General features: G+C 38.1%; 1 protein-coding gene across 1 annotated transcript; it reads left to right on the top strand.

Annotated features, from left to right (window-relative positions):
* The first annotated feature begins 145,088 nt into the window (after positions 1-145,088).
* On the top strand, positions 145,089-279,700 carry LOC114655151 (scavenger receptor cysteine-rich type 1 protein M130-like). The gene is made up of 8 exons (XM_028806015.2): positions 145,089-145,272; positions 159,106-159,218; positions 216,500-216,644; positions 236,615-236,725; positions 261,200-261,342; positions 265,115-265,305; positions 266,355-266,641; positions 274,613-279,700. Exons 1-8 carry the CDS (start codon positions 145,224-145,226, stop codon positions 274,858-274,860), a joined length of 1,287 nt encoding a protein of 428 aa, XP_028661848.1. The 5' UTR covers positions 145,089-145,223; the 3' UTR covers positions 274,861-279,700.
* The last annotated feature ends 8,658 nt before the right edge of the window (positions 279,701-288,358 follow it).

The following is a 288,358-nucleotide window of genomic DNA, read 5'->3' as shown; positions in this document are numbered from 1 at the left end:
CATGGATTCAACCCTTGCTCTCTAACTGTATTGTTTCCCTAGATAATTCAATTACTGCATCTGCAGTCTTCTAAAATAAAGGATGTTTTAAATTAATCACCATTAAGCATGTCTACATGTTTGACTATCCATAATAATCTTAAGTGTGCCTTACTACTACCTAGCACTGTTACTATGGTTCACGGTACCATTTAAAATCACATTTTCCTGTTTTTTTTTAGTTTACTTTTGCCTTCCATATTTTATTTTTTCAACCATTCAGCCTTACAGCCTCCTGACATCTGTGACCACATTGTCTCCAGCAGCAACAGGTTGATAGTTCAATTTTTCAAGAGGAATGCTTATACGTGTTTGTTATCATTCCTTATAATCTGCCAAAATGGCATAGTGCTCAGCAAGGTTTATATTTATTTATCAATCAATACAGCTTTATTACCCCCTAAGGAAAACTTCTTCGGCCTTTGTGGCCATTAAATTAAAGCACAGATAATATTTACAAAACATAAAACATTAGTGCCAAATAAAAGTGTAAAAAAAAAATTGAAAATCCTACATATTAGAAATCTGCCCGCAAAGTTATAATAATTTTGTTAAAAGTTCATCATTTATATTGGAGTTCTTTTTATGTTTGTCATTAATAAGTTCATGGATTGCTTAGCCAGCTGCAAATAATGTGTGACAGAGTTTTCTCGAAACTCCACAGCCCTGGGTTCAAATACTGGACTGGACACAGTATGGAATTTGAATGTTTCACTTTTGTCCATATGAGTTTTGCTATGGGTATACTGGTTTATCTCCCATATCTGAAAAGCAAGAATTATTGTTTAATTGGAAACTCTATATTGACTCAGTAGCAGTAAGTGTGTTTGTGAATAAGAATGAAATACAATGGACCATTCAGGCTTGGTTCCTGCTTTGTAGAATTAAAGGAATAGTCACCTAGAAATTATATTTTAATTCATATGGTACTTACCCGGTGGCACAGTGCCACAGTGGTAGAGCTGCTGCCTCTAAGTAAGGAGACCTAGGTTCAGGTCCTGTGTCCTCCCTGCATGTAGTCTGCATGTTCTCCCCATGTCTGTCTGAGTTTCCTCCGGGTGCTCCTGTTTCCTCCCACAGTCCAAAGACAAACAGGTTAGGTGGATTGGTGATGCTAATGTGTGGTTGGTATGTGTGTGTGTGTGTTTGCCCTGCAATTGGCTGGCACCCTGTCCAGGGTTTGCTCCTGCCTTGCCCCCTATGCCATCTAGAAAATGAAAATGATACCTCATGTACTTTGTAGTAGTAACCAGAAAAATTGTTCCTACTTGCATGCAGAAAGAAGAGAAAGAAGCTTGTGATACAATAGATGCCAACCCTAACAAGTACTGTACAATGGCAAACAATGTAAAAAATATCCTGGGGAAACAAAAGAAAAAAAATCTCATGTCATTTGTGTCTCACAATCCACATGTCAGTTGGACTAAAAATTATCACACGCACATATTTTACCATCAAAAGTTTTAGATCACCTCAGTTTTTCCAATTGTTCTTAAAATTGAATCAGTCGAAATCCAATGAATGACCTAAAATGGTCAAAAGGTAAGAAGTAAACTGCCAGAAGTTTAAATTTAAATTTAAGTTTAAAGTGTAAACCTGAAAAAAAAGGAAATATCAGAATATTATGAATGGGCCTTCTTCAGGGAACAACTAATAGATTACAACCTACAGATGTCCTGCAGCAATTAAAGTAAATTGAGCCTTGAAAGTTGAAGCAAACAATTTGCACAGGTGTCCCAAATTCTGTTGATTACTTAAAACCCCTCTTAGAAAGTTGTAAATTCCAGTGATAATGGCAAGAAAATAACAAATTAAATGAGACGGAGCATTATTATCCTTAGAAGTATAGGCTATCATTTAGAGAAATTGCAAAAACAAATCAAACTGTCAGTGAGTACTGTGGTGTTCTACACAATCCAAAAGCAATTGGAAACTGGAAGAGATCTGGCAGACCCAAAGTCACAACTCAATCAGAAGACAAGTTTCTGAGGGTCACCAGCCTGATATGCGCCTCACAGAATAACAGCTTTAAGCACAGCGTAACAGTGGTCGAAAAAAGCACATCTCAGTTTCTACGGTGAAGAGGAGACTTTGTGCTGCAGGTTTGACAGGACGAGTGGCAATAAGAAAGACATTCCTTAAAGGACAAAATAGGACCTGGAAATACCAGCTCTGTACTACTGCAGCCTGGAAGAAAGTCTTATGGACCGATAAACCAAATTTGAAGTCTTCGGATCATCATGCAGGGTGTTGAGTTGGTGAAAGGATGGTTTCTAAGTGTGTGACACCAACTGCCAACCATGGAGGAGAAAGTGTGATAGTCAGGGGTGCTTTGGCTGGAGTCAGAGCTGTTGACCTGCACAGAGTGACTGGCATTCTGAATCAAAAGGTTGTGACCACACAGAAGTGCCACTAAACCTCAAATCCAAGACACAGTAATAAACCATACATTATTGAAATAAAATTAAAGGTATTTATTCACACAATACACCAAAATCACCCCTTCAAAGACCAGTTACACAAGCACAATGAATTCACACAATTCTACAAAAAAAACAAACAATTCTTCCAGCTTTCTACCTCTGCTGAGTGTTGCCCAATGCCACCTAATTCTGACTCATTAATGTGAACAGCAGGTTTCCTTTTACACTGGGACAGGGAATGCTTCTGGTGGGATGCCATGTCTTCAAGGAAGCACTTCCAGGCCATAAAGAAAGTAAGGAGGTCTTCCCCGACAGCATCTTCTATCAGTACCCAGGGACCCCGATGGGGCTGCACTTCCGGACTCCAACTCCCTAGCACGCCAGCAGGTATCCCGACTGGGTTGCCATAATAGGACCACTGCTACTTGGCATATGGTGGATGGAACAAAAATGTTGAACTTTTTCTTTGAATGCACAGCACATTGAACCTTGAAGCAGATAAGCTACAACAGCAGGAGACCACACTGGGTGTCACTTCTGTCAGGTAAAAACAGGCAACTGAGGCTACAATTGGCATAAGCTTGCCAAAATTGGACAACAGAAGATTGGAAAAATATTGCATGGTCTGGTGAGTCTCAATTTCTGCTGCAACATTTGGATGGAAGGGTCAGAATTTGGCATCAACAACATGAAAGCATAGATCCATCCTGCCTTGTATCAACAGATCAGATTAGTGGTGGTGGTGTGATGGTGTGGGAGATATTTTCTTGGCACATTTTGGGCCTCTTAGTACTAGTTGGGCATCATTTAATTGCCACAGCCTACCTGAGTATTGCTGCTGATCAAGTCCATCCCTTTATGACCGCAGTGTACCCTTCTTCTGATGGCTACTTCCAGCAGGATAAAGTGTTATGTCACAAAACTCAGATCATCACAAACTGGTTTCTTGAACATGACAATGAGTTCACTGTACTCAAAAGCATCCACAGTCACCAGATCTAAATCCAGTAGAACACCTCTGGGATGTGGTGAAATGGGGGGTTCACATCATGGATGTGCAACCAACAAACCTGCAGCAACTGCGGGATGCTATCATGTTAATATGGACCAAAATCCCTGAGAAATGTTTTCAGCTCCTTTTTGAATTTGTGCCATGATTGCAAATATTTATATACCATTTGGCAGAAGGGAATAATGAGAAAATTTCACAGGAGAATAACATTTTTTTCTACAGCACATCTTGACACAAGGCATAGTGCTTTACAAGAAGTTAAAGAAAATATTGCAAGACCATCTAAACAAGAACATGAATGACAAAATGAACTACTCAAAATAGTAAATAAGAAAACATCAATACACACTTAAATAATACATAAGAATGATGTAGGTCTTTAAAAAAACTGTTTTCCTTTCTAATGAACCGAGTGATATATGTCATGAACAGAAAGCTGCTGAGGACTGTTAATATTCTGTGATACATCTACCACCCTTTGTGCTGCTTTATGATATTTGACCAAGCCAATTCCATACCAGAATGTTAGGTACTACTGTGCATGTATAGAAGTTTGTGAGTACAGATTGCAAAATCCAAGCTTACTTCAGATATCTGCAAAATCAAATTTCTCCTGAAGCCCTTTTATTTATGTATTGCTCCAATGACTGAGTGAAATCAGCTAGAGAGACAAGACCACACTTGAACTAGTAGTTTATCCATTCCTGGCCTAGGGAATGGTTAGTTCTATTGCTAACTGGCTGTGCAACCTGTGTAAAACAGGTTGAAATCTAAATAATAAACGTGTTACTATTTGTGGTACACCATCTATTGGAATGAATTTTGTAACACATGTAATGATAAAATGCATTACTACAAATATTTGTGATGCACCACCTAATGGAATGACAAATTCAATGCATTTAATTAGTAAAAATGTTTGTGATGCGCCATCTTTTGAAATGACAGAGACAAAGCAACCAGATGGCACACAGACAGATACACTAACACGTTTCCTTTTATCAAAGTGGATTAATAATAAGCATTACAGTTCAGCAGCAGGGTCTCAGGCCACCTTTTAATAGGTTCTGTAGGTTCTCTCCTGGTAGTCTTACCTAGTTTGGCTCACTTTTCTTTCAATGTCACCTGACTTAGCTAAAGTGGAGTTTCTCTCCAGATCCCCAAGAGGTGAACTGATGATTTATACAACTGGCCTCAATTTTTATATTTCTCTCAGATCACCTATTGGAGCAAAGCTTTGCATCGTTTAGTTCCAGTGACCTTACTGAGCATGACCTCTTTCCTCAGGTTTCCCATCCTATCCTGCCGGAAAGAAGAACACATTTTGAGTCCTTCTCTGTTCCTTCATAGGCTCTTTCTATGCAGCTAGTTGCAGTCTTTAGAGTTGATGAAACTATGTAAATGTGACACTCCTATACTAGTACCCTATCTATCTATCTATCTATCTATCTATCTATCTATCTATCTATCTATCTATCTATCTATCTATCTATCTATCTATCTATCTATCTATCTATCTATCTATCTATCTATCTATCTATCTATCTATCTATCTATCTATCTATCTATCTATCTATCTATCTATCTATCTAAAATGAAAGGTTTAGTAACTGTAGAATAACTTCAGCAACACACAGTACTCTCAGTCACCCCAAATGTCATAATGCATCAACATTCTTTACAAAACAATAATTTAATTCAAAGCATTAAGGTGACAATGTGTAACACATCCATCCATTCTGTCAAGCAGGAGCGGTACTGTCACTGAACACACTGTCTTATATTCATATTTGGGTCGATTTAATGATGCTAATTGACCTTCAAGAGTTGCATTTGACAGTAAACTACAATCCCTGGAAACAAAATCACAAGAACATTGGAAAGATGATCAAACTCCAAAAAGACTGTGTTACAGCAGTGCTAAGTAACATACCACAATGACACTGTAAAACAAAGCAAATCTATGATAAAATACAAGGGACGCCTTTTTTTCTGCCAATATATGTCAGACAAGCCCACAAAGTATGGCATAAAGGATTTTGTACTGGCAGAAGCAAACACTGGTTTCTGCCTGAAAGTAATTACATATACAGGAAAGTATTTCTTTCAAAGAGAGAACTGTCCCTTGACAAGTCAGGTTGTGCTGGAGCTGCTTCAGGGCTATGAACATTTGGGTCATGTTGTGTACGTGGACAATTTTTATACATCACCAGAATTGTTCATGGAGCTACAGAGCAGAGGAATTGGAGCTTATGGCACAGTGAGGGTGAACAGGAGACACAAGCCTTCACAGCTGAAGCCAGACAGGCTGAAGATGAAAAGAGGTGACAATCTGGTTTTCAGGCGGGCGGAAAACTTGGTGGCAGTGGCATGGCACGATGTGAAACGGGTGACTTGTCTCTCTACAGTACACACCAACAATATGTGAGAGAAAGTGCAGCAACAGACAATTGAAATGGAAGCACCAGTGCAACAAATATTGTAAGCAGTGCTGCTTTGAGCGATATCATACTTTGCAGGTCTTTGCTCTGTATCATGTATGTGACATGTATGTGAAATCATATAGTATGCAGGCTCATGCAAGACAGTAACATTTGTCAAAAGTAAATATTTTTGCTGATTTAATATGTTAAACAATTCCTTTCTGTTCTTTTTTAAAAAAAGTTAGTTTTTGGAAAAATATTCAGCCCTGGGAGAAAAGAAACAAAAAATAAAATTAGCCCTAAAAGAGTTAAATGCGAAAGCAATCACTCAACACTAACCCTTTATGATGAAGCAGCCTGTTGGCTGGCACACGCATTATTTATTTGAGATGAACCTTTTGATGTAGCTCTTTTTATTAATATAAAGATAATATCAACAATATAAACCATGGCGAGTTTTGCTTAGTCAGTGGCACCGCTATAGAACACTAAACTTTACAGATAATTGATCAGTTGAATGTTGTTTACGGCTACAAAATTGATTTTTTTCTGTGTTACAGTGAGCAGGTGCTTAATTGTCAATCCAAGAGGCAAATCTGTTTCGATTTTTCTAAGACGTGCTTTGATGTTGCCGACATTACAATGTCTAGTGCTCCACTCTAATTGACACAAGATTTTTGTTTTCTCTTTTTGCTGACAATCATAGATCCTGTCCATTCAGATTCAAAATAAAGCAGAAGTTTGAAGTCACGCATTTTGTGGATCACTGGATACAATCCAGGATGGCCATTGCATGAGAGGTCATCTTTTTCCTAGAGCACAATGCAAAGAATCTTTCTTTGTTAATTGGGGAGTTGATAAGACACGCAAAGTCCTACAAAACAATCTGTAGAATTTTATTTTCTTTGACATTATAGAATTTTTTTGTGTGTGTTGAATGGTGCCAAAGACTCCACATTGTTAATATAACAAAATATGAAAAGTTCATGGCTTTAAATACTTTTTATACCAATTTCCAGAATAGTCTTTGGTGCCTCATTGGTGTTTTCTGCTATTACTGACCTTACAGCATACTAGTGGGGCTGCACAGGTGCCGCTGTCAAGCACTCTCTATTATTTTATGTGCAGATGAACAAGCCAAATGTGATATTTTAGTACATGTTTCTTCAATAAAAAAATACAAGCCATGTGCACAGACCAAATTGTTCTGATCTCCCCTGACAACTTTCCGCATTTGTAAGTTGTATTGTAAACAAAAGCATGCATTGGCACCAGGCACTGTGCAGGACTGCAAATTTACATTCCATAGCAAACATGTGCGTTCCAGCACTGTGCTTGTTAAAAAATGTTTTCATGTCTTCTCAGTGGTCACTATCAGATAAAAATGCTAAACTTAAGCCTCTCGTGTTCATCAACACTGTTAATAAAATCATTTTTTTCTTTCTTTTTATCAGAAATTTTTCTAATACTTACCTAAAAAATAATATAATATAACATTCTCTAACCTGTTTGATCCAATTTGGGATCATTGGTACTGCAGCTTTTTCCAGTCGTACAGATCACAAACAACTCACATGTACTGTATACACCCACACTTGACCAGTTAAGAAACAACAGTAAACGTAATTTGCTCATTGTGATATGGACAAAGAAAGCCAGAATACCTGGAGGAGAAGCCTACACATACATGGAGAGAACAACAATGACTACACACATAAAACAATCCATGAAGCAGCAAGTTAACTTTGTCTCAACTTCTCTACCTGGCCACCCTTGTGAATGATAATTATCCTAAGATGCAGTTTTATGGATTATATTATACATGTCGTGAGTTTATAGTTTATGACCCTTCATTACCATTTTTATTATATAAAGATATGTGCAGCATATCTAATCCATCATAACAGTAACACGATATTGTCTTTTAAAGTAAAATACCAAGGTTTTTCATAAGACATACATTATGGAATTTTGGTTAATATACAATAATCTTTTACAGTCTACTACAAGTATATATATATACTAGGGGGCTTCGCTCGCCAACCACCCCACCTGTGCTACGTGCCAGCAACTTCGCTTCTCTGCCGCACCCGTATGTGGATTTTACTTTCACCAAACAACAAAACTTTTAATTCTCGTGGATAGGCCTCTTCACTGGGATGAACACTACTTTTCCCTGATGGCAACACGAATTAGACGATCTGCAAGTGTCCGACTTAAAGTTTAAAGCCAAACCATATCTACATACTTCTGTCATGTCACCTATGTCCATATATTCGATCTCTTTTCAGTTTTACTTCTTCGTCAATATCGCATTGAACTTTGATTCCGTGTTTGGAATTACATCGTGACAACGCAACGTATAACTGCCCGTGAGTTAATATCGTTTCTTTCACTCTACAAGAAATGTTTCTGACAGTAGCATTCACACAAATGAGAAATGATTGAACCGTGTGCGTGGTTTTCCAAATCTATTTGCATAAGCATGTCTTGCGGGGCTTGAAATTTTCTCTAACGGGATTTCACTTTCACCAAACAACAAATCTTTTAATTCTCGCGGATACGCCTCTTCATTGGGAAGAAACACTACTTTTCCGTGATGGCAACACAGATTAGACAAGCTACAAATGTCCAACTTAAAGTTTATATAGAATATATTCAATCTCTTTTTGCTGTTCCATTATTTGCAATCTTTAGTCTCATTTTTTTGAGACTTTTGAATTTTCGTACTTCCATTATCTCTGACCTGCTCTGCATGTGTACTACACCAATGTTTTTAAATTCTTTACAACACTCTACTTTGTCATATACACTTTTATTTCTAGCCCCAGGCATGGTTAAATCTCTTGGCTCAATGTCTCGTCTCATGGGACGTGAAAGTGTCTCTCTGAGAAAATAATGCTTCGTCTCCTTCCAAGATTTTTTTTTATAATAGAGAAATATATTGTGAAGCCCAGGGCATATACAGGCACCCTAACCCGACACAGACAGGCGCAGAGACGAGTTTAGTGCACATAGCACATGATTTATTAACAGTTCAGCACACAATGCTCACAGTACAGAAGGCATAGAGCCATCCTTTCTTTGCCGCCGGTCCTTCCACCTCCATTCCTCATCAGGCTTTGTCCTCTTCCTCCCGACTCTGGCCATTGAGTGGTGGTGACTGGCTCCATTTATAGGAACGGAGGGGGCTACCCTCTGTCTGTCCGTGGGAGAAACTGTCTTGGAAATACTCTCTCCCCAGGACCTTCCATGCTCAGGGCTATAACAGAATGAATTATTAAACATAAGGAAAATGATTGAATGTAACTCAAGAACTAACTAATTGTAATTTAAGCGCAAGATGTCTCTGCCTTGTCTTAGAGAAGCCACCAACATAATTTTCCAAGGTTAGAATGAGGTAAGAGAATAACAAACACCCCTCCAGAGAGCGGGGATAAACTGATGGGAAAGCCCATACACCCTTCCTACTGTGTAAAGCAGTGCTATGATCAATAGGACAATCTACAAAACACCTCTCTTAACAAAGTGGTGTTCAGAATAATGGGAGGATCAATAGGAGTCAGAAATAACTGGCGGCTTTAGCTGATTGGAGGAGGTGATAAAGTCCTACATATTAGGTGTTGGATGACATGATATATTAGATAAGGTGATAGTAATTACAAAAAAAGTATCAAAGAAGATGAATTGTTTAACTCTGGACTCACTTCATGGACTGAGACATTTGTGCCAAAAAAGAACTGCTCTGCATTTTCATTTGGACCTTTTGTGAGGCATCTGAACTCTTTAAGACCCTCCCCAACAGGAGGACATGCAGAAACGCAACTGCCACGTCTGTTGAAGGTTGCTTGTCTGTCACCGAGGAAATCACAGATTTGCAGCACCAGAGAAATAACTACAAGTTGACTGCTGCCACACACAAAGTGCCAGTCGCCCAATGGGTGATGCAGGGAACATTATAACTTTGCCAAAGACCTGGCCCCCACCCTGTCTGTTTGCTGTGTCTCTTGTGGCACCCGGCTGGGGTTCATGCCCGGCCGGGATGCCCAGGAGGACCGGAGGAGGGCTTGTGCCTCCTCCAGAACACGAGGGGGCGACCGCCCTGGTTGCTTTGGGGGCCACGGGTACAGAGCTTGGAAGCTCAACCCTGTAGGGGCTCGTGATCACCGCCAGGGGGTGCCCCGATGCCTTGGGAGCCCTGGACCTCAGCACTTCCGCCACACCCGGAAGTGCTGGGGGGAAGAGGAGCAGAGACACCCAGACTCCTTCCGGTTGCACAGTCGGCACTTCCGCCACACAGGGGAGTGTCGACGGAAGAGTGTCGGGAAGCACCTGGAGTCCATCCGGGGTGTATAAAAGGGGCCGCCTCCCTCCAGTCAATGGCAAGAGTCGGGTGGAAGAGGACGAAGCTCGGTGAAGAGGAGTGGAGGCGGACCAGAGACTGTGAAGGCATTGTGTTGTGTAGCCAGGACTTAAGGGGTGATTGGTGCTGCGGCACTGGGTTTGTGCACTTGAACCTTGTACATAATGTATAATAAACATGTGTGTGGTAAAACCATCTTGTCTACCTGTCTGTGTCCAGGCTATTCCCCACACTCTGTATGGTAAAATGGTAGATCCCACCACAAAAAACAGCAGAGGCCGTTCCTGTTTCAAGTGGAAAAAAACTGTTTTTGCTAAAATAGTGAGACTCAGCCTCGTCTTTGGGGAGCAAGACACCGACAAACACGTCACACCTGTAGCTGCCTTCTTTGAAGATAAAGTTTTTTTACCCTGACTACATTTTTCCCCTGGTAAAAAAATGTATGGAACAATCATATTCCCTGTGAGGAAGGAATTCTAGCAATCTTTGTTTACTAAACACCACCCAGAAGAGCATAAAAAATCAACTGAACCACATGAAACAATGAATGATGTTAACCTTTAAAGAGAATGAGAATAGTGAAATGAACCCTAAGACTCTAATTCTTGTGCAGACCAGTTAATTTATGTACTATACTCCTGCAGCCAAGGAAGTCCAAGTATTAAATGTGATGTGGATTTTGGAATGAGGAAGAGTGTTGCTTAAGAGTTGATCTGCAGTCTTTATGTTGTACTTTCTTGGTTACATTAAAGAACTCCTCAGGAGTACTGCCAATAGAATGACTAGCAAACTCATCCTTAAATTCAGCAGGCAGTTTTTTTTGAAGAGTTAATCTACAATGGAGTCCTCCCACCACACATCTGTGGCTAAGGTTATATTCCCTAGTACGCTTATTCATTTGCTTAATAATATAACATCCTATTTAGTGTCACATACTTTTAGGCTCATCAATAATACCTCTGAATTTTGTTTAGAAAGTTCAGTCCAAGAGCATTGCTGTGATTTCACATTTTCATTCCATCCATTTTCACAAATGATTGGGTCAGTCTTACATCTAATTGTTTAAGTACTTGACAATTTTTCTTCTTTTTTTAAACAGTGCAAGAAAACACAGCATTACTTAAAGATTTGCAGAGGAAAAGCAACTGAGTGTATCCCAGGACTTAAGGATATGTCCTACTCTGACAGATTCTAACTAACTAACTCTAACTAACCTGTTTAGTCTCAAACAGAGGGGACTTAGTCAGGATTTAATTCAGGTATTTAAAATCATCAAAGGCAATGATAAAGTAGATCCAGCAACACTCTTTCAGTTTAAGGGTGAATCACATACTTGAGGACGTCAATCGAAATTAAAGAGAAGTGTGTTTAAAACCGAAGCCAGGAAGTACTTCTTTGTGCAAAGAGTTGTAGGACTCTTCTGAACTACCGAGATATGTAGTTGAAGCAGAAAACTTGACAACCTTTAAAAACAATCTGGATGAGATATTAGAACAGCTTAGCTATTAACTAAACAGACAGGCTTCATGGATTGAATGGCCCGCTTATCATTTGTCAAATTTCTTGTTTCTTGATTCAGAAAAATGTGTTAGTATTATATTTACATGTAAAAAAATTACACACTATTATTTTAGCCATAGCTTTAAGTGCTTAACCTAAATTCTTTAATTCTCTGACAAAAAGTACATTCAACCACAAATAAATAATCCATCCATCCATTATCCAACCCGCTATATCCTAACTACAGGGTCACGGGGGTCTGCTGGAGCTAATCCCAGCCAACACAGGTCATATGACATCACTTCCGGTTCATGGCTTATACAACCACCATCTTTCAAAATCTCATCAGTTCAGTCCTGGAACTCAATCTAAACACAGCAACTTTGTTTTCTTTACCCTCTTGCAGCCAGGGACAATATACAGGTGGCTGTTCCAGACCTCTGTCGTGTGTTGAGACTATTTATTTTACAATGGTCTTAGCCTGGCAAATCTTTATTTATAAAATATTCCAGATTTGTGGTGCATAACAGCAAAAGGGAACCTCAACACTTTTTTATGCTTAGTTCTTGGAATAATAAGCAGACAATTTTTAGAAGGTTATTACTTGGAATGTAAGGTTCCAATCATTCCAAAATAAAAGAAGGAGTAAGATTTTTTAAAGCTTTATATATCATTAGTAGTATTTTAAAATCAGTTCTAAAGGGTCAGATATAGCACTTAGAGTTCTACCCAGAGAGTTCAACGTTTGTCTCATCAGACCTGAGAATCTTTTCCCTCCTGTTGTCAGAATCCTCTGAATGGTGTTTGTCAAGAGTAGTTTCCAGCTAACCACTCTACCCTAAACATCTGATTAATGGAAAGCTGCTTTGATGGTCCTTCCAAGCAGTTGTCCCATCTTACCAGAGGACATCTGAAGCTCTGTTAGAGTGACCATTAAATTCTTGGTCACCTCCCAGACCAAGACACTTTTTACCCAAATCTGTGAAGAGTCCTGGGGTCTCATGTATAACGACGCACGTAGAACTCACACTATAACATGAAGTAAGCACAAAAGCGGAAATGTTCATACGCAAAAAAAAATCCAGATGCATAAATCTGTGCGAACGCCAACTTCCACATTCTTCCACTACATAAATCCCGGACAGCGTGAAAAGTAATGCATGTGCACGTGCCTGCTGTCCCGCCCCAACTCCTCCCAGAATTACGCTTCTTTGAATATGCAAATCAATATAAATAGCCCTTAAGCTCAGCCTTCTGTGAGAAGACAATGGCAAAAGCACGAGGGAAAATAGAAGAATTTCAGCAAATACCAAGTGGAGGCAAGAAAAAACGTACTATTTGTTAGTTTAAACAGTGGTATAAACAACAAAAGGAAGTTGATGAAGTGACATAGTGTGTCGGAGAAACTTGAATGCTCAAGTTCACAAAGTCACACAGTGCCCAAAATAAAAAAGAAGTTGTCACATATCAAAGTCGTCATGAAAAGGTGAGTCGTAGCCCACCGTCTGAGTGTCATATGAAAGTTTATTAGGGTACAGAGAAAAAAAAAAGGCACACAGTGGGAAAAAAGCATGAAATGTCAACTTTAATCTCGAAATTTCCACTTTAAAAAAAACAAATGAAATGGTGCAGCAGTAACATCAAAATGTAATGATAGGATGGAATTTGTTTAGAATCAGACCATAAGCTGACAAAACTGGAACCATTACAACAGATTAATCAGTAGCTTGCATTGTATCTTACTGATAAGAAAGATATTGAAAAGAGACAAATAATTAAAGGCGAACATGAATATTTCTACATACACCTTTTCTATATTCACCTACAGAATGAATTGTGTAGGCATATCTAGAAAGGTCTTATTGTTTCCAATTAGAACTTGATTAGGCCTGTTGCTCTACTGTTCTACAGCATCTTCTTTGGAGTGTGATTGGGTGGAAAAGCAGAAGGAAGAGAGCAGAAGGACAGGATATTAATGTAAGTTTCATTTTCTTAAGGGGAAAATATGAATAAATATCCAGTGGAGAAGCAAGGGGGTCAGTAGCCTTTAGAACAAATAAAGCATGGGGGTCAAAAGATGTGAAGTAAGAGACTGCCATGCGTTTCCAGTATTTGTTTGGCGTGTCTTCTGAACACGTCCTCAGAAATTAACGTAATGCATGTGCAAGTTGCAGTACCAGCAAAAAGCCAAGGGGCACAGTGTGATAAAACTCAGAATGTGACATCAGAATCTCTGTTTACTATCTAACTGTGACAGAAAGCCGCTTTGAGGATCCTCCAGGATCGATGTGCCTGCTTCAATGTTTGATGAATGGTTCGATGTGGCGAAGTAAAATGCCGACATACAAATGCATTCGTGGTGCTTTTATATTTAAGTGTTGCATATTCCCTATTGTAATGACATGATACATTTTAAAGGTCTCACATGCCATCTTCTGTGTGACTTTTTTTTTGCACCTTCACAACAGCAGAATGTACGGCAGCGTATCTGAGCCACAAAGAAAAAAATTAAAAGTGCATTTTGTGATTAAAGTGGATATTTCGGCTTTAATCTTTAAATGTCCACTTTAACTTCCTAGTTTACTTTATCATTAAAGTAGACTGTCGTAAACATCATCTTAAAATCAAACAAGTTGTTAATCGCTACATGCTTCTGAGGCTTCCTTCTGACCTGACAGCAGCAGCAGGCAGCAGTAGATCACCACACAGAACACATTTCATTTATGATATTCCAACTCTCTGCACATTTAGAATCATTAGATTTATACTTTATATCACTTTCATGATGAAATGCATTAAAGTATGTATGTTACATTTTACAGATAAGCGATAACTTCATTTAAATAATAAATACTGAGGTAGCGCTGCTGCCTCGCAGTAAGGAGAGGTTCGCTTTCCTGGTCCGCCCTGTGTGGAGTTGTCCCCATGTCTTGTCTGCGTGGGTTTCCTCCGTGTGCTCCGGTTTCCTCCACAGTCCAAAGACATGCAGGTTAGGTGCATTGGCGATCCTTAATTGTCCCTAGTGTGTGCTTGGTGTGTGTGTGTGTGTGTGCCCTGCAGTGGGCTGGCACCTGCCCGGGATTTGTTCCTGCCTTGCACCCTGTGTTGGCTAGGATTGGCTCCAGCAGACCACTATGACCCTGTGTTATGATATAGCGGGTTGGATACTGAATGACTGACTGACTGATAATAATTACACGTATTGTGTAATATTGAGTTGCATCCCTTGTGTTCCTTGCCTGGAGTTTGCATGTTTTACTGATGGGTTTCCACAATGTGTCCCGGTTTCCTTCCAAAGACTTGAAGGTTTGGGGATTTGGTGATGCTAAAATGATGCTAGTGTATGTGTGTGCTAGTGTTCACCTTGCGATGAGCTGATGCACTGCCTGTCCAGGGATTTAGTTTCTATCTCGCACCCGATGCTTGCTGGAATGGGTGCAACACTGGATTGATGAATGTAATCATTAAATATTCATCCTTTTCAGAGATATTGTAGCAAGGTGTCCTCAGAATTTAATGGATGTTTCATGCAATTCACAACACAGCAAAGCCAAACGATTTCTCACCATAATGATATCTCGCACTGCCACCTGGTGGAATCTTCAAGATTTAAGTAAAGTACGCGTGTAAGTATAAACAGTATAACGCATGCGTAGCAGTAGCGTCGCGTCACATGAAATATAAACCTGGCCTAACAATCACTAAAGATCATCTACTCTACTGAAAGTTCATTTCTAATCCACAAACTTGTGTATTGAATGTTGTGTTCCACCATCTTATATAGCCTTACACAATAATGGGTCAACAGGGGTCATTGCCAACAACAACAACATATGGCTGAGATCAGGAGTAAATAGCAAGAAAATGGTCATGTCAACATGTAAGCAGCAAACAATATGGCAATGTTACGGCAAAAATAACGTTTAAAATGAATGACTGTGGGCGGCGCGGTGACGCAGTGGTAGCACTGCTGCCTCGCAGTTAGGAGACCTGGGTCCTCCCTGTGTGGAGTTTGCATATTTTTCCCATGTCTGTGTGGGTTTCCTCCCACAGTCCAAAGACATGCAGGTTAGGTGGATTGGCGATTCTACATTGGCCCTAGTGTGTGCTTGGTGTGTGGGTGTGTTTGTGTGTGTCCTGCGGTGGGTTGGCACCCTTCCCAGGATTGGTTCCTGCCTTGTGCCCTGTGCTGGCTGAGATTGGCTCCAGCAGACCCCCATGACCCTGTGTTCGGATTCAGCGGGTTGGAAAATGGATGGATGGATGAATGACTGTACTAGTCATTCTAAGAATCCCAGAACACCTCAGGTGTTTTTGCCTTACCCATGCTTTATGTTTTCCATACTAATCATTATTCTCAACAAAGAACTTCATTCTGCACACTTAGTGAAACCTCACACCTCTACCTGATCATTTTTGTTGATTGCTTACATCTCATTCCATACTGTACATTACTGTATAAATCCCTTCATACAACTTGCCTTAATGTTTGTTTTCTATGACAGAAAAGCTCCTTTAGAAGGCAGAATTTGGTCACAGTCATTTTATTATGCTATCCACATCCTCTCCACAAGCACACTTACCACATTGTTGTGGCTCCAACATTAGTAATTTCCATGTAGGATGTTGACCACAACATAAAGCAGTCTAATTTCACTTTGGTTTACTGAAATTGCTTTAAGAGCAGGGCTGGATTTACCTCATTTTGAGACATATGCAAGATGGATTTATGGGCCTCTCCACCCCACCTCCTTACAGCTCGCCAACAAGTCATATCACATTAAAAGATTTAATAATAGCTTGTTTTTTAATATGTTATTATTTTTTGACATTCCATATCCAACTGTTTACAAACAGAACCACAGTAGCTACCATATATCCTATTGCAAACAACGATTGATCAGGGCAAGCTGGTCATTGTGAGTGATATCTGGTGTTTAATCTAAAATTACAGAAAAACACTTCACACTTTTAATTTCTATGAAAATAAAAATCAAAACTTTTCTATACATGTTATGAAAAAAGGTAATTTGTCCATCCTAAAGCTTTGCATCTTTACTTAGCAATATGCTCAGTCAAGAGGGAATCAAATTCACTGATCAGCTCTACGCACGGCAAGAAGGTGCCATTGTTTGGAGAAGAAAGTTGAAGTCATGTAAGTCCAGATCAGAGTACATTAAAAGTTGGCATCAAGAGAATAAAATTCTAAAACAAATAGGGATTCAAGCTGGATTTCATCTTACATTACTCACTTTTTCATCAAAGGTTTAAGCTTAGGTGAAACATTAGCATTATTTAGTGTGAACTTCCTTTTGATATTCTGTGCATTTTTGGTTCCTGCCAGGTAACTGGGGAGGGCAGGCTGATGCACTTTAAAAAATTTCAGGCAGAAGTTGTAATGGTGAGCCACACACCATAAGACAGTCTTTAAAATTAGTGTAAATCTGAGCTAGAGCGATCGCTGCTGAGAAAGCTGTATGATTTATGTAGGATCCCAAATTAAAACTTTTATCATGGATGATCAGAGGACAAGTCGAAATAAGCAGGTTATTTATAACATTAAAGTGTTACAAAGTGTCATAAAACATTAACTATTAAACAAAAGAGCAACTCCTTTCAATAATCTTTCAGTGAATAATGTATTGCTTACCTTTACAATAACTGATCAGGATTAAATCAAGTATATACTCTATCAATCATGACTGTGACTTATTGTAAAGAGGACAGTTCTTTCTACTTACTTTTTACTTTTTCTTTAAATTGTTCAATTTAGGTTAAGTTTTGCTCTTGAGAACTTCAGAATGAGCAAAGGCCATCAAGCCCAACAAATCTTGCCAATCCCATCCACCTAACTCTTCCAAAATAACATCAAACTGAGATCTGGAGGTCCCTAAAGTCTCACTCTCTACAGAAAATACTTGGTAATTTATTCCATCTGTCTATGGTTCCCTGTGTGAAGAAAAGCCTTCAAATGTTTGTGCAAAATATAGCCTTAGCAAGTGTCCATGTTTTAGTAGAACTCGTTTTAAAAGTAAATGGATCTACTCTACTAATTCTTTTCACAATTTTAAAAACTTAAGTCATGCCACCTCTTAATCTCCATTTGTTTAATTGATAAGCTCTGTACCTGTCAGTTTCTCTAGCTATACTTTGGGGCAGAGGCACACTGAAAAACACATCTATATGTGAAATACTATTCAAACATTGCAAGTGCAAAATCAACAGTAATATAAATGTATTTTGGTTCACTGCACAAAGTTTACCTTGCCATTGGGAATGCAACCCAGAAAAATATGAAAATTGTTACCGCAGTATAAAGTGAATGAAAAATAGGTCTGTGGTTTTCATGCAGTATAAGGCAGGGTTAGTTTTGTATTTATTTAACCTGATGAGCTTTTTAGTATTATTGGTTTAACTTGAAAGGTGAATTATGTATAAGTTCTTTCTCTATTTTGACCAAAGTACTATGCTATGGAGGGAGGAGGGAACAAAACTCTGAAGCAATGCAGCATCAAATATTTAAAGGTTTCACAAACTGATAAGTGCAGATATCAAGCCTAGAAAAGTCAGTCTATACAGATATGCTACTTCTTGGTCCCAAAAATGCTTTTTTAAAATCTTGCACACCACCTTCTCTGGGTGTCCAAATCTATTGGCATCTTTCTTTTCCAGGGACATCAGTGGTCGTATATCAGAATGGACTAGGGCAAGTGAGGACATAACAACAGTTATTGGTGCAAAACAATGCATAGTGCTTTTATTCAAACATTAAAACAGTGTTGAAAAAATACACTACAGGCAAATATCTTCTTTAATTTATTATCCATAGCAACAGTACAAAGTGGAAGTTAAAAACCCAATAAGTAAATTGAACTAAATATGTTAAAACCAAGAATACAAGTCAGAATGGGCTTTCTTTCATCCTGAGTGCATCTCTATCTCTCTCTCTCTCCCATCTCACCCTCAGGGCCTCGAAGTAGGGCTGAGACACCCAGAAATGTGACAAACCCACTGGCTCTCATTCAACCACCTACCCTTGGTATTTAGGGCCCACTGAGCCCAGCTCCCTCATACTGCCACCTCAATCAAGACACTCAGAATAGTAAACCAAAATGCAATTATACAATGCTCAAAAAAATTAAGGGAATACTTAAATCTAAACACATCAGATCTCAATGAATGAAATATTCAAATGGAAAAATCTAATGCTGTATAATTCATTGAGAATAAACTGATGTCACAATGGTCAATGGAAAACAAAATCACCAACCCATCGAGGACTGGATTCAAAATCATAATGAAAATCAAAGTCAGAAATTGAAATCATAGGCTGATCCAACTTCCATCACGGCAACTCTTAATGTGATTCAGTAGAATGTATGGCCCCCACATGCCTGTGTGCACTCCTGACAATGTCTAGGCATGCTCCTGATGAGACGGCAGACGGTGTTCTGGGGAATCTCCTCCAAGTCCTGGATCAGGGTATCAGTGAGCTCCTGGACAGTTTGTGGCCCTATTTGGCTGCGCCAGATGCACCAATACTCTTTGAGTCTGTTTCTGACAGTTCTGGGAAACTTCCAGAGGGACAACGACCACTGTGACACTCCACCAATCTGAGCTTTATGACAGAGTGGCTAGACCGAAGCCACTCCTCAATAAAAGGCACGGGAAAGCTCACTTGGAGTTTGCAAAAAAGTACTTAAAGGACTCTCAGACTGTGGGAAACAAGATTTTCTGGTCTGATGAAACTATGAGCAGCGACATTTATGGAGGAAACTAGGCCCCACTCGTCACATGTGCAATGTTATTCCAACATAAAGCATGGTGGTGGCAATATCATGCTATGGAATTATTTTTCAGTGACGGGGACTAGAACAATAGACATGGTTAAGGGAAAGCTGAATGGAGCAAAGTATAGAGATATCCTTAATGAAAACCTGCTTAGAAGTGTGACAGATTGCATCACAAGATTTGTTTGGAGAGTAGTTCTAACTATTTATAGCTTCACCAAACCATTTTAAATTTCTAGACCAGAGGCACTTACCTTGGTAGAGGAGAGAGTGTGAGTGTTCTGGTAAGCCTATGGCAAGTGAAGACGGCCACCTGTGCTTCACTTTATTATCATGTCAGCACATAAAGATGCCAAGTGTTTGAGAGGTCTCAGGTTAGAAAGGTTTACCTGATTGCTTACTAGATGGAAGAAAAGAGTGTGAGAGACCTACGAGCAGATGTGCTTGCAAGGTTAGAGGCATTTAAATGCAGGCAGATTCCGAGTTCTGGCCAGGGAGAAGCAAGCGTTGCTGCATTCTGGAGAAGTAGATGGGCATTGCTGGGGGACTGGTTGCACTAATCCTGCAACATTTTAAAAATACAGCAATTACATTTGGAGCGGTCTTTTGCCAACCTGCTGAGAAAAAGAGTGTGAGGACCTCTGGAGCAAAGAAGACAACAGGGAAGAGAGCTATGTCAGAGCGAAAGACCTAGAACCATACAGCATGTTGTGAGTAGATCACTTGTGGCTTCTTGTAAACAGAGTGAATAAGCCTTTACTTTTTCTCTCAATTATGTTCTTAAAAGGAGGAAGAAAGAAAGAAGGATTTATTTTTGAGCACTGTAAATAAAGACCCATGTTTTTCACTTTTCATATTTTGTCTGTGTCATATTCTCTCTACCATCACAGTCATGAACTTCAAGATGCCCAGAGTTCATGGTCATGCCATAGTTTAAAAAGCATTGGACATCACACAGAGTGTTCTGGACCTCAGAAAGGGCCGAAGATTCAACTTCCAACAGGACAATGACCCTAAGCACAAAGCAAAAACAATTCCAGGCTGCATCGCTACTAAAGGTACTTTAACTAAGTACTGAGGAAAGGGTTTGAATACTTGTTTCAATAAGATATTTCAGCTTTTTAAATTTTTAATAAATTTGCAGAAATTTCTAAAATCCTGTTTTTGCTTTGTTATTCCGGGGTATTGAGTCTTATGAAAGTGGTGAAAATGTATTTAAATGATTTAAATGATGGGGTCTGAATACTTTCTGAACCCACTGTATTTATAAATCTAGCTTAGTACTGAACAGGTGAAGCAGTGGGGCAGTGGTTTGCATGGCTGCCTCGTAGCTCAGAAAAGCACACTATGTGTGAGTTTTTCTATGTATCCGCAGCTTTCCTTTTGGTAGTCAATATTTTCATCAAACACATGTTAAATGAACTGACACCTCCCAAATGACTCTGGTCTAGGTGTGCAGTTGATTGGCACCCTATCCAAGGTTAGTCCCAGCCATTTGCCGCATGTTGCTGTAATGGTCTCTGGCACCTCGTTATCTTCAATTGTGTTAAAAAGGTTAGATGATCACTCCATCCATCCTTCCATCCATCCATCCATCCAATCCACCAATTTTTAACTATCTAAGCCAATGTATGAAATATGGGCAGCCCTGGTAGATCTGGTATTCGCTAATTAAACCTTTAAACACCCACCTCCCCCAAAAACTCAAGAGTTACTCAAGAGTTGATTATTTCTTTATAGATAACAATTTCTTGCCCAGGATCAAATCTTGCAAAAACAACGCTATTGTTATCTCCGACCATGCCCCTCTGATCATGGAGCTCACATCACTATGCCCCACATACTCATCTCACAGCTGGCATCTTAACACCCTGTCATTAGCTGACGAGAACAGTACAGAATTTATATCCTAGCAAATTGATTTTTTTTTTTTTAGAGACAAATGCATCCTCCGGGGTTTCTGCAGAAATACTCTGGGAAACTCTGAAGGCTTTCTTAAGAAGACAGATTATTTCATGTCTTTCCCACAAAAATAAATTGGAAACCAAGAAGGCATCAGAGTTAATCAGTTAAATTACCAGAATAGATCAAGAACATGACAGGTCTCTAAATGTGGCACTTTTTAGTAAAAGACTGGCTTTGCAATCAAAACTCAACCTCTTGACTACAAAAGAAACAGAACAACTCATTATTAAATTGCGCCATCATTACTACGAACGCGGAGAGAAAGCTAACAAGATCTTAGTGCAACAAATCCATAAGCAGGAAGTTAGCAATGCAATATCAGTAATCACCAACACAGATGGAGATAGAATAATTGGCCATGAAAACATAATGCACACATTTAGAGAGTACTATAAGTTCTTATATTCTACTCAGTTTAAAGAACACAAGACACAATCTAATGCACTTTTTTGATACATAATGGATACCATAGCTAGATACTCTAAGTGCAGAGGAATTGGATAAACCTCTGACATTATCAGAATTACTAGGCACTGCAAACTCACTGTGGGATAGCAGCAGGTCCTGATGGCTACCCTGCTGAAATTTATAAAATATTTTCAGTTAAGTTAGCTCCCATCTTATTAGCAACATTTATAGAAGACATAGACAAATTAATTCTACCTCAAACTTTTCACCGTTTTTTCTAAGAAAAATAAGGACTTATTACAATGTGCATCATATAGACCAATGTCACTTCTGAATAATGATGTTAAGATACTCTACAAAGCAAGACCCAACCTGCAAATGTTGCAATTGAGCTCCAGCTTCACTGGGAAACATGTTTTGGGCGTGTGCTAAATTAACATAATTTTGGATGAAACATTTTGAATTCCTATCAGACAGCCTTGGTGTCACAATCATTCCTACTTTACTAACAGCTGTGTTTGGTGTACTCTCAGATGGCTTAAAGTGGAGAAGGACAGACAAACTATAATTGCCTTCACTTCATTATTGGCACGTAGACTTATCTTGCTCAACTGGAAGAATCCTAAACCACCTCTTTTAAGTCAGTGGGTAACTGATGTTATATACTATTTGAAATGGAAAAAAATCAAATTCTCACTTAGAGGATCTGTTCAAAACTTTTTTAAAAGCTGACATGACTTAATCAATAACATTTTAGAATAAGAATTTATACTGAGGGAAAAGACTCTCATGGGTGTGGGTTGATTTGATTTTAGTTTTGTTAAGCTTGACTTGATTGTTTGGAATGCTTTTAATAAATTCAATAAAAATAAAAAAGAAGACGTGGGGGGTACCTGAAAATACATTTTACTGGATTTGGCAGGAAGTATTACAGCATCTGGTAGACAGCTCTTGACAGGTTGGGTAAGGGGTCAGAAGTCAGTACAAACACTTCTGCCGAGTTTGTGCAGGTCTAAATGCATTTGTGATAGTTAGGAAGGCCTGTCCTTGGATAAGTCTTGAGAGGATTCAAGAAAAAAGCTGGAGACTTTCAGAGAAGACATATTAATAGTTTATCCACTCAGTGATTAGTGCTTAAATTGGTCTGAGTGATACTGAAAAGTATGACAATGGTTAGGAGAAAAGTAATAGAGATCGTTGATACCAAGGAACAGTGCTTTTCCTTTGAAATGACATAGTCCTGCTGTAAGAAATCACACAACAAATCAAAAAGATTTGGGGATTCACCCCATATATTGTGAGAAATGTGAGTAGTCTCAAAAGACTGATCTTTTTGAGTTCCAAAACTAGAACTGAGGGGATGAGAAGACAGCAGGCTTTTATAGTAGAGGAAGAAGAAGGGTTTGTTGGTAGGAAGGAAATGGTGTGAGGTCGTCTGAGGATGCTGGTAATGATGTCATCAGCAGGGTCAGAAATTAGGTCTGGGTCAGGCGGAAGAGGAGAAAAGGCATTAATACTCAACACCAACCACTTGTCTTGAGTCTCAGTGCCTCGATTTGAGCCCTTTGACTGCCTCCCAAGCACAAGTATGTGACATGGCTTTCTATGTTCATAAAGAACTGCACCTCTGGTAGGTGGCGGGGTGGCAAATTGTTTCACTGTGCACATTTATCTTAATCTGAATGATGAAATAGTGATTTTAGTGCTGTAAACACAGTGTCTAAATTCATATGTTTCATGAAAATTTGGTGTTATGCTGGGCAGTAGTAAGAAGTGTGAGGTTGCCTGGCTTTTGTTTGCAAATTGTCCTTTTATTAATGATATGTGTAGTAAGATATTCATATGTTAAATAAAAACATCCTATAATTCATTTTGTATATCCCATAGTACCAGAGTAAAATTTTAGTGTCCAGCCAACACTGCAGCACTAACAGGGGTATTTCTCACATAGATCGTTGGAGACCACTGTTGTAAAATGTGAAGTTATATTTAATGAAAAAAAATCTTGATTATTGTTGAGTCATTATTACATTACTCATGAGAAGTGGTTTATAGTCTCTGAAGGTTGACTCATAAAAGGGAATGTTCACAGTGATATTAAAGATTTAGCAGATTGTTCACTGTGGGGAGTGAGTCATGATATGCTCAAGAGGATAGGAAATTGTGCTGCTTGATATTATGCTGGAAGTTCTCAAAGGCTGATAGTTAATGTCTACCTGCTACATGTGAGTTTCTTCAACTTTTTTGGTTTCTCACTAATTAAACAATGAAGTATTCCTAAAAATTTGGTTGCTGGAGCTCATTTCCTTTTCAAGCTACTGTATGTTGTGTATTTCCTAGTAGTTTGTGCCTCATAGCTCCAAGAAACTGTGTTTTAATCTTAACATGCTTGTTTTCTGTATGAACTTCACACAATTCTTTTGAGTTTATGTTGGTTTTCCCTTGATACCCATGTTTTCTCCTACATGCACAAAATGTACACATTAGATTAATTTATTATTCAATAATGCCTCTTTCTTGTTGTTGTTGCTGTTCTTATTCTTCTTCCTCCTCCTCATCTTAACCCATTTATATGTGGGGTTTATATGTGTTAGAAATGTGGCGTGTGATGGACTGGCAGCTTGTCCAGTGTTGATTCCTGATTTGTTCTTAATAATGTCAAGATAGGATCTGCTCCAGCTCTCGCGAGTCTGACTAAGGACTTAGAAGGTCTGAAAATGTGTGGATGGAGAGCTTTGTAACATAAAGGCCTGTAAAAAGTTTTCAGATTTTTTTGTTATACAACATGGAATAACAATGGGTTTAATAAGGCTTTTTTGACTTTCATCAACAGAAAAGGACTGTTTTATTTCAATGTGAAAATGGATCTCTGCATAGTAATCTAAATTTATTAGAAATATAAAAGAAAAAATAATTGTTTGCATAAGTATTCATAAGTATTGTTTAATGTCAGTATTAAGCACAGTAAGATGCACCTTTGGCAGCCATGACAGCCTTTAAACTGTGTGGACAGGTCTCTTTCAGCTTTGCACATCTGGACACTACCAATTCTTCCCATTCTTTCTTCCAAAACCGCACAAGCTTTGACAGTTTGCCTGAGGATCGTGAGTGAACAGAATTTTGTATAAGTCCAGCCATAAATTCTCATAGGGATTGAAATCTGGATTCTTGTTTGTTTATGACATTCCTATGTAGCTTCGGCTTTCTGGCCTCCATCACTAGTATTCTTCTTGCCCAGTTACTCCATTTTTGTGTATTGTGTAGGCATATTTACAGCTGTACCATGCTCTTGGTATTTTTAATGACTGATTCAACTGGACTCCAAAGGATATTCAGTGACTTGGATATTTGCTTGTCTCTGTCGCCTGACTTGTTGTTTTGTCTTGGTTGAGTAATATACTGTATTATTCCAGTTTCCCCTTTTGTATTATTAATATGTAGCCTTTGTCAAAATGCCTAAAATCTCACAGACTTATCACTGTTTATAAGGTATTGTACTATATAACTTTTCCCCACCTTCCCTTCTACATTTATAACCTCGGGCAAGTAGATGTCATAAAAGACAAAGAGGAGTTAAGTTACAATTTAAAGTACAAGAGAACACTGGCAACCATGCAACCTGATAAATGGTGATATGCAGTTTCAGGCGGCACACAGACTTGTTTGTTAGTTAAAATGTCTCTAGTTAACGCATCATTTGTGGTCAGCTTTCTTCAGAACAGGCTGCATGCCTGTCTCAATATGGCTGCTGAGCTGTGCTCTTCATTGTGTTGTCATTTTCAGTTCATGGTGTGAGATGCTCCTTCATCATTTAGTAAGAGAAAGAGAGGGGTAAAGCAAGCAGATTTACAGATTTTCTGTCCAACCCCTACAGCCAATAGGTCGTCATGGCACTTAAAGGCTTCTTATACAAGCCAGTTCCAAACAGCCATACATCAGATCAATGGGGCAGAGAATACCTTCACACCTGCCCCCAAAACCATGTGTGAAGGTGAAGCTTGCCAGATAGGCAGTATGGCTTTCCTGTGGGGGTTGACTGAGAGAGCCCTACAGAGAAACATTTGCCAAACTTGTTTGAGGCACTTCCCCCAACCCTGTTGTAAAATTCAGTCACTAATGAAATACTAATATTATATTGCTTTGCCTAAGTTACAAATAAAGACATACAAAATATTTATCAATTTGTATGCAAAATTTCAATCCCCTTTTCAGGGAGTAGCTCGGATTGTTCTTTTGACTTCATTATTTAGGTTAGACCACGATGCTGATTCACCACAAGTTGGGCCTTCCAGATTCAGGTGCATTTATACTATAATTAATTGAATCCCCAGACAGATGATGTCCATTGAACTAGTTATATTTCATATTAAAGGGGTTGAATACTTGCATGATCAATTATTTTGTGTTCTATATTAATAATTGACATCACTTTGCAGATATCTCTTTTCACTTTGTCATTAAATAATCTTTTTTGGTTCATCAGTGTCAAAAAATTCAAATTAGAATAGTCTTAGTTCTTATCTTATATATAAACGTCTACGCGTGGAAGTGTGTGTGTCTGTCTGTCTGGCCCAGAAGTGTGAGGCGGCTCAGAAGTGTGAGGGTACAGCATGAAGCTTAAAGAAAGCGACTCTGTCACCAAAGTGAAACTGCCAACAAAAGAGAAACTTGCTTAGCTGCTAATACACAAATGAGGCGAGCATGTCGGCAAAATGAAACCGCCGAGGAAAGAGAACCTCGCTAAGCCGCTAATGCACAACCAATGCAATTGATTGATTGAAGTGCCAGAATCCATGGTTTCTAGGAGCCTGGGCTTTTTACAGCACGAGCTTACATAGCTAGTTAAGTATAACAATAAAATGTAAAGAAAACTTCCGAGGGGTGAATTCTTTTAATAGGCACTATAAAAACAACTGCAGAAAGTAAAAATATATTTCTAAAAGGGCAAAAAATCAGACTGTTTCTTAACGTTTTCAGCAAACACATTTCGAGCAACTAATGACCAGACTCGATAGTATAGCCACCAAATGTGTTGTCTTATGGTGTTATTCAGTAAAGGACATGAAAGTTACTATAAAATAAAAATGTATGGGCCCAATACATGGGGGGAGTGTGCAGGTGAGAATAAGAAGTCATTAAAGATATTTTTTGTTGAAATAGTTTGGGCAAAGTTGATCTGGCAGAGATGACTGACCACTTTAGATATGTGTCTTTTTATTTAATGTGTTTGGGTGAGCTTTTCAACATTTAAAACATTTTTTTGGGAATAGAAACACTATTTTTGTTTTTTTTTTTTTGTTAGTAGAAATTTAATCCTTGTTCATGATTCAAAAAAGAAGAAGCAAACACTGGAACATACATGTTTACTAAAGAATTTTAATTGCAATGGATTTCCTTTATTTTGTATGCTCTGTATTTTTCTAATTACTAACACTTTCTGTTCTGTGCCAGTGGTTACAAAAATTATCAGTGGTTTCACTGTTGCAAAAAAGACAATAAATACAATGACTTGAACATCTGTTCCACCATTTGACTAAGTGACAGAAAAGAATTCCTTGTTATTGCCAAATGTTTGTGGACAGGGATAGTAATAAACTACATGAAGACTAATTTTATTTCTTCATAGAATTTCTTGATGCATTGACTTGTAAAGGATTATGTATTTATTAAAAATGGTTGCTGTTGAGGTTAGAATATGGTGTAAGTATTCGAGAGCCATGGCAACCTCATGGGGGTACTGGAGGATTCCTTACCCAGCTGGGTTGAAGTAATGGAAGGACCACTGGAGTGAAGATGCAACCCTGCCAAGCGAAGCCCAAACTGGATTCAGGGATGAGTAATGGAAACACCTGAAAAATGGCCTTTTATGGACAATTCTAATATAAACGGCAAAACTATCCATAGGTTTTGTTCTGTTTAATAGGGATTTAAAAAAATATTCATATGTTTTAAACAATTTACCAATCTTAAATTTTGAGATTTTACTCCATCTTTTGCAATTGTTATATTCTGGATCCAGCCACTGACTTTGTGCAGTTTACATATTCTATTAATGTTCACATATATTTTCTGTAGGTACTACGGTTTCTTCCCACTTCCCAGCAATATGCAAATAAGGTGGGTTAGAAACCTTCAATGAGAATGAGTGTAGGAATTTGCCCTATGATGAACTGGTGTCCCTTGTACATTTGGTGCTTGCCTTTGCATTCATTGTTGCTACAGCTCCCTATGTTCCTGTGATATAAAATTGCATAAAATTCTCAGTCAGGCCCAAAACCCTTCACGGTAGAACTGGACACAAGACAGGAAGCAGCCCTGACCTGTGCACCAGTCCCTCACTAGGCCTATTCATGCACACAACCATATGGGGCAATGTGGAATCACCAGTTAACTTACCCTGCCAGTCTTTAGGAATGCGGGGGAAAGTAAAAGTACTTGGACGAAAACCTACACTGACCTATAGTACTGAGAATGTTTAACTTCCACGTGGGCAATGATTAGAAATGGGACTCAAACACAAGAGTCTGGATCCATGAACTGGCAGTGCCCCCAACTTGCCAAACATGAAAAAAATAAGTGGTATATGAAATATTTTCATGATCAGTTTGGTGGTATATTTGGCAGTGTCATACCATACCATTATATCAAGAATATACACTAGTTTTCCAGTGCCTCTTATCTTATCAGAATATTCCTTGACTCCTAATAATTCTAAAAACAAAACAGTTTTTAAAAAAGACTCATGGACATTTTCTATGCATTTGCATTAACACAAAATTGCCGTATTAACCTACTAGACTGCATACTGGCTCAGTAATAAGGACTACTGTCTCACATCTCTAGTGATCTTCAGTCTAGTCGTTGTCTGTGTAGAGGTTGGACACTTTCCCTCTGTCCATACTGAGTTTCTTTGGGTTCTCCATTTTTCTCCTAAAACCCAAACATGTGCCATGAAAGTTGGCAGGTGGGTATAAATTATCCCTGAATAAGTAACTTGTTGTGTATGTCTGACAGTGCAATGACACCATGTCCAGGGCTGCTTCATGCCATGTGCCCAATGAATTAATTAATTTTATCAATTTGAGTAAACACGAGTGTCTGTATGAATTGGCATCCTCTCTGGTGTTGGTTCTTTCTTTGCAACTGAAGATACAGGCTATATTTCAGGTCCTGATTACTCTGAAATGTATTAAATGTGTTCAGGAAATCGGTAGAAGGATAAATATTCATCTACTGTAAGCACTTGTCAACAGAGAACTAGCAATACATATAAAAATATACGCAACTAGCCAACCCGTGCCGTAGCATACGCCGCATAATTATGTATTGATGGGTGAACATTTCCTGAACGACACAGTTGTCCAAATGGCGTGGGTTTGAGGATACGACTGTGAGTGAATGAAAAGATAGACCTCTGGAGAGAGCAACATATAATTGTCAGTGACTGAAAGCGGGATCGTCTGTGACGAAGAAGGCCACGCTGGTGAAAGTTACTTCGTCGGTAGGGATAAGTGTCAGTACTTAATATTAAGGTGTAGTGAGTGTTCGTCGTTGACGCTTAATATAGCTTGCGTACTGAGATGTTCCAGAGTCACAGTTGAGAAACACTTTTTTAATATCTTTTAAGCACAGGGGAAAAAATGAACATGTGAAACATCCGTAATGTAATAAGCCACCAAGAAACGTAACATTGCAACAATGCTATCTATGACCCGATCGCTGTAAACAGAAGTGAAAACAAAATCGAGCCCGGTGCATTCTTTAACTGCCTTGTGGCACTGTAGTAGTGCTGCTGCTTTGCAGTAAGGAGACTGTGGAAGATTGTGGGTTCGCTTCCTGGTTCCTCCCTGTGTGGATATCGCTTTGAATACTGAGAATACCGCTATATCAATGTAACGAAGTATTAACAGGAAATTGTCTTCGTGTAATAGTAAAAGGCAAATTATCCGCGACAAACAAACTGTTTTACACGCTGCATACCAACCCGCGGCATAGTATACACTGCATAATCATGCCGCTTTTTAAATGTTTTTTAAGCAGAGGGAAAAAAATGAACATTTGCAAAATCCATAACGCTGCTTTCAGTAAGTACAATGCACACGCGTTTAATTTGTCGGCCACTTTTTGCCAGCCGTCTTTTCTGGTTTGGGCTGCTTTTGCAGTGTTACCGCTTGTGCATATTAAATCTTGAAATCCTTCGAGTAACTAATTAACTAACTAACATCCACCCACCCACACACACAGCTTGTGTGAAAAAAATGCGCCCATTCTTTTATCATTTTGTTGCAGCCTATCAAAGACTTGCTGATCATGTTTTCTAGACTCAATATACATTGGCTTTTCGCTCAGCGTGGTGGCGCGCATTCATCTCAGATTATTACATCCAAGTAGACTAATCTGCTACACGGCTGCGTTTGAAAAACTGACTTATCCCGGATGAGTTTCACTGGCAGTAATGATTAGGAATCCGGTTGGAACAAAACCCTGCATCCACAGGGGTTCACCAGGACCGAGTTTGGGAAACACTGCTGAACACAGATGAAACCGACTCAGGTGAGGAGTTGGGGCAGGCAAAGTGGTTGCAGCTATTGATTATTAAGTGTTGTTTGCCTGGGTGTCTGATCTGCTCAATGGGAACAGAAATAAAAGGAAAACAATGTGAAGGCAATGTCATAGGTGTTCCTGTGGTATAGCGGGTCCACAGCTCCCCTTCAAAAGGCCATTTTTAAATAAATAATCATCGCGCTCACAGCGTAGCGAGGGGCGTGGAAGTTTGGCTGAAACGGTTTCTGGGTGGAGTCGTGCTGCGGGTATTTCTCCCCTGTGCAGTGTGCGAGCGAGTGAGGAGAGAGAGAAAGCCGGTACGTTAGAGTGAGCGAGAGCAGGCTCGAAGGCAATGTGTTCCTGTGGTATAGCGGGTCCATAGCTCCCCTTGAAAAGGCCATTTTTAATCAGGCGACTGACAGTAGTGGAGTCAGGCACAGAGAAGGTCAGCTGCTGAGAGAGCGCCTCGACTGTTGCAGGGCCTGCATCAGTGAAGCAGGTGAGACGCTAATGAAACAGAGGCACAGGGCTTACTGGTTTTTAAGGACTGCTTCCTTCATTGTGTTTTAACCTCAGTTTTAAAGGATTGTTTTAAGGATCTCATGGGATACCCCTTGCAAACTGTTTTACACGCTGCATATGGCGATTCACATCCACGAAAAACATGCCTCTATGAACAGTCAACGTGGCTCAGAGGTGCATGTGGACTCTAGCACAGACGAACATAAATGACGCCGTTTTTTCTGTGTCGTCGCGTCCGAGTTGGTGGGCGTGGCTCTGCGAGTTGTCGTCGTATCCAATGGTCTTAGAGTTGGTGGGCGTGGCTCCGTCCTGCGTGCTTCCATGGGTGTCTTGCTTGCTCTGGCGGCGGCTTAGTGAATTATATATATAGATTATTGACATCTTAAACTTCTTCTTCTTCTTTTGGCTGCTCCTGTTAGAGGTCACCTCAGTGGATCATCTTCTTCCATATCTTTCTGTCCTCTGTATCTTGTTCTGTTACGCCTATCACCTGCATGTCCTCTCTCACCACATCCATAAACCTTCTCTTAGGCCTTCCTCTTTTTCTCTTGCCTGTCAGCTCTATCCTTAGCATCCTTCTCCCAATATACCCAGCATCTCTCCTCTGCACGTATCCAAACCAGCGCAATCTCAACTCTCTGACTTTGTCTCCCAACCGTCCAACTTGAGCTGACCTTCCAATGTACTCATTTCTAATCCTGTCCATCCTCGTCACACCCAATGCAAATCTTAGCATCTTTAACTCTGTCACCTCCAGTTCTGTCTCCTGCTTTCTGGTCAGTGCCACCATCTCCAACTCATATATCATAGCTGGTCTCACTACCGTCCTGTAGACCTTCCCTTTCACTCTTGCTGATATCTGTCTGTCACAAATCACTCCTGACACTCTTCTCCACCCATTCCACCACGTTAGCACTAAGTTATTTTATCAGTTTTCCTTAATGCCTGTACTTTATCACATAAGCTTTCCTTAGTTGCCTAATGAAAAATTGGACAATGCTGGTTTCTTCGTATTGCACAGGTTAAAAAAGTGAAGAACTCCAAAAAAAGTTTTCAATTTTACACATCAGCACCGCCAAATGTAAAAAAGAAATACCAGTATATATGTGTAATTACAGTAGAAGCAGAGTTCTACTGTGTATGTTTTATTGCAATCAAATACACAGAGCACTTGCTCCAGGCTTAATGCTGCCAGGAAAGGCTCTGGCCCCACACAATCCTATACTGCATTAAGCAGGTCTGAGAAAGTAATAGTGTGTATATTCATTTAAATCTTTCCAGGGATAAATGCTCATATGTTGGAACCTAAGATTTTTTTATTCTTTCTTATGATTTTTATGGTTTGAAATTAAGTTTAAATATGTGTAAATTGTTGGCACCCTGCCCGGGATTGGTTCCTGCCTTGTGCCCTGTGTTGGCTGGGATTGGCTCCAGCAGACCCCCGTGACCCTGTGTTTGGATTCAGCGGGTTGGAAAATGGATGGGTGGATATGTGTAAATTCATTTTTGTGATCACTTTGTAAGTTTACTGCAGGTCTGCCAAGCTGAAGCTCATCCAACCCGGGACAGTCTGGCATTTCCCAATTGCTGCCCTCCCTTGTGGCGTCAGTAATTGCTTGGAGTACACACACAGTCCAATCAACTTTCTGTGCCTTTGTGTGAGTATTTGAGCCAGTAAGTATCAGCTTGGTGTTTATACCAGAAACTTGATCCCAAATTTGATAGAAGTCATTTTCTTCTAATCTCCAGATGAAGCATGTTTTATTACAGTAAAAAACAAAAACACACACATAAAAAAGCCAGTTATTCATACCAGTGTAAACTGGGAATGTGCCATGTTCCTGGCTCAGTATTTTCTCTTCTCAGAATCTTGAAGACACATTTTGAATTTCCTGAAATTCTAAAAATAAACTCTCCAGCTACCTCTCCCTCCTTCTCTGTGTTTAGTTAGCAGAAGTGTACTTAGACTGTAGCTAAGGATTTGAATTAAACAGCTCCTAATGAGGTTATTTTACGCTGACATCTTTCGGACTTCATAAATGGAAACTAACAAGTTTCCTGGCTTTTAATGTTTCAGCTCCTACAAAAGCAGTCACAGGAAATGAAGTGACTTTTATAATGAAATATAAAGATTCCTAGTGATTAATTATTAGGTACATGAGAAGTAATGCTATAGTATGGTAAGTAAAAGAAAGTAAGTATAAGAATTTACTGTAGTAATGCCTTATGGAAAGTTTCAGTGTAGCAACAGCCAATACAAGCAACACAACATAGCATTATATAATAATCAATCAAGTTACACACAGTACATACTGTACTATACAAAAGTACTACATAATATAGATATGTTGAATAGACAACATATTATACAGTGTTACACCATTGTATTTTAAATTAATAATTAATTTAATTAACTTAATTACCATATATACTCGCAGATAAGTTCTCCCACGGATAAGTCTGGGCTTGATTTTACTGTATAATTTCTGGTATTTTATAATGTCAGTCGTATCAGTCGAATGTGGAAAACTCACGCTATTGGTCCAAGAGATTATGATATGCTAACGCCTACCTGAGAGAGTAACCACCGAATACACTGCCTTTTTTTTTCTATGTATTGTGACTATGTAACCACACAGTAATGCCCAAACTATTCTGAAACAACGTTTGCACTGTTTTGTGTTTTTTGTATCTCACACCCTCATACACCTTTATTATAAGAGCATTCCCTTATCTATGATGGAGCGTTCGATCAGAAGATAATATGAAGTTGGTTTCAAATTAAAAGTTGTTGAAGTGGCAAAAGAAATTGGTAACTGTGCTGCTGCAACAAAATTCGATGTGTCTGAGAAACTGGTCTGCGGTGGGTTGGCACCCTGCCCGGGATTGGTTCCTGCCTTGTGCCCTGTGTTGGCTGGCTGAGGAACTGGTGTGAGACTGGAGGAGGCAAGAAGATGTAAAAAAAAAATTAAGTGTTGCATTTTTGAACGGGCATATATAGTATAAGTATATACGATAACTTTAACTAACATAGCCATGAGAACAACAACAATATTTATTTATATAGCACATTTTCATACAAAAAGTAGCTCAAAGTGCTTTACATAGTGAAGAAAAGAAAAATAAAAGACAAAATATGAAATTAAAATAAGACAACATTAGTTAACATAGAAAAAGAGTAAGGTCCGATGGCCAGGGGGGACAGAAAAAACAAAAAAAAAACTCCAGATGGCTGGAGAAAAAAATAAAATCTGCAGGGGTTCCAGGCCACGAGACCACCCAGTCCCCTCTGGGCATTCTACCTAACATAAATGAAATAGTCCTCTTTGTAGTTAGGGTTCTCATGGAACCCTTGATGATGATGGTCATGCAGACTTCTGGCTTTTAATCCATCACTGTTGGAACATCACGGTGCTTTGAGTAGATGGTGGTGGTGCAAGCATACTTATCCTGACATGTGAAGACATGTAAAATAAATAAAACAATTCATCGGACTATAATGTAGCCACTTCCATATATCAAACTTCTGTGGTTGAAAATAATGGAAAAAGTTTTATCTCCAAAACTTAGGAAGACAAGTTAATGTTCCTCCTGCTGTTGGTTCTAACTACTACAACTAACAAAGGATCCAGGCATAGACTCTGCTAGTGCTCTTTAATGGGTCTGTCACATTACATGATTTTTCCAGCGATTTTTAGTCACAAACTTCATTTATATAAACATTGCAAGTTGGGAGCAGTCACAGCACACGCCACTTACTTTGTTTACCATCCCCTTAGATAACATAGATATATTATTAAGAGAAACAGAGTCCTTAAATATAGAATGACCTCCACTACAGGGCGGAGTGGTGCCTCTAAGTCTAGAGATTTGCACTGGTAATTGGAAGGTTGCCGGTTCAAATCCCGTAAATGCCAAAAGTGACTCTACTTCGTTGGGCCTCTTGAGCAAGGCCCTTAACCTGTAATTGCTTCATCCTGGGTATGACGTTAATCTGCATCCAGCCCTGCATGTAGGCCCTCCAACCTGCAGGGAAAAACCTGGGGGTTGGTGGCAGAATTGGCACTCCGGCCACCTCACACTGGTTCCGTTCCATCTGAGGTGTCACCCGTTGCATGGCTACACTTGGGTCCCAATCTGGTTCATTATGTGGTTGGCGCAGCAATGCGCTGTATCAGCACGTGCTCCTAACCTTTCTCCACTACCCTTCACTTGTTCTTCCCTTGCTTGACAAAATGAGATCAAAGCTGAGGTAGCAGTGCTGAGTGGCGATGTCAGATACAAAGTCAGCTGTCAATTAGTTTTAAGACCTGCTATGTTTTTTAGCAGTTGATGGATTTGTAAAGAAACGTATAGTGTGTTTTTTGTGCCATTATAATGAGGGTTAATTGGTCATTACATGAATTGAATATGGCAAACTTACAAGTAGGTTGCATTGCTGTTTATTTTACCTTGCACTAAAAAGTTCTACAGCACGCCCAGCACCTATAGTTCCCAAAACTTTGAGTATAAGCTGAACACCAGGGGCCTCATGTATAAACGGTGCGTACGCACAGAAATGTTGCGCACGAACCTTTCCACGCTCAAATCGCGATGTATAAAACCTAAACTTGGCGTAAAGCCACGCACATTTCCACGGTAACTCATACCTTGGTGTACGCAATTTCTCCGCTCGGTTTTGCAGACTGGCGGCACCCAGCGACAAAGCAGTGCTACTGCTCCTGTGTGGTTACTCTTTCTTAGATCCACATCCACGGCGGCGGCTTTATCAAATACACTGAAATTAACCGCATATCGTTCATAAATTTAATGCATCTGATTGTAATTAACCTGTAACAATATAATGGTCCACAGAATGGTCAAACTACTGTTCCTGTGTGCTCATCCTTTCTTTCTTAGCTCCACATTCCTGACGCGGCTTTACAAATACACTGAAATTAACTGCATATTGTTTATTAGTGTAATGCATCTGATTGTAATTAACCTGTAGCAATATAATGGGCCAGGGAATAGCCATAGTATTCCAAATACCATAACTGCTTTAGCGTTGTTACGCTCACTGCATCTTGTTCTTCTTTCAGCTGCTTCCGTTAAGGGTTGCCACTGCGGATCATCTTTTTCCATATTACTCTCACTGCACCACTCGGAGTATTTATATCACTGTATCTGAGTGTGAATCACAGCAGCAGATGATCGGAAAGAGAATTATCGGTATATAGTTTCAAGTACACACTACCTCAACCACGGCAAAAAGCGTCAAAGCCTTTCCTGTACGGACCTCGCGTTTCAGAAACAGTTTCATCCCAAGAACTATAAACGCACTCAATCACCTCACTGTAAACTTGCACTACAGTTATAATATTGCACAACCTGCGCTACTTTATAAAGCGCGTATGATGACAATATCATTTTTAAGATGAAATGCAGCAAAATATGTTACTTATAGTATACAGATAAAACTTTAACTTCATTTAAATAATCTGTATTGTTAATAATTAAACATGTGAGGACACGGTGCCGCAGCGTATAGCTGGTTCAAGGATAGCTCCTGCCTTGCGCTGTATTCTTGCTGGTGCTGACGCGACACTGGAAGGATAGACGAATACTGTAGAATAATTAAACATGTACTACGAAAATATTTCAATGTTCCTTAAAAGTTTTGAAGAATCAGCGTTCTAAGCTTACAAATGGCTTAATGTCTATTACAGAGCTGATTGTGTGGCGATTGGAGAAAGAAAAGTATGGACAGGAATTGGAGGTTAGTACGTTTGAAAGAGACAGTACTTCTGTAATAAACTATTTCATCGAAGGTCGCACATGGTGCAGAAAGCCTCTTGTGTGAGATATGAACAATCACTGCGCCACCGTGTTCCCATGTTTAATAACATGCTTTCATTCCTATCATCATGAAAATGATATCACGTATACATCTCAGTATTTTAATTTTTCAGAGAGCTGTAATATCTCGAATGTAATGCATTCTGTGTCCTGTCGGAGAAAGAGAAAGAACGGAAGCACGTAGTGATTCACACACATAGAGCACATAGAAGATCAAACACAGAAAAAAGCATTTAACGTGTGTGGACACTTTTTGTGACTGAAGACAGAGAAGAAAATTAAAATTAATAAAAACCTTTTATTGATACATACCAGACAAGGGTAAAATGACAGAGAAACACAGTCCTAGGACACCGCACTTCATCTGCCTCGAGCGCAGATATCCTTGCTCTTTTATACCTTTCTAGTCTCCTGATCGTTGACCACGTAAGCAATAAAAATAGCGTCCTGACTCATTTTGTATTATTCCAATTTGTAAAGTCCTTACCCTAAAGGTATATTTTCTTGTCACACACATCATTGAAAGAAAACTTCCAGAAAGTATACATGCTTTTTGTCACATACGCAAAACACAAACAAGTTTGATCATTCTGTTCTATTTTCTGTACTTACACACATACATTTTGTTTAATTACATCATTTTATGTTTTTACACTCCTCCCTTTTTGAACAAAATGATGTGGGCAATATATAATTAAATTGAAATGGTTGATGAAGGGGAAGGGGGGGGAAAAGGGGATGGGGAGGAGAAAATGGAAAAAGCTATACGAGACATGTGCTCCTCATGTAGCATATATGCCCTTTCCATAGAGGCGGCAAAGTACTTAGATAGAGATCACCACCCATCCTTGGGTAGCCTGAGAGGGTGCGGGTAACAGTCAACAGAAAAAGTATTTTTAAGATAGCCATTTCTTGCAATGTGATGCGTGGATCCAGGCAGGCAGTCCTTCAACTTTCACGGCATGTGGTGTGGATAGAAGAATTTGGAATGGTCCTCTCCACCTAGGCTGATGCCAGTGTTTCCTCCGAGTATCTCGAACCAGGATCCAGGTGCCCAAGGGAATTGGTAAATCCTTGGAAAGGGGGCTGGTCCTCCAGGCTTGATTAACCTGCTGGTGGATTTCCTTCAACGAGGTTCGCAAACCTGCAAGACTAGAGAGAAGATCATTGTCCACAGTATGCAAATTCACATTTCCTACAACCATGCCAATGGGCATGGGACGTCCGGTCAGAATCTCAAACGGCGATAGTCCCAGTTGTCGGTGTGTCCGACCCCTTAGTCCCATTAAAGCTAAGGGTAGTGCATCCGGCCATGATAAATTAGTTTGTTCACAAATTTTGCGAGTTTAGCTTTTAAAGTGCCATTGCATCGTTCTACGATGCCTCCGCTTTGGGGATGGTATTTACAATAATGGTGCACATTAATTTGGAGCCAGGTGGTTAATTCATTTATAACGGAGTTCACAAAATGAGTGCCATTATCTGTTTGTAACTTTTTGAGGGATACCCCATCTTGGAATAATCTCTTTAATTAGTGCTTTAGCTACTGTTTTGGCATCGTTGTGTTTTGAAGGGAAAGCCTCTACCCATCGGGAGAACACATCGACAATCACAAGACAATATCGGTACCCTTTAGACGGGGTTAGTTCAATGAAATCCATTTGGAGGTGTTCAAACGGACCCATTGGATTAGGGGTAACGGCGGGACTTACCTGGGTACCTTTTCCCACATTAAACTTTTGACATATTGCACAGCGTCTGCAAAATTGCTCTGCATATGTAGAGAAACCTACAGCTTCCCAATGTTTTTCAACATCTCGAACCATGGCATCTCTACCTGCGTGATCGAGGCCATGGGCGATTTTTGCCATTCCTGGGAAAGAGGCTTTTGGGAGAAAAGGTTTGTTAGTGTGTTTATGAGTCCAGACTCCATCAGAGAGGGACCCTTCTTTGGACCATTTTCTCCTTTCGATATCCGTGGCTGCACTCTGTAAAGAAATAATTTGATTATCAGGGTCCTGGTCATTTCTCTGTTGGAATAAAGAAATTGGTGTGTTATTATATGCAGCCTCTTTAGCAAAGTGGTCAGCTAATTCATTTCCTTTGCTAACAGGATCCTGTTTTCCTGTGTGAGCTTGACATTTAACAATCGCTAGCTTTGATGGTTTGGTTATAGCTTCTAAAAGGGATTCGATCAATTTCTGATGTTGGATGGGTTTGCCAGTACTGGTCTTAAATCCCCTTAGTTTCCATAGTGCTCCATGATCATGGCAGACTCCAAAAGCATACCTGGAATCCGTATAAATTGTTACGATCTTCCCTTCGGACAGCTGACATGCTCGAGTGAGTGCTACGAGTTCAGCTGCTTGTGCACTCAAGCTTGATGAAATTCCATTTGCTTCCAGCAGGCGGTCCCCTTGGACCACTGCGTAACTGGTTGAGGGTGCTCCATTTTTCAATCGCAAGGAACATCCATCCACAAAAATCATTTCTCCAGTTTCTAAAGGTGTTTCCTGTAGATCTACTCTAGGTTTTACAACCTTTGCTATTTCATCATGGCAATTATGTGGTTCTCCTTCATTGTTAACTGGGAGAAGAGTGGCTGGATTTAAAGTGGAGCATCTTTCAATTGTAACATTTGACAAAGTACAGAGTACATTCTGATAGTGTATTGCCCTAGCAGTAGTGAGATGTGAAGTTTTGGCTTGTACTAGGATAGAATGTACAGCGTGAGGCACTTTAACTGTTAGGGGGCTCATGAGAACTACATCCGTGCTTGCTAATACAGCTTCTGTTGTTGCAGCCACAGCACGAAGACACGGAGGAAGTGCTGCGGCCACTGGATCCAGTTTTTTAGAAAAATAAGCCACCGGTCTTTGTTTATCTCCATGTTGTTGCGTCAGTACTGCATTCATAAATCCCTGCTTTTCGTCCACGAACAAAGTGAATGGACGAGAATGATCAGGCAAACCAAGCGCGGGCGCAGATAGAAGAGCAGTTTTGAGGTCACAGAGAGCCTTCTCAGCCTGTTCATTCCATTGGACCTGGCCAGAAAGGGGGATGCCAGGAGTATTAGCCAATTGTTGCAACGGCTGTGCTCTTTCAGTAAAATTTAGAACCCACTGTCTGCAGTAGCCCAGAATACCTAAAACAGACATAACCTGTTGTTTTGTGACCGGTCTAGGAAGATTTTGGATGGCTGTAATGCGATCGCTAGAGAGAGCTCTTGTTCCATACGTAATGTCATGACCTAGATATTTTACAGTTGTTTTGATTAGCTGCAGCTTAACTTTAGAAACTTTATGGCCATTGTCCCCCAAAAACAGCAACAATTTCTGGGTATCTTTTGTACAATCTTCTTCCGTAGCGCTACATATCATTATGTCATCTACATACTGTATCAATGTACTACCTCTTTCCGGCCAAAAGCCTTCTAAATTTTGGGCAAGAGCTTGTCCATAAACACAAGGGGCTTCAGTGTATCCCTGAGGCATGACGGTCCATGTCCAACGGCGGTTTTGGAATGTAAAAGCAAACCAAAATTGAGAATCAGGGTGTACAGGGATAGAAAAGAAAGCATTAGCTAGGTCAATAACGGAGAAGTACCGAGCGGAAGGAGGGATAGTAGAGAGGATAGTGGAAGGATTAGGGACGATAGGGGCCCTAGGGAAGATGGCAGAATTTACTTGTCGCAAGTCTTGTACGAAACGCCATGAACCGTCAGCCTTTTTTACAGGTAGAATGGGGGAATTGACTGGAGAGTATTCAATTGGAATAATGGCACCGCGTTTGACGAGATCGGAATGTACGGCGGAGATGCCAGCCTCTGCTTCGGGAGACAGAGGATATTGGGCACGGTGCGGGCGGAAGGAGGATTTCGGGTGGATCACCAGAGGCTCACAATGGGCTATCCTTCCATAATCATTCTTTCCCTGGGACCATAGTGAATCAGGGAGCATAGAGAGCCAAGAAGGGAAAGTGGTTTGCAATGAACAAGCAAAAGAGGAAGGACGGCACAAAGCGCGATGTACTAAAAAATCAGTTTGAAACACCACTTTAGTTATTAAATGGTCAGGAGTATCAAAAATACCTGGAGTAACTTGTAACCAGTCTGTTCTTTCAAGGCATTTTTCTACCCATGGTCCTATTTCCCCCCATTTAACAGTGCGTGATTTAGCTAAGGAAATATGAGGCACTGAGCCGCCAAGATAATATATATGCTGTGAGCATGTAAGATGAACAGAAGCAGCTGCCTTTGTGGATGAAATAAAAACACAGGAGATGTGAAAGGTTTCGGGGCAAGTACCAGAAGTAAGGAAAGATTCTAGCCAGGGGGTGTCTACTTCTATAGGGAAGTATTGGGCAGTACAGTGTAAAATGTCAGGGGCCTGTAAATTGGGAAAGAGACAAGGGGAAAAAGAGTGTAGGGCTTTGAGGAGAATGGTGTGTGGGGAAATATCTAAAGTCCATGCTGCAAAAGAGGGTTTGGGGTAAGGGGCAATTTGACACAACAACTTGGGGGTTGAACAGAAAAAACCTTTGTCAGTCATAGAAATAGAAAGAGAAAGTTTTGTCATGAGATCTCTTCCTAAAAGGTTAACTGGACAGAACTGATTCAAAAGAAAACGATGCAGTAAGGTATGTCCGCCAGGACGTGACTGGACTTGAAGAGGTTTTGATACTTGAAGAAGGTGAGGTTGTCCAGAAGCAGTAAGCACAGTAACAGTCTCGTTCGAGGCAGGGACCTTTGCCAGCGAGAGGGTAGATCGAGTGGCACCAGTATCGATTAAGAAAATAGTCTCAGTGCCATCAACGAACAATGTCAGTAAAGGATCAGTCTCTGAATTATGGGTGAGCAAAGGTAGTTGAAAAGAGTGGCTGGAGGTCCCTGCGTTTTCCTATGGCCAGTATTGTTGGTCAGGGGTGTCAGAAAAAACAGGTGGAATAAGGGGAGGTGGGGGCTGTTGCTGTCTGTGAGGGCACTCCCGACGAAAATGTCCAGTTTCACCACAGGCGTAGCAAGAGTAGGAATTAGCATTGGAATTTAAGGGAGAGGGAATAAAAGGATTCTTATTGTGGTCAACAGGAGGAGCTCTAAAACCACCTCGTCCTCTTCCTCGTCCTCGTCCCCTTCCTCTAAGGCCATATCCTCGGCCTCGGTCAGGAGTATTCCTGGTATAATAGTTCATCTGTGCTGCCAATAATTTGGCATGAGAGTCCGATTCCTTCTGCTTAGTTTGTTTTTCGGCATGTTCAGCATGTCGTTTGACTTCATCAAACGTGGCACTTTCCCACTCAATACAGGAAGTGTGGACCTTGTTTTGTATATCAAGGCGCAAACCGGAAACAAAAGGTGGAACTGCAGCTCGGGTGCGGTCATCAACATTTTCCAAGCCCGAGTGATTAGCCATAAGGTCTTGAATCCTATGTGCCCATTCATCAACCGTCTCGTCTCTCTTTTGTTTTGCAGCAGAAATAAGGGACCAGTCCGTTCCTTTTTCTATTTTTCTGCAATATTTTGTCTCAACGCCTCCCATTGTGGGTTAAATTCGCCTTCTCCACCTATCCCCTGTCCTCGAGTTAAAGCTGGGTTCCATACCCATGGAACATCATTGCGGACACCCCTGCTAACAGTGGCCCATGTGGTCCCAAGCTTTCGACGAAGTACCTGGGTCCATTCAGCAGCGTTAGGCTTATACATGCTATCTAACTGATCAAGTTGTTCAACAAATTTTAGTCCTCCTACTTTCTTTGGATCTGGAAATGCATTCACGACATCTTTTAGTTCTTGGATGTCCCAGTTCCAATTTATCATAACTGTTGTGGGATTTTGGGGTCCGGCTGGATGGGCAGGGTTATAATGAGGATTGGGAACTTCTATTAAAGGGCAAGTAAGTAAAGGTGAAGGATCAGAAGAGAAAAAAGTTGGAGCTGGTTTGTGAGTGGAGGTTTGACTTCGAGTGCATTTGGAGACGGGGGTTTGTCTAGTACAGGGTGGGTCATCACGATGGGTAGAGGGGTCATAGTGATCTGTGCCTGGGGGATCATCAGGGGAAACTTCTGCTAGTTGTAGTGCAGGGGGGGCAGTCGGAATGGGGGATAGAGGAGGGGATAATGGAGGTGCCTGAGGTTGGTACTGAGGAGGGGAAAAAATAATAGGATAAAGGGGGTCTTTATTTGGATTATTCTTCCTTTTCCTCCCATCTGCCTGTGGTTCAGTGCCTGTCTGAACTTTCTGTAATGTAATTAGTAATTCCTCTTTCTCCTTTTTAGCCTTTCCCTCATTTGCCCGCAACAATTCATTCTGTTTCTGTACTGCTTCTAAATTTCTGTCTTTTATTACTAATTCCCATCTATCGAACATATCCATTCGATACGGTCCACTATTATAACAACCCTGCTTATTCCTACACAGGATCTTCCTTGTTTCCTGTATTTCACTTACATCTCCTGTCCCCTCTATCGGCCAACGCCCACCACTCTGTCTATTCCATTTCCTACATGCCTTCTTGAAATCTAAACCTGTCTTCTTTTCTATAAATTTCCTAGGAGACCCATTTTTACGGGGCGTCTGTTGATCCTCCGAAAATAATTCTTCCAGCATTAATGATTTTGATCCCCCTGTGTGGCGATTAACAGGCTTACTGTTATAAGTTCCCATTATGTCCCCTTGCCCTCCCGGGTCCTGTATTTAATTTTCCAACTATATACTGATTCGCCTAATCCCTTGTACGTATGAATCAGCGAGGTATTAAGTGTGCCACTCACTGTTCCCTTACTGTTCCCTTCTTTTTTCCCAAGGGGAGACACCTAACTATCGGTCCTGTCCCAGTTCCCAGGAGAACACGGTATTGTTGCTATTAGTATGTAGATTTATTTATTCCGTCCTAACAGCAATCCTGCAATCTGTGCTCTTTTTCTGTTTATGTTTCCATACATATATATACCACCCCGTTACTCGTCCCGTTAGCCTGTCCGCTCACATCCCCGGATTCCAGCTCAGGTGACTTCGTGTCCGATTCGGTTCAGCAGAATACTACATCAATACGTCCAGCCGAGTCTAGGATATGGGTGAGGCCAGTATCCTTTCGTCAGACCTTTCGTATGCGTCAAACTGCTTGGGTCAAGTCTCCATCACCTTAAGCAACCCGTTGAGATATGAGTATGACTAGACGGTCAACAGGAAACTCGCCCTCCCGTAATTTAGAAAATAAAAAATGTTCGGAAATTCCCCGGTGCTTACCCAAGCCTGGAAGTGTGCAAGCTCTGTCTGGAAATCCGTTCAGTCACCGTGGATGTAGCAAAGAGGAGACCAGGGGCTCCTCACGCAAGAACTGTTTCAGGACAGGGCAGTCCTAACTTTTGCCGGAGCTGCATGCTCTGCTGCCGGAGCGCTCAAGTTGACGGCAGTCCGCTGGTAAGACGGATCACTGAAATGGTCTCGCTGGAGGAGTCGACCGGCCGTCTCTTGCCCCACGTCCGGGCGCCAAAAACTGTGGACACTTTTTGTGACTGAAGACAGAGAAGAAAATTAAAATTAGTAAAAACCTTTTATTGATACATACCAGACAAGGGTAAAATGACAGAGAAACACAGTCCTAGGACACCGCACTTCATCTGCCTCGAGCGCAGATATCCTTGCTCTTTTATACCTTTCTAGTCTCCTGATCGTTGACCACGTAAGCAATAAAAATAGCGTCCTGACTCATTTTGTATTATTCCAATTTGTAAAGTCCTTACCCTAAAGGTATATTTTCTTGTCACACACATCATTGAAAGAAAACTTCCAGAAAGTATACATGCTTTTTGTCACGTACGCAAAACACAAACAAGTTTGATCATTCTGTTCTATTTTCTGTACTTACACACATACATTTTGTTTAATTACATCATTTTATGTTTTTACACGTGCTACTTGAGAAACTAGTAAAATAAACGATTTTAAGATGAAGTTTATGATGTTCTACTTTAATGGCAAAATAAACTACATGATTAAAGTGGAAATTTCGAGATTAAAGTTGACATTTCGTGCTTTTTTCCCCACTGTGTGCCTATGTTTTTTGTTTGTACCCTAATAAGCTTTCATATGCCACTCAGATGGTGGGCTACGACTCACCTTTTCACGGCGACTTTGATATGTGATTTCTTTTTTATTTCAGGCACTGTGCGACTTTGTGAATTTGATCTTTTGAGTTTTTCCGACACTCTGTCACTCGATCAACTTTCTTTTGTTGATTATACCACTGTTTAAACCAACAAATAGTACATTTTTCCTTTGCCTCCACTTGGTATTCGCTGAAATTCTTATATTTTCCCCTGTGCTTTTCCCATTGTCTTTTCACAGAAGGCTATTTATATTGATTTGCATATTCAAAGAGGCGTAATTCTGGGAGGAGTTGGGGCGGGACAGAAGGCGCGTGCACGTGCGTTACTTTTCACGCAAATCGGGATTTATGTAGTGGAAGAACGTGAAAGTATGCGTGCGCACAGATTCCTGCATCTGGATTTTTCTGTGCGTACGCACAATCCCGCTTTTGTGCTTACGCCATGTTATAGTGTGAGTTCTACGCACGGCGTTATACATGAGGCCCCAGATATAAACAGGGGAAGCAGGTAAGTAGTAAGCAAGAATGAGCTTCTGTAGCACTCCATACTGTAATGTGGTAGTATCAGATATTGTCCAAGATAGACATTCATTTGGACACCATTTTTCTCTCAGCCACTACATTAGCAGAGTCCAAATCAGGCACAATAACAGGACTAGGACTGTGCTTGTTCAATCCATGAGCATCTCTTGCTTTAAATCCAGTGCACCATCACATACAAAACACCACTCGCCACCACAGACTGCTAGAACATAAGAAAGGTTTTACTACATACATTGAACAACCTGAGAGTTAATGAAAAATACATTTATACTGACCCTACTTGTAGATGCCCTCAGTGGTGCTAGTCATTCCAGTGTATCATCTATGTGAACACCAACAGATTTGTAATAGTATGACTACTATCTCATGTCACTCTCATAAATTCAATTTGGGTAGGCTGGAGCCTGTTCCTCCTGAAGTCCACCATCAGCTCCTTGCTATTTGCCACATTAATGTGCACATGGTTATCTCCATATTATCCCTAAAAGCTGTTAACCAATCATCTGTACTCCTGCTCATATATCCAACAATAGCAGAGTCATCTGAAAATGTCTGAAAATTGCATGACTTAGAACTGCACATAAAATCCAAAGTATAGAGATTGAAGTGGAATGTAGAAAGAGACATTCTAAGGAATTCCTGCATTAGTCATCATTTGTTAATACATAATTATGCAATCCCATATATTGTGGTCTTCAGGTTAGATATGTTTTTTAGTTTGTTTGGAGCAGGACGAGAGAGAGAGATGTAGGAAAACATTCAGAAAGTGATACATATTGAGAAAATTAGCAAAACACAAATGGTCAACCAAAAGATACACTTTAGTTAATGTTTCAAACATGATAGCTTGAAGAATACACTAGCAAAACTACAAAAAATTGCTTTTTTATTAGCTAGAAACTTGTGCAAAAAGGACTGCCACATCACGATCTTTAGTAGTGGTCATGTTACACAAAGATTCTGTGTGGCGAGCGTTACCAATAGGAGGTCATTGCAACAATGCATAAAAGTTCATGGATCATGAACTGGGTCATTAATTACTTATACAGCAAGAAAAAGCTACTAGACTTATAAAATAAATGCAGAAATAAAACATGAACTAATAATAACAAAATTACAGCTTTCTTCTCTGCTTCAAGAGCTGAACAGTATTAAAGGACAAGTCAAAAAGCATAATCTTCACATTTCTTCTAGCCTTGTCCATGCAGGAGTAGGCCCTATTTAGCATGTAAATAATTACAAAATTAATAACACAAGGGATCCAGTGATGAACTATCAAAGAATCTCAATTGTATGAGAAGTTAGCATTTCTATTACAGAATAATTGAAGATAACAGGATATCCTTCCTTTGGTATTGAGTTCACACAAGCACTGAAGCATTCTGCTCACCTGATTAGCACAAACCCTGTAGACTGTAGCAGAGATGTCATCTGGTCCTGCCTCCTAACCCTGGTGGGGCCTCTTAACCTTCCTCTCCATTTGGTTGGCTGGGATGGTCATTCTGTAATGAGAGTTGGTGATTGATGGAGAAAATGTGGAAGTGTGTAATTGTTTGGGGTTGGAGCTGTAGGTGGCTGCTGTTGAGGTAGGAGGTGTAGGTCAGTGGCAGCTATGAGGGCTTAAAGCATGAATATCTATGACTAGATATTAAGGGGATGAGGAGCTGTGCCGTCTTCCTTCATTTGTTACCTAGGGGTTTCTCACTATTGACCTTCCTATCCTAGGGATGTAGTACTAGGGTGTTGTACCGTGTTAGCCTTTATGACTGAAAGACAACACCCTTGTAACTTCTGTTTTTCACAAACCAATAGACAGACGGACCTACCTAAGAAGTGATAGCTTCCACCCCAAGCATATAAGGCGCTCCATTATTTTCAGCCAAGCAATGCTGTACAATCGTATTTGCTCAGACCCGACAGACCAGGATAAACAACTGCAGGAGCTCAGACAAGATTTTATCAGACAAGGTTATACCCCCAAAACAACAGACACTCAAATAAGAAGAGCTACTGCCATATCCAGAGAAACCCTTCTGGAATATAAAAATAAAGACAATAAGAACCGCATCCTGCTTGTTGTCACCTACAACCCACATTTTGAAGCACTTCGGAAAATTATAAATGAACTTTAGCCAATGCTAAACAATGACCAAACACTGAAAAATGTATTTCCTGAGCCTCCCCTACTGGCATACAGACAACCACCAAACCTCCAGCAACTAATTGTCCGAAACTCCCTAAGTGAACCAACAGAAAATGGCACATCTCCCTGCCTACAGAAAAGATGTAAAATGCGTGCCCATATTTATAATACAGACCATGTAGTCATACCACACTGCCGGCTTGAACATCACATAAAGGGATCATTTTCCTGCAGATCATCTAATGTGGTCTACCTACAGTAATTCTCTGCATGAAATGTCCTGACACTGCACTCTATGTGGGAGAAACTGCGCTAGAGAATGAATTTACACGGGTTCCACATTAAATGTGGCAACACTGATGTTCCTGTTGCGGCCAATTTCAAAACACAGTGAGAGGGACTTTAATGTCACAGTGCTTATGGGTAACTTCAAAACACAGCAAGACAGAAAAGAATGGGAAGTTAAACTCATGCTAAAATTTAATACATTACAACATGGTTTGAATAGAGACAAGAGTTTTATGGCCAGATATGAGGATTGTTTGCATCTCTCGGACTGACAGACAACCTGACTACAGGCCCACATTGTATTGAAAAACTCATTAGGAACTTCAAAAGACTTTGTTGGACAGTTATCTTACCCAAAGATCTCGACAATAAATTGTTCTTCTCTCTTGTTAAATGAACCCTAGCCTGAAGGAGTCTATTATTTTTTCACATTTAAGATTTCTTACTTAAAGATTTACCAATGTTGTTTCTTGTCCTAGTTTGTATATAAACACAGGGAACTCCAGTTTCTGTATTACATTTTGCCTGAAGAATGGGCTTGAGTTGCCTCAAAAGCTTGCATATTGTAATCTTTTTGTTAGCCAATAAAAGGTGTCATTTTGCTTGGCTTTTCACTATTATCCTAGGGATGTAATTAATAGAGTTCTGGTGAGGTTTAACTGACTGTTTCATTTGGAGGGCTTCTTAAAGTATATCATTTTTGCAAACAACGAATTTTTAAAAAGTCTAAGGTATGAACACAGTGTTATAATAAATTTTATTATTAGTGCAAATGTTAATTTTTACCATTGTTCTCACATACAGCATTCTCTGTGTAAACAAATTAATTTTGTTAGACAAACCTGATGTTTCCTTCCTGCAAGTGCAGGAAATCTTATGATTTTTTAATGTGCAATACTTTTTAATTAGACTGAAATATGTTGAAGAGATTGGAAGGATGGATAGATGGATGTAGTTTCCATTGCTCCTTGTTAGCAGTACTAGCATTTTAGAAATTAGTTTTCTTAGTTAACTGAACAGCTTTGTTTTAGACTGTGATAACAATCAAAGACATTTTCCATGAATAATTTCTAAAATCTACAGCCTACACCTTCTATATACTGATGGTCTTTACATTATCTACCGGAGCAGAGAGTCATTGAACAATGTATGCAACCATTCTGAGAAACATACAAGACAACAGGTCTATCATTAAGTGTTAGTAAAACAAAATATCTAGTCACTGGTGAGAAGAACAAAAATAGAAAATGTCAAAGTTGGCAATATAAAGAGGAGAGAAATTAGAGGTAGAAAGAGTGGCATATTTTTTTCTGGGTAGCCTGGTAGATGAAATATGTTCTTAGGCAACGGAGATAGTGCATATGATGAATCCTGAGTCTTTCATACACAAGCAAATGAAAAATAAGCAGTGGAGTCTTAAAACCAAAATAAAGAGCCACAGTCCTCTCAACAGTTCTATACAGTGATGAGTCCTGGACTTGAGCAGACTATGCTAAACTCAGCTCCTTCAAAACAAAGCTGTTAAGAAGCTAAGTGGGCCAGACATGTCAGCCAAATGAGCGGTGATAGAGTACTAAAGTATATCTTTCTCTGAACCCTTGCTGAAGGCAAGTTGACCAGAGAATGGCCCACGATAAATTAGATGTACAACCTGAAAAATGATTGTGGTGCAGTCAAAGTCACCAGTGATCAATGGAAACAGAAGTCCAAATTAATGACCCAAATGGCTTTGCATCATTAGATTATATTAGATTATATGAAATTTTATTAATCCCAAGGGAAAATTAATTTAGTCCTTTGCAAAACTAAAATATCCATCCATCCATTTTCCAACCCGCTGAATCCGAACACAGGGTCACGGGGGTCTGCTGGAGCCAATCCCAGCCAACACAGGGCAAGAAACAATCCTGGGCAGGGTGCCAACCCACCGCAGGACACACACAAACACACCCACACACCAAGCACACACTAGGGCCAATTTAGAATCGCCAATCCACCTAACCTGCATGTCTTTGGAATGTGGGAGGAAACCGGAGTGCCCGGAGGAAACCCACGCAGACACGGGGAGAACATGCAAACTCCACGCAGGGAGGACCCGGGAATCGAACCCAGGTCCCCAGATCTCCCAACTGCGAGGCAGCAGCGCTACCCACTGCGCCACCGTGCCGCCCTTAAAACTAAAATATTTAAAAAAAAAATTCTATCAGACTACATTTACCTGATGAAAAATTCAAAATCATAAAAAGATATACTTACAGTGATGATTTCAAAATAATAGTTTAAACATAGACTAAACTAGTTGTCTAGGTCATACCTAACTGATTACCATATGTTAAACAATGTATTGTTTTTAATTCAAATGTAAATGATTGAACAGACTCAAAATTAAATTTAAAAAAATGTATAGTAGAAAAAAATAAATAATGAAAGTGTTCAGAATCTTGAATTAAAAGTCATTTATCAAGAATCAGTAACAATTGCTCTGCAAATGTAATGCAAAAAATAATTTAGACAAGAACTGAATTTAACTATTTGGAGCAATGAGGCTAACTATTGTGCCACTATGTAATTAAGTCTAAAGAAATTTAACAACAAAATTGTGGGATGTATGAAATAAAGATGAGATGCAATTAATTTGCACGAAAAATGCTTTTGCAGAGGGTGTTTTTCTTATCTTTGAGGTCATGTGAAGAGACAAGTCTAATAGAACATTGGCCTTATATTGTAAAAAATTTAGGATATTAACGGGGATGGGGGTTAGCATTTCTAATACCTCATGATATTCCTAAGGCCATATTGAAAGTGACAATAAGGCCATAAAACATGAAGTGAAACATTGCTTTACATATTGTGCATATGTATGTGACAATGGTGCCCTTAAAATACCTGAAAGAGTGAAAATGTGTATATGCTTGTCCTTGAAATAATAAACTGATTGCAAATTGAAAGAATTAGCCCTGGGTATGCGCCTTGCATTTTGGTAAAAAAAGAATAAATAGAGACTTACCAATGTATTTTGAATTCCTGGAAAGGTATAAACAAGATCAACAGTTCAGTATTTCTTCAGGCAAATTGGAGTCATACCAACAGTAAAATGATAAAATAGAGAGAAAGTCAGATAAGGACAGAATAGCAAATTTCTCCACATGCTCACTTGCTAACCTTTAAACTTTACTTCCAGGAAAAGTAACTAGCAGTCCAATGTGAATCATGAGCTAACATGTAATTAAATTGTAACTGTTCCTAGGTTGAAATTGTCCAGGGCTTTTAAAAAAATGTTAAAAGTTTTGAAAGATTTTATTAGGCGATAGTTTCATTTGTGATCACAAGATAATATTCTAACTTTTCACATGCTTATGGCAGGGCCTGTGTCAACAAAAACAAGTGTAATGCCTTTATTATTAGAAAAAAAACGCAGTAGGCAAGTGAACAACATAACCCACCAACATCAAGTAGTTCAAAGTCTGTTAAGGTAGTCCCAGGGATGCTATACATTACTAAGCCTCCATTTGAACTATGTACCTTGTTGTCTGTTTTTACATGAATCTAGTCTTCTTATTTTCTCCTTAAACACTATCTACTGGTGCATTTGACCATGGTAATTTCATTTTGGGTCTTGTTATAGATGTGAACACTGTAAGAAAAAACACAACCCCACGTGAAAGAGTTGGGGATCCACCCCGTATACTTGAGAATGCAGGTGAGAAAATACATCTTTACAGACAGGGATCCAAAACAGAACTGAAGAGATTACAAAATGGCTGTCATATATAATCAGAAAACAGGAAATGATGTAATGGTAGAGTGGCAATTTGGGACTGGAAATGACATCAGGAGTAGGATGGTTCTTGGGACCGGAACAGGAAGTACTGTAAGGTTGTCTTCTGGGGATCGGAAGTGGTTTTAGGTTGATGGTTCATCGGTTGTTTTGCAGGGGAAGAGGAGAAAAAGTTAGAGGACAGCACCATCCCCTGGTCTGGCGGGAACATGCACTTATTTGAGTCCATAAACTGTATCCTAATTGCACTTGTGTGATAACACCTACAGTCTTTTAAGAGGACAGCTTCTGAGTGAACACAAAAAGGGGTAGGATTAAGTTCCAGAATTCTAATTAGCCTTTTTCTTGTCTCTTCAGTTGTGTCACAAATAGATTCACTTAGTTGTAGTGGTCAGGTGCTGCTAAGATTCACACAGTCACAGAGACGGTGATTTATTTATTTTTTTAGTGGAGATTCTAGGGACGCTCCCAGCCTTAGCCCGACCTTCACACACTCACAAACAGAGACAAAAACAAAGCAAATGGGGAATCAAACAGCAAATAAAGAATGTAATGAAAACAATTGAAATAAATGAAAACAACGATACCACCCCTGTTCCCCTTATGGCGATTATACATTAAATAGAACAAAGCACAAACAAAACACACACAGTAAAGTCCATGAAAAATGGCAACAGATGAAATGTAACAATGAAGGTAAATAGTCCAGAGATCCGCCTGTTGAATGGGAATATAAAGATAGTCCTACCATTATATCCTGAAATGGTGAAGACAGGTGGATGGGTTCAGGAGTGCTCCTTTCTTCACAGGATGGCCATAAATCCCCAGACAGTCCTCAACTAACAGACCCCAAGCAAGAAACGATCCAGGACAAAAATGAATAAACACAGGAAACCCAATGGAAGGTAGACAGACAGGAACTTGAAACACAAAATACTTTTTTCTTTCTTGGTCACCGGCCCCTTTTTAAAAACCGCGCTGACCACCTTTGACCCCAACAGCCCCTGCACTCTCAGCAGATTGTCATGTGAAATCTCATGTGGATTGTAACACCCAGGGAAATAGGATTATTGACCTACTTTATGCAAACGTTAAGGACACATACAGCACCATCCCGCTGCCTGCCTGATGAACAACTTTTTTAGCAGGTTTGACAACCCCAACCCATTCTCACTCTCACCTCGGAGTACTGCACCCTCCACCCATCCTTCTGCTGATACCAGCATAGGAAAGAGTTCCCCCCGACCCACAATTACAGCAGTACAGGTAAATGGAGAGCTGAGGAGGCTTCGTGCCAGCAAAGCAGTGGGTCCAGATGGAGTATCGCCACAACTGCTGAAGGCCTGTGCAATTGGAGCTGGGGAGTCCTCTACAGTGCATCTTCAACCTGAGCCTGGAACAGGGGAGAGTCCCGAGGCTTTGGAAAACATCTTGCATCACCCCAGTCCCAAAGGTATCACGTGCTGGTGAGTTGAATGACTTCCAGCCTGTTGCCCTGATGTCACATGTGATGAAGTCCATGGAGCGGCTGCTGCTTCACCACTTGAGGCCATAGGTTTGCCACACCCTTGACCCTCTTCAGTTCGCATACCAGGAGAAGGTGGGAGCGGAGGATGCCATCATCTACATGCTACACTGATCCCTCTCCCACTTGGACAGAGGCAGTGGTGCTATAAGAATTATGTTTCTAGACTTTTCTAGCGCCTTCAACACCATCCAACCTCAGCTCCTTAGGGACAAGCTGACAGAGATGGGAGTAGATTCATACCTGGTGGCATGGATCATGGACTATCTTACAAACAGACCTCAGTATGTGCGTCTTGGGAACTGCAGGTCTGATATTGTGGTCAGCAGCACAGGAGCGCCACAGGGGATTGTGCTTTCTCCGGTCCTGTTCAGCCTATATACATCGGACTTCCAATACAACTCGGAGTCCTGCCATGTGCAAAAGTTTGTTGGTGACACTGCTATCGTGGGCTACATCAGGAGTGGGCAGGAGGAGGAGTACAGGAACCTAATCAAGGACTGTGTTAAATGGTGCGACTCAAACCACCTACACCTGAACACCAGCAAAACCAAGGAGCTGGTGGTGGATTTTAGGAGGCCCAGGCCCCTCATGGACCCCGTGATCATCAGAGGTGACTGTGTGCAGAGGGTGCAGACCTATAAATACCTTGGAGTGCAGCTGGATGATAAACTGGACAGGACTGCCAATACTGATGCTCTGTGCAAGAGAGGACAGAGCCGACTATACTTCCTTAGAAGGCTGGCGTCCTTCAACATCTGCAATAACATGCTGCAGATGTTCTACCAGACTGTTGTGTGTGCGCCCTCTTCTATGTGGTGGTGTGCTGGGGAGGCAGCATAATGAAGAGGGACGCCTCACACCTGGACAAACTGGTGAGGAAGGCAGGCTCTATTGTAGGCACGAAGCTGGACAGGTTGACATCTGTGGCAGAGCGACGGGCACTGAACAGGCTCCTGTTAATCATGGAGAATCCACTGCATCCACTAAACAGTATCATCTCCAGACAGAGGAGCAGCGTCAGCGACAGACTGCTGTCACTGTCCTGCTCCACTGACAGACTGAGGAGATTGTTCCTCCCCCACACTACGCGACTCTTCAATTCCACTCGGGGGTGTGGGGGGGGGGTATGAATGATAACACTATACAACATTATTGTCTATTATACCTGCCTTGCACTCCCCACCTTACATTTTTTTATCTCACACTGTGTTTTTATCTCTCTTTAATTAATATTGTTTTTATCAGTATGCTGTAGCTGGAGTATGTGAATTTCCTCTTGGGGATTAATAAAGTATCTATCTATCTATCTATCTATCTATCTATCTATCTATCTATCTATCTATCTATCTATCTATCTATCTATCTATCTATCTATCTATCTATCTATCTATCTATCTATCTATCTATCTATCTAGAAGACCAATCAGAGCCACTGAAGGGACTGCTGGGAGTTGCAGTTTTAATCCCCAGTAGCACCACTACATAGTGACTAGAAAAGTAGTGCAAGGAAATCTACCATTGTCAATTAGCACCTTTTAAAAACCTTCCCCTCAATAACTACATCTGCTGACCTTCAAAGAAAAAAGGAACAGCCTTCATGAACAGAATAGAATTATGTACTACAACCCTTAAAATTAGGTTTGTCACAGCTAAAGAAAAAGGAAATCATCTGATGCAGTATGTGACAGAGGATACATGACACAGAGAGAAATTGCAGAGAAGAAACAAAAATATCTGTCAGGGACCTGACCCAGCAGGAACATAAGAAATAGAAAAAGCTGTACAATTGCACTTGTGATACACTGTACATTGCCATACCAGGTCAGCAGGAAGAACACACCATTACTCTGTGACAAAGGAACTGAAAGGATGGTCAGGAGGAACAGGAGCTCCATGAGATTAGAAACAGTTCCCTCTGTTAATATGTGATGGCTACTATGATATGGCTCAATCTTAATTTTTTATTCTAATTCAACAAAATATTTTATTTGCTTCTGAGATGGTCTTTCAGGGATTTTGAAACATGGACAAACAAAATTTATTGTTATTGTCTTTTCTCTGTATATTGGGTCTGGAACAAAGTTAATTTTGATTAATGTTTGGAGTAAACTTTGGCATTACCATTTTTGTGGTTTTTAATAATAATAATAATTCATTACATTTATATAAAGATACATCCATCCATCCATCCATTTTCCAACCCGCTGAATCCAAACACAGGGTCACGGGGGTCCGCTGGAGCCAATCCCAGCCAACACAGGGCACAAGGCAGGAAACAATCCTGGGCAGGGTGCCAACCCACCACAGATATAAAGATACATCTCCCTCAAAAGTCACACTGTAAAAGCTAATACCCCATCAATACAGTGTCCATAATTGTTGCATAATTACTGAATCATCAGTATTTAGACTTCTAGCAAAGTTTTTAAACCTCGATTTCAGTCTCAAGTTTTAGTTTTGTTGAAAGCCTTTCGGCTTTCTGCTATTCACTCATGCTTGTTTTGACACAAATTTTCTCTTTGCAAATACAACTCTGAAAGAAAGTAAAAGAGTTGGAGCACCAAAGTGACCCCGTTTAACAGGCAGTTCCTGGTGGTGACTGGCATGTGGCCCCATCTCTTGGGAGACCACCCACAAAACACGTAAAACATAGCACAAGCATAGAATACAAAACAGGCAATAAACAAAAGTAACAGTGACATACCTCAAAGACTCAAAATAAAAAAAAACATAAAATGAGACTTTGAACCCCAGCCAGGGGAAGAACCCTCATATATCATACATAGTAAATCACAGCTCACTCTAACTCTTCATGAAATTAATACTAGCAGCACAGAGAAAGACCACGGTCCAGATCAGAGAGCACTAAATGCTTGTCTTGTCTATTCCTCAGGTACTGATTGGAAGTTGCTGCAGACTGGTCAGGAGTACCCAGGAAGATCAAGAAAATAACAGAGGAAGAAGACATGCCCCAGAAGGTCCATAGAACAGCAGCTTAGGACCATCCCTTCTGGTCATATGACCCAAAATAACCCTTTAAAAGGAATGGCCAAAATCGGATGAGAAGGAGGAAGGAGTTTGCATCTAGCTGCATAATAGACAAACAGATTTATAGGTTCTGAGAACATCCATGTCTTATTTATTTTTTGTTTTAGTAATTCTGCAATGGTTTGATGCTTTAAGAACCCTTTTAAGGGTAATTTTATGACAGGGTTGGGGGGGAAGTACCTCAAAGAAGTTTGACCAATGTTTCTCTGCGGGAGTCTCTCTCTCATCCCCCACAGGAAAGCCAGGTTGCCTAACTGCCATGCTTTACCTTAACATATGGTTTGGAGGGCAGGTGTGAAGGTGTTCTATTCCCCCATTGGTCTGAAGTATGGCTGTTTGAAACTGGCTTGTATCAAAAGCCTTTAAGTACCATGATGCCCTATTGGCTCTAGGGGTTGGACAGAAAACCTATAAATTTGCTTGCTTTACCTCACCTTCTTTCTCTCCTACCAAATGATGAAAGACCATCACACACCATGAACTGAAAAGGACAACACAATGAAGAGCACAGCTCGGTAGCCATATTGAGACAGGCATGCAGACTGTTCTGAAGAAAGTTGACCACAAAATGATGCCTTAACTAGAGACATTTTAAGTAACTAACAAGTCTGTCTGTCGCCTGAAACTACACATCACCATTTATCAGGTTGTATGGTTGCCAATATTCAAATGTACTTTGTATATTGTTATTATTTATGAATATTATCAATATTGTTTAAAATTGTAACTTAACTCCAGCTTGTTTTTTACTACATCTAATTGCCTGAGGTTATAAATGTAGAAGGGAAGGTTGGGAGAAGTTATATCGCACAATACCTTATAAACAGTGGTATGTCTGTTAGATTTGAGGCATTCTGACAAGGGCTACATATTAATAATACAAAAGGAGAAAGTAGAGTAATATATTACTCTACCAAGACAAAACAGGTAGTGCAGGAAGGTGAATTAATGAAAATAAATTTGGGAACTTGTAATTACATAAAGACTTGAACAGTTTGAAATCAGGAAATCACTAATTCTCTAAGTTTTAGAATAGCCCTGTTTGGTTTTGAGGTTTTAGCTTTGGATAAAAAGATATGTTTGGTAATGTCACTGCTTAGAGCAAGTGTGTTTAACACTTTTGACAATTTGTTGCTCCTAGAATAATAAAATCATCCAGGTCTACTTTCATTTAATATTTATGAATTATTCTGTCAATTCGTAACTACAACAGATCTACCTTGCCAATCATCTTGAGGTGCATGAGGTGAATTCCTCTCAAAACTTCAATATGTAAATGGGTGAGTTTACAGAGATTGCCTATATCCTACATCTGTGCGCCCCTTCTCTGATATTTCCTTGGTCGTACCCACTGCTAAGGACCAAATTGAGATAGAGTTCAAAATGCTGCTAAGTGCAGCACATTTTTATCATTTCTCTTGATACAAAATATTACATGTAGTGTATCAATTTTTAATGTATTACTGAAAGATGTGTCTACTATTTCTTGTTTCTCTCTCCCAATGTCTGCTCAATAGACCCAATTGACTGTGTCCTACCTTAACCTTTTTTTCCAGTTGCATTTTAGCTCTTATTACTCTTTGCATTGTTTTCTAACTTGAGTCGTTTCTACCAGTTGTACTAATTATGATTCTTCTCCGCTATTAAGTTGTTTTGACAATCAACATCAACCCTTATAATGTCTTCAGATAATGTGCCTCAATGCTTTAGAGGTGTTTCTTACAAATTTTCATCTCAAACATATTTTATATTTATTGTCCATCATAACTTCTAATACCGTGCCATCATGCGCACCAGAGATTCATCCAGAATATGTAGTACCACCCTGGAACAAAAGTGGGTGTTGTTGTTAACGGTCTTGTCTCTGTTTTCCCTCACAGTGGTAAGAAGCCACCCATTGAGGTCAATGGAACCTAAGCAGCCCCAACCCTTCCAGTCAAGATGTTATAAAAGCAAATTTCCTCAGAAAGTGGTGTCACATTTTGAATCTGAGTGCCCACTCCCCAATGCCTTACAACTGTTTATTTAACCCTGCTAAAGGGTGAATGTGAGGCAATCGCCTTCTTTCTTTATGTTTAAGTGCAAGAGAGTGCCTGTTTTGCTATCTCTTTAGATTAAATGAGGTCAACCTGGTTGGCACCTTAACTTTTTTTTGGGACTTGTTCTGCCTTTGTCACTCCCACAACCAATTATCCAATTAGATTTAGAAAAGGTGACATTTAGGGTCTGTGTACTTTTTGGTATTTGAAATTGCATTTTAGAAGCAAAAATGAAAAAACGAAAATGAAAGGAATGTTCAGATTTTGATTTTTGATCAAAGAATAAAATGAGGGAAAATAAGGTATTTTTTTAATTCTGTGGTAACAAATAGCAGTCATAAACTTAAAATTGCACAACTTTTCTCGATTTATTTGCGTATTCAAATAATGAATGTGTTATAGCTCAAAAAAAACAAAATTGATGCATTTTTGTTGTCTGAAACCGGAGGTACTTCTTCTTCTGCGCGATTTTTGACGACACGTACGAACAGTCCTCCTCACAACACATCGACTGACGGCCTTGAGTTACACTGCATGGCATCAGCAGAGGATGGACCATTACGTTGTTTTTCGGAACAGTAAAAGAGTGACACTCCGGGACGAGGACATAACTGCAGAAAAATGTGTCGCATCTTTCAGGTAAAAATACAAGCTTTGCAAACTTGGCTTCATTGATGTGGCAGTTCTTTTATGAACGTTAATGTTGTTACTTACTGTGAAGCAGCTAACATTTGGTGATTTCATTTACTAACACTAAATCTGGCAATTTTTATAGTGCTAGCATTTTGAATGTGTGTAAATGTGTGAATGGATTCTCATTGATAAGTGTAACACATGTTAAGAAAACTTTCTGTAAATTACGTTGCTCTCCTAACATGTGTTACATTTGTGCGCACTGTTAATACTCGAAATGTTTACTGTATAGTAGCCGGTAAAAGTCAATGAGCAACCATTCAAAATGCTAGCACTATAAAAATTGCCAGACTTAGTGTTAGTAAATGAAATCACCAAATGTTATCAGTTTCACAGTAAGTAATAACAATAACATTCATAAAAGAACTGCCACATCAATGAAGCAAAGTTTGCAAAGCTTGTATTTTTACCTAAAAGATGCGACTCATTTTTCTGCAGTTATGTCCTCGTCCCGGAGTGTCACTCTTTTACTGTTCCGAAAAAACAACGTAATGTGAGATGGTTGTGGCGAGCGCCCTCTTCTACGCGGTGGTCTGCTGGGGAGGCAGCATTAAGAAGAAAGATGCCTCACGCCTGGACAAACTGGTGAGGAAGGCAAGCTCTATTGTTGGCATGGAGCTGGACAGTTTGACATCTGTGGCAGAGAGACGGGCGCTCAGCAGGCTCCTATCAATTATGGAAAATCCACTGCATCCACTGAACAGGATCATCTCCAGACAGAGGAGCAGCTTCAGCGACAGACTGCTGTCAATGTCCTGCTCCACTGATGGATTGAGGAGATCGTTCCTCCCCCAAACTATGCGACTTTTCAATTCCACCCGGGGGGGTAAATGTTAACATTATATAAAGTTATTGTCAGTTTTTATCTGCATTATTATCAATCTTTAATTTAATATTGTTTTTTTGTATAAGTAAGGTGCTGCTGGAGTATGTGAATTTCCCCTTGAGATTAATAAAGTATCTATCTATCTATCTATCTATCTATCTATCTATCTATCTATCTATCTATCTATCTATCTATCTATCTATCTATCTATCTATCTATCTATCTATCTATCTATCTATCTATCTATCTATCTATCTAATGATCCATCCTCTGCTGATGCCATGCAGTGTACCTTCAAGGCTGTCGGTCGATGTGTTGTGAGGAGGAGGGCTGTTCGCACGTGTCGTCAAAAATCGCACAGAAGAACACCTCCGGTTTCACACAACGAAAATGCATCTGTTTTGTTGTTTCTGAGCTATAACACTTTCATTATTTGATTCACAAATAAATCGAGAAAAGTATGTGTAATTTTAAGTTTATGACTGCTATTTGTTACCACAGAATTAAACAATACCTTATTTTCCCTCATTTCATTCTTTGATTAAAAATCAAAATCTGAAAATTCCTTTCATTTTTGTTTTTCCGTTTTTGCTTCTAAAATGCAATTTCAAATACCAAAAAGTACACAGACCATTTAGGATGTTTTTATGGGTTGTGAACAAACAAAGTACATTAAAAGTGGTGTAAAATCCACTAAAGTACATAGTGGGTCAGAACTGACCCGAAAGATATGGCAATGTTCAAAAAGTGTGCTAGCTGTTGTTACTCATCACAGGGTTAATGGCGGCACACATAGTTGCAGTGGCTCGGTGCTCTCCCCTTCAGACTTATGTTGAATGTTTGTGTTCTACCTTATTTCTTCCTATCCTTTCTTATTCTTTTTTTTAAATTATATTTTATTTATATTTTGACATCGTAGGGACTGCACTTAATTTCGTTGTATTTGTTACAATGACAATAAAGATATTCTGATTCTGATTCCGACATGTAACATTTGGAAACATTTTGCTTTTAATCAAGTTAAGACACTTTGCAAAAAGATTTCACATTTCCGAGCTGAAAAAAAAAATGACATTTAGGATATTTTTATTTGTTGTGAACAAAGCAATTTCCCTAAATGCAGAGTAAAATCCACTAAAGTATAATGGGTGAAGACTAGTGTTGATCAGCAAATTTTGCCAAAGTGATATTCACAGTGAATTTGCTGCATTCGCTTTTGCCCTTGTTTGTCAAATTATATACTGATTAATTCAGCTGGTTTTTTTTCAGCATCCCATAAGGATTTCGAGGCCAGCGTAACAGCCAAAATTGGATGAGACTGTCCCCTGGGTATTTAAATTCTGAGCATTTGTATCATAGACTGGTTACTAAACTTGAGCATCTCTCACTACATTGTTTCTTCTTTGATCTCATGGAGTCACGGTCGCGCAGTTGTTGCCACTATAAAGAGCACACAATTACACTCACAGTTAGCATCACTAGTCTACTGGCTGAAACACTGCAGATTTGAACCCTGGGAGAAACTCTGTTAGCAGAGAAAACTCATGCAGATATAAACAGAGTGTGTGGACTTCATGGAAACTAAATGTGCTAAGGGAGCTGGTGAACTAGTATAGCATCAGTATTCATACCAGTTTTTTACATTTTTCATAAAAACACATTCTATAAAATGTAAAGCCATAAAGGCACATTAATACTAGGTTAACTCAGTTTATGGAGCTTAACAGATAATAATGCAGGTTCTCAAATTTTATTTTTGTGAAACATATACAGCTAAATAATGAGTTATCTGTGCTTATCACCAAATGTGCAGGTCAATCTTGGAGTTCCATGTCAATATGAGAGAAGGAGATGGGTGCCCTATGCACGCATAATTAGCCATGTGAAGAATGAAAACAAACCTTGAAAGTGTCTGACGCCACACCTCCCCAAACACAGGAGACTCTATAAAATAATCCTCTTTAATAAAATCCCTGTGTGCATCCAGGTGTCCGTGTGTGTGTGTGTGTGTCTTCTGGTGAAGTGCGCATGCGTGGGGCATGGTGCGATGCGCGATATTACTGTCAGAGAAAGTTACAGGCGTTTTATGGAAATACAAACCAGTATTACTGCGAGAGGAAATTAAAGGTACACAATACAGTGACTCATATTACAGCCACATACAAGCCAGTATTACTGTCAGAGGAGATTAAAGGCATATTACCGACATGCACGCCTGTATTACTGCCAGAGAAAATTAAAGGTATATTATGGACGTACAAGCCAGCAGACGTACAAGACAGTATTACTGTCACAGAAAATTAAAGACACACAATACACGGCGGCAGCCCACGAAGAACGGTCAGCTCAGCAAGTAAACATCAACAAAAGAAATGCTGAAAGAAAGAAAAATACAACCAACCAAAAGAATGAGGTCAAAGTCCCTTGCCATTTAATATAGACTGTTCCTACTAATGTTTATGCACTACTGTTCTAGCGCCCGTTATTGTAACGGGCTAAATGACTAGTATTAATAATAATAATGATGATAATGATAATAATAACTAAAGATTTATTACTATTTACAATATGTTTTTATCTTTTTGATAGAAGAGAAAGTGCAAAGCTTCAGCACAGACAGTTTGGAGAGCCTTCAGCATGACTTCAAAAAATAGAATAAGCCAACATTTTTAACACTTTTACAGCCGTTTTTTTGTTTTCCTTTTCTCTCAGGGCTGAATATTTTTCAAAAATAATAGTTTCTCACAGAAATCACCATAAAACATCTGTTGCTACATGCATTGCCCTGTGCGCTACTGCAGCAGTGGCAGTGCAGAGGGACGGGACGGGGTGGTGAGCAGTGTGCTGCTACCGGGCTGTTTTCTGAAAAGCACACAAAGCAATAGATTCTCACATAAAACAACATAAAATAAGTATTGTTTCTGACTTTTAACTACAATTTTACAATTCCCGCTTTGTTTTGATGAAATATATGTTTGTGCATCTCTGACTGTGTTCTTTCTTCTTTGATCTCACTGAGGCATGGTGCTGCACAGCTCATTTCAACTTTTTTTCGGTCCAGTAAAGTTGGCAGACATTTCACTAGCCCTTAGGGAAACTTTAAAGATTATTGCACCTTTATAATCCAGTCACTTCTAACTCACTTAGACTGTCCCCACTAACTCAATGCATTTTGCCAAGTTTGGCAATATTTGTGAACACTTCCTTGATTTCTCCGAACTTGAGGTGAAGCAAACACCGCAGAATTTGCTCATCACTAGTGAAGAATGACCCAAACATGGCAAGATAAAATTTTTTGCAAATTATGTTTTTTTTTCCGTTAATGCTCTTTAACAGGGTTAAATGTACAAAAGGTCACAAAGCTTTAAATTTAGGGTGCTTTTACTCAGAGGCGGCTTTAGGAGTGTGCGGGGCCTAAGGCTGACCAACCCTATGCGGGGCCGGTTTTGTCAAATACTGTTACCAGTATGTGTGGACTGTATAAATTTGCACACGAATTTAATAAAAGTAATGTTAACATAAACCAGATTTTCTTATTACAGTATTTAGCTAAATTTTTGCAAGATAACACTCGGACTTTATCAAAATATAATGAGATAATCTATTAAAAAAGTGCAATTCATAATTCATGACAATACCATGACAGTGTGATATGGGATCCAGTGTCATGCGGAAGTTAGCAGGACCTCTTCTAGAAAAGCACCCAAATTTCAAGTATACTCTGAGTCTCGATATGCAGGATGTCATAGTCATAACTCACGTTGATGTCATGTCAGCCGGTTATCATTAGCGATACATGTTTTTGTGCATTAACATTCGGACTATGGAATGTTTTCAAAGATGTATATATACGGAATTTGACCTTGAAGAGGGATTTTAAAAGGGTTCCTCTTAGAAGCATCTCAAATATATATATACTGGAGAATATAACTTGACAAATCCGCTCGAACGGGACACATGGACATCACAAGCGGGGCCCCATTAGGCGCGAGGCCTGGGGCAGTCGCACCACTTGCCACCCCCAAAAGCTTTTACTGATGTCATACACAACACTGGGGCATTTGCCCCTAAGACAATGAGAGGGCTAACATGCATTAAGTACTTTGTTTTATTTTATTTGTGGGCTCTTTACAGAGTTTCAGTACTTCCTTTAAGTTTGCTGACCGTTTTATTTAAATTGTCACTTTAATTTATTGAACTTTGTATTTAAATGAACTTGGCATGTTGTGTTGCTTTTCATTTTGTTTTTGTTTACACTGTAACATACCTTGTGACAGCCATTCCTGTGGGAGGCAATACATAAAATAAATCTGTGTATTCATCCATTACTGAACCTGCTTAATCCAGTTCACAGTAATGGGCTAGAAAAAAATAAAGATGAATTAATTTTCCAAGGAGTTGTTTTCATCTGGACAAAAATATATATATATATATATAATGTGACTGAAATATTTAATATTATAGGCAGAAATTTACACTGATGAATGCTCAAAGACTGTAATAGTACTGACACATTGTTCATATTTCGAATGAATGGCTCTAAATTCTCCAGGAATTCCAGCTGAGTAACACATGAATGTGTTTTCTGTGAATTCCTGAGCATTTAGAGTCAAATTCTTCTGTGCACACTCATATGGATTCAATTTTCTTCATGCATATTCTGTTCCTGTGGATCAAATGATGTGAATTTAACACAGGTACTGGAGTTCAATAGATGAGCACATAATGCAGACATGTGCTTAACTACTAGAGAGTGGAAATGAAATCAAAGTAATTGGAAGGGATTGAAGCTCTAATCAGCAGCCTTAAAGTTAAAGGGGAAAGCGGAAGTGTAAGAAAAATGTGCTTGTCAAGAGGTTGCTTTCTTCTGTTTTTTAACATGAACTTTCTTTTTTGCTTGCATTTGTCATTTTTTTCATGTTTGTTCCATTTGTGATTTTAAGGGCCACTTCCTATTCTTGGCCTTAACCCTAAGTACATATACAAAGAATTATCTCCAATGTGTAATTAAACTGGGAAGTGACAGCAGCTCACAGTAAAGCAACAGGTGATCTTGTGGTAAGTACACTTTCCTTACAGTTGAGAGGGGCCATTGTGTTGGATAATATGAAAGTAGTGTGAAAGGTCAGCCACTGCTTTGTGGTTTTTAGGTAGCAGGTAATTGGAAATGCCTTATATTATGAGAATGAAAAAATGAGGACCTTACAATTCGTAGTCGGTGCTCACAAAATGAAGTTATAAAAGGGAGTGCATGAATGTAAATCACTATTTTGTGCCCCAGAAAGACTGACACAAAGTCAGGAGGGCAAGTACAACAGTGAAAGGAACAGACAAATGACATTGGTAATAGAAGTGCAAGGCCAGGATGAGAGACTGGTATCACAGATTGGGTTTAAAGCTGATTGGATGAAGGCAAGTGACTATCCTGGAGCAACAAAGCGGCTGTTGCTCCAGAAACAATGACAACCTGATGAAATCAGAACCAATAAAAAGCAGCTACTCAGTACCACCAACACTCAAAATGCTCTTTGAACTATCACAATTATTGAAGGGCCAATGACTTAATTCCATTTGAACAGTTTAAGATATTAATGGAAGATAATTCTGTTTGTCTCTCTGACTCAGAAGACTCAGAACTAAGGTCCAAAATACGGATGGACCTTAAGGATCTGGGACCTTCTAATTAGCCCAATAGACCCCTGAAAGCCTGAAAGTGTGAGTGGTCACTTAAAATTAGATTTTTGAACCTTTTGTTAAATTCTAAAACATTACTGAGTTTCCATGTAAATACTGTAACAGAATTCATAAAGCACTTCACAGCCAGGTCTGGGAGACAACTTTCCGCAAGTGCTTCACAGGATGGTTGGGGCTAGATGCCTGAGTGGTTAGTCTGGCAAGGAAAGGAAAATTTTCTAGGTAAGTAATAATTATGAGAGCCACCCAAGTGCTAGTGTTTCCTTGCTTGGGGGCATCACCTCAGTAATAATTAGGTATGTGACAATGATTGGTGGCACTGTTGGGAACCATGTGTTCCTAGTTTGTATTTGTTGTTTTGCTGTTACCAGTGGCCTATAAAAACTGCTACTCATCATTTTTGTTAATTTCTCCAGGTACAGTGTTGCTGTTAATTGCTGTTCAATAAACAAGCCTGTTATTGGGTTATTATTATGATTATGTGGCTTTGCTACTGAGAAGACAGCAACAGGCTATATGCACACTCTCTTCTGAATTCCACATCAGCCAGCTCCATCTAGATTGGGTTTCTGCATAGAAGGGAAATGTATGAAAACTAAGCTCCTTGTTGTACTTACTAGGAGCTTGACATAAAGGTACACAACAATGTTCAGCTGTAGAGTTATATGTACACTGAAACTTAAAATGCTTTTTCTCAGACATTTTAGCCACTAAACAAAAATCACAGCTGCAGTATGAACAATGGAAGTGAGAGAGCTAGCTGAGATTTCACTGGAAGTACATCAGCACTATTATGTGTATATAGCCTATTCCTAGCAGTCCAAAAGAGTGTGTAGGAGACAAAGGGAGGAGGGCTTGGTCACAATGAATTTTTAAGATGTCCTGACTTGGCAGAAAAAAAGATAACTAATTTCTTGTGAAAACCAGGAGGTGTGAGCAAAAGGCAAAGAAAAGAAAATAAAAATAAACAATTTCAGTTTCTATGGAGGTAGCAGTTAGAACATTAGATAGATAGATAGATAGATAGATAGATAGATAGATAGATAGATAGATAGATAGATAGATAGATAGATAGATAGATAGATAGATAGATAGATAGATAGATAGATAGATAGATAGATAGATAGATAGATAGATAGAAATTTATTTCTCCCCAGGCGGGGAATTTGGCTTTTTAAAGAAGCTCTCTAAATAAATAAATAATAAATAGGTAGATAAATAAATAAAATAAATAGAACATAGAAAGATTTAGATGAATATAGGCCATTCAGCTCAACAACGCTCCCCAGTCCTATCCACTTAATTCCTCCAAAATAACATTAAGTCAAGTTTTGAAGGTCCCTGAAGTCCTACTGTCCATCACAATACATGGTAACGTATCTCATTTGTTTATGGTTCTCTATGTGAAGAAAAACATTCTAATGTTTACGCGAAATTTACCCTTAACTAATTTCCAACTGTGTTCCCATTTAGCATTGCTTAATACAAGAATGATGAAAAAAAGAAGTCTCTCAACTCACCACTATTTCGAACTCCCACATATCCTCATTTGAGTTATCACCACAGTGTTATAGGTATATTTAAAAGCCAGATACATGGCTGTATGATTGATAATGTAAACTATGGTCTGTTAAAAAAAAATTCAACTCACTTTATATGTTGTAAGAAGTGTATGAAAAGAGAAAGAAAACACATGGAAACCAGGTGGAAAAAGATGAAGAAATACAGTGACAAAGCAATAGAATGACATAAAAGAAATTGATAAAGTTTATTCCATGTCAAAACTTACATTTTTAGAAACAGCGAAATTTCCAAACATGGAGTAATACTTTATGAATTTAAGGCTAGTTACAAAAATAAGGATAAAGTTCTAGCAAAGGTAAAAATCACCATGGTTGATCCAAATACAGTCAAAGTTCTCTGTTCAAAAGCAGAAGGGCAGATTAATAAATGAGACCATTTCTTATCCTGTAGTTTTAGAAAATTTTCAACTCTCTATTGAAACGCATGTTTGAGAGGAATGGGTTTTGAGATGGCCTTAGTAAAGAAAAAGGTCTTTGTCACTGAACAAAATGGAGTCCAAAAAGGTGACAAGAGCAAAAAGAGAATGAGATAGTTCATCAAAACAAAGCCAACTTAAATTAGGGCCATGTTACAGTGAACACATTTGAAATAAATACAGTATAAAATTCTGAAGTCTTTAAGGAGGAAATGATAAATATTTTTTAAAACAGGAGTGTTCAACATTTTGGCAATTGAGGACAAATTCTAAAATTTGGTACAAATCGCAGACCATAAGGTAAGCCAGCGCTAATCTATAATCATGCACTTAAGGATAATGTGTTTCCCTTGAGAGTTGTTTCTTGTAAACCTAGGGGCAGTTTAAAAAAGACCAACAGACAATAGAAAGATGTTGTTATAATTATTATAATTATAATACAAAATAAGATTTAACTAATGAGAACATTGACTCTATTTGTTTTTTATCAGTAATTCAATGTCAGGACCTATTTCTGTGGTAGCTAATTGAAAGAAGTGCTTTAAGTGTTAATCAATCATTCTTGTCTTTGTTTTTGACTTAGTGTGCATCATTCTGGAAAACATTTATTCACACAAGTATGTACTCCCAAAGAGTGGGAAGATTCTTGACCCATACATTCATAAATTTTCTTCTTTAGGTACCTTCAGCAAAATTCTAAGAAAGGCACTTCAGGAAATTTTATTTCCAAATCTGAGGTGGCTTGTTGGCAGAGGTCTCCAGGACTCTGAGTGTGTCTGACGACTTATTTTCTACAATCTGGCAGTAGTTCTACAATTAGCTGATACAGTTATAGTGATGTTTTCATTTATTTTAATTAATTTGTACTTTGTATTATATGTATTTGAATAAATTTGTATCTATATATGTGATAGTTCTGTATTTAGTGAGTGATATGAACTATTCTTGTACATATATTACCTTGAGAGTTGTTGCGTTGCTCTGCGCCTGCACTTGCTGAAGAGCCCTGTGCTAGAACAAAGCAGTTTGTACAATTGTATTTCTGAGGTGGCAATGATAGATTGACCATCTAGCTTTGTGAAGAGGATAACCTGTGTTCTGTTTTGTGTACAGTGATCCCCTGCTATATTGTGGTTCGGCTATCGCGCCCCCGCTACATTGCGGATTTATTATTATTATGGTATTATTATTACTAGGGGGCTCCACCTCCTGCTCGCTTTGCTCGCCCACCCCTGGGTTTGGTTTACCGGATAAACAATTTAAAGAGATTGTTATTTTCATGGGAATTGTTACATATTCATTATTTTCATTTTTACTTTGAAACTTTTGTAAAAACAATGTTTGTCCTTTATTTCCTGCCCCGGGCATGGTTAAACCTGTTTCTCGCGGGACTTATATCTCTGCTCGTTTATCCACGATATAGAAATGTCGTTGTGAAGGGGTGGAGCTGAATGCATGCTAAGCAGAAGTGGACGGATCAGCTACTGGCTTTGTGCTGCTTCTGCCAAGATGCCTGTTCTGTTTGTCCCTCTGCGCGTCGATCATTTAAAAGCTTGTATAGCAGCTGTCCTTCTGTCTCACTGCCTTGTCTTGCATGACGTTAATATGTCTCTCGCGGGATGTCAAATTGTCTTCTGAGAAGATCATGCCTTGTCTCCCTGGTCTCCCTGCCAAGATTTTTTTTTATAATAGAGAGATGTTATTCATATCCTTAGCCCGACATCCACATATCATATGTGTTTACACATATGTGGAAAGGGTATTTTAAGGCTTAAACTATAAAAAAAAATGTTTATTTATATGGTCTTTCTATATCGTGGATTTTCACCTATCGCTGATGGGTCTGGAACCTAACTTCCGCGATAGGCGGGAGATCACTGTATTGTATTTATGCCAACTTTTTGGCAGCAATTACACGCCCAAACTACCTGAAAGGGGGTCTTTCTCTGAATTGCTTTTTTTCTTGTCTTCTTAGTGAGTCAAGGCTCGGGGCTATCAGAAAACAAAGCCTGTTAAAGCCCATTGAGGCATTCCTGGTAAGATTTTGGGCTATACAAGAAATACATTGTTGTTGTTGTTATGAATATGGGGTTTTGACACATGAACAATCCATTTTGCACATATATAAAAGTAATATCATAATATTAAATCTATTAAAAATCATGCAGGTATTGTATAGATATGAAAATGAAGGCACTCACATATTCAATAGTGCCACTATGAAGGTGACTTTTACAAGCAAGAGTCACAGAAGGTCTGTAATCAATAGATGATTGATGAACAGGCTTGAAACATTTTCATATGTCCACCGATGATGACTGAAAATCAATCAAACTTGAAAATGCCTACTCTTTTGTACAACTGACTGAGTGAGTGATGACCTGATTAAGTGAGTGAGTTAGCAAGAACCTACACATTTAACCCTGTCCCAAGGTAAGCACATAAGAAGGAATACAGATTGGTCAAGTGGTTGCAAAAGAACCATCCACAACTGAGTATTTAGCTGTAGAGGAGAATCATAGGTAATGTACCAGGAGTAAAATACTAAACCAAGCTTACTGAAAAGCAAAAAGGCCAAACCTAACTGAATATGAATCCATAAGAGTGCAGTCAGTTTTTCAGCTGGCGATGAAAGGCTGAGTACAAGTTTCATGCAATGATCCAGCAATACTCTGCAACAAGACTGGCATTTTTAAACTTCACCAGGAACACAAACAGATGAAGTTGAACTCAGCTGTAAATGTAAATTCTATCTGTTCTCTACCTTTTGAGGGCAAATTTAAATGTTGTGTTTTCTGCATTGTGTACAGCTTGTATTCTTCTACCAACTTGCCAAAAATGTATAGTTAAGTTATAATTGGTGGGGAAAAATGCATGCTTTGTAGGACCACTTCAATCATTTCTGATTTGGCTTCAGTCTTTCTAGGCTCCACTGTAGCCAGAGCAAGATTTAAATTGTCAGTACCAGTTCAGCAACAGGTTAGGGGGTAACAGTAGTTAGAGATGGCCTAAATTGTCGAAATTTAGTCCTTCTGCATCCAGATCACACATTTGAACTCAGAATCATTTCTCAGCAGCACATTGATTCCATAAGTCAGAATATTAGAATGCAGAGTCAGCGACTAAAGCAAAATGCCTCCCAGGCACCAAGGGTTCCAACACTGTGGCCAAATTGTACTTCCTATGCGAGAATTAAATATCCACCTGAATCCTACTTGTTGGCACCAACTATATAATTTTATAGAAATCTGAAATGCTAAAGAGGAACTTTATAGCTTTGGTTTTAGACTAAAATAAAATGTCAGACTCTAATTGTGTTTGACTGTCCACCGAAATTATATAGAAAGGGCATGGTCTATAGCAGATTGTGTTCCTTTCACTGTTGGCTACATATCCAGTGTGCAAATTGGGCATAGGATTTTTAATAACTGGGATGATTTTTGGGAAAGATCTGGATTTTTTTAGGAGAGACTTCAGCCTAACTTAGGGTGCGTCTTTTATCTCCAAATATGGCAGCAAACTCAACTTCCTAACTAATCTGAACATTATTCACCCCAGGCACTTTGATCTTAAATTGACTGCCTGTTATTCTTCAATGATAACAAAAGGTCATTTAACCTTTTGATATTAGATGTTAAAACAGTCTAATCTTTCACAATCACAGTAATAAATTATTGCATATGATGGAATCTGCCAGCCTTTTATCTAACTTACTGTAGCTATAATTTATAGTCATGTAGTGTTGATAGAGGATGTCATTATTTTCATACTTTAGATGTGGAAAGTGACACATTTAGCAAAAGTTTAATTCACCTGCAAAAATTTGGTAGGGTTTTACCAGCTTATTAATGGCCTGACTCACTATTGTAATCATACACTGGATCAAATTATTATTAATGGAATTGAGAATCAAAATTTTAGCATTATTTCATAGAATGAAATTATCCCTGAGTACTTCTTAATTGCATTTTAATTGTCCTTGCCCTTGCCAATATAATTGCTGATCAAATCAGGGTTCTGAACTTCAGCATTCAATCTTATGGTCCCACTTTTTGTGATTTGAGTTTTTGTTCTGCTATAGAATAGCAGGAAATATATGAAATGAGGATTATCAAATCAAACATAAGTCAAAAAACATGCCAAGATCAAAACAAGACTAATCTTTTGTCAAGCAAAAACAAATTATTATTATTATTATAGCTAAAGAAATTTCTAATGCTTGGAAAACAATAACTAAACCAAATGCAGCTTCTTACAGGGACAAACTGTCAAACTCATATATTGAGGAAGTACCCTTTGCAAATGTTATTAATCCAATGGTGGCCTGCATGCATACTTCAATGTTGTTTCCATAACAACATGAAGGCAACACTGCCACAAAATAGCTGTGATTAAATAATAGGTAAGATTAAATAAATAAAATGGTGTTGGGAGAAGCTGAAAAAAATGAATGTCAGGAATTGATTCAAGATCAACTCATGTAATCAACTCAAAAACTTTTCCAAAAAAGAATAAAATTTTTTTAAAAAGTATATTTACAGCAATCATGTTGAACAGCAGCAAATATATTTCAACTCTGTAGATATTCTGAGAATCCAACACTCCGTGTCTGTACCCAGTAAAGAGAGCTATACAAAAATAAATTGAATTGAACTGAACCTATGATTTCCACTCCCATACTAAACACAACTGCAGATCTTAATTTCCCTGACTCTTACTTCTCCACTTTGGCATCTTTGCAGAGAACACAAAAGTTACTGTTCTTTCATGCATTCTTAAAAATATTCTGAAGAGATTTTCCAGCATAACTGAAACATTTGCAAAGACATATAGCAGTTTTCTTCAGAAGAGCGTACCCTAGATAATCTGAGACAGTATTGGGAATGAGATCTCTTAGTTGGAATTTCAGACAGAAAATGGAAAGTGACTATCCATAAAATACACTCTTTGTCAATTTTTGCAATTTATAGTCTAACTCATCTGAAAATTGTACATTATTTACATTTATTTTGACTTAGATTATCCATATTTTATTTCTTATTTTGAACATTGTCATCAGCCACTGACCTCTGTGTTTTGGAAATACCTCATGTTTAGATCATGCAGGAATACATTTTTGGTTACATTACAGCAATATTCAGAGTGCATTTGTAATACCGGATGAGATTTTACTATGTTGAGGACAATTTATTGAGATGCAGGGGTGGATCTACTATGAAAATAATGAAGCTTAAGCTTGAGGGCCCTAATCCCAGAGGGGTCCCAGAAGTGACTTTATTGCGAATTGCTTAAATATTTTGGGTGTTTACTGAATGAGAAGGATTTTTTTTGTAGTGGTTAATTTTTTTTTAAATCTGTGGTGATCTGTCATGGAACCAACTCCATTGAAGAAGATAACAGTGGTTACCCAGACCTCATTGCTGGTTGCAAAGGGACCCACATAAATGTTCGAGCGGTTTTGGAAACTCACATCACATTACTACCACATCACTTCATAATGCTCATCTGAAAGAGTGTTAATATAATTGGGGAAAATAATGTTCTATTTTACTTAAAACTGCAAAAAATGATATACACTTTATGAGGAACACCTCAAAAATGCATTAGAATATGACAGATATTTATTACTATTCTTAATTTTTGAATCTTGCTGAACCTGCTAATTCTTGGGATGTTTGTATGTGCAAATGGTTAATTCCCATCAATCCTCTTATTTTTGTGGTCTCTGGGTGGGTGGTGGGAGGGATATCGAATATGAACTGAATACAGTATATGCTTGAATGATCTGCAATTATTTTATTTTAATGTAATTTGTAAAATCAATAGAAAATGGAAAGTTCAGCCAAAAAACGAAACAGAAAGACTCAAGAATATTGATTTTATATGATTTGATATTCTACACCAAGATCCAGTTACCTGGAGATTTTGAAAGTAATAGCTTCAACAACCTTGATGCAGTTAACCTTTAGAATCAGCAAAAGAAAAGTGAAAATAGGCTAAGGCAAGTACAAAACTGATAAGATAACTGCACATTTTACAAGCAATACAAAGGACTGAGTGTTTATGACAAAGGAGACATCCTAATGCCTGTTATTGAAATTGTGTCAGTTATCAACTAGTTAAGTGAATGAGAATAGTGATTTGGAATGTCTCATTTCATTTTGTTATGTTTTTTATGCCCTGATAATTAAAGCTTATGAAACTGCAGCAAATATTCATAACTGATCCACTCAATTTTATAGTGCCAAAGAATAAATAAAAAATGCTGACCAACTTTGGAAATAAATAAGAAAACCCTGATTCCCTGTCCCACCTTTCAAAGCCCAAAGATTAGAGTGCAAGCTGCCTGGATTTTGCTGACTCATGTCTGGAACAGGAAGCGCCTCAGCTGGCAAAGCTATGCTCACATGTATCCATGGAAACAGAGAAATTATCAAAGGAAGGATTTGTCTCTCTCTTTCTATGTCTCTAGTTCTCACTGAGTGAACTTATGAACAGGCTTGAATATTAACAAAGAGGTCACTTCCTGGCATGCTTGAATTCAGATGGCTTGGCCTCGATGCCAGTACGTAATAAAATGCCTGACACAAGGAAAGACTCAGTGTGCCGGCTCAGCACTTTTCTGGACATGCACTTGCTTAGGATGCCAATTTTCAGACATGGCATTAAAAAACGCAACAGCACTTTTTGAGTTGCGTGCTGAATTTGTTCATGACAAAGGGTATGAATGGTGGGTGGATTGCAGATTATGCTTTGAAGAATCTCACGATAAGAACCTAATGCTTCAGGGTCCCTGGATATTCCCTTGAAGAAGACAGGACATCATTGTATGTGTATGCTTATTTAACCAATTTTTACGTTACTATATCAGCAAAATAACACTTGACTTTTTAAAATTGTTTAATTTTAACTGGTGATGAAATTATTTTCAGTGCCTATTTAAAATAGATTTTTAGTATAGTGTAATGTAGAACGCATAGAGTTATTTTCATCTAATCATTTTCTTTCTGTTGTAATATAAAAGAATGCTGAGAAATCAGGACATTGACCCATAGATATGTATGCTTTGTGAGGGTGCCATTTTTGTCGTCTCATAAAAAGTGTTAATTTAGCAAAGATAGTTTAATGATTTCCAAGCACTTGGACTCAAGTTGGAATCTAATTGGTCTGTCTTCTTCATGGAAGTTTCATGTAGGTGTCTTCTTGACATGGTTAAGCGCCAAATGTAAACTGAATCACATCCAATCTAATATTTGTACTTACTACTTCTTGGGGAGCTCCTCTACCTGGGGACTACGTAACAGACTAAAGAGAATGTCACATCACTTGACTTGTCATCGAACCTGAAGACTGCAGGTGCTGATCTCATAGCCTGAAGATGTCAGATTACATAACTACAAATCACAAAGGATGTCAAATGAGATGACACCGTGATGACTTTCCTGTACAATTTCATATTTCCAAAATATTGCAAACTCGCCAGATGTCTTGACAGCTAGTAACAAGCTGCCTGACTACCTTACATATAAATATGACAGGCAAACACACTTTAAAATTTTAAATGAATTAAGCTGTCTTGATAGTTCAGTGGCATAGGTTTGAAATTGCTAAGATAGGAATCAATAGCACTTAACAGGCAGAGGTCAAATGATGAGGTCAAAGTACAAACGAAAAGTCGGAAATTAGCAAAATCAAAACTTGAAATTAATTTTTTTCTTGTCATAATCCACAATCTCTCACCTTTAAAAAAATGGATATTTCCAGATTAAAAATGGAAGAGTATGTATACACTATGCTGCAAAAAAATAACATTGTGACAGAAAATAACATAATATAATCCATACTTCGTTTCAAGAAAACAAAGAAACAATAACCAAAATGTGCCAAAGTATTCACAAACCACTGAAGATTATGCCACAGATATAAATATTATATGTGCAAGGGTTAAGTTCCAAACACGAGAGATGAACAACTATGGGAAATAATACTGTGAAGTAGTAGCACTGCAGAAATAACATTTAACCATCATCTAAACCTATTTCTTATAGCAGAGCCATGGTGTTTTATAATGTTATGAGATACACACCTCATACAAAAGGTACCAACTAACCTCTTAGGTTCTTTTCTTAATGGAGAATAGGAAGAAATATTAAAACCAGTTATTTACCTGTTACCTGTAATTTCTTACCTATCTCATTGTCTGTATAGTATCCTGCATATTCAACCTTAGGAGCCCTTATTGCAGACTGGTTTGGTGACTGGTGCTGTCTTAACTTTCACTCCTTTACATCTACACAGTTTACTACCTGAGAGCATTGTCCTGTGCCATTAAGGGGCCAAAGTTGGACAAGGAATGAACAATCTAAATCTCTTGTCAATGCTAATAACACTCAGACAGAGACACTGGCTTTAAGCTTTCACATAAAGAATATTTTATTGCCATCAAAACAAATAGCACCAAATATAAAGCAACACAAAGACTCCTACAACCTGGTTGGACTCAAATCGTCCCATTTGCAACAACAAGACACAGGTGACACTTTCCTAGATGGTCCATTTCCTTAGTTACAAATTATATGTTTTTCAGTTGAAAAGTGAAAGGAAAACAATTTCTTGCTGGACAGAGAAAGAGCCATGAAAGTATCTTATATATCAGGCGGCAACAGGGACAGGCTCCTTACAAATGTTCATCATCTGAGAGAGAACTGAAAAGTGTTTTCTTTTTTAATAAAAAAACAACATCAGTTGCTCTCTTTTCTTGTCCAAAATGAATCCACACATGAAACACCTGGCTTTCTTGTTTTCATATCCATTAGCGGAGCACCGTAACATTTTTACAGTTTTCCTAAAGTACACAGAAAATCACCACTCTGGTTTGTGGTTTTCATGGACAGGTTATCAAGATCCAGCCGAGGATGTAAGGGTGTCCAGTTGGGAAGGTTAAGTGTGGCATCGTTGATTTATGCAGATGATGTTGTCCTTTTGGCCTCATTTGACCTTCAGCACACTCTTGAGTGATTCGCTGTTGAATGTGAAGCAGCAGGAATGAGGATTAACACCTCCAAATCTGAGGTCATGATTCATGAAAAAATGGATTGCTTTCTCCAGGTATGGAGGGATTGCCCTTATTGGGGATCCTCAGGTATCTCAGGATCTTGTTCTTGGGAATGTGAGATTGACAGGCAGATTGGCAGCTGTTGTGCAGGTGCTGAGTCTAAAGACAAAGCTCTCAGTTTACCATCTGATATACATCACTGTCCTTATCTGTGGTCATGAGCTGGGCTAATGACCCAAACAATGAGTTCAGTAGTACAAGCAGTAGAAATGAGGATTTTATGCAAAGCTTCTAGGCTAACAGTCCATAATAAGGTGTGAATCTCACCAGTTTTGGAGTGCCTCAGAATGCAGTCGCTGCGCCTTCGGATAAGTAGGAGTCAGTTGAGATGGTTTGGGCAAGTTGCTAAGATGCTGCACTTTAGGAGTACATCTCACTGGGTAAAGACTCTGTAGCAAACTCAGAACGTGCTGGAGGTATTATATCTCTTGGCTGGCTTGGAAATGTCTGGCAATTCCCCAAGTAGAGCTGGAATCTGTAGCTGGGGACGGTGACATTGGGGCTGACCTGCTTGGCCTGCTGCCATTGCAGCCTTCACTAGGACAAGCGGTTTCAGATGATAAGATGAGATGGGATTAAAAGTATGCACAATCTCCATGCAAAAACTGTGAATCCTGCTTTGCCTATCAACTTTCCCAGAATACGCTGCACTCCTGTGCAGACTGCCCTAACACAGGCTATCGCCTGACATCTATCAGCTACACATAGAAAGATGCAGAAAAGAAACATACTGCATAACACAGTTGAAACATTAGTAGAACATACTAACTTAACACAATAGGTGATTTAAACTCTGGAGACATGAAGCAACAGTGCTGACCACCATGCACAATAGGCTAGGTTTGTGGTAACTGTAGGGAAGTATTGTGGGAGAATTATTATAAATCAATTTGTATCAAACCTTGTCTAGAATGTGGAGAAGACAAGTCCAAATAATTTTCACTTTGTTTGACATTCCCAAAGATTAGCACACATTTCAGACTAATGGAGCCATGGCAATTAATTAAACAGAGCTCCTCTAAGTATCTTTGTTTTAACATCTCAAATTTGCGTAGTCAGCTTTTGCTGAATGTGAGCTTTTCTTTTGTGACAGTTTGCAAGGGACTGAAATATTACTATTTACAGCCTAGATATTGTACAGGGCAGTTATTTTCTTACCAACCAGTAGCAGTTTAATTAGGCTTTAAAAATAAGCTCTGATGAGCCAGCAGGCATTGGTTCATATTATTCTTGAATAGTTTGCCTATTCAATTTATTATCTTTCTGTCCTATATTTTAATTTGCATTGTTGCACAGAAGTAGCAGAGTGGATTAGCTTCTTGTGCTGGTGTTTCTTCAGACATGGGTTCAATTCCTTACACTCCTTCTGATTATTTGAAGTATTTTGGCTTCTTCCCACATTTAAAAGATGTGCATCTTTGGTTAATTTTTTCACTTGATGGGTATAAATGAGCAAGGATTTGTGGATTTATTAATTTACCCTCCCCAGTCCCAAATCTATTCTCTATATATAAAATCCAAAGCCTAAAAGTGCAACGGTGATGTTTTTATGTCACGTTTTTTGTCACACTTTAAATCTGGCTTATTTTAAAGCCTACATATATATGTTTGGTATCATCTTTTGAGAGTTTATTGAACTTTAATATGATGTTGTTAGATTTTCAGATTTTTATTCCGTTTTTAATTATAAACTACAAAATATTAAGAACTCACTTCCCACGAGACGAGAGTTTATGCCAAGAGATTTAATCACACCCGGGGCCGAAAATAAAAGGCAAAGAGTAGGACAGCTGCTGTACAGGCTTTTAAATGTTTTAAGCACCGTGCGAGATGCAGATCACATGGCATGGCAGCAGCAGCAAGCCAGCAGCTGATCGAGCAAAGAGGAGGTAAAAACAAAACTGTATTTGTTTTCCATTGTATCACCGTTTAAGAGGGGGTTTCAGATGGGCAACCACGTCTCCTTGGGGTGCGTTCAGCCCCCCTCTTCACAACACGAGCAGCAGAGATGCAAAGTGGCTGGCGAGCGAAACAAGCAGGGGGGATCTCCCGAGTATCTAATAGGATTGTCAAATTTCCCAAAACAGAAAACCCAAAATTCTTTAAAACCCTTGAAACAAAACTGTGTTTAACCATTCCCAGTTGTCTGCATCCTTACCCTCTTTATTCATATGCAACCCGATAAACTCAAGTGACATTTAGTTTAGAGTTTAAGCAAGTGACATGACTTGGTGTTGTATTTACAGTCTGAGGTGTACAGGAGTGAAGAGAAAAGGAGACAGGATTGTTCCTTGTGGTGCTCCAGTGATGCTCCTGGTGTGAAAAGTATGCGTATAGAAAATCATTTCTTCAAATGTTTGCTGGCCTATCACTGACCAGGAGACACTAAGCCACCTATATATAGTATAGAATAGATATGGGTGACATTTTGACAAAGTGGGCAGTGCTACTACCTCATGGCTTAGGAATACTGGGTTTGAATCCCACACCTGGGCATTATTGGTGTGGATTCTGAATGTTCTTCCCATGACCTTTTGGGTACTCTGGCATTTCTTTCACATCCATAAAGCTGCACTGATAGCCTGTCCAGGCTGTTTCACGCCTTGTGGTCTGTGCTGCTGACCCCACTTTAATGCTGAATTGGATTAAGAGGGACTGAGAATATTATGGTTTATATATAGATATACAGTAGATAAAGATATCAATATCATTAAGCTGTACTGGTTTCTGGCATAAACTGCATCAAAATACCTTTACCTCCAACAAACATCCAGTGCTGGTCACTTCATTAGCCTGTTTTTCTTCAATGACTCATATAATTTTAATCATAATAAGAAAACTCCAACAGATGGATGGAACCCTTTCAGTCTGGTTTCAGAGTGCAGCAGACACTGAACAAACCAGCATATTAATTCTGTTAGACTTCAGTGTGGAAAACATTCTGGGTATCTCTGGCACTGCCCTCCAGTAGTTTAAGTCCTTTCTGAATGACAAGTAAGAGTTTGTTAGCCTTGGCAACAGCAGATCCAGCTCAGCGCCAGTCACATAAGGAGTTCCTCAAGGATCTGTCCTCGGCCCTCTGCTCTTCTATGTCTATATGAATCCCTTGGAAAAAATATTTGTAGATTTGGACTGAGTTATCATTTTTATGCAGATGATACTCAACTCTATATCAATGTTAAAAGTGAAACTTCATCAGAGCTTTCTCAACACACAACTTGCCTCAGTGAAATTAAGACCTGGATTGAGCAGAACTCTTTAAAATTAAATTGCAGAAAAACTGAACTCCTGAAAATTGGCATTAAAGCACAGCTTAAGAAAATTACCTCCTCTTCAGTCACTGTTGATGGTGATTGCATTAGACTTTCTTCTAATGTAAGGAATCTTGGTGTCATTTTTGATCCCTCCACCCACATAAACCACATTAGGAAACTTTTTTACTTTCACCTCTGTAACATATCCTGTTTGTTCTTTCCTCTCCTTTTCTAATGCTGAGAAACTTGTCCATGCTTTTATCACATCCCACATCGATTATTGTAACTCCCTATTGGCATGGGTCCCTTCTAATCTTATATCACAGCTCCAGTTGATTCAAAACTCTGCTGCAAGAGTCCTTACATGAACCAGGTAACAGTGAGCACATAACACGCATCCTGCTTCAACTCCACTGGCTCCCAGTGTCTTATAGGATTGAGTATACAATTGTATCAGTAACCTACAAAGATTTAAATGGCATTGCACTGGGCTACATCAGTAACCTTCTCCATCACTATGCCCCTGCTCACCCAATAAGGTCCTCTGATTCTGGCAATCTTGTTGTGCCCCACATTACTTTGCACTCTGAGGGTGACAAGGCCTGTAGCTGTATAGCGTTCAGACTTTGGAATGAACTCCTGAAATTAATTACATCAGCTGACTCCATTCATTCTTTTAAAAAACAAGTTAAAACTCATCTGTTCAGGAAGGCCTTTACCTGAACGTAACTTTCTGGCCCTTCTTTCAGTTCACCTCTCTGTCCAGGTGCTTTGGGATAATTTGTGTGTGTGTTATATCATAAATTATGTGATTTGTTCAGGGATTTCTTTTTTTAATTCTTTTTCTGAATTTAGTATTATACTCTGGTTTATTCTTTATTTTATTCTATTTGATGCTTTTGTATATACTGTGTTTGTTTATTGTTCTAATGAGAAGCAATTTGTATCATTTTGTAGATCATGGGAAAGGTGCTATATAAATAAAATGCATTATTATTTTATTATTATTAACAACAATCATCATATATACAGTATTAAGTCAACAACGTATTTCAGTCATACTTAAGTGTTCTTTTAAAATAATATACTATTTTCATTCATCAGTTCAAAATTGCTTACAAATCCAAAAAAAAGTGTTTTAACAAATGTGGTCACTTGTTAAAAGTCCTGACACATTCACAGTAATTATAATACTGTTGTCTTTCCTTTTCCTGCCTTTCTCCTGAATAGATAGATAGATAGATAGATAGATAGATAGATAGATAGATAGATAGATAGATAGATAGATAGATAGATAGATAGATAGATAGATAGATAGATAGATAGATAGATAGATAGATAGATAGATAGATAGATAGATACTTTATTAATCCCAAGGGGAAATTCACAAAGGGTCCATTGCTTTTTGTTTAGCTCCTTTATTTGAAGCATACTGAATCACAAGGACTGAAAAAAATTTATGAACCTATCAATAACATTTGATCTAATTGCAATGCATGTATATTATATACTATTTACGAACATTAAGATTAAAACTTACATTTTAAAATTACTTTTATAAATCTTAATCAGCCTGTATATAAATGGTTAAGGCCCAGTTTCAATTACATTTACTCTCTTTAATCAAATATGGATGTAACTACAGCACTTAAAACTTTGACACACGTTATGCTTTAGTTTGGCCTGTGCACTCAACTCTTCTCTGTTTTTCAGTCCCAGTCCACACACTGTAAAAAGCCAAACTAGTTTTATACAATTTTAATAAGCATTTTTAAGTAAAATTTAACAAATCAGCATGAAGTGTTTTACAGCACCATTTCTATTTTCCTCTCCTTCAATTATAGCATTTTACAACATAAAGGGTAAACTACTTGTTTAGTAGAACAAAGCTGCATTGTTAACCCAATGCATTATATAAACTGACTTCAATGCTTTATAGAAAAAATTGTTTAAGCAATAATATATTTGTACTGGCTTTTATCCATCATAATATTCTACATAACTGATATTGTAAGAGGCCAAAGATTAGCTCCTGTGTGCTAAAATATGTGAATTACAATTTTCTAGCTTCATGGTTTACTGGCTCTATTTCATGTTTCAGAAGGAAATTTATGTTTAGAGTGAGGAATTAATTTTATTTGAATCTAAGAAGGAGTAATCAGACAGGTAGAGATCATAAAATTCAGAACCCAGAATGTTTATTGAAGTTCTGAAAGGTTTTCAAACAGTTTCTCTTGTACTTTTTGTCAATTTGTTCTTCATTTTCCAGTCCAAAAATGTGCCCCCTGGAGGTAAGGAACGCTCCAAGGCTGGCGCGTGAGTGAGGAGGGCCCCACCCCCCTCCCCTCGGTCTACTGTGTGTCTCTCGGATTCGCGCAAATAAATCGGTACCGCAAGCGAACTATGATATTTAGTGCAATGAGAGAAGTTCCAAAATCAACCGGAATGTTCAAGAAAATTGTATTAAAAAAATCCGATCTAAATCCGTTAAGTAGTTCTCTCGTGAAAGTGGACAGACATACAGACAGATGTTGGATATATATATATATATATACAAAGGGCTTTCAAAAAGTTTCTACACTTATATTTTCGTTATAAACGGTAAAGGCAGGAGGAGTAGTAATTGGGCATTAAAAAGTTGGAACGATACGGGGAAAATTGTATCACAAACGAAGGTGACTATATAGAAAAGTGATGTAATTTGTTTTTGAAATTCTTAATAAATAAAGTTAAAAAAAAGTGAGGAAACTTTTTCAATGTCCCTCGTATAAGTTTAAAATAAATATAATAAAAACAACATAGCACATATGTAACTTAAATGATTGTAACATCATAATTTATTATTTCTTTCATTTAACTGCTACAGAAAATATTAATAAATTGCAATCTAAAGCCATTTCATGGATTTTGAATGGACATTATCTAATGTCTTAGGAAACACTTAACATATTGTACTGAAACTATCATAAACATTGTTATGGCTGGATACTTTAAATTCTTGTCCTTTCGAATCTTAAATTATCATCTAAGAATTGTTGCTGCCTGAAGCAGCTACAAGGTATGACTTTGCTTGGAAATTCTTTATCTGTTTATGATTTTCCTAGATTACTGCAGTCCCATAATGTAATGCTTGTGTTACCTGGTTGTGCCGTTGGCAATGTATGGATTGCATCATGTGTAACACCTTGAATTCAAGCCAAAGGCCAAAGGATTGAATTTTGGTTTTATTGGCTCAGTGGCTTTTTAGTATCAAGGACCTAGACTCTGTCACATCTTCTCGCAGACTTTAGACTTTTCCAAAACATGTCTTCTTCCCAGGCACTCTAATTTTCATGTTGCAACCACAAAGCACAGCAAAAAATACCCTTAGCCAGTGATTGAATTCATGGTTACTTCTATCACCAAGATCCTTCTGGGATTTTTCTAAGTTTACATATATTTGAGCTGCGCTACAAAGAGTCAGGGTATTTGTATATGCCTTCCCTTTCTTAACAGTGAACTAGACTATGTTTCTGTTACTATAATTTGTCTTTTTTAAGTGAAATGATTATAAATCACTCCATTTTATATTCATATGCTTGTCTTCAAGGTGCCTTGTTATTTAATATAAGCCATAGCACATCCAAATGCGATGAAATAAAAACAAAATATATTGTTTGTTGGAAAGCTGAGTCATCACTTTACATGAACACAGCTGCAAACTTTCAAAAACCACAGTTGGCTGCTATAGTCTTACATGACGGTCCATTGATTTTGACAGATCTACCCAAAAAATGTAAATTCCTCTTTTTTCTTAGTTAGGCAGCTTCTTCTGCAGATCAGACGATTTCGTGCAGACTACACATTGAGGTGTCATGGAATTTTTTCAGCATGCACTGTTTTTTTACAGTTGTGACAGGCTGTATAACCTAAAGAATAAAATAATAAAATGAAAGGAGCAACTTACATCCTGTTTCCAGAATTGGCCTTTTGCGTGTTCATTTGCTGTGTACTATTTATATTTTTAGACGCAGGCATCCTGTTTTCCAAATGTTGGACCAAGGTCTGTATTTGTTATGGACCAGTGTGTACTGTACACAGTGTGTAGAAATACAGCAGAACATGCTTAGAGGCTTGCCACATTAACGATTTTAAAGGTTAATATCCACATTAATAATCAGCATTTGTTGTCAGTCTGTTCACGCATTTCTTTCAGCCTCACTGAACGACTTGTACAATGTGCATTGAATATACATAGTACAATGTACAGAGAGCAATACTTTCAAGAAACATACAGTATATGTCACTAGAGAACCAACTACCTATTATTGAAGATGAAAGTATATACCATGTAAAATAAAAAACATTCTGCTAGCCTTCCACAATATTGTTTTGCCTGCTTCCCATGTCTACCCAATATTTTTAGGCATTACCTTCATTTCTATGAACATGTCCATAGGAATTTATGTTCTCAGTGGTGTAAACTTTTCTGCCTATAGCCTCTGGTTTGCCGTCATGTTTCTACCTTCAATCTTCCTCTACATTTGTTTAAATAAGACAGGTGTGTAGCTTTAGTGTAGGTTAAATGGGTAACTTACAGAATACGGTAAACTTTTTACTTGCATGTGCTAGTCAACATGAAACATGTTGCCACCCTTCAGCATCATGGTGAGTATAACAACTTTATCCCCAAATGTCCGTCTTCCTTACCTGAAAAATCTCACAACACATTTATCATAACTTAGCAGTGTCGCAGGAGGCTGGGGGTCAGACCCAGCCAGGACGTCTGAAAGGACTGAGAGGTGGCGCATTTGTCCTCCGGGCCACGAGGGGGCAACCACCCTGGAGCAGAAGAGGGCCATGGAAGGGGAGCAGGGAGGCTGAAGCCCGTTGAGGCCCGTATCCACCGCCAGGGGGTGCCCCGAGCCTCACGGAGCCCGGGACATATTTACTTCTGCCACACTCCTGGAGGATGATCCTTCCAGGGAAACCCGGAGTGCTTCCGGGTGCTCTCCTGATGCTTCCGCCACACCAGGAAGTGACGTCAGGTAGAGCACCTGAGGTTCATCAGGGTGAGGATAAAAGGGGCCGCCTTCCTCCAATCAGTGAGCTGGAGCCGGGAGCAGGAGCGGGACGAAGCTCCTGGAGAGAGAGGACAGGTGGCCCACGGACAGAGAGAAAGGCCCGGAGTAATGGTGATTGGAGGCAAAAAGCACAGTGTGTTGTGCGGGACAGCTGAGTTGTGTGTTGGAGAGAAGAAAAATAAGCGTGCTTTTGATAAAGATGCTGTGTCTGTCTGATGGTGTTCGGGCAAGTCTCACAGCAGCAAAAAATGATATACCAGATATGGTTATGTATTTTATAACTTCTGTCCCTTGTTGTTGACTAGTAATAATACAGGGCCAAAAATGAAATGTTAGGGTGTCACCCCATTTACTTAGAAAGACAGAAAGAAAAATAACAGGCATTCAATATTGCTAGGGTTAACAAAAAAAGGTACATTAAGCCATTAGCTAAAGTAAAGTTGAAGTTAGATACGGTCAAGTTAAGGGTCAGAGCTCCGTCTTTCAGGTTGCTCATCTCCCAAATAAGACACCTTCTGGGAGCGTCATGCCTTTATAGTTTGTGGACCAGAAGAGACAGGTTCAGTTGCCTTCATTGGGTGTCTTCTCAGAGCTATGGGTGGAAAAGGAGAGAAGGTGCTTAGCAAATGAGCCCCATGGGGTTTTCAGGTGGTAGTGATTTTCTTTGACGTGACCGGAAGATGAGTCTCTGATACACATGCTTGACAATCTTCAATAATGGCACAAATCCACAGAAGTAATCAGGGCCACTCCGAACTTGAATCCTGAATATAAAGCAGAATTGCACTCTGGACTGTGTACACTTCCCACTATATGATGTCCAATAGAGTATAAACAACATAAACAATATTTATTTATATAGAACATTTTTATACAAATGATGCAGCTCAAAGTGCTTTACAAGATGAAGAAAGAAAAAAGAAAAAATATAAAATTAAGGTTAGGCAGTGCTAGAGAATAAAGAATAAAGTAAGGTCCGATGGCCAGGAGGTTAGAAAAGCAAAAAAAAAAAAACTCCAGAGGGCTGGAGAAAAAAAAAACAAAATCTGCAGGGGTTCCGAGGCCACAAGACCACCCAGCTCCCACCGGACATTCTACGTAACATAAATGATATCAATCAGTCCTCATGGTTTTCAGGCTTCACATGTAAGAATTTGATGATGATGGTCATGTGGAAATCTGGCCTTCAGTCCATCAATGTAAGGACTGCATGATGCCTTGATCAGGTGGTGGTGGTACAGGTCGCCACCACAAAAAAACAGAAAAAGAACAGTGGAGAAAGTAGTGGTTAGTACTGATTGCGGAGCTGTGATAAAAATGATAATTACATGCATATACAGAATATAAGGGTTACACTAAGATGAAGCTATAAGAAATCCATGTTAAAATAATGGGTTTTTATCATTTTTTTAAAATGCTCTGCCGTATTAGCCTGGCAAAATTCTGTTGGCAAGCTATTCCAGATTTTAGGCACAAAACAGCAGAAGGCTGCCTCACCACTTCTTTTAAGTTTAGCTCTTGCAATTATAAGCAGACACTCACTTGAAGATCTAAGGTTACAATTAGGAGTGTAAGGTGAGAGGCATTTCTGAAATATAGGATGGAGCGAGACTATTTAAGGCTTTGTTAACCATAAGCTGTATTTTAAAGTCAATTCTAAATGACACAGGTAACCAATGTAGTGACATCAAAACTGGAGAGATGTGCTCGGATTTTCTAATTCTAGTTAAGATTCTAGCAGCTGCATTCTGCACTAGTTTCAATCGATTGATGTCTTTTTTGGGTAGTCCTGAGAGGAGTGCATTACAGTAATCTAGTCGACTGAAAACAAAAGCATGAACTCATTTTTCAGCATCTTGAGAAGTTATAAAGGATCTAAATTTGCCATATTTCTTAATTGAAAAAATGCTGTGATAGTAATCTGATTAATATGTGATTTTAAATTTAGGTCAGAGTCAATAATTACCCCTAAATTCTTTGCCTAATGAATTTTAAGCCTAATGCATCAAGTTTATTTCTAATATTCTCACTATATCCATTTATGCCAATCACTAAGATTTCTGTTTTCTCCTTAAAGAACATTTTGAGAAAATTACTACTCATCCACTCAGAAACACAAGCAAGACATTATGTCAGTGAGACAAGAGAGTCGGGGTCATCAGGTGCTATTGATAAATACAGTTGTGCGTCATCAGCATAGCTGTGGTAGCTCACATTATGCCTTGAGATAATCAAAAGAAATGTAACCAATTGTTGATTGAAAAGAGCAGTGTACTCTGGATAGATCCTTGTGGAACACCATATAGAATATCATGTGTCTTTGAAGTATAATTTCCACAAGTAACAAAGAATTTTCTACCTGTTAAGTAAGACTCAAACCAATGAGGCCCACCCACTGACTAAGGTGATTTATAAGAATATTGTGATCAATGGTGTCAAATGCGGCACTCAGATCTATGAGGATGAGAACAGGTAAATGACCTCTGTCTGCATTTACCCACAAATCATTTACTACTTTAACAAGTGCAGTTTCTGTACTGTGATTTGTTGTAGAATAAAGCCATTTAGAAAAGCTGGCTTCATCATTGCTGTGCAAATTGTGCCTTTCACTATTTAAGAAACTATAAGGTAAACTGAATATGTTCAAAAATTGAATGTGTGGTTCCAAGCTGCAAGTATGTTACATGTAAATGCATTACTGGTCTATCTATAAAGCTAAGCTTTTGATTGTTTTATATCGACTCACAAGTTCTTTAGTGAGCTTGGAAAAAAGTCTGCATGGCACACTGGCTAAGTGAAAAATGTTAATTTTGAGCAATGTGACATACGTTTGGTAGATTCCTGGTAAATCTATAACTGAAGCACTACAGCAGTCACACACTGGCCAAGCACACGTCTTATGGCTTGCACGCAAGCATGTCTCCTGTGGTAGCTGCCATTAAATTCTTATGACATGGCATTTGATATGTTGAGGTACTGTAAAAGAATTTTCATAGCAATTTCCATAGGAATTGTGCTTGGGTCTATGCCATGAGAAGCATGCTTAGTTGCCCATTGTAATATCCGCAGTTTTTCAAGTGCTGGTTATGAAAAGGATGGCAACATTTGATGTTGCCTTAATGCTTAAATGTGAACGTTTTTAATTAGCTGAAGCACTAAACAACCTTCGAGCATTACTGAATGACCAAACACTTGGCCCTATAAAAGTCTGTCACTTTTAATGGTTCCAAAAACAGTGAGTGTAGTTATGCACAATGTCTCCTACTGTAGGAGATTCCACCCTCCATGGCCCTAAACAAGATTAGGCAGGTTTATTAAAAGGATATCTAAAGGTAGATCTCATTTAGCAAGGCAGACAGTTTGGCATAGTGGTTAAGACTTTTGGATTTCAAATCCTCTAAGGTTGTGCATTCCAGTCCTGCTAGGGACATTGTGTGACCATGAGCAAGTCACATCATCTGCCTGCACTCAAATGAGGGAGAAAAAAACTCAAAAGAAATGTAACCAATTGTATCTCTCAAATGTTGTAAGTTGCCTTTGATAAAGACGTCAGCCAAATAATATGAATGATGTGATTTAAATAGACATTGTTTTTGTGTTTTTTTATAGAGAAAAGGTCATACTCAGTCTGGAGTACCAGCTGTTTTTTGTAAAGACTGGAGGTGGTTAATTGTGCATATTCCACATCAAATACCAGAATGATATATTTAATTTCTAACATTTTTCATGTGTTTTGCAAAGTTGGATATTATTTGACCTCCCAGGTATGTCTTAAAAGGTGCCAACAGAGATGCACAAGTAATATGCAGCACATGCCTTGTCGTCAACCAACATTTTGATTAACCTTAAAAAAATATAAAATATGATTCTTTCATTATGTCATAAATATGGCACAATTTAAAAAAGCCATCCCTCACTCTCATGTCCAGGTGAGATCTTTCACCTGCAACCCTTGTTCTCCAAGAACCTTGCATGCCAAAAGATTTTATAGACTAACCATTAGCTGCCACTGTTTTTTTTTTTTTTTTTGCATGTTTGGACATTGATAACAGACTTTTAACAGGAAACTTAGTGAGTTTGATATCTTGCTTCCACTCCTCGTGTTACACGTACATTGTCTATAAAACATTTTCACCCCTTGAGAGTTTTCCATTTTATTGTTACACAACACTGAATCACAGTGCACTTAATTTAGCTTTTTACACTGATTGAAAGAATAAGACTTCAAGGTGTACTAAATTGATTACAAATATAAAACACTAAAGAATTGAATACTGAAGTATTCAGTATTAATATGGCATACCTAAATCATCACTGGTGTAGCCAATTGGCTTTAGAAGTCACAAAATTATTTAAATGGTGCTCACCTGTCTGTACTCAAGTGGTCTCAATTGACTGTAGCAGAAATGCACCTTACCTGGAAAGTTCTACTTGTGCTGAGTCAGTATGGTAGCATAACCCACACACTGAAGACAAAAAGAACAGTTCAAGCAACTCCATAAAATGTCAGGGGATGATACAAGGAAATATCCAAGTCATTGTATATTCCTTAGAGTCTAGATAAACAAATTATTAAGAAATGACATTCGTACAATTAGTATGGCATAGCTGTTAATCTGCTTTTGTTATATATCATTGTACATTTATTTGTATTATATGCTTTATTGATGTTTTTACTAATTTTGATTTATTTTTCATATTTGTATGTTATTTATTTCAATTTTGCTTGTTATTGATTAATTGAGTTCTATCCCTTTAAATGGAGTGTCTGCTAAGGGAAACAAATTTTGAAGGTTATTTCCATGCTGAAAAGGTAAGAAGGTAAAAGACACAATATTTCGGTTACACAGCCTTCATCAGGGGTGCAGCTGAAAAGGAAAGAGCAGTAACACATATAGGAGGTGAAACAAAGCCAGGGCAGATGAAAGGAAAAAAGGTGGGGACAGGTGAGAAAAAAGATTTCATTAGAGAAGATAAGATAAAGATTAAAAGTTTAGTTGATAATTAAGACCTAGAGAAACATGTGATCTCAGGCTGAGATTTCAGCTGCTTCTGTTTTTCTTTGAAAAATTTCTTTGAAGCCCTGTGAAAGGTCCCAAAGAGAGAGAGATCAGTGTGGCTATGATCAAGGGATATGAAGTGTTCTAAAATAGGCTTTGTATGGTCTTTGATCTTAATGGCTCGACATGTATCCTGAAGTGGTTTCCATTTCATCTAAGTTGATAACTGGATGCTTCTTAAAAGAAATGCAGTAAATAAGATTCTAAGTTGATTACTATTGAATTTACTAGAGAGATAAAATACAAGGGTATAGTTGCAGACAGTGTGGTGTAGTGGTTAAGGCTATGGACTTCAAATCCTGAGGTTGTGTGTTCAGATCCCGCTACTGATACTGAGTGACCATCAACAAGTCACTTGACCTGCCTGTGCTCCAATTAGAAACAAAAGAAATGTAACCAATTGTATCACAATGTTGTAAGTCACTTTGGATAAAGGTGTCAGCCAAATAAATTAATGTAAATGTAAGACATGTTTGCAACTAACACAGTGGCCCTGATAAAGATGAAAGTGTCTGGTGGGGATGTTGCTTTCCTTAATGTGTGGACAAGATATAATACTGTTAAGTGTTAGGGGGTAATGTAGGCTGCGGGAGGAGGAATGCTGGAGGGGAACCGGAAGAGGGGAAGGGAGGAGCAACAGGAGAGGAGGAAGTGCATTTGGCTGTAAGATGCTATTTTTGTGAAATAAAAGTTAACAAGTTCTTGCAGCAGAGTGAACTCACTTGTAAAACATGACAAAGTGATCAGTAGAAACAGATCAAGAGGCAGTTAGTAAAACAGGTCCCTGTGGAAGGATCAGTCTACAACACTGGGAAATTTTGTTTGATGATCCATGGGAGAGAGAGTGTTAGGGTGGAATGGGAGGACCAATGAGGTGTGGGTTTCATTATTGGGGTTCCTCTTAGAGTGCATGTTACAATGTTTACTGCTGGCTTTATTGCGGGCCCTGTCTGCAATATGAGAAGAATATCCTCAATCAATGAAGAAACTCATCAGTCTGAGTGCTTCATTACAGAAGTCAACCTTATCACTGCAGAGTCTAAAGAACTATGAAAGAAACAGTTTTTAGCATGCCAGGGATGGAAGGAGTTGTAGAGAAGGTTACTGTGTGAGTCAAATGGCTTGTAATAGACAGAGATTTTAAATCCAGAAAAGTTGATAGAAAGACTGATATATAAAAATGGTAGAGTTGTGGCAGAAATGTCAACTGTAAACCTGAGAAATAGATGAAAACTAGTTTCTTTCTTCTGAGAAATCATTGATATATCTTTGGTACAGGCCCAGTACAGAGCTGAGGTAAGAAGAAAATAAATGCATCCAGCCAATGAGGATGTTGGCATGGATAGGTCTCATTCTAGTACCTATAGTAACTCCATTGTCCTGATGAAAATAGCTGTCATCTGAAAAGAAAAAAGTGAAAATAAGAACAAGTTGTGTCAGTCTAATGAGGTCTGATGATGTAGCTGGACTTGCAAAAGTTTTTTTCCCAGAGGGGGCTGGGCGGTCTCATGGTCTGGAACCCCTACAGATGTTATTTTCTTCTCTCCAGCCATGTGGAGTGTTTTTTTTTTGTTTGTTTTTTCTGTCTCCCCTGGCCATCGGACCTTACTCTTACTCTATGTTAATTAATGTTGTCTTATTTTAATTCTTACTTTGTCTTTATTTTTCTTTTTTTTCATCATGTAAAGCACTTTGAGCTACATTATTTGTATGAAAATGTGCTTATAAATAAATGTTGTTGTTGTTGATGTTTCACTTGCAATCACAATCCCACCTGACTGAATTTGAGCAGCTATACAAAGAACAGGAAAAATTGTCCAAGTGGGTAAAGCTATTAGAAACCTGTCCACACAAACTGAAGGCTTTTATAACTGAGCATCTACTAAATGCATTGTCTTCAATTACAGTCCTGGAGGGCCGCAGTAGCTGCAGGTTTTCATTCCAGCCAGTTTCCTAATTAGAACTCAGTCCTTTCGGATAATGAAACTTGGTATTGTTAGTGCTTCCGTTCATCAAATTTTAGTAAAATTGTAGATAAGAGGGCTGGAAGTCTGTCGTGGCTGTAGGATTTCACTTCAACCAATTTCTTAATTAGAACCCATTTGTTTACTACTAAAGCAATACTTTTTTGGGCTTAATATTAGTTATCTTGCCATTACTATTCAGAACCATTAATTGCCTATTTTAGTTTTTAGCAGCTGCAATTACATTTTAATTGTTGCCTGTTTTCTTCACCAGGCATTGGTTAAAGACATGCAGATCACCAATAAACCAGCAGCTTTCCAGCTAACGTGCTTCCATTTAAACCTGTGCATATGCACCGTGAAGTATCTGTGTTAAAAATGTTTAGAAATAAATAAGAAGGGAATTGGAAGGACCTTTAAGTTTAAACCTCTTTTGGTCCACAAAACACATGGATAATGTTCTCAGAGAAGGAAACTCTACGATGCAATTAAAAATTCTCTTGGATGAATGAAAGTGCTAACAAGCTAAATAGTTAAATACCAAATTTCACTATCAGCAAGGACTGTCTTGTAATTAGAAAACTAGTTGGAAGGAACCCAGTGTTCCTCCAGGACCTGTACTAAATGTTCACCTGAAGGGGGCAAATAATTATGTGATCAATTATTTTACGTTTTATAGTTAATTTAGATAACTTTGCAGAGACCTGTTTTCAGTTAGATGCTAAAGGAGTGTTTCTGTCTTGATCAGTGTCAAAAGCCAAATTCAATCCACTGTGATTCCATTTTGTTTAAAAATACAACATGAAAACTTCCAAAGAGTGTGAATACTTTTTATAGTCATTGTATAACAAGATTGGCTCCAGCAGACCCCCCGTGACCCTGTGTTAGGACATAGCAGGTTGGAGAATGACTGACTGAGTGACTGACTGACTTGTTGATTTTCACAGTTTACCCACTTTGACACAGGGGATGTACAAACCAGTGTGTTTCTTTGTGCCGGTCCCAAGCCCGGAAAAATGGGGAGGGTTATGTCAGGAAGGGCATCCATTGTAAAATTTTGGTAAATCAATATGCGGACAACAATACAAATTTCCATACCGGAACGGTCGAGCCCCAGGTTAACAATGACCACCAAAAGTACTGTTAATCAACAGGGTGCTGGCAGAAATTGGGCTACTGTTGGCTGAAGAAGGAGAAGAAGAGGGGGAGATGTGTCTGTAGGCAGGAGGAGAGGAGGAAAGTAAAGAGAGTGGAACAAAAGGGTAGGAACTTTGAATGTGGGTAGTATGACTGGTAAGGGGAGAGAGTTAGCTGATATGATGGAGAGAAGGAAAGTTGATATATTGTGTGTGCAAGAGACTAAATGGAAGGGGAGTAAGGCCAGGTGGATTGGAGGTGGATTCAAATTATTCTATCATGGTATGGATGGGAGGAGAAATGGAGTAGGGGTTATTCTGAAGGAACAATATGTCAAGAGTGTTTTGAAGATGAAAAGAGTGTCAGACAGAGTAATGATTATGAAGTTGGAAATTGGAGGTGTGATGATGAATGTTGTTAGTGCATATGCCCCACAAGTTGGGTGCGCAATGGGTGAGAAAGAAGATTTTTGGAGTGAGTTGGATGAAGTGATGAACAGTGTACCCAAGGGACAGAAAGTGGTGATTGGAGCGGATTTCAATGGACATGTTGGTGAAGGGAACAGAGGAGACGAGGAGGTGATGGGTAGGTATGGTGTCAAGGAGAGGAATGAAGAAGGTCAGAGGATAGTGGATTTTGCCAAAAGGATGGACATGGCTGTGGTGAATATGTATTTTAAGAAGAGGGAGGAACATAGGGTGACATACAAGAGTAGAGGAAGATACACACAGGTAGATTACATCCTATGCAGAAGAGTCAATCTGAAGGAGATTGAAGACTGCAAAGTGGTGGCAGGGGAAAGTAGTTAAGCAACATAGGATGGTGAGGGCAGAGCCAAGGATCAAATGGTGAAAGTTGAAAAAGGAAGACTGCAAGGTTGAGTTTAGGGAGGAGGTGAGACAGGTACTGGGTAGCAGTGAAAGTTACCAGACAGCTGTGAAACTTCAGCAGATATAGTAAGGGTGACAGCAAGAAGGGTGGTTGGCGTGACATCTGGAAAGAGGAAGGAAGAAAAGGAAACCTGGTGGTTGAATGAAGAAATTCAGGAGAGTATACAGAGGAAGAGGATGGCAAAGAAGAAGTGGGATAGTCAGAGAGATGCAGAAAGTAGACAAGAGTACAAAGAGATAAGGCGTAAGGTGAAGAGAGAGGTGGTGAAGGCTAAAGAAAAGCCATATGATGAGTTGTATGAGAGGTTGGACACTAAGGAGGGAGAAAAGGGCCTGTACCGATTGGCTAGACAGAAGGACCAAGCTGGGAAAGATGTGCAGCAGGTTAGGGTGATAAAGGATAAAGATGGAAACGTACTCACAAGCGATGAGAGTGTGTTGAGTAGATGGAAAGAGTACTTTGAGAGGCTGATGAATGAAGAGAATGAGAAAGAGAAGAGATTGGATGATGTGGAGATAGTGAATCAGGAAGTGCGACGGATTAGCAAGGAGGAAGTAAGGACAGCTATGAAGAGGATGAAAAATGGAAAGGCCGTTGGTCCAGATGACATACCTATGGAAGCATGGAGGTGTTTAGGAGAGATGGCAGTGGAGTTTTTAACCAGATTGTTTAATGGAATCTTGGAAAGTGAGAGGATGCCTGAGGAGTGGAGAAGAAGTGTAATGGTGCCAATATTTAAGAATAAGGGGGATGTGCAGGACTGAAGTAACTACAGGGGAATAAAATTGATGAGCCACAGCATGAAGTTATGGGAAAGAGTAGTGGAAGCTAGGTTAAGAAGTGAGGTGATGATTAGTGAGCAGCAGAATGGTTTCATGCCAAGAAAGAGCACCACAGATGCAATGTTTGCTCTGAGGGTGTTGATGGTGAAGTTTAGAGACGGCCAGAAGAAGTTGCATTGCGTCTTTGTGGACCTGGAGAAAGCATATGACAGGGTGGCTCGAGAGGAGTTGTGGTATTGTATGAGGAAATCGGGAGTGGCAGAGAAGTACGTAAGAGTTGTACAGGATATATACGAGGGAAGTGTGACAGTGGTGAGGTCTGCGGTAGGAGCGACGGATGCATTCAAGTTGGAGGTGGGACTGCACTGGCAATCGGAAGGTTGCCGGTTCCGATCCCGTAAATGCCAATAGGGACTCTGCTCTATTGGGCCCTTGAGCAAGGCCCTTAACCTGCAATTTCTGTGCGCTTTGAGTAGTGAGAAAAGCGCTATATAAATGCAAAGAATTATTACATCAGGGATCTGCTCTGAGCCCTTTCTTATTTGCAATGGTGATGGACAGGCTGACAGACGAGATTAGACAGGAGTCCCCATGGACTATGATGTTTGCTGATGACATTGTGATCTGTAGCGATAGTAGGGAGCAGGTTGAGGAGACCCTGGAGAGGTGGTGATATGCTCTAGAGAGGAGAGGAATGAAGGTCAGTAGGAACAAGAAAGAATACATGTGTGTAAATGAGAGGGAGGTCAGTGGAATGGTGAGGATTCAGGGAGTACAGTTGGCGAAGGTGGATGAGTTTAAATACTTGGGATCAACAGTACAGAGTAATGGGGATTGTGGAAGAGAGGTGAAGAAGAGAGTGCAGACAGGGTTTAATGAGTGGAGAAGAGTGTCAGGAGTAATTTGTGACAGACGGGTATCAGCAAGAGTGAAAGGGAAGGTCTACAGGACGGTAGTGAGACCAGCTATGTTATATTGGTTGGAGACAGTGGCACTGACCAGAAAGCAGGAGACAGAGCTGGAGGTGGCAGAGCTAAAGATGCTAAGATTTGCATTGGGTGTGATGATGATGGATAGGATTAGAAATGAGTACATTAGAGGGTCAGCTCAAGTTGGACGGTTGGGAGACAAAGTCAGAGAGGCGAGATTGTGTTGGTTTGGACATGTGCAGAGGAGAGATGCTGGGTATATTGGGAGAAGGATGCTAAGGATAGAGCTGCCAGGGAAGAGAAAAAGAGGAATGCCTAAGCGAAGTTTTATGAATGTGATGAGAGAGGACATGCAGGTGATGGGTGTTACAGAACAAGATGCAGAGGACAGAAAGATATGGAAGAAGATGATCCACTGTGGCAACCCCTAACGGGAGCAGCCAAAAAAAGAAGAAGACCCACTTTGGAAAAATACGTCAAATTTAACAGTCAATGAGCTCCTTAAATTATGAATTTCTACTTTATTTTTAATACAGAGCAATGAAAAGCCTTTGCTCAGTCCCAAAGTTTAATAATTCATCCTGTATTTTATAAAACACGTTTCTCAAGCCCTCATGAGCATGAACCATTTATAAAAATGAATAGTTAGAATTGACTTTTCAGAATGAATATCAGCACAGTGTTCTTTAAAAAGCAGTCAAGGCTACAATGTACAAGATAAACAATAACAACAAACAGAGTGATTCACATTGAGATTTTTTGGTTGGCTCAGATGGGTTAATTTTTAATATATTAAGTAAAATTCATCATGCCATTAAAATGAGGCAACTGGGGCAGCCTCACCCTGGACATTTTGTGCCCAAGGTAGCCCTACATACTGTACATACCTAAATTCACTTAAATAGAAAAGGGCAGGGTTGCTACTTGGCATAGTTAGCTTGTCCATGGAAACAGCAAGGTAATGGACCAGCAGTGACCCATCCATAAATTCAATAAGGTATCTAAAGTTGTGTAGCAACAACACTAAAGCATTGCAATGTATAAACCCTTAGCAGATCTAAAATATAAGCGTTTTCTTGAATGTTGTAAATGATGCAATTTCTTGGAAATACCTTGTCTAATGTTATTACTTTAATTCATATGTCATCATCTAATTGCACTTTCTGTTTTATACATAGCAGACACTATATCAAAATTCAAGTTACCCAAGTGAAGCACCATCACTAAGTCAACCTGTCATAGATTAGATATGTTATTGACATGAAAAAATAGCAATTTTGTGATATCTGCTTAACTTAAAATCTTTCACTCTAAAGCCTCCTTTGGAAACAATGGGTGTGTTATTCACAATTTACATTTAGTTCTGGCATGCATTCTATACTGGAATATATACTTTTCTGGAACCTCACATACAAAATGTGCTGCTTCAGAGCTGTTTTGTCTTATTGTAAGTGGCATATTTATTCGAAAAGCAGATTTCTACAGAACAAAGACTTTCACTTCCATTGAGATAAGATGTGCATTTGTCAAATTTTGCTTCACAGGCAACCATCATACTAATAATATACAAGTGTGCTGCATAGCTGGTGAACATGTTCATATTTATAATACGATCAGCCGCTAAAGGTTGTTTTTCTCTAATCTTCTGAATTTCATCACACGTCAGACATTTCGTGATCTGATGGTTGAGAGTTTGCACGTTTGGCCTTGGAGTCCTGCCCATGTCCAACAGCAAAAAAATACCATGTCAGCAGGTCCTTAGAAAGTTTCCAAATGCACAATGCACAGCCTCTTATCAAAGCCAACATTAAACCAGCATTTTAGTTAAAGCCTCAGTTTTCCAGTGCTTGTGCATCTCTAATTAAAAGGGTATGTTCAGTCGCAGCTATGGAAAAAGCACGGGGGGCAGGGATGGGAGGGGTGGGGGGGGGGATGTTGGTATGACCAATTGTATTCTGAGGTCCAAGTAGTTGCAAAGCACATAATGATTGCACAGAATTGTGCAGTACATAACTCTAAGACATCTTAAATATCTAATGTTATTACTTTAATTCATATTTTATCTTTTAATTGTGCTTTCTGTTTTATAAATATTTCTCAAACTAGCTGCCACAACTCAGATTAACTTTGAATCAGTAATGTAGTCTCTTTTGTGGTCACCTTTGAAAAGCTTTGATAAATTATGCTCATTGACAAGGGAAAGAAATGCTATTTATTATACTGCTTATTTAATGAGTTACTTGTTGACACTGAAGCGATAGGTTTATGAGTAGTGAGTCTTTTCTTCCTGGAAAACAGTAGTTTGTGAAATGATTGGCTTTCTTGTAGCTGAATAGTGTATATCAATTGAATACTGACAGCATTTGATAACATTTAAAAAATAATTGTACAAATCATAAGCATATAAAAATGTAATTTGGATAAAGTTTTATTTTTTTAATGACATCACATTGTAGTGTAGTGGCACTACTTGGATTCAGAAGTTAGCCTGCAGGAAGAACTATTGAAAAAAGTGGATAAATTTAAATATCTAAGGTCAGCGGTACCCAGGGTAGAAAACTAGATGCAGAGATAACCCATAGAGTGCAGTGTGGATGGAACAGTTAGAAGAAGGTATCGGGAGTATTGTGTGATTGAAGAATCAAGGCAAAGCTTAAAGGTGAGATTTTTAAGATATTTGTAAGACCAGCAATGATGGAACTGAGGCATGGTCAGTAAAAGGAGTACATGAGAAAAAAATTAGATGTGGTAGAAATGAGAATGCTGAGATGGATGTGTGGAGTTACAAAATAAGAAATGAGACAATCAGAGGTACAACAAAAGTGGAAAAGATGTCTAAGAAAGTATAGGAAAGCAAGCTGAAGTGGTATTGACATGTGATGAGGAGATACAATGAATATGTGGGAAAAAGAGTGATGGGAATGGAAATATAGGGGAAAAGAAAATGAAAGAGACCAATGTAGGGGTGGATGGATGAAGCAAAAAAAGATCTGAAGGAAAAAGACTAGACAATGGGGAGGAGCAGGACTGAGCAGAAGTGTTGACGAGGAAGAAGAAGACGAATTCTAGTACAGTGGTAAGCTCTGCCATTTCCTCACTTCAGAGAACTGAGTTTGAGTCGCAGTCCATTTACCATCTGTGTGAAGTTGGCAGAATTAAGAACAAATAGTAAAGTGTTTTGGGGTAGTGGAAGGAGAAGCAGTTTGTAAGGGTTGTGCTAAAATTTAATTTCCTATCTGTCAACTGCATTATTTTGTTAGTAATGTCATAAACATTTTCTCACTTTCTGTTTAAAGTTAATCAAATAATTAATGTTGTGATTTGGTAAATGCATATTTTCCAGATGAAACGTGTACAGATATTGGTTGATGACCTTCAAAGACCATATTCTGATTGACAGAACCTGTGGGTGGCTTCTTACACTATTACCCATCGAACACTGCACTGTGCAGGATGAAATTCTTCTTGTTGTAATCTGTTGCTTATGCACTCTCAGACACATTTGCTATGAATCAAACATAATATGGGCTTTATTTGTATTGCAAGAATTGTAAGAATTGGCGCTCCCTGCTTCAGTAGATTGCTTTTAGATGTGAAAAGTATATTTTTATTGTATTAATTAACTTAATAATATGTGCAGCATGCTGGAGCAGTGGTAGCATTGCTGCCTCACAGTAAGGACACTGGAGTTTACATTTCAGGTCACCCATGTGTGTAGTTTGCATGTTCTCTCTGTGTATACATGGACTCAACTCCAGGTGCTCCGGTTTCATCCCATGGTCTACAGACATGAAGGCTGAGTAAAGTGGTGATGCTAAATTGGCTTTGGCTTGTTTTGGTGTGTGTGTATTCATGCATGTGTTCACCTTGTGATGGACTGGTGCCTTGTCTAGGGTTTGTTCCTGCCTTTTACCCTATGTTGGTTGGGAGAGGTTCCAGCAAACCCCAGTGACTGTGGTCTGGATTAAGCCGGTCAGAAATTGGCATGATGTGACCAAATAATATTAATGCAGTTCAACTTCTTATACTTTTCTTTTTAGTTTCAGATTTAAATTGACATGGTCTCTTGAACGCTGATTGAGTATAAGTATACAAACTACAAACTCAGCACCGAAATTATACCGCTTAGCATTTCAGTATATAGATGATCAGAATAAAGATTAACTTTACAGTCACAATTTGAAAAAATAAATTTTATATACAAGTTCAAGATTTTTACATCTACAAACTGAGATTTAACATCATTGACAGCTATATACTTAGCTCTATTAATTTGGTAGTTCTTAAATCATTTAAATTATTATAAGCAGGCCTCATACAGCAAAGCCTCTGCAAAAATAAATAAATGAAATGCTTTTGACAAATCAAAAAAAATGCTTTGCAGTTCATTTTTTGAACACAAAACATACAAGCCAATGGAATAACCTAATAAAGTTCTAATAAAAAAATGAGTTATGGGCACACCAAGGATATATACAGCATAAAAAGATGCAATAAATCAGATGCTTTAGGTGATTTTGAAATTAAGGCCTTGTAGACCTCCTTAATTAAAAATTAATTTAAGGAAAAACAAAGGTATGTTACCTAGAGGAGACTGAGGGCTCTTTTCAATCAACTTCATCGTGTGTTTAAAAGAGCTATTAATATATTCATGTTTACATGAAAAACCAGTTAAATTAAAGGAAGAATTAAAAGTATTACAAAATTCACATTTATTTGTAATCATTAAATAACAATCTGACTTAGTTTTCCTGATCATTAACATACAATTACATATATGTCTAAAAGACAACAAATCAAATTTGTTAAACACCATATTATATCTTTAATCTTCACTCTTTTAATAGTAGCATGACAATCCACAACTGAATTAAAAACACAATATGTATGTATCAGAGCATATTCTAACACCTGTGTGGAAAATATCACTTCCATATTGCAATTAGAGGGATTACATAAAAATCAATCTCCATAAACATATTTAAATGTATGTAATAAATGACTTGAGGGTAAAATTAAAGTAGCTTGGAATACATGCAACAAGGTAGTGATCACTGACATCAAGACCAAAAAAAAGACAGTTTGAAAGTTATGAGGTCTCTTTGCAAACTAATGTTGAGTATTGAGGATTTAAATAAATGTTTTAGATTAGGAGAGGGTGGTGAGGAAACACGTTGGGTTAAATGTAGAGTGATAAAATGGTGGCATTGTTTGCTGATTTTTCCTTTTTCATAAATCATGCACTACAGGTCACAAAGGCAGACATAGTGTTACTTTTGATGGTAAATGTTAAATATCACCAATTTGGTTGGTGTTGCATCTTCTGAAGTCCCAATGTTTGATAATACATCTTTGTCAAATATACAGTAAATATATTGTCAAACTTTAAGATAAGCAAACTTTTGCCTAAATTATTTATGAATTATGATAAAGTAATTCACATGGAGTTCAAAACTGAAACTTTTTGTTTAATATCACTATTTCTGTTTCATCTAATAAGAGTTTTTCAAATTTTGGAAATTCAGATTCATTCTTATATACTCATGATCAGCAGAGTTAAATATTTTGTTAATTAATCAATTTCAGACTATTATTTAATTATTTTAAATTTCCCTTGCCCAAGCCAATAGCTCAGTAGTCAGGCATAAAAATGTGCTTCTTTAATGAAAAGGGACCAGGAGATGAGATTTGGTCAAAGGTTAATCGCAAATAACCAAGAAGTCATCTGTGATTATTACCAAACCTAAAATGCAGCCCACAAATCTTAGTCTATATTCGTAGTAAAAACTTCATCTATAACCAGAGCAACAATAAACAGTCTCACGTAAAGTCTTTAATACTATCCACCAACCTTTGTCATTATAAATATGTATACAAAATTTGAATCACCTGTAATTATAATCATAGTTTACTTGGAAATTCACAAAAGTATTCAATGAAAGTACCACTTCTGGTTGCACAATTTTTCTCAAATTTCATATCTGTTTATTTTTCATCATTTCTAATATCCACACAAAATTTGAATCATATATCTTTATTTATGGCCATTGTTTACTTGAAAAAATCTGAAATGTGGTCAGGTAAAGTGGCCCAAAAGTTGATAGGATTCCTTATTTTTCATATAAAGCAGATGTACAAAATCTCATTGACCTAGGTCAAAGAGTTTTTGAGTTATTGTGTTTACACACAAACAGACACACATGCAGACATAATTTTTTAAATGGTATTTTTGGACTCAGGAAGGTCTAAAACATCAAGATTCATCAAAATCTTGTGGTCGAATTTTTTCAATATTCCTATACTTTCTCTATACTATGTACAGTATACGAGAAAGTAAAAAGTTGATAATACACACAAAAAAGGGGAAAAAGGGTAACTTATACTATTGTGCTTGAGGATTAAGTAACTAGGTTACATTTCTTAAGGTCTGATATGTTCTCTCATTCACCACATCAAAGTGCTTAACGCACATACATACATAACAAACATAACATATGCTTATCTATCTAACAGTTCGTGGCTATTCTATTGTCACTGAGGGCTAACATTATGAACATTCAATTATCATTAACTTAAAGGGGGTTAAAATGAATCTTCAATTGTCTATGTTCACGTTCAAAACTAAGCAAACTAAGGTAGATTTATCATTAACATTAACATAAAGGATTTGGCTCTTACAATAATAATAATGGTTCAAGGTACCAATATGCTGTTACTCTTTATTACTTGATACAGCCAAAGTACCACTTGTGAAATGTGATACTACTACTACTACTACTAGCAGTACTACTAATAATAAAAGTGATAATAATAAAGATTATAATATAAAATACATCTACTAATACTGATGATAATACATAAAATATTAGTAAATAAAATAAAATAAAAAACTACTACTACTATTTAACTAATGCAGTAAATATAGGTTCAAAATAAAGTTGAATATTTAGATGTTTAAAAAATAAACATGTTAATATATCACCTACAACAAATTTTTGTTTGTCAAAATTGCTTGCATAGTGCTTTTCCACAATTCAGCCAATAACTAAATAGTAAGCAAGAGACTTGCCTGTGTGTTGGAGAAAGTTACAAATATGTCCTAAATGTAAAAACTCTCCAAATAATCCTCAGCCATGTGTCACCTGGGTAATGTAACATCAGATAATATCTGTTAAACACTTGATATCAAAACTACCTTTATTGCACATAATGCTCCTCCATTGTTTACCCAGTAAACAACTGGCTATAGCATAGTGGTATTTGACGTAACTTTAGCTAACTTACTATATTCTGGACAAGTTTAGATTTCTAAACACACCTGCAACAACTGTAGCACCACCTGCTTCTTCATGTTTTCTTTTTTGCTTTTTTTTTCTGCGATCCTGACTGGTGTTGACATGAAGCCATCTCTCTGCTGGTTGATGGATAATTACTGTGACTGCAACAACATTTGTTTGACAATTCTTGAAACAGCAATAACTCCAACAGAGTCAAGCTGTGGACTCCAGCACTCTGCTCCATTGTGGAGGCTGTCACATTACATTACAACAACAATTTATTTCTTGTATAGCCCAAAATTTCACAAGATATACCTCAGTGGCTTTTAATAGGCCCTGTTTTTTGACAGCCACCCAGCCTCGATTCCCTAAGAAGACAAGGCAAAACTCCCCAAAAAAACCTTGTAGGAAAAAAAAATGAAAGAAATATTGGGAAAGGCAATTTAGAGAGAGACCCCCTTCCAGGTAGGTTGGGCATGCAATGGGTGTCAGAAATGGAGTAAATACAATACCAAAAGCAGGACAAAAGTCCTCTCCACTGAGTTCGATGGCCAGTCTATCATTGCCACCTCAGAAATACAATACAATAGTATAAACTACTTTGTTCTTTGTACTTTGAGCAACACGACAACTATCAAGGCAAAATGCAAGAATAGATTATACCACTCACTAAATATAGAACTATCTCATATAAGGATACTGATTTGTTAAAATACATCAAAAACAAAGTAGGAACTAATTAACAAAACTAATAAACAACCATATCTGTCCATCAGCTGATTGTAGAATCACTGCCAGGTTGTATAGGGTGGTCCAGATCTAATTATGCAACTTTTAATGCAATGCAGGAAAACAATGCAAGCCAAAAGAATTGTTTGAAATATCTCGTAATAGATGAAAATGGACTTACATTGAATTAATTCACTGATTTTCCATGTAATGTCCCACTTGTCTTCCATTCAGTTGTGAACTCTCTATGCAATAAACTTAATAAGTTATAGCGTAATGAAAATTGCATAATTAGATCTGGACCATCCTGTACAGTAGAAAGACAGAGTCAGTGTCCTGGAGACCTCAGCCAACAAGCTACCCTTCCTCCTACTGCCATTCTACAGCTGAGTCAGTGCCGATCCAGTCAGTCTGATGAAAGGACTCTTCTACACAATGATTCCAGTGGTCCTTTACTTGAGATGACTTTTCCACAGGCAGGCAAACAATTTGGCAGTAGAGCAATGGCACCAAGTGCCACACAAGGATATTGAGAAGAGAAACAGAATAGAGGAGGGTTAGTAACAGTTTATAAATACCATATTACTTACATTTTAGTACTAATGACTAACAACAGAGGTACAGTTTGCACAGCTCATCAGCAGCTCTACTTAGGATATGCTAATTTGAAATAGTGAATCTTCATCCTGGATTTAAAAGCTAAGACTGAAGGGGCATCTCTTCTAGTAGGAGGCAGACCATTACACAGCTTCACATTAAACTACAGTAATGTTATGCAATACGACCAGTTACATTATAGTTAAGATTAGGGTTATGGAAGGAGTTATCTTACTCAAGTCAAGTAACCTAAGCAACAAAAATATTCTATCCCATTGGCTGTCCCGTGGAGCTCCTAAACCCCCAAAAAGGCCGAACATAGCAGTCCTCTGATCACTGGCCCCATTCACAGTGCATGATCTGCATATAGGAAGGGGGAGCCCTGGATGCATGACCGGCAACATCATGACAGGTGTAATTAAAAAAATGGTTGTGTATAACAGGTGTCCAACATATTTGAACACCTGATGACTCACTATGAACATATAAACAAAGCTTTTGGGAAATGTTTTCGTTAAGATATTTACAGTATTTGTTTTATGGCTGCAAAGTCTAGGTAGCATCTTGATTTTGATGATCAAAGTTGTAGTTTCATGTGCAAAAGGTCTCTGCTTATTTTGTGACTATTCTACTTCAATTAAGCAAAACATTTTGTAGCATTTGGGTTTTTGAATTGAACAAATGACAGCTAGGACGGTGCTTGCAAACAAACCATTTTTTCAACTTGAAACAGATTTGAAGCCTTCAACACACTAGACAACTTGTTCAGTTTTTCTGCTGCAGTGGTGGATTCCATCCATCCACCCATTATCCAACCTGCTATATCCTAACACAGGGTCACGGAGGTCTGCTGGAGCCAATCCCAGCCAACACAGAGTGCAAGGTAGGAACAAATCCTGGGCAGGGCACCAGCCCACTGCAGGACACACACACACACCCACACACCAAGCACACACTAGGGACAATATAGGATCGCCAATGCACCTAACCTGCATGTCTTTGGATTGTGGGAGAAAACTGGAGCACCCGGAGGAACCCCACGCAGACACGGGGAGAACATGAAAACTCCACGCAGGAAGGACATGGGAAGTGAACCCAGGTCTCCTTACTGCGATGTGTGGTGGATTCTTCCGATTAAAAGTACTTAAAAGCATATTCCTCAGAAGTATCCAGCTAAAGGGAGGTAGGAGCCTAGCCACAGGCTATCTAAACGAGGATAGAGAACAAAATACTATGTAAGTCACATCACTTTAAAGCTATATAATGCAGTGAGATATGATGAACTATGAACTGCCACTTTAGCTATCTGCATTTAGGACTTTGGGAACAGTTTTTTGGTAAGGGGTGCTCTCGACTGCAAAGATATTATAGTATACATAAATGGTCCTACATGATTGCATAAAGTACATGCATGAGTAATGAGTATTCATGTCTTGCCAGTTTGTAACTCTATTGTCAAACCTCCATTAAAATTTACCTGTTGTTTAATCAAGCAGATATAGTGCCAACTCAGTAATGGCTTGATGTTTATATCGCTTCCTTGTCAAATGACCTTCCCAAACTGTAAATGACTGGTCAACAACAACAACACTCTGCTCAGTAAATCTCTTTATCAGTTTGTCAAGTTTTATTTTCAAAAGGGATTTCTTTTACTACTGTGCAAAGTAATGTGCAACAAAATGCAAACATCTGACAAGGACGCTGAATAGTTTTTAGTCAAGATCTGTAGTCCATAAAGCATTTCAAATGATAGTTGTGTTGACTAGTACATCTCAACCTCAGCCTTATGAATTCTATATACTCAATGCAAAGAAAGCTAGCAGCTTGTCATGACACCAGACCTTATGAGCAGCCTGGATTTTGTTTTCACTGCATGCTGCTCAGTGCTAGGCCCGGGTGGAACTAAACACAAACGTTCCCAGCTACTGTAGCTCTGCCTGCCAACAAGCCAGTACACACATGAAGTAATAGGAAAATGTATATGTGATAATACACTGAACTTCATACTTATTAAGCTACTAGTTATTTAAAAAAACAAAGAAATGGGCTTACCTTTACACCTGGATCATCAAAAAAGGTGTGTTTAGACCTAGAATGGACTAACCATGGTCTAGCGGCCACCGGTTTACAAACTTTCCGCAAACATTCATCAGTGGCATCAGGGTTTACCGCTTAAGCAAAGGCATCGCCTTTGTATGCTTCACTATTACTAGAACTAGAATCTATTGTACAATGCAGTCACCGGCCATTTCCAAAGAACAGTCACTAGCAGAACAAATCTTTTTCTCCTTCATGCTCTTCAATTTCTCACAGCCTGCATTCCTTCTGTGCTGCTGCAAAAGCTGTGTCAAGAGCACTCAGAGAAGGCTGTGTGTGTGCAACTAGCGGTGGACTAGTGATATCATGGATAATACAAATGAGGTTAAACAGGGTACAATCAACCAGTGTAGAGGCAGGAATATTTATGTGATAAACAAAGAACAAATATTTTTTCAAACAAGTTAATAAATTTCGAGTCCCCCGTAGCCTGCCCAGTTTAGCTTGTGCAGAAGTCCGGCCATGCTAATACTCAGTTATGATTATTAATAGATAATACAGCAGTCTGAGCACCCCACACACATCCTTGCTGTATGTGTAAATTCTAAGTCACCTGAAAGTATCTTTTTTATGTACTTGAACTAGCCTTAGAGAATGAAAATAAAGGGCAACAGCTCACAACCTCAGTAGCACTCTTTTACAAAATCATCCTATTTCGATCTCTCCTTCAGTCCAAAAATAACGTTACAGCATCAACCTTTAAAATCATATTTTTTCCCTTCAAATGTTGCTTAGGTTCCATTGTACTTGCATTCCAAATTCTGACAGACTTTGTTTGACAGCAACCTGGTACTCATCATTTCCTGCACTGCTGAACATACCATTCATATTTCCTGATAGAAATAATTTTTGTATGTTTACTTTGTTCTTATGATGTAGTCAAGGTAGTCAGATGTGCAGAGCCTTTGCCAAGAGTCTAAACACCTAGCCTCCTCTTGCTACATTGCCATTGCCATTTCCATCATTCTGCCCCTCCATGCCTTCCTGCCATTCCAAGCACAACAGTACAATGGTTATTTAAGACTTTTAATAACACAATGCAATGTAATATCTTTCCTGAGCTAAGGAATAAAATTGCAAAAAAAAACTATTAAATATTTACTGAGTTCATCTGAAAACGGCAACTTTTCCTCAAGAGTTAAACTTTCTGCAAAAGAAGATCTTTCCTTGATTTGTAGCTGTCTTGTTTTCCTGTCAGTAAGCATCTTGACATTAAATAAGACCAGAAGTTTCCACATGTCTGGTTTTTCTTACTCCCACACTTTGTGTAGCACAAGTAACTCAAAATACATTTACTGTCAGATTTTGCGTCTAGCAAAATGGAAGACTTTGTTCCAGAAAAGTATTTGTTAGAAAAGTCTCACTGAGAACATAGACTGATGAGTGCTGAATTGTTTGTGCTTCAAAATTTGGAACGCACACCAGTTTGTTTTATATATTTGGAGCCCGACCTTCTTGGAATGTTCCTTGTAATTACCGAGTAATTTTTTTGTCCAAGTACCTTGTGTTCTTTTTCTTTCTCTCTGTCTATTGCTTCTATTTTTACGTTTTTATAAGATAAGAGTTATATAAGCAAATATATAAAAACAACTTTTTAACAGAATATGATCAAGAATAACATATTAAAAAATAAAAAAACACAAAAGAACAAATGTTAGAGGCCACATACCTGTAGTTACTGGTTTCTGTTTTATTCTCTTATATTTTGATCAAATCTTCCGCTTTTAAATCAACTCTTATTTCAAACTGGGCAATTTGATTTTCTTTCAAGGAAGAATTGTGAAGTATTATGATTGCCAGTTCACTAAACTGATAAACTAACTTTACTTCACAAAACCAGGCTGCAAGGCTCCAGATGTGACCCTGAAACAAAATCAACCTGGCCGCAAACTCAAGAAACAGGCTTCAAGGTTTGTATAGGCTGAAATAAATCAGACAAAAGACAAATCACAAGAGAAAGAAGGGAACTGTAAAACATCAGAATCCCATTATTATATTTAAATAATGTATTATTTACTAGAGGACAAGACAACAGTTACCAAAATCTAGTCCATAATGCGATGAAACGTGTTTGAAAACTAGTACATCATAAAAAACACTGATTCAAAAGAAGATCAAAATTCAAGTATCCAAAACACAGAAGGAAGAGATGAACAAACATTAACCAAAGTAAATGCCTCAGCCTTCCTTAGGATCTGGTAGTCCCTTAAATAGAGATGGGTGCGGCCCCACTGATGCAGCGTCAAGGGGGCCCTGGCTATTTCATAACAATAAAAATGCAGGTAAGCATGGAAAGATAACTCTTTTCAGTCCATGCAGGCTTATTATAGTATATGGCATTCATAAGCTGACCATAAGGCAGCAGTAATTCTTCCGAAATATTATTGCATATACTGATATAGTTTTCATTGACTGGTATGATTTCATAATGTTAAATATACAAAAGATTGGTGTTGTAGTGGTTAACACCGCAGCCTCAGAACTACAAAATTCTGTTTGAATCTAGACCCAGAAACTTTCTGTCTGCAGTTTCCTTGTTCTCAATGTTTCTCTGGGTACTATAGTTTTCTCCCATATCCCAAACACATGCAGGTTCAATAAACTGGCAATCCTAAATTGGCCCCATATGAGTGAGTGTGGGTGTGTGGATGATTGGGTCCTTTGATACATATATTTTTTTAATCAAAAGAATAAGAAGAAAATAACTTATGTGCCAGTTTTATTCATTTTGACCTTTGTCAGTTTTCTTCCTTATAAAATTCCTATAACCAAGAAGTTATAAATATGCCTTCAGATCATTGGCTTAGAGTTTGTTATGTGCAGGACATAACTCTGTTGTTTTTGCTTACAATTTTGCTTTTTCCCAGATATTTTAAGCTGTCTTTTGACATTATGTTGTTGCTGTAGTAGTTAGAGCTTCAAAGTTTCAGGTTCCATTCACTGTTGGAACATACGCACAATGCCACTATGTGGGTGGATTCACTCTATGTACTTTGGCTTTACCACCCCCACCCCAATGATATGCATTTTAGATTAACTGGCCCTGTATGAATAAGAGGAGCTTTGCACGTCAGTCTGTGATTAATGATGTCTGGCCCTTGTTTGCTATAAGCAGGCTCCAGCTCCCAACAACACTTGCATAAAAATGGGGATCTAAAAAAAATGGGTGGTTTGCTGGTTCACTGCCCGGTACCGTGAAGCTTGATTGGCATTTGCCATAGAACACCAGAATTGTCAGGTCCACCACTGGCGCCCTGTGCTTTTCACAGATGAGAGCAGTTTCACCGTGAGCACATGTGACAGACTTGAAAGGGACTGGAGAAGTTGTGGAGAACATTATGCTGCCTGTAATATTGTTCAGCTTGACCGGTTTGGTGGTGGGTCAGTGATTGTCTGGGAAGGCATATCCATGGAGGGACACACAGACCTCTACAGGCTAGACAATGGCACCTTGACTGCTATTAGGTATTGGGATGAAATTCTTGGACCCATTGTGAGACCCTATGCTGGTGCAGTGGGTCCTGGGTTCCTCCTGGTGCACGACAATGCCCGGCCTCATATGGCGAGAGTATGCAGGCAATTCCTAGAGGATGAAGGAATTGATACCATTGACTGGCCCCCATGCTCGTCTGACCGAAATCCAATAGAACACCTCTGGGACATTATGTTTCAGTTCATCCGACACCACCAGGTTGCACCTCAGACTGTCCAGGAGGTCAATGATGCCCTGGACCATGTCTGGGAGGAGATCCCCTAGGACACCATCCGTCCTCTCATTAGGAGCATGCCCCAACGTTGTCAGGCATGTATACAAGCACATAGGGGCCGTACAAACTACCGAGTACAATTTTAGTTGCTGCAGTGAAATTTCAGCAAAATGAACTAGCCTGCCGCATCATTTTTTCACTTTCATTTTCGGGGTGTCTTTGAATTCAGCCCTCTCTAGGTTGATAATTTTTATTTCCATCAAATGAGATCTGATTTGTTTTCAAAGTGTTCCTTCAATTTTTTTTAGCAGTTTATATATATCTGTATACACCGATCAGCCACAACATTGAAAACACTGACAGGTGAAATGAATAACATTGATTATCACATTACAGTAGCCCCTGTCAAGGGGTGGAAGATACTGTCATGTTCATAAATATTTGGACAGTAACACAGTTTTCATAATTTTGGCTCTGTATGTCACCACAATGGATTTGAAATAAAGTATGACAGAATGAACTCCCTGAAAATAGTGGGACAATGTATTAAATGTTGGTCTTTTCTAAACAGCTCATACAATATTTTTGTTAAACCCCTTGAATTAAAGCTGAAATACTATACTTCTATCACATCTTGATTACTTTGTTTCAAACTTATGGACCTGACTGTATTAGGCAGCAAATGAACAGTTAGTTCTTAAAGGTGATGTGTTGACAGCAGGAAAAATGGGCAAACATAAGGATCCGAGTGACTTTGACAAGAGCCAGTTTGTGATGGTTAGACAACTGGGTCAGGGCATCTCCAAAACAGCAGGTCTTGTGGGGTGTTCCCGGTATGCAGTGGATAGATCCTACCAAAAGTGGTCAAAGAAAGGACACCTGCAGCAACAGAGTCATGGGTGGCTCATTAATCATATGGGTAGTGAAGGCTACCCCAGTTGGTCTGATTCCACAGAAGAGCTACTGTAGCACAATTTGCTGAAAAACATAATGCTGGCAGTGAGAGAAAAGTATTAGAATACACAGTGCATCACAGATTGCTGTGAAGGGGGCTGCTTAACTGAAAACCGGACAGAGTATCCTCTAAATTCACCAGATCTCAATTGAGCATCTGTCAGTTGTTCTGAAAAAGCAAGTCTAATTCATGGAGGCCCTACTTTGCAACTTACTAGCCTTAAAGGATCTGCTGCTAACATTTTGGTGGCAAATACCATGGGACAATTCGCTTCAATTACTATTTCCCTGCTTCTATTTAATACATATTAATTTTATCTCTGTTTTTTCACTGCACAAGTTCCCCCTTCCTCACTGTGCACTGGATATCTGTTGTTCTGCCTTATTTTGATTTTGTCAAAAGTGCATCTGCTTAAGTACTTGATGTCTTTAATAATGTTAAACAAAGTATTTTTGAATATATTCAAAAACATTTTATTCCTAAAATGCATTAGTAGAAGCAGTGGTAGTAATAAGAAATTGTGGTCTACATACAGTATGACTTGTGCTATATTAATATAGGAAGCCAAAAATGCTTTAAATAGACATTTCCTCCCAATGCTTCTTATTCCAGCCATACTACATTAAGCACAGCAAATATGAACACACAACATTCTAAAGAATCAAAAACAGTGTCATAAATGTCTTCTGAGTTTCTATAATAGGTTATGCATATTGATGCTACACAATAAAATGGAAAAAATTCAACAGGTGATGCATATCTAATCACTATTAATGTGACCCATTATGCTTCTACCTAGTGAAGGGATCTCAATTGCTTTTTTTAGACTATATTGTCCTATTTATATTTTCTGAAATGACAGCGAGTTACAATTGGCTCATATTTGATAATAAAAGGATTGATGAGGAACATGATTATTATGAGAAGTCCACGTATAACAGTTTATACTTATCAGAAGTGACAGAGATGGCAAAGCCCTGCAGACTTTTGAATTAAATGAGTTCTCCATAAATATTTAAGATACAGTCCATGTTCTCAACTCAGTGGTGGAGCATCTCAGAGTCAGACTATAGTTGTTGTGTTGACTTTTATTCATGAGGCCGATGGCAGCAGACTGTAGGAACCCACTAACAAAATGAAAGGTTTAGATGGATGTGAATGAACCTTGCACACACGGACAGTGACACTGCATTAAAGTCATATGGTCACTTTATATATTGGAGGTTTACTTTATCTCAGCTAGTTAACATGGTTATGGCAGATTTAAGATTAGCAAATAGAATAATCTAATATATATATATATATATATATATATATATATATATATATATATATATATATATATATATATATATATATACTGTACATAATGAAAGGTTGACTCACTCATTTACTCACTCATCAACAAAAGCATCATTTCCCATTTAGTTAAAAATCAAAAATTTGTCAGTATTGTACATTTAAAGAAATAGACCTCCTCTCCCCCCACTCCTGCCAACTGAAATGGTTTACATTTACGTTCTTGTTTGCAGATTTTAAATCCCTCAAACAATCACTTGAAAAGCCTCCAAAACATATTATTGACAGTTATTTTCTTGCACTTCAATCTGTAGACAAAGCATCCCAAAATTAAAAATGTTCTATTCTGGGCGGCCTAAATGTGTAGCTGGTAAAACAATTAGTAAAGTAATGAAAGAAAGTGAAAGGCATACCACGTATAACATTGATCATCTCCAAAAGGTTGACCCAACAGCTACCTATCTCATCCTCATTGCTTTGATATCCAACAATCTCTTGCCAGATTGATAGTTTTTTGGACGTCTTGCGTTTTACACAACTGACCGTAATTTGTGATTACTACGTTATTCTATAAGGTTCCTATAAGACAGCAATGGAGGTTAAAAAATGTAGAGCTACCTGTTTGTATGGCATTCTGAAATTGTTTTGCTAATGTAAGGTGATCCTGCTCTGTAGAGTCCACATCTTTATCTCTCTCCTTGAATTATAAACTGTCAACGTTTTAATTAGATACTGAATTGTGTGTTTCTATTTGATATGAATAAGTTATATCCAGTTTACAATATAAACTCTTTTAAAAACTACAATTTATGCTGCAAGTGATTTTGGTAATGGGAGTGAAACAGATTGAAGGGTTAAGGCATTTTTACCCTTTCTGAATGCTTTTGGTAACATTTTTCTACACTCTTTTCATGCATTGCGTGTTGAGAGAAAGAACATGGGATTTCTTAACATCAAAGACATCAGCCTTAGGCAGGCGGGCTTACAATATGTTGTGCCAGCAACTTATGTATTTAAAGGGAGCAAAGGATTAACATGCCATTCAGAACTGGCAGTCAAAAGCATGAACAGGAGTATTGAACAAAGTGTTTTAATTTAAGGGTATGTCAAGTGTAATTGACCAGACTAGTCAGTTAAATCCATGATGTCTGGAGAATATGATGTCTTTGATAATATGATAAGTATATTTATGTTTAGAAAGATGTAAATAATCAAATCACTTAAATATGCAGTCTGTGATTTGGTTTCATGGAATAGGTTCCTTATGTAAACCAATTTCTGGTTTACTATTTTTGTGCATGTCACGTACACAGTTTAGAAATAAAATATCAGACTCACATATATTTCTTTTTTATGAAAGATATTTCTAAATTAGCCCATTCAAAGGCAGTTCTTTCAATATTCCCCTTTGTATTTCACATATGTAGTCAGAAAGTCCGCATAGCACTCTCTCCTCTTATGCAAATGGTGACGTTTATTACATGGGCATATATCAGAGCTCAAGGGTAAAAACCAGTGAGGACACAGTAATTACAGTTAAAAGCCTGTGTGATTATTTGAGTAATGGTAGTTCTCTTTCAGCTCAGCTGGTTAAAAGGCTTTCATTTCCTACTCTGTGTTTGCATCCTGATAAGGGAGAGACTTGTTATATTGCAAAGACTACTGCAAAAACATTTAGGCCTTTCATATGGTGGAACAACATACTGGCACTTCTATTTACAGTTGACACAACAAACATGTCAGTGGACAAGGAAGCAGATAAATCTCACTTACAAATAAAAGTATAAGGAGCTGGTAGATTACTAACAAGATGAGAGAGTAGATATATTATAAATGTAAGAAGTGATAAAAAGTACTGAAAAGACTGAAGAGAGGTTAAAAACTGTAAAAAAAAAAAAAAGTTTGAAAAAACCCAAAATAAACAAAAGAGTACCAAGAGCAGCAAGTATTAAAAACAAAAGGAGAAAGTAAATCCTAATAGGCCTCTCTTCCATAGTTCATTGGCCACTTTACTAAGTACACATGTTCAACTGCTTGTTAACACAAATACTGTATCTAATCAGCCAATCACATGGCCACAACGCAATGCATTTCAGCATATAGACATAGTCAAGATGATGTAGCATGGTTGTTTGTGCCAAACTGGCTGGTCTAAGTATTTCTGAACCTGCTGATCTACTGGGTTTTTCACCTACAACCATCTCTAGGGTTTAGAGGGATTGCTCTGAAAATGGGAAAATATCCAGTGAGCAGCTATTCTCTGGGAGAAAATGCCTTGTTGATGCCAGAGGTAAGAGGCGAATGGCAAGACTGGTTCAAGCTGATAAAAAGGCAACAGTAACTCATAACCACTCATTACAGCAGAGGTATGCAGAAGAGCATTCCTGAACTGATGGACTAGAGCAACAGAAGTCCACACTGGGTTCCACTCTTGATGGCTAAGAACAGGCAGCTGAGGATATAATTTCCATGGGCTCACAAAAACTTGGCAACAGAAGATTGGAAAAACATTGCCTGTTCTGATGAGTCTCTATTTCTTCTGTGACATTCAAGTGGTAGGGTCATAATTTGGCATCAAAAACATGAAAGTATGGATCCATCCTGCCTTGTATCAATGGTTCAGGCTGTTGGATGGTGTGGGAGATATTTTCTTGGCACATTTTGGGGCCCAAACCATTTCCATTCCTTTATGACTGCAGTATACCCATCTTCTGATGGCTACTTCTAGCTGGATAACGCACCAAGTCATAAAGCTCAAATCATCTCAACATCTTGAACATGGCAATTAGTTCACTGTACTCAGATGGCCTCCACAGTCACCAGATCTCAATCCAATAGAGCACCTTTGGGATGTCGAGGAACATGAGATTCGCATTATGGATGTGCAATTGACAAATCTGCAGCAACTGCATGATGCTATCATGTCAATATGGACTGAAATCTCTGAGGAATGTTGACAGCACCTAATTTAATCTAGGCTATTAACCTTGTTTAATCTACATCAAAGGCAACTGACTTTGTCCCTTCTGGTCTATGAGCTATAAAAGCAGGAAATGTCTCATTTAGGAGATGAACCACCAGCCCTATAGTGGTCCGACATAGAAGCTTGACTGCTTTTTACAGCTATTTACCCATAGCCAATGGCTAAAGATTGCTTTTTGTTTTTATTGTGCCATTGAGAACTTGTTATTTTGATTCACTTCCTTATTTTGAGCAAATGGGGTGGCCCACTTAGCACCCCAAAATTTAAACTGGAGTCTTCTATTATAGTTGACGACAATTTAGACACTTTTAGAAGAAAGCTGTAAAGCAGGAATTCTTTCAAGAATAATGTTATGAATGTTTTGTATTAATCAAAGTGTAGAAAACAAAAAAATAATTAAATCAATATTTGTTGTGACCACCTTTTGCCTTAAAAACAGAAGCAATTGTCCTTGCATGCAGGTTCTGAAAGTACTCATGTGGTACTTTGTTCCAAGCCTCCTGGAGAATTTGCCACAGTCCCACTGCTTCTTTACTTGCTTCTTTCTCAACAGATAATCCCAGACCAGCTCAACAATGTTAAGATCTAGGCTCTCTGCGGTTCATACCACCTGCTGCCAGACTTTTGCTGTGTGTTTGGGGTCATTGTCATGCTGCAGAATGAACTGAGGCTGATCAGATGCCTTCCTGATGGTACAGCATAATGAATAAGAACCTCCCTGTACTTCTGAGCATGAGGAGCAGGCATCCATCTATATACTATTATCTGTTCGGTGTAGAAACTGCCTTCTGTTAGAGCAAAAAATTTCAAATTTAGACTTATCAGTTGAGAGCACCTGCTGCCAATTTTTATACCCCAGTCCTTATGTTTTCATGCATAGACCAGTTGTCTTTCACTAGAATGGCTGTACTAGGGTCCAAGTGGCTTCTGCCAGTTCTATACTGATAGCAGAGCTGGACATCTTCCGATTTCAAAGGGAGGTAAGCTTGAAGAATTTATTGTTTGTGCCTTGTCACTATTCTTTTGCTATGGTGAGAGATTTGCAGGTTAAACCACCACCTCACCTTTACGTATGGCTGTCCCTTGTCCAGTTTTAGTCCCACCAATTCAGCTGTTTCTGCTTCAATTAATCACTTGGATTCAACCTACACATGATGCCGTTAAGCATTAGCATCTGTTTGTTATACTTACTAATCAAGCACTTTGATGCCTTAAAAGATTTTTAACTATAAGGTGGTCTATTATTTTGGTTTTCTCTATCTATAAGGACATTCAAATATCTCACTTTTGCAAAAGGAACGTTTTGAAAGACAAAATATGTTCTTTTCTATTGACATGTTGATCCAGAAGACATAAAATAACTGTCCATTTTTGTGAATTATATGAAGTAGATAGATAGATAGATAGATAGATAGATAGATAGATAGATAGATAGATAGATAGATAGATAGATAGATAGATAGATAGATAGATAGATAGATAGATAGATAGATAGATAGACTTGTGTGATGGCAATGGATATTGCTTCCTATTGTATTTTTTTAAGAAAGAAATCTAATTTTATTTTACAGAGACAGCAGCTTTGAGCCCTATAATCCAGAAACGGATCAATGGTGGACTAAATATTAATTTTGTAATTGTTTTCCATTTTATCCATATTTCACATTCCATTTTGCTCATTTGGCCCAAGCAATAATCAAAATTAGCAGTGTATCGTCATAGATGATAACAATAGAAATAAGTGTTTTATAAAAATGGATAAATAAAATATGACCATGTTATTGCAAATGATTAATATTGCATATATATATATATATATATAGAACTTCACTTCTAGTAATTAGAGCAAGGCTTAAAAAAGCAGGGATAACTGGAGCCAAGACCATAAATATTGAACAATACATTATTAGAACCTCTGGGTAAAAATACACAAATAAAAATAGTACTCATCATTAAAGTTTCCTGTATTCAAGAACACCACAGAATTTTGTACAGCAGCCACTGCAGGTCTTAAGCACTTTGTAGGAATTCTTGTTCATTATTCATTTTTTCCATGGAATGGAGACCTTTATTGTGGTAAAACACAATGACAATAACATTTGAAACTATAACTCAATACATCATTTGTAGAGATTATATTAACATTTTCAAAATATTTACCATTGTCTATTAAGCAGGTTGGTACAATACATATGATCAAAGAGATGATTTGGACTTGAATAGTTCTTCAAATCCAGCTGTCTTTGTTAGGGTTTTCTACTAATCCATCAATGCTTACACAAATAAATAAATAAACATGAAGATGATAAACCTAACTGTACTTTTTATTCGGAAAACAAGACAGGTTTTTATTAAGCGTGGATATTAGATGTTAAAACTGAAAACATCCACTTGCAATTAAACAAAAAACAAGCAATATTGGTCAAAAACCTTTTTTTTTTCAGGAAAAATGTTATTTTTTCCATATCTTTCATCTCGTGAAATAATTAGTCTTTGAAGACCATGCAATTTGTGGTCAGGTGATGATGTCAGATTTTCCATTTAGCAAAAATTCTAACTCACCACTGGCACATATTTACATGTCATCCCCATTTTGTAGTCAGTTATTTCCCAAACCACAAAGAAGCCTTCTAGCATTATTTTGCTCCTATTGACAGAATCAAAATCGGAAGCATTTTAAATAGTTTATTTTGGGTAAGACTTAGGTACAGTGTATATGTAATGCAGCTCAATCAGGATTAAACTGTCTTTTTTTAGCCGTAAAAAGAAAATAATACAAACAATAGAGTTTGAGGATTGTGAAACTGTTTAATTCATTTAAATTATCAGCAGCTTAAATGTTATTCACAGCAAAGGAAAATGATTCAAAATCCAGAATGATCAATGTAAACTAAGGTAAATTTTGTTATTGAAGTGTTTCAGTTTATAGCCATATTTGTAGTGAGTTTATAGAGTGTTAGCTCTTATTGGGAATTAAGTACACAGACAATATGGCCCAGGGCATGTTTGCTATCACTTTACAGCTCAGAACTCATTACATAAGCCATGTAAATGCTATTTGGAAAGAAATGTAATCTGTAAAAAAACCTAATACTAAATTATTCACAAACCTTGCTAACATAGATGGCTTTAGTGTTAGAAGACTAAAACTAGAATGATAATGTAGGTATGCGGTGAACTGCCTGGGAAGTACAAATTAATCCGAGGGAGGTATGGAGCAGGAGAGGAAAACATAAATATATAACAAAAGGACTTTCAGACTTTGAAGAAAAACTCAAACTAATTGGCTTAGGTTTATTGGTTTGCTGGGGTCACATCCCAGGCTGGTATATCTAAATCCAAAATCTAAATCTAAATTATGTATTTTCACAGGAAAACAAGCTTTATTTGATATCTGTATAAGTGATTTTTTCTATCTATCTATCTATCTATCTATCTATCTATCTATCTATCTATCTATCTATCTATCTATCTATCTATCTGTCTGTCTGTCTGTCTGTCTGTCTGTCTGTCTGTCTGTCTGTCTGTCTGTCTGTCCGTCCGTCCGTCCGTCCGTCCGTCCGTCCTCCAAAGTATAGCTGAACACGTATGCTTCTTTCTTCTGCTTCTGCTTTTATCTCAGACAGTTTAAAATATCAGTATATATTGTTTTGACCAGTCTATTTTGAGCTTAGGTAGATTCTATATGCATTTTCTTAAATTTTATATTTATCCCTGATTCCACCCACTGGTGAGATGAATACAGTATCTGGACAAAAAAGCACCTAGCATACAGTTAAACAGGTTGCTCAATCATGAATGTCTAGTTTGATGTCAATCAAATTTTTTCTTATTTCAGTCTGGCGATTTGATTCCCACTCCTTGTTTACTTTTTCCTTGTCCTTATTTCCCATTCAATTGATCCTGTTAAAATGTTTACAATGACATATTATTAAATTTAAAAAAGAATTACTCAGATTTCACTTTCATTTGCTATTTTCATGCTTAATAAAACAACAAGTTCTGTGTGTCTGTTTCCTCAGAGCAATCTGATTGGTCGGTGTGGTTTTGGTTTGATTGGTCAGTTTCACTTTGGTGATGCAAAAAAAAAGTGCGAGTGTGAGACACATGAAAAGGAGAAAAGGCATATGAGACAGGCTGAGAGAGCCACTTTCAAAGACTGGAAGTATAAAATTGCTCAGGAGGCAAGAAAGGCACCTTGAAAAAAAAATGGCAGAATCTGAGAAGCAGGCTTGAAAGAACACACTTAAGAAAGGGAGCACCTGTGAAGAGAAGTTCAAACACAAGTGAATACGAAGGAAAGGTGCAGAAAATAAATATAGGGCAAGATAAAGGTAATATTTTTAAATTATTCTATTACCTATCTTCGACATGTACTGTGGTTAGTACTTTACAATAACTGTCATGTCAATTTCTAACCAGGGTCACAAAGAGGGCTCGACCCTATCTCAGCTAGCTAGCATTGTAACAAATCCTAGATAGGGTGCCAGTCCATTGCAGGCCAAACACACACCAAACACACATTATGGCCAATTTAACATCACCAACTCACCTAGCCTGTATGTCTTTGGACAGTGGGAAGATAGCAATGCAGACAGGGGGAGAACATACAAAGTCTACACAGGGAGGATCAGGGACACAAACCCTGGTCTCCTTACTGCGAGGCGGCAGCACTACCACTGTGCCACCCCCTTTACAGTAAATGCTAGTAAGGTTTTTCATCATATCTTTTATTTTTTAATGCTTTACAGTTAAATGTTTAAAAATCACACATGAGAATGAAAACTGTAGCCCTTTCTGTAGACGGATGCAGTTCAGTGGAGCACAAGTTATGCCCTGCCTTACTTTATTAAAGGATAAGTTTGGTACCTTTTAAGTCAAAGGTATTTCTTCACATTTGTGGTATATATTAATTACCACATGAATTTGTGTTATAAACTTAAGATTTTTTTTAGAAATTTTAAGGAACACCTAGCCTGCTCTTGTGCTTTAAAATGAAGTGAATGGTACCGAGGTTCACATATGAAGAAAAAAGTATAAAGCTTATAGAACAATTTCATTTTGAAGCAGTAAAGAATTCAATTTAGGAAAATGTGCCTTTATGTTTGTGAAGCATACTTTTGACAGCAGTAGTAAATGGGAAGCAATACATTTTATCAAAGATTATTGGTTCTACTTTCTTGAGTTAAGAATCCCTGTTCTCTTGTCTGCTTGGAGCAACCATTGTGGGTGGAGTTTTGACATTTTCCCTGCTGTATCTCTAATACGGGCATATATACTGAATCATATGGAAGCTTATTCTTGGTACTTAAACTTTTTTTTATGTAATTTCACAATAGCTACTGTATGACTTCGCAAAGATTTTGCCTGCTGCCGCTGCTGGAATCATTGTGCACATACATGTTTTGGTAGTTTAGTGACAACTAGTGAGAGAAAGAAGTTGAGTAGGCATGTAGAGTGCAATCACGTGACAAGAACTAAATAGGCATTATGGGCATATATTTTGTTTTAACCAGGTTAAAGATTAGTAAGATTAATGCAGATGTTTTAGCAAAAGAAGAGTAGTACCTCAGACCTGTCATCCCTGCCTCACAGAGCCAGGCTCTGGATGAAGTCTGAATGTTCTCCTTGTGTAACTATGGATTGTGGTATACATAAGTCTGGTTAACTGTGAATGATTGACTCTTTTAACAGTGAATACTAGAAATGTGTCACTAATACTTGTCAATTACCAAAAATTAGCCCTTTAATGTGCTGTGAAGTAAATTATATCCATACCCTTTTTCCTGGCATACAGATTGTTATGTATGGAAGCAAAAAGATTGAGTGACATTTTTTCAGTAATTATTGTCTAGTTGTCTACGAACAGCAATTTACATCTGGATTTCAGAATTCAATAATGTCAATAACAGTGCTTGGAGATCATTTCTCAAGGTGAAAAGTATACACTGGATGAAACCATTTCTCTTTCACTGAAAGATTGCCACAGAAGAAGACAAATAGTGAGGTGAAGTGCACAGCCAGTCTTTAAAAAAGTTGAATAGCTTTTTTCCTTCCTAAAGTAATAAAATAAAATTAGCTTTGTCACACACGTGCGATTAGGGGACAGTCAGCTGCTCTATCGTGCGTGAAACTACAAGAAATGGGGATCCGGATAACGGTATTAATGCTTTTCTCTCCTTTTTATCTACAGAAAGACGCCTGAATACAAATTCCAAACCTCAATGAATATACCGGTCTCCACCGCATTTACGCACCACGAAGGAAATGCTCCATTCTGGCCCAGGAAATCACCTCACTTATGGTCCCGTCCTGATGACTTCAGTTCTGTCCCTTCGGTCCTGACGTCATCTACAGCTCCTTCCATCTTCGTCACTTCCGTTATTTTGATTTGTCCCTCTATAAAAAGCCTCCTGACCCCTAGTTTTTATCAAATGTGTTGAACTTTTTGTTGTACTCTTGACCTTGTTGCTGATTATTGGAACAACCAGTATACGGGGAGGCTCCCCAACCCTTAATTTGTCTCATTTGCTTTATTTATCACAGCTGTTATATTGCAATATGCATAAAATCTCAAGATGTTCATCAAAATCACTAACACTCTTGGCCTGAAAAATGAACACGTTTGGTAAGTTTAAGGATTTTTTAACATTTTTCTTTTACATTTGGACCTGAATTATGTCCACCTCCATTTTGAAGCACAATAGCAGACTAGGTATTATTTTTAATTTATTTAAAAATGCTTCACTTTAGAAATTCATGAATACAGTAATAGTGAAGAAATAACTTCAAAAACCAAACTTATTCTTTAACAGGGATGGTGGCATGATGTTTACTTTCAATATATTTTTCTCTGCTTGTGCACAGCTTTCAGATGGAAATCCAATTCACAAACTATTCTTTCCATGTTAGCCCTTTGTAACTACATTGACAGAAATGTTCATATTAAATTAGTATTCACCAGGCACTGCTCTTAATTCAGACAGATTTAAAATCGATTTCTGTTGAAAAATATTGTCTGCCTGTTTCATTTCTTGTAAAATTGTTCATAATATTGATGGCCATGTATCAGAGGACAGATCATTAGAGAGAGACATATCATCAAGATCAATATTAGGATCTCATTCAAAAACAGTTTCAAAACAATTATTGTAAGTATGGCATCGACCTATGTAATTTGCTTCCTTATGTGTATTGTATGTGATATACCTGCATTCCCCATATTTCCTCTTTGAGGCCAAATATATCAGTAAACAGTAAAAACAAAATAATTTTCACAGTATTTGAAGTGGAGGAAAGAATGGAAGTCATATAAGGCTAAAAATGTATGTGTGCATTGTTTTACGATCACCTTCATGGAGAATTGCTAAGGCCTTTATGTGTGCTTTTGATTCATTGAGAATATTCTCTTCTTTCTTAGTGAATTTTGCTGACTAGCTCCATCTGCACCCCTATAGGAAAAAAAATCATTCACTGCATTTATTGGACATCTTAACTCCTTGGCTTGTAAATGGAGCAAGTATATTCAGTGGCTTACATAAGCTTCATCCCATTTTACCATTATGAACTAGTAGCCAGTCTTAACTTTATTTGAAATAATCAAACTGCTCCTGTGTCCAGCATTATAAAGTGTTATCATGCTTTGATGTAGTGTTGACTTTCAGAATTTTCTGATACCATGATGAACATAGACTGTGATAAGGGACTTATTGGCTCTGCTTCTTTATTCATCTTTCATTTTTCCAACCATTAGAACATGCAGCAAGCTTACTGTATACTGCTACATACATAATGAATGGTTTTAAACAGCAAATAAATACACCCTCCAGTATATTAAATTAACCAATTTGAACTCCACAAGCTTCCACATTATCAATATCCACCAATCTGTAAATTAGTGTGGTACTTACCTGTAAAGGCTGATTTTTTTCTTACTTATCCTCCATGGGTTTGATGAGACCAGGGATGCAGCTAATATTAAACTAATGAAGCTTAAGCATCAGGGCCCTAATCCCAGAGGGGCCCCAGAAGTGACTTTAGTCCACATTGCTTAAAAATTCTAGGTGTCTACTGTATGAGAATAATAATAATATGAATAATATTGTGTAATTCTATACAAATTAATAATTAAAATAAACATTAAAAGAGTAATAAAGTATCAAAAAAAAATTTGTGATTATCTGTTGTGAAACACCCCTACTGAAGAATAAAACAGTGGTTACCCAGACATCATTGCTGGTTGCGAAGGGGCCCCCATAACAGGGCCCCTAAAATGTAGGTCCACCACTGGATGTGACTTAAGATAAAAGGAGCTGCTAATCTTAAAACTGCAAGGTACATGACTAGCACCTGCCATATTGTTGGGGATTAGAAAGTAAAGGGATAGTATAAGAAATGAGGGAATGCTTGAATTATTAGCTGAGTAGCTGAACTGCATTCCCAGCTGTTTCTCCCACATCAAAACACTGAATTTTTATAAATAACATAATAGAAAAGTTTCTAAGAGAAAATGCCAGCATTAATGGAATATCTTATTGTACCTGAGAATTAGGGTAAATCAAAATGAGTGACATCTAATGTTCAGATTATTACAGGAAAGACAGTCTCTGACATAAGCAGGGATGCACAAAAGACACCATATCCGTGAGCAGCATGCCCCTATCTCCCCAATCTCTGTGATTGCAACCAAACTGCACAGATGTTTGTGTCTATTGATGGGTTCCTCTATCACTGTTCTATACTCGTTCTATGAATATTGCTGGAAGAGGGGTGGCATCAAGGATTCCCTTTCTCAAACTCTCATTGTACAGTGAAGTGACATCTAGCAAAATGTATATACATGTGCTATTTTCTTTAAACACACACAAGCATATGGAATAATAACCCAGCAAATGATAAACAGTGCAAAGCCTGTCATTTTGCCTGATTCACAAAAAACAAATAAAAATAATAAATAAAATAAGTCATAAAAACTACATTTGTAGCACATTGAGTTGGTTCAGCTTTTAGTTGGGCAAGACCTTTGATTGATAGGGGCAGAGGAAAGGGCACTTAATTGATGAAGAAGCCTAAATGATGCAGACTCACAAAAAAGTGAGCCAGGTTATTTAATTATGCAATATCTAACTTTCCCTTAAAGTATATAGTCAAAAAATATGACCCATGGTCAATAGGATGCAAAATGTTTTAATCCGTCCTGCAGCTATTTCTGTGTAGCATGATCCTGAATAAGATATGAGATAAGTTATGTTATGTTATGCTGTGTTCACAAGTGCTTTTTTAGATCCAGCATTCCCTCATAAGAATATCTGTGTGGTTGCTTGCAGCCTACAGTTATTTGGAGAATTCAATAAATTCAAAAGAATTTCAGAAATACTTAGTGAATTATTGGCATTTAATATTAAATGCAACAGCAATGTTTTTAAATATCATTTTTCATATGTACATAAAGATATGATCAAGGATATGATCAAAATCAGTTATTTGTTTTCATATAACATTTTTCTATATCACATTTATTTAAAATATAATACAGCCTCCAGTCAAAAATGCTTGTAAGTTCCAAGTCATTATCTTGAAATTGCTTTGCAGGTAGGATTGCAGAAAATTTCTCCTTTATTTTCTTCTCTCAATCTGTTGTAATAAAAGAGGACACTCCTGTGGTCTCTCTCCACACCTGGAAAGATGCCAATAAAAATTGAAGATATAAAAATTGTGATTTTCGAGATAAACAATATATTGCAAGAAACAACGCAGAGAGATTCTGAGGAGCTGGGACACCATAAAGACAAAACCCACATATTTGATGACAAAAATAAAACAGATTTCGATCAGCAAAAATTATGTCTTTTTAGATAGTAGTCAACAACTAAATGTACTGAAGATTACGATGGAACCCCTTAAAAGGAAGCTAGGGTGGAAGAGGCAGGTTCAGGGGTCTGAAACCCACAAGTGACATTACAGGTGCTGCTGGTAATCAGATCTGTTATGGAGAACGGAGGAGAAGCATTAGACAACAGTGCCAACCCTTGACTCAGGGTGGAATTACTATTTGATGAGTTCACAAGTTGTCTCCCAAGTGCACATGTGTGACAAGATACAAACACAGTCATTCACAATATTAAAACCACTGACAGGTGAAGTGAATAACATTGATTTTCTTATTAGACTGGCACATGTCATGGGGTGGGGTATACTGTATTTGACAACAAGTGAACAGTCAGTTGTTTAAGGGGTTGTGTTACAGTAGAAGCAGGAAAAATAGGCAAGTGTAAAGATCTAAGGGACTTTGACATGGGCCAAATTTTAATGTTCAGATGACTGGATCAGAGCATCTGCAAAATGGCAGGCAGGCAGGCAGTGTTTAGTAACTACCGAAAGAATGTACAGCTGGTAAACCAGTAACAGGTTCCTAGGTGCCCAAAGCTCACTGATGCACATGGAGAGCAAAGGCTATCCCATCTGGTCCAATAACACAGAAGAGCTACCTAAGCACAGATTGCTGAAATATTTAATGCTGGAAAATGACAGAAAAGTGTTAGAACACAGTGCATCACAGCTTGCTGCATATGGAGTTGCTCAGCCATGTTGCCCATGTTGACCCCTGTCCACAGCCGAAAGCACAATGGGCAAGTGAGTGTTAGGACTGGACCGTGAAGCAATGGAAGATGGTGGCCTTTTCTGAAGAATCATGCTTATTTACATTTGCTACTTAAAATACAATTTGCTGCCACCATGACCAGTTTTATCATGTTATCAGATAACCTTTGACATGTACTTACTGCAAAATGTACTAACTGTTCTCTCAGGTACTTAATGGGGGATAGGAAGAAATGTCAGAACCAGCTATGTAATTCTTATTTGTGACCTATTACCTGCCTCACTGTCCTTATTGTATCCCATATAGTCAACCCTATAAACTTCTATTGGCAGGTTGGTCAACAACTGGGACTGTCATCCCAGTTCACTGGTAATAGTGGATTCCACTGTGCCCTTAAGGAACTGCAGCTAGACAAGAAATGGACAATGATAGCACTCTGTATGATTAGTAATCTTCTTAATCAAAAAATAAAAAACATGGTTTCTTTCTGGAGGGAGAGCTCCTTGGAAAATATTCAGTAGCTAAGCAGATAGCAAGTTCCATTTAAATGTCTGTGGCAGCAAGTGAACCAAACAGTCCATTTGTGTTAGAAATCACCAACTGAACTAAACTAAAAATATTCCAATAAAAGGCAGCTAGTTTCCCATCTACCCTCCTCGCCCAAATTAAGTGCACACACCTGGCTTACTATTCAATAGCAAAGCAGCTAACAACTTTTCAGTTTCTCAGAACCCAGGAAAGTTAAGCTCTAGATAGATGCTCATGGAAATCAAAAGCTGCACTAAGCTGAAAAAGGTCCTGCATTGCCTTTCAGCTTTCCCAGAATACACTTCACTCCTATCCATCTTGACAAGTATTTCAGGCCTTGACTGTTTTCCTGCGATTTTTCAGTTGGAAAGGTTAAAGCTTACTCCACACAACTACATTACCTTCCTTACCTGAAAAATCTCAAGCCTTATTTGTCATTAACAGACAAACACTTCTTTAGGAAAGAAAAATATTGTATTGACAAATTAAATATATTTCAGGTATATACAGTACATACAATACTACTATATGCCAAAGATGTGGATGCTGTGTATGTGAGTGTGCCCCATAATGGACTAGTTTTGCATTTTGTAGTTTTATTCCATTTTAGTCTTGGAATTAATAAAATTTTTTTTGTAGTTATTATATGCACTTTAAAGCTTTGCTGATGAAGATGAATATGGAGAATTGGTTTGAAAGCATGCATACTATCAAAGCCTCTTAAACCAATACATTTGTGCAGGGGTCTGAAAATTACCCAAGCTGGACTGGGTGGAAGGCAGGAAACAGTTTGGATAGAGTGCCAGTCCAAAGTGCTGCAAGGCAAATACCTCCATATTTTATGTACAATTTAATTTTTTTATATTCCTCACTAGACCCAGGCTTCACTTGCTCCCATCAGCAAGTCTTCACTGTAAACACTCTGTCAAACTCCAGACTCAGCTTAGCTCATTAGGATGCAATCCTGTAGGGGTATGTCCAGCCAGGACTTGGAAGCACTTATAGTTTTTTTGTTTATGAAATCACCAGACTTGAAGTTCCTAGAGATACAGTATTCCTGGTGTGCCTGGTGGTGACCTATCTATCTATCTATCTATCTATCTATCTATCTATCTATCTATCTATCTATCTATCTATCTATCTATCTATCTATCTATCTATCTATCTATCTATCTATCTATCTATCTATCTATCTATCTATCTATCTATCTATCTATCTATCTATCTATCTATCTATCTATCTATCTATCCAGTTGTTGTCTGTATGGAGTCTGCACATTCTCCCCATGTCTGTGTGGTTATTCCCCTGGTTTTCCTTCCACATCCCCAAAGACATATCAGGTAAATTGGCTGAACTAGACCTGTGTGTGCTTGAGTGGGACTTATGTTGGGTTAGTGCTCTGCCTAAGGATTTTTCCAGCCTTGTACTTTACCATGTGGGGTAATCTCTGACCCTACTGTGGCTCTGAAATGCACCTCAGTGGCATAAACTATTACATATTCATAATACTGTATTTTTCACAGACACATTTATCACACCTTTTTTTCACTGAACATATAAACTGTACATAAAACAAATGTAACACCTTCCAACACACTAATAATAATACATTTTATTTATATTGCACCTTTCCCATGTTCACATTGCTGTTTCTGTTTTCTAAATCTAGTGCAACAACTGATGTATTGAGTGATGTAATGGTATTACCACCCAATAAGGAAGGAGAATAGCTGTGACTTTCTTCATTTAGCTCATTAGGTTAATTAATGAGTTATGCTTTCACTTACAAAAAACACCACAGTTCCTATAGACCATAAATGTACGTATCAACTGACACATACTGCATGTGTACTATGTAAAGGCTAACCCAGTAGGTGGTAGCAGTGAGCTGCATTATGCTGGGCATGGTTCTTTGCTATGTGTTATACAGCGTTCCCAAGACCTGTAAATTTAAATCAGGATGCCCGAGGATGCTAGTAGGAGTTTTAGGAGAATTATCAGAAATGGTCCAGGTTCAATCCTGACATGATCTTCAAAGAATACTTAAGAGCTCCTTATGGTGTTAGGTCTGTTAACCTTGTAGTTGGGAGAGCAGGTGATAGCAATAGGTCAACTGGTAGCAGAAAGAGAAGCCAGAAGTGGTGATAAGACTTATAGGAGGTGTTTGGAGTAGTATTTGTGACATTTTCTGAGTAAGTGCTAGATATCACAAGATATTGGGAAACAATCCAGTGTACAGAAGCCTTAATAGAATATTTCTATCCCCATGTTTATCTATCCGTTGCTTTCATTACAGTATTTGTGTAATATATAAATCCTTTTTATCTGCATTTGTTTTCTTTAGTGCTTAATTGGGTTCGGAGATGGCTAAAAAGTGCACCACAACTGGCCTCAGTTTGTAATGCAGTTAATGAAAGGTGCACCTGCTTTTAGCACCTGGTTCCCTTATTGGTGGCATTTGTAATACATTTTTGTAAAAGATTTTGAGAATCCTTGATGGGATACAATACTAGCGAACAGTGTGTCATTTCTCCTAATCATTATAATTGAGAACAACAGCATTGCAGCTAGCTTTAGTGAAATTTTCACTGTCCTGATTCTGTTTCTCAACAATCACATTGCATCAGCTGAGAAATCATTTTCAAAGCTCAAGATAATCAAACATTACATTCTCAGTGCCATGGGCCATGACAGACGGTCCAGACTTACAGTATTCTTTTAATTAAAAACACCCAGAGGGGGAGGAAGTTAGACATGAAGCATATAATAGGTGAGAGAGAATATGAGGTTTAGGCTATTTAAATTGTAGTTATTTTAATTGGCCATTGTTCCATTTTTTTGGTTATGTTCTAGCTCTTTTCAGGCTGGCGATCATTCTGAACCAGAACAGTTTCTAGTCATTTTGACAAGTGATAAGTGTTTGATAAGTGTTTGATGATGCTTAGTTGATGTGGGGTCCAAAATATTCAAAAATGACCTAAACTTCAGTATAGGCTTGTCTCTAATAAAGTTTTATTTGGTGTATGCATGCATTGGCAAAAGTTCAAACAACACAAGGAACTGAAACCTCCACTGAAATGTTTAAAACATGCACATTCATTCATACAGATTGTGTACAAATACCGTATAGTAAATTTTGAATATTTGCCACAGTTAAACAAGAGAATTGGGTCTGTCAGCATATTGTGCCCCCACATCATATCTGCATTTGTTTCTTTCCCTGATATATGGGTACAGAGGTGACTGTTACACCACTGCAACAGATGCTGGTGAATCCATTAGTTTTCTTTATTCAAAAGGGATCATACAAAAGAGAAAATTAAATATTGTATATTAACTTAAAATATAACATTTAGGTCATGTACTGTGTAATAAAAAAATGCAACACAGAGAGAAAAAAAGGTTTGGGGTACCTGTAGGAATCTTACATTTCCCTACTGTTATGTCAGTGAAGTGACTAGATTTGAGAAATAACTGTATGAAAAGATGAATAAAGGAAAGGCTCAAAACCTGGAGATCAAAGACATGTGCATCAATGCCAAAATGAGAAATAAAAATTACGGTTTAAAAGTTCAGAATCAGGGAAAAATACTGAAAATTTTTAGAAAGAGCACTAGGAAAAATGGTTTTGTTTCCGCAACTCAGACAAAGAAGTCATTTCCTAGATGATTTTTTTATCCCATAGCCTCATTACCCAAAAGTTGTGACAAGTGAGGACACATCCCTAGCAATGTTTAAAGGGAACAAAACATAATGGCAATAATATGAAGTTAACTGTCAAAAAAACTATATAACTTTTTGCATGGTTGGAATTTCAAAAAGTAAACGTCATAATCATAATCAGCAGCCCTAAAAAGTCCTAAAAGGAATATTTAATTTTGGAAACTAGTGAAAAAATGAATAAGGAAAAAAAGAAACAAATCGAAACCCTAATATATACTTGTAGTCTCATTTTTAGCCCAGTTTTCTCTCTTTTCTTTCTATCTCATGGAAATCAGTTTTAACCATAGCATTTAGGTATATGTCTGTTTGAAATAATCACCATTTATATCTTACCCCCAAGAAAGCATTGTTTCATAGGTCTACCTGTGGATACTAACTGTGTCTGCTGAATACTCCATACTCTCTGGTCTGCTATGTTTTACTTTCTCCCTGTTAACTTTCCTCAAATACTGTTTTCCCTAGACCTCTCTTCTTTGTACAGGGCACACACACACACACACACACCCGCACACCAAGCACACACTAGGGACAATTTAGGATCGCCAATGCACCTAACCTGTATGTCTTTGGACCGTGGGAGGAAACCAGAGCACCCAGAGGAAACCCACGCAGACACAGGGAGAACATGCAAACTCCATGCAGGGAGGACCCGGGAAGTGAACTCAGGTCTCCTTACTGTGAGGCAGCAGCGCTACCACTGCGCCACTGTGCCGCATTATTTCTCATTATTTTTACTGGCAGGTCAATATTTCTATGCTAACAATGAATTTTGGAAATACGTTTACTAAACAGAATTCAGTAAAAACACTTTACCTTAGGAAAAAAAGATACATTTTTGATGGATTTCATTTCTAACACATGTAAATCATCTGTAATAATTTTACCATATGGCTGAAATAAAACAGAAGTTTTCCCAAATTAGGGAAATCCTTTTCTTTTTTGATGGGTCCATGACAAAGCACAAAATTACCTTTATTAACCAAATATTTACCATCTCCCCTGCCAGTCTTATATATAATGAAATAATGCTCTTTGATGTGGGTGGGCTGTGAGGATTCACACATTGATTACGTTGAATATCCAAAATGATTCAAGCATTGATGCAGGCTTCACTGAATATTTCCTGGATTACTGAACACATGCTTCACATAACATCACTCTTGTATATTTTGGGACTAGCTGCCCATTTTGGGGCCTACTCAGGCTGTAGCCTGCAGGTAAATTTCAGGGGCAAGGCAGTCTGAGGGGAATCTTTTCTGGGTTAAGCTGTAAAAGTTCTGGTCTTCCTTTTGTAGAGCTTTTTGGAGGCCTCATATCATCTGCCATGTGTGTAACTCCAAATCATAATAGGTGAAAGTCAGTAGTGAAGTTGGTCCATGGTCACATGAATGGTATCTGGTGTTAATCCTGATAATACCATTTTTAACTTTTCTCTATTTTATTACTCCACTTTTTCTCTGCAGAATGTGTGTTGTACCTCTGGTTTGCTCAATCAACTTTAAACCTCTGATATTGGATATTATTTTTACAGGTATGGGTTGGGTACCAAAAAAGGGGTGTTAATATTTTTTTATTATTTTATAAATTGGTTGTGTTGTCCTCTGTCTATTTTTGTCTGTGCTATTTGATTGTTACTACAAGTTTGATCTGCTAGTCTCTGATGGTGTGGGAGGAAACCAAAATACCTGGAGAAAAACACATGAGGACATGGTAAGAATGTACAGATTTCAAACAGACACTGTCCAACAACAACATTTATTTATATAGCACATTTTCATACAAAAAGTAGCTCAAAGTGCTTTACATAATGAAGAAAAGAAAAATAAAAGACAAAATAAGAAATTAAAATAAGGCAACATTAGTTAACATAGAAAAGGAGTAAGGTCCGATGGCCAGGGTGGACAGAAAAAACAAAAAAAACCTCTAGAAAGCTGGAGAAAAAAATAAAATCTGTAGGGGTTCCAGGCCACGAGACCTCCCAGTCCCCTCTGGGCATTCTACCTAACATAAATGAAATAGTCCTCTTTGTAGTTAGGGTTCTCACGGAGTCACTTGATGCTGATGGTCATACAGACTTCTGTCTTTTAATCCATCCATCATTTTTGGAACATCATGGTACTTAGAGTAGATGGTGGTAAAAGGACACCGGAAAAGGAAACAGAAGAGAGAGTAGGGGTTAGTACAGATTTTAGAGCCACCATGAATAGTTATTATAATGAATTGGATATACAGAGTATTAGGATTAAATAACAGTGAAGTTATGAGAAGGCCATGTTAAAGTAATGTGTTTTCAGCAGTTTTTTAAAGTGCCCCACTGTATTAGCCTGGCGAATTCCTACTGGCAGGCTATTCCAGATTTTAGGTGCATAAGAGCAGAAGGCCGCCTCACCACTTCTTTTAAGTTTTGCTCTAGGAATTCTAAGGAGACACTCAGTTGAGGATCTGAGGTTGCGATTTGGAATATAAGACGTCAGACATTCCGAAATATAGGATGGGGCGAGATTAGATAAGGCTTTATAAACCATAAGCAAAATTTTAAAGTCAATCCTGAATGACACAGGTAACCAGTGTAGTGACATCAAAACTAGAGAGATGTGCTCTTATTTTCTTTTCCTGGTAAGGATTCTAGCAGCTGCATTCTGCACTAGTTGCAAACGATTTATGTCTTTTTTGGGTAGTCCTGAGAGGAGTGCGTTACAGTAATCTAGTCGACTGAAAACAAACACATGAACTAATTTCTCAGCATCTTTCAATGATATAAGAGGTCTAACTTTTGCTATGTTTCTTAAGTGAAAAAATGCTGTCCTAGCGATCTGATTAATATGCAATTTAAAATTTAGATTACAGTCAACAGTTACCCCTAAGCTTTTTACCTCCGTTTTGACTTTTAATCCTAATGCTTCCAGTTTATTTCTGATAGCCTCATTGTATCCATTATCGCCAATCACTAAGATTTCAGTTTTCTCTTTATTTAACTTGAGAAAGTTACTATTCATCCATTCTGAAATACAAGCCAGACATTGTGTTTGAGTACTGAGAAAAGCGCTATATAAATGTAATGAATTATTATTATTATTATTATTAGTGAATCAAGAGATTTGGGGTCATCAGGTGCAATTGATAAATACAGCTGTGTGTCATCAGCATAGCTGTGGTAGCTCACGTTGTGCCCTGAGATAATCTGACCTAATGGAAGCATGTAGATTGAGAAGAGCAGCGGACCCAGGATAGAGCCTTGTGGAACACCATATAGGATGTCATGTGTCTTTGAGTTGTAATTACCACAACTAACAAAGAATTTTCTCCCTGCCAGGTAGGATTCAAACCAATTTAAGACACTGCCAGAGAGGCCCACCCACTGAATAAAGCGATTTTTAAGAATATTATGATCAATGGTGTCAAATGCGGCACTCAGATCTAAGAGGATGAGAACAGATAAATGGCCTCTGTCTGCATTTACCTGCAAATCATTGACTACTTTAATGAGTGCAGTTTCTGTGCTGTGATTTGTTCTAAAACCTGACTGAAATTTATCAAGAATAGCACGTTTATTGAGGTGCTCATTTAACTGTATAATGACTGCCTTCTCTAGAATTTTACTTAAGAAAGGCAGGTTAGAGATGGGTCTAAAATTTTCAAGAGCAGAGGGGTCGAGGTTATTTTTCTTAAGTAGGGGTTTAACTACAGCAGTCTTAAGACAGTCTGGGAAGACCCCCGTATCTAATGACGAATTTACTATGTCAAGAACATTATAAATTAGCACGCTCGATACTTCTTTGAAAAATTTGTTGGTATTGGGTCAAGGATGCAGGTGGAGAGTTTCATTTGAGAAATTATTTTATGTAAATCAGGTAAATCTATCCTAGCAAAAGAGTTCAATTTGTTTATAACGGAATACTGGGGTTTAGGAGGATCCTTAGTGTTGGGGAGATATACCATGTTATTTCTAATATCATTAATTTTTTGATTGAAAAATACAGTGATAGCCTCACAGGTTTTACTTGAAGTACTTAGGATGCATTCCTTTGAGTTACTTGGGTTTAACAGACGATCAATTGTTGAGAATAAGACTCACTAGCATTGTTATTTATAATCTTAGAGAAATATCAGCGCCTCTCAAGACAGACTGTGTTATTGTATTCTGTTATTTTAACTTTTAATATTTCATAGTGCATGGTTAGTTTAGTCTTCCTCCATTTACGCTCAGCTCTACGGCATGCTCTCTTTAAATCAGCAACTCTTTGGGTCTTCCATGGTATAACAATGCTAGAAGATTTTTTAACTGTCTTTTCAGGTGCAACTATGTCAACAGCAGCTCTCACTTTAGTATTAAATCTTTCCACCTTATTATTTACATTATCCTCGCTATTATAGTTGGCACTATAAATGGACTGATTGCTTAGAATGTTTGTAAGTTTTAAAGCTGCTGATGAGTCAAAGAAGCGTTTTTTTAACAATATGCTTCTCATGAAGGTTTTCTATCAATATTTCAATATTAAAAAGTAGAAGAAAATGGTCTGATAGACCAATATCAATGACCTGTTTTATATCAACTTTTAGTCCTTTAGTCTAACGTATGACCTGCTTTATGTATAGGCTGATTAACGAGCTGTCTCAAATCAAGAGTCCAGGAGGTTCATAAATTCTTTTACTTTTTGGTCACACAGATTATCTATATGAAAATTAAAGTCGCCGACTATTAAGAGTGTGTCATAGTTCGTAATTAAAATTGACATTAAGTCAGAGAATTCCTCAAAAAAAGACGCGTTGAATTTTGGAGGTCTATATATGGATAATACTAGAACGTGAGAATCTCCATGGATAACAATGGCGAGATACTCAAAGGACTTGAATTTACCAAAACTGACATCTTTACATTTTAACCGGTTTGAGTAAATGTTTGCCAAGCCACCGCCTTTCTTTCCTTGGCGATCTGCACGAGTAAAACTGTAATCCGGAGGCGCAGATTCGATTAAAACAGCTGCGCCATCTGAGCTAAGCCACGTTTCACTTAGTGCAATAAAATCTATTTTTTTATCACTAATAAGATCGTTGATAAAAAACGTCTTGTTGATTAAAGCTCTAATATTTAATAGTGCCATATTTAATGTTTCGGAGGGGCAGAGATGAGTACTATGTGCGTTATTGATATTTGGAACAGGAACTAACTTATTTTTATTAGCGCCGTTCTGTGTGTATTTTTTGTTTAATCTATAATCTGTTTTTATAGTTTTAATACATTGTTCATCTAAAGTAGTAATTTTAATTAAATTATTGGTGTTTATGCTGTATTGCCTAGATTTTCTATGTGCATCGAGATTGGTAATTACAGTATTTATGTTGTGCACTTTAATGGAAGATTTTATTAAACAATTATCATGTCCTAGCACAGCAGTAGCATTTCGGAAGGGGTTAAGAGCAGAGATAGATAGTCAAGATAAACGAATTACCTTAGATATGTTTTCAGAGAGGACCCGGGCACCGAAACTGTTCGGATGCAGGCCATCTCGCTTGAAAAAACGCGCTCTTTCCCAAAAGAGGTCCCAGTTGTTGATGAACCCGATGTCTTGATTCTTGCAGAAGCCCTGCAGCCAGTTGTTTAATCCTAGCAGACGACTGTAGTACTCGTTTGATCGTCTGACGAGAGGGAGTGGACCCGAAATGAAGATCTTTGCCGATGGGGTCCTCTCCTTTGTGTCTTTAATTAATGCTGTGAAGTCTGCTTTGAGGATCTCCGACTGTCGGTGCCTTTTATCGTTTACGCCAGCATGCAAAACAGTTGCTCCAACTGCCCTGTTCTTGTGCTTCTCGTAGATTGCCGGCGCATGTCTCATCACATCTCGGACACGAGCACCGGGAAAACAAGAAACAAAAGATTTTCTATTAGGGCATGTGATATTGAGGTTTCTAACAATAGAATCACCTACCACTATTACATCACCAGGAGCTGAGTTACGATGCTTGCCTGTGCTGATGGAGGTGTTCTGGCCTTGAACCCCCGCCTGCATAGCTGAAATACACCAAGGTCATCATCGGTGTCGCTCCTATGAGGCGCGGGGGTGAAGTTGACTTGAGCGGCACAACGCGGGGTTGATGTTACGCCGATAACACATGGCAAGGACGGTTTATCCAACAGCTGAGCCTTCAGATCTCTAAGGTATCTTCGTCTGGACAGGAGTTTCTGAATCTGTTTGTCGAGTGCCTGGAGTTCCTCAACTACTACTGCAACGCGATTCATCTCACTGTCGGCCATTGTCTGCTTCTGCTTCTGCTTCATGCCCTAGGAAGAATGAGACAGAGAGAGAGACCCAGGAGGTTTAAAGCAGTGGCACTAAATACTGTACCGCCATAACAACCTGCAAATATTTTCAGTATTATTTGAATTCTACACAGCATTGACTCCTAACTGATTTTTTAAAGGCTGTGTGACAAACAGAGGCACTGTCGACCCCCTGAACCCTCAGACCAGCCGTCAGACACCAGATAAAAGTCCAAAATGTTATTTATTATAATAATAAATGTGCACAAAGCACCTCCATCTCCACAATACTTCAATAAACAATCAATACTACAATAACAATCACAATAATCAAATAAACAATCCTCCACTCCCAGACGCTTAGCCACCCTGCCTCCCAACTCAGCTCGTCAGTCTGGAATTTCCCAGAGTCCTTTATAGTCCGTGACCCGGAAGTGTTTCTGTCCCTCAGTCCATGTGACTTTCTATCACTTCCGGATCAGGTAAAAACTTCTCCTTTTCTTCATCAGCCCGGAAGCACTTTATTTCTTCCAACCATGTGACTGGGATTTACTTCCGGGCTGTATGGAAAATAAATGTCTCTGTGTCTCCCTGCAGCATCCCCTGGTGACCCCAACGTTATCCAGCAGGGCTGTGCATTAACACTCCATAGTCCATGATGCCCTGCTGGAATTCGGGGCATCTCCACGTTGCAAGGAGGGCTCCATCTAGCGGCCTGGGGGTATTGGCCAAGATGAATGGCCGGCCATATCTCACAGTACTCCCCCCCAGCAAAGAATTATGATTCGGAGCGGCCAGCCCCATGAGGGACGTCCTCCTCCAGGAGGAGCTATTGGTCGGGCCTTGGTGATGTCCAAAGCATTCCTGGGAGAACCTTGGGGGAATATTATATAAAAAAGGCATCTTATCCCCTGTCCTCCGAGGACAACTTCACCATAGGTGGCCCGGCCGACGGCATTCGTAGCACAGCCACTGTTCTCCTGTAAGTATCCCTCTGCGAGTCTGGAAACAGTCTGGAAACTTCCTCTCCGCCCCTTTGTCCACTGAGGAGGGTTCCACGGCCGCCCCTGAGCTCTCAGCTCGCTGCTCTACTTTGTCAGGAGATCCCCGCTTTATTTTTGGGATCTCCTGTTTAATCTGGGGTTTCCTATAGTTTGAGTCTCTCTACTTATTGAAGAGAGCCCTTTTACTGTTTGCACCCCTCTAGATTTGGATATCATACGGATCGGGGTCTTCAGGATCACATCGCTCCGCGAAACAGCACCATCCATCTGCTCTGGCTCGATTGACCCTTCCCCCAACTACTCTGTTATCGTTCCACTCTCTTTTGTAGGGAACGCAGTGATTTGGCACCTGCTACTTATTAAATGCGGGCCTAGATCATACTGCGTCCCCTGTATGTTGTACAGTACCGGCATTACCTACCTATACTGCCAAATCATATAAGGCGGGAGGCTCTCGTCCAAATCGCCATAGGTACTCGTCGACCTTTCTTAATGGCGCTTCGGCCGCTGCTCCCAGATCCCCAACGATCTTCTTTATTGTCGGCACAACCTGTAAGAAACTGTGCACGGGCTGAAGCAACTTCTCCAGCTCGCACACGTCCAAAAAGTTTTTTAATTCAGCCGGAGGTATGCTCAGAAGATCACTAGCCTTACCCTCTGGCTGGGAGCCAATGAGCACGCCCGCTCCTGGCACATGCTCTGACGGGTTCCGCAAGGGAGCCTGGGATTTGGAGCTCTTTTCGGAGGTCCGCAGTGCCGCTTTTGGCAGACTGTGATCCGTCTGTCTCAATTTATCGACGGACCGATCAGTCAATTCCCGGACCTCCTTACCTTTTTGTAGGGAGAGCTGTGCTTCGCTCGCCTCCCCTTTCCCCTCCAGAAAAACCAAGTCCGTCTTTTCATAGGTGAAGCCACAAACAGCTGGACACGGACCTTCTCTTTCCCACAATCCTTCGGGGTGGGTCACGTGTCCGTCGCCGGCACCCGACATCCACAGAACCTCCGGATGGACCCCTGGGAGGTATGCGCACGGGACAAAATGCGTTATTTTAAATATGTTTTCAACTGAATCCCCGGCACATACCTCAAAGCAGTCATCTTCCTCCGGAGGCTTCTCCCTAAACACGTAGCCGCTCCGTGGCTCATCTTGAGCGCAGGCAATGTTGAGCCCTAGACCTCCGCTGTTGCTGGCGCTCTGCTTTGTCTTTTTTTTTCCCATGACGTCCTTGGTAAAGGTGAGGTTTACCGATTTTTCTCTGCCCGTCGTGACGCTGCCTTCTTAGGGTTCTGTCCATAGTAATTTTTTTTAAATACAGGTGCTCTGCCAAACCGACAGCCAGAGAATCCTGCCGGCTACGCCAACTGTGACAAATAGAGGCACTGTTGACCCCTTGAACCCTCAGACCAGCTATCAGACACCAGATAAAAGTCCAAAATGTTATTCATTATAATAATAAATGTGCACAAAGCACCTCCACTATAGTTCAATAAACAATCAATACTACAATAACAATCACAATAATCAAATAAACAATCCTCCACTCCCAGACGCTTAGCCACCCTGGCTCCCAACTCAGCTCGTCTGTCTGGGATTTCCCAGAGTCCTTTATAGTCCGTGACCCGGAAGTGTTTCTGTCCCTCAGTCCATGTGACTTTCTATCATTTCCGGATCAGGTAAAAACTTCTCCTTTTCTTCATCAGCCCGGAAGCACTTTATTTCTTCCAACCATATGACTGGGATTTCCTTCCGGGCTGTATGGAAAATAAACGTCTCTGTGTCTCCCTGCAGTGTCCCCTGGCGACCCCGACGTTATCCAGCAGGGCTGTGCATTAACACTCCATAGTCCATGATGCCCTGCTGGAATTCGGGGCATCTCCACGTTGCAAGGAGGGCTCCATCTAGCGGCCTGGGGGTATTGGCCGGGATGAATGGCCAGCCATATCTCACAGCTGTTAAATATGACGATGTACTGATTTAACTACCTTTATCAATAATTAAGAATGTAAGGAACATTACTATGATATATAATATTCATTAATGTTTAAACATATACATTAATCTTTATTCTATTAGCAGTAAAGATTTCCAGTTGAGTATATACAGTGCATCCGTAAAGTATTCACAGCGCATCACTTTTTCCACATTTTGTTATGTTACAGCCTTATTCCAAAATGGATTAAATTCATTTTTTTCCTCAGAATTCTATACACAACACCCCATAATGACATCGTGAAAAAAGTTTACTTGAGAATTTTGCAAATTTATTAAAAATAAAAAAAACTGAGAAATCACATGTACATAAGTATTCACAGCCTTTACTCAATACTTTGTCGATGCACCTTTGGCAGCAATTACAGCCTCAAGTCTTTTTGAATATGATGCCACAAGCTTGGCACACCTATCCTTGGCCAGTTTCGCCCATTCCTCTTTGCTGCACCTCTCAAGCTCCATCAGGTTGGATGGGAAGCGTTGGTGCACAGCCATTTTAAGGTCTCTCCAGAGATGTTCAATCGGATTCAAGTCTGGGCCACTCAAGGACATTCTCAGAGTTATCCTGAAGCCACTCCTTTGATATCTTGGCTGTGTGCTTAGGGTCGTTGTCCTGCTGAAAGATGAAACGTCACCCCAGTTTGAGGTCAAGAGCACTCTGGAGCAGGTTTTCATCCAGGATGTCTCTATATGTTGCTGCAGTCATCTTTCCCTTTATCCTGACTAGTCTCCCAGTCCCTGCCACTGAAAAACATCCCCACAGCATGATGCTGCTACCACCATGCTTCACTGTAAGGATGGTGCCAGGTTTCCCCCAAATGTGACGCCTGGCATTCACACCAAAGAGTTCAATCTTTGTCTCATCAGACCAGAGAATTTTCTTTCTCATGGTCTGAGAGTCCTTCAGGTGCCTTTTGGCAAACTCCAGGTGGGCTGCCATGTGCCTTTTACTAAGGAGTGGCTTCCGTCTGGCTACTCTACCATACAGGCCTGATTGGTGGATTGCTGCAGAGATGGTTGTCCTTCTGGAAGATTCTCCTCTCTCCACAGAGGACCTCTGGAGCTCTGACAGAGTGACCATCGGGTTCTTGGTCACCTCCCTGACTAAGGCCCTTCTCCCCCGATCGCTCATTTTAGATGGCCGGCCAGCTCTAGGAAGAGTCCTGGTGGTTTCAAACTTCTTCCACTTACGGATGATGGAGGCCATTGTGCTCATTGGGACTTTCAAAACAGCAGAAATTTTTCTGTAACCTTCCCCAGATTTGTGCCTCGAGACAATCCTGTCTCGGAGGTCTACAGACAATTCCTTTGACTTCATGCTTGGTTTGTGCTCTGACATGAACTGTCAACTGTGGGACCTTATATAGACAGGTGTGTGCCTTTCCAAATCATGTCCAATCAACTGAATTTACCACAGGTGGACTCAAATTAAGCTGCAGGAACATCTCAAGGATGATCAGGGGAATCAGGATGCACCTGAGCTCAATTTTGAGCTTCATGGCAAAGGCTCTGAATACTTATGTACATGTGCTTTCTCAGATTTTTTTTTTTTTTAATAAATTTGCAAAAATCTCAAGTAAACTTTTTTCAAGTTGTCATTATGGGGTGTTGTGTGTAGAATTCTGAGGAAAAAAATTTATTTAATCCATTTTGGAATAAGGCTGTAACATAACAAAATGTGGAAAAAGTGATGCGCTGTGAATACTTTCCGGATGCACTGTATCAAATATTCAAAATGTTTATTTCATATACTTTTTTAATAAATTATTTTCTAATCATATCAGTTCTCTAAAGATGTAAGATTTAGAAATAATTCACTTAAGGGTTGGGCAGAATAAAAATGTGTTGTTTATTATCACTTCTAGTCAAAGGTTCATATTGTAATGAAGCAGGGCAATTTTAGGACCTTTAACAGTTTATATGAATGTGTTCTGTTAGAGGTCTCTGCCATGTTCATGGAATGTTAACCCTTTGGATTATAATGATTTGGTAAATAAAATGAAAGATGAATCAGTATAGAGATTCCATTTTAACAATGGATTGTAATCATAGGCTTAGATGGAAGAAGATAGTTTTGCTTATGGTTTATCCCAGAAATATATTTTATGACAGTTTCAATTGAATGATCATAGATGGATGCAATTATGATTTATGTACATTTTCATCTTCCCCTGAAATGTAGTCTATCATATAAGTAAAATATAAAATAAACTAGAAAATTGTAGAAACTGTGGCAGACGGCCGGGACCTGACGCCCCTTTGTCACTAAATATGGGGGAGCAGCCATGGGAGCCATGCTACGTCCCTCAGAAACTTTGTTGGCAACCCCCCTGGGTTGCATCTGGGCCACTGTCATGGAACACCGGAGCTCATCTTGGTTGGGCTCCGTGGCCTCCGCCAGGGGGAGCTACATAGGGCTGCATGGCTTAACGAGCCCGTCTGGGCTAGGTCAATGAGAACTTCTGGGTGGGCTATAAGAGGAGCCTGCAGCCACTACTCAGGGAGGACGACGACGACGACGCCACCACCGCCGCCGCCGCCGCCCTGGGAGGAGTGGAGGAGAAAGAGTGTGTTTTGGGGTGATATTTCTTGGTATTTTGGGACTGTGTTGTGCCTGTGGGGTTCACGGGGAAGACGTGCCCCACAGGTGAAGAAAAAATAAATCTTTTTGTTTGTTTTACCCGTGCCTCTGTTGTCAGTCTGTGTCAGGTTGGCACCAACCAAGTGCCAATCACACAAAACATATACTAAAAGACAACAAGCTATACATGAATTAGCAAAGAAAATAATTATTAATAAAGTACAAAAAAGCTTGTGTGACATTAAGAACTGGCAAAGTAGTGGGCAAGAACTAAGTTACCTAAGTGTGCAGCAAATATAATCAGTAACTAGTGTTTGACTGTGATTTATGCTTTAAGCAGAGGTGCAATGTATGGAGACTGGTCCCTTACCCAGCTGAGAGAGCATTATGGAAGAAGGGTACAGATGGATGAGCATCCCAGGTTGGATGGTTCCTGCTCCGTTTTCCAGTAGAAACAAAGATATAATGGATGGACAAAGGAAAACTGCTTGCCAAGGGCAGTGTATCCTCCAGTATAGTAGGCAGCTGTGCTACTCTGGTATGGCTCCAGTTTGGACACTTGCAGGGCTATATGGGAAGTATAGTTCTGAAGGACAGCCCTGTTGGGTTCCCAGGGGGCTGCCAGGGAATGCTGTAGGAAGAGGATTCCTTTGTTTTATGGTGGTTCTGCCTGACCCAGAAGTGCTTTCTAGCTGCACTCTTCTGAAAGAAAACCTGTAAAGGTACTGCTTTCAATAGAATGTTTTCTGAACCTAGGTCTGTGCAGTAGTGTATGGGAGTCGGTGCTCTGACACCTCTCTACAGGTCACAATGGTTATATGTAGACATTTAAATTATTTTGCCATATTTTTATATTTACTAAAGATTTTGCTTGCAGATACAAACATTTTTCTTGCACTGGGAATAAATGACATAACATGAGCCACTGTATAAGATCTTTTTGAAATGAAAACATCCCTAGAGAAACTAGAAAACAAGATTAGAGCAGAAGGCAAAGGTCTTGTCAGAATTTCTGCTTACATAGGGAAAGAAGAAGAAGATAGGTGAATATGAAATCAAATACTTTATTGAGAAAATTTTGTAAAAAATATTTTGATAATACAATAAATAGGGAGCAGTTGCCACACCCTGCTGCTCCCTGTTTGCCACAATGGTTCTGAGTGATATTTTGTAGGAAATTATCAAGCCATCAGGTCTGTAGACTTTTCCTTTTAACCAAGTCACATGCACACAGATGGAGAGACAAGTTCTGAGCCTCAGGCAGGAAACATGCCCTTGTTCGTGTTGCAAGAGAGATTCTTGTTGAATGATTCTTGAGGCGGAGGCCCTTACTGCTATTTGTTTCAAGAATTAAGTCAACATTAAAAGTCAAACTGTGTGCCATTTTTCAAAATTTAATGTTCAGATTTGTTCACTGCACCCACTGGGCTAGCATTGAGTCCAAAAATAAAAGGACCTAATTTTTGGGAGCATGTGACCCCTGTAAAAATAGTCCTGCACTCTTAAAAATGAAGATGCCAGAGTGGTCCTTCAATAATAATAATAATAATAATAATAATAATAATGATAATAATAATACATTTTATTTATATAGCACCTTCCCCATGGGGAAAACCAAAGCCATAGGGGAACCAAATCCAAATAAAGGTTCCAGAAACAACAGAAAGGGCTCATATAGTAAATAACCATGGATAAATGGTAACAGATCTATGAAATTCCAGTGGGTTCCTAATTTTAAAAGGACTCTTGCTGCAAACGTACAGTAAAACAGACTAAGTCCAGATTTTCAAAATCTGTTAGTGTCTTTCAGCCTACCTTACACTAAAGACTTCATGTTTCTTCCACATATTACCAAGTTTTTCAAAGCACAAAGAACCAACTTCATTTGTAAAGAACCCTTTCTAGAATAAAATGGTGTTTTGTCCAGCAAAGATTCTACTAGGAACCATACAATTCAGTAAAATTATTTTTAAGGGTGTGTAATACAAATAACCTATGATTAATAAGAATTTAGCAGAAATTTACCAAAGAAAATCTTATGCAATGCAATAAATTGACAAAGGAGAGTCGATTGCACAACAGTACGAGAGAAATACTAACTGAACTGCAATGGAAAGGTTAAAAGTAGTAGAGTAATAATGTTACTAAGGGCATTTTGGGAACAGATAATAAAAATAAAAGCAAAAAAAGACTAATAGTTCTGTAGTGTTGAATAGGAATCTGAGGATTCTGTTAAGCCTGAAAATTCTGATAGGTCAAGTGAGGAAGTTTGAAATAAATGAAACAACAGGGAATCAGGATACAATTGTCCGTATAATAATAATAATAATGATGATGAAGAAGAAGAAATAATGAGGTCAATGTAAATCCAATGCAGAAAACTGTTAAACGTATTCGAGAATGTTAATAACAACAATAATATGCATTTTTGATATGCTGAAAGCGTTTAAGAAAGCTCGCGCTGAATTATTTTAGATACCTTCTATACAGTAGATGAAATTATTAAAATTATTAAACGGCTTTTTTACTTTATATCAAAAAGTATAATGCTTTTTCAAATGATTAAAATATGTTCCCTATCACCTTGTTAAATCAACCAAACACTCATTGTACATTACGCTCTCTGAAGTCTATATTTTAATAAATATGTAAATATATATTTTTGGATCGCACACCCTATAGCTGTCAAGACGTTCAAATGTTGTTAAACAGCGTGTTTTTCCACTTCGCCCCTGGATACTGTTCGAGCGTATCACAATCATTAACAATACTTCCGCTGTGATAGTTTCAACCTTTTGAGGGTCACCAGTGGAGACACAGAAATATTGCATAAAAAGCACTGGTTTTCTTTCAAAGAACTGTTTGGGTTTCGACGCTGAATGACGCAAAGACGTATCCCACCTGAGTTTAGCACATCCCCAAATCCATTTAGATCGATGATCCGAAAATGAGAGAGAGAGAGAGAACGAGAAACCGAGAGTGGGGCGCGCCACCAGGTAAACCTGTAATGCTGCTGACACACCTTGGTGACGCCGCGCGCACACGACGTCCCTTGATATTGAGCGTTAATTGAACAACTGTATAGTGTAGGCGGTGTATTTATTTAGAATTCGGACACTTGAAGTTAATTTTTCTGATTTGTTTCCTTTTTCTTAACTTGGCGGACCACGTGCGACTGAGAATAACAATGACACGACTTAAAGTTCAGCTCTTCGTGCTGCAGTGGGTGACTTCCGGTAAGTGGGAGCAGCAGTAAGATAAGACACCGCCGGTCGTTGCGCTCGGAGTGATTTTTGAACTGGGTGGATTTGTATGTGTGTGCGTGCTACTTAAAAGTCAGGGAATAAGCAAATGTGCGTCACGCTGTGAACTCCGTAACATAAGTTGTCAACTTGAATTTGAGTAGCCCTGTTATGTGGTCACTCAAAGATTATTTAATATACCACATGTGCATTTCAAACAAATAAACTTATTGATAAATTAAGGCAGTGCTGGCCAATTTTTGCAATAAAATCCACCTCTTCCTGTTTGTTTTTTTCTTTTTCTTTTTTTTGCATTTTCTACTTTGCTATTTTAACGCTGCGCTAATGACGTTAAAGTATCTTATTTAAACCTTTTTTTTTTTTAAATAAATAGTCCTGCTGAATTTTACACTCCAGATTTGCGAGCTACCCGTAGGCTGCTGATGTGTATAAATATTACAAAATGATACTCTTAACTTCGTATAACTGAAACAGGATCAGTAGTTTATTCATTTAAGTATCCAGTTAAGCTCTTTTCCATACATAGACTCAGTCACCAGGAGACATCAAGCCCTTTAACAAACCCCAAACTGGATCCCTCTTTCCTAAGGGCACCAGCACACACCTATACTCCAGAAATGGGAAAAACTGTATTCCATTTTCCGGATACAAATGTTATTTCTTAACCTCTCACAGATCCATCCGTCCATTTTCCAACCCACTGAATCCGAACACAGGGTCACGGGGGTCTGCTGGAGCCAATCTCAGCCAACACAGGGCACAAGGCAGGAACCAATCCCGGGCAGGGTGCCAACCCACCGCGGGACACCTCTCACAGATTCCATCTTTTATTTCTTAGTTTTTATTAATTCTGGTGTGTTTCTGAGAGGGGATGTTGTTTATTATAATATTTATTTAGGTATGAAGCTTTTGTATAAAGCTAAATCTCCCCATTGGGACTAATAAAGTATTTACTATCCCTCTAACATTGTACTGTCCAGTTTATTTAAATTCAGTTCTACTTCACAATGTTTAAACTTTTTAATAGATGTCTATCATAAGCAGAGGCTAAGGGCCTATCAAAAATTATACAAGTTTAGTTCTGCAAATAAGAAAAGCACCTTAAACAAACTGAATGATGGTGTTCCAGCCCTCTTCATTCAGCTACTGCCACATCATCTTTATTTTTTAAAACTAATAGCTTTTGGGGGAGCTGCGTTATGCTAATCTGAGATTCTAACGTAACTCAGTGTGAATATGTACATCAGTGTGTCCAGCAGTGGAGTAGCATTGCACTGATACCACTGGGATATGCTCCATCTTTGTGCTGAAGGAGAACCTCAAAGGATCCACACTAGGTGAGGAAACAATTTATAGGGAGCTCCAAGAAGTCCAAAGAAAATGTTTTATTTATGCAATTTGCAATGGATGAATAATTAAAGTAGGTTATATGTCTCTGGGACAGAGCAGTGTTTATTAGAATAGTGGACTTGGAGTTTCCATGTTCACTCTGTGTTATTTATTTTTTTCCTCCTGTATGTTATTTTTATTTTTTATGGTGTCAGTCATTATTAGAACAGTAAATTCACAACAGATGGGTGTTTGTAGTTTAATCAAACCTCAAACATATATTTTTAAAAATCCAGGTAATGTTAGAGGCAGCTTGGTGATGCAGTGGTTAGGTACTGCTGCGTCACAATTAGAGGAGACTAGCTCTGTAACTTGCAGCAGTCATTATCTTTTCCTGAGTAGATTTTCTGTGCGTACTTTAATTTTCATCTCAAAGGAGTGCCTGTTAATTTTTGGCAGATGTAAATTGGCCCGATATACAGTAGTTGTGTATTTGAGCGTGCCATGCAGTGGACTGGTGCTCAGTATTGGTTAATTTCCTGTGCTGCACCCAGGAGAGCCGAGACAGGGTCTAGCTCCTCACAATCCTAAAAATTGGATTAAACAGGGTTAATAAGTGGCAAGGCAGATGGCTGTTCATGTTTGCAAATCTGTTAATTGTGTACATTTGAGTAACAGACAAATCATAAAGAACAACATAAATTTCAACAATAAAACTCTTGTTATTTTATGGAGTGCTTGTCATATAGTAAGTGCTTCATAAATGGTCCTGCTTCAGTGTTTTATTAACCTCAGTACTTTTTTTAATAATAAGGTTTTTGCTTTACTGGACCGATTGCCCATTTGCAGTTATATAAAGTTATATATTGTAATTTTGTTAATTGTGCCTGTCTCTGTAATGGAGGAAAAATCATTTTCTTTTTGTACATGTCCTGTAATTTACTCTTTTTTAGTTGTGTTGGATCAGTTGGATGTAGGACCCAGCAATTAAACTGTATGTCTCATAAGCTTTGATTCTACACCACTGTACACCCACAGACAGAACTTTTTACCCACTGCTGAAGTACAGAGTGTGACATAGTTCAAAATGTGATTCTGTTTCAGAATTTCATGAATGCACCCGCTCTCTGGTTAAAAGCTATGCTAGATGTCGTGGTTAAACACAATCTTTTTCCCTTCCCCAGGGAACTGTATTGCATGGTTGTCTGCTCTTTGGGAATAAACAGTCTACAGGAATTCATTTAAACTAGTTTACTATATCTCCTGCTTGGTCAAGAGCTTATTTGTTGAGTGAAGTGTAGGGGCCATTTTGACAGTCTTGTGAATGCCTTTACATAGTAAGTGAGTACTACCTAGATTTTGGCATCATTTACTTATTGTGTGATTGAATCCAAAAGGTTACTGGGTTACCGTATGCTATAGGCTGTTATTGAAATGTGCATTACTCTACATGTCAGTCGGTTAAACTTATCCACTATCTTCCACCTCATTCCTTCAGGTAAGTTACTCTGTGATAAAGAGAGCTCAATTGATACATAACAATCCAGGGCTGTTACAAAAGGGCTGTGTCTGAATTCATGTACCAAAGGAAAATAAAGGTAATAATTATTTTACAAGCTAAACAAAATAAAAAGGAGATTAAAATAATACAATTGTGGCTGTTGATGCACACCTGAAGGACAAGTTTGTTTTTCATTTTTTTTATTTCTACAACTAACCAGCTATCTGTTTCATGTTTATTTACCCTATTTAAAATAAATAACTGTGTCACTCATAAATAGGCTTAAATGCTATGCAAAGATCATACTACCAGTTGCTTAAAAACCTTATTCATGATATTTGTGAAAACACATGAGGATTTTGTAACTTGATGTTAGGGATTGTTTGCTTAAAAATAAAGTCATAGAAGCAAAATGCTCATTGCTTGCTTTTTGAAGGGTAAGATCCAGGCCAGGTGAATTATACATATACTACACATTTGGCATCTTAAATAATTTGTGTAAGGACAACTGATTCATTTTTACTACTATGATACTGAATATTTATTGTTTGATTAGTTTATTTAACTTTTGTGTACATAGTGTATTTTAGTAAATACAACCTTTTTCCAGCAATTCATTATTTAATTGACTACTACTACAAGAAATCATATGTACCTTCAGCATTTAGGTCATTGAATTATACAGGGTGACAAGCAGGTGACTTTTTTTTCAAATGGGGATTGTTTTTCTTTTTTCTCTTTCTGTACAGTTTTTCTTTCTTTTTCATGTTTTTGGTATTAAATTGTAACAAGCATGACTATATAACCAAGGTTCACTTTGACCTTGACCAACATCTTCCTCTCAAATGTTTTACTGTATTACTCTCTTTGTTACACTTTTCTTACAGGCACAAGTTTGTTCCCCCTTTATAGTAATTATTCAAAATAAACAGTTTCACACCATACCTCCAAACTACAATATAATATATTTCTGATGCTGCAAATAATTTGTGAATGTTTCTGTATTCAACATGCTGAGTCTGCAAATGACAAACAGTTCAACCATCTGTAAAGGATTTATCTTAAAGTTCACTAAATGTCTCATATTTAAGAAGTCTACCTAAGACTTCAGAGAACTGCTACTATGAAAACACAAAGGCTGACTACAGAAGCGAAACATCATATTTTCTCTTTATTTTTTTCAATTCAGCCAGCAATCATATGAAGTGTGATCTTAAAATGCTGCCGGCATTGCTTAGTTTTATTTTAAAATGAGCAACCAGTCTTTTATCTAGTTTTACGGTTGTAAATTCTGATTGTGTACGTGAATGATAATTTGAGTTTAAATAGAGACGTGAAGCAAAATGACACTTTTAAATGCTAACTGAATAGATTGGAATATGCAAGATTTCGAGGCAGTTCAGGTGCCCCTTCAGGCAAATTATAGTATAGAAAATAGAGTTCCCCATGTTTATATATACACTAGGAAAGAAATAGCATTTGAAAACGTTTAAGTAGGTCACCTTCAGTGTTAAAAATGAACATACCTCTCCAGTCTTAAATTCTGTAGGCATTTTCTGTTGGTTCATTCAGGAAGCTTCGGACAATTAGGTGCTGCAGGTTTGGTGGTTGTCTGTATGCCAGGAGGGGCGGTTCTGGGAATGCATCTTTCAGCATTTCATCATTGTTTAGTATCGGCTTAAGTTCTTTTATAATTTTGTGAAGTACTTCAAGATCTGGATTATAGGTGATATCAAGGGGGATGCGTTTTTGTTATCTTTGTTTTTATATGCCAGAAGGTTGTCTCTGTGTTTGAGTGTCCTTTGTTTTGGGAGTATATCCATTTAAAACTAAATCTTTTCTGATCTTTTACAATTGTTTATCCCAGTCTGTCGGGTCTGAGCAAATACGACTGTAACAGATTGCTTGGATGAAAATGACAGAGCACCTTATATGTTTTGGGTGGAAGCTATCATTTCTCAGGTATGTCCGTTTGTCTGTTGGTTTGTGAAAAATAGAGGTCACAAGAGTATTGTCTTTGAGGTGAATGGTGGTGTCAAGGAAGTTTACTTCTGTTTTTGAGCAATTAAGCTTTAGCTTTATGTTGGGGTGGAAAGAGTTGTATTTGTTATGAAAATGGAGGAGGTCCTTCTCACTCGCAGTGCCGAATATAGAGATGTCATCTATGTAATGGAGATACAACAATGATTTTAAGACACACATTGATATAAAATTTTCATCCAATTTTGCCATAAATAAGTTCATGTAATTGAGGTGTGAACCAACAGACCATTGCAATCCCCATGTATGGCAAGTAGAAGTCCTGTCCAAAGGAGAATAAATTGTGTCAGACTGAATTTTAAAGCATGTCTGAAGCATGTAGTAGTAACCCATTTTGGGGTTCTGAGGAATTAAACTGATGTCAAGAGGGAAGCTACTTGCTACCTTTTTTAGCTCCATCTTATAGAGTTCTGTGGGGTCTTTCTGTAGTATGCAATAATGTGTAGTATTGGACAATTGCCTTTACGCCTCCTATATATAGTCTGCTGAGTTCATGATGACTAAGGGCTGGTTTATACTTCACGCTCAAAACACTTACACACACGCATCATGGCTGCCACGCGTTCCCAGTGTTCATTTGAAGCTTCCTCTGAGCACGTCCTCTGAAGAGTTGTGGTACCAGCAAAACATCGTGGGTTGGGGTGCAGTGTGATCAAGTTGGAATGTGACGTCAGAGTCTCTGTTTACTATCTACATATGACAGAAAACTGCTTTGTGGATCGTACAGGATCGATGTGGGTGCTTCAATGTTTTATGAATGGTTCAATGTGGTGAAGCAAAATGCTGACATATAAATGCATTCGTGGTGCTTTTATATTCAAGCGTTGCATATTCCCCAACGTAATGACACTATACATTTTAAAAGTCTCACATACCATATTCTGTGCTGTCTTTTTATCTTTTTTTGCACCTTCTCTACATAATTAGAATGTATGGCAGCGTTTTTCAGCGACAGGGCAAATTGAAAAGGTCTATTTTGTGATTAAAGTGGAAATTTTGGCTTTAATCTTGAAATGCCCATTTTAATCTCATAGTTTATTTTGTCATTAAAGCTGAATGTCGTAAACATCATTTTAAAACCGACCCAATTGTTAATCACTGTTTCTGAGGCTTTCTCCTGAAATGACACTATCACTACACAGAACACATAAAATTTATGATATTCCCACTCTCTGCAAATTTAGAATCCTTGGATTTATACTTGATAACACTTTCATGATGAAATGCATTAAAGTATGTATATTACATTTTATAGATAAGTGGTTAACTTCATTTAAATAAAGAATACTGTTAATAATTACACATGTGGGGGCTGCACTTGGTGTTCCCTGTCTGGAGTTTGCATGTCTTCCTGTGGGGTTTCCACAGTGTGCTCCATTTTCCTTAAAAGACATGAAGGTTTGGGAATTTGGTGATGCTAATATGACACTAGTGTATATGAATGCTTGTGTTCACCTTGTAATGAGCTGATGCCTCGTCCAGGGATTATTTCTGTCTCGCACCCAATGCTTGCTGGAATGGGCACATCACTGGATTGATAGATGTAATCATTAAACATCCTTTGCAGAGATATTGTGGCAAGGTGTCCTCAGAATTTAATGGATGTTTCAGGTAATTCACAACACAGCAAAGCTGAAAATTTTTTTGCTGTGATGATATCTCACACTGCCACCTGGTGGAATCTTCCAGATTTACGTAAAGTATGTGCACAAGCATAAACAGTACAACGCATTGCGTTATTTGAAGTATTAACCTGGACTAAGGCATCCCCTTTGTCCGCTGGTTGAATGATGATCTCTGTATTTTCTCTTAGTGAATGTATGGCTCTCACTTTGTGAATAATGATGTTTTGCATCCGATTTTGTTGTCTGTTTAGAATCCCCATTTTGACTGTCTGTTGGAAGAAATCTATTTAATTGTCCAGAGTGGAGTTTCTGCCAGGTTCTGGTATACATATAGATTTATTAGTGGGGTTATTATAGCAGCTTGTTGTTGGTTTCTGTGTGTTGCTGTTTTCTTTCTTGTGGAAAAATTCTTTAAGTCTTAATTTTCTGAAGAATTCTCCCATACCACTGCAGAGTCTTCTTTTTTTGGCTTTGCAGGGCAGAATGAATTTCTGGTTCATTTGCTGTGTATGTGCAAAGATGAACAATACAGATCTGTTGCTCTTTGTTTTTTGCTCTTAAGTGTCCAGCTTTCTCTTGCAGTCTATGCAGCTTTTTTCTTTTTGTTGACAATAAGGAGTACAGTATTCGGAGTCTTTTGTAATATAGATGTAGCTCCTTTACCATATCCTGCATGTCATTTCCAAAGAGCAGAATGACGTCTTGGATCTCCTCCTGTGTGTTCTTTTTAATGTTGTAGAAAATTTTGATTAGGTGGTTTCTTAGCCTTGCGGATGTCCTCGTACAGAGTTGCTCTGCAAACCGAGTATTGTAAGTGTTTACGGTTACATCCCTTGCCAAGTTGCCATTCGAGATAAGATTTTCTTTTTTGCATTTCATTAAGAAGAAGATGTCACTGTCCAGGTGTGCCAGTTTCTTCAACCAGGTCTTCATTTCCATGTAGTAGCGGTACATTTAAGTGTCTTGGTACACCACCCTGCTACTAAAGATGTACAAGTTAGCCGTTATGGATGCAATGAGAAGTGAAGCAAAAGGCGTCATTTTGTTTCAGTTCCCATTACATCCATAATTGCTAACATGGTACACCATCCTACTACTACAGTAGTAGAAGTTACATTAGTAAATCTTCAAAATTTAGCCAGATATCATTGTAACTAAGGCCTTTTTTAACTCAATTTTCTGTGCTGTACCAGTACTGACTGATGAGTATGTATTAAGTATATAACAATAAGTGTTATTCTACATATTTTAGTCTTTAATGGCAGCATTACTGGTGGTGCATGATACTGACAGTGTTAACAAAGAATTGATGATTGTCTATTAGTACCCTATGACGATACATGAGCTGCATCAGGTAGCAAGACCATGATAGGTAGCAATCCTAGAATACGAGCTGGAAAATTCCTTTACCTTTGAGTTGTGTCAAAATAATATCAATTTATAGATGACATAATATACTAGTAAAACTTGTATACCATAAATGATCTAATCTATTTCTAAATGTGCTTAATCAGTAAATGACAAATTTAAAACTTCACTACTCTTCCAGGAGTATCTGTTAAAAGAAAATACTCCATCATTGTAGGTTCCTAATTATGAATTTGAAAACTTCACTCTTAGGACAAGTTCCACTGAAACAGACATAGGTATATTGTGGGACTTGGAACTGTGCTTGTCATTAAAGACAATGAAACACTAAACCTAACAACCCTGTGAAATAATCAGAGTATCAATAACCTTAACCTCTGAAAGAAGAGATTGTAGATGTCAAGAGAATTTTTAAGGATAGTGACTGATTGAGATTGAAACCAGTCAAATGCACACTTTCGTGTGGAGATTATGTTTGGATAAAATAGATTGCTATGAACTGTATTTTTAGCTTGTAGATAAAAAATGGAAACAAATAGTATTGAAGGGACAAACTGAAAACCTTTCACATTAATTTGAATTCATCAGTATATATGGAAATACTCATAAAAATATTAGTAGTCAGCAAAATTCCAAGATGCATTTCCTCAACATTTCTATCTATACTGCAGTACCTATTCCATCACATCTTTAGATACCTACGGTCTTCTCATGTAATAATAATAATAATAATAATACATTTTATTTACATAGTCGTTTTGCATGCTCAAGGTGGTTAAAATACTCTGAAGAAACTGTTTAATATGAAGGAGCTTATCACAAGAGTATTTTGTCAATACTTATCTGACAGTAGTAGAGAAGCATCGCAGCACAGCGGATAAAGTGAGATGGGCAGGGTGGGGTGTCACAGAGGAGCGATGACAGAAAAGCAGCAAAAAAAAAAAATCCTGAGGAAGCATGGTAGGAGATATTACAAGATGCACATGAAAAGTAGCTACCAGAATTCAGAGGATCCAACATAAAACCACATACATATAACGCTGGGTATTATAGGCATGATCCTCCCCGAGCTGCAAGCCAGGTGCCTGTAAACAACAGATCACTTCTCGGAGCAATCTAGCATATCCATTATAATGAGACAGAACATCCCCAGCTCCTATTAGGTGTGATCTTAAAATTACAAAACAGACTGTAGTCCTAAAATGCAGTACCAGAGTGTGATATTACTTGTTGTAAAATATTCCCTTGTAACTGAGCTGAATTTGCAATGCATTGACATGCTACTCTACTGTACTTCATCTGCTTGAGGATTTACCATTATGTTCTAGTTTGTTATCTCTGGAAGATAACAATATATTTTGATGAGTAAAGTGCCACAATCAGTAAGTAGGCAAAGGGTTTTTGTGAGTCATGAGTTTAAAAGGTACAACAATATACAGTAATTGAACCTCAGTGTGCCAGTCATGAACAGCAGGAACTTCAATAACCTTGGTCCCTTCAAAATGATGCTTGAACATCATCAGTCTTTGGTTAAACATTTAATTACAAGTGTAATTTACACTGTGATTTAGAATATACATCATTTTCCACCACAAATACATTCAAAAACTACTGCTTCATATATTTAATTATATAATGTTAAATCTTAAGAAAGAATAAAAAGATTTTGTGAATTACTTGGAATACTTTGCAGTTATAGAGTTTACATTCTGTAAAATTAAGCGTGCAAGGACATTAAACCAGATTGCTTTATTTGTAGGACTTGGTTTCATCCCTAGGCTTCTTTAACATTGTGTTAATTTTTAAAATTTAAAAAGCATTTTTTTTCTTTAAAAAATAAAACACAGCTCCAGCAATATAGAGGAAATTAAAATTTTGGCACTGATCCCCGGATGTCTTGATAGCTGACTCTGTATGTCTGCATGATAAATTAAAGTGGAAGTGTGCCAGCATGCATCATCCAGAAGAGAAAAGATAACATTTATATTTTTCAATGTGGAATTAACATTTGCAACTTTTTTCACCAGAAAGGTGTATTAGCCTAATATAGTTAAATACTCAATCACATTTTTAATTCTAACTATGTATTTGTAAACCACACAGACACATACTATATATAGTCACCAAAAAAGGAAGAAACAACAATATGATTTTAGTGAATGGGCATTTGTGAACCTCCTTCTGGGATTCTGTAGTAGTGATGTTGAACCAATTGTCCAAAATCAGTTATGTACACTATATATATTTGAGGATAATGCATATACTGTAAATGTAGAAAAATTCAGTTTACTCCTGTTTTTAAAAAATATAGATACATCAATTTCCTGCAAAGCAGCTGAAGAGTGATTCAATTTTATGTTACTGTGGGCCAAAAGAAAAAACACATAGTATGTGATAAATGTGATTGAAAAATTAACATTTAAACCTCTGGTGCACATGGTTTCAAAGTACAGCACACATTACGTCAATAGTATACTTGGTTATATGGAGGCTTGTTTCATAAAAGTTAAACTCATTTCTCTCCCCTACAGCAACCTTTATATTTTGCATGCAAGCTTGTTATATATAGATAAAACATGTAGTGTCCTTAAGGTTAGCTTTATTCCATTGATGAAGAGGGACAGAAGGTTCAGATGTATTGAGATTTAGAAAAACCTTTCTGGTTGATTTACAAAGAGCAACATCAAGGGTAAAAAAGATGGCTTAAGATTTTTAAAGTTACATTGTACATATTCAGCTCTTAATAATATATATGCCCTTTTAAAAATCCATCCATCCATTATCTAACCCGCTATATCCTATAACTACAGGGTCATGGGGGTCTGCTGGAGCCAATCCCAGCCAACACAGGGCGCAAGGCCGGAAACAAACCCCGGGCAGGGCGCCAGCCCATCGCAGGGCACACACACACACACACACGCACACCAACCACACACTAGGGGCAATTTAGGGTCGCCAATGCACCTAACCTGCATGTCTTTGGACTGTGGGAGCCTTTTAAAAATGATTATGTTAAAACTGACTTTGAAAGATTTAAAGATAATTTTAAAAATACATACTTTTGAAATTTGAGAAAACATATTTTGCTAAAATTAAAAAAAATAAACATTTTGTTGTTTGTATTTTGAAAGCAATGAAGATTTTCTACCTTTATACCCTTTACAGTGGTTGCCCTTTTCAGAGTCGTTTGCACTTGTATTAGTCAGCCCTGTTTATCATTAAATGCTGGTATTCAGACTCAATTAAGAAAGAAAACTCCACAGAAAAAGAAAGTTAAAAAATAACAAAACAAATTAAACATGTAAAGATACAGAAAAAATACAAATGTCGTAATTTCCTGCAAGTATAAATCTGACACTACTCTCTATTTCTAAATGCAAAATAAAATGAATAACTGGTCAGTTAATTAAACAATTAAATCAATTAAAGGTAACAATGACTGCCTTATTGAGAAACTGGCTGGAACATAAACCTGCAACCACAGGGCCCCCATGACTGAACTTGAGAACGAGTGTTCTAAACTAGGTGAAAGGACCTACTTGAAAATTTTGAACTGAACATTGTACTGTTCCATAGTTACAGTATTTATTCAGTAAACTGCTTCCCCTTTAAAATTTCATTCACTGCTAGGTGTTTGTCTCTCAACAAAAAGTACTCTGGCAGGCAACTCAGGGGGACAGAAGATAGCATTCAACTGAAACAAGAGGCTGCATGTTACAGTGTGCAGAGCTAACTAGTAATGAAGAGGTCACGCAAAAACAAGAACTAACAATGATTTTTCATTTTAGTTAGCATTTAAGAATAGTGTGGGTGCTGTTCTTCCAACAAAATGGACTGAATTTTCTGATTATTATATTTTGTATTCAGATCAAAATATGTAATTTCAGGTAGTTACTTTTTAACCATTTTTAAATATAGATATTTTAAAATGTTGTCTGCCAAAGGCTTATGTTTGGGGCAAGTCTGTTCTGGCAGCTGTAGGCGCAAGGAAGAGAAGAATGGTGCCAGGCCATTACAGGGTCCACATTCACACTCATATAGGTATTATTTGGAATCATCAGTCAAACTAACCAGCACAACTCTGGAATTTGAGAAAGAAAATTGGAACACCTGTAGGACAACTCACACAGTTAAAAGGAGAACTTGTCATCTACAGAAGGGTAACAACTGAATTTGGGGCCAGAGCCAAGGACTTTGTATCACTGAGATGTTAGACATTGCTATATTGACTTAGAAGCCATCATACAGAATGTTGAATTCAATGAACTATCTAAAAAGATAAAATAAATAAATGAAAAGGAAAAAATTAAAACATTTTAATAATAATATCTGTGTAATGAACTTGAAAATGTGCAGTACTGTTAAACAGATTCATGCTTTGTGTTTAATTTAAGAACATATTATGTTTGAAATAAATACTGAATAAATACTACATTGTGCAGATTTTCTCATGCTTAATATTAGCAGCTATTTACTATCATTTTTTCCAGTGATAAAATTACAGACACTCACTTTGAAAATACTATGTGATTAAAATGTGTGAAATGCATCATATAAAAGTAGCATGTGGAAACATAATCATTATATCCCTGTGATTCTTCTTTGTCATTCTATAACCAAAACAAATAACATGGTATGGAAGTGAACAGCAGTTTATGTTACAGAACAAATATTTATTTAATTCTTGTCATGTCTTTTCTCTTTCTTCTGAAGGGAAACATTTTATCAGATAAATATATTGACGACAGGTTTGGGAGCACTGTAAGATGAGCATCTCTGAAATTTTAACAGAATTTTCAAAAACGTACTTTCTGCATTTATTTTTTAAGCAACTATATTTCAGCAATGTTCTGTGTCTTTCAACATGTTATAATTATTTACCTTATCTGCTAGAGAGATTCACGTTTCTTACAAGATGTTTTTATGGAGCTCATATTTCTTGAGACAGGTCGGTTTAATTTGGTTTTCAATTATAGCAGATGTGGAGTTTTCCAAGCCTAGTTGTTTGATAGCTGGATCATTTTTCTTTCTTATATTTTTTATTTCATGCAGTTTGTTTTAGTGTTATAAAATATGCCCTCTGTTTTTATACAGTCTATTGGAAAACTGCCATATTTTTCAAAAATGTAAAGTAATTCCACCTTATGAAATGTAATATTGGTAAGGGTTATTGTTAAAAATACAAAGTATTCTTGATCTATTTCATATAGTGTATTTGTATATTCTTGTCTGGCAGAATTCAATAGTTTATTGTTTGGCTATATAATAAAATGTTTCAGCATAGATTTAATGTAGATTTAGTGCAGCAGAAAATGATTAAAGTAAGCCAAATCTGATTATGTAAATTAAGTGTTTAGTGTGCTTCAGTAATATCAGATTTTGGCAAATTGATCTAGTTTTATAGATTATAAAGTGGTAAAATTATATACAGCTTTTTTACGTTTTTGAAGCTTTAGCAGCAATCTTTTTATGATGATGGCGGGACATACTGTAGATCGGTATCCATCTGTTTTAAATCAGTACAAATTTAATTGCATTTTTAAAGGCTTTCAGAAATTTAATTCTGATTTATATATTTCAAACAACCAAAACACACTCAGTTTTAAATTCTTAATCTTTGGTACTACTTTCCTCTCAATAATAAAAATGATAATATTTTTACATGTAATATTGTAGTCTTTTTTAACATCATAACTGGTCTTTAAAATTTGAGTGTCAGGTTGCATTTAAGTTTGTTTGATGTCAGTCTGAGAGCAAGGTATTCTCAGGTTGTGATGCATTAATGTATGCGTTGATTATATTTGTGATATAATAAGTTATTAAATTATAATTTAGACAGATCAATCTCTAGGAATGGTGGACCAGCACACTATTGCTGTGATAGAAAAGTCACATTTTCCAGGAAAGGTTTCCTAAATGTATCCTTTTTCCTTTTCTATCTAGGTTTCTTGGTTAGTAAAGCTTCATTGCCTATGTCTCCATCTGATATTTTGACGAGCATTAAAAAATCCTGCAAAGGTGCTGTTCTAGCATCACACAATGGAACTACACATATGGTAAGATACTCCAGTCTTAATTGGTTATAGTTTAGTAGCTGAGCACTGTTAAGTATTTCCATTTGAGATAATCATTTTTAACAATTTACTAAAACCCATTTTGTCACCTGAAGGAGATGTGATATGAACATTTGAAAATTCAGATTTGTGAAGATGTCTTATGTACATGTTTATTTGTTTAAAGTCACAAAAACCAACTGATGAACCAGCATATGAGGTTGTATTACTAGAGGAGGAAACAATGTGCCAAAAACTTTTTATAGTCCATTTTTTCTGTCTGTAATTATTTGAGTCAAGAATTAAAAAAATACTGACATGACAAATTTACTCAGGATTAGGATCATGGATATGCTCTGGTAATTACATTTCCAGATGTCTTCTGGTAATACAAGGACTGTGTCTGTGAAATTTTTTTAGAGTACTTACAATGTTATTTTTTTATTTCTGAATTCATTTCATGAAATACTGTATTTATCATTCTATTTGATGCATATATATTTTATAAATTCATATCAGCTTTACTGTATGAAATTAAACATCACAATCTAACTGTTAATTAGTGTATTATTGAAAAACTTTTAATTTAATTATTAATTGCAAATTTAATAGAATATTAACAATATATATTTTACAATAAGCCAACAAAAAAGAATGAGCTTGATAGCATTTAGACATATGGCACAAACTATAGACATATTATTCTTGTTTACAATTTAAAAAGTATATGGACTTTTTAATTCTGTGAATATGTCATTAGAATTAAATTCTTCAAGCTCTTTAATTCTGAAAAATTTCCATTGATCTCTTCAGCCTATATTATGGCAACACATTAAAACTGATAGTGCTAAATTAACACTTGAAAGTGTATATGAAAAATGTTCCTATACAGTGTATGTATTTTAACTGTAAATTTATCAAAGTTTGTGAGAATTTTAACAGTGTCAGGTTTTCTGGGAGAAATATTGTGTAATTTACAATGATAAATTTAACTTATTATTCATTTAATATACTAATGGAAGTACCTTGTGTTCTCCTATTATGTGTGCTTGATGGGTTAAGGTAAGAAAGCAGATATTTACCTGTTTTTTAAATATTGATCCTTTTGTCATTGCTGCCTGAAATGTTAGCATTCCAGCTGTCAACAACACTTCCTCTCTGATGACTATTATTTTCTGTATTCTCATGAGTTGAGGATTTGTTCTGTTTATGTATGACTGGATTCCATCATTCTGATAGCTCCTTGCTGGATTGTAACCATGAATGTTATTTCTTGTATTTCCTGGTTTAGTGTGGGTTTATGAATATATGTTTAATACTCACATCAATAAACTGGATGGCTTGGTGAATATCTGAATCTGCAGTAAGGGGGCTGAGGAGAATAGGGTTCACAGACACTAATGTGAGTCTCTGTAGACAGGAGACATCACCAATGGCAGTATTCAATAATGTTACAAAGATTCAAAGCAGACTCATTTAATGTTGATTTAAAATTACTACAAATTACAATGCTGTATTGGAATCAAAGTCTAAAATCATGTGCCCTGTCATAAAATGGACTTGAAAAAATGTCTTCCATCAAGAAACAGTAAAAGTTACTAATGGCATTTTATTTTATTGATTTTATTTGAAGAAAATAACATACATACACTCAAGTCAAACTTAACAAACCAGAATTCAATCCCTTCCTGAAAGAGAAGAGAGCCAACAGCACAAGCAAATATTTAAAATTAACAAAAAAGGAGAATGTCCTTTTCCCTGATTTACTGTACATGCTTATTCTAAGATTTACCACATTTTAAGTAAGTTTTTAACAGATCCTCTAAGTGAGAATTTATTTTTTTCTAGTTTCAAATAGTGCAGAATATCAGTTACCCACTGACTTGTAACAGGTGGGCTGGGATTCTCCCAGATGAGCAAGATAAGTCTATGTACTAGTAGTGTGGTAAAGGCAATTGCAGTCAATTTGTCTATCTCCATTTTAAGCACATCTGGGAATACACTAAACACAACTGTTAATGGGTTTGGAGTTATTTTGACATGAAGGCTGTCTGATAAGCATTCAAAACTTTTGTCCAGAATGATTTTAATTTGGTGCATACCTTAAGCATGTAGCCTAGTGAGGATGGAGCTAGATTGCAACATTCACAGGTTGAATCATGCCCTGGATATATTTTGGGACAATTTTAAATAAGATAGATGTGAGTTTAAGTTGAATGACTGAATGCTTGTGCATCTGGAGCTGGAGTGTATTCTTCTATTCCACTCATTTTCTGAAATGTTAAGTGAATGATCCTTTTTCCATCATACCCTGGGATCTTTGAAAGAAAGAGACTTTAATATGTTTTATATATTATTGAGATGCTGTCTGAGCCTTCAAGACTGACCAGTATTACCTCTGGGATAGCAATGTGTAGAAGATGAAGAAAATTGGGCAGGCTCCTTTTGGTAAAGTTTTTGATTTCAGAGTAGTGGAAAAATCATGAGGGTGAGAATTTAAATTTGAAATGCAATTGTTTGTAAGATGCAGAGACATTATCTATATACAGTTCTCCAAGTGTTTTAATCCTAGACATTTTCCAATCATTAAATACTGAGTAGGTTTGAGAGGGTAGAAAAAAGTGACTATCATGTAGAGGTTCAACAGATAATAATAATCATAATAATACATTTTATTTCTATAGTAATAATATAATATAATAATAATAATAATAATAATAATAATAATAATAATAATAATACATTTTATTTATATAGCGTCCTTCCCATGCTCAAGATAAAAGATACTTTGTCTTAAAGTGCTTCCTGCATTGGTTCCATATTCTGAGTGATTGTTGCACAATTGGATTATTAGTATATTGATGATAATTTGTATTTACTGGGGCATATAAAGAAGTACAGCAAGATTTTATTTCTGTTGCAGACCAGGATTGTGTATATTCATCAATTTGTGTCAATATCCAGGTCTTTATACCTTATATATATGATGCCCAGTAAGAAAATTAAAAGTTAGGTAGTGTCATGCCTCCTTCAGTTTTATGCCCTTTGGATGTGAGGATGTTTCAAATTCCAAATAAAAGAGGATATAATGGAATCTAATTTCTTAAAGAACAATTTGTTAATGTATATGGGGATGCTCTGAAATAGAAAAAGAAGCTTGGGAAGGATGTTCATCTCGAAAGTACTGATTCTCCCAGCTAATGTGAGATGAAGGGTAGGCCACCTGTTCACATCTTGTTTAATTTTTTCCATGCAGATAGCAAAATTTTTATATTTACTTGCGATGTTTACCCCTAGGTATTTGAAGTGATCTGCTAAAATAAATGGGAAGGTGTCCAGCCTAATATTGTGTGCTAGTTCGCTATAGTTTGCTGGAAAAAGCACACTTTTATTCAAATTAATTTTGAGTCCAGATATCCTTTGAAATTCGGCTAGTGCATTGAGGTCAGCTGGTACAGAAGTTTGTGGGTCTGATATACTGTATACAGTACCATATCATTGACATAGAGTGATATTTTCTGTTCAAGTCCTTCTCTGGTAATCCCCTTTATCTCTGATACATTCGAAAGTGAATGGCCAGTGGCACAATGGTAATTGCAAAGAGCAATGGTGATATGGGGCATCCTTGTTGAATACCACACTTTAGTTTGAAGTCGTTTGAAATAATGTTGTTAATATACACTGAGGCTTCTGGGTTTATATAGTTTGAGCTATGCACATATTTTTGACCAAACCCAAATTTGTGCAATGTGGTGAATAGGTAGTTCCAGTCAACCATGTCAAATGCTTTTTCTTCGTCCAAAGATAATAAGATCTGTGGTGTGTTAGATTTTATGAGTGAGTATATTACATTAAACGAACGTCAAAGATTAGAAGCTAAGTGTCTTTAATAAATCCGGTTTGGTTTTGTGATTTTACAGAAGGAAGCACTTTCTCAATCCTTCTAGCTATAACTTTGGAGAGTATCTTACCATCAATATTCAGAAGTGAAATTGGTTGGCATCATAGTGCACATCTACTGTATATATATATAATTCACTAAGTCCATGGCAAGCAAGACGCACGCAAGACATGGCAAGCAAGACGCACGCAAGACAGAGCCACGCCTGCCAACTCACAGAGCTCCGCCCACCAACAATAATTCACTAAGCAGCCATGCGCACCGATGATTTCCGCACGTGTTCAGTCTCTCCCTGTGCATTCCCTGTGCAGCAAGCGAGTGAGAGCGAGCGACACACACAGGCGCGCGAGAGAGATACACACACACACAGGTGCGCGAGAGAGACACACACACACAGGTGCGTGAGAGAGACACACACATACAGGCGCGAGAGAGAGACACACACACACAGGCGCTCGAGAGAGAGACACACACACACAGGCGCGTGAGAGAGAGAGAGACACACACACACACAGAGGCGCGCGCGAGAGAGACACACACACACACACACACAGAGGCGCGCGAGAGAGAGAGAGACAGAGACAGAGAGAGAGAGACAGACACACACACACACACACACACACACACGAGAGAGAGGGGGCTGGATGCATAAGGCAGAGAAGGCAGTTAAAGAATGCACCGGGCTTGATTTTGTTTTCACTTCTGTTTACAGCGATCGGTTCGTAGCGTGCATTGTTGCAATGTTACTTTTCTTGGTGGATTATTACATTACGGATGTTTCAAATGTTCATTGTTTTCCCGGTGCTTAAAACTCATTAAAAAAATGTTTCTCAACTGTGACTCCAGAACAACTCAGTACACGAGCTATATTAAGCGTCACCAACGAAGACTCGATACACCTTAATGAACAAGTAGTGAAACTTATCCCTACCAACGAAGTAACTTTCACCAGCGTTGCCTCCATCGTCACAGATGATCCCGCAGAACAAGTTTCATTCTCCGAAGAATTTCTTAACAGTCTTACTCCCACTGGCATGCCTCCGCATAAACTCAAAATTAAAATAGGTTCAGTCGTCATGCTTCTCAGAAACCTCATGCCAGCAAGAAGTCTCTGTGATGGAACTAGACAGACTGTTACCAGCATTCACCGCAATGAACTAGAGTGTAAAACTATCGCAGCTCCTACCTCACAAACTGTCCTTATTCCCTGGATATCCCTGACCCCATCAGATTCAAATTTGCCTTTTACTTTTACACACAGACAATTTCCTGTTAGATTGGCCTTTGCAATGACAATTAATAAGGCACAGGGACAAACTTTCAAAACGATATGCCTGTATCTGCCAAAACCAGTGTTCAGTCACGGACAATTGTATGTTGCTCTCTCCAGAGTTCCATCCTTTCATTCACTCACAGTCGTATCCTCAAACCCACCCCATTTGGTCAACTGTGTCGTTCAGGAAGTGTTCACCCATCAATAAATAATTATGTGGCATATACTACGCCGCAGGTTAGCTAGTTGTAATAAATCATCATTTTCCTTTAGTGAGACAGTAACTAATCATTCGCAAAAAGTTTGAGATAGACTTTTGTTGTGTCTAGCTCCTAAAAATGTTGCTAATAATAGTGGAGCCAACTTATTTAAAATTTTTTGTAAAATTTCACTGAGTAGCCATCAGGGCCTGCTGCTTTCCCACACTAGAATGAGTGTATAGTGTCTTGTAATTCTGAGAGTGTTGAGTTCTCTGCACTAAGAGTATCTAGTAGTGGTATTTGCAAAGCATCAAAAACTCAATAGATGGTGCCTAATCTTCTTTAAACTGAGTAGAATATAAGGACTTCTAGTATTCTCCAAATGTGTGGGTTATATTTTATTGGTCAATAATTTTATCTCCATCTGTGTTGGTAATTTTTTATTATTGTGTTGTAAATTTCCTGCTTCTGGATTTGTTGACCTAAGATCTTATTAGCCTGTTCTCTGTGTTCATAGTAATGGTGTCACAGTTTAAAGATGAGCTGTTGTGTTTCTTTTCAAAAGTTTAAATTCTTATTTCAAAACCTATCCCCTGTTTTCTTTTTATATATTCTAAACATAATGACACAGTGTATTTCTGTTTTATCATGGCTTATCTATATTGCACTTAGTAATAATATTTAGATATACAGTAGCATTGGCTTTTTCAAAAATGTAAGGTTTTGCTTTGATAGGAATGCAGTTATTGTCAAACATACACATTATAATGAAATTCCTATCAGCACATTTCACCAACATGCACCATGTCCTAGTCTGGCGGCCCAAATCTTGGTCTGTTGGATATGCATAACATAACATCACTAAATAAAAGGTAGTAATAAGCAAAATGCCCAAGTTTCCTTTTGCAAATTCTCACTAAACTTTCTTCCACATATAATTACATCTGCAAAACTCACTAAATGGAGTGTTTTGGAGTTTTAAATAGTTTTTGGGGGGTTGAAAGAAAGGAGCATTGTCCCATTAGGGTTTGGCAACACCGTAAATCCTATTTGGACCTATATATTTCTCAGAAAAGGGTCTATGTGAAATAAATGAGGAAAAACTGTCTTTTGGAAATTCAACATGGGTCAACACAACCACTGACGAGACAATAAGGCGTTCCCTTATACAAATTATATACTAATTATTTGAGAAGAAAAGATGTACCTGCAGAGCTAACAGTCATAGTATGTGGTGTTAAATCCTTGTCATACGGTCAAGGCATTATTGTTGTTCCATTTATATAGTCAAATACAATAACAGACTTGTCAAATAATTGGTGACATGGTGATTCAGTGCAAAGCCGGACGGCTGAATGGATCCAATGCCGTGGGTTCAAATTTTGTGACAGGATTATGTTTGTGAAGAGTCTGCACAATTTTTCAATGTGTCAGTGGATTTTTCTCCTGGTACTCCACTTATATTCCTCAATCCAGATGTGTGTGTTATGTGGTGATTCTACATTCATCCTGTTTCATTTTATTTCATGAGTGTGTGTGAGTGTGTGTGTGTGAACATACTTCACTCAGGATGGGTTCCTGCCCTGTGCCCAGTGTTACCAAGATAGGCTTCCATGACTCTGAATTGGATTAAACAGGCTTGTCAAATTTATGTTGTGAAACATATTCATCTTACTACTTCTGTCTATGTTTATATAGTAATTACATAGTTAACTACTGCTTATCAACACAGTTGTCAATTCAAAATTTGCTGACTATAAAAATATATAAAACTTTATTTTATTTAGTACTTTTCACAGAGTATGCCTCATACAAGAGTCAGTGTAACAGTAAAAGGCATAGTGTTTTTCAGTAAGTGACTTCAGGAGTTTAGATTATGTAAGATAGTACTCACTTTGGATGGTGTATGATACCTGAAAGACTGTGCCTCTGCTTATCTAAGTAAGCTTCCATTCATTCATTTTTAAAATCAGCATTTAGCTAGTATTGAAAGGGTAAGGGGAAAATCCCCAAAGCATGATTGACAGAAAGCAAACATCCTTTTATAGTAAAGCATGACTTCATATGGTAATATAAGCACTTTTTACTGCTATGCCACACTCACACATAATTAATCACAAAAAAGAGATTTAGAATCACCAGTAAATCTAACCTTAATACCAATGTTCCCAGATAAAAACATGCATTTGCAGAGAGAATGTGAATAATCCCCACAGTAACCAGTCCAGGTTTTGAATTCAGTCTTTGGATGTATGAAAAAACAAAACTAATGATGGCACTACCATGATGTGACTTGAGAAATTATTGAGTTTTACTACTGTGAGTCTGAAGAAGACTGACCTCACTTGATGGGACATCTGATAGTCTTGTTCAAGATAAAATATTTGCAGTGAGTGAAACATACAGTAGTATAGACTGAGTACATAGTTAATACTCAGATGTTAAGGTTTCAAGCTGTTCTTCATGCTACATTAATTGAGCATCTGTTTTCTGGAATAGATTAATATGATTTATTTGATTTTCTGGCACATATTCATAGAAAATGCTCTAAAAATAAATTGTTGATGGTTGTTTAATATATTTTGATGAATATATATATATATATATGTATATATATATAATAACCTATATTGTAGTGTTTATTAACCAATTCTAACATAAAGTACACCTTATATTAGTTTTTGTTTTATAATAATATTAACAGGTTTTCTGATTAATAATTTTCATGCATTGTGTTTCATCTTGTCATTTTTTTTCTTCATCATTCATAATGGATAAATGCATTATACTGTAGATGGTATACAACAGGGGATAAGTCAGTCAGTCAGTCAGTCATTGTTCAACCCACTATATGAAATATTTAAATTCTTGTCAATAAAAATGAATGAATATAGTAATTTAACTATACCCCTTGATTTTATCTGAAACACTATCATTATATATTATATACCCCTCCTTTAACCGCCACCTTATCGTGGTTGAGGGGTTTGCATGTCCCAATGATCCTAGGAGCTCTGTTGTCCGGGGCTTTATGCCCCTGGTAGGGCCACCCAGGGCAAACTGGTCCTAGGTGAGGGATGAGACAAAGAGCGGTTAAACAAACCTCCTATGATGGAAAACAATTTTGGACGCCGTTTTCCCTTGTCCGGACGCGGGTCACTGGGGCCCAACTCTGGAGCCAGGCCTGGAGGTGGGGCTCGATGGCGAGCGCCTGGTGGCCGGGCCTGCACCCATGGGGCTCGGCCGGGCACAGCCCGAAGAGGCAACGTGGGTCCCCCTTCCCATGGGCTCGCCACCTATGGGAGGGGCCAAGGAGGTCGGGTGCAGTGTGAGTTGGGTGGTGGCCGAAGGCGGGGACCTTGGCGGTCCGATCCTCGGCTACAGAAGCTGGCTCTTGGGACGTGGAATGTCACCTCTCTGAAGGGGAAGGAGCCTGAGCTAGTGCGCGAAGTTCAGAGGTTCCGGTTAGATATAGTCGGACTCACCTCGACGCACAGCTTGGACTCTGGAACCAATCTCCTTGAGAGGGTCTGGACTCTCTACCACTCTGGAGTTGCCCCCGGTGAGAGATGCCGAGCGGGTGTGGGTATACTTATTGCCCCCTGACTTGGAGCCTGTACATTGGGGTTTACCCCGGTGGACGAGAGGGTAGCCTCCCTTCGCCTTCGGGTTGGGGGACGGGTCCTAACTGTTGTTTGTGCGTATGCACCGAACAGCAGTTCGGAGTACCCACCCTTTTTGGAGTCCCTGGAGGGGGTGCTAGAGGGCATACCTTCTGGGGACTCCCTCGTTCTGCTGGGAGACTTCAATGCTCACGTGGGCAATGACAGTGAGACCTGGAAGGGCGTGATTGGGAGGAATGGCCCCCCCGATCTGAACCCGAGCGGTGTTTTGTTATTGGACTTCTGTGCTCGTCACGGATTGTCCATAACGAACACCATGTTCAAGCATAGGGGTGTTCATATGTGCACTTGGCACCAGGACACCCTAGGCCTCAGTTCGATGATCGACTTTGTGGTCGTGTTGTTGGACTTGCGGCCACATGTCTTGGACACTCGGGTGAAGAGAGGGGCGGAGCTGTCAACTGATCACCACCTGGTGGTGAGTTGACTTCGATGGTGGGGGAGGATGCCGGTCAGGCGTGGTAGGCCCAAACGTGTTGTGAGGGTTTGCTGGGAACGTCTGGCAGAGCCTCCTGTCAGAAGTAGCTTCAACTCCCACCTCCGGCAGAACTTCGACCACATCCCGAGGGAGGTGGGGGACATTGAGTCCGAATGGGCCATGTTCCGTGCCTCTATTGTTGAGGCAGCTGACCGGAGCTGTGGCCGTAAGGTGGTCGGTGCCTGTCGTGGCGGCAATCCCCAAACCCGTTGGTGGACACCGGCGGTGAAGGATGCCGTCAAGCTGAAGAAGGAGTCCTACCGGTCCCTTTTGTCCTGTGGGACCCTGGAGGCAGCTGATAGGTACCGGCAGGCCAAGCGGAATGCGGCTTTGGTGGTTGCTGAGGCAAAAACTCAGGCGTGGGAGGAGTTTGGGGAGGCCATGGAGAGCGACTTTCGGACGGCTTTGAGGAGATTCTGGTCCACCATCCGGCGTCTCAGGAAGGGGAAGCAGTGCAGTGTCAACACTGTATATGGTGGGGATGGTGCGCTGCTGACCTCGACTCGGGACGTTGTGGGTCGGTGGGGGGAGTACTTCGAAGACCTACTCAATCCCATTAACATGCCTTCCAATGAGGAAGCAGAGCCTGGGGACTCAGAGGTGGGCTCCCCCATCTCTGGGACTGAGGTCACCGAGGTGGTCAAAAAACTCCTTCGTGGCAGGGCCCCGGGGGTGGATGAGATACGCCCGGAGTTCCTCAAGGCTCTGGATGTTGTAGGACTGTCTTGGTTGACACGCCTCTGCAACATCGCATAGACATCAGGGACAGTCCCTCTGGATTCATGAAATGAATAAATACTCTGCTTCTCTGTTTCTGCTTTTCAGTTTGGAGTATTTAATGTTGAGATATCGTTTAACACTGTCATTTAGTGGTTATACTATATGACAGAATAATATATTGATATATGTTAATTTTGTGTGATTTTAATGGCATTATTTAGCAGCTATTTTATCATCACTGGGGCTGGTATTCTAATACAATGTGAAATACTCTGTCTCACCTTCACTCTTCTTTGTACGGTTTACCGGAGGCTGACCGGGGTGGTGGTCCCCCTCTTTAAGAATGGGGATCGGAGGGTGTGTTCCAACTACAGAGGGATCACACTCCTCAGCCTCCCTGGAAAAGTCTATTCAGGGGGTCCTGGAGAGGAGGGTCCGTCGGATAGTCGAGCCTCGGATTCAGGAGGAACAGTGTGGTTTTCGTCCTGGTCGCGGAACAGTGGACCAGCTCTATACCCTTAGCAGGGTCCTGGAGGGTGCATGGGAGTTTGCCCAACCAGTCTACATGTGTTTTGTGGACTTGGAAAAGGCATTCGACCGTGTCCTCGGGGAATCCTGTGGGGGGTACTCCGGGAGTATGGGGTACCGGACCCCCTGATAAGAGCTGTTCGGTCCCTGTACGATCATTGCCAAAGCCTGGTCCGCATTGCCGGCACCATGGTCCTCAGCCGGAAAAGGGTGGAGTGCCCTCTCAGGGTTGGTAGCGAGGTCCTGCCCCAAGTGGAGGAGTTCAAGTATCTCGGGGTCTTGTTCACAAGTGAGGGAAGAATGGAGCGTGAGATCGACAGGCGGATCGGTGCGGCATCCGCAGTAATGCGGGCGTTGCATTGGTCTGTCGTGGTGAAAAAGGAGCTGAGCCGCAAGGCGAAGCTCTCAGTTTACGAGTCGATCTATGTTCCTACCCTCACCTATGGTCATGAGCTATGGGTAGTGACCGAAAGAACGAGATCGCGAATACAAGCGGCTGAAATGAGTTTCCTCCGCAGGGTGTCTGGGCTCTCCCTTAAAGATAGGGGTGAGAAGCTCAGTCATCCGGGAGGGGCTCAGAGTAGAGCCGCTGCTCCTCCGCATCGAGAGGAGTCAAATGAGGTGGCTCGGGCATCTGATCAGGATGCCTCCTGGACGCCTCCCTGGTGAGGTGTTCCGGGCACGTCTAACCGGGAGGAGGCCCCGGGGAAGACCCAGGACACGTTGGAGGGACTATGTCTCTCGACTGGCCTGGGAACACCTTGGGATTCTCCCGGAAGAGCTAGAAGAAGTGGCTGGAGAGAGGGAAGTCTGGGCATCTCTGCTCAAGCTGCTGCCCCCGCAACCCGACCTCGGATAAGCGGGAGACAATGGATGGATGGATACATGTCTTACATAATGATGGAGAAAAACAGTGTGGCTACCTGATCTGCATTCCCCACAGATTTACACTACACACAGTACACTATTTCTATTTTATTTATGTTTTTTTCTATTCAACTTAATTTTACAACCTATTGGGCAAGTTAATTATTGCAAATTATTAGTTTCTGCTGCACCTTAAACAAATGTGTTTTGTAATACTGTTTCTTGATTTTTATGGTAAAAAGTAAGAAAACAAGCTTTGCCAATAAATAATTACAGCTAAAAGCACATTCACTCCCAATATCAAGAAAAAAACATAGAAAGTGTCACAGGTTGTGAAAATTATATGTAAAACTGACTCAGAGCTTGCAAAGAGTATAATATACAGTCATCTACCATAAACAAATATAAAGTCATATCCATTATGTTGGTAAAATGTTTGGAGGTAATTGCATAAATGTTAGTAGCAGCTTAAAACATTGTAAAAATGATTATAGCAACAAATGCAGGTTTATCAAACATGCTTTAGATTTCCTGTTTACTGCAATTATTTTCATTGTGAAAAAAATATTAAGTTAGTAGTAGTAAGTATAGCCTCTTAATTCAGGTGCTATATATGAATTGGAACTATCAATTCATAATGATAAGACATACTGGCAATATAATGAAGTAGCCTGAAGTAACTGTCATTGTAAGGAGCATTACACAGTGCAGAAAAAAAATTAAAGGGTGTATGAAAATATCATCCATGTAGTACTTCTGTTGAATAAACACATGCTATTGTGCTATTAGCCTGACTTAAGTTACACCAAGTTCCTAGTGGTAATGTACTGTAAAAGCTGTAAAAATAACCACTTTTCATGCAGGTACATTAATTTGCAGAGAGATGTCCATGACAGAAGAAACAAAACAGTTAAGTATTTAGACAACAAGAGTTACTATCAGAATTGTTTGTGGGAAAGTCAATTATCTGTTTCCACATATAGACAGTCCCAAGTACAACAGCTGGGCATTTATTCTTTCATTGTTTTCATTTAAAATAACTCTTAGATTTTCTTTTTCATATAATAAAGCCAAAATTATTTTGGCTTATTTTATTTGTATTCAGTATTGTGCACTAAGGGCAACAGAGCATAAGTTGCTTCTCCACATTAAGGCAAATATGGCACTGCTTCCCTTCCCTCAGCAGATGGTGTTGTTGTGTAAAAGTTAAATAAGTAGTAGAATCGCCTTTATAGATAACTCAACTTAGTCTCCATATTGTTAGATTGTTGAAAATTTCCATAATATGATTAATGCAATACCTTACCTATAAAAATATTTTTTTAGGATTTTCTTTTTGCTTGGTATCAGTAGCATGTTTTCGATTAGTTTGGTAGGGCCTTTGACCCTGTAGTGTCCTTAAGCAGACATTTACTCAGGAGTGTTAATGTTCATCCTGAACTTTTCAGTTCTGTCTTGGGGCTTAAAGACTATAGCCGTTAAATGCAAACCATTGATTGTTTTTTGGGACACAATACAATTTAACACTTTGCTCATTGAACAAAAATCATGAAATGAATAAATACTCTGCTTCTCTGTTTCTGCTTTTCAGTTTGGAGTATTTAATGTTGAGATATCGTTTAACACTGTCATTTAGTGGTTATACTATATGACAGAATAATATATTGATATATGTTAATTTTGTGTGATTTTAATGGCATTATTTAGCAGCTATTTTATCATCACTGGGGCTGGTATTCTAATACAATGTGAAATACTCTGTCTCACCTTCACTCTTTTATGTACGGTTTACCGGAGGCTGTCTCTTTCTTTGGTTGCCCTTCGACATAGCTTCTCTTGTTCTGATATTCCACATCTCCATCCATGCTTCTTCAAGAAACTGGCAAACAATGGCTCACTGATTGTAAATATACTACTACATTTTGTTTCATTCCTGATATCATTTTCTTATTCAGATACAGTAAATATTAGTATGTCTGACTCCCCCCTTTGCTCTTACTCTTTGTTAAAATATGAATAATATTTGTATGAATAAATATTTACATATAACATTTAGAAGGTATTGTATATTCAAGAACGGACTGTCCTGTACGTTATTTTCTGCTACACTACTTGGTAATTTGTTTCATGAATACATACCTAAAAAATGTGAGCAAACTTTTATATGTGGCGCTGTTTATTTGTTGAAGAATGGATTTTAAGGAATGATCGTAGGACCTGTTAGTTTATCTTACTTAAAATGTTTATGACCTTAGCACTTGGAATACAAGGACCAATATATTTAGCCTGTATCTAAGAAATTCTCTATGTTTACATGTATTGTTATCTGGCAGTAACACTCTAGGTTTCTTGGAGAAGTATGCCAACTGTTATGGACCCACATAATGCTACAATTCATTACTATGGAATAATAGCTACTGCTCTAAGGTTACATGTGACTCAGATGTATCTAGTGAGTGTTTATGGTAGATCATAACCTGAGAAATGGAGAGATTTTTGTAGTATTATTACAATCTGAATTAAATTTTTGCGAATAACTTCAAATGCCTCTCTAATGATTACACTAGTAATCTTCAAAAGTGAAACTGCCTAATATGAGCAGATTGATGTTGTCAGGGATCATGGGGAAACAGAATTTTACAATTGCTGCAGTAAGGCAAAATATGTTGGTGAAAAATAGGTGAACTACGCCAACTGTTACTAGCAAAACACCTGCATAGTTATCTATATAAATAAAAATGTAAATGTTCGTTTGTTCAAAACCTTAAATCTCCGAAAGTTCTTCACCGATTGCTTTGAAATTTTGACACAATGTTGCATTCGAATACGCGCGTGTTTTTATATACCTATATTATATAGATGTCACACCTGTGACAGGTAAAAACATGCTTTTTTTGAAAACAGCGCCATCTGTTGGACGTAAAAGCAACACACGCTATACTAAATATTTTACGATTCCATTTCAATGTTTCCGATTTACGATCCATTTATAATTTCCAGTCCTGCGGTGACCCTGTGTTCGGATTCAGCGGGTTGGAAAATGGATGGATGGATGGATGGATGGATTATAATTTCCAAATTTCCAATTTTATGATTCCATTTCAATGTTTACGATTACATTGTTAAGCACACATAAACGTGGAATACTGTAACTCCGTTAAATTGATCAAATACATTTGTAAGTACGTGAATAAAGGCAGCAACATGGCAGTTTTTGGCGTGCAACCAGAAAGAAGTGATAGGAATGCGGTCATACATATCGATGAAATCGCACAGTATTAGGCTGGAAGATACATAAGCAGCAATGAAACTGTATGGCGAATTCTTTAATTTCCCATACATGAACGAAGTCCAGCTGTTGTTCACTTAGCAGTACATCTAGAAAATGAACAACGCGTTTATTTCACAGCTGCATATGTGCAACAAATAGCCCTGAATCCACCGGCTACAACGTTAACTGCTTTCTTCATGTTATGTCAAAATGACACGTTTGCGAAAACACTGCTGTATTCGGAAGTGCCTACATATTACACATGGAATGCGAGTAGAAAATCATTTGAACGACACAAACAAGGAGAGCGAGTCGATGGACAACCTGCCATATTCAAAGAAACTATGATAGGCAGACTGTACACCATGCATCCCAATCAAGATGAATGCTTCTTTCTTTGCATGCTGTTGGTAAATGTGCCCGGTCCAATGTCTTTTCAGCAATTGAGAATTGTCAACAGCGTTACACATGCCTCTTTCCGCAGTACATGTCAAGCTCTGAATTTATTGGAGAACGACCGACACTGGGATGTATACATTAATGACGCGTGCAACACGTCACATCCAAATCAAATTCGTGCATTGTTTGCAATCATATTGACCGCCTGCTCTCCTTCATCTCCAACACAGTTATGGGAGAAATATAAATCGCACATGGCTGAAGATATTTTCCGTCGAATACGCAAGTAAAATTCAAATATAAACATTTTTTTCACAGCAGAAATCTACAACTAAGCGTTGATAATGATTGAAGGTTTGTGCTTAGAAATCGCGAACAAAGTTCTCAGTCAATTGGGAATGCCATCACCGAATCGATCTGCTGCTGCTTCGTTCAATGTAGAATTGCGTAGTGAACAAAATTACAACACGGGTGATCTTTTGTCGTATGTGCAATCAAATATTCCTAGGCTAATGCTTCAACAAAAAGGCATTTACGATCAAATAATACAAACTGTCAATAACGGAGTTGGAGAAATCTGGAAACTGGGAACGGAAAGGTGCTGGTTGATCTGACCTCAGGACGAATTTCATTGCCTCATAGCTTCTGCAATTTAGTGACGTCAAAAGAAGAATTGGTTGAAAAAGTATTTCCCAATATTCAAACTAATTATAAGAATCACGATTGGCTGAGTGAATGAGCTATTCTTGCAGCCAAAAACAAAGACGTCTACGAACTTAACAATATTATTCAGTCTAACATTCTGCACAGACAATGGAACAACAAAAAATATTGTATACCCACAAGCATTGTGAAATTAAACATATTAGAAACATGTGCTTTCTCTTTTCTTTCTTTTCCATTTTACCAGACTGAGCCACAGCAACGCGTGGCCGGGTACAGCTAGTATTTAATAAAAAAACAAGATTTGCTTGTTCATTTGTTTGTATTTGTACTTAGTGTTAATGGAAAATGAAATATGAGTTCCATAGAAGAAGAGAACAGATTAGGCAGAAGTGTAACTCTGTTCAAACCGCATTCTCTTGGATTGTGCATAGTGAAAGTCAGACTTTTCTTCTAAGCTGTGCAACTGTAACAACAACAACATTTATTTATATAGCACATTTTCATACAAATAATGTATCTCAAAGTGCTTTACTTGATGAAGAAAGAGAAAAAAGACAAAATAAATAATTAAAATTAGGGAACACTAATTAACATAGAATAAAAGTAAGGTCAGATGGCCAGGGAGGACAGAAAAAACAACAAAAAAAAACTCCGAGTTAAGATTCCAGCAGCAGCATTCTGCACTAGTTGCAATCGATTGATGTCTTTTTTGGGTAGACCTGAGAGGAGTGCATTACAGTAATCTATTCGACTGAAAAAAAAAAGCGCGAACTAATTTTTCAGCATCTTGCAGTGTTATAAGAAGTCTAAATTTTGCTATATTTCTTAAGTGAGAAAATGCTGTCCTAGTAATCTGATTAATATGTGATTTAAAATTCAGGTCAGAGTCAACAGTTACCCCTAAATTCTTTACCTCCGTCTTGACTTTTAATCCTAATGCATCAAGTTTATTTATGAAAACCTCATTATATCCATTATTGCCAATCATTAAAATTTCTGTTTTCTCTTTATTTAGTTTGAGAAAATTACTACTCATCCATTCGGACACAAGTGAGACATTGTGTCAGTGAATCAAGAGTGTCGGGGTCGTCAGGTGCTATTGATAAATACAGCTGTGCGTCATCGGCATAGCTGTGGTAGCTCACGTTATGCCCAGAGATAATCTGACCTAACGGAAGCAGGTAAATCGAAAAGAGCAGCGGACCTAGGAGAGAGCCTTGTGGAACACCATATAGAATATCATGTGTCTTTGAAGTATAATTACCACAACTAACGAAGAATTGTCTACCTGCCAGGTAGGATTCAAATCAATTTAAGACACTGTCAGAGAGGCCCACCCATTAACTAAGGTGATTTCTAAGAATATTGTGATCAATGGTATCAAATGCGGCACTTAGATCTATGAGGATGAGAACAGACAAACGGCCTCTGTCTGCATTTACCCGCAAGTCATTTACTACTTTAATGAGTGCAGTTTCTGTACTGTGATTTGTTCTGAAACCCGACTGAAACCTATCAAGAATAGCATGTTTATTGAGGTGATCATTAATCTGCATAATGACTGCCTTCTCAAGAATTTTAATTAAGAAAGGCAGGTTAGAAATAGGTCTAAAATTTTCAAAAGCAGAGGAGTCAATATTATTTTTCTTCAGCAGGGGTTTAACTACAGCAGTCTTAAGACAGTCTGGGAAGACCCCTGTATCTAATGACAAGTTTACTATGTCAAGAATACTATCAATTAGCACGCCCGATACTCCTTTGAAAAAATTTGTTGGTATTGGGTCAAAGACACAGGTGGAGGGTCTCAGTTGAGAAATTATTTTATATAAATCAGGTAAATCTATCCTGGTGAAAGAATTTAATTTGTTTATTTCTTAAATTACTTAACAAAAAAAAAACTGTACTGTACTCATTCTTAAAATCATTTCCTGTTTCTCCTATATATATATATATATATATCCATCCATCCATCCATCCATTTTCCAACCCGCTGAATCCGAACACAGGGTCACAGGGGTCTGCTGGAGCCAATCCCAGCCAACACAGGGCACAAGGCAGGAACCAATCCTGGGCAGGGTGCCAACCCACCGCAGATATATATATATATATATATATATATATATATATATATATATATATATATATATATATACAGTATATATATATATATATATATATATATATATATATATATATATATATATATATGGGTCTGAGTTTTTTTTTTTTAAGAAATTTAAGAAATAAAAAGGAGAGCATATTTTGGCACCACATTCACTTTAATAAGTAGTGCTTAACTTAATCTGTTTTCTTTCTTTCTCTCTCTCTCTCTCTCCTCTCTCTCTCTCTCTCTCTTCTCTCTCTCTCCTCTCTCTCTCTCTCTTTCTCTCTCTCTCTATCTCAGTGTCAAAAACTGAATTTAGGCAAACAGTTTTCCTTCGCCTACACAAAAATGCATTTTTTTCTTTTATGGTGAGGTTTATGTGGTTTAAGCCAAATAGTTAAAAGCTGCATGCAATCTATCATGTGGTAAACCTACTATGAAGCTCTTACATTAGAACAGAATTAATGATCTGTGAGGAAAATACAAATATACATTAAAAAGTTAATGGGAAGTTTCAGCTCAGGTTACCTTCAGCATGAGACAGTTCTCAGTGATACCTGTATTGTGTATTTGAGATATAGGCTATATTTAAGTATTTGCACTTTTGAATGAATTTTATGCAAGACAAAGACCAGCAACTTTTCCAGGTATAAGGAATACCTTGGAAAGATCCTGGATTTAATTTCTATTGGATTTCATATGCACTATTCCATTTTTACTTTACAATTCAAATCTATGCTCACTTGGCTACTTGACTTTTTTCATTACTTTGGGTTTTTCATACTTACTATGAGAGAAGCTAGCAGATAACAACTTTATGGACACCCTTGTGAGCAATAATGTCCATGGAAAACAGAAGAAGGAGAAGTGACCAAGAGGTAAACTAAACAAAAGGGAGCAGATAAAAATCATAGTCTTAAAATAGGCAGGGTGAAAGATACTCAGAGGGCTAACCAAAAGAACAACAAAACTGACACAAAGTCAAAGAATTATTGCAAAAAAGCTCAAAACATAAGAAAAGTTTTCTAAAGTTCATGACTTACTTGCCCCTAACACTAATACTTGTTTCTTTATTTGCAGGTCCAAAAGCTTGGATGCTTACAGCTGTTCAAAGAATTATCCAATAGACAGGCATGATAACATAGCACATCATATGACTTCTGTGTCATGTGAATAATTATCAGTCATTACAGCAGAAAACAATATGGCCATGGATATGGTCATTCAGAGATGGACACCAAATAGCAGTGATCATGTATAAACAACTAGAAAAAAATAAAAAGTAAAAATGCAATATAAACAGCCAGAACAACAAGTTCTAACAATTCCAGAAATTAAACTAATAATCAAGATGTTAATACTTAGATTCAACATAAAAAGTCTTTCTTTCTCACATTTAAGCCACCTTTCTTTAATTTATATTTAGTTTTCATTCTCAGTAAATAAAAGGGTGCTGAAACTAGTTTCCAGTACTTCTATTATATTCTGTAATGCAAAGTTTTTTCTTAACATTCTTTCTGATGACAGTGATCACTGTAGCAGCCATCAAAGGCCTTAGGGAAAAAATGCACCCCTGGTAAGCAGATATCCATGGCAGCTACTTACCCAATTCATTTACTGGGGACATTCCTTAGCTTAAGACATGCTAGTAAATAAGACTATGCTCTCTAACTGTAGCTGCGTTTTCCCAAACTTTCCAAAATTCAGCAGCTCCAACTTAAAAAATGGGATTCAACAAAAGCCTGATGCGCAGAAATGATTCCACAGATAAAATATCTTCGTTTTTAAAAGTTTAGTTAAGTTTCAAAGTAAAACAGTTCACACAAAAAAGAAAATTAAAAATAGGAAAAAAGGAAAAATTATAATAAGAAAAAATTTAGTTCTAAGCTTAATCTTGTTACATCTTAAATTATTACTAGTCACTTATAATACCATTTCAAAACGTTTCTGAACCATTTCAAAGCGGTCAGAAAACTGTATGCTTATCCCATTTCTAACTTGAAAATGGGTCTTTCAAGTCCCTGTTTACTGGGACCTGCTCTAAACACAACTAAACCTAATATCACACTGTTTATCAATTATAGCAAGAAGATTCTATCTCTTACTAACTTATAGGGGGGAAAAAGACTTTACCATTGTCTATGACTATAGAAGAAATTATATTCTATTCAAATAAAGCAAACATTAATATGAGTTTAACTCAAAACTTTAAGTTTCTAAAATTGGCTCTTACACTAACAATACTACTCTTCATAGGCTAGTTGAGATACCTTTCCAAAAATAGGTGATTGTTCTAAGATATCTGGATATAATTTTCAGATGTCTAAAAGACAAAAATAAAATGCTGCACATTTTAATATTTGAGATATCTCAAATACATTTTGAAATATTTTAACATTAATTGGATGTTCTATTGAGAGAATAGGCAATTTTACAGGAAGTATTTCTGGAATATCTCATATTGAATTTCAGATATCTTAAAGATCATTAAAGGTCAATTTGAGATATCTCAAAATTCATTGCAGATATCATAAAATAAAAAGTTGATTATTTATAGATATCTTGAGTTGAGTTTCAGATACCTGAAATACTAAACTGTATTTTAATATATCCTGCGGTGGGTTGGCACCCTGCCCAGGATTGTTTCCTGCCTTGTGCCCTGTGTTGGCTGGGATTGGCTCCAGCAGACCCCCGTGACCCTGTGTTCGGATTCAGCGGGTTGGAAAATGGATGGATGGATGGATGGATTTTAATATATCAGAAATTTATTTCGAGAGAACTGAAAATGTTAATTTGACTTGCCATATAATATATGAAGAGTTTGTAGGTTCTGCTCTTTTTTGCATAGTTTTTGTTGAGGTTTTACTGTATTTCTCCCGTATTTCAAAGATATGTGTTTTATATTAATTAAAGGCTACATACTGAAATGTAGTATTCATGAATGTGAGCTGTAATTGACTGGTATCCTCTTCCAGCATTGCATCAGATTCTGCTAGAATAGGCTCCTGCACTGGTGACTGTTAATTAAAAAAATTACGTATAGATAATGGATAGCTGTCTAATGAGATGCTCATTGATGGCAAAAGTGCTGAAAAAATGTCTTGAGTGTAGAAGTAAAGCATCTTTTAGAGAAAGCATATAAAAAGAGTGCTGTGATGTTTTTTATATTTCCTATACACTGTACATAGTATAAGAAAAACTGTTGTAATGGTGTAGAAATTTCCATTGTAAATTTTCAATAAATTTGCAAATTTGCACATTTTAGACATTTATGAGCATGACCTTATCATTTCAGAAATACTTTTTTAGGGACATTTGACATTCAATGGAAATATATAGAAATTTACCTTAATTTATAGTATAACCCAGTTCTTCCCAAACTCGGTCTTGGGGACCCAGTGTGGCTGCAGGTTTTTGTTCCAACCAGCTTCTGTTTTTCATTGGACTCTTAACCTAATTAAGTGAGTCATCATTTCCCAGTTTCTGTGTTTTGGAGTCAATGTAGAAATTACAAACTAAGTTTGGTAGATTTTTATTAAAATGTAATAAGCAGTTATATGGGGAATATGTTTTTTTTTTTAAGTCGTTAACAGTATTTTCAACCTAATTTTAATTCTGCTTTTCCAGGTGTTCTGGTTATTTAATTTACTATTTACTAATTAGCGGGTCTGACACTGAAGTCGTTGCAGCTTTCATCATCCTGGGTGTCTGCTGTGCTGGTTCTTAATTGTCACTATTAGGGTTAAATGAAGGGAGCGAACTACACAGGGAAAGGGGCAAATAATAGGAAAACAACAAAAGAGAGTTAAGCATTTATAGCTTTACAAAAAATATAAATATTTCTAAATGACTTATAAATGTAAAAACCATACTGTTGTGTTTTACTGAAGGCAGAATAAGAGAAGAGTAAAAAAAGACCTGCTCATTAAATGAGATCAGTTGTTATCGATTATTATGACCGATTGTGAATCTGGTTGGAACAAAAACCTACAGCCACAGTGGGTCCCCAGGACCGAGCTTGGGAACCACTGGTGTAACCCCTCAAACTTTCTAGCCCTGTTAATCAATCTCTGTGTGCGAGTCTCCACCAGAGGATTAAGAAGCCTCATCTAAACTAAGCACTGTTCAGCCTTTAAAATGTTTCTGCTCTTTTCTATGCCAGCTGATTGATTACACATGTGGAAGATTTAGTGGTAAACCGTAAAGAAAGTTTTCCACATTAAACAAACACAAAAGCAGGATTGTCCACAATCTTCTGAGTATATCTAACATCTATACAACACAAATACCCACTGATCTTTAAAGGTTCAGGTTCAGAATTTGATATTTGAAGACCATCCACTTCTTCTTTTCCCAGTGTTTATTCTTCCTACTGTGCAAGCTTGAAAAAATGAAACCCAAAATGAAAATGGCTAAAGACATGGGCATACTTCCCTTTTTGTTTACCGTCCCAGTACTCCAGTAGTATGATGTACAATGATCCAAAACAAGCAATGGAGGCAAACATCAACTTTTAGCCCATTGAATTATTCATTATTATTAGCATAGTACATGGCTATTTGCACCCATAAATCATTGCGACCATCTGTTCCAATTATGATACAGGACAGTGTTTATGATGCCTTTGTATTACTTATGGATCACTGATTTGTACTGATAATATGATTTGGCCCTGAAAGGTTTATGTTTAGAGTTTACTTTGGTGCAGCTGCTCTTCTCATATTTAATACTGCCATCTTCTGAATAACACCTTAGTAAACAGAGTCTTAGTTTGATTGTTAACCTGAGTTAGTCATATTTTTATTCAGTTCAGAACAGGAAAGTAGGTTGAAGAGATATGGAGATATGATCAGGTCTGCTTACAGCTAAGGTTTGGTCTTAGATTTTACCATTATGTACTCTGTGTGGCTAGAATGTACACAGAAACAAAAAATAGTGTACCTGAAGGTGTAGCATCCTTTAGTAACGAATCCTGAATAAGAACTCCAGATTAAAATGTCCTGGTAAGAAATTTGTTCTATTCAATTCGATTCCAAAAAGCAGAACTTGACATTTACAGAACATGAGTGAGATATTACAGCTCTAGAGCAAAAGACAGTAAGTTCCTAGTACTGAAATTACAAATTTGTGACACACAACAATCTCAGTCATTGAGAATAAGTCTTCTAATGTTAATAATTGTCTTCAAAGAAATACATTTTCCACAATGATCCAGATTCCACATCATAAACCCTTATTTTAAAAACCTATGGCTCCCTAAATTGGCTTGTGAGGACCCTACTCTGTTCGACTCACCAGTCACGTCCAAAGAATTTAATGACTCACTGATGTCAATGAATGCAGGGCATTTTTTTACATTGGAAGGACTGTTGCCCTAAGTATTTCTAATTTTCTGATAGAAGGTGGCACTGTCATACCAACATATGTTAAATTATTCTGTCTCTTCTACTAACTTAAATCCCACAATCAACTCAGCTCTAAACACTACTTTTGAAACACGGCAAGGACACAATGGAATATACTAATTTTCACCCTTTTTTGCATGAATGCTGACACCAGGCTACTGCCAAAGCTCCTATCAACATGACTGTAGCTACATTTTTCAGTTCAGCAGCTCTAACTTAAAAATGGGATTCAACAAAAGCCTGATGCACCAAAATGATTCCACAGACAAAATATCTTAATTTTTAAAAGTTTTAGTTAAAATTCCAAGTAAAACAGTTCGCACAAAAAAGAAAATTAAAATAGCAAAAAAAAAAAGAAAAATTCTTGTTAAGAAAAGTTCTGTTCAAATGTTAAATCTTGTTACATTTCAAATCGTTACTAACCACTTAACGTTTCTGAACCATTTCTAAACGGTCAGAAAACTGTATGCCTATCCCATCTCAGAGTTGAAAATGGGTCTTTCAAGTCCCTGAGTACTGGGACCTGTTCTGAACACAACTGACACAATTATCACACTGTATCTCAGTTATAGCAAGAACGTTTTATCTCTTACTTATAGGGGGGAAAAGACAATACCATTAACTATGACTATAAAAGAAATTACATTCTATTCAAATTAAGCAAACATTAATATGAGTTTAACTCAAAACTTTAACTTTCTAAGATTGGCTCTTACATTTCCGGCCCCTAATTGGCTATGCAGGAGCAGACACAATTACTATACTTTACTGCAATATGAGCCAATTAACTTTACTTTTACATTAACTATTGTTTTCAAATCACTAGCAATAACACTGCAAACATTCTAAAAATTTCTTATTTCAGACATTGGCTGTTTCTTGAAGTAGGCACAGTTTATTCACGGGTCTGTCCAGTGTGCTGGTTTTAATCTGCACACAAACTCTTCTGACTGCACCTTTGGCATCTGGCATTGTGTTGATGACTTGACCCATTACCCAGGAATTGCGAGGTGTAGCTTTATCTACAATTAAAACAATGTCGCCTAGTTCAAAATTTCTTCTTGGTGCAAGCCATTTTTGACATGCTTGAAGTATTGGCAAATACTCTTTAGTCCATCTTTTCCAAAACAAATCTGCTATGTATAGAACTTGCTTCCAGCGTCTTCGTGAGTATTGTTCATTTTCTGTAATAAGTTCAGGTGGCATATCAGGTTGTGTCTTCATTAACAGCAAGTGATTGAGTGTGAGTGATTTTTGCTTTTCTGAATTACTTTTAGACTGACTGACTTCTAGTTGAAACATTTTTCTTTCATTTCTTGAGTGCAGCAGTATGTCTTTATACTTGAGGAACCAAGCCACTGCTTTCTTCAAGTGATGCCAATCTGAAAAGTAGGTGATTAGTTTGTTGATGGGCTTGGTTGCCTCCTCTATTGTTGTCATGTTAACTGCACAAGTTTTAACTTCTGGATCATCTTCAAAAAGTGAATTGTTCAGTTGATCTGGTCTTTTTGGCCACTCACATTCTGGCTTCAATAAGAAACTTGGACCTTGTGACCATGTGGTGCTTTTGAGAAAGTTTTCAATGCTTAGCCCTCTGGATGCTTGATCAGCCGGATTAAGGGCAGATGTGACATACCTCCACTGCAAAGGTTATGAATGATCTCTGATCACAGAGATTCTGTTGGCAACAAAGGTCTTGAATTGAGTGCTTTCATTTGAAATGTATTTTAGCACTGTGGTGCTGTCAGTCCAAAATGTAGACTCTTGTAAGGGCATTTGAAGCTCAACTTTTAGCATTTTGTCCATTTTGATTGCCACAACGGCTGCTGTCAGCTCCAATCTTGGGATCGTGACATGCTTCAGTGGTGCAACTCTTGATTTGCCCATCTGGAATGAACAGTGCTTTTTTGCCCTCTTCTTTGTTTAAGACAAGGTAAGTGACAGTGCCATATATCCTTCTTCACTGGCATCTGCAAAATGGTGCATTTGTGCTGACTTTATGGTTCCAAACCTAGCAGGTTTGAAGCATCTGTTCACTTTATATTCTGCTAGTAACTGTAAATCATCCATCCATTTTTCCCATTTCTGAATGTGTTTGTCTTCTACTTCTTCATCCCACCCAAATTTCTCTTTACACAAGTCTCTTTGAATAAGCTTTGCTGGCAATATTGCGGGTGCTAGAAAACCAAGGGGGTCATAAACTGAGCCAACAACAGACAGAATACCATGACTTGTAGCGGGCTTGCTTTGTAACTTAATCTGAAATTTGAAACTGTCCATTTCTGTACACCATTGGATGCCCAGGGCACATTCTGTGGGAGTGAGACTGTGACTAAAATCTAAGTCCTTTTGTTCAAGAGCTCTGTCTTCTTCAGGAATAGACAATAAAACAGCTCTGTTGATACTCACTCACTCAGTCAGATGAAATCCACCTTTGAGGCATAGAGCTTGGAAGTCCTTGGCCAGCTTTATTGCATGTTCTTCTGTAGCCACCGACTTTAAGCAGTCATCCACATAGACGTTATTGAGAACGGTGTTAACAGCTTCTTCAGAAAATGTACCTCTGGCATCTTCAGCTATTCTATGCAAAGCATATGAAGTATAACTGGGTAAAGAAGTAGCACCAAAAAGATGTACTGTTGTTTTGAATTCTTCCAGGTCTTTACTTAGATTACCTTCAGGCCACCACAAAAAGTGTAAAAGATCAGTGTCTTTATCTGGTACTTTAACTTGGTAGAACATTGGCTTAATGTCTGCCATTAATACTACTGGCTCCTTTCTGAATCTTGTAAGGACACCAATGAGTGTGTTAGTTAGGTCAGGGCCTTTTAATAATTGTTTGTTAAGTGAAGTCCCCTGGTAGGTGGCAGTGCAATCAAAGACCACTCAAATCTTGTTTTTTCTTTGGATGATGCACACCGTGATGTGGGATGTACCTCACCCTGCCTTCGTTGCAATTCAGGCTTTCTTTGGGTACTTTAACAGCGTAACCCTTGTCAATAATGTCTTTCATGAAAGCTTTATAGTCTTCGTGGAAACCTGAATTTTTGCTCAGTTTTCTCTTGAGCCCAATAGTACGCTGTTCAGCAATACAGCAATTGTTCAGCATTTTAAGTGTTTCATCCTTCAAAGGCAAATTTAAACAATAGTGGCCACCTACCAGTCTCTCAGAGTCCGAGGCTATGTGCATGAACTTGATGTCTTCCTGCAACATTTCTTCTTTCTCTTCACAGCTGCACTCTGGAAAATCTGTGTTATACTGTTGTAGCAAAATATCCTCAATTTCTGTTATTGACACACGATCGACTGAATGTTTGGGCAGCTTACCACTTTGTTTTGCGAGGTCATCAATCTCTTTGCATGGTCCACCAACCACCCATCCAAGTGCAGTCTTCATAGCATGAGGTCCACCTCCTTGGCTAGGTATGATTCGCATCTGCTTGAAGATTTCTGGGTAGATTCCTATTAAAAGATCAACTTCAGAGTCAATATGAGATTGACGTACCTCTTTAAGATATGCCCATTTATCGATATCCTTTTGTAGTGGAATAATTTCTTTGTTCACTGGAATGGACACCTGTGTAAAGACTTTTGGCAAATCAATATATTCACCATCATTGAGACCACAGACTTGCAAATCTGATAAGACAGAACATCGGGTTAGCTTTTTTGAATCACCATCATCATAATTACTCATAGTTTTGAGGAATGCTTGTATGCTTCTCCCTTGAAGGTTTAATTGTCTCTGGAGCTTTTCAGTGCAAATTGTTACTGTACTGCTGAGGTCTATAAATGCACATGTTTCTACATACCTTTCACTCTTCTTAGATTTTACCTTAACCGGAATCACATACAGTGCACACTCTTCACCGGATCCAGTAAAGGCACAAGTTCCAGACTCCGTTTCCCTATCAGTAGATGTTGCCACACTGGTTATAGCTGTAGGTGTCGCACCAATCTCTTTTTTGATATGCAAGATATCTGGGTGCTGAAAAGAACATGACTGACATTTCATTCTTTCTTTACAGTTCTTACCAAGGTGTTCCAGTTTGAGACAACGAAAGCATAAACCTTTATATTTTAAAAAGTCAACTCTTTCTTTATGTGGCAGTTCTTTGATTTTACTACACTCAGCAAGGGTATGCTGACCATTGTACAATAGACAAGGCTTATTAAATGCACAGGCATCATTAAAAGTCTTTTTGACAGGGGTTTCTCGAGTCCCCTTTTCAGCAGCATCAGAAATACTTGTAGTGAAGATACTTCCTGATCTCTGGCCAGTCTTCAGCAGAAACCCACTCCTGTCAACCTTTCCTTTTTTCTCTTTACAAGTGTAATCTTGTGAAACGGCACTGTGCACAGGGTGTAACAGCATTTCAGCTTCGCGACGCAAAAAGTTAATTAGTTCGGGTATGCCTGATCTCTTTTTATTTTCTTGAAGCTCGTAAGCATACCTCATCCATTCGTTTCTCAAAGAAAATGGAAGTTTCTTAAGCACAGCACGCACATTATGACATTATCTTTCAAGCAACCTTCTGGCTTCTAAGTAGCCTACTTCTGGTGACATTCGTGAACAGCCTTTAATCATATCTTGTGGGGAACCTCTTGTATACTGGATCAGATAGTCCAACTTATCTTGGGGGTTCTCTAATACATCTCCTACGGCATGATTGTAGGCTCTGATAAAGTCTGTATAAGCCAATGGGTCAACTAAAAATAAAGGGACCGGTCTGTGTGGTACTTCACCACGTGGTGCAGGAGGTAATGGAGCAGGAGCTATCTTTTGTTTGGTTAACGATTTAGCCATTTCAGTGATTGCTTTCTGACATTCGGCTTGATTTTTCTGACATTCGGCCTGATTCTGAATGATCACGTCAAGAAGATCCTGCTTGTAAGTCTGTGAACGTGCCCCTGCAGCAGACTCGAGTTCATCCAGTCTTTGAAGGATTATATTTAGTGTCGATTGTTTAATTACAACTGTTGCAGGAGATGCTGCAGCGCTTAGCTGGGACGACAAGCCACATTTTTTATTGATTGTGCGCTTCAGCTGAGAAGCTCGCGGGACTCTGGTTTCTGAGCGATTTCGTTCTTGCAATTGCATCTCTCCGATTTAATTAACTAGCTGTTCGTCAGATGAGTGTGCTAAAAGACTCTTTGTATCTTTCAGCCAGGTCGATGTAGCGTCGTTAAATTTATTCCAGTTCTGAGAGCATTCTGCGAATGCCGTTTTCTGTTTTTTAATTGCGCCTTCTTTACTTAGCTCTGATATTAGACTTTTATTCAGCTCCTCGACCTGACTGTGAGTCTCACGAAAGAGTACAAGCTTCTTCGCTACTTCAATGTGGTTTTCCGGAATGTCTTTAAGGCTTTCGATTTCAGCCATAAGTTCATAAAGTTGATCTTTTCTTTCTGTTATGTGACCTTTAAGATCCCTAATCTCATTCTCTGGATTTGAATCCGTACTCAGATCACTCTCGGCAACTTCACTTGAGCTCTGTTTGACATAGCAATGTTCACAATAAGCGCGGGTCTCTTATGACAGCGCGTTTCTTGACTAGCCGCTTCGTCACAATCGCGGGACGCTTCAACAAAACAGATTACTTTCTTACAGCGAGGTTCCCATGACTCAGGCAAAAACACAAGCGATCTTCCACAATGCCTTATATTATATCATAGTCTCTTAAATATCAAGTTCAGTTACGGCGAACTTGCTTTCATTTACGAATGCAGCACATGTTCTGGAGCACAAGCGTCCTCAGTCCTCAGATGGTAGTTTCCAGTTCAAGTTCAATGCCTTCAGAGTTTTTCTGACGAAACTGTAGCTGCGTTTTTTCCAAAATGGTCAACGTTCAGCAACTTAAAAATGGGATTCAACAAAAGCCTGATATGCCGAAATGATTCCACAGACAAAATATCTTCGTTTTTAAAAGTTTTAGTTAAAATTCAAAGTAAAACAGTTCACACAAAAAAGAAAATTGAAATTAACAAAAAAAAAAAAAAAAAAGAAAAATTCTTGTTAAGAAAAGTTCTGTTCAAAGCTTAAATCTTGTTACATTTCAAATCGTTACTAATCACTTAACGTTTCTGAACCATTTCTAAACGGTCAGAAAACTGTATGCCTATCCCATCTCTGAGTTGAAAATGGGTCTTTCAAGTCCCTGAGTACTGGGACCTATTTTAAACACAGTTGACAGAATTATCACACTGTATCTCAGTTATAGCAAGAAAGTTCTATCTTTTACTAACTTATAGGGGGGAAAGACAATACCATTAACTATGACTATGAAAGAAATTATATTCTACTCAAATTAAGCAAACATTAATATGAGTTTAACTCAAAACTTTAACTTTCTAAGATTGGCTCTTACAATGACACTCAACAGGTAATATCAAATTTGATCAACTGTGATCAGTCTTGATTTGTACTGGCTTGTCAGAAAACAAATAATCACTTGCCCCAGTGATTACTTCTACACTTGGTATTAATAATAAAGTTGAGGGGCAATATGGTTTATACTTACAGTATCATCAATCTGTCCCAGTTTTCTGAAACCTAGTCCCATGTATTGGAGTTAAACCTATTGTTTTTTGGATCAAGTCTTCTTCATCCTTGGAGACGTTTTTGATAATGCTGGTTTCTACACATTTATGTCCTTGAAGGTCAGATATGCTATTCCTTTGTCGTCTTTATTTTTTACTTCAGACTTATGTAGGCCATTAACATTTGTTATATCCATTATCATCACTTCTTCCTTTACACTATTTTCATTAAATTTATAATCAAGTGCCCTTACATCCAAGTACAGTGGCAGTACTTTTTTGCAAAATTGCATGAAACCTTCAACTAGTAGTCTCCCCGCAGCACCTTAGATTTGTGGTCCTATTCAAATGTTTTGCCCTTTTGACTCAACTTTCAATTTATCTAATTCAAATTAGTACACAAGGTTACCTGGTATTGTCTAAGAATAGTCCAAGTAATGCCAATTTAAGAACATCTCTACGTTCTGGGTAAAACTAGGGCACTGGGCAACTTCCGTCAGGTTTTGGGAATGTAGCTACCTTTTAGTTTGGTGTTGCTACTTTTATGTCTTATATGTTTTCTTTTGACCTTTGTTACCTCATGTCTTTTTGTTGCTCATCCTTAACTCCCTCTTTCTCAATTATATGAAACAAAGATATTTTTCCTTGGGAAAATGGCTATCAAATAAGCTCTGGCCTCCTTTTCAAAATCACTACATTCTCTGTCTCTTGACATTTGTAAGACATCATTTCTCAGTCTGAACCTTTTTGTGCTTTCAGTGGCTAGGATTGATGTGTCTTCTGGGCCATCGACACCTTATCTTTTCTGTCTTCAATCAGCTTCGGCCTTTTAATTTTCATGCTATAAGCCTATATCTCGAAGGACTAGGGTGGGGGAGGGTTTTTCCTTTTCACATTATTTCATTATTAGGATAATTATCATTGTATATCTGCATTAAGTTGGTTCCTGGTAAACAACTGATTGCAAAAGGAAAAATCTGTTTGTGAATGGACTGACTGACTGCATAATATGTATTTTATACCCATATTATAATTCTAAAATAGTAGAACCCTTTTGATTTTCAAAACATTAGGTTCATAGGAGTGAGCATAAAATATAATTTTCAACAGAGTTAACTACAGATTTTAGTTAACACATTTTTTGATGTTCTTGTTTCCGGTCTGTGTCTAGCACTATACTTTTTTTTGTTCATGAAACATGTTCCAAATCAAAGTGGTTGGACATAAAAAACACGTGATGTATACCTAGCAATACTTCATTCATATTCATTTACTTGCACCTACTGGATATTTATCTAGTGTTTACTTATGTCTGGTGAGCACTAATTTTGGGCATGTTATTTATAAATAAACAACGAAGCACAGAGTTTTAAACAACTGTGTTTAAAGTGTAGCAGTCATCCATGTTTTACTTTCCTTTTTCTTTCAGAAAAGGAAATGTTATATGTCGGTATCAAAACAAAACACATGATTTTCCAACATGTAGGTTTTTATTCAACATTCATCATTTTATATTTAATGTTCCTAAATAGTCCAAATTAATAGGTTATCTATTTTTTATTGTTGTATTAAGATACAGCTGTGTCATTTATTAAAATACCAAAGATTGTACTGATACAGTTAAATTAGGATTGTTAAGTAAGGTTTTACAGTTTTCCTTTGTTGCATACCTTTTATGTGTTAGCATTACCATATTGATTTATTTTTCCATTTTTGTTTTAAATATCTCAACCTTTTCATAAAATTGCTCTGAGAGAACACTTCAAAAGCATTGTGGCATTCATCCTTTTCCATATGTACCTTGAAATCAGACCCTAACAAGGTTCCTTTTGGGTCACGCTTTAACAAAACATGTGTCTCCTTTTAAAGTGAGAAGGTGCTGAAACATTGCGTGCTTAGGTAAAATGCTCAATTAAGCTGGAGTCTTCGCATTACAAACACAGTGAAATGACTAAACTGAAGAACATTGAGTTAATGTGATTCATGACAATAAAATTAAACATACATGTTTGCAGGGTCTTAATGTCCGTCAGCCTGTAAAGCATGGCCCTTATGTTATCTATCAAAATTACATGGGATTAAAAATAGCAATGATGGGAAGGACTTAATAAAAAATTTTCTTACTGTTTGTTACATGTGAACATTATCTTTGCACTTTTGCTTCAGTGCATGAAACTATTCTTTTAGTTTAAATGTGCTATTGAATCTTGATTCAGAAGCAGAAGATTATATTTAAATTAAATATACTATTGAAATGAAGCAATTTTTTCATATTCAGACTGGTGTAATTAATTTATATAAAAAGATTTTAATTCAGATATCACTAAAAGTATATATTCAATATTGTTTTGCAACAACAATAACAACAATGACATTTATATAGTACTAGCAAAATACCCGCGCTTCGCAGCGGAGAAGTAGCGTGTTAAAGAGGTTATGTAAACATATATATACATAAACATATATACTTGTATACACATATCTACATATATATATACATATACACATCCACATATATATATACATATATCAACATACAGTATATATACACATACATATACACACATACATACATACACATATATATATATATATATATATATATATATATATATATATATATACATATATACACATACAGACACATATATATACATATACATATTTACATATCTACATATATATACACATATATCTATCTATCTATCTATCTATCTATCTATCTATCTATCTATCTATCTATATATATTGTAAAAGAATCAGACATACTCTGATAAAGGTTTGGGGCAGCCACCCGTATAATCTCGAAATCCTTGGCTGCAAAGTTGAAGTGAATAGTAATAGCACTGAAGTGCATACAAACGAGTCCAAAACCAGACTGAGGAATTAGGAAAGAGGGCAGGGTTTTAAAGGGGAAGACAGGAAGTGAGGTCATAAGGATCAGGGATGTGTTCGTTCTCCATTGGACCGAGCCCGGACATGACGTCAGGGGGGTCGGAGCCATTCAGGTCCCCTTCCATTGGCTCGGTCCCGGAAATGATGTCACGAGAGCCAGGTGGAATCTCCCGGGAACGGTCTGCAGGCAAGAGAGAAAAAGAGTCAGTGCACTCTGCCACCTCCCGGTATGTCTCAGAACTGCCGTCCCTCAAGCCCTTTAGCTGCCTCCCATGCGCACGTGTGTGACAAGGCCCCCCCCTTAGCCCAGACCCGTTGGGTCGGGCGACCCTAACCGAGAGGTCGTGAACCCGGGAAAGAGCATCAGCGTTGGCATGGAGAGAGCCATGACGATGAATGAGCGAAAACTTTTACGGCTGTAGGTCAAGAAACCACCTGGTGACCCGCGGATTCGACTCCTTGTGCAGGGCCATCCACTGTAGGGGTGCATGGTCCGTGACAAGGGTGAACTCCCGGCCCAACAGGTAGTACCTCAGCTGAGTTATCGCCCACTTAATCGCCAAGGCTTCCCGTTCCACCGCTGCATACCTGGTCCAACAGTTTCCGGCTCAGGTACATGATGGGGTGTTCCACACCATCGACGCTTTGGCTCAGCACTGCTCCCAAGCCTGTGTCCGAAGCGTCCGTCTGGAGAATGAAAGGCAAGGAAAAGTTGGGTGCCATCAAGATAGGTGCAGACGTAAGGGCCTGTTTCAAGTCACTAAATGCAGCGCCTGTTTTCTCAGTCCATACCACACTGTTCGGGGCCCTCTTCCTTGTTAAATCAGTCAAGGGCGCCGCTCTCTCTGAGAACCGAGGTACAAACCGGCAGTAGTACCCCGCTAACCCGAGAAAGGCTTGGACCTGCCGCTTGGTTCGCGGACGGGGCCATTTCAAAATGGCGTCTACTTTGGAGCACTGTGGCCTCACGGTACCCCGACCCACCAGGTAGCCTAAATACTTGGCTTCGGTTAATCCGAAGAAACATTTCTTGGGATTAATCCTGAGCCCGGCCTCACCGAGTGTCCGCAATACCGTTTGGACCTGCTGTAGGTGTTCCTTCCATGTGCCGGAATAGATGACCACGTCATCCAGGTAGGCAGCACTGTATGAGTTATGAGGTCGGAGCACTTTGTCCACCAGACGCTGGAAGATTGCAGGGGCCCCGTGTAACCCAAATGGAAGGACACGATACTGCCAGTGTCCGCTAGGGGTACTAAACGCCGTTTTTTCCTTCGCGGAGGCCGTTAAAGGAACCTGCCAGTACCCTTTTGTCATGTCAAGCGTGGTCAAATATCGAGCCTGCCCAAGTCTCTCGAGGAGATCATCCACTCGTGGCATTGGATAGGCATCAAATTGGGAGACTTGATTAAGCCGGCGGAAGTCATTGCAAAACCTCCAACTCCCGTCCGGCTTACCGACGAGCACAATGGGACTGGACCAGGGACTATAACTTTCCTCAATTACTCCTAGTTCCAGCATGCGCTTGATTTCAAGCTCCACTTCAGCCCTTTTTGCCTCGGGAAGACGATACGGGCGTTCTCGGACAACAACCCCGGGCTCTGTCACAATATTATGCTCAACCAGAGAGGTCCGTCCGGGGTGTTCACTGACTACCTCCTGAACAGCCCGGATAACTGTATCCAGCTCCAGCCGTTGTCGGGGACTCAAGTCCACCCCGAAGTTAAGGCTGGGGCTGTGAGCGAAGAGCGAGCGGGGCTGGCCGGAGGAGGGATCGGGATCCCTGTCCTTCCACGGTTTCAGCAGATTCACATGATAAACCCGCTCCTTTGGCCGACGATTCGGCTGACTCACCAAATAGTCGACCAGTCCCTTCCTCTCCTTAACTTCATAGGGGCCTTGCCAATGGGCGAGCACCTTCGAGTGAGAGGTAGGCACTAGGACCATGACTCGATCCCCCGGGCGGAACTCCCGGAGTGACGTGCCACGGTTATAATAACGGGCCTGTGCTGTCTGAGCCTCTTCCACGTGACTTTTAAGGAGGGGCCGTATCTTTCCAAATCTATCGCGTAACTGCGCGATATACTCTAATATGTTTGTCGAGGGAAGAGCCTCTTCTTCCCATCCTTCTTTTAAAATATCCAATATGCCCCGGGGTTGTCGCCCATACAGTAATTCAAAAGGGGAGAACCCCGTGGAGGCTTGAGGGACTTCCCGATAGGCAAAAAGGACGAGGGGGAGGAGCTGATCCCAGTTCCGTCCATCCTCGCTGACCACCTTACGTAGCATCTGTTTGAGAGTTTGATTAAACCTCTCGACTAAACCGTCGGTTTGAGGATGGTACACCGCGGTCTTTAAATGCTTTATTCTCAGTAACTTGGCAGTCTCCTTGAACGTATCCGAGGTGAAAGGTGTCCCCTGGTCTGTCAAGACTTCCTTGGGGATACCTACGCGCGAAAAGACCCCTAGTAACTCCCGTGCGATTGCTTTAGAAGTAGCTGAGCGTAAAGGAACAGCTTCGGGGTATTTCGTAGCATAATCCACGAGGACTAAGATGTACTTGTGTCCTCGGGCTGAGGGCTCTAGAGGTCCGACTATATCGACCCCAATTCTCTGGAAGGGAACATCAATCAGGGGAATGGGAATGAGAGGAGCACGGTCCCTTCTTGGAATTTGTCGCAGTTGACACTCCGGACAGGAAGTGCAAAAGCGACGAACCTCCTCATTGACTCCCGGCCAGTAGAAACGGAGCTTAATCCGCTCCAGGGTTTTTTCGGTGCCCAAGTGGCCACCTAGGAGATGGGCGTGTGCTAACTCACAGACCTGCCGCCGGAAGGTCCGTGGGATTAGCAGTTGCTTTCTCTCCTGCCCGTCATGCAATGCTACCCGATATATTAGGTCATTTTCCAACACAAAGTGAGGACCCTGTGGCATGGACTGGTTGGTGCGTTGGCCGTCAATAAGAACTACTGCATTTTTTGCATGTTTCAGGGAGTCGTCACTCCACTGCTCCCTTTTAAAGGAAGCCGGCGTCTCTCTAAATTGAAACCTTAAAAGGGAGAGAGGGTCAGTGCCGACCTCAATGGGCGTGGTTTCCTCCCGCTCCACCGCGGCACTGGTGGATGACGTATTGGCACGCGACGGCCCGGGAGTAGCCACGTCACTCAGGCCGACTGCTTCATCTCTCTCTGCCGGCTGATTACACGGCGTGGAGGCAGCTTGAGACGGCTCATCCCCGTCTATAACTAGGCCCAAGTTATCCCCAGGAGTGGTATGTGACTCACCGCTGTTTATTTCAGACCAGTCCCGCCCTAGTATCACCGGGTGGGGAGGCCCAGGATGGACAGCCATGGTTAACTTCCGAACTGAACCTCCGTAGCTGATGACACAAATGGCGGTCCTGTACCAGCGGATGTCTCCGTGGACACAGGTTATACCAGTCTTATGTTTTAACCACTGTTGCGGTAGCACAAAACGGCAGGCAACAATGGATATGTTGCTGCCGGTATCTAACAACACAGATGTTTTATACCCGTTAACGATCAGCCTGTCCGTATGCGGGACCGTCAACGGGTTTGACAGAGCACACCAACCCCTCCTCCCCCTCCACCTGCATCCCACCTTATTCCCAAGCGGTTCATGCGCCTGCGGCGCCGGGGACATCGGTGCAAGCTCTGGGTTGTACAGAGGGAGGCTAGGGTTTGGGACGTACTCCGGTCGAGGTCGGCCCAGGGGCGGCTCAGCTCTCCCAGGTCGGGAGGCCCCCCTTTGTTGTTCTACGAGCTCAATGAGCTCTGCCATATTTATGAAATCTTTACCCCAAACCGGCTGGGTGAAGCGCTTGGGTAGTGAATTCAAAAACAGGTAGCAAGCCACCTGTTCAAGCATGTGTTAGGGCGTACTTTCATGTGGCCGTAGCCACAGCCCTACCTTCATCCATAGGCTCAAGGCCTGTTGAGTGGTTGGCCTCTCTGGGTCAAACCGCCAGGCTTTCACTCTACTCACCTGCCGGTCTGGGGCACCCCTAGGTGGAATTCGGGGCTCTGGCTTTACAGGGAGACGGGCACTCTCTCCCGAGAGAGCACAAACAGCCCTCCCGGCCTCCCGCTTCCGAAGCAGCCCAATTCTGTGAGCCCCTCCCGCATACTCCCCGGCCCTCCTAGGTTGCCTAATAGAGTCTGCCGGAGGCAGAGCCTGCACCGGGTCACCTCGAACCACGGGACACCCTCCCCGCCTGGAAACTCGGTCCCGGTACGCTCCCACCTGGATATGTTGCAGGTCCTGTCCCCTTCTCGTCCAGGACGTCTTTCTCCTGCCGACTACGCCAGATGTAAAAGAATCAGACATACTCTGATAAAGGTTTGGGGCAGCCACCCGTATAATCTCGAAATCCTTGGCTGCAAAGTTGAAGTGAACAGTAATAGCACTGAAGTGCATACAAACGAGTCCAAAACCAGACTGAGGAATTAGGAAAGAGGGCAGGGTTTTAAAGGGGAAGACAGGAAGTGAGGTCATAAGGATCAGGGATGTGTTCATTCTCCATTGGACCGAGCCCGGACATGACGTCAGGGGGGTCGGAGCCATTCAGGTCCCCTTCCATTGGCTCGGTCCCGGAAATGATGTCACGAGAGCCAGGTGGAATCTCCCGGGAACGGTCTGCAGGCAAGAGAGAAAAAGAGTCAGTGCACTCTGCCACCTCCCGGTATGTCTCAGAACTGCCGTCCCTCAAGCCCTTTAGCTGCCTCCCATGTGCACGTGTGTGACAATATATATAGCAAAATACCCACGCTTCACAGCGGAGAAGTAGTGTGTTAAAGAGGTTATGTAAACATATATATATATACATAAACATATATACATATATATATACATATCTACATATTCACATATCTACATATACATATACAGTAATCCCTCGCTATATCGCGCTTCGCCTTTCGCGGCTTCACTCCATCGCGGATTTTATATGTAAGCATATTTAAATATATATCGCGGATTTTTTGCTGGTTCGCGGATTTCTGCGGACAATGGGTCTTTTAATTTCTGGTACATGCTTCCTCAGTTGGTTTGCCCAGTTGATTTCATACAAGGTACGCTATTGGTAGATGGCTGAGAAGCTACCCAACTTACTTTTCTCTCTCTCTGTCTCTTGTGCTGACTTTCTCTGATCCTGACGTAGGGGGATTGAGCAGGGGGGCTGTTCGCACACCTAGACTATACGGACGCTCGTCTAAAAATGCTGAAAGATTATCTTCACGTTGCTACCTTCTGTGCAGCTGCTTCCTGAAGCGACATGCTGCACGGTGCTTCGCATACTTAAAAGCTCGAAGGGCACATATTGATTTTTGATTGAAAAACAAACTCTGTCTCTCTCTCTCTCTCTTTCTCTGCTCCTGACGGAGGGGGGTGTGAGCTGCCGCCTTCAACAGCTTTGTGCCGCGGTGCTTCGCATACTTAAAAGCCAAACAGCCCTATTGATTTGTTTGCTTTCCTATCTCTTTCTGACAGGCTTTGCTCCTGACGCGCACTCCTTTGAAGAGGAAGATATGTTTGCATTCTTTTAATTGTGAGATGGAACTGTCATCTCTGTCTTGTCATGGAGCACAGTTTAAACTTTTGAAAAAGAGACAAATGTTTGTTTGCAGTGTTTGAATAACGTTCCTGTCTCTCTACAACCTCCTGTGTTTCTGCGCAAATCTGTGACCCAAGCATGACAATATAAAAATAACCATATACACATATGGTTTCTTCTTCGCGGATTTTCTTATTTCGTGGGTGGCTCTGGAACGCAACCCCCGCGATGGAGGAGGGATTACTGTATATACATATACACATCCACATATACATATATATATATATATATATACATATACAAATTTACATGTCTACATATATATATATACATATAAATATAGACATACATATATACATACATACATACATTCACATATATATATATATATATATATATATATATATATATATATATATATATATATATATATATATACTGTATACATACATATGTACTTATTGGCTCCTGTATTTAGGATATAGCGGGTTGGATAATAGATGGATGGACATTTGTATGCATAGCCCTATTTGCCCATTTTCGTTTTTTTTCTGTCTTCAGTAATATTTCAGCAAACCCAGAGCTTGTCAGTTCAAATCCTGGTACTGACACCACTGTGTGACCCTGAGGAAGTCACTTCACCTGCCTGTGCTGCAAAAAACAAAAGTAATGTAACAAATTGTACCTCAGATGTTGCAAGTTGCTGGAATAAAGGCATAAGTCAAATAGATAAATATGTATTATACACATAGGAACTATTCATTTATTTTCAGTTAAATCATCTGCAGCAAACCTTTATAAATGAGGGTTTCTCCTTCATTGAGGTTTTCTCTTGGAGAGCTTTTTTCATTTCATTGAAAATTAAAGCAGCAGCTGCCAAATTATGTAGCTTTCTTATTAATTTTTCAACATTGTGTAAAATAACTTTATAAAGTAACATAAAAGGTTTAAATACTGGTTATCCTTTTACACTAAAATATTACTAAAGAGATACAAAAAAAGTAAAATGCATATGATCTTTTTCTTTAAGGAGATTAAATATTACTGAAGAAAGAAAAAAAAACTAAAACAGCCAAATGGGGCTATGCATACAAACTTAAAAGGTTTAAATAAAACAGAAATATACACTTTTATTTTTACTTGCTTAACTTGTGGAGGGTGTATCCTGTAGCAAAGCCCTAACTTTTTTCGTGAAAGCCCGTTTCAGTCAATAAGTCTTAAAAACAGGTGTAAAGATATTGACACTAAGCTACGCAAACCCACCAAGCCATGGAATCGTTTAAATCAAGTATCATTACATCTTCCTTTCTTAAAGAGAAGTAAGGCAGTACTTATAAGCTTACATATATATATATATATATATAGACATACATACATATATATATATATATATATATATATCTATATATGTATATCTATATATATATATATATCTCTCTCTCTATATATATATATATATATAAATCCCCGCGAAGTACTGCTTTTAAATTTTTATGAAGAAGAAAAGCTTTTTAAATTGAGGGAAAATATCCCAATAGCAATTTGTTAAGGATCTGTTTTTTGTGAAGCAGCCTTAACACAGCTTTTCCGCTGTTTTATAAACGAACGCCATATAAGGTCTTCCTTTTTCCTTGCTTCGCCAAGGAAAGAGCCTTTTTATTAAATCCAAGGGTTCTTCGCTTTTTTTTTTGTTTGTTTATTACGATTGTTATAGTTCTGTTTGTATACGACGTTGTCAGTTCAGCACTCAGGTTGTAATATGACCAAGCCGTGCAAGCTTACTGTTAAGAATGCAACGTATAGTTGTACATGAGAAAAGCAATCTTGCCTCAAATCAATGGCAACCTTTTGTAGGTCTATGAACTTAATTTAAAGTTTAGGTTTACACGGTGCTTTCTTTCCAAAGTACCTGCACTCATGAATATGTCTGTATGCGTCAGTCGCTCAAATCCCCGCGCTTCGCACCGGCGAAGTACTGCTTTTAAATTTTTATTACGAAAAAAAGAAAACCTTTTAAAATTGAGGGAAAATATACCAATAACAGTTTGTTAAGGATCTGTTTTTTTGTGAAGCTGCGTTCACTCGAGTGATCACTTCGAGCTGACTTGCTGGCTAACCATAAGCATTACCTGGTAGGTAACCACCCATACAATCAGATTGTGAATCAGACTACGAATGCCGTGAATGTAATTACCCCGATCTACATGCTGTCAAATAAACGAACCACACGCCGTGGCGCAATTTTAGGGGCTTCGCCTCTAGCGCTGACGTCCGAGGTTCGATTGCCGTATTGGAGTGAAGTGAGTGGGTGGTTACCAACCAGGTAACGCTTATGGTTGGCCAGCAAGTCAGGTAACATCAGCCACGGTGCCTTCAGTTGTGAGAAGCAGATCATAGAATGGATGAAAATAGTTTACTGTCAAATAATGCAAAGAGTACGCGACACCTGTTTCCCCCTTATTCTTGGCTCATCAGGCGTACACACTCACTGCACTCGCTTACGGTAATCGAACGTCGGACGTCAGCGCTAGAGGGGCTTCGCAGCGGTGAAGTATTGCTTTTAAATTTTAATTAAGAAGAAAAGAAAACCTTTTTAAATTAAGTCTTAAAAAGAGGTGTAAAGATATTGACAATAAGGTACGCAAACCCACCAAGACATGCAATCGTTTAAATCAAGGCGCAAGTCGAAAAACACCATCCCATAATATTAGTTAACGATTAACACATTTCTATATGTATTGTAAGCATACAATACAACTGATAATATGTTGAACTTATTTATCTGGTGTACTGACATTTTTGCGCATTTAACGGCTGAAATCTAACGTGGTTTGTGCCCTTCAGAATGAAAAGAGTTTGCATTTACCTTTTTAATAAAAGGCGAGCTTTTAAGCCTGAGAAATCACCCCGTAAATGCACACGTTTAATTGCACATGTGTTAATATGTATGCTTACACAGTATTAAAAGACACTCAACAAGTACACAGTATTAAAAGACAGTCAACAATTAACGTCATTTACCTTCGTTCCCGCGTTTGACTTGTGCTGTAAATCTCTTCCTCGTTTTCAGTTCACGTGATTACGTAGGAGGCGTAATACTTGATGACGCGATTCGTGACTCCGCTTCCTCCATTAGAGTATATGGACAAAAAACAGGTTCCAGTTATGACCATTACGCGTAGAATTTCGAAATGAAACCGGCCTAACTTTTGTAAGTAAGCTGTAAGGAATGAGCCTGCCAAATTTCAGCCTTCTACCTACACGGGAAGTTGGAGAATTAGTGATGAGTGAGTCAGTCAAACAAGTTCCAGTTATGACCATTACGTGTAGAATTTCAAAATGAAACCTGCCTAACTTTTGTAAGTAAGCTGTAAGGAATGAGCCTGCCAAATTTCAGCCTTCTACCTACACGGGAAGTTGGAGAATTAGTGATGAGTCAGTCAGTCAGTCAGTCAGTCAGTCAGTCAGTCAGTGAGTCAGTGAGGGCTTTGCCTTTTATTAGTATAGATGCTTTCATACAAACAACGTGGCTCAAAGTGCCTTACAAAATGAAATCAAAGTTAATATAAAACATAAACAAGATGAGGCAATAATATTATACAGTATATAACAAAAAAAGGTAAGGGTGAATGGCCAAAAGGACAGAAAAAAAAAAAAAACTCCAGTTAGGTTGGAGGAAAAAACAAAATCTGCAGGGGTTCCAAGGCCAAAAGACCGCCCAGCCCCCAAAGGGCATTCTACCTGAAATAGAAGTTCTTAATCAGTCTTTATGGTTTTAAGGCTTCATATTGAAGAAATTGATCATGATGGTCATGTGGACATCTGGGACACCCGCCAATCAATCCATAAACACAGGGGGCAGCATGGTACTTTGATTTGGTTCCATTATAGAAGAACTGCAAAAAACAGGACAGATTAGTAGGGAATTGCAGAACCTAGAGAAAAATGATAATTCAATGCCTTTGTAGTTTAATAGGGTGTAAGGGATGGCCAGCAGTCCCAATTGGCCAAAATGGTTGAGGAATGGAAGGATGTGGGAAGATTAGCACACTGCATCCAAAGAACACTAGATGGCAGCCCCCTGACTAGCAGTGGTGCTTTGGATTACCACAGGATTCCATGGAAGTTAAAGTTTGAGCCCTTTGGTGCAGCACTTCTGCTACACCCGGAAGTGCTGCCAGAAGAAGATCCCCAGACAACTGGAGCACTTTTGGTTACCCTATAATAGGAGCCAGCTGCCACTACTCAGGGAGCCAGAGTCGGAAGAAAGATGGACAAAGCTTGCCAGCAGAGGAGTGAAAGCCAAGGGTGCTGTGTGCTAAATTTTGCTTGGGACTGTGCTTGTTGCTGTGGGGAAAGTTTATTTGGAAGCATGTTCCCAGAAAGAACAGAAATAAAAGTCTTGTTTGGTGCAACACTTGTACCTATGGCTGGTATGCTTGGTGTTTGGGGAGCTGTACGCACCCCTGGTGGTCACAAGGAATACAACTAAGATGTAACTACAAAAAAGCCAAATTTTCAGGTTTTTAGCAGTTTTTTAAACTGTTCCACAGTATTAGCCTGGCAATTCCAGATTTTAGGTGCATAACAGCAAAAAGCCGCCTCACTACTACTCACCACTTTTGAAGATCTGAGGTTATGACTTGGAAAACGTTCCAAAAAACAGGGCAAGTTTATTTAAAGCATTGTAAACCATTAGTAGTATTTTAAAGTCAACCCTAAATGACACAGGTAACCAGTGTAACAATGCTAAAACTGGTGAAATGTGCTCAAATTTTCTTTTTCTAGTTAAGATTCTTGATGCTGCATTCATCACTAACTGTAACCGATTACAGAAGATAGGAAAGATGTTTTTAAATCTTTTTTAATTTGATTTATTTAGAAAATTGCATTGTACCAGTTTCATGTTATTAATTGTTTAAATCTTATTTTTAACTAAATGCCTGTAATAGGTTTGGTCTTTAGTAAATCATCATAAAAAAAAGCTGTGTGGCAGAAGACTGCAAAGTATACATGTCATTGTTGTCTGATTGTGTGCCATTCTGTCAACAGACAGAAAAAGTCTCCATAATAAAAAGAAGCACTTATTTTAGATCTAATTTGTTTTTCAATGTTTTTGTAGAACAGTATGGTGATGCTTTTGACTAATGGATCAAACATCCTGGGTTTAAATCCCCCGCTTGGTTCTTGTGCTTTTGGAGTATCATATTCTTATCATGTCTGCTTGGATACTTTATTTCTTCTCATATTAATAAAGGCATACAGGTTAGGTTAATTGGCTGTGAATGTGAGAATGGGTTTGTATGTGAATGTGCCCAGTGATGGACTGGCACCATGTTTCCAACCTTATGCCTAGTTCTGCCCCTGTGAATCTCAACCTGTTTAAGAATGTTATCTTCATAGTGATTGTGCCAGTGGCCTGTGGTCAGTGATTTGTATAGATTATTTGATAGATGCAGCAAGCAAAAAAGATTCAATAATAGGAAAACAGTTCAAATTAAAATGAGTTCCAGTGGTATCTACTATGTAAACTGAGAATATAAGAAAGATTATTCATACATGTGAAACCCTACTAAGCAAGTAGTATTTCAATTGTAACATGGTGTTTTGAAGTTTTCTGAATATTGAGATGGGGTTAGTACAGTTGAATAGGCTGTGTCGTAGTCAACTACAGCAGTACCTGGACTGGTTTGTTTAACTATAACAGGTTTTGCCATTGGATGACCCAATGGGACAATATATACGAGTTAGAAAAATACATTGGACCATTTTAAGCTTTAAGCTTTTTGCTTAAAGACAGCTGCAAAGGCCAACAAAAATCATTCTTATTTAAAAGAGAAGCATTTGGTAACAGTGGAAGATTACGTGGAAGATGCTTTATGTTGATAATAATAAATGCATTTGCTCTTTTCAATATTAAACTCTAAATCACTGGAAGATGTTTTATGTTAATAGTAATACATACATTTGTTGTTTTCAATATTAAACAAGTTTTTCACTACCTTCACCACCTTATAATCAAACAACCTGATCCATGTCTTCCCTGGGCAGCTACTCCAATATGATGATAGAGTTTGTGGTGAATCCCGGTTAAGATTCAGAGCATCCCATGGCACTACTGATATGATAAATTAGCTTGTTAAATTCAAGAGAAATACTAGGAGCAGAAAAGAAATGCCTGTACATCATTGACGTAAATCCCATGTGCTGACCTGACATAGGCATTTTGAAATAATCCTTTTGGATGTCCTACCAATATTTATCACTATTAGTTGTTAGTGGTAAACAACTGTCTTATGTGCTGGAAATCCCTTGGGAATACCTTTACTATTATGCCATTTACAACTACATGATTTTGCTTCTGTTCTCCAGTTGTTTTCCCTGTGACATTGAAATTAAATAGTGAGGTAAAAGGAAGCCATTTAACCTTTACCACCTTGAAGCCAAGACAAACCTGACAATGAGCCATTATCTTTTACTATATAGATGACTGTGGCTTTTTTCCTACTGTGTGGAGAAACTTGAGATTATTCTGAACATTAAGAAGACTTCAAGAGTCTATGACTGTTCCTTAACAAGGTCCTCTACTGAATTAATTCTGAACAGGTAACTGAGCACCTGGCAATCATCACCTTTGAAACAATGCTAAAAGCAGTCATCAACATTACATATAAATTACCGGTCAAAAGTTTTAGAACACATCAGATTTTCCAAATGCAATGCATTGAAATGGAATGAATTACTTAAATGGTGAAAAGGTAAGCAGTAAACTGCCAGAGGTTTAAATTTAAAGTTTACTTTAGCAAAAACAGAAAAAAGGAAATACCAGAATATTACAAATGGGTCTTCTTCAAGGAACAACTAATACAACCTACAGATGTTTTGTAGCAAATAAAGTAAATTAAGCCTTGCAACTTGAAACAAACAATCTGCACAGGTTTCCAACTTCTGTTGATTATTTAAAAACCCTCTTTTTGTCTTAAAGCAGAGTTGGAACAGACTGTGTTACTACACTCTCTGAGGTACTACTTGGACAATATTCCAGTAATAATGGCCAGAAAACAGCAATTAACAAATGAAATGAGACAGAGCATCATTAACCTTAAAAGTGTAGGCCTTTCATTTACTGTAAATAAATTTAAAAAATCAAACTGTCAGTGAGTATGACATCTTACACAATCCAAAGGCAACTGGAAGAAACTCTGATAGGAAGAGATCTGGCAGACACAAAGTCACAACCCAATCAGAAGACTAGTTTCTGAAGGTCACCAACTTGATAGGCGCCTCACAGCATAGTTTCAAGCAGAGCTTAACAGCAAAAGCAAGTGTCAGTTTCTACTGTGAAGAGAAGATTTTATGCTGCTGGTTGGACAGGGCAAGTGGCAGTAAGAAAACAATTCCTTAAAGGTTATAATAGGGCCTTGGAATAATGACTATGGACTACTGCAGACTGGACAAAGTTGTTCCCTGAAGAAGTCCCATTTGTAATATTCTGATATTTCCTTTTTTGAAGTTTTTACTAATCTAAACTTTAAATTTAAACCTCAGGCAGTTTATTGCTTACTTTTTCACCATTTCAGGTCATTCACTGCATTTCAACTGATTAAATCGAACAAAAACTGGAAAAACTGAGGAGTTGTAAAACTTTAGACCTGTAGTGTTTTGACAGCTTAACATCCCAACAACAATGAAAGAGGAGGAAATTCTGTATTGCATCAGTTGTTCCAGTACCTCCCTCAGGAAATAATGCCACTAGGTCTTTCCCGACTCATGACCTTGAGAAGAAAACCAAGTTATATAAACCTGTTCTGTTACTGTTATCATGTAAAATAATGAGAGCATGAGTTACCAATATGTACAAAAAATGCATAGTAAGATATTTCTCAAGAAGAATTTTATACAATCAGCAAGTAAATATTCCCCTGCTTGTGTGTATTGATTTGTTTTATGATGAATGAATTAAAATAGAGTTCCAGCATTTTGATAAAATTTTGCAATTTATACTTAAAACAAATACAAAATTTTGCAAAATTCTTTTTTTCCTATTGACCATCTACTTAGCCTGGTGTATAACAAGTATATTATACAGTACTCTATTAAAGGTTTTAAAATATAATCTCATTTGTCATATATAAATATCATACTTACAAGCTAAATTTACAGTGCCTATAAAAATATTCACCCAATTGGAAGTTTTCACATTTTATCCTTATACAACATCAAATCACAGTGCATTTTATTTGGTTCTTTTCACAATGAGAAACAGAAAAAGACTCATTAATGTTAATTGTCTAAAGTAATTAAAGTAAATAAAATCCATTTATTTCTGTAAATAACACTGTTAGACAAAACTAGGCATAATCTGTATTACTCTAACACACAGAAATACACACAAAAAACAGCATACTGAGTTAAACAGCATGTCTAAAGAAAACTGAGTATGTATTTGCATTGTGCACTTTTATACTGCTTTGATTACTGGAAGGTGGGTGTTCTAACCACTGCATCACTGTGCCACCCTTTTTTAAAAACACATACATAATTCTTATTTTTTAACAGAACACTTTCAAACATAAAGATGATGATACACCCTTTGACAGTCATGCTTAAGATAATTCTTTTTTTACTCTGTACAGTGAAATAATTGAAAGTGCTGTAAAAATGTATGTATGTATGTATGTATGTAATTGCACAGGAAATACATTATATATAGCATATTGCTACAAATAAACATTTTCTTTGAAGAATTCATTTTTACTGATATTTCCCTTTGCAACAGGTACAATCAAGTTCCCTAATGACTGTAAGATTTTTGCACCTTTTAAGACATTTTACCCAGTTTTTTTCTTTTATGTCCACTACTTTATGCTCACCTCTCGAGTACTATCTTGTATTCTTTCATCATTCTTTTCACAAAACATTTCTTTAAAAGCCACCTTCGGTATACTCCAAGGGACTGGGGGCTGTTCTATCAGACATTTCTTCAGCAAGATCAAAGATTCTTTGACACCTTTATTTCCATTTACATTACATTAAAACTTCATGCACACTTGTTGGCTGTTGCTCTGACAGCCCATCATAATCTGCAATAGGGCCTCATTTACGCCAAATGAGAACGCAGAGCTTACATCTAAATGTCTGGGAGGGTTTCTTGGAATTTCACCAGCTTCCCATGACCTTTGTCTTATTTCAGTACCCAGAATGCTGAATATTTCTAAATGGAGCCATAGAAACGGGTACTCCATTTAAGTGTCTAGGGCATAGTCTCCAGTTACCCATGCAAACTCCTCTTTTAAAATTTTTCTTTTGTTTCTCCACCCTATAATCCCTATCTCTGGCAACCCCTTACCAGTAAAGCAGTTTGTCATGCATTATTTAATGACAATTAAATGCTTTTTTTCCCATTTTCAATTAAAATTCTTTAACTTGTCTAGAGGAAACCATTTTAAAATGAAGACATTAAAATGTACAATTTCTACTTACAGAGTTACCACAATTTACAAAAAGTACAGGCATTTTTGAATAGCCACACATTTATCTTTTATAAAAATTAAAATGTGTTCTGTTTGTGTTTGTATAGGAATACAAAGTATTTATTCTAAGGTGCTTTTTAGTAATTTGTATCAATCTTGGTCATAATTGTTGTCAAATTGTTGGAATTGTCGGCTGCTTCCATGATAAATGAAAGTTGAATGCAATATATTTAAACAATGGAAAGTGATTTAAGTAATTAGGACTATGAATATTTTGATCTGCTTTTTAGAGGAACTAATTTTCTCAGCAAGGGTATTACCAACTTTCATTTGAAATTTCACACATTATTTTAACTCTTGAATAAGAATAAAAAAATCTAGTGTATTTTTTACATTGTTTTAGTTTGCTTTAAGAAAATCAGAAGTAAATATTATATCAGGGCTGTGTGTGTTTTCCATATTTAATTTAGCTCCTGAAAGAACCAGTGATTAAATCAAAAGTAACAGTTTTAAATTAAAATACTGCATAAAGGGAAAAATGTGTGCAATTTATTTAATTAAAAACCTTTTTCAGAGAATATTTCACAAAGTTTCATATCATCAATAGATATGAAAAATATCTTCAATGCTGTAACTGTTTTTATCAAATGTCTATTTTGGGTTAAGCGGGAACGTTTTATTAGAATATTGGAAGAATCTAGATGAGAACAGGCCATTCAACCCAACAAAGCTCACCAGTCCAATCCACTTAATTCTTCCAAAATAACATCATCTAGTTTTGAAAGTCTCTAATGTCCTGCTGTGTACCACACTACTTGGTAGCATATTTCATGTGTTAGTGGTTCTCTGTGTAAAGAAAAACATCCAAATGTTTACCCTTAACAAGTTTCTAACTATTTCCCTTATTGTAATCTTTCCTATAATTCATCCCCTGTAGCCCCGGAATCAACAAAGTTGCTCTTGTCTGGACTTTTTCCAGTTCCAGCCTAGAAACCAAAACTGTACACAGTACTCCAGGTTTGGCCTAAACAGTGTGTTATAAAGTTTGAGCATAAACTCTTTGGACTTGTACTCTGCATTTTGCTACAGTATATAACCTAACATTCTATTAGCTTTCTTAATGGCTTCTGAACACTTTCTGCCAGTTGATGGTGTAGAATCCACTACAACTCCTAAATCCTTCTCATAATGCGTTCTTTCGATTTTCAGACCTCTCATTGTGTATTTAAACCTAACATTTTTACTTCCTACATGTAATATTTTACTTACATTAAATTTAATCTACCACAAATCTGCCTAAGCCTGTACGTTTTCCAAGTTCCTCTATAATGGTTTGATGGATTCTAGATTATCTGACAATCCACTGAGCTTGGAATAATCTGCAAACTTAACCAGCTCGTTACTTATTGTATATTTAAATGATTGGGATATGAATATATTAAAATTAGCAGCAGCCCTAGCACTGACCCCTTTGGAACACCAACATTTCTGATATGGTTCCTAGCACCATAACCCTCTGCTTGTTGTATCTGAGCCAATTTGCACCCATCTACAAACAACACCCTGGACTCCTACTTGTTTTAGTTTGATGCCCAGCCTCTCATGTGGCACTTTATCAAATGCTTTCTGAAAGTCAAGATAAATAATTTCATATCCTCCACTTTGTTCATATCATTTTGTTGCTTCCTTATAGAATTCAAACATTTTCCCTTTTCTGAATCCATGCTGACTGCTCAGTAAAATTCTTGTTCTTGCCATGTGTTGTTCAATCTTTCCCTTAACAGTTCCTTCCATTTATTTACCAGTGATGCACATTAAGCTTACTGGCTTAATTATGAAACTTAATTATTATGTGGTCCTGGTGATTTGTTTGATTCATACTCAAGGAAAGTATCTGTATGTCAGGTGAAATGTTTCCTGACCTGCAGTAAAATTCTGGAACCAAATATATTACAGGAGCTAAACCATCTTTCCTGGAAACTTCTCAATACGTGCTTCTTTCAGCTTACTATGTAGTATTATTCTGTCACACATGGAGTATATTTATGGTCTTTATGTAAGTGAGGTTGTCTAATGACAATTAAAAGCATGTTAAGCTTAAGTAAACAATTCAGTCTTGTGCAAAGTTCCAAATTGATATATAATTGTTTTATCTTGTGGTTTCCTGGATATTGATGCTATTTTAAAGATCTTCGTCATTAAAGATCTTCGTCACTGGGTCTCAGTAAAGAACATACATTCTGTACTTATTCATAGTTTTTTTATTTTTTTTCTATAGCTTTTGAAAAATACTCATTTTAGAATATTTTTCTTTCATTTTCTTCATACTTGGTCAATACCTAGTATTGAAATGAATACAATTCCAACATAAATAAAATTAGTGACTTGCATTCCTTGCTGTGAAAACAAGATATAAGCCAATGTAATACAATTCGATTCATTTGTCATACACCATGCATGATAAATGACACAGAAAATGTTCATTTTCAAGGGTTGTGCAAAAATTATTGCAAGATTTCAATCAAAATATTCAGAAAATGTCTGCAATTTATAGTGTAGTTAATCCTTACAATTCAGCTTCTTATAGTAAAATAGAATAGTCTGTTTCCTAGTATTTATGTAGTTGGCTCAAAACATTTCTCCTTATGGTAATGTGCATTTTAAACAACTGATTGTTGTGAAATTTAATGCAGATAAGAAGGAGTCAATAATGACACTTCACTGGCAATTTAGAAATTTACAGTATATGGCTTTATAAATTGCAGACAATTACAACTAATTGGCCTTTATTATTTTGGCTGGTCAACTAAAACAGTCATTCCAGTGTTGCTTCATCCTCATAAGCTCATCTGAGAACAGTGACAGATTACAACCAGAAAATCTGTAATTTAATTCTCAGTATCCAAGTGTAATGTGAACAACATTATTGGTGTGTTTTGTCTTGGTAGAGTAATTTATTGCTCTACTTTCCCCTTTTGTATTATTAATATGTAGCCTTTGTCAGAATGCCTTACATCTCACAGATTTACCACTGTTTATAAGGTATCTATAATAATAAAAGGCAAAGCCCTCACTGACTGACTCACTCACTGACTGACTGACTGACTGACTCATCACTAATTCTCCAACTTCCCGTGTAGGTGGAAGGCTGAAATTTGGCAGGCTCATTCCTTACAGCTTACTTACAAAAGTTAGGCAGGTTTCATTTCGAAATTCAAAGCGTAATGGTCATAACTGGAACATATTTTTTGTCCATACACTGTAATGGAGGAGGCGGAGTCACGTATCGCGTCATCACGCCTTCTACGTAATCACGTGAACTAAAAACAAGGAAGAGATTTACAGCACGAGTCACACGCGGGAACGAAGTTAAATGACGTTAATTTTTGACTGTCTTTTAATACTGTGTAAGCATACATATTAACACATGTGCAATTAAACGTGTGCATTTACGGGGTGATTTCTCAGGCTTAAAAGCTCACCTTTTATCAAACGCGGGAACAAAGGTAACTGACGTTGTTCACTGTCTTTTAATACTGTGTAACCATACATATTAACACATGTGCAATTAAACGTGTGCATTTACGGGGTGATTTCTCAGGCTTAAAAGCTCGCCTTTTACTAAAAAGGTAAATGCAAAACTATTTTCAATCAGTTTATTGAAACGCTCCCGTTAAGGATTGCAATAACATATTCGTGAGATAAAAGAACGAAGTAGGGGGAAATGGAGGAAGAGCCGGAAACAGCGAAGAGCAAAAAATTAATTAAACAATTGAGAACGGAGCGAGTGAAGCATACAAGCAAGTTCATAAGGGAAACAAAGCACGGTGTAAAACGTAAGTTTAAATTAAGTTTATAGAAACGCTCCCGCTGCAGATTGCAATAACATATTCGCGAGATAAAAGTTTAATGAGAAGACACGAGGTATAAACGAACCACACGCCGTGGCGCAACATTAGGGGCAACAGTTTCAACCATTCTATGATCTGCTTCTCGCAACTGAAAGACGGCACATGGCGGATGTTAGCCGACTTGCTGACCGCAACGTTAGGGGCTTCAACTATGGCGCTGACGCCACATCTCAGTGCCAACACTTTGCAGACTCTACTTAAAAGACACGCCCTCCTCACTGGACAGTTAAAAAGACCAATCAAACTAACGATGACATCAAGTATTACCCAATCAAAAGTAGGAAAGGAGGCATCTTCATAAAATGCGTGTGGGATGATTTGCATGACACGCTGCTTTAAAAAAAAAATGATAAAAAAAGTACGGGATAAATCCCGTCCAGTATTGATTCAAAACAGGACACGCAATTTCATTCTCAAACGCGGCACGATTCCGTATTTTAAAGGACGGGTGGCAACCCTACAGTGCCAGGTAACCACCCATACAATCAGATTGTGATTCAGACTAGGAATGCAATGAATGTAATTACCCCGATCTACATAAAAGGCGAAAGTCTTGCAACATTCAAAGATGATGGTTTGGGATAATTAGTACTTATTAAGTACACCATGGCACATAAAAGAGCTTATGAAGCCTTGAACCGAAAAAAGCAAGATCTCAGAGATCGTAAAAAAAAAAAAGGAGGTAATGTCGTTTTATTCGCTGTACATTTTAGTCAAACATTACCAGTTATTCCACGAGGGAGACCAGCAGATGAACTCAACGCGTGTTTAAAATCCATGCTTCTCCCACGCTCGGTTATATGTCGCGTGTTCTCGGGTAGGTACACCAAAAAATGTATACATTTAAACATGTATTGGGCAAACAAAAAATGAGGTATACCCGAAGGCACTGCAGTAGTACTCAATGTAACTTTACTTCTTAAATGTTAATGTTTTACTGTTTAATAATTTATACGCTTCTTATATATTGTTCAAATTCTTTTATCAAAATACCAGTGACAGCGCAATGCACGATAACATGGAGTGAATACACCATACGCATCTGCCCACGGCCGCCCTGGTGTGCGCAGATAGGAGTTGATTCTAAAATAAAATAAACATAAAAAGAGTAATACAATCATCACCCATAAAGTGGATAGCAGACGTGACGTATTATATGTGTACCAGATTTCAAGTCAATAGGTGAAACGGTTTGCAAGCTACAGGTGATTTAAAATCCTGGACAGACCAACGAAAAGCCACGGTAGCAAATTATAGAAGAAGATTTTACTGTTTAATAATTTATATTTATATGAAATGTGCTTCTTATATATTACTTCATATTCTCATATGATAATGATGTTAATGTTGTTTATATTGATTTCTATGTTATTGTAAGTGCATCTATGTGTGTATATGTATGTATGTATGTATGTGTATATATATATATATATATATATATATATATATATATATATATATATATATATATATATATACATATACATATATGTGTATATGTATATATAATATATCTGTATATGTGTGTGTATATGTGTATATGTATATATATATGACAGCAACACTCATAACAATGACAACACAATTACATTCACAATCATGTTACGTTATTTTTAAAATGTTTCCTTTACTTTTTCATAACCTCTTTAACACACTACTTCTCCGCTGCGAAGCGCGGGTATTTTGCTATTTATCTATATATATATAAAGGAGAGTTGGGATCCGAGAGACTGTTTTTGTGGAGGGATGGAGAGTTAAGGCGGGTGTTGGAGTCACGTGATCATCTCCCCTCCCATTCACCTCATTTCATTCACTTCATTTCGCTCCAAGCTGAGCTCCGCAGCTGGCGCGGTCTTGCTGTTCTTGATTTGCTTTTCACATGGCCAACTATACGTTGCATGCTCAAGAGTAAGCTCAGCGCACAACTTGGTCATATTACAACCGGAGGGGCGAACTGACAACATGGTATACAAAGAGATCCTTAACAAATAATTATTGGTATAATTTCCCTCAGTTTATTATTTTAAATTTTAAAGCAGTACTTCGCCGCTGCGAAGCGCGGGTATTTTGCTAGTATATATATATATATGATAGCAACACTCATAACAATGACAACACAATTACATATATATATATGTAGATATGTATATATATATGTGTCAATCTACCTATGTATGTATATATATATATATATATAGATATGTATATATATGTGTATATATATGTAGATGTGTATATATGTAGATATGTAAATATTTATGTATATATATGTGTCTGTGTGTGTATATGTATATGTATATATATATATATATATATATATATATATATGTGTGTGTGTGTGTATGTATATGTGTGTGTTTATGTATGTGTGTATATATATGTTGATATGTGTATATATATATATATATATATATATATGTATATATATACAGTGATCCCTCGCTATATCGCGCTTCGCCTTTCGCGGCTTCACTCCATCGCGGATTTTATATGTAAGCATATTTAAATATATATCGCGGATTTTTCACTGCTTCGCGGGTTTCTGCGGACAATGGGTCTTTTAATTTCTGGTACATGCTTCCTCAGTTGGTTTGCCCAGTTGATTTCATACAAGGGACGCTATTGGCAGATGGCTGAGAAGCTACCCAACTTACTCTCTCTCTCTCTCTCTCTCTCTCTCTCTCTCTCTCTCTCTCTCTCTCTCTTGCGCTGACGTAGGGGGGTGTGAGCAGGGGGGCTGTGTGCAGCTGCTTCCTGAAGGACATGCTGCATGGAGCTTCGCATACTTAAAAGCTCAAACGGCACGTATTGATTTTTGACTTTATTTGTTTTTCTGTGGCTCTCTCTCTCTTCCTGCTCCTGACAGAGGGGGTGTGAGCTGCCGCCTTCAACAGCTTTGTACCGGCGGTGCTTCGCATACTTAAAAGCCAAAAAGCCCTTTATTGATTTTTTTTTTTGACTGCTTGCTTTGCACTCCTTTGAAAAGGAAGATATGTTTGCATTCTTTTAATTGTGAGACAGAACTGTCATCTCTGTCTTGTCATGGAGCACAGTTTAAACTTTTGAAAAAGAGACAAATGTTTGTTTGCAGTGTTTGAATAACGTTCCTGTCTCTCTACAACCTCCTGTGTTTCTGCGCAAATCTGTGACCCAAGCATGACATTCTAAAAATAACCATATAAACATATGGTTTCTACTTCGCGGATTTTCCTATTTCGCGGGTGGCTCTGGAACGCAACCCCCGCGATGGAGGAGGGATTACTGTATATATATATATATATATATATATATATATATATATATATAATACATATATATATATATGTATATATATGTGGATGTATATATGTATATATATGTGGATGTGTATATGTATATATATATATGTAGATATGTGTATATGTAGATATGTATATATATATGTATATGTATATATATGTTTATGTGTGTGTGTGTGTGTGTGTGTATATTATATATATATATATATATATATATATATATATATATATATATATATATATATATATATATATATATAATAGACAGCAACACTTATAACAATGACAACACAATTACATTGACAATCATGTTACGTTATTTTTAAAATGTTTCCTTTTTTTTTTCATAACCTCTTTAACACACTACTTCTCCGCTGCGAAGCGCGGGTATTTTGCTAGTTATAGTATATAACTTCTCCCCAACTTCCCTTCTACATCTATAACCTCAGGCAATTAGATGTAGTAAAATACAAGGTGGAGTTAAGTTACAATTTAAACAATGTATTATTGGTAATATTCATAAATAATAACAGTATGCAAAGTACATTTGAATATTGGCAACCATACAACCTGATAAATGTTTATGTGTAGTTTCAGGAGGCACACAGACTTGTTAGTTACTTAAAATGTCTCTAGTTAAGGCATCATTTGTGGTCAGCTTTCCTTAGGTCAGGCCGCATGCCTGTCTCAATATGGCTGCCGAGCTGTGCTCTTCATTGTGTTGTCCTTTTCAGTTCATGGTGTGTGAGATGCTCCTTCATCATTTGGTAAGAGAGAGAGAGTGAGGGAGTAAGCAAATTTATAGATCTTCTGTCCAACCCCTAGAGCCAATAGGGCATCATAGTACTTAAAGGTTTCTGATACAAGCCAGTTCCAAACAGCCATACTTCAGACCAATGGGGGAATAGATCATCTTGACACCTGCCCCCAAAACCATATGTTAAGGTAAAGCTTAACAGTTAGGCAGCCTGGCTTTCCTGCGGGAGGTTGAGAGAGAGACTTTAGCAGAGAAACACTTGCCAAACTGGTTTGAGGCACTTCCCCCAAATCCTGTCGTAAAATTCAAAGAGACTCAGTCCTGGTGGGGGGGTTGTAAACATGAATGCTTCTCACTAATGTAACACTAATATTACATTGCTTTGCCTAAGTTACAAATAAAGACATACAAAATATTTATCAACTTATGTGCAAAATCTCACATCACAACATGATGTCATAGGATATTCAAAAGTTTATTGTGTCCCACAACAAATATCTTTCAGTTGCAAATTTATGCAGAAAGAGGCATGTTAAAATTTGTTCTCCCTTTATGAAGTAGAGAGGAAAGTTGTTTTTTTGCCACAGATTATTTTTGAAAGTAAAACATGGATCTAACACTCTGAACAGGAGACTAAAACATAGTCAATAAAATGTTATTATCCTATTTCTGCCGAGCAAGTGAAGTCTAAGTTAAACTTTTCAACAGAAGAAGTCATGACCATTTTTTGGGAGAATGCAGAAGGGGTGAATTGTAGTGGACATTATAAAACTTAGTTCAGCCATTTACTGGGACAGTCAAACTTCTAAAGGTTGCACAAATGTGAAAGTTCAGGCTCTTGTAAAATGTCAAAGCAAGACCACAAGTTTTTAGAATAAAGGAAGCAGAGAAGAGTGTTATCCCTGATCCACCTTACAGCCCATCTTACTCCTTCAGAATTTCACTTCTTTGGAACCTGCAAAGAAGAGGTTTTGGAGTTATGTTGAGGCTATTGAAGAAGTGCAAAAGAGGCTTCAACTGCAGGACTGAAAGCTTTTTAATTAGACAGAGAATACAAAGAAAATTAAGAAGTGTAGCAATTACATCTGGTTACCCTATGAGTATATTCAAGCAATTCCATAAAAAACCTCTTGCAAATAAAAAATGTGTTGCTAAAGCTGGGCAACCCTTCTATATAAATTTTAATTTTAACTCAGTTGTACTCTTTAAGTGAGATGGTTCAGTGCAGTGTATTCTGCAAAAGGAGCTACACCTGAGATGGAAAGATTTTGAATGTTACAAAGATGCTTGGTTTGAAAGTGAATACCCAAACTTCAAGAATACTAATGTTATACTAATATATTGTATATGTGATCATTTGCAGATATGTGTAGAAAACACTACACAGCATTACACCCTGGCAGCTGTGTGGTGCCATGAGCTTGGCTGTGGATCACCAATTTCTACACACTTGGATATACCTGTGAATAATACTTCCATGCCATTCCTAGAGGTGTTGAACTGCAAAGGTAATAATGTGCAATGGAAACCACTCAAAAGCAAAAGCTATATGCCATTTTGAGTACAATTTGCTAAAAATCCAGAATGTTTTTTTTTTCCTTTATTCCTAGTTAAAACTAAACAGAAGCACATAGTTTGTTGATGAGGCACATTGTGTATTCTCCATAAAAGAAAACGTTGCTGTGCCAAAATAATCTTAATTTGAACAATTTTACAGCTGTTTTTTTAAGATTATTCTGATTAAAAGCACATTTATAAGGGCGCAACAAGATCAATAACATGGTTTAAAATGTTTCTTTGTAGTTCATTAAATGTAATAAATCCCTTCCGGAAACATTATTGCAGAGGTTCAGGAATTCATATTACTGTATAAGGCTGGAAGCCAGCATTCGAAATGAGTTGCTGATTACTTCTGAAGTGTTCAAGTCTTTAGCAGATCTAACTCTATAAAGCTTGGCATTAGTATGAGTACCATAATTACATAGTGTTGTTAAAAAAGGTTTATTTTAAATTATTTTAATGTATTTAATAGCCAGTGGACAGGAGCATTTACAGTCAGAGTGGAGTCATCTACCTGATTAACAGCAAACACTCTAAGTTTCCTGTGACTTTATAGAAAGCAATTTCTCTGGGTTAGATATCTTGTGGCATACACCATTTTAAATTATAAGTCCATCATTACTTGTGGTAAATTGATTCCAGTGTCAAGAAAGTCAGCCAGTAGAATCTGTGTGAGAAGGACTGCCAGGAGGATGAAAGTTGAAAAATTCTATGTGCTAGTATGAAAATTAAGGAGAGGTTATGCAGCTGCAGAAATTTAGTAGAGACCTCATGCCTTAGAGTGGTTGAAGTGGCAGGAGTGAGGAAAGATGTGACCTGGTAACATCATTTGTGATTTGTCTGAGGGTTTGCAAGGCATCGCCTGTGGCAGCTAAAAGACTAGACTACATTGAAACAGTCTTCCTGTTCTATATAAAGAAATAAATATACTTGTTTGTCTATGGGCCCAAACTACTCAAAGGTTCCCTGTTGCTGTGAAGAGATATGTTTGATATTTTCAGATAATCTGTAACATTCAAATGATATTTCACTCATTTCCTGGCACCCAATATATGCCATGAAGATAGTACACCACATTGTCTAGCTTTCATTATCTGTACCCAGTAGGATGAAGTCTCAGACTCAGGAAATATTTAGTTGTTCTTTGAATCAGTATGAATTAGCAGAAATTGATTTTTATCATGTCAGAAGATGTTTTTCTGCCTAGTATTCTGAATTTCTCTGCTGATAGTAATGGAATCCGAGGGGCTTATCAGCTGCCATAACACCATTTGAAATAAGTTATCCACCTTATGTCTGGCAGGAAAAATAAGCAATATCATATTTTTATATTGCCTGTGCACTTATGGATTGATTTTTTGAAAATCAAAGCTAATCAGTTCAAGTCAGTGATGAGCTACAAAAAGTTCAGTACTGTTTGCATTGTTAAATATTGCTAAAGTAATTTGTAAAAAGAAAGTAGATCTTGTAGCAAGAATGTTTTGAGCACAAAACATTACACATAACAGTGTAGCTGCACTGTTTTCTCAGGCTAGAAATTCAGAAGCACCTGGCCATTTCCATAGCACCCAATGAATAAACAAGGACCCACACAAAGTGGTTCTTACCAGTATTAGAGTGAGCTGTAACTTCCCCCTTGTAAACACCAACTCCATATTGTTAATTTGGTGGAACCACCTATTTTTCTTCTGTGGTGGCACAGTTATGTTTTGGTACTCTTGCAGATTCTCTTTCTCACTCCATCCATACCAAAGGATGGAAGAATATTATATTAAAATCCTGATACATCACTGTCACCCAGGGTGGACCATTACTCCATCTGATACTAATGAACAAGTGGAATTTTGCTCCAGTACTGACTGTATATTTAGAGCTGTGTTGTGTCTAGGACATTCTAACAATATCATATGGGTGCATTCCTGGAAAAGAAGTATAAATATAATGAATAATAGTTGAATGACTGGAGTCACTCTTTTACTTTGTCTAAGTCTCTTGTTTGTGTGTCCATACTCCATACTCTCAGGTCAGGTCACCTCCTGTTGCAGTACAGGGAGAATCTTAGACTCCCACAAAATGCATGCATGTCTTTTGCGAAATTCCTTTCATGCTTGTTTCCTAAATAAAACTGAAAGGTGTTTCCAGCGGCTGCTTGTTGGAAGTAAACCTGTTTTATCTGTTTACATTTTTGGAGCATTTTTTTTTTGCAACTTTTATATTTTGAATGTTTAATTTTCAGACTATAACGGCCCTAGAATGCAGAATACTGCAAAGCTTTAAGACAAACAGTAAAGTAATAAATCTTCATTGGCAGATATAAAAGACTAGCAAAATACCCGCGCTTCGCAGCGGAGAAGTAGTGTGTTAAAGAGGTTATGTAAACATATATATACATAAACATACTGTATATACATAAATATATACATATACACATCCACATATATATACATATATCAACATATATATACACATACATATATATATATATATATATATATATATATATACACACACATGCAGACACATATACATATATATACATATACATATTTGTATATCTACATATATATATACACATATATACATATATATACATATTTGTATATCTACATACATACACATCTATCTATCTATCTATCTATCTATCTATCTATATATATATATATATATATATATATATATATATATATATATATATATATATATATATATATACACACATATATATATGCACATATATATATATATATATATATATATATATATATATATATATAGCAAAATACCCGCGCTTCGCAGCGGAGAAGTAGTGTGTTAAAGAGGTTATGAAAAAGTAAAGGAAACATTTTAAAAATAACGTAACATCATTGTCAATGTAATTGTGTTGTCATTGTTATGAGTGTTGCTGTCATATATATATACATATACACATATACACACACATATACACACATATACAGATATATTATATATACATATACACATATATTTTTTATATATATATTTTTTTATATATATATATATATATATATATATATATATACACATACATACATACATATACACACATAGATGCACTTACAATAACATAGAAATCAATATAAACAACATTAACATCATTATCATATGAGAATATGAAGTAATATATAAGAAGCACATTTCATATAAATATAAATTATTAAACAGTAAAATCTTCTTCTATAATTTGCTACCGTGGCTTTTCGTTGGTCTGTCCAGGATTTTAAATCACATGTAGCTTGCAAACCGTTTCACGTATTGACTTGAAATGTGGTACACATATAATACGTCACGTCTGCTATCCACTTTATGGGTGATGATTGTATTACTCTTTTTATGTTTATTTTATTTTAGAATCAACTCCTATCTGCGCACACCAGGGCGGCCGTGGGCAGATGCGTATGGTGTATTCAGTCCATGTTATCGTGCATTGCGCTGTCAGTGGTATTTTGATAAAAGAATTTGAACAATATATAAGAAGCGTATAAATTATTAAACAGTAAAACATTAACATTTAAGAAGTAAAGTTACATTGAGTACTACTGCAGTGCCTTCGGGTATACCTCATTTTTTCTTTGCCCATTACATGCTTAAATGTATACATTTTTTGGTGTACCTACCTGAGAACACGCGACATATAACCGACCGTGGGAGAAGCATGGATTTTAAACACGCGTTGAGTTCATCTGCTGGTCTCCCTCGTGGAATAACTGGTAATGTTTGACTAAAATCTACAGCGAGTAAAACGACATTACCTCCTTTTTTTTTTTTTTACGATCTCTGAGATCTTGCTTTTTTTGGTTCAAGGCTTCATAAGCTGTTTTATGTTCAATGTTGTACTTAATAAGTACTAATTATCCCAAACCATCATCTTTGAATGTTGCAAGACTTTCGCCTTGTATGTAGATCGGGGTAATTACATTCATTGCATTCCTAGTCTGAATCACAATCTGATTGTATGGGTGGTTACCTGGCACTGTAGGGTTGCCAGCTGTCCTTTAAAATACGGAATCGTGCCGTGTTTGAGAATGAAATTGCGCGTCCCGTTTTGAATCAATACTGGACGGATTTATCCCGTATTTTTTTTATTATTTTTTTTTTAAAGCAGCGTCTCATGCAAATCATCCCACACGCATTTTATGAAGATGCCTCCTTTCCTACTTTTGATTGGGTAATACTTGATGTCATCGTTAGTTTGATTGGTGTTTTTAACTGTCCAGTGAGGAGGGCGTGTCTTTTAAGTACAGTCTGCAAAGTGTTGGCACTGAGATGTTGCGTCAGCGCCATAGTTGAAGCCCCTAACGTTGCGGTCAGCAAGTCGGCTAACATCCGCCATGTGCCGTCTTTCAGTTGCGAGAAGCAGATCATAGAATGGTTGAAACTGTTGCCCCTAACGTTGCGCCACGGCGTGTGGTTCGTTTATACCTCGTGTCTTCTCATTAAACTTTTATCTCGCGAATATGTTATTGCAATCCGCAGCAGGAGCGTTTCTATAAACTTCATTTAAACTTACGTTTTACACCGTGCTTTTTTTCCCTTATGAACATGCTTGTATGCTTAACTCGCTCCGTTCTCAATTGTTTAATTAATTTTTTGCTCTTCGCTGTTTGCGGCTGTTCCTCCATTTCCCCCTACTTCGTTCTTTTATCTCGCGAATATGTTATTGCAATCCTTAACGGGAGCGTTTCAATAAACTGATTGAAAATAGTTTTGCATTTACCTTTTTAGTAAAAGGCGAGCTTTTAAGCCTGAGAAATCACCCCGTAAATGCACACGTTTAATTGGACATGTGTTAATATGTATGGTTACACAGTATTAAAAGACAGTGAACAACGTCAGTTACCTTTCTTCCCGCGTTTGATAAAAGGTGAGCTTTTAAGCCTCAGAAATCACCCCGTAAATGCACACGTTTAATTGCACATGTGTTAATATGTATGCTCACACAGTATTAAAAGACAGTCAAAAATTAACGTCATTTACCTTCGTTCCCGCGTGTGACTCGTGCTGTAAATGTCTTCCTTGTTTTTAGTTCACGTGATTACGTAGGAGGCGTGATGACGCGATACGTGACTCCGCCTCCTCCATTACAGTGTATGGACAAAAAATATGTTCCAGTTATGACCATTACGCTTTGAATTTCGAAATGAAACCTGCCTAACTTTTGTAAGTAAGCTGTAAGGAATGAGCCTGCCAAATTTCAGCCTTCCACCTACACGGGAAGTTGGAGAATTAGTGATGAGTGAGTCAGTCAGTGAGTGAGTGAGTCAGTCAGTCAGTCAGTGAGGGCTTTGCCTTTTATTATTATAGATAAAATTGTCCTGGCTAAATAGCCTTTGTGTACTTTCATTACATGGATGGTAAAGTATGTTTTTAATATTTTGATATTGTACTAAGTTAAAAAATATGTTTAATTTTGTAATTTATTCATAGCTGGTAATTTTATTGTTATTTTTTTAATTGCTTTTGACCTGTTGTGGCAAAAAACAAAAATATTAAAGTATTAGAAAAGAAAGCTTTTGTTTTTTATCCATATAACAAAAAATAAAGTTTTTCTTCCAGTGAAGATAAAAACAACTGAAACATTGCACCTAATTTTGATAGGACTAGTTTTAAAAGCACAATTTATTCACATATGTAAAAATATGAGTTAAATTCTTGGTTTTGTTTCATTTTAAGCTCTGTCTGGTCTTGTAATATTCTGTAGATGATTACATTTGAAACTGTCTTGACTTACATCTCATATACCGTAGCATCTAGTATTCCTAGTACAAACTGATACATAAACAGATGAGGGGTGAGGCAGTCCGACATCTTAAAGCTAGGAGAATGTTTTGAGAATAATGCACATCCAGAATAACATCAGTGTATCCAATCAGTTATAATCTCCAGGTTATGGAATCTAGTGAAAGAGTGAATCTTTCAGTCATTATGTGCTGAGTGACATCCCTCAGTAATTCAAGGAGACAAATGTCCTTACTGATATCTGATTAATTTACATCTCTCTCTCTCATACAAACTTTACAACAATACTTTTATTTGATTTTGGAATTAGACTGAGTAAAACAAACATTATCCACCTAATGATAGTCAGAGTTATATGGTCAAAGCCACTGCACCTGATCATCACAAGCGTTTTGTTCATTAAAAAGTAAGCATAACATACAAAAGCAGATATCAGTAAGAAAACAAGATGTTGAGTGTCACCTTCTAAAACTGGTGCTATTATTATTGCATTGTAATCTTTCTTTAAAAGGTAGAGTGTACAATTAAATTAGCTTTTAAAATGCTGCAAAAATCTTTATACTGTGAAATGAACCACTTTCATTAAAAGGATTCCAAATATTAAACTGTTCAACAGTTGTAAAGTTTACGTTTTGTTATTGTGAAGCAAATAATGTAAGAATTCATTGCTATAATGGGACCTTCTAAATAGTTCAGAGTTCTCTTTAAAGTGGTCATAAGAATATTTTGGACTAGGGTTGTGTCCAGTATCCAGGTCTATGTTTAGTGCCTGAAGGAAATGACAGTAGTACTCAAAAATAGTTTAAGAAAATAAATGGACCATATCTTTGTTATGTAAAGATACACTAATCGGCTGATACAAATTACCAATTTTCATTCTTCATTCTATAACGGGTTACATTTTATCCATTCTTATGTAGAATTGTGAGCCAAACATATTATTCTCTTACTAGCTGCTACCAGCAAAGGTAGCTGTTAAAACAGATGCAACGCAAAATATACATTTTAACTCGAACACAGCTTGCTCTGTCTCTTCCTTTATCCTTATCAATATCACATTAGTTCACTTTCTGTCCAGATTTGCTTTTTACAGGACATAAAATGAACAGAAGTTTCTGGATATGCTCCTTCAATTATTCCAGTGAGAAATTAGAAAAGAGACTTTAAATACTCAGTAAATAAAGTAAAGTTTACTAGCAGTAAATACTCAGTAATTAAAGAAGACTCTTTAGCCATCATTACAAATGAACTCCCTAACCTAAAAGTCCTTTATTTACACCAGTAGGTGCAGTCCCATGTGCTCTTGTTTAATGCAACATGGTGGACCACCAGTCATTTAATTCTAAGGTTTCACTTTGCATTGGTTACTTCCATGATCTCCACTAAGTAGATAATCTTTATCAATGACCTGTTTGATCAGTGCTACATTTGCCAGTTGCTCCACCATTGCTTCGTAAAACCCTGATAAACTTGGTGTTGAGTATATAAGCACTACTGAAATTGAAAAATAATATGTAATTTTGAAGATGTTGAAGTAGGTTAGTGATAAAAAAAATGTAGCTAGCCTAAAAGGTATTTTTAAGTTATATTAGGTGGATGGGCAATGTTAAATTGGCCCTGTGATGTGCGTGTGTGTGTTCACCCTGCAATGGGCTAGCACCTTGTCCAGGGATTGTTCTAGCCTTGTGCCCGATGCTAGCTGAGTTGGGCTCCAGCTTCCCTGTGACCCTGCTCTGTAAAAGCAGGTTTAGAAAATGGCTGAATAGATGTAGTTTGAGCATGTATATAATCAAGGAAAGAAAACAGGCGGTAGGCACAGTAGATCAGGGACCTAAGCCTCTGAAGCCCCTACCCTGCCTCCCGACACCACTGCATCGATCTAGGCTTGTCTTGGATCTAAGGACACCATTTCTGTCTTTACTCCTTTCTCTCTTACTGTAAATTTATAGTGCGCTTGCTAACCATTGAGCTTTGCCAAACTTTCTCCTTTACATTTTAGACATCACTATACATGCCAAAAATGATTATGTCTCTTTTTTCCTGTGCAGTAGAGGATGTAGTAACACAGTCTGTTCCAACTCTACTTTAAGACAGACAGAGGGTTTTATGTAATCAACAGAAGTTAGGACACCTGTGCAAACTGTTTGATTCAATTTGCAAGGCTTATTTTACTTTAATTGCAGCAGATAATCTGTAGGTTGTAATCTATTAGTTGTTCCCTGAAGAAGGCCAATTTGTAATATTCTGAAATTAACTTTTTTTCTTCAGTTTTTTTAAACTTTAAATTTAAACCTCTGGCAGTTTACTGTTTACCTTTTCACCATTTTACTCATTTCTGGCTGATAATATGTAATTGTGGCTTTCAACCCACAAATAAAGTACTTCTAAAAGAAAAAGATATGGTCCACTCAGATCCAAAAATTTCCTGGCAGTTAAGCATCTGTTGTTATTACAGTTAGAGTTCAACAGTCCTGGTCTACATTTATTTTGAAAATAAGAGATGGTTTATAGGTCTAGGGATACAAGAATCTGTTGAAGGTCATTACATTTTATTAACTCTTTACTGAAATGCTGCTGTTGGAAAATAAGAGGAGTAAAATAAAGTACATACCTTTTGTCCTACAACAGACACACATTTTATCTTTTGGCTAATAACTTCGGTATAAACTTGATATGGCAAAGCTGAGTTTCTTCATGTAAATGAATGAAAAATAATTACAGTACATTAGTCCAGTCTCAATTGATGTGCATTCCCGATATACATTTTATTTAATTATAAAGGATATTAGATTAGATTAGATTAGATAAACTTTATTAATCAAAAAGGAAAATTTTGATGCATACAGTAGTAGAAACATCAAAACAAAGATAGAGGCTCACAGGACAAAAAATATAATATAATACAATACAAATACATTAAATACATGTATTTATTAATAAATAAATGTATAATAATTCAGAAATACACTGGTATGATAGTTAATATTTTTCTTATTTAGACAAGGTGAGAAAAACATACAAAACTAAATCAAAATTTTATTCTGTTCTGCTCAAATATACTTTTCATAGCATAATTTAGAAAATACACCCTGGAGAATTGTAAAATAATGTATTAAATTGGAAAGCAGTTTTTCCCATTTATCCTGTTATGTAATGCAATATAGAACAGATGCATGTGAACCATTTGTGAAAATATATTTTCTGTGCAGTCATAATGTTTAAGTATTAGTATGCCAAATAAATCTAAAAAGCAACACATCTTCTTAAATGTGCAAATGAATAGACATTGATCTAACAGCATGAATCTAGTGAGCAAACATGAATATATTCCTATATCTCCTCATGTGAGTAATAAGTACTGTATAACACAATTCACAAAGGGCAGCAATAGGTGCAGCTACTTTAATGTTCAGGGTTAGGTAATGATACACTGCAGACTTTAGAAGAACATTAGAGGTGAAGCAAATAGTTAGACAGATTTTTGTGCATTTTTAATTGAGGACATAATTTGACCAGAAATGTTTTAATGCAAATAATAAGCTTGATTTACCATTTGTATTGTAATGAGCACAATACCAATATGATCTGACAAGGCAGGGAAAACAGAAGTATTTGCTAGCAGATGGAGAGTTTATCTACACACCAGCAGGATCACACATAGTCCATAGGTGGCCCTTAAACCTTTGCTGGCATTGGTTGTCCTGCAAATAAATACCATAGAGCAGACAGAATGTGTCAGAAATTCAGAATAAATCTTTAGAGAGAGAGAGTAGTGCTCAGTATAAAGAGAGAGAGAGAGAGAGAGGGAGAGAGAGATCTCAAACAAAGTGCCGGCAACCAGGAAATAATTTAAATGGACTGCTCAGCAGTGTAAAACATCCAGGTGGTTCTACAAGACACTATAGTCTGGTGGTGAAGTAGCTACAGATTATCACAAATAACACTGGGACTGGGTTCAAATGCCACACTTGTCATTGCTAAAAATGTAGGGAAATTTGTTGGTGTAAACACCACAAAAGAAAAGAGAAACTTAGTTAGAGGAAAAATAACAGGTGAGAAGGAAAGTGTTTGCTGTGTATGAAGAGGCTGACTGACAAAAGCAAATGAACTCCAACAGGAAAAATCTATCTGTGACTTGAGGAACAGACGCAGCAGATTGTTTTGTTTATTTTGTGGTTGTTTGATTACTATGTGTTCTCAATTAGCATGTATTTACTTTGTCTTTTGACAGCTTTTGTCTTTTAAACAATAATGAGAACATCTGTCAATGGTTCTATATAATATACTATATTGATAAGAAAGTAAATCAATTCAGTACCTTCACCCATTTACTAAATCCAATTAATTCCAGTTCAGCGTCATGGAGATAATGTTTATCTCAGCATCAAGAGTCATATTACAGGAACCAACCATGGACTGACACACACAGGCTGTCATTCACCCTTCACATGACAGACAAATTTAGAATATTGTAAAAGCTAGCCCGGCCACAGACAGACACAACACCAATGTCTAAAACACACGGGTTTATTTACAGAACTATTTACAGTTGGTTCCATGCACTCACACACTGCTCCTCAGTCTCTATCTCTCTTCGGCCGCCTCCACTCCTCTCTTGCAAGCTCCTCCTCCCGACTCCGGCTCCTTGAAGGGAGTGAGGCGGCCCCTTTTATCATGCCATGGATGTGCTCCAGTGCTTGGTAATGGTCTTCCAGTAGCACTTCCTGGTGTGGCGGAAGTGCTGTCCTCCAGGGCTCAGGTACCATCCAGGCAGCCCCTTGTTTGGGCCACGGACCCCCACAGGGTTGAGCTTCCAAGCTCCGTATCTATGGCCCTTAATGGAAATCAGGGCGGCTGCCCTCTTGTGTCCAGGTAAGTTATTGCCCCTTTCCCAGTCCTTCCCTGATCCAGGCGTCCCGGTGGGGCAAGGTCCCTGGCCGTCTGCCACAATATCCAGTCAGCCTAACGTGTCCATTTTTCGAATGTTGGGGGATGAAACACCTGGAGAAAATAGGTGGCCCAAATTCTAAACTGGCATTTGAACCAAATCTTCCAGAGCTTTGATGCAATGTTATCCACTGCACAACATAAAAAAGACTGTATCCATCCATCTATCAATTATAGAATTTACATAATAAAATTCAGGGACACATACCTGGAGCCTGTCCTAGCAGCATTGTGTACTAGCCTCAGGCATGTTGCCTATGTCATCACAAGATATACTTACACAAGTGGAGAGAAATTAAATTTAGCAATTATCCTAACATTTACAGTATATCTGTGGAATGTGGCAGGAAAACCAGAGTCCTGGAGGAACATCCATAAAGGTACAAGGACAATGTGCAGGCTTGTCACAGTACACAGGACTATGGAATTGTGAGACAGCAGTGTTATTTACTGTCACCACTTTAACTAAATTTGAAAACAGAACCAGTACTTGAAACTCATGTACACACATTTCCTGTGAAACATATATTGCATTTTCAAATGCAGCACATTGTTGAATTGAAAATACATGCAGTAGATAACAGTATTGGGCTGATACATTGTTTCACATTTTGAAAAGTGGCAATTCACAAGATATATTAATATTTTAATACAGCTAATTAGACATTAATAGATAAAAGATATTTTCACACATATAACACAAAATAAAGCTAGAACCACTACATTGGTCTGTATCACCTACACTTGTCATCATCAGCTACATATTTTTTAATTTTAACCTTTGCTTAAATAAAAGGATAAATGAGAATAAGATAAGATCAAATTAAAAATAAACGTATAACACAGCTATAAACATGTTTGAATCCTCAGTACATTTTTGTAAATTTGTGTAGCCTTATTACTTTTAAATGTCGGTTTGTGAAGAAAAACCTAGACACGATACTTACCACACACACTACTGTTTGATTCCTAAGGCACAGTAACTGATTTGGAATGCCATATACAGTAATAAAATTTAAAACCTTATAAAAAAAAAACAGATGCCAGGCACCACATATCCAATCAATTCAACCTGAAGGAGCTATGCAAGCTGGAATGGGCTAATATAACTCCAACAAGATGTGGTAAATTGATTATGATCTGCCGCAAGCTGTAATGAAAGCTAAAGGTGGTCCTACAAAGAAGAGGAACACTGCGTACAAAATAAAAAATAAAAGCCAGTACTTTTGACAGAAATATTTGGAATGTGTTTCAATGTTTAGTAAAATATTATAATTCTAGCTGGATGAGACAGCCTTAGTTTTGCTAAGCCTGTGTACAACTTATTATTTAACCACAAAATTGTAAACTAGAAGTGTGTATCTGGTTCTCTATACAACGTTATAGTTGAGAACAGTATTAAATTGTAGCATATTTATAAGTTATTTTATGGTAGTTCTCAGAAGATAGGGGACACATAAAACAAACATATTGGCATCATGCTTTATGAAACATTAAAGTTTACTTTAAAAAATGTGTCATATTATGAATTTATATAGGAAACATTCATTTTGAGAAAATCTTGACACCATGCATCTCTTGAGAATACATAATCTACTAAACATGCTTTCGTACACACACACACAAACACACACACACGCACGCACACATACTCACAGGATTTTTAGTAGTATGGTATATTCAGTTTTATTTATTTTTTTAAAAATTGAAAAATTTCTAATATCTTGTTTTTGTTTTTTTCATTCTCATGTATTGAGTGGTGCTTGACGAGAGAAGAAATAAATTTAAATGATTTTAGCATTAGTCTCCAGTATGCAGCATACAAAATGTGCCTATATGAGAGTGCCTTGCTGAAGGCACACACACACATATATACATATATATATATATATATATATATATATATATATATATATATATATATATATATATTATTATTATTATTATGACCGGCACACATGGATGGGCATAAGCTGTTGGAATGGGTGGAAGTTCCTTACCTGGCCGGGAAGCCAACCAACAAGAAGAACCAGACGATAGCCAAGAAATGGTCTACCTTGGGCAAGAAGCTAACACAAGGTGCCTTTATGTAAGTGGGCACAGCTGAGACTAGACTGAAGAACCTCACCCAGCCAGGAGGCCAGTATAATGAAGAGACAGTGGAGGCAATCCCTGTTTACTATTAGTTCCCCCAGTACACTAGGGGGCCGCATCCCTGGGCTTCGGTACTCATCCAGACAAACGCAGAGTACTCTGGTAATTGTAGTCTGTGCAGTAGCCCTCCTTGGGTGCACTGACATATTTGTTGGTTACTTTAATTGGTCATTATTGGTGTCTCTTCCTCCTGCTCTGCCAAGGCACTCATCAACATCCATCAATCCATCCATTATCCAACCAGCTATATCCTAACTACAGGGTCACAGGGGTCTACTGGAGCCAATCCCAGCCAACACAGGGCGCAAGGCACCGCAGGGCGCACACACACACACACACACACACCAAGCACACTCTAGGGACAATTTAGAATTGCCAATGCACCTAACCTGCATGTCTTTGGACTGTGGGAGGAAACCGGAGCACCCGGAGGAAACTCACGCAGACACGGGGAGAACATGCAAACTCTACACAGGGAGGACTCGGGAAGCGAACCCGGGTCTCCTAACTGTGAGGCAGCAGTGCTACTGTATGTTATTTCAGGGTAACACAGAAACTAGAGTCATTATATTTTTTACTTCATTTTAATTTTTTATATCAGTCTTCTCTCATTTTTCGGATAGAATTGCTTTCTAACTCGAGCTTTGATAGTTTTTTTTTGAAGCTGTGTATGTTCATTAAAACTGTGTATTTTCAAGAGACACACGTCAAAGGTTCTTCACTTATCAAATAAAGAGACAGTGATCAAAAACGTTTCGAAGAGTCGCCTTATAATCTCTTCTAGCTTCCTGGCTGATTATTGTAGTTTTCTTCAGTTGGTTTGAAGACCAGCTACAGGTGTGAAACTTTAGTTACTTTGATTAAGTTTTCTATATGGATTTAATATAAAATGGATTTTTCATTACAGCTGTAATAATTCATATTATGTTGGTGTGATATAAAAACTTAAAATGAAAAGGTTAAAGATTTTTAGTCTTGGAAATTGCAAACACTGCGATTTTCACTTGCATTTATATGTTGTGGCAGTATGCCACACAAATCAGCTTTGTAATATTACCATACACTACAAAACTCACCACTCTAAGAAATGTAAATGAAACCTGGCACCATCTAGACTAGGAAATTCGCCAGGTACTTTATGAGTTCACTGTTGCCTTCCTGAGCTCTCTCAAAGGGGAATGTGCAGACTGATATGAACATGTATTGCAAAGGTGTACTGCAGGATTGTGCTCTGGCTATAAGACTGAAACTGTAGAAAGACAGTGCTTGGCTTCTCAAGTGGAAAATTCAGATTGGCACGTTGTGGTCTTTATGTCTATGTGGGGCAATTTGGTGTGAGCCAGACTCCTGCATGAAACACTGCTGTCGAATTTACAACAGTGTTTTGCTCAGAATTTACAGTAGCTTGTAATTAAAAAAAAAGAAACAGAAAAAACATATTACATGATACTGAGCAAGATTAATGCAGCATATTTGCTAGAAAATCATACTTAGAGAACAGTACATTATCCGATAAAAGTCTCCAGCTTGAATTTGAAAAGTTATAGAATGACTTTAGACTTGGAAGATGATTTAAAATAAATAAACATACATAAAAACATCAGCAATGTATGATGGTTAAACAGTATGTCGTGGATTGAGGCATTGCAAATGCAGGGGCTTTATTGCCTTTTTTCCCTTGTGCTCCACTCAGGTATTAATTACATTATAATGTTTACACTTTAAATTAACCAGTTAATCCAAGCCTCTAGTATATTTCTAGAGCTACTGAGGTTATTTTATTTAGTAATTACTTTCATCATGTTCACCAATTACATATTTTTAATGTAAAACTAGAGGCTATAATTCTGTTGAAACCTACAATATTTTTTCTGCTTGTTTTGCTTGGTGAACTTTTTGCAACATTCATGGTGTTCAGTGTTTCTGAGTTTTTTAAATATTAAGTGAACTCACATATTGTCTGTTTCCTTATAGATTCAGTTTGTGTACACAGCACTTAAAAATTCCTGTTATGAGTGCATATGATTACTATTCACTATTAGTAACTGGGAGGGATAAAGAGTGGTAAAAATGTAAGAAACAATTAACTTTTTCGGTGAAATAATGAACATCATATTGAATTGTTTAAATGTCTGTCCAGATTTTCTATTTTTAATCTTAGCTTTGCTATATATTAATAATACAGTTTTTATCAAACAATAATTTACCTGGAAATACAAATCAGCTAACTAATATACAAGTGTAACATTGTGGCATCATGTGTTTAGAATCAGCTTGTATTGTTGTTTAATTAACAGTCATAATTAGAGTGCAAATATCATTAGTTTTAAGATTTGTTTGTATGGTGGTATGTACTTCTCTTTCATGGAAAATCAAGTTTAAAACCAAGGATTGTTTTTCCACAGCAGCTAAGAACTAAGGGAATATTTTCTACAAACGTAATACAAAAACAGTTTGATGGATGGCTTATGTAGCAATATTGGAGCCATATGTAGACTGGCCAAGTCACAGTCAAAGGTGTGGTGGGTTGAAATTAAATTTCATTTAGGAGGTGGATATATATAGGCTGGTCTAGAGGGGCTGGCAGAGACACTATGCAATTGTGCAGAGTGTTGATATATATAGTTGTGGTTATATATTGCAGGACCTCTATGCAGAGCATTTTTGCTGTACCCTGAATTTTTAATCAAAGATGGCATTTCCCATTCTCTAAATTTGCTGTATGTGTGAAGGCCATGGTGAGGGTTGAGATACTGCTGGGGGCAATAAAGCTGGAGCTAATGTTGATAGATGACATTTTCACTTCAATGCAACTTTGAGTCAAAGAAATTAAAATATTTTACTGTTCTTTTTATGTATTCTCTATGTCTAATAACTATTATAAAAATTCAGTTTTATTAGAGCCAGTGGGTGTCATGCTAAAATGACTGAAATTTTAATGCAGACAGCAGTTCATCTACAGGGAATAATAGCCTTCCTCATCTGAATTACAAGCACTGCAACGTGGTTGAGCTTTTTTGATGTTCCTGGATTAGCAATAATAAATGCAGCTTAAGTTCCTAAGTTTGCACATAAGTTATCTAAGCATTGTTTGGGATGAACACCTTGTGTATCCGTGTTTATCATGATTCCCAAAACCCCTTAACAGGGAAAGTGGATTAACAGTATTATTGCTTAATTTTTCCATTCACCTTTTAAGAAGAGAATTACTCAAAAATACAAATAATTAAATAGCAAAATGGTTTATTTGAAACAGAAACAATGGAAGTAATTAAACTGAACAAATTCTGATTAAAACAAAATTACTTCCAAGAGAAAAAAAAAACTAAACTGGAATAATTAAGCACATTTCAAGGAGAGAATGAAAGGGGAAACCTTCCCGAAAATCTTCCTTTAAAGAAACCAGTTTCTTTAATCAAATACACTTAAAGCAAACTGCAAAAGCAGCAAAATCATATCCCCCCCAAAACCAGTCTTCTAAGCACAACAGAAACTGTTAAAAAATACAAAGCTAAGTAAGTCTGTATTTTACCAGAATGAACACTAACACAGAGAAGGATAACTAAAAACACAAGGTTTATTTTTTAAAATGTAGCACATGTAGTGTGTTTAGGATCCAACTTCTCTGTTTCTATTGATGGTACACTTGTCAAACCTGCTCCTGTTGTCAGTAATCTTGGTGTTTTGTTTGATTCATCATTGAACTTTGAGCTACACATTAGGTCTCTTTCCAAAATTGAATTCTATCATCTCGTCAACATTTCCCACCTCCATCCATTTCTGTCCCTTAATGATGCTCACACTCTGGTTCATTGTTTTGTAATGTCTCGTGTTGATCACTGCAATTCCCTTTTCATCAGCCTCCCTCCAAAATCTCTACAGAGGCTACAGTACATTCAGAACTCCGCAGCCAGAGTCCTCACCCACACAAAGCGTTCTGCTCACATCTCCCCTGTTCTCTCCCAACTTCACTGGTTACCAGTTCCATCAAGGATTAAATTCAAGATTCTGCTTCTCACCTAAAAACCCTACATAACCTTGCCCCCCTCTGCCTCACTCAGCTCCTAGCTCCATACACTCCTTGTCACTTTCTCAAGTCCTGGAGCAGTAATCTCCTTATTGTCCCCACGCACCAGACTCTCCACCCTGGGAGGTAGGTCCTTCAGTGTTATGGCCCCTCTTCCTCAGTCTCTCTGAGATTGCTCCTCTTTCCCAACCTTTAAATCTCAACTCAAAACGTTTCCCCTCAATGAACATTTGTCTTCTGTGTGATTTTTTTTCTTCTTCTGTATGTAAAGCAACCTTGGGTTTGTGAAAGGCGCTCTATAAATGCAAGTTATTATTATTAGTAATAGTATTAGTATTATTATTATTATATTGTCCTGCTGACAGAAGATCTTGGGCAAAATCAGGACATGCTGTAGGAACTATATCTCTTGACTGAGCAGGCCAAGAGCAACCAAACAACTTAATATGACCCCTAAGAATAACAAAATTACAGTTTGTTGATAGGCTTACAGGTGGCTCAGAATCCATCTATGGAACTGAAAACTCAGACACAACCCTTCTGAATCAAGCATGACAGCCATGTTCCTGTTGTAAATTGCTTTCCATTTTTACTTTTTACTGTCTTTTCTGAATCATATTTTGAGATTTGACACTTGTTTTGGTTTTTTGGGAGGGTCGTCAAATATGAATCTTTTATTTGTGAATTCTCAATTAATTTTAAATTTTATTAATTATTTGGATGCATTTCAGCCACCATTAGGAACTTCCATCATTAGTCTGCCCAGATTATTATGAGCTTTTCTTTGGTGGTCGTGACTGTTGAGTTATGATGCAATGGGTTAAAAGGTTGGCCTAGAGTTCACTTCCTTATATGAGCTGTGAATAACAGTCACTTTTCAAAATTCTCACAATGATCTTCATTTAACATTATGTACTCTTTTGGTTTTGAGTTTTGCTCCTGTTATATTTAATCACACGTTTCACATCCTGTTTTGGTTTCAATGCATGTATTTTTGAACTCTTGGTCTTTAACGTCTGTCTCCTGGGTGCCTCACAAGTGCTTGTCAGTTCCACAGTAGCAACAGTGACTATGACATATCTTGAATCTACAGTAATCCCTCCTCCATCGCGGGGGTTGCGTTCCAGAGCCACCCGCGAAATAAGAAAATCCGCGAAGTAGAAACCATATGTTTATATGGTTATTTTTATATTGTCATGCTTGGGTCAGGGCGGCATGGTGGCGCAGTGGGTAGCGCTGCTGCCTCGCAGTTGGGAGATCTGGGGACCTGGGTTCGATTCCCGGGTCCTCCCTGCGTGGAGTTTGCATGTTCTCCCCGTGTCTGCGTGGGTTTCCTCCGGGGGCTCCGGTTTCCTCCCACAGTCCAAAGACATGCAGGTTAGGTGGATTGGCGATTCTAAATTGGCCCTAGTGTGTGCTTGGTGTGTGGGTGTGTTTGTGTGTGTCCTGCGGTGGGTTGGCACCCTGCCCAGGATTGTTTCCTGCCTTGTGCCCTGTGTTGGCTGGGATTGGCTCCAGCAGACCCCCGTGACCCTGTGTTCGGATTCAGCGGGTTGGAAAATGGATGGATGGATGGATGCTTGGGTCACAGATTTGCGCAGAAACACAGGAGGTTGTAGAGAGACAGGAACGTTATTCAAACACTGCAAACAAACATTTGTCTCTTTTTCAAAAGTTTAAACTGTGCTCCATGACAAGACAGAGATGACAGTTCTGTCTCACAATTAAAAGAATGCAAACATATCTTCCTCTTCAAAGGAGCAAACAATTCAATAGGGCTGTTTGGCTTTTTAAGTATGCGAAGCACCGCGGCACAAAGCTGTTGAAGGTGGCAGCTCACACCCCCTCCGTCAGGAGCAGACAGAGAGAGAGAGAGAGAGAGACAGATAAAAAAATCAATACGTGCCCTTTGAGCTTTTAAGTATGCTGTGCTTTTAAGTATGCGAAGCACCGGGCAGCATGTCGCTTCACTAAGCAGCTGCACAGAAGGTAGCCAACGTAAAGATAATCTTTCAGCATTTTTAGATGAGCGTCCGTATCGTCTAGGTGTGCGAACAGCCCCCCTGCTCAATCCCCCTACGTCAGGATCAGAAAAAGTCAGCGCGAGAGAGAGAGAGAGAGAGAAAAGTAAGCTGGGTAGCTTCTCAGCCATCTGCCAATAGCGTCCCTTGTATGAAATCAACTTGGCAAACCAACTGAGGAAGCATGTACCAGAAATTAAAAGACCCATTGTCCGCAGAAACCCACGAAGCAGCGAAAAATCCGCGATATATATTTAAATATGCTTACATATAAAATCCGCGATGGAGTGAAGCCGCGAAAGGCGAAGCACGATATAGCGAGGGATCACTGTACTCTGGATCTGAAATCTATGGCACATCCCATTCTGAAGTAATCAGTTAAGCTACCCCCTTCTTTAAAACCATTAATATGGGTTTAAACCAAGCATCAATGCAATGAAGACACATGTTGTGGGAAATTTGCAACTTGGGAAAAGCTTCTTTGGCAAACAGAGCGGCTCACTCAGTTGTTCTTACAAAACTGAGCAGTTGTTCAAAATCTTGACACTGACTAATATACACCACAATGTTTTGAATCAGTCATGTTATGAGGTGAAATGTATTGGAATGTGAGTAATGTGTCCTAATGAGTAATGTGTGCTAAACTGCTACTCCCTAAGCTTGTTAAATTATTTGTTCATACTATTCATTCCGTGCAAGTTAGTGATCAGTAAACATTGCTCCCTGAATGAAGATTCAGACTTTAGTTGTGTTATTCTAACAGATTGTTAAACGAAGAAAGCATAAATGAATAGGAGGCACAATGAGACCTATATTTTGAAACTATAGGGCATATTATACATTGACCTTCAAATTAGTAAAGATGTATTTATGCTTTTTTATCAAACATTTTTTCCTAAAAAATGGCAGATGCTTGATTTTGTCAATATTGATATTTTACTCTTATTTAAGCTATGAATATTTATAAATAATTTCAACAAAATGTTTGTTTTCTTCTTTTTCTGAAATGAAGGATCTGAGCCTAAAGTGTCTGATTGTCAGCTGCATGGAGGGTCTGAAGAAAGGTGCAATTCCAGTAAAGTCTTGGTAGTAGACTGCTTGGAAGATTCAACAGTCAAAGAAGGTCTGTGCATACATTTCTAAGAAGTTTAAGAAAACTTTCTTGTCCAGTAATGAATTTCACACACAATTTTAACCTAAAGGATTAAAGGTAAAATCACATACAGTATGTAATAGTTAAAAATTATACCTAAGGAGATTGGTGTTTAAAAACTATTGAGTACAGCCATCTGTGTTTTATAAAGAGACAAATCCCAGTTTCTACACAGGTCTTTATAGCAGAATATTATGAAATCTCAAATCTCAAGTGGAGTTTGCAAGTAAGCATTTTAGATATATGGGAAACAGTGTAGCAAGAAGATGACTGACTTGCTATTTGCAGAAAAAAGAGATAAGGAAGGGACACAAAGAGCTGACACCTCCAAAGAAGTAGCTAGATCTATGGTACAATTTTACTGTAACAGTGAATTTCAGAATTGTGAGTTTCTGGGAAGAATGCCGCTTATAAATCTTTTGTATATTTAGTGGCAGCACACAGCCCAAACTTGGAAAATGTGGTCTAAGTTTCTACTTCATAATAACATGCAGCATTAGAGCTATATTGCCTTTTAAGACCAAAGAAGCTTCAGAGGTTCAGGCATACACAATGCTGGGAGGTTCAAGTCTTTAGTCAAACTCCCCAAAAGTGCTTCTGGCACTTACAATAGACAGAAATGATCCTTAAGCTTGCTCTCATCTGAGAGCTCATCTAAACAAGAACTTGTGCAAAGACTTACTAGCTGGAGAATAAAGAAGAAAGAGAGATAAGGAACATGAGAAATGATAGAACTGTGGTGCTACCTTTGGGCAGGAGCATATTGGAAACCCCAAATAGGTTACAGGCTTTATTTTAAATTTGTTCTTTCCCTTGCAACCTGCCTATTTGTATTGAAAATGTTGCCATTATTTCTGACACTGAGAAACACCAAAAATGGCATGCTATCCTGCTATAGTATATAAATATTTTGCCTTGTGAAAGATTTGAACCTGATGGTCTATCAGAAACTTAAAGCAATCCATTATTCATTTAAAAACATCCCTGCTATTAATTATAGTGGTGAAGACATTATACTCATGGGTTCTTTCTTAGCTGCAGGCATATGAAAAACTGATAAGAGTTAAAGGGAAAAGTGGATGGACAAAATCAATGTCATTATGAGATTAAACACATTATATACTGTGATCCAAAGTACAGAATCTGTTTCTAGAGAGAATCTATGAGAACAGTTGTTTTTGTAGTCCAAAAGCATCCATTGGCATATTAAAATAAGCTACAAATACTGTATGCACATAATATTAGTGCTATACATCACTTTGTGCTTATACATGCAGTTAATAAGTTTTTTTAAATACTTTTTTTATTGATATACAATTTATGGTCAAAAACTTGTGGACACTTGACCATCACACCTATATAGGCTTGTTAGATACCCTTCTCTTTGTGGTCAAAACAGCCTCCACTCATCTGGGAAGACTTTCCGTTAGATTTTTGATTGTGTCCATGGGAATTTGTGGCCAATGAGCCAAATGATCGTTTGTGTAGTATGGATGTTGAATGAGAAGGCCTGGCTCACAATCGGCGTTCCAGTTCATCCCAAAGGTGTTCAATAGGATTGAGTTCTGAGCTATGTGTAGGCCAAATAGATGGCACAAAAAGTCCTAACTTGACAGGAATGGCATACTCAAAAACACTCACAAACTCACACAGTATTTCCTAACATGTCCCCACATACTTTTGACCATGTAGTGTACTTCAAGCTTAAACTGTATTTACTATTTTTGGGTGAGGGTTGAATTGAATTTAGTTGTGTTAAGTTTGACTTGTTTTTGTATGGAATGTTATTTGTTTTTAATAATCTCAATAAAAATTTTTTTTACCATTTGTCTCCATTAGCTGGAACTTCCTATTCGTGTTTCTTTTCTCCATAGCAAAGAAAAGCAGAAACTGCAGTTATGCAATATTAAGCAAAGTACATTATCTAAAATCATTGCAATAGCAATAGTTTCCATAAATAGGCAGTATGCAGTGCAGAAAAATGCCATTCGATATGCTCAGTGCATTTTTTAAAGCATTATTTAAAAAAAAAATGACTGCTATATTCATACTGTATATTAAAGCAATTCCTTCTTTATAAATATTTTAGTAAAAGTGCCATAAACATGGATAAAATGAATAAGCTGGTTAATTTGTAGTGCCCCCATCTTATATTTTTAACCCCTTATTTAACACTAGAATTCTGGAAGCCTATGAAAAAACTCGTAATCCCAGCCCACCTTAAATTCCTTTGCACCTCTCTATCAGCGTCTTTTGTGTTGTAAATGTGTCGATCAGCACAAGCAGCAAGCAGCCTGCTATCCCATCCCCCTGCCCACTGCTGCAGCTCAATTCACAAAGAAGGTTCTCAGTGCTCACTGTTTATCTTGAAGTGAAATTCCTGAAGTTGTAGAGGGGAAATAATAGATTGTCATTTGGAATACATACATTTCATGTGTGTTCCATGTCTACAACAATCTATGTAAACACATTGTTAAAACAGAAACTTTTTCATGTTTTAGTAATAATTGACAAAATGTAGACATGAAGTGTATAATGTGTGAAGCCTGAATAGTGTAGTCTTGCCAGTGTAGTGGATCTGGTAGTGCTGATGCCTTGAAGGCTGTGGTCGTGGTGTGATCTCAGCCACAGGTATTTTGCTTCCCCACAGATCCAGGTTTACTTTTCCAAAGTATAGGACCACTCTGTATGCAGCCAAGAAATCTGCTCCAAGGATGTAGTGGTCTTGAACTGGAGCCAACCAGAATTCGTGTTCAAGTCAAAGATGTCCAATGGTGTCTCGTCACCGTCTTTTGCCAAACATTTGAATTTCCTCTCTGGTAACTGTCTTGAGGGTACCCAGTGGCACTTCCCAGCTCTTTGGTGTTCCATTCTCTGTCTCCGGTAGCAACACATCCCTTCGCCTCAAGCACTGACGTTTGAGGTTCGATCACCATAAGAAGAAGCAAACATGCGTACACCTGATGAGCCCCAATTAGGGCGAAACAGGTGTTGTGTACTTTTTGTATTATTTGATAGGTACTGTATCATATATTTATTTATTTGTTTGTTTGTTTGTTTATACGCATTGTATACATGGCTATACTCTAACTAGCAAAGAAGATAACAGCCCCATGGTTTATATGGGGTGAAACACATATAGGGATCTGGAAGGAACAGATCATTGGTTTAAGGCTGCACAGAATTCTCAGCATTGTTTGACAGACACAAGTGCAGATAGCAGTTCACCAGTGCAGATGGATTTGTGCTTCTTAAAGAGAAATGTCACAGCAGGTAGCTCCCATGAGCAGATTATAGGAGCACCATTCTCAATAGGCATGGACAGACTATTTGAGAGCAAACACAGGTGCCTGTCCTTTTAATTATGCATTAACAATTGGGAAAGTAGAAAGGACCCTTGGCTTGGTGGTCTTTATACTTTGTAAGACTGATCCTGAATCCCAAAAGGTCATCCATGCAGAGACCTTAACAGTCATTAGTTTTGTTCAGCCTCTTATCACATTCTCTGTTATAGTTCATTTTGATACATAAATTGGATCAATACCTGAAAAATATATTTTTTATTTGCCACTTTGCAATAGCTTAGGGATTTTTCAAGTTATGCTCTCTGAAAGCTAATTTTCAATACTGTATGTGCATCTCAACTGCAGATCTGTGCTTTAAGATTTTGCATAACAAAATTGTTGAATTGTATCTATTTTAAAACAGATATAAGTGTTATTGAAAGTTGGTGTATCCCTAACTGGTTAAGTTTAATTTCATTCAAAACAGATAAAAGTATTATTGAAGGTTGGTATATACCTAACTGGTTAAGTTTAATTTAACCAGTTTAAACCAATGTAGGAAGCATTTCAAGATAGAGAGACTTTTATCTGTGGCACCTCTACATGATAACCACCTCTTTCCAACCTCACAAACTTACACAGTTTTTAATGCTTGGAAAACGTATGGGATTAAATCACTTAATGTCTTTGCATCCTTTGAACAGTTACACTCCAAATTTAGCCTCCCATCAACACATTTTTTCCATTATTTCCAAATTAGAAACTTTGCTAAACAAAATTTGCCAAATTTCACTCACCTTCCACTTATTTCTATTCTAGAAGAAATATTGATCAGTCTTGATGACTCAGACAGCATTTCTATAATATATAAAAACATTTTAAAGTCCCTTCCTTTCAAAGATCCCACAGTACAGTCGGATAAGGATTTGTTACTCAACATTTCAGAAAAGAATTGGAAGCCAGCCATGCACAGAATTCACTCCTACTCCATATGCACAAAGCAAGCAATTATTCAACTTAAAATCTTTTATCAAGCACTTCTATGTTGTTTAAAATTGTCCAAAATGCTTCCAGGGCAAGATCAAACCTGAAAATGTTGCAATCAAGCTCTAGCCTCTTTGGGCCATGTGTTTTGGGTGTGTACCAAATTAACACCATTCTGCACCAACATTTTTAATTGCCTATCAGACAGCCTTGGTGTCACAATCACTCCTAATGCATTAATGGCTATGCTTGGTGTACTCCCAGATGGGCTTAAAGTGGAGAAGGGCAAACAAACTGTAATTAAATTTACTTCACTACTAGCACTTAGACTTATCATGTTCAACAGGAAGAATCATAGCCCACCTTTTTTATGTCAGTGGGTAACTGATATTATACAATATAATATTTGAAAATGGAAAAAATCAAATTCTTACCTTGTGGATCTATTCAAAACTTTTTTAAAACCTGGCAGGATCTAATTAATAACATTTTAGAATAAGTTTTTATATTGGGGAAAAGGAGTCTCCTCCTTCTTTTCTACTCTTAAAGTTTAACTCTGGCTGCTAGCCTTCCTGTCTATCTCTTGGATGGGGGTTGAACTGAATTTAGTTTGTTAAGTTTGACTTGTTTGTATGGTTTTAATAAATTCAAAAAAATTCATTTAAATAACTCAGCCTGTTTATTTTGCCATTCTAATGCACTTTATAAAAATACTGGAAAAAATATGGAAAGCCTGACTTTCCATGGCCAGTGGAGAAATATCTAGAATAATACATTATTTTCTAAGACAATAGAAAATCTTAAACATTAGCATCATTACAGCCTTGGGATAGGCCAAAATTGTCCAGAAGGATGCACGTTAACTATAATGGACATTTAATAGGAAAAGTGTTCTTAGTAATTATAGATTAGCAGTAAAAAGTCCTGAATGTTTTTTGTGTGTGTTTTTTTTAACTTTTAGCAAAGGCAGCATCTTGGCTTTAACCATAAATGACAATATTAAAAAACAAACTTGCTTTGTGGATGAAACATTTAGAATATCTTTACCAAAGTGTGGACAAGTCATGTCATCAATGTCTTTCAAGATTTGTGTCTGTTGCAGTGATTTTGTCTGTCACTAATGTGATGACACTGTTGTAAAAGTTGTGAAATGGATCGAGATAATGAATTTTACATTTTTGAGTAATATGATTACAATGAGAATTCAACATGTTTGATCAGAATTCAAGACAAATAAAGTAAGTACAATCTGAAAATATTGCTGTGGGTTGTGTGCTTGTATAGGTGCTGTTATATATACATTACATGCTGTTTATAGGAACAGAGAAACCACACAGAACATTGGTGCAATGTGTTCATTCTCCCATCAGTTTTTATTTGATATAGAACATTTAATATAGATAGTACAGTGGCTAGGACTGCTGCCTCATGAATCTAGTGTGCTGCTTTGGAATCCTGTGCTCAGTAGCTGTCTCTGCAGACTTTCTGTCTTCTCCCATGTCATGTTCCATATGCTCCCTAAAGACATGTGTGTCAGGTTATTTTGGCAGTGTGAGTGAGCCAGTGAAGGATTCATACTCTGTCCAGGGTTGGTTCCTGCCTTACATTCAATACCACCAGGAAAGACTACCAAACCCCCTCATGTTTCCCTAATTTAATTATCACTAGACACTTTATCATCCTGTTTGGCAAACAATAAGCCGGCATCCAAAACGAGATGGCAGAGCATGTACAATGTTTAAAAACACAACTATCCAAAAGACAAACATAACCAAATTCCAAAAACCATACTCAAAGCCAAAAGAACAGTTGGAAAAAAATTAATTTATAAGCCAGATCGTAACAATTAGATTAACAGTATGAGTTTACCCTACAGTAGATTTAGAATCAGTATATTATGAGTCAATTTAGAGTAAGCAATTACAAATATTGCCAATTATAATGACAGAAGATTATAGACATCGTTTAAACTTTGAACATTAAATTGAGATTAATGAACAAACCTATTTTAGTAAGAAAGTTTTAGAGGATAAAAGCTACAAATCCAAATTAACCTTAGGCAGATATTGTATAAGGAGTCTTTAAAATTATCAGAAGGCCAGATGACATCAAGTGTCTGTCAGGTTAACTATAAACCAGGGTTGTTTGAAATAAGTTTTGTTTTGAACGTAGCAGTATCATAAAGGAATGCAGTGAACCAGAGGAGGGTGAAGGGATTGTTTCCTTTGATCCATGTGAAAACTTAAGAAGCAACACTTGAAATTTGTTATTGTTCTTGGATACTTTGTGCAAAAAGACCTGAAAATTGGCTTTCAGAAGTCTGATTCTTTCTGCCACACAGGAAGAGAGTAGTAATTGAAACTCAGGCAGACTTGTGTAATTGGTGGAAAGATGCCCTAAGTGTAATATAAACATGCTGAGAAAAATGCTAAACAATTAACAAAGTCTTATTTAAGAAACTCAAGAATATAAATATCTCAAGTGGTAAGGAATAAAATGTGCATCTTCAGAACAGAAACAATATCCCTAGCAAAAACATAGCCAGACTAAAATGAATTCTAAGTGTGTCAAATGATGTAAGTAAAGGATAAGAATGGACAAAATGTGGTGGATATAGAACAGAGGAAGTGGGTGATAAGTCTGTAACAAGAGAAAGTTAGCGAGAGATGTAGAAATAACAGAAGGCAGCAAGAATTGAACGAGAAATACACATTATGTATTGCACATTACTCTCATTAAGTAAACTGAGATGGAGAAGGTGCAAAAGAACATTTATTGATCTTATATTGAAAGATGGAGGTAAACTACTGACAATTCAAAGAGGATGAAGGATCCAACTTCCTCACAGGGATAAGGATTTCTTTTTTATTCTTGAATAAAACCGTAAGATTAACTGATAAAATGACTTTCGTCTAACTTTATTGTCTTAAGGTTCAGAGTTGAAACCATTTTCTGTTATTAATAAAGATACCAACTACTCTCAATTTACATTCAAGTTTTTGAAACAGTAAGACAGAAAAGTGCCAAGGAAGTGTTCTTTTTGTACTTTTCTTTTTTACAAGGTTTGTGTGATCTTGCTGTCAATTGTGGATTTTTTTCTTTTTATATATTTTTTTAAATTTTACATTTTTATTAAGGACTTTGTGCTTTTAATTTTGAAGTCCCCAAAGAAAGGCATTAAGGGAAACACTAAACCTGTTGTTATAGGTATGCCACCTTCTGTGCCCACAAAAATGTGTTCTGCCATTTTTTACATGGGTGGGTTTTAGCATTTTTGTTATGAGGTTTTGCAATATGTATAGTAACTATCTTAAATAGTTTGACCAAATAAAAATAGTTTCCAGGGTCGGCCCAACGATGAGTGCTAACTTTTTAATATCTTAGTCAGCATTTTTACATATATACGTTTCTTGCGAAGCTAAGATTGTGATTTACAGTAAATCTATTTTACTATGTTATGCTGTGGGAAAATCTTTGATAGCTTGGTCTGGGCAACAGACTCAACTAAATGTTTTTCAAGCTGTGCTTGAATCAAGTCCAGAATGCAGAAAGTGACACTACTTTGGCATGTCTCCAGTCTGGATTCAATCATAGTGCTTCTTTTAAAGAGAAACAAAACAGAGCTTGTAGCCAAAAGGCCTATTTAAAATGTATCTTTAACTACATTTTTCACTGTCATTGATTAGTATTAACTCAGTTACTTTAATTCATTTATTCGTTCTTGCAGCTGTCATAGTCAAAGGGACATGTGGAGATTATCCATGTAACCTCATATGCAAGGCAGGAATCAACCTTGAACAGAGTCAGTTAAATTAATGCATATATTTATTAGTTGACTTAAACATAGACAATTACAGAGAAATTAGAAATGACATACAGTATATGTTGCGTTAGTTCTCAACTTTTGTACTGTATATTAGGTATTTTTGTAGACAATGATATTACAATAAAAGGAAATGATGTATGCAGTTTCTTTTGCTTAATAATCTGTGAATTAAGTCCCAGTTTATACAACAACAGCTTGAAAAGTAAATATTTAGAGTCTATTGATGACATAATCAAATGTGAAAGGCATATGTAATTTATTTGGCAATTTATAAATCAAAACAAAGTATATATTTCATAAACATTTTCATTTTTGTATTTATCATGTTTTTCTTTCCCCATGGCCCTGAAATGGTTAACTGAGTTAAAGAGTAAATGGATGTATCATTTTATTGTAGTTTTGCAGTACCAAGATATGCCAGATATATTCTTCTGCTCTTGTTGATGATGATTATAGCTTGTGATAATAGTCTTATGATCTTTTCTGCTTTCATCTAGGACAGTATATTTTTCACATTTTATCAGTATGCACTGATAATCCAAGAAACAATAGTTAAATATTTTCTTTAGTTAGCTTATATTTCACTTTTCATATCTTATTACTACTACAGTTGTGAAAGCTTTGAGCATCCATCCATCCATCCATCCATCCATTCTCTCCCGCTTATCCGAGGTCAGGTCGCGGGGGCAGCAGCTTGAGCAGAGATGCCCAGACTTCCCTCTCCTCGGCCACTTCTTCTAGCTCTTCCGGGAGAATCCCAAGGCGTTCCCAGGCCAGTCGAGAGACACAGTCCCTCCAGCGTGTCCTGGGTCTTCCCCGGGGACTCCTCCCGGTTAGACGTGCCCGGAACACCTCACCAGGGAGGCGTCCAGGAGGCATCCTGATCAGATGCCCGAGCCACCTCATCTGACTCCTCTCGATGCGGAGGAGCAGCGGCTCTACTCTGAGCCCCTCCCGGATGACTGAGCTTCTCACCCTATCTTTAAGGGAAAGCCCAGACACCCTGTGGAGGAAACTCATTTCAGCCGCTTGTATTCGCGATCTCGTTCTTTCGGTCACTACCCATAGCTCATGACCATAGGTGAGGGTAGGAACATAGATCGACTGGTAAATTGAGAGCTTCGCCTTGCCGCTCAGCTCCTTTTTCACCACGACAGACCGATGCAGCGCCCGCATTACTGCGGATGCCGCACCGATCCGCCTGTCGATCTCACGCTCCATTCTTCCCTCACTCGTGAACAAGACCCCGAGATACTTGAACTCCTCCACTTGGGGCAGGATCTCGCTACCAACCCTGAGAGGGCACTCCACCCTTTTCCGGCTGAGGACCATGGTCTCGGATTTGGAGGTGCTGATTCTCATCCCAGCCGCTTCACACTCGGCTGCGAACTGATCCAGAGAGAGCTGAAGATCACGGCCTGATGAAGCAAACAGGACAACATCATCTGCAAAAAGCAGTGACCCAATCCTGAGCCCACCAAACCAGACCCCCTCAACGCCCTGGCTGCGCCTAGAAATTCTGTCCATAAAAGTTATGAACAGAATCGGTGACAAAGGGCAGCCCTGGCGGAGTCCAACTCTCACTGGAAACGGGTTCGACTTACTGCCGGCAATGCGGACCAAGCTCTGGCACCGGTTGTACAGGGACCGAACAGCCCTTATCAGGGGGGCCGGTACCCCATACTCTTGGAGTACCCCCCACAGGATTCCCCGAGGGACACGGTCGAATGCCTTTTCCAAGTCCACAAAACACATGTAGACTGGTTGGGCAAACTCCCATGCACCCTCCAGGACCCTGCTAAGGGTATAGAGCTGGTCCACTGTTCCGCGACCAGGACGAAAACCACACTGTTCCTCCTGAATCCGAGGCTCGACTATCCGACGGACCCTCCTCTCCAGGACCCCTGAATAGACTTTTCCAGGGAGGCTGAGGAGTGTGATCCCTCTGTAGTTGGAACACACCCTCCGATCCCCCTTCTTAAAGAGGGGGACCACCACCCCGGTCTGCCAATCCAGAGGCACTGTCCCTGATGTCCATGCAATGTTGCAGAGGCATGTCAACCAAGACAGTCCTACAACATCCAGAGCCTTGAGGAACTCCGGGCGTATCTCATCCACCCCCGGGGCCCTGCCACCAAGGAGTTTTTTGACCACCTCGGTGACCTCAGTCCCAGAGATGGGGGAGCCCACCTCTGAGTCCCCAGGCTCTGCTTCCTCATTGGAAGGCATGTTAGTGGGATTGAGGAGGTCTTCAAAGTACTCCCCCCACCGACCCACAACGTCCCGAGTCGAGGTCAGCAGCGCACCATCCCCACCATATACAGTGTTGACACTACACTGCTTCCCCTTCCTGAGACGCCAGATGGTGGACCAGAATCTCCTCGAAGCTGTCTGAAAGTCGTTCTCAAAAAAAGTCTTTGAGCAGCTTTGTTATATGTGTTGTTGCTCCTGTTTACTTAAATGAAAATAGGATTTTTAAGACCATAATTTTTGTTTATGCCGTTAAACTTCAAATGCATTTCTTTGTCAGTGCAACCAATTAAAAAACAAACAAGCAAAAAAAAAAAAACCCTTTTTTATACTAGCCACATTGAAGACAGATTACATAATAAATATAAAAGTATTTAATATCTTTTTCCCTACTTGCACCTTTCCTCTGTATCCACATGTGCCTGAACCTCTTTTGGCTGGCATTCCCATAAAGCCTGCTTCTCAGATGCTGTCATTATTTTTAAAGTTAATGTCCTGCTTAATTTTTCCACATTTATACTTCCTGTCTTTGAAGACACTCACTCGCAGTTCCTCTTTTGGTCACGTCATCAAACCCGAATTGTTATTTACACAGCATGCCTTATGGAATATGTGACCACATCAGTCACACCTGTGACGTTATGGGAAGTGAGTTGTAAATATCATGATGTTTCAACTGTCATTTATCTCTCGGTTCAAAATCTCATATTCACTGAATTACCTGTCTCCTGCCCAGGATTATTTATATAATCTTCTTCTTCTTTTGGCTGCGCCCGTTAGGGGTCACCACAGCAGATCATCTTCTTCCATGTCTTTCTGTCCTCTGTATCTTGTTCTGTTACACCCATCACCCGCATGTCCTCTTTCACCACATCCATAAACCTTCTCTTAGGCCTTCCTCTTTTTCTCTTGCCTGACAGCTCTATCTTTAGCATCCTTCTTCCAATATACTCAGCATCTCTCATCTGCACATGTCCAAACCAGCACAATCTCGCCTCTCTGACTTTGTCTCCCAACCGTCCGACTTGAGCTGACCCTCTGATGTACTCATTTCTAATCCTATCCATCCTTGTCACACCCAATGCACATCTTACCATCTTTAACTCTGCTACCTCCAGCTCTGCCACCTGCTTTCTGGTCAGTGCCACCGTCTCCAACCCATATAACATAGCTGGTCTCACTACCGTCCTGTAGACCATCCCTTTCACTCTTGCTGATATCCGTCTGTCACAAATCACTCCTGACACTCTTCTCCACCCATTCCACCCTGCCTACACTCTTTGTCACCTCTCTTCCACAATCCCCATTACTCTGTACTGTTGATCCCAAGTATTTACAGTAAACTCATCCTCTTTGCCAACTCTACTCCTTGCATCCTCACCATTCCACTGACCTCCCTCTCATTTACACACATGCATTCTGTCTTGTTCCTACTGACCTTCACTCCTTTCCTCTCTAGAGCATATCTCCGCCTCTCCAGGGTCTCCTCAACTTGCTCCCTACTATCACTACAGATGACAATGTCATCAACAAACATCATAGTCCACAACTGTCAACCTGTCCATCACCATTGCAAATAATAAAGGGCTCAGAGCTGATCCCTGATATAATCCCACCTCCACCTTGAATGCATCCGTCACTCCTACCACAGACCTCACCACGGTCACACTTCCCTCCTACATATCCTGTAAAACTCTTACATACTGCTCTGCCACTCCCGACTTCCTCATACAATACCACAACTCCTCTCGAAGCACCCTGTCATATGCTTTCTTCAGGTCCACAAAGATGCAATGCAAATTCTTCTTGTCTTCTCTATACTTCTCCATCAATACCCTCAGAGCAAACATTGCATCTGTAGTGTTTTTTCTTGGCATGAAACCATACTGCTGCTCACTAATCATCACCTCACTTCTTAACCTAGCTTCCACTACTCTTTCCCATAACTTCATGTTGTGGCTCATCAATTTTATGCTCCTGTAGTTACTACAATCCTGCACATCCCCCTTATTCTTAAATATCGGCACCAGTACACTTCTTCTTCACTCCTCAGGCATCCTCTCACTTTCCAAGATTCCATCATTTAAACAATCTGGTTAAAAACTCCACTGCCATCTCTCCTAAACACCTCCATGCTTCCATAGGTATGTCATCTGGACCAACGGCTTTTCCATTCTTCATCCTCTTCATAGCTGTCCTTACTTCTTCCTTGCTAATCTGTTGCACTTCCTGATTCACTATCTCCACATCATCCAACCTCTTCTCTCTCTCGTTCTTTTCATTCATCAGCCTCTCAAAGTACTCTTTCCAGCTGCTCAACACACTCTCCTTGCTCGTTTCCATCTTTATCCTTTATTACCCTAACTTGCTGCACATCTTTCCCAGCTCGGTCCCTCTGTCAAACCAATCGGTACAGGTCCTTTTCTCCCTCCTTAGTGTCCAACCTCTCATACAACTCATCATACGCCTTTTCTTTAGCCTTTGCCACCTCTCTCTTCATCTTGTGCCTTATCTCCTTGTACTTTTGCCTACTTTCTGCTTCTTTCTGATTATCACAGTTTTTCTTTGCCATCCTCTTCCTCTGTATATTCTCCTGTACTTTCCCATTCCACCACCAGGTTTCCTTTTCCTTCTTCCTCTGTTCAGATGTCACACCAAACACCCTTCTTGCTGTCACCCTCACTACATCTGTTGTAGTTTCCCAACTGTCTGGTAATTCTTCACTACCACCCAGTGCCTGTCTCACATTCTCCTTAAACTCAACCTTGCAGTCTTCCTTTTTCAACTTTCACCATTTGATCCTTGGCTCTGCCCTCACTCTCACCCTCTTCTTGATCTCCAACGTCATCCTACAAACGGCCATTCTATGCTCCTTAACTACACTTTCCCCTGCCACCACTTTGCAGTCTTCAACCTCCTTCAGATTGACTCTTCTGCATAGGATGTAATCTACCTGTGTGCATCTTCCTCCACTCCTGTACATAACCCTATATTCCTCCCTCTTCATAAAATACGTATTCACCACAGCCATGTCCATCCTTTTGGCAAAATCCACTATCCTCTGACCTTCTTCATTCCTCTCCTTGACACCATACCTACCCATCACCTCCTCGTCTCCTCTGTTCCCTTCACCAACATGTCCATTGAAATCCACTCCAATCACCACTTTCTGTCCCTTGGGCACACTGTTCATCACTTCATCCAACTCACTCCAAAGATCTTCTTTCTCATCCATTACACACCCAAGTTGCAGGGCATATGCACTAACAGCAACATTTCTGTTTCCAGCTTCATAATCATTACTCTGCCTGACACTCTTTTCACCTCCAAAACACTCTCGACATACCGTTCCTTCAGAATAACACCAAGTCCATTTCTCCTCCTATCCACACCATGATAGAACAATTTGAATCCACCTCCGATCCACCTGGCCTTACTCCCCTTCCATTTAGTCTCTTGCACGCACAATATATCAACATTCCTTCTCTCCATTATATCTGCTTACTCTCTCCGCTTACCAGTCATACTTCCAACATTCAAAGTTCCTACCCTCAGTTCCACTCTTTTTACCTTCCTCCTCTCCTGCTGCCTCCAGACATGTCTCCCCCCTCTTCTTCTTCTTCTTCTTCTTCGGCCAACAGTAGCCCAATTTCTGCCAGCACCCTGTTGGCCAACAGTACTGGTGGTGGTCGTTGTTAACCCAGGGCATAACCGATCCTGTATGGAAATTTGTATTGTTCGCATATTGATTTGGCAAAATTTTACACCGGATGCCCTTCCTGACGGTAACCCTCCCCATTTATCCAGGCTTGGGACCGGCACGAAGAAACACACTGGTTTGTGCATCCCCTGTGGCTGGGTTGGATAATTTATATAAACATTATAAAAATAAGAAGAAAAATTTAGACAAGTTTACCATTCCAAATCTTACTCTGAAAAATAAGGTAAGGTTGAGGTTTTGAAAGTTGGTGTAATAGCACACCATAGGCAATGTTTCTTGCGTTGGTCAGCAAAGAGAGTAAAACTATGTTTCCATTCAATCTTGAGACTGGAGTGGAGTGGATCAAGGATAATTTATAGTGGCAGAAGTATTGGAGGGCAGATTTTGATGTTGTCACTGTTCTTCTGTTCAGAACAGAACTGGGCATCAGTGCCATCAGTACCATATACATACACACCCCTACACACATATACACACTGATCAATAAAATGCAGTATACAATACAGAAAAAACAGTTTAATAAGACAATATTAAAAGAAAGCAGACTTGCAAATGGCAGGCACCTGGGACTGGTATGCATTTTTCGAAATTTCAGATAAATGCCCATAGAAGTGACTTGCTGTTACAATCTCTGTAGCCGGTCATAATTGTTAATGATTTGTGAATCACAATTTTGCTACCCTTTCTAACATACACAAAATTCAGGAAATGGGCTAACCTCTGCAAAGGTTTATGTTCAAAGGTTTATGTTCTTTCATATTGTGATGTCTAGCTATTTCAAAAATGTCATGACATAATTTTATCCAGTTCTTTTTACTCAAAAATGAAACAAACAAACAAAAAAATAAAATCAAATAAGGACTTGGGCACATCCAGTGTAATTATAAGTAGTAATGCAAAGTAATAAAATGTTAACAAAATGAAACATAAAAAATAGACCATAAAGTTTAAAAGTAAATATATAGTGCAAAATATAGCAAATCAACCTAACAAGGTACAGCAGATGTTTTACCTATCTGTCAAAAGCAGAATAATCTATAAATCTGGACAATGTACATAACAAGGAATTTAAAAATAGACAAATGCCAAAACAGCTTCTTTCTAAAATAAAGACACTTTCCAAAAATGCATCCCTTGCTTCCTCTTTCTGGACACCATAATGCAGGATTTACAGAAATGCTAAAAAATTCCTGCTCACAGTTAATAGATGCAGACTGGGCTCATCATCATCATTATCAAACTCACTCTAGTTTCCATGTAGTTGTGCCACATCCTCTCAGATCTGGTCAAACTGATATTAGCTTCTTCACTGCTAATGCTAAACCATGATGGTTGTGAGGCTTCATCTTTTCTAAGAAAAAATCTGGTGAGTTCAGACGAAATTTGTAATATGTCTCCAATTCTAGATTTTTTCTTTTTTAAACTCTTCGCTCAGAACATTAATAACTCAAGGATTCTCAAGCTTTTTTCACTGAGGGCCACAGCGCATGTTGTCAACAAGCCAGATGGGCTGCATAATAATAATAAATCAACATGTTTCCTTAAAAAGGACACTAAATGTTAGGTGTACAGTGGAACATCGGTTCACGACCATAATTCGTTCCAAACCTCTGGTCGTAAACCGATTTGGTCGTGAACCAAAGCAATTTCCCCCATAGGATTGTATGTAAATACAATTAATCTGTTCCAGACCGTACGAACTGTATGTAAATATATTTTTTTAAAGATTTTTAAGCACAAATATAGTTAATTACACCATAGAATGCACATGGAGGTGCCTCAATTGCACGTGCAGGCTCTCTCTCTCTCTCTCTCAACAGCACGTGAGCCCCTCCCTTCTCCCTCTGTAACATTGCAGCAGTTCGCGCTATAGCCTTACAATCCAATCGCTGTAAACACACTTTTTAAATGAGTTTTAAGCACAGGGAGAAAAAAAGGAACATTTGAACAAATCCGAACTTTATTTAAAAGCCAACCAAGACAGTAACATTGCAGGAGTTCACGCTAATAGCATTACAACCTGATCGCTATAAACACTCTTTTTAAATGAGTTTTAAGCAGAGGGAAAAAATGAACATTTGAAAAAAGAGAAAAGTAATATTGCAACACTTCTCATAATTAAGTCTCAATAATTCTCACCACTGTTCACTTGCTTAGAAGCCATGGTTAACTGCAAAAGCACACGAAATACTGTAGAGCACAAAGAGTTCACAGGTAAAGCACGTACGTCTGACTGAGAACAATGAACAGGGAGAGGCTGAACACGTGCTTAAATACAGTAATCGGCGCGTACGAACCGGAAGGGAAATGAAATAGAGCACAAAGACTTCACAGCGAAAGCACGCACGCACGGAGAACAATGCAACACATGCAGAAATCATCGGCGCGCACAAACCGAAAGGGAAACTGGCTTGTTCGTATACCGAGTGTGTGGTCGTGAACCGAGGCAAAAGTTTGGCGAACTTTTTGGTCGTAAACTGAGTTGTACGTGTACCGAGATTTTCGTGAACCGAAGTTCCACTGTACATATAAAATCTTTTCCTGGTCATGCTAATAATATTTGTTTAATAATTTTATTAAATCACTTCTCCATAAAAAATGCCAGTGAAGAAGAACATGGAAGACCTTTTTACAATTACAAAGAAAAAACACCCCACATCCTGTTTGTTAAATTAATAATTACAAAAACACTTACTGGAGAGTTGGTCTTTCCCGTTGTCTGAGATGGACATCTAAGACAATGCTCAACTATTGGCAGTGTCTGTTTCTCCTTTTTTTGAATATTTGAGATTTTCTTTATTTTAATAATCTGGATGGAATTGCCAAAAGTATACTAAACATGAACAAGAGGTGAAACGGAGAGAAAGAAAGGCTTAAAGATTCACAGTAGTGTAAGGTGTCAAGTTCACTGATTGAAATTGAGGTTACAAAGTAGGCCCCAGTTAGTTAGGATCTCCACGCTAGCTCCATGCAACTGTTGTTACGGTAAGCTTTATGACCTTAGTCTTGGAAAGTCTTTCTCCCATGGGGCGACTAGGATTTTTTCCTGAATAAGATCAAACACAGTTGCGTACGGTACGACAGGAGCTTCCGCCTGCAGCTGAAGTCACTTCAGTACACATGTACTTTGTAAGCATGCCCATGACGATTAAACAGAGGAAGCTCTGCAGTCTACTTGTGACTTTACACTGTAGGAAGATAAGTAAATAAATCAAGGTAAATAACATTCGATCTGGCTTTTATATACAGTTAGGTCCATAAGCCCCTGAAATGAAGGGATTGTGTTAAAAAATGCTTTAGTTGCCTCACATTTTTATGCAATCGTTTTATTCACCCCACTGAATTAAAGCTGAAAGTCTGCACTTCAACTGCATCTGAGTTGTTTCATTTAAAATTCATTGTGGTAATGTACAGAACCAAAATTAGAAAAAAGTTGTCTTTGTCCAAATATTTATGGACCTAACTGTAAGTAACATACTGTATAAATGTTTTTTATATAAAGACCATCACAAAACATAATCATAAACAGGACTTTGCACAATACCTTGGGCCTGTAAGCCCTGCTTTTTCTTTGAAGGAACAACAAAGAGGTTGTATCTGTTTTGTACCCTAACTCAATTTCTTTTTCTTCTGTTATATTCTTGAATAAAAGCGCACTTGTTTTGTTATACGTGTACCTTTTGTGAAAGTGTTTATTTGATATTTGGACTTCAGTCTTCACACATTGTACATTCCATGTCAAAATTTTTTTGTTAGTATTATGACATTTTGGGTATTTGTTCAATATATGTCCTCTGGTCATTGTAGACATGGAAAACACATGAAATGCATGTATTCCAAATAACGATATATTATTTACCCTATGCAACTCAAGGACCTCACACAGAGATAAAAAGACTTGAGCTGGAAGAACTTTTTGGCCAAGATGAGCTCTGGTGGTGGAGGGGATGGGATAGCAGGCTGCTTGCAGCTTGTGCTGATCGACACATTTATAAAACAAAAGACGCTGATGGAGAGGTGCAAACGGATTTAAGGTGGGGCTGGATTACAAGTTTTTATGTAGGCTTCAGGGATTCTAGTGTTAACAAATTAATAAACAGGAAGTTTGTAATGCAGTAGCAGAAATTACAAACACAACTGGAAATAAAACCAGGGAGCATAAAGAGATATCTGACACATTTAACACCAGAATCCCTGAAGCCTATGAAAAAAGTTGTAATGCAGGGCCACATTAAATTCCTTCACAGCTCTTATTCAGCATCTTTGTTTTGCAAATGTGTCAATCAGCACAAGCAGCAAGCAGCCTGCTATCCCATCCCCCACTAACGCAGCTGAAGTCAGATGCAAAATTCTCAGAGCTCAAGTCTGTTTATCTGGGTGTGAGGTATTTGGAATTGAATAGGGTAAATAATATATTGTTATTTGGAATACATACTGTATATTTCATGTGTGGTTCGTACCTATGATCTGGGTAAATGGAGGATGACAGAAAATGTGAGGCAAGAAATGTTGAGCACATAGCTAAAACAGATAAACAGTTCAGTCATCAACTAAAACATATATAGTGAACACCAGAGGACACTGCAGCTCCTCAAACCCATACCACAAGTGCAGTCGCACAGTCAAAAAGTCTTTGATAAAAGCTGTTTATTTAAATTGAATACCTTATACAGGCTTCAATTCACCTTCAACAGACTTTCTTCCACAATAAATCCTCCGTCTCTCCTTCAGGCAATCTTTGTCCACCTTCCACTCGACTTAATTGATTTAATTAATTGTTTCTGCCTGCCTGAATTTGCACTTTTAAATAACTTGCTCTTAGACAATTTCACGGTAGTACATCATAATATCACTAAAACGAGCAGCTCCACCACAGCACTGAAAAGATTAGGTTCAAGAACATTTTGGTAAGACATACAAAATTTTAAATGTGAAATAGGATTCAGCTAAAATCCTTTCATACTCTAGAAATGTTTTTATTCTGCTTTCTTATTTTTTCCTAGGTTTAATACATATATTATTTTTGTACCTTTTTCAAAATTTTTAATATCAAGGAATCCAAAATCATCTTTATTTCCTATAACCAAAATACATTTTAGATCTCCAGGGTTCCATCCTTTTTCCAAAACCAACTTCAGATTAAAGTTTAATGTGATTAAAATCTAGTCTTATATTTTGACAAATGCAGGCTAAAGATTAGACATCTTTTGTTTTACTTGTAGCAGCCGTTAGGATAATTCAGAAATGCTCTTAGATGAAGCTGAAATTGATTATTTTGGATGAAAATCCCTTACTAGCAAGTGATTGTTTCTTTTTTCTTTTAACATATAAATTAGTACAATATGTAAATAATGGCTGGAGTAGCTGAGTTAGATAGTTGGACAACTGTTGTATGCTAACACAGAATGAAATATGTCCCATGTTGAATCAACTAAAAAGATATTTTAAAAAATATTCCACTTTTGCCAGTTTCTTCTTCATACTTCTTTTGTTACTCATTAAATGCATGGATCGACTTGTGTACAACAGTTGAGATTTAGATCTGCCGTTGTGTTTGCATGCTGTTTGACATTAAAGGTAAAATTTTGGACTTGTTTTCACCAATCAATAAATTCATATGCAGTATGAGACTCTAGATCAGGGGTCTCCAACCTTTTTTCCCCTGAGAGCTACTTTTACAAAATGAAAATGGCCGAGAGCTACTCACGTTTTCTGACGTTTATTCTTATAGCTTATTTCAACCCAAACAAACTGAATAAGCTTGTTTTGCCTGAACATTTACAAAATGTTTGTGTCCACAACTCACATTTTGCATTAAAACATCACAAAAAATATTTAGTTCACCTGCAAGTGCATTTTGTATGTCTGTATGCATTTTCTAGTGTATCTCACACTATTGAATGCTGTCAAAACAAAACAATGCAATTACAAATACACAGATATTACTTTTTTATTTGTCATTTTATTAAATGTCACTGTTTCACTTCACAAGAGTATTCACATGTCCAGTTGCATGTGTAATGTGTTTTTTAGTTGGTGAGATGAGTGGCACTGCATGGAGTCTACAAGAGAGGTGTATTGTGAGGTTCACTCTTATGGAGTCATTTAAATGTTCATCTGTCAGTCTTGTTCTGAACTTTGATTTCATGACATTCATGTCAGAAAAGGCAGACTCTCAGAGGTATGTAGACCTAAACAAAGCAGACATTTTCAGAGCTGCTTGGTGAAGATTCTTATAGTTATCTGGTTCTGCTAAGCTCCAAAAATGCTGAGAATGCTGTTGAGACTTTAACTGCACATTATTTTGAAGGTTTACTAATATATCTATTATAATAAAAAAATCTTGGGTCGATATGTGATCTCCTCGGAAGACACTGCAAGAGACACTTTAATGTTACACGAGACACGGCAGTGAGACAAAAGGACAGCTGCTCTACAGGCTTTTAAATGTTCAATGCGCAGTGCGACAAGCAGAACACGCAGCTCAGCAGCAGCAGCAGCAGAAAGCCAGAAGCTGATCCGTTCACCTCTCTTTAGCGTGCATTCAGCCCACCCACCCCCTAACCCCCCCCCCCCCCCCCCCTTCACAATGCGAGTGGCAAAGACACGAGGTGGCTGGAGCGTAGCGTGTAACGGGATCGAGTGAAGCAAGCAGGAGGCAAAGCCCCCTAGTAATATATAAAATCCAATGTCTCTGCCTCTATGTCTGTCCACTTTTCACGAGAGAACTACTTAATGGATTTAGATCGGGTTTTTTTCTATAATTTGCTTGAACATTCCGGTTGATTTTGCGACTTCTCTCATTTCGCTATGTATCATAGTTTGCTTACGGTACCGATTTATTTGCGCGAATCCGAGATCCACGCAATGGGCCAGGGGGAGGGGCCTTCCTCACTCACTCGCCAGCTTTGGGGTGTGTTCCTTAACTCTGCTTAGCTAGCGAATGAGAGAACAATTGAATTCAGCTTTGCCTGATATCTATACTAATAAAAGGCAAAGCCCTCACTGACTCACTCATCACTAACTCTCCAACTTCCCGTGTAGGTAGAAGGCTGAAATTTGGCAGGCTCATTCCTTACAGCTTACTTACAAAAGTTAAGCAGGTTTCATTTCAATATTCTACACGTAACGGTCATAACGGTCGACAACGTCTGCCATGTTAAACTTTCTTATTTATGGCCCCATCTTCATGAAATTTGGTAGGCAGCTTCCCTGCACTAACCGAAACCGATGTACGTACTTATTTTGGTGGTATGACATCACTGTCAGCTGCCATTTTGAACTTTCCAACGGTTACTTAATGGGCCCATCTTCAAGAAATTTGGTACGCGGGTTCCCAACGCTAACTGAATCCTACTTACGTACATATATACGTCTATAGCCTGCAGCTCGGTCCACACTCTGAATCCTCCAGGCACTCCTGAGCATAATCTTTTGAAGGTTGGGGCACCAATAATGTTACTGAGAAACTTACAGCCACCGAAACTTTGTAACGGCACGAGACTTCAGGTCACATGCTTGCAAAAGAATCTAATTGATGCAACTATTTTTACTGGCGGTGGCTCAGGGGAGAGAGTTTTTATTCCACGCATCCCCGTTATACCCTCTGATCTCCCATTTCAATTCAAACGCCTCCAATTTCCAATTAGGCTCTACTTCGCAATGACAATTAATAAGTCTCAGGGACAGACCCTACAAAAGGTTGGCATTGATTTGAGGCAAGATTGCTTCTCACATGGCCAACTATATGTTGCATGCTGAAGAGTAAGCTCAGCGCACAGCTTGGTCATATTACAACCAGAGGGGCGAACTGACAACGTGGCATACAACGAGATCCTTAACAAATAATTATTGGTACATTTTCCCTCAGTTTATTATTTAAAATTTTAAAGCAGTAGCGCGGGTATTTTGCTAGTTTAAAATAAAATGTAACTTAGGTCTTGATGAGTTTGAGTCTGAATATTCTCTTAAGTGTGTGTCACACTGAAAAGATAGATTGCAATTCAGATTGTGGATTGTGATTTTGTGTTAAAAGGACCATAATATGATTTTTTGGAAAGATCGCCCACCCCTAATTTGATTAATCAAGTTTTCAAATTTATGTAGGATTCATTAACCCTTTGGTGAGCTACTCGGAAATGGGTTGCGAGCTACCGATAGCTCGCGAGTGAGGTGTTGGGAGACCCCTGCTCTAGATTAGCATTAGAGAATCACAATGCTATACAGTGTAAGGTTTCCAAACTCTTTTGGGACTCTCCCCAATGGGACGACATACCAAAGAGCGTCCCAAAGCGTGATCGCCGAGAAGACAGCCTATTGATTGCCAGGGCAACCGCAGGCTCCCAGAGCTGTAGCAGCATGCCGCGAAAACAGATCTGAAAAGATTATGGTCGTGCTTTGAGCACCTGCCATCGATGGGTGATGCAAGGAACACTATAACTGCAGGGAACAGTATTACTTGGCCACTAACCTGGCCAAGACCCTGCCTGAATGCTGTGTCTGTGTATAGGAGGGTGGTAGATCCCGCTACAATAAATAACAATGCTGTTCCTGTTTCAAGCTGAATAAAAGCTGGTTTTGCTAAAGTACTGAGACTAGTCTCGTGTTTTGGGATGCAAGACAGGGACTCACACGTCACAACAGAAAAAAGTATATAATTTTAATTCTAATAAGTCCTTTAGTCTTATATCTTAAAGACACTTTTCTTATTTGCTGCTTTTGATATAAGTGATTCACTTACTCCAAGTCTGTGGGAGTCAGAACCTGTTCTGGTAGCACTAGGTGCAATGCTAAAGCCCACCCTGGAACTGGTGGCTGTGCATTGCAAAGTACATTAACACACAAGCATTTAAACTATATCTGCTGTGATGGAAACTGGGGTGTCAACAGCCCAAACCCTAACATGAACACACAAGCACAGTCCCGGGTTCAAATAAAGGTTGGTTTATTAACCAAATCACCTCAAATACATCACAACAAACACAAAAATACAGGTTTCTCTTTCCAAAATTCTTCTCACCATCACACTGCCCTCCTCCAGTCAAGTGTTGCCCTTCTTCCTCCCAACTTCGACTTGCCTGAATAAGGTAGTGCAGTCCCTTTTATTAACAACCCGGAAGTACTTCCGATGCCAGGGCCCCTGCCCAATGGAAGTACTTCCAGGTCATATGGAAGTCCATTACAGCAGGGAGCTTGTCCCCCTGCATCATCCTCTTGCAGCCCCTAGTGACTCCAGCAGGGTTGGTCTGCTGGACTACATTTCCCTGCATGCTCTGCTGGCTTTCCACTGGGCACTGGTATCCAGTACTGCTACCATCTAGCGTGTTGGGGGAATAAGACCCCCCCAGAGTTATCTTTACTTTTACATGAGCTGTCCGTCCATCCTTTTCGATCCATCCTTCCTGGTCTGCTTCTTGTTTCCTCCTCGGCCAAGATACCCATTTGGCCCATGTGGCATCTACACTGCTTACTCATAATAATTAAACTAACCTAGAATAAATCAAGGTATATAATTTATTTTCTTTTTGAAGTGTTTTCCCAATATTACCAAAGTTCATCGGCTCTAGTATGCAAAATGGGATTCTAGCAAAAGCTTGATGCATTGAAACGATTCCACAGACTTCTTCGTTTTAAAAAGCTTTAGTAAAAATTCAAAGTAAAACAGCTCACACAAAAATAGAGCAAAAAATGGTATTGCAAGGAAAGAAAAGTTCTGTTTAAGGCTTACAATATATCTTGTTTGTTTCTTTAAGTTCTCTCATACAGCTGAACCATTTCTAAATGGTCAGAAAACTGTATGTCTATCCCATTTTCATACTGTAAAATGGTTCTTTCAGTCCCCGCTAGCACTGGGACCTGTTCTGAACAACAACTGAATCAATTAACACACTGTATCTTAGTTATAACAGCGGGTAAAAGGCTATACCATTGTCTATGACTGTGAAAGAAGATTATATTCTGTTCAAATTAAACAAACACTAATATGAGTTTAACTCAAAGCTTTAACTTTCTAAGATTGGCTATTATACCTGTCACTAATGTTTTCTGTACTGTATGGTATTTATAACACCTTGTAATGCTAATTTCCCAGTAGCCCACTTGGAAATGACTAGGTTTACTGGAATTACACAAAAAGAAAAAGAAAAAAACATGATTTACTTTTTTAGAACATACAGGATGCTAAAATATTCAATTGTAGCACTATATAGTAATATACAGTACTTAAATAAATTAGAATGTGGTGTTATTGATATGATTAAAATTAGAATAGTCCTTGCTTCTGTTGAACATTTATCTGCTGCTCCAGTGTTATTTATTAAATGTGTAAGGTGTAAACCCACTGTCTCTAAGCTTGCAATGTATGATTCCATATTTTTTAGAGAATATAGACAATGAGACGGGTCGTCTAGTTGGAGGAAGAACAAAATGTGATGGTTATGTGGAAATACTGTCAAATGGAAGTTGGAGCTTAGCATGCTCTTCAGGATTCAAAGAGAATGAAGGGGCTGTTCTTTGCCGCCAGGTTGTAGCCTTTTATTTTTTTAGAAAAAAAAAGTGTTTTCTGTATGTAATGTTTTGTTTTTCTTTATATTTAATAATCATATCCACGAAAAATGCAAGCCCTAATTTAAAGTACTTTCTCTTTGTTATTGTTAATTTATTGTAGAGTGCCATGAAAAAGTATGTTCCCCCTTCCTAATTTCCTCTTTTATTGCAAATGTTTGAAACAGAAAAGTTTCAGGTCCTCAACCAAAATTTTGTATTAGATAAAGGGCATCTTTTTTAACTTATCTATTTTATCTAATGAAGCAAGTAATCCAATGCCAGCTGGCACTGTGTAAAAAAGTATTTGCTTAAATGTTAAATCAATCCAATTAAAAAGGAAATTGAAGTTGATTGAATACAGCCAGGCTTAATTACAACCAGCCCTTCTCAGTATAAACCTCACTTATTTTGAATATTACCATCAGAGTCAAGATGCCACCACAAAGATTTAGCAAGCACATCATGCCAAAAAATATTCCTTAAGACATCAGAAAAATTGTTGATCTCTTGTAGGTTGAAAACAGCTACAAAGCCATTTCAAAGGTTCTGATAGCTCCAATAAACCACAGTGAGAGCCACACTCTCCAAATGGAAAAAAATTGTAGCGAATCTTTCCAGGAGTTGCCAGCCTACCAAAACCTCCTAAGGCACCATATATAATCAACCAGGAGATCACAAAGAATTCTGAAAATAATCTATAGAAGTCCTGGCCTCTGTTGAATTTAGCACATGTCAACATTCATGAATAAATAGTTTGAAAAACACTGGGCAAAGTGAGCTTCACTGGAAATGATAGTAGAAACATGGAAACTGCTGTTAACCAAAAGAGCATAACTAGTCAGGGAACAGATAAGACAAAAGTTGAAATTTTTTGATGACATGTGTCTGATTTTGTCCAGTGTAAAGCAAACCCAGCATTTCACATTAGGACCATTTTGCCAACAGTCAGACACTACTGTGGTGGTAGCATGATAGCACGGGAAAATTGTTCTGCCTCAGGATCTGTATCAGACAATTTCTAAGAATATTTAGTCACCCATCTATGTAAAGCTGAAGCTTACTCGAGTCATGCAGCAAGACAATGATCAATAACACAAAAGCAAGTCCATATCAGAATTCCTAGAAAAAAAAAAAAAAAGTTTTAAACTGTTTGTCAAAGTCAGACCTAAACTAACAGAGAGGGTGAAGAAGGACCTAAAATGATTAAGATCATGCTTAAAACCCCATCAATCTGAATTAAAGCAGTTCTGCAAGGAAAAGTGGGCTAAAATTCTGCCAAAACAATGTGGAAAGCTGATACTGATATTAGAAAGCATTGCAGTTAAAGGTAGAACAACAAGCTATTAAGTGCAAAGGAGAATTAACTTTTTGACACAATGCCAATGGCATTGGATAACTTTTATGTGTGAAAATTTTACAATAATTGAGGTAATCAACAAACGTACAAAGCATTTTCACAGCACTAATTATTAAGAAAAATAACTGCCATTTACTAAAATATACTCTAATAATAAATAATTTTATGGTACAAGTGTCTTCTTTTGTTTTGCACACTGTAACTAAGACACATTTATTTTATTTAAACTTGCTCATTCTATGAACAGATATGTTAATACATTTAAGCTTCAAATTGATATCAACAAAAAGGAATAGGCTATTGTATCTACTGTGTTAATAGAAGAGTATTTCTGACAGTTTGACAGTATTTTAACAACTAATGAAAAACATTTTTAGAAGTTAATTGTTTATCAACCATCCCATCCATCAATTTTGTGAACCCTTGTATTCCAATACATTTTTGCAGAATTTACTGCAATGTTTGAAACATTACTTCATGGGATACTGGTGTATTTTAGGACAGACACTGTCATGCACACAAACTTACGTTATGCAAGAATCAAACTGACCAAAAGGTTTTTGGGATGCAGGAAGAAATCTAAATGTTTTGTGAAAATTCATATACAGTAGACAAGGGAAGAATGTTTTAGGTTTCACACAAACAATGACAAAGCCAGGATTTAAGCCCAGATATATAGGCTTTTGACACAGCAGCACTAACTACTGCATCACCTTTAACGTGTGGATCTTTTATTTGACTGTTATGTATGGTGTAAAAGAGAAACTTTCTATATGACTAAGAACTTTCTTAAAGATCGCCTTAATTATTTAGTTATGTCTATAAATTACAAACAGTTAATTCATAAAATAGTCTGACCCCTTCACTTTCTGCACACTTTATTGTGTTATAGATATCAATTTAAAAAAGATAAATTTTCCATTTTTGTCCATCAATATACACTCCACAACAACAGTGTGAAAACATGCTTTCAGAATGGTTTGTGAATTAATTCAAAATGAAAAACGTTTTGCTGTGGCACTCCAAATTGTGTTTGGTTCAAGTATTCTTGAGATGTGTGTAGAACTTGATTGGAGTCCACCTGTGACAAACTGAATTGACTGGAGACACCGGTGTATATAAGGTCCACAATTAACACTGCTTGGCAGGACAAAAGTCAAAACGTCCAAGTAACTCTCTGTGGACTTCCTTGATAAAACTGGTGAGATTGATCATGACAGAGGTATAAAACCATTTCTAAAGCTTGGAGTGTTCTCAGGAATACAATAGTTTCAATAATTGTGAAATGGAAGAAGTTTGGAACCACAAGGGCTCTCACTAGAGTTGGTCATTTGGTCTGAATAACTGGGCAAGAAGTGGTTTGGTCAGGGACATAACAAAAAAAAATGGCCACTCTAACAGCACTTCAGAAATCTATCACTGAGAGGGGAGAACCAGTCAGAAGAATGACTATCTCAGCAAAGTTCCATCAATTCAAATTTATGGTAAAGTGGAAGCCACTCTTGCCAAACGGCATTTAAGGGTCAATTCTCTGTTCTGATGAAACAGATATTGAACTGTTTGTGCAGCACAATGCTATATCTGACAAACTCAAGTCACTGCTCATCCCATGCCTAATACCGTCCCTACAGTGGAGCATGTGGGGGGCAGCATCACTCTATGGGGGCAGTTCTCAGCAGTAGAGAAAGGGAGGCTGGTCAGAACTGAAGAAAGGATAAATGCTGCTAAATACTAATCACCTTGCAGCAGCGCAGTGAATCATACAGCCAAGACCATGCTGGGATGGCTTCAGGACAAGTCTTTGAATGTCCTTGAGTGGCCTAACTAAAGACGAGACTTAAACCCCATTGAACATGTGTAGGGAGACCTGACGATGGCAGGTCACAGATGCTTCCAATTCAATTGAATGTAGCTTAAGAGGATCTGGCATGAAGAATGGGATAAACTGCACAGATCCAGGTGTGCAAAGCTTGTAGAGACTTACCCAAGAAGACTCGAAGCTGTAATGTCTGCCAAAGGGGCTTCTACAAAGTACCAACATAAGGGTTTGAATACTTGTACGAGTAAGAGATATCAATTTTTGTTTTTTAATAAATTTGCAAGCGAGTCTGAAAGCATGTTTTCACTTTGTCACTATGGGTTTTTAAGTGTAGATTGAAAGGCAAAAATGCCAAATTTATCAATTTAAAATTATATCTACAACACAATATTGAATGTGAGGGTGTCTGAATACATTCTAAATTCATAGTAGCCTTGAAAAGTACAGATCTGTGTGTACTGTTTTAAATGTTTTATTTCAGTATTGTTTTAATTTGCTTTTAAAATTATGGACAAAGTTTTATAAGTAATGCAATGCAGTATTTATATGAATGGCTTTTATTCCACATTCTAGGTTGGTTGTGAAGCTGAATGGGTGTCAATCACACCTACTAAAAGAAAGCAAACTTTAGGACAATCTCAACATCTACCTTTTGAGAAGATTAAATGCATTGGAAATGAGTCTTCTGTTTCAGTTTGTCAATATATTGAGAATGACAACTGTACTCCAGCGTACAATGTTTACCTCACCTGTAATACAGAAAGGTTTGTACATTGCTGTTATACACTATGGCAACCAGGGGGCTGCTGCCTAGTGATCCAGGGGAGACAATGCCCTGTACATGCTGTCTCCCGCTGTCCTTCGCGGCTGAGGGAATCCCAGGCTGGGCAAGGTTGCCAGCCGTCCTTCACAACACATAAAGCACAGGTTATTATATATTTATTTAGAAGTCTGCACATAGACCACTAAATTTAAGTTTGTTTAAATTTGATATTATTTAGCATTTTGAAGGTAAGTACTGGTTATTTTTTCTGCAGATGTTCAAACTCCATATATAGTGGTTGAGTAAGATTTAATATGATGCAAGGCAATGTTTTTACTTAGAAAGTAGTGTTATCAGATGACTGACATACCTTCTCACTAAGCGTTTCTTAGTAAATGCAAAAAAAGAAACAGCAGAGGTAACAGTTGCTTCATATTTGCAATTAGTTTCTCTGTTGTATATTAGTCCATCCATCCATCCATTATCCAACCCACTATATCCTAACTACAGGGTCACGGGGGTCTGCTGGAGCCAATCCCAGGCAACACAGGGCACAAGACAGGAAACAAACCCCGGGCAGGATGCACAAGTAACACACACACACACACACACCAAGCACACAGTAGGGACAATTTAGAATCGCCAATGCACCTAACCTGCATGTCTTTGGACTGTGGTGGAAACCGGAGTACCCGGAGGAAACCCACGCAGACATGGGGAGATTGTATATTAGTTGATTCCTTAAACTGCAAAATGTTTAATCCATTCAGTAAACAAGTGAAACTTTAAATATTTAAACATGTACTTGTCACCTTTTTTTGATTGAAGTTATTTAACAATATATAGAACCATAGTAGCACAGAGCAATTTATACTTTCATCAAACATATTTTTCTCCAAAAATGGCTCCACATAATTTTCTCAATATAACTTTAATATTGATTACATTGAAACTGTACACTGGTTGCCTATTGCTCAGAAATACATTTGTGGTGTTTTATTTATACTTATACATTGTTTGCAGTAATTCACTAATGTATTTTATTAATAGACCTAAAGAAAATTGGCTTACATGGCTAGCCTTGATGGTTGCTGCCATTATTATCACAGTCTTTTGCTTTGTACGAGCAATGGAGTCACTGAAGTGCTGTCATCGGATAATGGGAAGACAACATCCATCCAGGTACAAAAGTGCGGATCAGCAATGGAGATGCTGTAATGGCAACACCTCTCCTGTCCATAAAAGAAGAAGACGGCAACCTGAGCTTCAAATCATGGTGGACCCTGTAGAAGACAAGCAAAGCACATTGGGATCACCAGTTCTAAGAGAGCCAACAGGTGAGGCAGATCTTTGTTACATCTTATCATTTTTCTACTATACCAAATTGAAATATAAAGCTAAAAAATATTTTATTATAAATCTAGTATAACTGTCTACCCATTATCTATTGAAAGTTTTATTGGCCATGTCATCACCTGGTAACTATCAATAACAGTTGTGGGGAACAGACCGGACACAGACAGGCAGACACCGATGGTTCCACAACCAACACACATTTATTCATATTTTATCACAAATAAACAGCACACACCCCAGTGCCGCAGCACCAGTCACCCCAAATGCCTTTTCTCTCTTCAAGTCCAGGTCCACTTCCTCTCCTCCGTCCTCTTCCACCCTACTCCAGCCATCGAATGGAGGGAGGCGGCCCCTTTTATAACCACCCGGATATGGTCCAGGGGCCTCCCAATGAGTGCCTACTGGCACTCCCCGGTGTGGTGGAAGTGCCGGCTGTGCACCCGGAAGCACTCTGGGTGTCCCTGGTCTTCTTCCCCCCAGCACTTCCGGGCTCCTCAGGCATCGAGCCAGGGCTCCTCAGGCATCAGGGCACCCCCTGGCGGTGACCACGGGCCCATATAGGGTTGAGCTTCTAAGCTCTGTTCCCATGGTCCCCAAAGCCACCAGGGTGGTCGCCCCTCGTGGTATGGAGAAGGCATAATCCCTCCTCCGGTCCTTCTGGGCGTCCCGGCTGGGTACCACCCCCGGCCGTTTGCCACACAATTTAAGGATTGCTTCATGGTTATTGATTGTTTGCAGTTTGATTTCTGCAGACTAAACCACTGACCACATACAAAAATATATCTGAAATGTGCACACAAATGTCAAATAGAACATAAGAGGAAAACTGAGCTAAAGTCAATTTTTTAGTGTTAATGCAACATATTTACTTTTGATTTTGTGTGATAGTATGCAGTATTTCACCAGAGTAGAACTAAATTATACATTAGAGTTACTATTTTTATTCAAATTGTGATTCCCTTGTTGTGTGGATTGAGGAAATGTTCAGCTCCTTTTGCAGTATATTATACAAATCAACTCATGCAGTATTAATACATGATATCAAAGACGATTGTTAAAAGCTCAGAATTGTCCCAGCACCACTTTTTAAAAGCCAGACATGCTATTTGATATATTTAATTGAGTTCTTGTGCTTCTTGTGTTGTGCAAACATCTCTCTTTTTTCATGTGTACTTTGGGAGTCACAAAACTCACTCAGACTAAGACAATAGTCTCCATACTGTGTGTTATACTTAAATCAATTAACTTCAGCAGTGGATTTAGATAGTTGTGCTTGTATATGGTGATAGTTCAAATTTATTGCAAACATACTCTAGCTTTAAGTGACTGAAAACAGTTTGTAGAGAACATTAAAAAAAGAAGCCAATGTTCAAATGCCTCAGTGTCTTATTCATCCATTAGCTAAATTTTATTTATTATGACTTTGACATCATCTGCAATGACATGTGATACACAGGATGTTACAGTACATTCATTGTCTAACAATGTCAACTCAGCAATGTTAATCAGGATATGCTCTTTCTTTAATTTAAACTTATTGTCAGCTGAAATTTTCATCTTAAAGAATTATTTGCATGTTGTTCATTGTAATTGTTTTCCCTGACTGTAGCATATATTTAAAGTTATTTAGATTTTAGCATTTTAATTTGTGTTTAGTTAAAGCAGAGAAATGGCAGAGATGCATAGAAATAATGGGAAAAAATCCCTTCTATTGGTGAATTAAATCCTGTGTCAAGCTAGAACTGTAACTGCTGATATATGAAAATATTACTATTTTATACTTCAGGCATGCTTCCATATTTTGGAAGAGAATGACACAACAAATTAAAAGAGTTGGCGTTCATCCCAGCACCCTGTATATTATTGTTCAAGAAAAAAAAAAATAAATGAGAAAAAGGTCTTTTCAGACTTGAGTTAATATGGACCAAGTGAAAACAGCAGAGCTTCCAGTTTACAACCCTCTGGACAGAAAGGGGAAGTCCTGGTGGACAGACACCGGAAGTGATGTCGGTCGGTGATGTCATAGCTGTCAATCATCCAGTCTGCAGAGGGGTAAAGAGGTATTAAAATCACAGCACCAACGCCTGGTGAAGCAGTATAATTACAGTAACTAGATCCCCTCAGCTGTCCCCCTTGCGCATGCACATGACAGTTTAGAAAAACTGTAAGATGAATACCTTTATTTTGTAAGAAAAATTGAGACAAATGAGTAGTAATGTTTAGGCCAAAACAAAAATTGCCACTTTTGATTTTTTTCTACAGTATTGAATTTACTGTATTTTTTATATAAGAGCTCAGTCATGTAGTGATAGCTACAGAATTTTACAAAATGTGCAACGTGTGTAAACTAGACATGTTTTGTGTTGAACAAACATTTTTGTTACCACCTATTCTTATTGAGAAGTTTTTTTATAATGGACTGATTTAATTGTTGGTTGCTAAGTAGATCTATCTATCTATCTATCTATCTATCTATCTATCTATCTATCTATCTATCTATCTATCTATCTATCTATCTATCTATCTATCTATCTATCTATCTACTGTATCTAGTAAAGAAGTACAAATATTTTAAAACATATATAAGAAAATACATCTAGTACTAATAATGCAAAGTGTTACTCAGTACTTAAAATATTAACATATTCTTAGAATACATTTCCCAAACAACATACTTATTAAATGATTAAGAAAGCATGGCTTTGTTTGATCCTGAATTCATTACATTGTACCTTCATTATTTTAAAAGCTTTGCTTTAGAGACATCTAGTGGCATTAAACTAAAATACAGTTTATTTATACTGAATGTTTCTGTAAAAATACAGTATTTGAAGTCATCAAAGTGTAGAATCCTTTTCATTCTAAAACATTAATTCCATTTTGTAAAAAATTATGGGTACCGTATATAACAGAAAGGTTAGAAAGAACAAAACCAAATGTGGTAACTTGGATTATCTTTGAATTAATAGAAGTGTGCAACTCTTCTGCTTAGTGGTAATATGGAGATCAGTTTTGTGTCAGTGAAGACAGACGCTGCATACAGGATCTGATCTTATACTGCTTCTGTGATCCTGGAGTAATATCTTTCATTATTTAATTATTTATTTTTTATACATTCAATAAGTTTTAATGCCTTTAAAGTCCAGTAAGTATTGTTACAAAAAGTAGCCTGTACAGGTATGTCAATAACAACTGTACTTTTGTGTTTGGTTTTTATGATGTGGTAGCTCCCAGGTTGCTAGATTATTTGAAAGTAGTGGGTACCTTTCTCTGTGGGCCATGCAGCTTTACAAAATATGACAAGTGATTATTATTAGAGTATACCTCATTAAACTCATTTATTTTTACTTGCAAACAAATGAGACTGCTCATTTAAAGACAGGATTCCAATGAGCAATTTATATTTCATTCCATAATGTAACTCACTATGTCCTTAATTTAATTTTATTAATTTTATTCCCATATCCATAATTTTAAACTGGCCCCAGAATCACGTCTGTGATCATCCTGCTTATGATCTTGAGAATTAGGCTAGAGTTTCCTCTAGTATCTTCCAGTGTTCCTGAGCTTTTAAGCCCTCAGTTGCCCTTGTCCCATAGGCAGCCTCCATACTTTCCACTCTTTTAAAAAGACAGTACTGTCCCCTTCATTCACAATTTATACATAGATCTTTTGCTCTACATCCTTGGCCTTAATGTTTAATGAAGAGTCAGGCATCCGTAGACCTCTTGGGTCACCTGCCTCCTAGTGCCCTGACTTAACATTGTGTCTCTATCCAGGCCGCTTCCCTATGTTACTCTCTTTTACTTGTTACACTGCTTTTTAAATATGTATCTCTTTTCCATCCATGCTGGCATGTCTAGCTCCTATAATCCTGTACATATAGGCTTTACCATCACACTGTGCCATCCTAGTGGAGATCTTGCACCTGGAAACCTCATTTCAACCAGGAAAACCTTCAGAGGGTCTAATCTATTCATGTACTGTACATCAAATCAGGATTAAATAAGTGACTATGATTATTTTTGATATTTTGATGACCAATGTGCAACTGAGCAGTGATGGTACATGTCTGACACATGACTTTGGTTCTATAAAGATATCTTTAAATGGGCACAACACACAATAACAAGTAAATTATGCAGATGATGGAAACCAGAATTTTGTAGTATAAAACAAAATGCATGCAAAATAATATTTCTGAAAGCTTTAACAAGAAACATTTTATTTTTGTGTGGTGTTTATGGACTCCTGATTTACACTCTTTTAACCGGGCAAAAACCACATACATTTAACCATATTTTAAATGTGAAAAAAAATGCTGGAAAATGTCCATCCATCCATTATCCAACCCGCTATATCCTAACTACAGGGTCACGGGGGTCTGCTGGAGCCAATCCCAGCCAACACAGGGTGCAAGGCAGGAAACAAACCCTGGGCAGGGCGCCAGCCCACCACAGGCTGAAAAATGTAAAGAAGGTAAAAAAGGGTCTTTAACAACTGTGCTATTTTGTCCATTTACAAATGCATTCATGTGAGACAACAGGCTTGCTGAGCTTATTTATCCTCTTGGTACTCAACATGGCACCACATAATAATTATGAATAGTTCCTGCTACAAGAAACAGAAACAAATGCTCAGTGATCATATATTCCTGATGCTCCTTATAATAGAATCTATAGAATACCTACATTTAAATTAAATGCAATTATATCTTTCCAGTCCTCATTGATAGAATATTCAGTGAGTGAACATTCAGACATCACTAGAAGATTAAAGAATGAAGTAAACAAGGTACACAAAAGAATGTAGTGTGGACAATAATGAAAAAATCTGAAAAGTGACTGTTGAAGACCAAACATTGGATTAATTCTTTTTGGGAAGGACAGTGCATGGAAATAGTTGAGGAGTACTGGACTGATAGAAATACTGCTGTCCATAATCTAATTGACTAATTTACACTGTATAAGCCATCTAGTAGTATCTATGGCAATCAGCCTGTCCTTACTGCTCTGACAGATACATTTTATGAGCAGTTAGACAGTACCGATTCTGCATTCAGATCACTCCCTCCATGTTGATTACTAACAACTCTGTCTTACCACAAACAGATAATGAGAATGAAGTAGGTGATGTGAGGCAGTGCAGACTTTTATATAGCAGCATCTGCAGACACTTGGAACAAACCCTGGACGTGGTGCCAGTTGGTGGAAGGGTGAATGCACAAACTCCCCAACCTAACGCTATGGCCAATTTAGTATCATTAATCCACCTAATCTGCATGTCTTTGGACTGTGGAAGGAAACTGGAACTCCCAGAGAAAACCCACACAAACACAGGGAGAACATGCAAACTCCACGCAGGGAGGACACAGGACACAAACATTGGCCTCTGTACTGTGAGGCAGCAGCACTACCGCTGCACCACTGTACTTCCCATGGGGCCTCCAATAAAAAACAAAAGTCATTTGCTTTGGCTCTTTACTAATCAATGGATACAATACAAAATCTTAATGCTGACTTTTAAAGCTTTAAATGGTAGTTTACTGACCTAGTTAGTGGATTTAATTGATCCTTTTGAGCTAAGCACAACTTTCTGCTCTGCTGATGCACTTCTTTTATCCAGTCCAACTTACAGGTCAAAAAAAGCCCATGCCATAATTATTTAGCTCCTTAATTGTAAAGTGCTCAGTGTCATTTTCAGTAAAGGGGAACTTAAATAATATCATTGAAATCCTTATAAAATCTTATGTTATTCATATTTGAATGATAAAGAAGCAAATGGGATGATTTGATTTAATTGCCAAGGTAGAGTAAAAGTTAACCAAATACTTGATTTGTCTGAGCCTTTTATTTATGCACTTTTATATAGTATAGCATCAACTCAATGAAACTTCTGGGATATTGATCTGGTCAGTTAAGTAGCAGAGGGGGTTGATAATCAGTTTCAGCTGCTTTGGTGTTAATGAAATTAAGAACAGGTGCACGAGGGGCAACAATGAGACGACCCCCAAAACAGGAATGGTTTAAACAGGTGGAGGCCACTGACATTTTTCCCTCCTCATCTTTTCTGGTTGTTTTTTCACTAGTTTTGCATTTGGTTATGGTCAGTGTCACTTTTGGTAGCATGAGGCGATACCTGGACCCTACAGAGGTTGCACAGGTAGTCCAACTTCTCCAGGATGACACATCAATACGTGCCATTGCCAGACGGTTTGCTGTGTCACCCAGCACAGTCTAAAGGGCATGGAGGAGATTCCAGGAGACAGGCAGTTACTCTTGGAGAGCTGGATGGGGCCGTAGAAGGTCCTTAACCCGTCAGCAGGACTGGTATCTGGTCCTGTGGGCAAGGAGGAACAGGAGGAGCACTGCCAGAGCCCTACAAAATGACCTCCAGCAGGCAACTGGTGTGAATGTCTCTGGCCAAACAATCAGAAACAGACTTCATGAGGGTAACCTGAGGGCCTGATGTCCTCTGGTGGGCCCCTAGCACCGTGGAGCTTGATTGGCATTTGCTAAATAACACCAGAATTGGCAGGTCCACCACTGGCACCCTGTGCTTTTCACAGATGAGAGCAGGTTCACCCTGAGCACATTTGACAGACGTGAAAGGGTCTGGAGAAGCCGTGGAGAACATTATGCTGCCTGTAACATCGTTCAGCATGACCGGTTTGGTGGTGGGTCAGTGATGGTCTGGGGAGGTATATCCATGGAGAGAAACACAGACCTCTACAAACTAGGCAGCGGCACCTTGACTGCCATTAGGTATCAGGATGAAATCCTTGGACCCATTGTCAGACCCTATGCTGGTGCAGTGGGCCCTGGGTTCCTCCTGGTGCACGACAATGCCTGGCCTCATGTGGCAAGAGTATGCAGGCAGTTTCTGGAGGATGAAGGAATTGATACCATTGACTGGGCCCCACGCTCGCCTGACCTAAATCCAATAGAACACCTCTGGGACATTATGTTTCAGTCCATCTGACGCCGCCAGGTTACACCTCAGACTGTCCAGGAGCTCAATGATGCCCTGGTCCAGATCTGGGAGGAGATCCCCAGAACACCATCTTTCATATCATTAGGAGTATGCCCCGACATTGTCAGGCATGCATACAAGCACATGGGGGCAATGCAAACTACTGAGTACAATTTTGAGTTGCTGCAATGAAATTTCGGCAAAATTGACTGGCCTGACGCATCATTTTTTCACATTGATTTTCGGGGTGTCTTTGAATTCAGCCCTCTGCAGGTAGATAATTCTTATTTCTATCAAACAATGTGGCATCCTTTTGTTCCTAACATATTACCCAGTCCATATCAGTAATGATGTCTAACATGATTTTTTTCCAGTTGAGATCTAATGTGTTTTCAAAGTGTTCCTTTAATTTTTTGAGCAGTTTATTTACATTACTGTGTCATCATAGAATCATAGCAGAATGTTTGGCGAAAAATATTAGTGTCAAAGTTCTTCTCCATTATTGTTTCTTTTTTATCATTTATTTGTTCTTTTTACCTTCTTTATTTTTAACAAAAAAACTTCAATTTTGTTGCTTTGAGAGAGTCCCCTAAAAGTAGAGGTTGCTGTGATGACAGGCCCTTGTATTGTTTATAAAGAAATCATAAAATGCATCAGAGAATTGAAGGTTGTTTTTATGCTCAGCTACATCCTTGAGTTTATGTTTTCAGTTCTTAATTGCCTGTTCCAATAATCATGATTCACTGTATTTTCCTGTTCTTAAGATTGTTTTTCATAAATACTGGTGTGAAACAAGCAACAAATCTTCTCTTTGAAGGCTGTGTAATTGTGATGCTGTTGAAAAGTGCAATGCTATTGTACGTTCAGAGTACATCAAAAATATGCTGCAATACTACAGTTTCACTTTATTTTCTCAAATGCTTATGTTTTGAAAACTTAATAATTTATAAGCTTGTTCTTTTTCTTTTTTATTTCCCCAGATATCAATGCCCTTCTTGCACCACATGGATTTCAGCTGAACAATTCAATCACCCCCCCTCCAAGTTACATGAATGCTCTCAAAGTCATTTCCAAGCCTCTGGACAACACACAAACCCCACCTCCCAGCTATTTGGAAGCACTCAAAGTCCTGTCCAGACCAGTTATTGTCCATGTGCCAGCAGATTTGGACAATGAGGAAGAAGAACTTCTTGCAAAGAAATCAGAACCCTCAGAAGAGAGGCAGTAGGTTGGCTTTAGCATCTTGTGTGAGATAATGGAGATAAGAGTAAGTCGAATCTTTGCAATGGGGAAAAGGGCTGCCATCATTACTAAGCCTGCCTGATACTTCTTGAATATTGTGTCTAGATACTCCACTTATCATTGAAGACCTTAGCAGTCTGCCTTGAAAAATATATTTATCAGACATTATTTTAAAACTAATTTTGAAATCAACAACCTTGTAGAAGGAGTATGAAAATATGTACAAAACAAGAAAAACATAATCAGCTGTATTATTTTTTATCTTTTTCTTTTTAACACACATAAAATATTTGTGTTAGATTACATCCTATTAAGAAACATTGTGCCAGAAATACTGACTCAGAACAGTTTAGGAATCGTCAGTGTAGCATTTAACTAACAGAACTCAAAGTCTACGCTGCCCATCTTCTATCGGCTATTTATTTTTGGAAATGTTAAATGTAAAAAAAATGAATTAATGCTGAAGTAAATACATATCATTCTTTGGACTGGGTCATGACTTAAATTATTACTCACTACCTCAATTGTCAAATCAGTAAATCTACATATATGACAATGTTTTAAGGAAAACTCTCACAAAGTATTTTCAGCAAGCTTTGGGGATACTGTATAGACAATGAAAGCAAATATACATTATTTAATATCTATGAATAATGCATTGCCATTGAATTCACCTGGCTCTAGTAGGTCTCTAGTAAATAGTCTTTTTGGAGAAGCACTTTCACAGTGCTTGGTTGAGTATTGCTATAATCATACAAGATCAAAACAAGGTGGTTACATCAGGAAATAAAGCAACAGGCTAGACAGGTGAAGATGAAGAAACAAGGAAGAAGTCCCTGTGCTAAAGTCTTCTTGGAAGTGCCTTTCAGCTTCCTGTATTCTAAAGAAATGGAAAATGCCTGAAAAGCTGGGCCGGGCAGTAACAAGGTTTAAGACAGGCAATAAAACTCTAAGCAAAAATCAAATGTTAGGAAACAAAGTAAATGTCCTTTCACAATCTTATTTTATGATGCCCCTAATTGAAATATCAATTTTTGCCTTTATGATAAATAGACTTTAATATAAAGATGTCAGAAGCAATACTCCACTATCTTTTATAGGTAGGGAATTCAGTCAGTATGTGTGTGACGACTAATTAGGCTGACCCTAAACTCTGAAGTGAATCTGAGACTTGGACCCAAAAGTGATTCCTGGAATGGCATGAAAGCTGTCTATGGTCAAAGTCACAGAGATGAGATAGGTAAATTATTTTGAAATACAGTAGTACTTGGAAGGTGGACATATTATTGAACCATCACTCAGGACAGACAAAGCAGTTGCCTGTGGAGGATAACTTAATTTTTTTTTGTTCCTTTCTTTCCTTGGTTTTAGCTCAACTTTTATTTACTAGTACAATGTGTATTATAAGCTAAAAAGAACATTAACATATATTTGAATCTCATCAGCAATACTTTGGGTGTGGATAGACCCCCTTTACCAGCATTTTTCATAGAAACAAAAACCAGAAATATGTAAGAAATTGTGCTTATGAGCTGTGCAATTTAGGAAGTCATCAGTCATTGATAAAAAATGAATGTATAAAAATGTGAAGTAATCGCATATTGTACATATTCAAAATATAAACTAATAAAATGTGTATCAGTGGGCTATGTGATGGACTAGCAGCCTGTCTAGGTTAGTTTATGGCCAGAATTTACATATTTATTTTAAATGCTACTTATCCCATGTAGTTTGGAGCAATGAATGAGAAAAAAATGTAACATCTTGTATTCATGGAGAACTCAGACATCAAACTTTCTGATACAATGGGTGTCTATGAAGATCATCACTGAACCTCAGCAAAAAAATGGAAAATGTCTTTTAAACAAATTTCATGTTACTTATGCTGTATAATCCACATATCTGTTGTAAGATACCTTTAGGTCATGACACTGAGCAAATTTTAATAAATACAAACATTGTGCTCAGGCTCCAGGTGGTAGCAGGTACTCATGGAAACACACACAAGTGTCTCCAGAGTGATGATGGGACAGTTGGATAGCCATGCATTCACATATAGATGTGCATGGTCCTGCCAGTTTACTTGTTAACACTCCAGGGTTTGCGATTGCAGCATCTGTGCTGAAATCAAGCATGAAAGGAACTAGGGCAGGGGCAGAAGGAGAAGACAAAAAGAAAGAATGGGAGAAAGAGAGAGAACTGGAGGTTAAATTGAAAGTGAAAGAGAAGGGCAGGTGAAAATGTGGATGGGAGAAAATAGCCCCAAAGCATGTGCCTGACACTTGAATCATTTTATGTAAAATACAAACCAGTTTATTCCTCCAAAGAATTTGTGTAGTGTTTCTTCTAGAGCTGACATTTTGAGCATTTTGTTTTGCTTTGGTACAAAGTCCTTAGCTGTAAAGGCAGCTGCCAGGCACTCTTAACTTCAGTTCAAATTTTGGTTCTCCACACAGGCGGTGTTTGGCATGCACTTTTTTAAGTCTCATCTGATAAGACTGATCAGTCATAGACAAAGTGACACCCAGAGATGTCTCCGCGATGCACCATTTAAACACTTGGCCAGTGAACATAGAGCTGGTAAGTCAACGACTGGCAACGTGGGTGGTGAAAACATTGCACCAATCATCAGCCAAAAGGTTGGGCTTTTGTGCATCCAAGATACTAACGGCAGAACATGAACTCCTTCCTTTATAATCCTTTGCCAATGTTAGATCTGTTCTTTCTCTATATACTCTGCTTGCTTTCAGCCTGACCATAATTTCTGCTCCATATAGCAGAACCCCTGTTGACTAGAGCATGACCACAACAAAAGATGCAAATACAGTAATCCCTCCTCCATCGCGGGGGTTGCGTTCCAGAACCCCCTGCGAAAGGTGAAAATCCGTGAAGTAGGAACCATATATTCATATGGTTCTTTTTATATATTTTAAGCCCTTATAAACTCTCCCACACTATTATAAACATTTCCTGCACAATTATACAGCATAAACCCTTTGTATTCTCTTAGATATTAGGTAAGATTCGTTGAAATTATGTATGTAAACACAGTTTATATACAGTAAAACCTAAATATTATTTTAAAGATATCGAGCGTCTCCGATATCACATATGTTACAGCCATTACGACAGACAGGCCACCAGCAATAAATACGTACAATGCAAGAAAAATTGTATACAGTAAAATGTGTGTACAGTGACACTAAACTATGTACATGTAATAAGTACTGTACGTAGATAATTAATTATGGTTACTCACCAACAATGAGTTTAATTTTACTGCACAACAAAGGATAGCGTTACAGCTCTTCTAAAGGAGCCTCTTCAGGCGATTGTGTAGCACCGCCGTTGTTCTCCTTCCATCACTCTTCAATCCAAATCCCTAAAGCAGATTCCATCCAGACTACTGCCTTATTACGTGCACTTGCAGCTCGTTTTGTGCCCTGCTTAAAGGACACTGCGGCTGTAGATCTTATATGCTTTTCCTCCTTTTTAAATAAAAAGAATCGTGGACTCACTGATGCTGCAATGGTGTCCTGCAGCGGTGTAGCTGTTCCCTTCCTTCAACATATCCAAAACTTTTACCTTTTCTGCAATCATTTGCATCTTCTGTTGGTGCTTGGACACGGCCCCTGAAGCAGTAGCAGGAGCACGTTAATGCTGAATGAGTGAGATGAGACTTCCTGGTTAATGCAGCACTCCGTCGCTGAGCCAATCAGCACACAGGAACTTAACTGTATGCTCTGATTGGGTAGCTTCTCAGTCATCCGCCAATAGCGTCCCTTGTATGAAATCAACTGGGCAAACCAACTGAGGAAGCATGTACCAGAAGTAAAAAGACCCATTGTCCGCAGAAACCCGCAAAGCAGCAAAAAATCCGCGTTATATATTTAGATATACTTACATATAAAATCCGCGATAGAGTGAAGCCGTGAAAGCCGAAGCGCGATATAGCAAGGGATTACTGTATCCCTTTTAATCCTAAGGACAACCTGGTACCTCATTGGAAAAATGGAAGAAAGTCTGTATTGGAGTAGGACAAGGGTACCACAGGTCCAAACTTTGCTAGAGTAAAGCAAAGTACACAAACAAAAGAGAGACCTACATAAAGCTATATGTCCATCTTGCTGAATCACTGATCACAAACTACACAGTAGATGTAAATTGTTTGCTAACAAAAGAGGCCCACAGTGTCTGAAACCTCTGAAAAAACTGCAGTACCAACTGCAAACAGAAGGTGTTACCAAGGTGAAGAAGAGCGTCTGAACAAAGAATAAAAAAATTGCACTGAAGATCTTTTGACATGTACTGGAGAATGTCAACACAGAAGGATAGAAGCAAAGCATCCCCTGCACTCGGAGTCAACAAGCACCAAACCATAAGTACACCTACTTTGATTCCATAGTAGTAGTTAGGATAAGGCCAGGTAATGTGTTATTGTTATTGGTATTACTGTAACTGAAAAGTACTATGCATTTTGAAGGATAAGCTTTTTGCTGTTATAAGTTTCTCTTCCTAAATTTAATAAGAAAGTTCAAAGCAGCTTCACACACACACACATGAAGAAACTGTGCATGGTAAACCAGTGTAGACTGGCTCTGAGCAAATTAATGCCACCATCATGGTGAAGACACTAAAAACTTAATAACTAGATAAAGAACTTATCCATTTTGACCACATTAATAGAAAGATCAGAATGAATAAGTTATGTGCCTTTTACTATAAGAAAGAAAAAGTTCAAACTAAGCTGGTGTAAATCTATGTTTTATGTTGTTTTTTATTGTCCTTCATTTATGTATGTGTATATATGTATATATATATATATATATGTATGTATCTATTTATGCTTGCATATATCCATCTTCTATTATCCTTATCTTATGAATAAATTATATTATTTGGTTTATTGAAGCAAGTGTGTTTGGGTTATGTGTTGCAAAGCAGTCTTATCACCACATACAGATGACAAATAGAGAAACTGAACATTATTTAATGTATACATTTGTCAGTTTGTGAACTTTATTGTTCATGAATTGAATAGATCTCTTTATAGTTCTGGCGTGAAGGTGAAACGCAGATTACTCACACACATCTGCAATGGCAAGGTGAATAAATTGTAGAGCTGGTGAGCAAACATGGAAACATGGGTTATTTTCATGAAATATTTAACCATATCGACCAGAAAAGTGAATTCCATAAATTTAAAAGTTTATTCAAATAGGGAGATGAAAACTAAAGTGAAAATTCTCAACCCTGACTACACAATGGCAGAGTCAGATATAAACTGAAAGGAGCCTAGTTAGCCAAGAAGGCTAAGGTAAGGAGACCTACATACCCACTCAAATCTTCATCAATCCTTGCTGTTTAGGACTAGCCTACATCTTTAATAATATTTGCACTATTGATCATTTTTGTTTTCATGTACAGTATAATCCTTTTATGAAGCATTCTGCCATAGTTTCAAATTAATTCGCCTTGCAGATATTAATAATATTGTATTATGTTGCATTGCACTTAATAACGATAAGTTGAGGGACTGTGCAACCGGAAAAAGTCAGAACACGACTCAACTCAGAAACGCAATAAGGATGCTCAGATTCAATCCCGGACAAATGAGAACTGCAGATGAAATTGTGCAGCAATAAAGGACAAATATCGGATGTACCATTAAATTACAAGCTGTTTTTACTTATCACACTGAACAAGCCTGATGTCTTCTCATGAACATTGTTACTATTCCATCTTAGAGACGAAATGACAGTCATTTTTGTGGGCTCCAAAGAGGATGTAGGGTTGTTGTTTTGCTTCTGGTTTTTTTTGTTTGTTTTCCTTGTATTCAGTCCTCAGTTGAGTTTGTTTTATTAGTAAAGCCAAAAATTTGTTTTGTTTTTTTTTTTTTGGTTGCATAGGGCAAGTCTCAGAACCTCCTCATATCACCTCAAATTAATTGAAATAAAAAGGCTGCTACTTTATCTGTCCTGCTTCAGATCACTTCATGTATATTATGGTGTCCATGAAGAAAGGGTTGTGTGCCTGAAGGTAACAGGTTAAGTACAAGAAAACAGAATATTACTCAAAAAACAAGCATTGCTCCATCCTGAGTGCTTATTGAAACAAACCTTGACTCCACTCACTCTTCAGCAATGACTATTTATCAGGTTTAAACAAGAAAGGGATTAGATTAATATATTATATATATAATATATATAATTAGACTGGACTGCCAATACTGATGCGCTGTGCAAGAAAGGACAGAGCCGACTATACTTCCTTAGAAGGCTGGCGTCCTTCAACATCTGCAATAAGATGCTGCAGATGTTCTATCAGACAGTTGTGGCGAGCGCCCTCTTCTACGCGGTGGTGTGCTGGGGAGGCAGCATTAAGAGGAAAGACGCCTCACGCCTGGACAAACTGGTGAGGAAGGCAGGCTCTATTGTTGGCATGGAGCTGGACAGTCTAACATCTGTAACAGAGCGACGGGAGTTCAGCAGGCTCCTATCAATTATGGAGAATCCACTGCATCCACTAAATAGTATCATCTCCAGACAGAAGAGCAGCTTCAGCGACAGACTGCTGTCACTGTCCTGCTTCACTGACAGATTGAGGAGATCGTTCCTCACCCAAACTATGCGACTCTTCAATTCCACCCGGGGGTGGGGGGGGGGGGGTAAACGTTAACATTTAACATTATACAAAGTTATTGTCTGTTTTTCACCTGCATTATTATCTTTCTTTAATTTAATATTATTTATTGTATCAGTATGCTGCTGCTGGAGAATGTGAATTTCCCATTGGGATTAATAAAGTATCTATCTATCTATCTATCTATCTATCTATCTATCTATCTATCTATCTATCTATCTATCTATCTATCTATCTATCTATCTATCTATCTATCTATCTATCTATCTATCTATCTATCTATCTATCTATCTATATATTCCTCTTATACAGTAAATTATGTTCAGCGTGTTTGGAACAAGGAAGAAAAGCACCAGGGCTCCATTCCACACTGGAATGCTGTCTCTATTCTGTGCTCTCCTATTACTCTACTCCTTTCTCTCTTTGTTCTTCACCAGCTCATTATTTCAATAGCTACAATAGCAGGCAACGTTCTTATAGTTTCCCAAAGGAAGTACCCTGACTTTTTTTACTTTCTCTGTATGGAAGTCCTCATTTTACAACCTTGTTTTGTTAGAAGTGTCAGCTGCACAGATCAATGGTGTACAGGCTCTAACTATCAGTAAATGGAAAGACAATATTTCCATGATTAAGTCATGGATGACAACAAGCCCATGATTCAGTTTGATATAAATGTAATCAGTTTTCTTTTGATCATCCAGACATGTGGTCCTCTGGGACTTCAGTGACCTGAATGTTTTATTAAATTTAGTTTTTACTCTATTCTCTATTTTATATAGCACTGGGGTGGGGTGGGGTTGGCACCGGTGGGTGGGGGTTCAAATTTATATTAGAAATGAAATTTTAAAATTGATCAAAAAAAAGAAGAAAACAGACATGGGTTTAAATACTGGAAACTCATAATTCAGAAACATGAAGAAAAACTTTTAAAAAAAAAGAGTGCAAAGCGTCCTAAACATTGTTAGTAACCCTACTTTCACTAAATTCCTAACCAAAAGTTTGTCTTCTTCGTCATTTTAAGAGTTTTTATCCGGAGGCTCAGTTTTCTAGTTACCACAGTGCCATTTTAAATAATGTCAACCAGATGGCATCCCAACGTTATTCTGAATGTGTCTTTTATTTTGTTGTGAATTATTGCTATGTCATTACGAAAATTATTTTTGTTAATTTTGGAAATAATTTCCCACCATTATTATGGATCCCGCCATTTTGTGTTCCTGTTGCCACAATGCATTGCCTATCATTATTAAAGTGATGGTTTATAAGTTGCCAATGGGAGGCAATTTTCACCCATTACTAAGTAATTTTCTAAGCATTTACAGTTTCAAATCAAGGCTATTTTAATGTCAATTTAATGACAGCACCTTGTGAGTATAATTTTGGTTTGTGCTCTGGTTTAGACAAAAGATAGGACTGATTTGTCTAATTTTGATTTTAGCACATTCTTGGCTTCATTTCTCTCTTCTGACCTGTCATTAATACCCCTTGTGGTCTACCTCTAATCCATCTTGGCAGTACAGCAACAATGCCATTGTTCTAAACAAATGGCCACAGCCATAAAATCAAGTCTTAGAATGCTCAAAACAGTACCAAAATAATGTTATGATGGCGTCACATGTAACATTATACACAGATGTGGCCTCACAAATGCATTTAAATAGATTAACAATATCCATAACTATAACCATAGCCATAGCTTGGACTGTAGACTACATGAAATGTATATTGATCTTTTAAAGACAGACAGCGTGACATCACACATCCATACATGCACCCTAATACTGTGCAGTGTCACAACAAATAAACACATAATATTTGGTTCTAATGGTGCTGTAGAGTGGGAACAGGTTGTATGCTGGCCACCAATACAATGAAGAATTTCACTGGATTCTATAAATGTGACAATCCAACTACAAACAGATAAAGGCACAGTAAAAAATAACAAAATTAATCCAAGTTTTGAGTACAAAACCTCAAATTCATGACATTTATACAGTATGTAAGTGGATATGTTTTTATGAGCTGGTGCTTCTGCCTCAAGTCTACCATAACAAAAAACAAGCTTTGATTTAGTGTGATTAATGTAACTTAGTTATTTTTTAATATTATTTTTGTTAGCTGTGGTGTCTATTTAGGACTTTGATCCAAAATGCTTACTTGCAATACATTTCTAAGAAACCTGAGCTAAATAAACAAGCAGGTAAAAAAGCAACTGATTAAATAACAGCCGTCAAATTGTTATAGACAACTTTGCCATCTGGGCTCTGCAGTTTCTACTCATGCTGAGTTGCATGTTTGTTAAACCTTCTTCAGGTTGAATGAGTTTTATTCACAAGGAGCAATTTTCAACTCAATCTACATACATCACTAAAGTTGGAATTTTGTTTTTTAGGTGATCGATAGGCAGCTTTGGAGATGCATTTTGTTAATCTTTTCCTACTTCCAGGTCTGCTGTATTCTACAGCATACAGTACTTTTTCTAGTATTCCTCCATACCCAGAATTAGGTGAAATTGGCCTGAAAGTGGGCAGATGCATTTTTGCAAGCTCCAAAACAAAGAAGCGTGGTTTCAGACTTGATATACAGTAGTACTTATTCTTGTATCACACCTACTTGTAGTAATTACATGTTGTTCAATGTATATTGTAGTATTTTATCTTGAATAATGTATTATTAACATCCATCCACTATCCAACCCGCTATATCCTAACTACAGGGTCACGGGGGGTCTGCTGGAGCCAATCCCAGCCAATACAGGGCGCAAGGCAGGAAGCAAACCCCGGGCAGGGCGCCAGCCCACCGTAGGGCACACACACACACAGACACACACCCATACACCAAGCACACACTAGGGACAATTTAGAATCGGCAATTCACCTAACCTGCATGTCTTTGGACTGTGGGAGGAAACCCACGCAAACACGGGGAGAACATGCAAACTCCACGCAGAGAGGACCTGGAAAGCGAAACCAGGTCTCCTATCTGCGAGGCAGCAACGCTACCCACTGCATCACCATGCTGCCATATTATTAATATTTTTTTACCATTTTATTAATATAAAACTTTTAAAACAGACTTTTGCCTGTCTCCTACTACTATTCAAGTCATGCATTTGCTTCTCCCAGTATTTTCCTTACTCATAAGAATCCTTGAAGTTGAGAGTCTCACTACAATTATGCTTAAAGCTGAAGTCAAATAGATAACTCCGGGCTCTTCAGTTAGTGGAATCTTCTTCTTCCCTTTTTACTATTGTCTTCCATGTGCCTTTTTTTTTTAATATTCCTCAAGATTTTTTGAGAATGTTTTTAACCATGGGTTTTGCTATGCCATCCCTTAATAAAACACATGTTTGTAAAACAACTGAGTAATTGCTGTAGCATATACAGAATCCTCCATTGCAGGTGTAGAAGGCTGCAAGAATTGCCATATACCTCTTAACTAGTGCCTTTCAATATCAAATTTGACTTTGCATTTATTTTTTGCACTGTGCAGGTTGCTGGGCACTTGTGAAATCACTGAAACTAGCCAACCCATCGCGTAGCATACGCCGCATAATTATGTATTGATGGGTGAACACTTCCTGAAAGACACAGTTGTCCAAATGGGGTGGGTTTGAGGATACGACTGTAAGTGAATGCAAAGATGGAACTCTGGAGAGAGGGCAGGGCAGCGGGCTCAAGAGGTTTTGGGTCCTAACCGTTCAACGACGGGTCGGCACAACTGGTAATGATCCTTCCGCAGGTTCACCTACGGAACCCGTGTTAGGACATTTACATCCTCTAGATAGGCAAGTTCGATCGTCTGATGCCCATTCCGCCCCCGCCATTCTAGTCTGCCAATATCTTAAGTCATCTCTAAGTCATCGTTCAGTACGCACTGCCTGCTCATGTGTCCGCCCCCAACTCCTCCTCACCTGAATTGTTTTCATCTGTGTACAGTCCACATGCACTTGTGAGTCACGTTGACTGTTCATTTTCCACACATTGCCTCAGTCGCATGCACCTGTGAGCCACGTTCGGGCCGGGTGAGGTTCCCCGTGTTGTGTCCAATTAAGCCAAAGGCTCCACACCTGGTGGTGCCCTTCTGTCAGTTCCTTTAAGTTTCAGCTTTGCAACCATACGCCACAGTTCACATGCACTTGTGAGCCACGTTCGGGCCGGGTGAGGTTTCCTGTGTTGAGTCAAATTAAGCCACAGGCTCCACACCTGGTGGTGCCCTTCCATCAATTCCTTTCAGTTTCAGCTTTGCAACCATACACCCCCCGGAACCCAAAGACTTTGGTTATGCCAGTCGGCATCGTGTATGGTCGGAACTACGACAGTATGTGATCTTCTTCGAACCTCCTACTTTCGTTCTTGATTAATGAACACATTCTTGGCAAATGCTTTCGCTCTCGTGCCATGGTCGGCTGTTTAGTGAATTGTTGGTGGGTGGGGCTCTGTGAGTTGGCAGGCATGGCTGTCTTGCATGCGTCTTGCTTGCCATGGACTTAGTGAATTATATATACAGATAACAAAATGAAACTGTATTAACATTAGTTTGCTGTTTGGGGTGCGGGTGAGAATTCCATTGGAGACTAATTATTTAGATCTTTCCTCTCCAGCATCTGCTACCACTATGTCCTAGTGATATATCATAACATGCAAAACTGAGGCAAAGACCTCAATGGCTAAGTAAGGGGTTACTGAAATATAATATATATACAAATTAGGGGTTACTCCACAGAGGACCAATACCAGATCTTATAAATGAAGAGGTTCTTGTTGAGTTTAAAACTGTTTCAGCATATCCTAAGAATTAAAAGATATCACCTATCTATTAGGAGATATAGAGAAAGGTTTCCTGAATCTTTACCAACATGATTGACTCCCAGTTGCAAATTACAATAGCCAGTGGCTCAAGTGATAAAGCAAAAAGAAAAGGAAATGATGGGAAGAACCAAGAACCCTTCTTAATTGGATCTGATAGCTGCATTGTTGATTTGTCTGCAGAACAGAGGAAGAGTATATAGTGTTTTTCCAATTTAAATCTCATATTGTTATGTATTAGAGTTTCACTAAAGGAAAAGTGAGTATGTGAGTCTCAAATTTTATTAATAAGGCAAGTAGGCTCCAGTAATCCTTTTAGTTAGAATTAATCAAAATAAAACAATGAGAATAACAAAAAGATTTCATCCAAAACAGAAAGAATAACAAAACTTAAACAAATTCTAATTTCCTCAAAATTATATTCAAAAGAAAAAGAAAAATTAAACTGGTTTGATTAATTACAGTTCATGGGAAGAGTGAATTTTCTTCTCAAACCATTCCTTTAAGGAAAACTATCTCTAAAAAATATACTGTACCTAATAGAGACTACAACAACCAGATTCTGAAAACCAAAATACTAAAAAAAACAGAAATTCTTCACTTAACAAGAAAATAGAAAATGTAATAATCTCAGTATCACATAATACACTTAAAACATAATACAGCAGCCATGCTACTTGCACTTTAGAAAAGGTCATCAGTCTGAAGCTAAGCATGGTCAGGTCTGGCCAGTATATGGATGGGAAAAGCTTGGGTTGCTGCTGGAAAGGGTGTTGGTGGGGACAGCAGGGGGTGCTTACCCTGTGATGTGAATGTGGACCGCAATGCTCCAGTGCAGTGATGGGGACACTGTGCTGTAAAAATGGCACTATCCTTTGGATGACTCTCTGTGTTCATAAAAGATCCCTGGACATCCTTCCAGGCTAAACTACCCTCCATGGCCTAGTCATTCGGGTCCCCTAATCATCCCCTGTCTCTAACTGGCTATCTCTCTCACCAATTCACATTAGTAGTGGTTGAAGTGGCTCCCCTCTCACTATGTAAAGCACTTTGAGTAGTGAGAAAAGTGCTATATAAATGTAAAGAATAATTATCATTAAAGGTAGCCAGTTATATGGTCACAACATGACAAACATATACTGTATATGTACTGTACCCAAAATATTGTTAAGTAAAGCACTTCTGAAAAATGCTGCTGTGTGGAACATAACAGGATTTAGTTATTGAATTGGAAACCAACCAACCCCTCCAGCCTCCTGTTTAGGAGCATCATGGACTTGTGTGAAATCTCTTATTTTAATCTTTCATTTTTAAATTTCTTTATAAGAATCTACAGAAATATATTGTTTCATTGACATTTTATAACTGATTGTGATCACCAATGGAAACAAAGAAGTACTTTCAGATCTATGTTAAAACACAATAAAATGGAAATGGGTATTTTATAGACCCTGGTTATATATAATATTTTTTTTATTTAATGGTGTGAATTTCATTAGTATTTGACAGCTGCTTTCTAGTGATATGATGCTGTTGTTGGTTGCAAATGCATATTTTGCAAACTGAAGCCAATGAAAAGGTCAGCTGTTGTTCAGTAGAATAACTTACAGTGAAAAAATTAAAACCGGTGTGATAAAAAAATTGCTCTTTCAGAAAAGGTTGGGGGTTAGAGATTGAGAGGCATTGCATTCAATTACAAATAAGAAATTTGCCCATAATTAGCCAGAAGTATTACATTTAAGGATGGACCTGGGCTTTTTAATAAAGGGACAATTCCTTAAAATCCATTCAAAAAGGTAAGATAGATAGATAGATAGATAGATAGATAGATAGATAGATAGATAGATAGATAGATAGATAGATAGATAGATAGATAGATAGATAGATAGATAGAACTTTATTTATCCCCACTGAAAAATATACAGAAACACAATACATTAATAAATATTATTATATTATGACAAATAACAGATCCCCTCTTATATACACACCAGAATGACTAAAAAAGAAATAAAAACATCTGTCTTGGCTAAA

The sequence above is a fragment of the Erpetoichthys calabaricus genome, chromosome 1, assembly GCF_900747795.2.
Source record: "Erpetoichthys calabaricus chromosome 1, fErpCal1.3, whole genome shotgun sequence".
Lineage (NCBI taxonomy): Eukaryota > Metazoa > Chordata > Cladistia > Polypteriformes > Polypteridae > Erpetoichthys > Erpetoichthys calabaricus.
The sequence above is the reverse complement of the archived record's forward strand: the minus strand, read 5'-3'. Positions and strand labels throughout refer to the sequence as shown.

What these genes read in the sequence shown, in the direction of transcription:
- LOC114655151 (XM_028806015.2), top strand. Translation starts at nt 145,224, where the DNA reads ATGACACGACTTAAAGTTCAGCTCTTCGTGCTGCAGTGGGTGACTTCC. An exon ending in ACAATGGAACTACACATATG is followed by an intron (nt 159,219 to 216,499) that starts GTAAGATACTCC and finishes GATCATTTGCAG; the next exon opens with ATATGTGTAGAAAACACTAC. An exon ending in CTCACCTGTAATACAGAAAG is followed by an intron (nt 265,306 to 266,354) that starts GTTTGTACATTG and finishes TTTTATTAATAG; the next exon opens with ACCTAAAGAAAATTGGCTTA.